Source organism: Oncorhynchus tshawytscha, linkage group LG18, assembly GCF_018296145.1.
Source record: "Oncorhynchus tshawytscha isolate Ot180627B linkage group LG18, Otsh_v2.0, whole genome shotgun sequence".
In the NCBI taxonomy this organism is placed as follows: domain Eukaryota; kingdom Metazoa; phylum Chordata; class Actinopteri; order Salmoniformes; family Salmonidae; genus Oncorhynchus; species Oncorhynchus tshawytscha.
Genome location: NC_056446.1, coordinates 9,509,497 through 9,781,756, shown reverse-complemented (window position 1 = coordinate 9,781,756; position 272,260 = coordinate 9,509,497). Strand labels below are relative to the sequence as shown.

The 272,260-nt window shown below is 43.2% G+C and overlaps 7 protein-coding genes and 1 long non-coding RNA gene across 14 annotated transcripts; 4 read left to right on the top strand and 4 right to left on the bottom strand.

Annotated features, from left to right (window-relative positions):
• Positions 1–40,618: 40,618 nt before the first annotated feature.
• ywhaqa (tyrosine 3-monooxygenase/tryptophan 5-monooxygenase activation protein, theta polypeptide a) lies at positions 40,619–63,615 on the top strand. Its single transcript, XM_024377750.2, has 6 exons — positions 40,619–40,771; positions 41,607–42,082; positions 57,683–57,806; positions 60,151–60,314; positions 60,587–60,682; positions 61,057–63,615. The coding sequence occupies exons 2-6, from the start codon at positions 41,789–41,791 to the stop codon at positions 61,114–61,116; spliced, it is 738 nt and encodes a 245-aa protein (XP_024233518.1). The 5' UTR covers positions 40,619–40,771; positions 41,607–41,788; the 3' UTR covers positions 61,117–63,615.
• Positions 63,616–74,039: 10,424 nt separating this feature from the next.
• Positions 74,040–87,596, top strand: adam17b (ADAM metallopeptidase domain 17b). Its single transcript, XM_024377748.2, has 18 exons — positions 74,040–74,709; positions 75,136–75,268; positions 75,450–75,583; positions 75,866–75,954; positions 76,286–76,463; positions 77,168–77,298; positions 77,639–77,725; positions 77,879–77,989; positions 78,088–78,232; positions 78,464–78,555; positions 78,806–78,958; positions 79,162–79,361; positions 79,698–79,801; positions 79,965–80,099; positions 80,369–80,499; positions 84,915–85,082; positions 85,471–85,527; positions 86,163–87,596. Exons 1-18 carry the CDS (start codon positions 74,622–74,624, stop codon positions 86,577–86,579), a joined length of 2,553 nt encoding a protein of 850 aa, XP_024233516.1. The 5' UTR covers positions 74,040–74,621; the 3' UTR covers positions 86,580–87,596.
• Positions 87,597–88,203: 607 nt separating this feature from the next.
• Positions 88,204–95,010, bottom strand: cpsf3 (cleavage and polyadenylation specific factor 3). Its single transcript, XM_024377749.2, has 18 exons — positions 94,808–95,010; positions 94,421–94,484; positions 94,205–94,302; positions 93,800–93,928; positions 93,301–93,478; positions 92,661–92,750; positions 92,294–92,444; positions 91,908–92,083; positions 91,505–91,663; positions 91,114–91,260; positions 90,777–90,929; positions 90,461–90,569; positions 90,259–90,357; positions 89,827–89,921; positions 89,567–89,654; positions 89,220–89,286; positions 88,991–89,087; positions 88,204–88,898 (listed from the first exon to the last, which is right to left on the bottom strand). Exons 1-18 carry the CDS (start codon positions 94,876–94,878, stop codon positions 88,797–88,799), a joined length of 2,073 nt encoding a protein of 690 aa, XP_024233517.1. The 5' UTR covers positions 94,879–95,010; the 3' UTR covers positions 88,204–88,796.
• Positions 95,011–95,646: 636 nt separating this feature from the next.
• On the bottom strand, positions 95,647–143,689 carry asap2b (ArfGAP with SH3 domain, ankyrin repeat and PH domain 2b). Of its 2 annotated transcripts, none has more exons than XM_024377746.2 (28): positions 143,263–143,689; positions 121,878–121,950; positions 120,467–120,612; positions 118,097–118,171; positions 117,705–117,754; positions 116,727–116,856; positions 115,760–115,845; positions 115,544–115,619; positions 114,965–115,051; positions 113,934–114,034; positions 113,458–113,527; positions 110,912–110,999; positions 110,694–110,742; positions 108,932–109,101; positions 108,176–108,309; positions 107,727–107,821; positions 107,205–107,394; positions 102,832–102,917; positions 102,456–102,571; positions 100,329–100,396; positions 99,947–100,060; positions 99,411–99,687; positions 98,667–98,768; positions 98,205–98,475; positions 97,876–97,937; positions 97,004–97,086; positions 96,723–96,842; positions 95,647–96,588 (listed from the first exon to the last, which is right to left on the bottom strand). In XM_024377746.2, exons 1-28 carry the CDS (start codon positions 143,392–143,394, stop codon positions 96,514–96,516), a joined length of 3,126 nt encoding a protein of 1,041 aa, XP_024233514.1. In that variant the 5' UTR covers positions 143,395–143,689; the 3' UTR covers positions 95,647–96,513. The 2 variants fall into 2 exon arrangements, with proteins under 2 accessions (XP_024233514.1, XP_042156555.1); XM_042300621.1 differs by lacking the exon at positions 143,263–143,689 and adding an exon at positions 124,822–124,878.
• Positions 143,690–143,945: 256 nt separating this feature from the next.
• Positions 143,946–149,514, bottom strand: e2f6 (E2F transcription factor 6). 2 transcript variants are annotated; one of them, XM_024377747.2, is made up of 8 exons: positions 149,019–149,513; positions 148,860–148,921; positions 148,668–148,711; positions 148,198–148,447; positions 147,741–147,893; positions 147,315–147,429; positions 145,887–146,043; positions 143,946–144,642 (listed from the first exon to the last, which is right to left on the bottom strand). In XM_024377747.2, exons 1-8 carry the CDS (start codon positions 149,361–149,363, stop codon positions 144,605–144,607), a joined length of 1,164 nt encoding a protein of 387 aa, XP_024233515.1. In that variant the 5' UTR covers positions 149,364–149,513; the 3' UTR covers positions 143,946–144,604. The 2 variants fall into 2 exon arrangements, 1 of the variants encoding a protein (XP_024233515.1); XR_006079256.1 differs by lacking the exon at positions 143,946–144,642 and having other exon boundaries at positions 145,924–146,043; positions 147,229–147,429; positions 149,019–149,514.
• Positions 149,515–149,652: 138 nt separating this feature from the next.
• On the top strand, positions 149,653–209,909 carry mboat2b (membrane bound O-acyltransferase domain containing 2b). Its single transcript, XM_042300622.1, has 13 exons — positions 149,653–150,222; positions 187,300–187,445; positions 192,858–192,935; positions 197,972–198,067; positions 198,276–198,331; positions 199,337–199,391; positions 199,800–199,986; positions 200,352–200,544; positions 201,708–201,811; positions 201,935–201,999; positions 203,017–203,149; positions 204,483–204,634; positions 208,257–209,909. Exons 1-13 carry the CDS (start codon positions 150,136–150,138, stop codon positions 208,432–208,434), a joined length of 1,530 nt encoding a protein of 509 aa, XP_042156556.1. The 5' UTR covers positions 149,653–150,135; the 3' UTR covers positions 208,435–209,909.
• A 5,576-nt stretch (positions 209,910–215,485) lies between these two features.
• Positions 215,486–257,746, top strand: kidins220b (kinase D-interacting substrate 220b). Of its 5 annotated transcripts, none has more exons than XM_024377741.2 (31): positions 215,486–215,670; positions 219,684–219,848; positions 220,141–220,239; positions 220,443–220,541; positions 223,933–224,031; positions 224,687–224,788; positions 224,962–225,060; positions 225,780–225,977; positions 226,095–226,193; positions 227,498–227,596; positions 227,701–227,799; positions 227,972–228,149; positions 228,395–228,559; positions 230,473–230,652; positions 231,008–231,173; positions 231,520–231,671; positions 232,020–232,123; positions 232,251–232,436; positions 232,559–232,699; positions 237,512–237,749; positions 237,985–238,073; positions 239,902–240,046; positions 240,289–240,451; positions 242,844–243,022; positions 243,373–243,602; positions 247,289–247,414; positions 248,226–248,258; positions 249,876–250,013; positions 250,107–250,205; positions 253,125–253,355; positions 255,155–257,746. In XM_024377741.2, exons 2-31 carry the CDS (start codon positions 219,717–219,719, stop codon positions 256,346–256,348), a joined length of 5,262 nt encoding a protein of 1,753 aa, XP_024233509.1. In that variant the 5' UTR covers positions 215,486–215,670; positions 219,684–219,716; the 3' UTR covers positions 256,349–257,746. The 5 variants fall into 5 exon arrangements, with proteins under 5 accessions (XP_024233509.1, XP_024233508.1, XP_024233513.1 ...); XM_024377740.2 differs by having other exon boundaries at positions 237,512–237,770; XM_024377743.2 differs by lacking the exon at positions 248,226–248,258 and having other exon boundaries at positions 215,487–215,670; positions 237,512–237,770.
• Positions 257,747–258,304: 558 nt separating this feature from the next.
• Positions 258,305–260,452, bottom strand: LOC112217450. Its single transcript, XR_002948470.2, has 3 exons — positions 259,997–260,452; positions 259,462–259,517; positions 258,305–258,766 (listed from the first exon to the last, which is right to left on the bottom strand). It is a non-coding gene; the product is annotated as an uncharacterized LOC112217450 (long non-coding RNA).
• Positions 260,453–272,260: the final 11,808 nt, after the last annotated feature.

Below are 272,260 nucleotides of genomic sequence, written 5' to 3'. Positions count from 1 at the left end.
TTTACAATGAAGATCTGTGACGTTATTTGGATTTTTACGAATTATCTATCAAAGACAGTGTCCTTTAAAAGGGATGTTTAGTTGATGTTAAGGCATGTTTAGTTTAGTTGCAAAGCTGTCATCAAGGCAAAGGGTGGCTTCTTTGAAAAATCTAAAACATATTTTGATTTGTGGAACACTTTTTTGGTTACTACATGATTCCCTATGTGTTGTTTCACAGTTTTGATGTCTTCACTATAATTCTACAATGTAGAAAACAGCAGAAATTAAGTAAAACCCTTGAATGAGTAGGTGTGTACAAAATGTTGACTGGTACTGTAAGTGTTAGCGTTGAAATAGATCAACTATAGATAATAATACAGATAATAATAAAAAAAGAGATATTGTCAGTACTGATGATTGTTGACCCCAAACAGACTCAAGATAGAGCCCCATTGTTCTGAGTGAATCCTTTACTTGCACAGAGGAAGGTAGACTGTTTGATGCAAGAAGTGAATACACTGGACTTGTGGACCATAGTCTCATTTGAAGGGATTAGCGTTGAGCCGGACTGTGGACATGAAGCTAGGATTAGGGTTATGGGTAGTGTTAGGGTTGAGCCGGGGTGTGGACATGAAGCTAGGATTAGGGTTATGGGTAGTGTTAGGGTTGAGCCGGGGTGTGGACATGAAGCTAGGATTAGGGTTATGGGTACTGTTAGGGTTGAACCGGGGTATGGACATGAAGCTAGGATTAGGGTTATGGGTAGTGTTAGGGTTGAGCCGGGGTGTGGACATGAAGCTAGGATTAGGGTTATGGGTAGTGTTAGGGTTGAGCCGGGGTGTGGACATGAAGCTAGGATTAGGGTTATGGGTAGTGTTAGGGTTGAGCCGGGGTGTGGACATGAAGCTAGGATTAGGGTTATGGGTAGTGTTAGGGTTGAGCCGGGGTGTGGACATGAAGCTAGGATTAGGGTTATGGGTAGTGTTAGGGTTGAGCCGGGGTGTGGACATGAAGCTAGGATTAGGGTTATGGGTAGTGTTAGGGTTGAGCCGGGGTGTGGACATGAAGCTAGGATTAGGGTTATGGGTAGTGTTAGGGTTGAGCCGGGGTGTGGACATGAAGCTAGGATTAGGGTTATGGGTAGTGTTAGGGTTGAGCCGGGGTGTGGACATGAAGCTAGGATTAGGGTTATGGGTAGTGTTAGGGTTGAGCCGGGGTGTGGACATGAAGCTAGGATTAGGGTTATGGGTAGTGTTAGGGTTGAGGGGGTGTGGACATGAAGCTAGGATTAGGGTTATGGGTAGTGTTAGGGTTGAGCCGGGGTGTGGACATGAAGCTAGGATTAGGGTTATGGGTAGTGTTAGGGTTGAACCGGGGTGTGGACATGAAGCTAGGATTAGGGTTATGGGTAGTGTTAGGGTTGAGCCGGGGTGTGGACATGAAGCTAGGATTAGGGTTATGGGTAGTGTTAGGGTTGAGCCGGGGTGTGGACATGAAGCTAGGATTAGGGTTATGGGTAGTGTTAGGGTTGAACCGGGGTATGGACATGAAGCTAGGATTAGGGTTATGGGTAGTGTTAGGGTTGAGCCGGGGTGTGGACATGAAGCTAGGATTAGGGTTATGGGTAGTGTTAGGGTTGAACCGGGGTTTGGACATGAGGCTAGGATTAGGGGTAGTGTTAGGGTTGAACCGGGGTTTGGACATGAGGCTAGGATTAGGGGTAGTGTTAGGGTTGAACCGGGGTGTGGACATGAAGTTAGGGATATGGGTAATGTTAGGGTTGAACCGGGGTGTGGACATGAGGCTAGGAATAAGGTTATGTGTAGTGTTAGGGTTGAACTGGGGTGTGGACATGAAGATAGGATTAGGGTCACACTCCTTCACAAGGAACTGTGAGCTTCATTTTTACATTCATTTTTTTAGTTGTCAAGCAGCTAACAATGCATATTCTCAATACAATTTTCTCTAAAACAAAATGAAGTCGTTCACTTGAATTGAAAACAAAAGAGGTGTTATAGCATTTAACATGTAGCAACTGCACCCACCCACCCACCCACCCACCTACTATTACCTTCATATCTGATCTACATTCAGCCCTACACCTGACTACGGTGGAGGTCGTGGTGGTGCAACAAAGGGAGGCGTGGGCAATCTGATGGTGATGGGTCTCCATGGTAACTAAACACTACTGCATGCAGCACAGAAGAGTGGAGTGGCCAGCCTGCAAGAGAGAGGGGTTTTGAATGGAAGCAATTCATTCAAAGCAGTTCAACCTAATTCAACTGAGACATGAAACATGAAAGTCTTATTCATTTGACAAATATTTTATTAAAAGGATCTGCTACTTGTTAATGCAAAGAATCCATATACCACTTTAGTTTGATTATAACAAAAAAATGTCAAACAGTATTTTTCATTGTCATAAGTTGTTAGATCAGGGATGGGCAACTTCCGTCCTTGGGGGCCTGATTGTTGTCACACTTTTACCTAGCCCTTTAGCTTTCACACCTGATTAGACTAATTGCATTCTAAATTGAAGACCAAGGGTATGTGCGAGCGGATCACTTTTGTCAGATGGTCACCAACTTTCGAAATGTGTTGCATTATGGGGATAAAAATGGTCAGACTTGCACCACATGTCAACTGCATGAGCTTTACAAAAATCATGTAATCAAAGGCCGTGACATTTTGACTGCAGTTGCTCTTCACCAACTTCATCCTGCAGCCATTGCCTTCATTGTGGTAGGATGTATTGTCAACCAATCATTAGGGTGGTTTTTGTTTGACCCATGTGAATGTGACCAAAGACATGACTGAAAAAGGAACCAACTTTGCCACAATTCATGTTCTGTATATAGTGTATGTACAAATGAATGTGATATTTGAGGCTCTCTCTTTCTCACCAATTGATTGTACAATGCACACACATATTTTTAGTTTGTGAGTGTGTGATATGGGGGTTGGAGACATTATAAATAACAGCTTTTATAAACAATGGCAACACTGCCATGTTGCACTGAGCCTTGCTGTTGGAAAACCACATCAGTGTCCAGCTTTCAGCTATCGCAGATGCACCTTCCACAATTTCCCTCTAATATCATTGACAGTCAATTTCTTTCGCCTTACCACGCAACTGAGCCCCATGTTTAGTTGATTATTGAAGTCAGGTATGTCGGCTGGGGCAAAAGTGTGTCACCAATCAAGCCACAAAGACTGGAGTTACCCATATATGAGGTCAAAAAAGACATTTGTATTGTGATTTAATTTATAGAATAAATAGTCATCTGAATTTCATTTAATTGACTTCCTTCAACTCAAATTCAATTCAAATTCTGCTTCCTGTGAGGTGTAGTCAATTCAAATTCAATTAAAATTCTGCTTCCTGTGAGGTGTGGTCAATTCAGATTCAATTAAAATTATGCTTCCTGTGAGGTGTGGCCAATTCAAATTAACTTCAAATTCAAGAATTGAAATTAAAGAGCAATTTGCAACTAAATTCAGAATTGACACCAACCCTGCTGCAGAGCCAGAATGGCAAGTCTCTCTAAAGATGGGATATAGCAAAAGAGAGAGAGAGAGAGAGAGAGAGAGAGAATCAACATGTTTGATGTGTTTGACACCATTCCATTTATTCCATTCCAGGCATTGCAATGAGCCCGCCCTCCAATTTAAAGTGACACCAGTCACCACTGTGGCAGATTGCCATCTCTTTAGTACCATTACCACCATCCACAAAGTGAGATCATTGGCTGAAGACCAAACCAAGAGATATGCTGCTGGTCAGATTAAACACTATAACAGAGGGTTTATAATGAAAATTCAGAGTAAATATCATTCTTTCCCATTCACCCTGATAAACCACTCACACATATCAAAAATTTGTATAAAATATATATACACTACCGTTCAAAAGTTTGGGGTCACATCCCGGAGTCGCCTCTTCACTGTTGACATTGAGACTGGTGTTTTGCGGGTACTATTTAATGAAGCTGCCAGTTGAAGACTTGTAAGGTGTCTGTTTCTCAAACTAGACACACTATGTACTTGTCCTCTTGCTCAGTTGTGCACCGGGGCCTCCCACTCCTCTTTCTATTCTGGTTAGGGCCAGTTTGTTCTGTGACGGGAGTAGTACACAGCGCTGTACGAGATCTTCAGTTTCTTGGCAATTTCTCACACGGAATAGCCTTCATTTCTCAGAACAAGAATAGACTGAGGTGTTTCAGAAGAAAGGTCTTTGTTTCTGACCATTTTGAGCCTGTAATCGAAACCACAAATGCTGATGCTCCAGATACTCATCTAGACTAAAGAAGGACAGTTTTATTGCTTATTCAATCAGCATAACAGTTTTTAGCTGTGCTAACATAATTGCAAAAGGGTTTTTTAATGATCAATTAGCCTTTTAAAATTATAAACTTGGATTAGCTACCACAACGTGCCATTGGAACACAAGAGTGATGGTTGCTGATAATGGGCCTCTGTACGCCTATGTACATATTCAATAAAAAATCTGCCGTTTCCAGCTACAATAGTCATTTACAACATTAACAAAGTCTACACTATATTTCTGATCAATTTGATGTTATTATAATGGACAAAAAAATGATTGTCTTTCAAAAACAAGGACATTTCTAAGTGTCCCCAAACGTTTGAACAGTAGTGTATATTCAGTAATGACAGTAATTGCAGGATGACTGCTCTACACAGAATGATAACAATTTTGTGTGGGTGGAATTAACAGCTCTCTGAACCCATTCAATAGCCATAATACTGGCTAGGATCATTTGAACAGAATCCAAATGGAAGAGAAGATCCAAAATGGTTTCCCTGTGGCAATGTGCCTTCAGCCATTCATGTAAAAAGCCTGTTCATTCTGAGGGCAGACTGATACTTCTAAGACGCCAGTGATATTTTTGCTCTGTTGGACAGCAGGGATGCATCCCAAATACCACCTTATTCACTTTATAGAGCACTACTTACAACCAGGGCTCTGGTCAAACGTAGTGCACTATAAAGGGAATAGGGTGCCATTTGGAATACAACCCAGAAGTGAGGTTCCCTAGGTGACTCCTGCAGTGCTTCCTACCCCTGACCATCTGTCTGATCTTACATGTAATCACTGAAGGTTTTGGTAATCTAGCATGACTGATACAAATACTCTGCTGATACAAATACCTCACCTTTCTTTATCTCAAAACTGTCAACTTAAAAAAATATATACATAATATATATAAACTCAGCAAAAAAATAAACGTCCCTTTTTCAGGACCCTGTCTTTCAAAGATAATTCATAAAAATCCAAATAACTTCACAGATCTTCATTGTAAAGGGTATAAACACCGTTTCCCATGCTTGTTCAATGAACCATAAACAATTAATGAACATGCACCTGTGGATCGCTCGTGAAGACACTAACAGCTTACAGACAGTAGGCAATTAAGGACACAGTTATGAAAACTTAGGACACTAAAGAGGCCTTTCTATTGACTCTGAAAAACACAGAAAGAAAGATACCCAGCTCATCTGCGTGAATGTAAGAAGGCTGCAAGAAGGCATGAGGACTGCAGATGTGGCCAGGGCAATACATTGCAATGTCCATACTGTGAGACACCTAAGACAGTGCTACAGGGACGGACAGCTGATCGTCCTCGCTGTGGCAGACCACATGTAACAACACCTGCACAGGATAGGCACATCCGAACATCACAACTGCGGGACAGGTACAGGATGGCAACAACAACTGCCCGAGTTACACCAGGAACGCACAATCCCTCCATCAGTGCTCAGACTATCCGCAATAGGCTGAGAGAGGCTAGACTAAGGGCTTGTAGGCCTGTTGTAAGGCAAGTCCTCACCAGACATCACTGGCAACAACGTCGCCTATGGGCACAAACTCACCGTCGCTGGACCAGGCAGGACTGGCAAGAAGTTCTCTTCACTGATGAGTCACGGTTTTGTCTCACCAGGGGTGATGGTCGGATTCATGTTTATTGTCGAAGGAATGAGCGTTACTCCAAGGCCTGTACTCTGGAGCGGAATCGATTTGGAGGTGGAGGGTCCATCATGGTCTGAGGCGGTGTGTCACAGCATCATCAGACTGTGCCTGCAATGACAACAAGCTATCTCAACGCTGTGTGTTGCAGGGAAGTCATCCTCCTCCCTCATTTTATTTATTTTTTTGTTTGTTTTATTTCACCTTTATTTAACCAGGTAGGCTAGTTGAGAACAAGTTCTCATTTACAACTGTGACCTGGAAAAGATAAAGCAAAGCAGTTCGACACATACAACAACACAGAGGTACACATGGAATAAACAAATATACAGTCAATAATACAGTAGAAAAACAAGTCTATATACATTGTGTGCAAATGAGGTAAGATATGGGAGGTAAGGCAATAAATAGGCCATGGTGGCGAAGTAACTACAATATAGCAATTAAACACTGGAATGGTAGATGTGCAGAAGATTAATGTGCAAGTAGAGATACTGCGGTGCAAAGGAGCAAGATAAATAAATAAATACAGTATGGGGATGAGGTAGTTGGATGGGCTATTTACAGATGTGCTATGTACAGGTGCAGTGATCTGTGAGCTGCTCTGACAGCTGGTGCTTAAAGCTAGTGAGGGAGATATGTGTCTCCAGCTTCAGTGATTTTTGCAGTTCGTTCCAGTCATTGGCAGCAGAGAACTGGAAGGAAAGGCAGCCGAAGGAGGAATTGACTTTGGGGGTGACCAGTGAGATATACCTGCTGGAGTGCATGCTACAGGTGGGTGCTGCTATGGTGACCAGTGAGCTGAGATAAGGCGGGGATTTACCTAGCAAAGACTTGTAGATGACCTGGAGCCAGTGGGTTTGGCGACGAGTACGAAGCGAGGGCCAGCCAACGAGAGCGTACAGGTCGTAGTGGTGGGTAGTATATGGGGCTTTGGTGACAAAATGGATGAGTCTAGAAGGAGAGTTTACAGTCTAACCAGACACCTAGGCAATTGTAGTTGTCCACATATTCTAAGTCAGAACCGTCCAGAGTAGTGATGCTGGATGTGCGGGCAGGTGCGGGCAGCGATCGGTTGAAGAACATGCATTTAGTTTTACTTGCATTTAAGAGCAGTTGGTTGGCCACGGAAGGAAGGTTGTATGGCATTGAAGCTCATCTGGAGGTTAGTTAACACAGTGTCCAAAGAAGGGCCATAAGTATACAGAATGGTGTCGTCTGCGTAGAGGTGGATCAGAGAATCACCAACAGCAAGAGCTACATCATTGATGTATACAGAGAAGAGAGTTGGCCCGAGAATTGAACCCTGTGGCACCACAAACTTAGGGAGGAGGCTTCTAATGTTAACATGCATGAAACCAAGGCTTTTACGGTTACAGAAGTCAACAAATGAGAGCACCTGGGAAATAGGAGTGGAGCTAGGCACTGCAGGGCCTGCATTAACCTCTACATCGCCAGTGGAACAGAGGAGGAGTAGGATAAGGGTACGGCTAAAGGCTATAAGAACTGGTCGTCTAGAGAGTAAAAGGAGCAGGTTTCTGGGCGTGATAGAATAGATACAAGGCATAATGTACAGACAAAGGTATGGTAGGATGTGGATACATTGGAGGTAAACCTAGGCATTGAGTGATGATTAGAGAGATATTGTCTATAGAAACAACATTTAAACCAGGTGATGTCATCACATGTGTGGGATGTGGAACTAAAGGGTTGGATACGGTATATTGAGCAGGGCTAGTGGCTCTACAGTGAAATAAGACAATAATCACTAACCAGAACAGCAATGGACAAGGCATATTGACATTAAGGAGAGGCATGCGTAGCCGAGTGATCATAAGGGTCCAGTGAGTAGTGAGGCTGGTTGGAGACACTGCGATTCAGAAAGCTAGGGGCTAGCAAGCTAGCAGAAGGGCCTCAGAGGAACGTCGTGACAGAGGAAGTCTGTTTATAGCCTCCTCTTGCAGAGCCTCCTCGTGCGTTTACGTCGGTAGACCAGTCGTGATGGATTAGTAGGGTTCCGTGTAGTAAAGGGGACCAGTCCAATTGGCAACATTAGGTATAGTGGCCCAAGAAATTGTCAGATAGACCTATTCAGCTAGCAGCCAATATGCTCTAGACAGCTAGCGGGCCGCGACTAGCAGGCTAGCAAGATGGGCATTCAGGGGACGTCGCGACGGAGGGGCCAGTTGAATAACCCAGGAAATGTGTTACCCTTCCTGCAGGCTCATCCTGACATGACCCTCCAGCATGACAATGCCACCAGCCATACTGCTCGTTCTGTGCATGATTTCCTGCAAGACAGGAATGTCAGTGTTCTGCCATGGCCAGCGAAGAGCCCGGATCTCAATCCCATTGAGCACGTCTGGGACCTGTTGGATTGGAGGGTGAGGGCTAGGGCTGTTCCCCACAGAAATGTCCGGGAACTTGCAGGTGCCTTGGTGGAAGAGTGGGGTAACATCTCACAGCAATGACTTCTTATGGCTGGGGGCAGTATTTAGTAGCTTGGATGAATAAGGTGCCCAGAGGTGCCCTGAGTAAACGGCCTGCTCCTCAGTCCCAGTTGCTAATATATGCATATTGTTAGTACATTTGGATATAAAACACTCTGAAGTTTCTAAAACTGTTTGAATTATGTCTGTGAGTATAACAGAACTCATATTGCAGGCAAAAACCTGAGAAAAAATCCAAACAGGAAGTGGGAAATCTGAGGTTGGTCGATCTTCAACTCAGCCCCTATCGAATACACAGTGGGATATGGGTCAAGTTGCACTTCCTAAGGCTTCACTAGATGTCAACCGTCTTTAGAAACTTGAATGAGGCTTCTACTGTGATGTGGGGCTGAATGAGAGGGGAATGAGTCAGGTGTCTGGCAGAGAGCCACGCGCTGGTCACGCGCATTTCACATGAGAGCGACCTGCATTCCATTGCTTTTCTACAGACGTAGGAATTCTCCGGTTGGAACGTTATTGAAGATTTATGATAAAAACATCCTAAAGATTGATTCTATACTTAGTTTGAAATGTTTCTATGACTTGTAATATAAATTTTTGAACTTTTCGTCCAACGTTCGGCTGGACCTGCACGCGTGTTTGGATTTCTGTACTAAACGCCCTAACAAAAGTAGCTATTTGGACATAAATTATGGACATTATCGAACAAATCAAACATTTATTGTGGAACTAGGATTCCTGGGTGTGCATTCTGATGAAGATCATCAAAGGTAAGTGAATATTTATAATGTTATTTCTGATTTCTGTTGACTCCAACATGGCGGATAAATGTTTGCTTTTTCTGTAAAGCTTTTTTGAAATCTGACACAGTGGTTGCATTAAGGAGAAGTATAGCTATAATTCCATGTGTAACACTTGTATTTTCATCAACATTTATGATGAGTATTTATGTAAATTGATGTGGCTATGCAAAATCACTGGATGTTTTTGGAACTACTGAACGTAATGCGCCAATGTAAACTCAGATTTTTTGATATAAATATGAACTTTATCAAACAAAACATACATGTATTGTGTAATATGAAGTCTTATGAGTGTCATCTGATGAAGATCATCAAAGGTTAGTGAATAATTTTAGCTCTATTTGTGCTTTTTGTGACTCCTATCTTTGGAAAAATGGCTGTGTTTTTCTGTGGCTTGGTGGTGACCTAACATAATCGCTTGTGGTGCTTTCGCTGTAAAGCCTTTTTGAAATCAGACACTGATGCTGGATTAACAAGAATTTTATCTTTAAAACGGTATAAGATACTTGTATGCTTGAGGAATTTTAATTATGAGATTTATGTTGTTTTGAATTTGGCGCCCTGCATTTTCATTGGCTGTTGTCATATCGATCCCATTAACGGGATTTCAGCCCTAAGAAGATAACTGGCAAATCTGGTTCAGTCCATGAAGAGGAGATGCACTGCAGTACTTAATGCAGCTGGTGGCCACACCAGATACTGACTGGTACTTTTGATTTTGCCCCCTCCTTTGTTCAGGGACACATTATTCAATTTCTGTTAGTCACATGTCTGTGGAACTTGTTAAGTTTATGTCTCAGTTGTTGAATCTTGTTATGTTCATACAAATATTTACACATGTTCAGTTTGCTGAAAATAAACGCAGTTGAGAGTGAGAGGAATTTATTTTTTTGGTGAGTTCATGTTGCTCAATATCAATCTACCGTTCCATAATATGGTGTGTGTGTGGGTAGCTAGTCACCTAACTGTTGTGTAATGGCAGCTAGCGTTCCCTCCTCCGCACTAGGCCGTAGTGTACTGTGGGCGGACGACAACTTACGGGGGGCTTTATCCTCTCACATTGCTTCTGATTGTCTGTAAGGTTGTGGACTGGTTAACTTGATTAGATCCAGTCTCAGGCTAGCCGCTTCACACTGATATACCTGCATGTTCTGCCTCTGTGGTCTGCAAGACAACTGATTACTGTAGCTTATGACAGTGTGTCACTCCCTCTCTAGCTCTTTGTAGCTCACTGGGAGCGCATTGACCATCAGGCGGAAGAGTTCTACTAGAGCACTATATCATAAACAGCTCTGGGGTATTTAGAGTGGCAAATAGCATATGCAATGGCGTGGAATAAAGCATGGCAGCTTTATTGTGTGTGTGTGTGTGTGTGTGTGTGTGTGTGTGTGTGTGTGTGTGTGTGTGTGTGTGTGTGTGTGTGTTCATGTCGACAGAATGTGAAAGCAAAGAGCAAAAATCCATTTACACCGCACTATTCATCTTTTTATTCATCCCCAAATTCACATCCACCCTTCCTTTTCACTGGTGACTTTATGAATCAATCACGTAATGCACCCTTGTTGTTGTTGTTGTCTGTCTCCTAGCCTCCACCCATTCATGTCATGCTGCCCGTCCCTCTACCTGCAAGTTGGTTTAATCCACTGCTTGCTCATCTCCATAGCAACATACTGTTGGCAAGCTGTCAGATTTCATGTCACCTGCATGGTTGCTATGAACACACCTTTGATTGACAGCTATGGGACTTAACCCAGGTGAGTGTCAGGATGTGGATGGATGTAGTATACATGCTTGGACACACAGGTCCAGAATCAGGCCAAGAGAAAAGCACAGTTCACTTTACAGCAGGAAGGGGTCCAAGGCAGCTGGTGCCACCTTAATTGGGGAGGACGGTACCATTCCATTTACTCCATTCCATCCTTTGTTATGAGCCGTCCTCCCCACAGCCTCCTATGGAAGGGTTAGGATAGCTGATGAAATGTCAAACCTCATGGTATGAAACATTATTAGACTGTGATTAGATAAGCTGATTTACAGACAGGGTATTACAGTAATGGCAGTTGGCAGGCTGATCAGCATGGGACCTACTATTTTGTGAGAATCTCAAGCTATGGTGAGACCTGCAGGTTTGTGTCTCATCATATATGGCCTACTCTGTGTCATTCTCAAAGAGTGCCGTTGAGCTCTGAGATGGAGAGATAAAAAAAAGAGAGATATAGAAGGAGAGACAGAGAGGAGACCATGTTGAAGGTCTCTCTCAGCCTGTCTTTCTCTTTCTCTCTCTCTCTCTCTCTCTCTCTCACACTCTCTCTCTCTCTCTCTCTCTCCCCTCTCTCTCTCTCTCTCTCTCTCCCTCTCTCTCTCTCTCTCTCCTCTCTCTTTCGCTCTCTATTTGTGTCACTCTCTCTCCTCCCTCTCTCTCTCTCTCTCTCTCTCTCTCTCTATTTGTGTCCCTCTCTCCCCCTCTCTTTCTCTCTCTCCCCTCTCTCTTTCTCTTTCCCTCTCCTTCTCTCCCCTTCCCCCTCTCTCTCTCTTGCTCTCTATTTGAGTCACTCTCTCCCCTCTGTCTCGCTCTCTTTCTCTATCTCTCTCTCTGTCTCTCTCTCAGTAGGGGAGGGAGAGTCCACTCAGCTTAATGGAATAGAGCAGTAAGAGCTACAGAAGACATGGGAGTCATGCTACTGTATCTGAAATCACAGATATAGTATTACTGCAGTATTACAAATGGTATAATAACTGAAGTTACTGGTATTGTTTTTGCAAGCATTTATGATAGAGCAGGGAATTGAAAAACTATTGTGAAACGTACATTCCATCCCTTTATGTATTGAGAGATTTTAAAAAGTAGAGTGAGGAATTTAACTTTGTGTTTACTCTTGCTGAAAAGTTCATTGGTCAGCTTGTCAGAGCAGAAAATAAACTGGCTACACAGGACGAGAGAGAGCGAGAGAGTGAGTTACTGGGTTATTATGAGGTAATGTGGGTGGAGAGATAAATAGAGATTGTCACAACGTGTGACATTTTGATGGATTTTCCTCTTGCTAAAAGAAATCTAATGGCTCTTTCTGTAGGAGCCAGTTTCCAGAATCAATGTCTGCGTCACAGTTTACCCCAATTCAACATCACCACCGGCACCTCCACTAGCTAGTAGGCCTCAGACGTAAAAAACAAACAAAGAGCCTTCAGAAAATAGGTTATTGAACATGCCCCAACCAAGGCGCATTTGGTGGCAGCAAACATTGTAGACAAGGCTAGAGAGGACACCCAGGTTATAGTTAACACTCAAAATGAAAAAATAGACACTACAGCTAGAGTCTTCTGAACAGCCTTAGAAGGACGTCACAGCGACAGGCCCGCTCATGGCTTTGAGCAGGAAATTACTGGTATTGGCTCCTTAACAGCTTCTACCCCCAAGCCATAAGACTGCTGAACAATTAATCAAATGTACCCCCCCACACATTGACTCGGAGCTGGTACCCCCTGTATTTGGCCTCAATATTGTTAATATTTTATTGTGTTACTTTTTTATAATTTTTTACTTTAGTTTATTTGGTAAATATTTCCTTAACTCTTCTTGAACTGCACTGTTGGTTAAGGGGTTGCACGTAAGCATTTCACGGTGAGGTCTACACTTGTTGCATTCGGCGCATGTGTCAAATAAAGTTTTGACTGGAAATTGACTGGGAGGTTTTGAAAACTAAGGTAGGAACGTTTTTTTTCCTTTACAAACTTGTTCTGTACTGTGAAGTTCATTTGAATACGTGCTTCATATTACGACATAGGCAGGAGACCTATATAGTCTCATGTGTGTGTTCCCGCGGTAGCCTACATTGATTCATTTTGATTTCAAGTTGTATTTGGACATTGTGATATTGGTTCTACTGCTACATTGATGTCTTGAAAATGGTGTGAAATGCGGGTCTCGTGAGCCCCACAGCGGAGTATGTGTCCATATGCAAATGGCGGGTGACCTGCCGTGACCTCTAAAAACGTGGCTGTACATTAACGTCTAGAAAATGAGTCTATAAGAAATGTGGACTTGTGTCAGACCCGGAGCTGTACTCAAGTATGTGGGCATACTGCAGTGACGTGGGAAAATGCTTTGAATTAATCAGCACCTCGCGGAGCACTGTGAAGGAAGAAACCACATGGATAAAGTGGATAAGCGAGTTAGGTCCAAAAAAAACGGATTTTCACAAAGTCAAATAAATGTATCCTGAGGCTTGTAATCTCAACCAAACTAGAAAATGTTAAGATTGGGTTAACACTTTATTTGGAGACCTAAAGTGTGACCTAAGATTGTTCTATACTATCAGTTGGGGTATCTCTCTATACGCTTCAATATGAGTTCTTAAACCTAATATGAAAGTGCATCCTTGCAGCTGTGTGGGCTAATATAGACCTGTGTGGGCTAATATAGAAATGTGTGCCTTGGGGTAAGTTGAACCAATGGCCATGGGGTAAGTTGAGCCAATGATTGAGCCAGTAGCAAGTTGAACAAATGTAAGTGTTTTGCAAGGTATTATCACTGGGATATGAGGTAACAACAGGGCCTGACCTACAGTGTAGCAAAAAAGTATTTAGTCAGCCACCAATTGTGCAAGTTCTCCCACTTAAAAAAAGATGAGAGAGGCCTGTAATTTTCATCATAGGTACACTTCAACTATGACAGACAAAATGAGAAAAAAAAATCCAGAAAATCACATTGTAGGATTTTTAATGAATGTATTTGCAAATTATGGTGTGTCTCTCTACATGACAGACACAGGTTTGGACAATTTGTGGTTGGACTGCTCAATACTGAAGAAAACTAACCATAACCACTGTATGATGGCAAGAATGACAATGACAGAAATATACAGCACACAGTTTGATGGATTCCCTGTCTGTATTATTAAACCTTTGTGTTTTCTGTTGTAAACTGTGAATACAGTGGTGAATACAGTTCAGCATTTGAAATAAGAAGAAAGCACTACCTGCTTCCTCAGATCTATCATATACTGTAGATATGCTGGGTTATTTTACAGCTAGGATGGTATTTGGTATTTTATTAGGATCCCCGTTAGCTGTTGCGAAAGCAGCAGCTTCTCTTCCTGGGGTCCTCACAACCGCTCAAGGACAGAACTACATACATTTTAAAAAGGCACATGTAGCCTACGTATCAATACATATACACAAACGATCTAGGTCAAATAGGGGAGAGGCGTTGTGCCGTGAGGTGTTGACTTATCTGTTTTTTGAAACCAGGTTTGGTGTTCATTTCAGCAATATGAGATGCAAGGGTGTTCCATGCAATAATGCCTCTATATAATATTGTACACATTTTGGATTTTTTTTCTGGATTTGGGGACTGTGAAAAGACCCCTGGTGGCATGTCTGTTGGGGTAAGTGTGTGTGTCAGAGCTGTGTGTAAGTTGACTATGGCTTTTTGGAGTGTGAACATCACTTTATTACGGACAGACCTCTCCCCATCTTTACAACCATTGAATCTATATGCTTTCACCATCATGACAGTTTATAATATAAGGTAACACAAAGTAATTTAGTCTCATCAACTTGTTCAACAGCCACACAATTCATTACCAGATTCACCTGGTGTCTAGAACTTAGGGAATGATTTGCACCAAATGCAATGCTCTTAGTTTTAGAGATGTTCAGGACCAGTTTATTACTGCCCACCCATTCCAAAACAGACTGCAACTCTTTGTTAAGGGTTTCAGTGACTTCATTAGCTGTGGTTGCTCATGCGTATATGGTTGAATCATCAGCATGCATGGACACACATGCTTTGTTTAATGCCAGTGGCAGGTCACTGGTAAAAATAGAAAAGAGTAGAGGGCCTAGATAGCTGCCCTCCAGTACACCACACTTTACATGTTTGACATTAGAGAAGCTTCCATTAAAGAGAACCCTCTGAGTTCTATTAGATATATACAGTAGCTCTGAATCAGTGATATGGCAGATGCTGAAAAGCCATAACACAAAAGTTCTCAACAACCGGTTATGGTTAATAATGTCAAAGGCTGCACTGAAATCTAACAGTAAATCAAATCAAATGTTATTGGTCACATACACATATTTAGCAGATGTTATTGCGGGTGTAGCGAAATGCTTGTATTCCTAGCTCCAACAATGCGGTAGTTTCTAACAATTCACAACAATACACACTAATCTAATAGTAAAATAATGGAATTAACCTCTCTAGGCTAGGGGGCGGTATTTTCACGTCCGGATGAAAAACGTGCCCAAAGTAAACTGCCTGTTATTCAGGCCCAGAAGCTAGGATATGCATATTATTAGTAGATTTCGATAAAAAACACTCCGTTTCTAAAACTATTTGAATGATGTCTGTGAGTATAAAATAACTTATTTGGCAGGTGAAACCCCGTGGACAAACCAACCAGGAATTTTATTTTGAGGTCACTCTCTTTTCAATGAATTTTCTATGGGGATCTAGATTTCTAAGGCACTTGCTTGCAGTTCCTATCGCTTCCACTGGATGTCAACAGTCTTTAAAAATTGGTTGATGTTTTTCCTTTGAGAAATAAAGAAGTAGGGCTGTTCAGAACGAGGGTCGAGTGAAGTGTACTGTTGTGGTTGGGGCGCGCAACCTGAAAGCTCGCTCCACTTTGTTTTTATCTGTTATTGAACACAGTTTATTCACATTTTATCGATTATTTACGTAAAAAAATACCTAAAGTTGTTTGAAATGTTTGGACAAAGATTACAGGTAACTTATTAGATATTTTGTAGTCATGTTGCGCGAGATGGAACCGGTGTTTTTCTGGATCAAACGTACCAAATAAATGGACATTTTGGAGATATAACGACGGAATTAATCGAACAAAAGGACCATTTGTGATGTTTATGGGACATATTGGAGTGCCAACAAAAGAAGATCTTCATAGGTAAGGCATGAATTATATCGTTATTTCTGAGTTTTGTGTCGCGCCTGGCGAGATGAAATATGATTGTCTGTGTTTGTTTGATGGGGCGCTATCCTCAGATAATAGCATGATTTGCTTTCGCCGTAAAGCCTTTTTGAAATCTGACACAGCGGCTGGATTAACAGGAAGTTTATCTTTAAGCCTATGTACAGTGGGGCAAACAAGTATTTAGTCAGCCACCAATTGTGCAAGTTCTCCTACTTAAAAAGATGAGAGGCCTGTAATTTTCATCATAGGTACACTTCAACTATGACAGACAAAATTAGAAAAAAAAATCCAGAAAATCACATTGCAGGATTTTTAATGAATTTATTTGCAAATTATGGTGGAAAATAAGTTATTTGGTCACCTACAAACAAGCACGATTTCTGGCTCTCACAGACCTGTAACTTCTTCTTTAAGAGGCTCCTCTGTCCTCCACTCGTAACCTGTATTAATGGCACATGTTTGAACTTGTTATCAGTATAAAAGGCACCTGTCCTCAACCTCAAACAGTCACACTCCAAACTCCACTATGGCCAAGACCAAAGAGCTGTCAAAGGACACCAGAAACAAAATTGTAGACCAGCACCAAGCTGGGAAGACTGAATCTGCAATAGGTAAGCAGCTTGGTTTGAAGAAATCAACTGTGGGAGCAATTATTAGGAAATGAAAGACATACAAGACCACTGATAATCTCCCTCGATCTGGGGCTCCACGCAAGATCTCACCCGTGGGGTCAAAATGATCACAAGAACGGCAAGCAAAAATCCCAGAACCACACGGGGGGACCTAGTGAATGACCTGCAGAGAGCTGGGACCAAAGTAACAAAGCCTACCATCAGTAACACACTACGCCGCCAGGGACTCAAATCCTGCGGTGGCAGACGTGTCCCCCTGCTTAAGCCAGTACATGTCCAGGCCCGTCTGAAGTTTGCTAGAGAGCATTTGATTGGTCCAGAAGAAGATTGGGAGAATGTCATATGGTCAGATGAAACCAAAATATAACTTTTTGGTAAAAACTCAACTCGTCGTGTTTGGAGGACAAAGAATGCTGAGTTGCATCCAAAGAACACCATACCTACTGTGAAGCATGGGGGTGGAAACATCATGCTTTGGGGCTGTTTTTCTGCAAAGGGACCAGGACGACTGATCCATGTAAAGGAAAGAATGAATGGGGCCATGTATCGTGAGATTTTGAGTGAAAACCTCCTTCCATCAGCAAGGGCATTGAAGATGAAACGTGGCTGGGTCTTTCAGCATGACAATGATCCCAAACACACCGCCCGGGCAACGAAGGAGTGGCTTCGTAAAAAAACATTTCAAGGTCCTGGAGTGGCCTAGCCAGTCTCCAGATCTCAACCCCATAGAAAATCTTTGGAGGGAGTTGAAAGTCCGTGTTGCTCAGCAACAGCCCCAAAACATCACTGCTCTAGAGGAGATCTGCATGGAGGAATGGGCCAAAATACCAGCAACAGTGTGTGAAAACCTTGTGAAGACTTACAGAAAACGTTTGACCTCTGTCATTGCCAACAAAGGGTATACAACAAAGTATTGAGATAAACTTTTGTTATTGACCAAATACTTATTTTCCACCATAATTTGCAAATAAATTCATTAAAAATCCTACAATGTGATTTTCTGGATTTTTTTTCCATTTTGTCTGTCATAGTTGAAGTGTACCTATGATGAAAATTACAGGCCTCTCTCATCTTTTTAAGTGGGAGAACTTGCACAATTGGTGGCTGACTAAATACTTTTTTTGCCCCACTGTATAACACTTGTATCTTTCATCAATGTTCATGATGAGTATTTCTGTAATTTGATTTGGCTCGCTGCAATTTCACCAGATGTTATTTGAGACAATGCATTACTGAACCTAACGTGCCAATATAAACTGAGGTTTTTGGACATAAAGAGGGACTTTATTGAAAAAAAAACATTTATTGTGTAACATGGAGTCCTAGGAGTGCCACCAGAGGAAGCTCATCAAAGGTTAGTGATGAATTTAATCGCTATTTCTGACTTTTGTAAGCCCTCTCCTTGGCTAGAACATGTCTGTATGTTTTTTTGTGGCTAGGCGCTGTCCTAACATAATCGCATGGTGTGCTTTCGCCATAAAGCCTTTTTGAAATTGGACACTGTGGTTGGATTAACAAAAATGTTATCTTTATAATGGTGTATAATACTTGTGTGTTTGAGGAATTTTAATTATGAGATTTCTGTTGTTTGAATTTGGCGCAGTGCAATTTCACTGGCTGTTGTGTCGAGGTGCTAATCTCAGAGAGGTTTTAAGAAATATATAAATATAAATATTAGAATGAGCAATGCCGGAGTGGCATTGACTAAATACAGTAGAATAGAATACAGTATACGCATATGAGTACCTGGCTAGTGATTACTATTTAACAGTCTGATGGCCTTGAGATAGAAGCTGTTTTTCAGTCTCTCCGTGAGACACGGATTTAATTCTAGACACATGGAACGTAGGGTGAATACGGAGGGTATGGGGTAACAAGAGACGGACTGCAGTGGAACTCAGGACTCTGGAGATGGGAAAAGGACCAATAAAACAGGGGGACAGTTTGCGGGACTCAACCCGAAGAAGCAGGTCCCGTGTGGACAGCCATACCCTCTGCCCAATGCGGTAGCGAGGAGCTGGGGTCCGTTGACGGTCCGCTTGTCGACGATACCTGGAGTTGGTCTTGAGAATAGCTGCCCTGGCTCTTCTCCATGTACGTCGACAGCGGCGGAAAAAACATCTACGCTGACCTCCTGCTCTTGTTCAGGGAAGAGTGGAGGCTGATACCTCATGGAGCACTCAAAACTGGAGAGTCCGGTGGAGACTGGGAAGAGTGTTCCGGGCATACTCCACCCAGACCAGTTGACAGCTCCAGGTAGTGGGGTTGGTTGAGACCAGGCACCTAAAGGTGGTCTCCAGGTCTTGGTTGGCTCGCTCCAACTGACCGTTAGTTTGGGGAAGGAATCCGGAAGACAGGCTGGCCAGTGACCCAATAAGGATGCAGAATGCCTTCCAGAACTGAGACGAGAACTGAGAACCCCGATCGGCGAGACCATGTCTACTGGGTGTCCATGGATCCGGAAGACATGCTGCACCATAAGCTGGGCCGTCTCCTTGGCAGAAGGTAGTTTGGGGAGAGGGATGAGATGGGCGGCCTTGGAGAACCGGACAACTACCATCAGAATGACAGTGTTGTCATCAGATGGAGGGAGCCCAGTGACAAAGTCCAGAGATATATGAGACCAGGGACGATGAGTATAACCGGTAGTGGCTGCAGGAAGCCAGAAGGAGCTTTCTGTGGATTCTTGTTTTGAGCACACACAGTGCATGCAGTGATGAAGGCAGAGACGTCAGGGACCATTGTGGGCCACCAGAAACGTTGTCAAATGAAGGCTAGTGTACGATGGGACCCTGGATGACAGGTCAGCCTGGAAGAATGATCCCATTCCAGGACCCGGGACCGGATTAGGGACAAACAGCTGGTTAGCCGGGCCCCCTTTAGATCCAGGCTGGGAGCATTGTGCCTTGCGGACCAGGTTCTCAATACCCCAATCCACAGTGGCAGCAAGGCATGAAGTAGAGAGAATGGTTTCAGAGGTTGAGGGTGTGGCAGAGGAACTGTATAGGCGGGAGAGTGCATCAGTCTTCTCATTCTTAGACCCTGGGCGTAGGAGATGGTGAAGTTAAATCTGGTGAACAGGAGGGTCCACCGGGCCTGCCTGGAGTTGAGGTGCTTGGCTGTACAGAGATATTCCAGGTTTTTATGGTTGGTCCAGACCAGGAATGGCTGTTCTGCTCCTTCCTGCCTGTGCCTCCACTCTTCCAATGCCATCTTCACTGACAGGAGTTCTCGGTTTCTAACATCGTAGTTCCTTTCAGCAGGATTGAGACGATAGGACAGGAAGGCACAGGGAAGAAGCTTCTGGTTCTGGGCAGAACGCTGGGACAGGATAGCCCCCACTCCAACATCCGAGCATTCACTTCCACCACAAATTGACGCGAGGGGTCCGGATGGATGAGGATGGGTGCTGTTGTGAACCGATGCTTCAGGTCCACAAAGGCTTTGTCGACAGCTGGAGACCATTTGAATGGAACCTCGGGAGAGGTGAGTGCCGAGAGGGGGGCCGCCAGGGTGCTGTAGTCCTGAATGAAACGGCGGTAGAAGTTTGCAAAACCAAGAAACCGTTGCAATTACACCCTGGACGTTGGTTGAGGCCAATCCACCACTGCTTTCACCTTTTCAGGATCCATCTGAACATTGCCCTCAGCAATGACATATCCCAGAAAGGTGATAGTAGAGCGGTGGAACTCACACTTCTCGGCACTCACGAACAGTTGGTTCACCAGGAGGCGATGAAAGACCTGACATGAAGAACATGTTCTTGTGCAGATCGGAAAAAAAACAGGATGTCGTCAAGGTACATGAACACAAACCGGTTTAGCATGTCCCGAAGCACATCATTGACCAACGCCTGGAAAACAGCGGGGGCGTTTGTGAGTCCAAATGGCATGACCTGGTACTCATAATGTCCACTGGCTGTGTTGAAGGCTGTCTTCCACTCATCCCCCTCATGTATCCGAACAATGTGGTAGGCATTTTGAAGGTCCAACTTGGAAAATATGGTGGCCCCCTGGAGAGGTTCAAACGCTGAGGAGAGGAGACGTAGGGGGTAACGATTCTTGACAGTAATTAAGTCCCTGTTAGTCAATGCACGGATGCAGGGTCTTGTCCTTCTTCTCCACAAAGAAAAACCCTGTGCCGGCAGGAGATGCAGACGGATGGATGGCCCCAGTGGCCAGAGACTCCTCTATGTACTCCTCCATAACTTTGGTCTCTGGTCCAGACAGAGAATACAATCGACCCGAGGTGGTGTAGTGCCTGGGAGAAGATCAATGGCACAATCATAAGGACGGTGCGGGGGAAGGAAAGTAGCATGTGCCTTACTGAATACTTCCAAGAGGTTATGATATTCTGTGGGGATAGCAGAGACATTCACAATATTGCTAACATCTCGAGGAAGGTGACTTGAGGAAGTCTGTGCTGCTTGAAGGCAGTGGGAATGGCAAAATGGGCTCCAACCCAGGATGGAGCTTGTGTTCCAGTCAATCACAGGATTGTGCTTTTGAAGCCAGAAAAATCCCAACACAACCGGAACATGGGGAGATGTAATGAGGAGGAACTGTATTGTCTCACTGTTACCAGAAACCCGTAATTGAACGGGCACAGTACTATTGGTGACTTCCCCTATAGAGCGACCGTGCAGTGCGCTAGCATCCATGGGCACAGAGAGAGGCTGAGTGGGAATACCAAGCTCTTGAAGCTATTGTGGCATCCATAAGATTTTCATCAGCCCCAGAGTCAATGAGCACTCGGAGAGACTTAGATTGGTCTCCCCACAGCACAAGAGCAAAAAGGGGTGTGGCAATTAGGGAACTCCCAGTCTGACTCACCATGGTACTGGTACCCACTAAAGATAAGGGTTTCCTAATAGAGCAGGTAGCTATAAAATGTCCTCCTCCGTGAGCGCTCCCAAACTCATAGCCTAGTTCTTCCCAACTGTATAGGCTCAGGAGTATCCAACTCACCCATCGTAGATTCACGAGAGAGCTCAGGTGGCTTCGACTCCTCTTGGAAGAGCTGCCTTCGGAAACTTCCGGATTCCATATGAGGTGAACGTGCCTTAGGTGTCCATCAATTTGAATGGTTAAAACGATAAGGGAGTCGAGGTCCACCGACAGTTCCCGAGCAGCTAGCTCATCCTTTACCTCAGATAATCCATGCAGAAAAGCATCGAAAAGAGACTCCAGATTCCAGGCACTTTTGGTGGCAAATGTGCGAAAGTCCACCGCGTAGTCTGCCACACTACGGGAGTTTTGACGTAAGTCAAGCAGTTTGCTAGCCGCCTTTCTCAAGGGTCAAAACCGGGAGGACTAGAGAAAGGAGAAAAGGCAAAGCAGGAAAATGGGAAAAACGCTGGTAGGCTTGGACATTCAAGATGAACTGACACAGAGAGACAGTCTTAAACCATACACTGGGGAAAACAAGTGACACTTGGAGGGGGTGGAGACAATAACGAGGACAGGTGAAACAGATCAGGGTGTGTGTTACATTATTTTTCAGTCTAGCTGGCTGTATCCTCCTTTCCTGCCTTACCAAGCCTAGATAAGTCAGTAGAGATGCAAAGGACACTTACGTCGCAAATGGCACCCTATTCCTTATAGTGCACTTCTATCATTAGCACTTCTATCATTAGGCTCTGGTCAAAGGTGCACTATATAGGGAATAGGGGGATAATTGTGACAGAACTGATATAATAATAATACTAACAAACTCTAAACAACCACTTCAGGGGTTAGGCTACTCTTTATGCTCCCCGTTACCCTGAGAGATGGGAAAACATGGGGTAAATAGACACTTGATCATGAGCCATTTTTAGTGCTGCCTCGGAGGTAGGGAGCCGTCCCATCACCTAAAACAAGACACGGTCTGCATCCCAAATGGCACCCTATATATTCCCTATGTAGTTAACTTATTTTGACCAGAGCCCATACCCTGGTTAAAGGTAGCGCATCACATAGGGAATAGGGTGCCATTTGGGACACGACCATACTCAGGGAGGGAGAAGAAGCAGACAGGGCGGAAAGATAATTTGTTGAATTTTTATGACCAGCACTGCACCTGGTTCCAGGTTGGGTCCTCTGTTTTATGGGCTTTCAGGAGGTTTCACAACTCAGTCAAAATCCCTGTCATGAGGTTAGTTTGAAATTTTCTGTTAACTGCACAAAAAAACATAACACTACTTATACAGGTGTAGTCAAATAGGTTAAATAAAGTTTAAATAATTTTTAAAAAGGTGTAGGATCTTAATTTATCACCCTGTAGTTGTAGGAAATTTCTTGAACAGTAGATAATGCAAACTTGTACTGTCTTCCAGGTTTAAAAAGGTTTCTAAAGATTGTAATTTCCACTTCAACATTTCAGACATTATTTGCCCCAACTAAAAATGTTTATATGTCACAAACTGGCAGCGACTACAGGGCAAAACAGACCCTTAAGGACATGGCAAAAAGCTCAACCAATTAAGGTTTAAGACTTACTGCCACTCCAATCTGTTCCCTATACAGTTTAAATCGATGGGGCAGTATAACCACATGGGGAAAAAATGAGTACAGCATTCTCATTCATGGGTGAAACAAATAGCCTCTTACAAGGCATGCCTCAAAATATGTTAATGATCCAGAAACAACAATACCATTCACCCACTAGTGGTCAACAGGTTTTTGGCGCTCCAAAGACTTGGTACGGTTCTGTATTCTGTGGGGTGGAATTACAGTATCATTCGAAATGCAGCAATTCTTTCCCCGCCCACAACATTGTCAAAAGTTTGGACACACCTACTCCGTCAAGGGTTTCACTTTATTTTTACTATTTTCTACATTGTAGAATAATAGTGAAGACATCAAAACTATGAAATAACATATATGGAATCAGGTAGTAACAAATAAAAGTGTTAAACAAATCAAAATATATTTGAGATTCTTCAGAGTAGCCACCCTTTGCCTTGATGACAGCTTTTCACACTCTTGGCATTCTCTCAACCAGCTTCATGTAGAAAATAGTAAAAATAAAGAAAAATCCTTGATGAGTAGGTGTCCAAACTTTTGACTGGTAACGTACATTGAATAAACAAATACATCTGCTCATTTACAGATTTCTTCTTGCCAATGTAAAGAGGGTGCTCTACTAGCTGCTCATTGAACATCATTCAGCCCTAGGTCACAATGTGAGAGAGAGTAGGCATGGGGGTTTGACAGTGAATAGCTTGCCACAGCCAGCGTATTTGAATAAGTAAATAATCAAAACCACACTTCACCAAGGAAGCGGCCCTGTCCTCATCACATTCTCACGTATTTAACGTTATGCAAACTTATAGTGTATTCAAGGTTTTAAAAGGCTTCTAAAGTTTGAAGTTTCTTCTTAAAAATGTCAGACTTTTAAAAAATGTCACTGAATTTTATTGTAATTACAAGGGATTGGTGCTAGCAGGTTGGCTGCTAGGTAGTTTACACAATACAGCATATTAATTACCATATATTGGCGTTTTATAGCACTTGCACTTCTAGAGGCCTTAACAAAGGCTTCCAAACTGGCAGCAACTACAGGGCAAAACTTTGAAAACCTTTAAAAACTTTCAAATGTGTTGACTGGTCTGGATTGAGTTGCTTACATTTTACTTTTTGATATCTTTTATACTGATTCAACTTTTCAACTTGTCCTTCTTTTTGTTGTCCATCCTCTTTCATGGAATTTCCTCAACATTCTAAAGCTCCCCATTGTGACATCATGACTTCAACATTCACTGTAAACAATGTAACTTTTGACACAAATCAGCTACTTTGAGCACTTTCCCAACAAGTTGGTTTACTTCTCTGCTATTCAAATAATCTGGAACCAGAACAGAAATATGTCGTACAGATTTAACGATATAGCTGTTTAGAAACCGCATCAACAACTTTTCGTCTAATTCTTCTTAAACTGTTGTTTAGACCACTTTCCCGAACAAATTAGACAAAATATTAGAGTGTATGACATCTTGATCTACTACTATTTTAATCTGGAATCGGAACAGAAATAGCTTGTACAGATCTAACGATATAGCTGTTTTAGTATACGCATAAACAACTTTTCGACTAATTATTTTTAAACTGCTGTTTTTTAAAAATATATATATATATGTTTTACCCCCTTTTCTCCCCAATTTCATGGTATCCAATTGTTAGTAGTTGCTATCTTGTCTCATCGCTACAACTCCCGTACGGGCTCGGGAGAGACGAAGGTCGAAAGCCATGCGTCCTCCGAAACACAACCCAACCAAGCCGCACTGCATCTTAACACAGCGCGCATCCAACCCGGAAGCCAGCTGCACCAATGTGTTGCAGGAAACACTGTGCACCTGGTGACCTGGTTAGCGTGCACTGCACCCGGCCCGCCACAGGAGTCGCTAGTGCGCGATGAGACAAGGATACCCCTACCGGCCAAACCCTCCCTAACCCGGACGACGCTAGGCCAATTGTGCGCAGCCGGCTGCGACAGAGCCTGGGCTCGAACCCTGAGTCTCTGGTGGCACAGCTAGCACTGCGATGCAGTGCACTAGACCACTGCGCCACCAGGGAGGCCAAACTGCCGTTTTGACCACTTTCCGAACAAGTTAGTCAAAAAGTTAGAGAGTATGAAATCTTCCTCTCCTTCTCTGCTCGTCAAATCTGGAAATAAGAACAGAAATATCTACTACTAATCAAGAGGTACAACTGTTTTAGTATCTACATCAACTAATTTAGCTAACTTCCTCCTGTTGAATACCATGGAACTTTTCATAACATTGAAATTATAACAATGGGGGAGCACATTCTAAGCTTGAGATAATGAGTAAACATTGTGACTTTTGACAAAAATCAGCTACCTTGACCACTTTTCCCAACAAAGTGTCAAAGATTTTTTTTTAAACGTAAAACTTCTCTGATATTTGAATCTGAAATCAGAACAGCAATAACTGCTACCAATCACTACCCCCCACCCCACACACACACTCACACACAACACACACAGACACACCTTCAACCTCCCTTTAACCGTACAGTCATTCCTTTATGACACTAATCAGTCCTAATTTCTTCCCTTTATCCCTCCACCCATTGTCTTCCAGTCCTGTCTCCTTACTTTATTTATCTATCCTATTTATTTATATATCCTATTTATTTATCTATCCAGTCATAACTTTCTTTATACAGCTTCATCATTTGCGAGAGAGAGAGAGAGAGAGAGAGAGAGAGAGAGAGAGAGAAACCCTAGACGTATGGGCTAATTGTGTGAAGAGTGTCTCTGTATGGGGCCCTCAGCAGGCCTTCTCTCTGAGAGTTGTTCCGCCAGCATGAGACACAAGCTGTAGTGATGACAATATGAACCCCACAGAGCCATACATTATCACCAGTGAGGAGAGGTGAGGGACTGTTTGAATAGCTGCTCTTGTCACTGCTCAACAGGACCAAGGAAGCTGAGCTAAAACATCCATTATACAACCGGAATCGATTATCTGACACAGTGACAACGCTTCAAGATGTTCAACCTCTTATCGATCACCTTAGTCATATGGGCTAACAGTAATGACAAGAGATTGTGAGTGTTGCTAATTGTATATTCAGAGTGTAGAGTGTGAGCTATTCTATATCACTCTCTTTCTGCATGTACATGCACGCACACACACTTTGGCTGAGAGTTTTTCCCTAGATCTCACAAGATCTCGCAAACTGGAACTCCCAACTTCTAACACGCATGGACCCAGAACCAAATAAACGAAGCTGACCAAATTACGCAAGATTCTAGTTCTGGGTTAACTGAGATTAGATTGCTCTAAGGAGTGACTGCAATCCACACTGGTTTTGCTTATGTTCAGTACATCCTCCTGATTGTGTGCTTATTGTTTAACCATTGATATTTTCTAGGGGCCATTTTGAGGTTTTGCTACCATGTGGGTTTTAGCTTGCTTGAGCCTGCTAACTGAGAAGTGTTAATTCACCTGTTTCCATACATGTTTCATTTAAAAAAAAAAATCTTACAAAGGAGTTGTTTAGACTATCATCAGTCTAGACTATCATTTTACAGATGTATGTTGAAAACGTTTTTGGTAGCTGCGATCGATAATTGGGGATCATTCAATATTCCCTATCTTTTGTTGTTCAGTGAAATCATCCCATGTGAACAGTCAACTCATTTAATTATAGTTCAATTTGTAACTAAACAGTTTTTAAAATTTCTATTGGAAGGATTTAATCATTTACAATTATGTCTACTTATGGTAAAAGGTTTATGTGCCTGTCTCCATATGATATGGTAAATATTGCAAGGACCTGACACCGAAGATGAGAAGCAGGTACGGGGAGTCAAACATTTATTCAGGAACAGACATAGAACACGACAGGAACAGCGTTAGCACACGGGTAAACAAGGACATATGACAAACAATCCCGAAGCAGGGAACAGAGCTAGGAAACAGACAGATATAGGGAAGGAAATTACACAAGTAATTGAGTCCACCTGAGTCCGATGAGCGCTGATGCGCGTGACAGGGAAAGGCAGGTGTGTATACTGAAGGTGGCTTGAGTGTGTAATGTTGGGGGTCTGGCTGTCACGCCCTGGTCAAAGTATTTTGTGTTTATCTTTATGTATTTGGTCAGGCCAGGGTGTGGCATGGGGTTTTTGTAATTGTGGTGTGTTTGTCTTGGGGTTTTGGTGGTGGTATTGGGATTGTAGCTTAGTGGGTTGTCTAGCAAGGTCTATGGCTGTCTGGAGTGGTTCTCAATCAGAGGCAGGTGCTTATCGTTGTCTCTGATTGGGAACCATATTTAGGCAGCCATATTCTTTGAGTTTGTCGTGGGTGATTGTCCTTAGTGTCTTACTTGTACTCTCTGTTAGTTTGCACTAGATAGGCTGTTTTCGGTTTTCATTACGTTTATTGTTTTGTCGTGTTTAGTGTTTAGTCGTGTTTAGTGTTTAGTCGTGTTTACGTTTTGTTTAATAAATATGGATCGCAATCGACACGCTGCAGTTTGGTCCGACTCTCCTTCATCACCACTAGAAAACCGTTACAGAATCACCCACCACCAACGGACCAAGCAGCGTGTTAACAGGCAGGAACCACAGGAGAGGCAACAGAGGCAGCAGCAGCAGGAGCAGCAGCAGCTGCAGTGGGAGAGGCTGCACCACCTGGAGAAATGGACATGGGAGGAAGAACTGGACGGTAAAGGACCCTGGGCTCAGCCTGGAGAATATCGCCGCCCCAAGGAAGAACTGGAGGCGGCGAAAGCTGAGAGGCGCAGATATGAGGAGGCAGCACGGCGTAGCGGATGGAAGCCTGAGAATCAGCCCCAAAATTTCTTGGGGGGCTCAGGGAGAGTGTGGCAGAGTCAGGAGTCAGACCTGAGCCAACTCTCCCTGTTTATCGTGAGGAGCCAAGGAGGAGACCAGAACCAGAGACTGTGAAGGAGTTAATGGGGAAATTGGAGGAGAGAGAAATGAGGGAGTTGCTGTGTTGGTGCTTTTTGCATGGAATTCGCCCGACGGAACGTGTTGGGGATTTGATGGCACCTGGGTTAGCGCTCCATACTCGTCCTGAGGTGCGTGTTAGTCGGCTGGTGAAGTTGGTGCCAGCCTCACGCACCAGGCCTCCTGTGCACATCCCTAGCCTTGCACATCCTGTGCCAACACTGCTCTCAAGATCTCCAGTACGCTTTCACGGTCTAGCCCATCCTGTGCCACCTCCACACTCCAGTCCTCCGGTAGCAGCTCCCCGCTCCAGGCTTCCTGTGCGTGTCCTCGGTCCAGTACCACCAGTACCAGCACCACGCATCAGGCCTACAGTGCGCCTCGCCTCTCTAGCGCTGTTAGAGCTTTCCTCATCTCCAGCGCTGCCGGAGCCTCCCGCCTGTTCAGCGCAGCCAGAGCCTTCCTCCTCTACAGCGCTGCCGGAGCCTCCCGCCTGTTTAGCGCAGCCAGAGCCTTTCTCCTCTCCTGCGCTGCCGGAGTCTCCCGCCTATCTAGCGCTGTTAGAGCCTTCCTCATCTCCAGCGCTGCCAGAGTCTCCCGCCTGTTTAGCGCAGCCAGAGCCTTCCTCCTCTACAGCGCTGCCGGAGCCTCCCGCCTGTTTAGCGCAGCCAGAGCCTTTCTCCTCTCCTACGCTGCCGGAGTCTCCCGCCTGTTCAGCGCAGCCAGAGCCTTTCTCCTCTCCTACGCTGCCGGAGTCTCCCGCCTGTTCAGCGCAGCCAGAGCTGCCAGTCTACATGGAGCAGCCAGAGCTGCCAGTCTGCATGAAGCAGCCAGAGCTGTCAGTCTGCATGGAACAGTCAGAGCTGTCAGTCTGCATGGAGCAGCCAGAGCTGTCAGTCTACATGAAGCAGCCCGAGCTGCCAGTCTGCATGAAGCAGTCAGTCTACATGGAACAGTCAGAGCTGTCAGTCTGCATGGAGCAGCCAGAGCTGTCAGTCTACATGAAGCAGCCCGAGCTGCCAGTCTGCATGAAGCAGTCAGTCTACATGGAGCAGCCAGAGCTGTCAGTCCGCATGGAGCAGCCAGAGCTGTCAGTCTACATGAAGCAGCCCGAGCTGTCAGTCTGCATGAAGCAGCCAGTCTACATGGAGCAGCCAGAGATGTCAGTCTGCATAGAGCAGCCAGTCTGCATGGAGCTGCCAGTCTGCATGGAGCTGCCAGTCTGCATGGAGCTGCCAGTCTGCAAGGAGCTGTCAGTCTGCACGGAGCTGTCAGTCTGCACGGAGCTGCCAGTCTGTAAGGAGCTGCCAGTCTGCAAGGAGCTGCCAGTCAGCCCGGAGCCGCCAGAGCGGTCAGTCTGTAAGAAGCCGCCAGAGCTGTCAGCCTATATGGAGCAGCTAGTGCCGCCAGTCTGCCCAGCGCCGCCAGTGCCCCCAGTCTGCCCAGCGTCGCCAGTCTGCCCAGCGCCGTCAGTTTGCCCAGCACGCCAGTCTGCCCAGCACGCCAGTCTGCCCAGCGTCGCCAGTCTGCCCAGCGCCGTCAGTCTGCCCAGCATCGCCAGTCTGCCCAGCGTCGTCAGTCTGCCCAGCGTCGTCAGTCTGCCCAGCGTCGTCAGTCTGCCCAGCACCGCCAGTCTGCCCAGCACCGCCAGTATGCCCAGCGCCGCCAGTCTGCCCAGCGCCGCCAGTCTGCCCAGCAACGCCAGTCTGCCCAGCGCCGCCAGTCTGCCCAGCGCCGCCAGTCTGCCCAGCGCCGCCAGTCTGCCCAGCGCCGCCAGATCTACCAGTCAGCCAGACTCTTCCAGATCTGCCAGTCAACCAGACTCTTCCAGATCTGCCAGTCAACCAGACTCTTCCAGATCTGCCAGTCAACCAGACTCTTCCAGATCTGCCAGTCAACCAGACTCTTCCAGATCTGCCAGTCAACCAGACTCTTCCAGATCTGCCAGTCAACCAGACTCTTCCAGATCTGCCAGTCAACCAGACTCTTCCAGATCTGCCAGTCAACCAGACTCTTCCAGATCTGCCAGTCAACCAGACTCTTCCAGATCTGCCAGTCAACCAGACTCTTCCAGATCTGCCAGTCAACCAGACTCTTCCAGATCTGCCAGTCAACCAGACTCTTCCAGATCTGCCAGTCAACAAGACTCTTCCAGATCTGCCAGTCAGCCAGGATCTGCCAGTCAGCCAGGATCTGCCAGTCAGCCAGGATCTGCTGAAACCACCAGCCAGCCAGGAGCTGGTAGATCTATCTACCTGCCTGAGCTTCCTCTCACTCCTGAGCTTCCTCTCACTCCTGAGCTTCCTCTCACTCCTGAGCTTCCTCTCACTCCTGAGCTTCCTCTCACTCCTGAGCTTCCTCTCACTCCTGAGCTTCCTCTCACTCCTGAGCTTTCTCTCACTCCCGAGCTTCCCTCAGTCCCGAGCTGCCTCGGTCCCGAGCTGTCCTTCAGTCCCGATCTGCTCCTCAGTCCAGTGGGATTCTGGGTGGGGACTACTAGGCCATGGTCGGCGGCGAGGGTGGACTATCCAGGGACGAAGGGAGAGGGAACTAAGACATTAAAGGAGTGGGGTCCACGTCCCCGCGCCGGAGCCGCCACCATGGACAGACGCCCACCCGGACCCTCCCTATTGTTTTGAGGTGCGTTCGGGAGTCCGCACCTTAGGGGGGTTCTGTCACGCCCTGGTCAAAGTATTTTGTGTTTATCTTTATGTATTTGGTCAGGCCAGGGTGTGGCATGGGGTTTTTGTAATTGTGGTGTGTTTGTCTTGGGGTTTTGGTGGTGGTATTGGGATTGTAGCTTAGTGGGTTGTCTAGCAAGGTCTATGGCTGTCTGGAGTGGTTCTCAATCAGAGGCAGGTGCTTATCGTTGTCTCTGATTGGGAACCATATTTAGGCAGCCATATTCTTTGAGTTTGTCGTGGGTGATTGTCCTTAGTGTCTTACTTGTACTCTCTGTTAGTTTGTACTAGATAGGCTGTTTTCGGTTTTCATTACGTTTATTGTTTTGTCGTGTTTAGTGTTTAGTCGTGTTTAGTGTTTAGTCGTGTTTACGTTTTGTTTAATAAATATGGATCGCAATCGACACGCTGCAGTTTGGTCCGACTCTCCTTCATCACCACTAGAAAACCGTTACACTGGCGCCCTTGAGCGCCAGAGGGAGGAAGAGCGGGAGCAGGCGTGGCAAGTATATCCAATGCAAAAAACATTGACATTTAAATGGTATTAATACTAGTTTGCGTATATTTCCGTTAATTCCCATTAATTCCCGTTAATTCCTCTGAATATTCCCCAAAATGTGCAACCCTACTTGTACATCAAGCTGCCTAACGCGACAGGGATCCTTAGGCTACTTACCACCATCCTGACTAAAGTGCTGTGTGAATCAAAATGTAAGCTCTGAGATCAAGATGGTGGAATGAAACTACCCCACTAGCATCTGAAGAAAATAATGTTAGAAATTCCCTCCCAAATGACCCAGAGTGTTTTCGAGTTCAGTGTATTTCTTCCAGAGGGTTGAATAGATGAATATTTAATCACAGCGAGCACTAAGCACTGTGTTAAGCTTTTAGAGGTGCAGGCTTCCATCAGGGTGCTGTGGGTGATGACAGGGCCATGGCCCCACTCTCTCGGGACTAAAACGGCTGCTGGACTGCTGCTAAGCGGATGACACACGCACGCACAAACACATCTGCTCATGAACATCACTCGGAAAGTGTGTGTGTGTGTGTGTGTGTGTGTGTGTGTGTGTACAGTGCCTTCAGAAAGTATTCAGACCCCTTGACTTTTTCCCCATTTTGTTCAGTTACAGCCTTATTCTAAAATTGATTAAATAGGTTGTTTTTTTCCCTTCATCAATCTACACACAATACCCCACCATGACAAAGCAAAAACAGGTTTCTAGACATTTTTGGTCATTTATAAAAAATTAAAAGCTGAAAGAATTGCATTTACATAAGTATTCAGACCCTTCCCTCAGTACTTTGTTGATGCACCTTTGGCAGTCACTACATCCTCGAGTCTTTTTGGGTATGAAGCTACAAGCTTGGCACACCTGTATGAGGAGTTTCTCCCATTCTTCTCTGCAGATCCTCTCAAGCTCTGTCAGGTTGAATGGGTACCATCACTGCAGCGCTATTTTAAGGTCTATCCAGAGATGTTCGATCGGGTTCAAGTCTGGCCTCTGGCTAGGCCACTCAAGGACATTCAGAGACTTGTCCCCGAAGCCACTCCTGCATTGTCTTGGCTGTGTGCTTAGGGTCATTGTCCTATTGGTAGGTGAACCTTTGCCCCAGTCTGAGGTCCTGAGCGCTCTGGAGCATGTATTCATTAAAGATCTCTCTGTACTTTGTTCCGTTCATATTTGCCTCGATCCGGACTAGTCTCCCAATACCTGCCGCTGAAAAACATCCCCACAGCATGATGCTGCCACCACCATGCTTCACCGTAGGGATGGTGCCAGGCTTCCTCCAGATGTGACGCTTGGAATTCAGGCCGAAGAGTTCAATCTTGGTTTCATCAGACCAGAGAATCTTGTTTTTCATGGTCTGAGAGTCTTTGGGTGCCTTTTGGCAAACTCCAATCGGGCCAATAATAGATAGGTTCTGCTTTCCTTGACTGGGTCCCAAATGTCACCCTGCCCAGATTTTTTTTTTTGCCATTTGGGAGGCAGTCCTCCTCTGAGACTGGCAGTGATTTGATTAAACAATCTCAGTATGCATCCAGCCATACATCAACACACACTCGATATCAGCATCCCGTCACACATCTCTCATCTCACTGCAGACCATCCAAGGCAGCCGTACAGAGCAGAGGAGGCTGGTGGGAGGAGCTGTAAGAGGACGGGGTAATTGTAATGGCTGCAATGGAATAAATGGAACGGTATCAAACACATCAAACATATAGAAACCACATGTTTGACTCTGGTCCATTCATTTCATTCCAGTCATTATAATGAGCCCATCCTCCCACCAGCCTCCTCTGGTACAGAGCCACCACTGCAGTTTCGAGATAGTTGAGACAAGATGATAGTCTCTGCTAATGCTCCTGTCAGCCCTTGCCCGCCAAGAAGCAAGCCACCATTATGTACTCCAGGATTATACAGTTGAGTTGTTCAAACTCTTTCTTCATTCAAGTGCAAACACGAAATCCTCTGATGCATGTGACTATGCTACCAGTCAACCAGGTCATTAGTTGATGCTAAGTTAAAATGACTCTATAGATTTCTGATTTGGGGCAACCCTCTTTGGTGAGCTCCTGAGTTCGCCTCGCAAGCAGCCTTATCTCGCGAGCTTACATGTTCACTACTGTAGTCAGTCTGATAATTACCAGGCTACCCCTGAGCCCCACAGAGACTAATCGAGGGGAAGAGAGCATTTAAGAGGGAGAAAAATACCTGGATGGAATTGGCCCAGGTACAGGCCCTTATCAGGTACTACAACCTGAGAAATTAGCACAGAACCGAACAGGAGCACCATTTTCTAAGTAGCAGTGCTATGGGCTAATCTTTCCCTGCATCTTGACTAGGTTTTGCTTCCCAAAATGGCACTACTTTTTACCAGGGCCCCAAAATAGTGCACTATGAAGGGAATAGGGTGCCTTTTGAGACACAGCCTGAGTTAGTTCTCTTCCCTGAGTCAAGCTCACCATCTTTTATCCATGAAAATTATTTGGTTACTTGGAGGCATTAAGGTGTGGCACTGAGAAATGTCTCAGCATGTCAATTTGCCTATACTCTTCCTTCTGCAGAGGAATATATCTGACTAATATGAATGGGATATCTTGTTCAGGCACATTTAGTCTGTTTCAGACGTGCTTATTTCAGACAGTATAGTCTAGAACAGAATACAAAACGCTTCCTCTAAGATCTATCACCACAACACTCACGACTGCAATTTGTGATCATGGCAACAGGTATTACTATTCATCACACAATGCAAATCTGATCAAAGCTTATATATTATATATTCTTATATATTCTCCCATTCAAGGGTCTGGGTCCATGATCTCCCCCACAACTCACACGCCTGAATTTCCACCCTGCCATCCTATCTCCCTCTGTCTACATCCCAAAGAGCACCCTATTCCCTATATACAGTGGGGCAAAAAAGTATTTAGTCAGCCACCAATTGTGCAAGTTCTCCCACTTAAAAAGAGGAGAGAGGCCTGTAATTTTCATCATAGGTACACTTCAACTATGACAGACAAAATGAGAAACAAAAATCCAGAAAACCACATTGTAGGATTTTTAATGAATTCATTTGCAAATTATGGTGGATAATAAGTATTTGGTCACCTACAAACAAGCAGGATTTCTGGCTCTCACAGACCTGTAACTTCTTTAAGAGGCTCCTCTGTCCTCCACTCGTTACCTGTGTTAATGGCACCTGTTTGAACTTGTTATCGGTATAAAATACACCTGTCCACAACCTCAAACAGTCACACTCCAAACTCCACTATGGCCAAGACCAAAGAGCTGTCAAAGGACAACAGAAACAAAATTGTAGACCTGCACCAGGCTGGGAAGACTGAATCTGCAATAGGTAAGCAGCTTGGTTTGAATAAATCAACTGTGGGAGCAATTATTAGGAAATGGAAGACATACAAGACCACTGATAATCTCCCTCGGTCTTGCCCATTTACCATCTGAATGGTGCCCATTCACCATCTGAATGGTACCCATACACAATCCATGTCTTAATTGTCTCAAGATATAAAAATTATTCTTAAACCTGTCTCCTCTCCTTCATCTGCACCGGGTATGGGCAACTTTGATGGGGGCCACAAAAAAACTCATCATGAGGAGCTGCAGTGTCTCGTGGGTCTGTGTGCCCACATCCATGGGCCTTAGAAAGAGAGGCCATGGGCCCCTGATCTACATTGATTGAAGTGGATTTAAAAGGTGAAATCAATAAGGGATCATAACTTTCACCTGGATTCACCTGGTCAGTCTGTCATGGAAAGAGCAGGTGTTCATAATCTTTTGTACACACCGTGAAGATGACATCATGACAGAATCTCTCAATTGGAATTACAGAAGGTCCTATGGACCATAGAGATCCTATTAAATATGCATGTTCTATATGTAATTCTATGCTACTGTATCTGACCAAGGGGAACCTCGTGGAAAAAGTCCCACCGCTCAACTTGACCTGTGCCAATGCTGATGGATAAAGAACCCATCTCGTGGTTTTACATGTCCCTCTGATGTTGCTATGTTTCTGTCAAGCTGGACGTACAGTAGAATTTGCCCCCATCTACAGACCTGACCTAGGGTCAGCTCACCAAACCTCTGTGCAACAAAAACTATTTGAAGGTAAAATCATAGCATTATCTTTGATCAGGGGCCCATATGTGTAGCATCAAGTGTCTCAGAGTAGGTGATCTTGGATCAGGTCTCCCCTGTCCAAATAACTGTATTCATTACAATCTGAAAGGGAACACTGTTGATGAATTCCCACTCCTGCTCTAAGACGCTTGATACATACAGCCCCTGTGCATAAGGGTAGCTCCATCCTACACTCAGCCCCAGCCTGCTTGTTGGGAAGGTGGTCTGGGGGGTATGACTAAGTCTGAGCCATGGCTGAGTGACGTCTGCCTACCTGTGGGGACAAGAAGTACCATGTAACACTAGCTACCCCTGGAGCATCGTGATGACTCAGCATTTCAAGGTTAACTAATCAAAAGTGTGAAATTCACTGAGCTGAAAATGACATTAAAGTCCCCTTAAGCTTTATTAAAAACGTTTTCTCTCTCAATTTCACGGTAGGGCAAAAAATGCAAAAAAAATGTATTGGGGAATTAGTTTCAGCACCGCCGAGCAGAGCAATATCACAGAGAGTTCAGGGGACGTTGTGCATGCAAATGGGAGTGATGAAACTGCAATAAAATGATAATGATTTTGGGAAATTTCACGAGCTTGGTGCACGGTTTGACTTTGCTATTCCTATATTTTTTAGAGGCATTGTTGTGGAGGAAAAAGGAGGGAGTACATGGATAAACCTCAGTCTGTGTAATCACCACTCACCACGTTCAATGTACCCTCTAAATAAGGTGCTTTTGAGACAGTCAGTAGCACATAAGGAGGACTGTGTGCTCCAATGCCATACTGACTGCACTATTAGGCATAGCTGTAGCAGAGCGTGTGGGGCTGAGAAGGAAAGCGAGGGGGAGGTGGGTTGATACTTACTGCTCAGGCTGAGTGAGCATGCCTGAGTAAACCCTGTTTCCAGGCAGGTTTCAGGAGACCAGACAACGCCCAGAGGCTTCTCTCTCTCTCTCCTCATTTCTGAAAGAGTGCCTGTTACGTAAATGCAGCTCGACATTTAGCTGCAGCCTGTGTGATCTACTTTGCTGGCAGGAAGAGGAGCGAGATGGGTGTGTGTTAGAAGGGGTTACTGGCGTCTTGCAGGGCATAGCCCACACACACACACACACACACACACACACACACACACACACACACACACCCACACACACACACACACACACACACACACACACACCCTGACAAAGCAGTGTCGGTGTCCTTGTTCTAGCTGGAATCCAGAGAGTCTTATCTAGCCATTAACTCCACCTCCCCTCCCTATTGCAGAGCCGCCTCTACACATAAGGCTACGGTCAGCTCTCTCTCTTTCTCTCTCTCGCTGTACCTTTGACTCTCTTTTTCTTTCTCTTTTTTTTTACCCGTCCTTGATCTCTCTCTCAACACCCTCAGAGCAGGTGCAGTATAACAAACACCCACTGAGATAAAGCCTGGGCTGTGGTCGTTGAACCCATGAAACCTCTCCGACACATTTACCTGCCACAGAACTGTGCTTGTATGATGGGGAGGGTGAGACTGCTGACTGAATGACTCATACATAAATATGAGGAGAGGATAGTGACCAATGGACAGCACTGTGCTGTTTTAGATCTCAGTGACTATGCAAAAAAAAGCCTTAATAGCACAAAATAAAATGTACATTGGCCTCAGATACAGAGCCCTAGCTTTCTCTGGATGATGTTGATCCCTGAGTGTCAAAGATTCCTCTAGTCTAGAGAGTATGACATTTATGACTTAGCAACGGAAGAACATTCCAGTAAATCAGAGGAAAAGAGGTGGCGTGTCTCATCATTCTGACTCTGGCATAATGGATGGGATCACATAAAGGAGAACATTCCAGACCCCAGAATCGTATCCATATCTCTGCTACAGAGAGAATCGCATTGCCCATTCTTCTACCAGCCATAGAAAATTCTACAGATGAATAAACCCTCAAACCCAGTGTTTTATCAAAGCTTTCCTGGTAATGCTTCCTTCTAGTTACACTGACAAACGCAGCTCGATCTATCCTGTCTATTCACTGTGCAGCCATACCTCACCATACATATGCCCAGGCTTGCCTTGCTTAAAGCCTATGTAACACCATAATTGTAGAGCAGAATGAGAGACAAGACACCGCTCTCCTTGCTTAATGTGATTTTGCTATTACACAGAGGAATAATGGGTATCTGGGTCTTTCTTTTTCAAAACAAACCTTTGCCGTTGACTGACTGACTGGATGCATGTCAGGAGTTAGTGAAATTGCCCAGAAATCTCCCGAGGGGACTCAAAATGCCACATTCTGCATGGTTCACACTTAAACTCAATCATCTTGTGGAATGGGGTGACACACCTACAGTGGTTTCATTGCATCAATGTCTTCTGTTATAGATACACACATAAAAGCCTTAGCCTTCTCTCTGAGATGAAAGGTTGTCTGTGTCTTCTGGCTGTGGTCTCCTGAGGGATAGGGAATTCTACCTCCAACCCACTCTATGGGCCCTGGTCAAAAGTAGTGCACTTTGTAGAGAATAGGGCATATCAACCCATTTCTTTTCCTCCTCTTTCACTGTGACACTGTCTCCATGACAAACACTGGGCTCCTTCTCCACAGTCTTCCTGCATGACTGGCTCTAATGACGGGGTAAAGGAGCAGGAGCAGGAGCCTACCACTGGATACAGGCGCTGCCATCCGGAATGATTGCATCCTAGCCACGGGGAAATGCACATTATGTCATCATAATCTATTAAAAGAATCGTACTACAGAATAAAATGAAAACGAGTTGGTTTATTTCACTAATTCATGTCACACACACACACACACACACACACACACACACACACACACACACACACACACACACACACACACACACACACACACACACACACACACACACACACACGTGGGTGGTGATCTCTTGCAGACAGATTCCACAATAAAGGGCTGGTCCTTGCAGTCCTCCTGGCATTAGAATTTGTGGTGGTTATTCTCAAACTTGATAGGCTAATCTGGACTTTCCAGTATGATTTGTATGTTCTACAAAACAAGTGTTCCAAGTAGACTGAGAAGTGCTTTCACTCATTGGCCCTTATGACAAAAACCAACCCCTCCTCCCCCATTACATTCTCTCCCATAACTCTCACCCAGATATTCACCACCAAGACCAGGTTCTAATTGTACTGGTGACCTCATGAAGGCATTCTGAATCAATGGATGACAAATCAATGGATGACAAATCCATCAAATCTGTATTCAATATTGTTCACTTAGTGACATTTTTTTTCATGAGGTTATGATACCCATTAATTTGTGGATGCAGCATTGCAGGTGTATTCCCACTTCTGGGGGGCTGAGTTGCTAATAGCACCCTATTCCATATAGTGCACTACATTTGACCTGGGCTTGGAAATAAAACAAGTGGGCTCATAAGCCTTGTAATAGCTTATTCCTTTAATTCTTGGTGGTCACACTTTTGGGTAAAATAGTATAGGCTGATCCAACCATTAAGGACATTTTAACTGCAAAGTATCTTGCAAAGATGTGTGTGTGGCTACAATCTTGTTCAATCTGCCACAACCACTAGCCTACTGATCAAATATGGTTTACTCTGGATTACATTGACGCTGTATGTGTGTGAGATCAGAGATATTACAGAAAGAAGGAGATAGGAATCCCATTAGTCAATGAATTGGAGGAACGTGTAACGCCCCACCCAGCAGACTGTGGACCAATCGCGTTCACGTTGTCATGCTGAGCCACACGGTTGCTAATGCTAATTGTCACGTAAATCCCTTCTCAGAGTCAGGGTATGATGCTGCTTTCAAAACAACTCGAAACTTGGAAATGTCAGACTTCCGACTTCAGTGTGTTCAAGACAACTGGGAACGATCTCTGACTAGGAAAAATAGTTTTCAACAGTCATCCAACTCTGAATTCCAGTTGGCAACGATTGCTCTGACTTTCTGACCTGAAGACGTCACTAACATCATGATTTGACCCAATTTGTTTTGAGTTCCTAGTTGTCTTGAAAGCACTATTAGTTGAGAAACCTGCCTATTTTCCTCAAAAGTATGCAATCTCACGATTTCAAAGGAATATAATATTACAGAGAACAAGTTAATTATCTTACATCTCTGAAAATGTTTTAATGTTGTACTTGTTGTTGATGAAATTCATGCGAATGTTTGGTTTTTGAGCTTGCGACCAATTCACTCCTTGGAGGAGAGCTCTCCTTGTCCCAGAATCACCCAGAATGCACTGCGTGGCCCATTGACGATGCATGGGCAACGTACACAATGGCCATTAATACTATTCCAAAGGAGTTTCCCATCTCCTCAAAAGTATCTCTCGAGGAATGCACTGAGGTATATATAGAGAGAAATTGTAATGGCATGTTTTCGTAGGCACCAACTCCACCACAGTTAGTTGGACAAAGCCCATGAGGAAAATGAATGCAGTTTTTGGATAAACTACAACAATAAATACAGGCTTAGGAGATCTTATACTTCTTGTTCTATGAGATAATCATCAGCTAACCTCATTTTTGTTAATTTTGAAGGATTTATATAATCATAAAAAACACATAAATCACATAAAGGCTTCATAATTCATAAAGGTCACGTTAACTGATTATTATCTCATAGAAGAAAACGTATATGATCTCCTAAACCTGTGTTAACCATAGACCTTATTTTCGGCGTTAATTCCAAAACCCTATTCTTTCCCTATAAATGTCCATAGGGATCCATAGGGATGGCTGAACGAACCAGAGGTAACTTATTTCCGGGTTTTAGGTGTACAAACTGACGATCTCTATTGGTGTGACGGGAGGGCGTTGGATATCCATGGTAATGGTGACGTCTCCTCTCTTGCTTTAATTGGTTGATTTCGTTTTGCATGGCCCGGTGCCCCGGTTAAGTAGAGAGTTCACTTAAGATCCAATGGAATGGTAGAAAACACACCAACTCCGCCTACCTTGCGCACCGGGCCATGCAAAACAAATTTTCCCATTGGCGGAAACCCCGTTGACTCAAAAAGCCCTCCTTCTTTCCCCGCGCTATCGTCCTATTAGTTCTTGTTTTGAACCATGACGGGTAATTCCGATTCAAAGACGGGTTCTCATAGGGCTATTGTTTTTTTGGACACGCCCTTTGGCCATGTTTGGTTGAAGGCGTAAACTTTTTTTCGCCTGCCCGAAGCTCATAGTGTATCTACTTGGAGTGGCTGATCGGAACAACCTAGCGAACTAAAGGTTGGGAAATATTCCTTCTTCTTTATATCGTGGAAATGAATGTGTAGTTTGGTTACTATATTTAAGATCAAGTTCGATTGTAAGGAAATGTAAACTGTCTATCTATGGCTAGTTAGCTTACGGTGTGTGGTTGCCACTGCCAGTGCTTCAGAAAAAATATTCGGTATCGTGCTATTTACTGCAGCCAGACAGCTAACGTTAGTTTGCTAGGCAATCAAATTTGGATGTTGGGCAAACCACCACACTTTGCTTGTAAACGAGATGGCATAAGTTGTAACATAGTATTATATAGTAAGCTCTTGAACAAGTCAAGTGAATTACAACATATCCGTCCAACAATTTTACTAATACACTATATAACTAACGTCATTAGCTAGTTAGAAGAGTAGTTATGTTACTTTAGCCAGCTAACGTTAGTTAGCAGACTACATCTGCCTGGCTAGCCTCCGCTGCAGATGGTTGGCTAACGTTAACTAACACACATTGGCATCATACGTTTTAAAAAGTATTAACGTTACTGTAGTATTGGGGAAGCGGGAAGGTTACACAATATTGTCTGGCTAGTGTCATTTCACCTAACTGGGTCGCTCACGACCATGACTGAGTTGACAGTGGGTTGGCTTGACGCTGAGAGTGAAAGCTGTGTGCAGTAGTCGGGAGTAATTTATGTGTCAAGCCAGGACAGTTTCCCAGCTAGCTAATGTTATATTAACAAGTCAAATATTTAATATATTTGTTTTTCTAAAAGGTGAACTAACCAACCAACCAACTTCATCGCTACAAGTTGTGTGCAAGATTTGACCATCTTAAACAATCTTCTAATCTTCCTCCCCAGGTGTCCCTGTCTGGATAACATACCTGTACCTCCATTCACCTGTCCATCGATTATAAATATCTATCGTTCTACACAATCTATCTACACGATCTAGCCCCACATCTTTGTCCCATTCCTTCCGCTCTCTTGGGACTCTATTTGCATCTGCGAGCGACAGTTTGAACATCAAATAACACATAAATATGGATAAAACAGAGCTGATTCAGAAAGCCAAGCTGGCGGAGCAGGCTGAGCGTTACGACGACATGGCTTCGTCCATGAAGGAGGTAACTGAGAAGGGGGCAGAGCTGTCGTGTGAGGAGAGAAATCTTCTATCGGTTGCCTACAAGAACGTTGTCGGGGCCCGGAGGTCCGCATGGCGGGTCATCTCCGCAATCGAGCAGAAGACCGAGGGCAGCGACAAGAAGCTTCAGATGGTGAAGGAGTACCGGAATAAGGTGGAGACCGAGTTGCGAGACATCTGCAACGACGTATTGGTGAGTTAATGTTTTTTCCGCCAGCCAGAATGAGTGGGCATGTATGGCTTTGAGAGAACCAAATTTGATTTACCCAGTCCACTTTCTCTGCTGGAAATTGAGGACAGACTGTCTGTGACGACCACAATAAACCATTTGTGGGGGTCAATAAATGGTCAATCGTGGTATAAAAAGCTTGATAGATGGATAGAATCATCAACAAATTCTCACTGTGTCTGTGAGGCCGAGGAGAGAGAAAGAAGCTGTCATCCATTTTTTTTTCTGTATCCTCCCTCTTTATGACAATCTATTTACTAGTAGTACAAAATAGAACAGTCCTATAAATCCCCTGTTTGCTGTAGTGCATTAGTGGAAACCAAGACTGTTCTCTGGCTGGGTCTGCCGGTTTTGACTAGCAGAAGTCAATTATTCTAACCTGCTACGAAAAGTAACGTGGCAGGTTAGGCTAATTAATGTGGCAGGTTAAAATGCAAAAATGGTCTCAGACACGACTCAAACATATACAGTATCTAGCTAAAACCTGAGAACAGTGTTGGTTTCCACTAATGCAATGCTGCCCCTCATTCATGGACTTTAACATTGCAGTGCTTCTATTGGTGTGATGTTTATCTGAAACTATGCAGAGAGGCTGCACCAATTGATTATCTGAGCCACAGTGGTGCAGTGGAATGACCTCCCCTTTCCACTGCTGCTCACAATCAATACAGTGCATTCGGAAAGTATTCAGACCCCTTGACCCTTTCCACATTTTATTTTACATCCTTATTCTAAAATGGATTCAATTGTCTTTTCCCCTCATCAATCTACACACAATACCCCATAATGACAAAGTAAAAACAGTTTTTAGATATTTATTTTTTTACAATTATTCAGAACCTTTACTCTGTACTTTGTTGAAGCACCTTTGGCAGCGATTACAGCCTTGAGTCTTCTTGGGTATGACACTACAAGTTTGGCACATCTGTATTTGGGGCGTTTCTCCCATTTTTCTCTGCAGATCCCCTCAAGCTCTGTAAGGTTGGATGTGGAGCGTCACTGCACAGCTATTTTCAGGTCTCTGCAGAGATGTTCGATTGGTTTCATGTTCGGACTCTCACTGGTCCACTCTAGGACATTCAGAGACTTGTCCCGAAGCCACTCCTGTGTTGTCTTTGCTGTGCTCTTAGGGTTGTTGTCCTGTTGGGGTGAAGGTTCTACTTCCAGTCTGAGGTCCTGAGCGCTCTGGAGCAGGTTTTCATCAAGGATATCTCTCCATCTTTCCCTCGATCCTGACTAGTCTCCCAGTCCCTGCCGCAGGGTGCTGGTTTCCTACAGACGTGACCATTCTTGGTTTCATCAGATCAGAAAATATTGTTTCTCATGGTCTGAGAGGCCTTTGGGTGCTTTTTTGGCAAACTCCAAGCGGGCTGTCATGTGCCTATTGAGGAGTGGCTTCAGTCTGACCACTCTACCATAAAGGCCTGATTGGTGGAATGCTGCAGAGATAGTTGTCAGTTTGACCGCGTGGTCAGCTCTAGGAAGAGTCTTAGTGGTTCCAAACTTCTTCCATTTAAGAATGTAGGCCACTGTGTTCTTTGGGAGCTTCAATGCTCCAGATTTTTGTGTGTAACCTTCCCCAGATCTGTACCTCGACACAATCCTGTCTTCTAAAAACCTGTTTTCACTTTGTCATTTTCAGGTATTGGGTGTAGATTGAAGTTTCCATTTTAGAATAAGGCTGTAACATAACACAAGGTGGAAAAAGTGAAGGGGTGTCAATACCTTCCGAATGCCCTGTATGGTTTGCAGGCACAGGCCGTAAAGGCAGGCAGGACCTCTTTTCTTCCTCTTTTTTACATTTCACTGAATAGTTTTATTAGGGTTGTCAATGGAACAGTCATACGTTCTGAGCCAAAGGGCACGGCAAATGTCCACACAATAATGGGCTCTACTTGGTAGACTGATGTTTAGTTGGATTGGCTGTTTGAGTTTGATATGCCAGATCAAATGACGCAAAACGGCAGTATGTGAACTGGGCCTCCAGTGGGGATGTTGGAGCATCCAGACACGATGACACGTTAAAATAATACTTAGCGGTTGTGGAACTGATAATATTAGCAAGTGACAGCACTGCCTTAATCCTGTCACTATGTTTTAAAAATGTGTGCCCCCCTGCCGACCTACCCTTTTTTTCCAGATCAAAGTCCCTTTTTTATTTTGGGTTTTGTACAGGAAGGTTTTTACTTGTTCTATACATTTCCTGTTCAACTGAGCTAATTTTAAGCACACACCTAGATCCCCATGTTGTATTGAATGACTCAGTGACACTATTTTGGGGATCAGCTGTAGCATGAGCTGTCATGGGCTGGTCATATGCCCCAACCCAATGAGATGATGGTGGATACTGTGGCCTTTGCTGTCCCTCAGTTCTTTGTTATACAGAAGGGCTGTGGCTGCATCTGAAATGGTACACTATTCACCCCATATAGGGCTTTGGTAAAAAGTAGTCAATAGGGTGCTATTTCAGACAGAATCCTAGTGTCGGCTGGAAGTTGCCTGACCTGTTTGCATTGATGTCTTATCTACTGTCACTATGGGAGAGTTTATTCTTACTCCTGCCTGCAGGGTTTAAGTGGGCGTGGCCATGGTGACAGACGGTACCTGTAATCTCTCTTAGATTACATGCCGGTGCCACAGCCCCCTAATGTTCATCCACTTTAAAAGACACGGTTTAACACCAAGGTGTGCCGATACTATGGGCTAACTTCTAATTCTGCCTGTTCCTGGATTGGCCAGTTTATCCACTGGAGCATGATCTACTCTTTATGATTGACTAATGTAATCATAGCTCCCCCATTCTATGGATAGAAAAGAGCAGAAGCTTTATCTGACCAGGACCCAGTCCTAGAAGAAGACTCATGCAACACCCTGAAGGGTGTCTCAGTCAACTGCATTCTTGACATACTCACCTAAAGCGTAAAACAAGACTGAGATTCTCATTAGTAGTGCATGACCTTCCCATTGGCTCACTCTTCAGCTTGTGTGTGTATAGTACTAGAGATGAAACCGTATGAACATTTCATATCACGATTACAGTGACCGAAATGATCACTTATCAGTATTATCACCGTATTGTTAAAATGTGTGGAAATGTTCAAAAAGCACTGATAGACACACTCAATTTCACCAAGTTTTATATTGAAAACCAACAAACAACAAATAAAATTAGCAGCACAATGCACTTTGTGTCCATAAACATTAAAATAATAACATTAAAGATGGCACTATGTGGCCATGAGAGGTAAGTTTCCCTAGCGCAGGTTTAATTGAACACAACCTTAAGTAAGCAAATCCAAATAAAGAAACCAAAAATAAAATTAGTAGCGCTCACTTTGTAGTGAGGCACGGCAACCTTCATCAGCCTCAAAGCCAGGCCTCTCAACGATTTGAAATGGCATCATCTCCTTTGCAATGTAGTATGAAAAGGCTGTAGTGAGGTCTTGAGCATTTTTTGATGTGGGTGCATCAGCAGCCTGCCTTTTTTAAAATGCTTGCTCGAGTGTGTGTGTCAACTGTAGATGAGGGACCAGTAGCATCACTGGGTTTGCCTGCTGTACGCCCACTCTGTAAACAAGGGAATGGCAAATGTAGTATTATTATTGGTGTTAGATTATATTTAATATTATATACACACACAGTCTATCTTCTGTGTAGTATTTCAGTATATGCAATGACCCCATGCACAATTTACATAAATACAAATGTGTCTTAAGAAGACAGTGATAGTAATTGCAATGAGCCCAACAATTGACGTAAAAACAGGAGTCTATAGTGTTTCTCCTGTTGAAACAGTTTTACAACCGAGTCGACGACTGCCGGATTTTAAATGAACAAAATATGTTGGTTGGGTGACTAAACTACATAACGTGTTATTCTGTGCAACGTCTGAATAGAGTCTACAGACACACGACGCATACAGCCGCAGAACAACGCGTAGTGTTTTTACAGGCGTAGGTAACACTGAAAGCTTTAGTTTACATTGTTGACAAGCTATTAGCAGACAAACCATGACATTTTCACCCATTCCGAAGTCTCCACATCATGCATTGAGCTAAAAGTTAACTTACCTTGCATTCGCTATAAAGTAGTTGGTGGTGGTCACGAAGATATGACTCAAGAGATTTGAAGTGTTGCCCCCTTTCGCGGCATTTTTTGTTGTTGAGTGTTCTGCAGACAGGGTGACCATCTTCGATTTTAAGTTTCCCTAAGCACTCTTGTAAAACCCAAAATACGACCACACTTCAGTTTTGGTCCTCTTTGAAGGCAGAAACATCTCCCGAGCGCTGTCACTGCCTTACGCCATGTTTCACGTGAAACAAAACCCACGTTGCGTGCTGCTCCTACGTCAGACTGTTGCTAACTTTGGTTGATGCTGGACAGTATTTACCATGAGTTTATCAAACCGCGGTAATCAAACACGGTTTTAATGATAATTGAAAAGGCAATACTAATCGTCAGGAATTTTACTGTGGTTTATCGTGAAACCGGTAACCGTTTCATCCATATATAGTACTACTCTTTATTGTTAACTACTCAACCAGCTCCATAACCCTCTGTATATATGCGTCACCATCATGCTTTAAATAGGGCAGAGATGTTTGTGTGAAGCTTAGCTGTATTTTTCAGTTTATCCCTCAGAACAGTGTGGCATGCATCTCTAAAGGCACCCTATTCTCTATATAGGGCACTTCTTTTGACCAGGGCTGATAGTAGAGGTCGACCGATTATGATTTTTCAACGCCAATACCGATTATTGGAGGACCAAAAAAGCTGATGCTGATTAATCGGACGATTTTGTTTTATTTATTTGTAATGATGACAATTACAACAATACCAAATTAACACTTATTTTAACCTAATATAATACATCAATAACAATCAATTTAGCCTCAAATAAATAATGAAACATGTTCAATTTGTTTTAAATAATAATGCAAAAACAAAGACGCACTAGCCCTGAGCATACAGTACCAGTCAACAGTTTAGACACACCTACTCATTCCAGGGTTTTTTCTTTATTTTTACTATTTTCTACATTTTAGAATAATAGTGAAGACATCAAAACTATGAAATAACACATATGGAATCATGTAGTAACCAAAACGGTGTTAAACAAATCCAAATATGAGGTTATTCAAAGTAGCAACCCTTGGCCTTGATGACAACTTTGCACACTCTTGGCATTCTCTCAACCAGCTTCATGAGGTATTCACCTGGAATGCATTTAAATTAACAGGTGTGCCTTGTTAATTTGTGGAATTTATTTTCTTTTTAATGCATTTGAGGCAATCAGTTGTGTTGTGAGAAGGTAGGGGTGGTATACAGAAGATAGCCATATTTGGTAAAATACCAAGTCCATATTATGGCAAGAACGGCTCAAATAAGCAAAGAGAAACAACAGTCCATCATTACTTTAAGACATGAAGGTCAGTCCGTACAGAACATTTCTAGAACTTTGAAAGTTTCTTCAAGTGCAGTTGCAAAAACCATCAAGCGCTATGAGGAACTGGCTCTCATGAGGACCACCACAGGAAAGGAAGTCCCCAGAGTTACCTCTGCTGCAGAGGATACGTTCATTAGAGTTAACTGCACCTAGATTGCAGCCTAAATAAATGCCTCAGAGGTTAAGTCAAAGACACATTTCAACATCAACTGTTCAGAATCAGGCCTTATGAATCAGGCCTTAATGATTGTTTTTGTTCCAACCGCTGTGTCTTTGTGAGACGCAGAGTAGGTGAATGGTTGATCTCCACATGTTTTGTTCCCACCGTGAAGCATGGAGGAGAAGTTGTGATGGTGTGGGGGTGCTTTCCTGGTGACACTGTCTGATTTATTTAGAATTCAAGGCACACTTAATCAGCATGGCTACCACAGCATTCTGCAGTGATACGCCATCCCATCTGGTTTGCGCTTAGTCCCGCTATCATTCGTTTTTCAACAGGACAATGACCCATAACACTCCTCCAGGCTGTGTAAGGGCTTTTTGACCAAGAAGGAGAGTGATGGAGTGCTGCATCAGATGACATGGCCTCCACTATCACCCAACCCAATCTCAACCCAATTGAGATGGTTTGGGATGAGTTGGACCGCAGAGTGCAGGAAAAGCAGCCAACAAGCGCTCAGCATATGTGGGAACTCCTTCAAGACTGTTGAAAAAGCATTTCTCATGAAGCTGGTTGAATGCCAAGAGTGTGCAAAGCTGTCATCAAGGCAAAGGGTGGCTACTTTGAAGAATCTCAAATATAAAATATATTTGGATTTGTTTAAGATATTTTTGGTTACTAAATGATTCCATATATGTTGTTTCATAGTTTTGAAATAACTACAATTCTACAATGTAGAAAATAGTACAAATAAATAAACCCTTGAGTGAGTAGGTGTGCTTGATTGGTACTGTATGTTGGTCTATACAGTTGTCCTCCATACTCAATTGTGCTGTACACACTTAATTCTAGGTGTTTGGTGATGGAGGAAAAGCTCAGTTGTATAGTATTTCTTGTGGATGAGGTTTAGATCTAGCTCCCTGGTGGATTAAAGCAGATTACCAGTAATCCAGACAGGTCCACCATCTATTCCAGTGTTTCCTAACTCCAGTCTTGCAGTTCCCTCAACAGCACACATACACCCTTTTGATCTGAGCTGTGATGGGGGTGTCAGGCTGTTCATCGAAGCAAGCCAAGCTCTCATCCACACAGGCCCTTAATTTACCCTACATACACTGAGTGTACAAAACATTAGAATACCTGCTCTTTCTATGACGTAGACTGACCAGGTGAATCCTGGAGAACGCTATGATCTCTTATCGATGTCACTTGTTAAATCCACTTCGATCAGTGTAGATGAAGGCGACGAGATGGGTTTAATAAATATTTTTAAGCCTTGAGACAATTGAGACATGGAATGTGTGCCATTCAGAGTGCCTTTTGAATGGGATATGGTAGTAAGTGCCAGGTATACCGTATTGTGTCAAGAACTGCAACGCTGCTGGGCTTTTCACACTCAACAGTTTCCCGTGTATATCAAGAATGGTCCGCCACCCAAAAGACATCCAGCCAACTTGACACAATTATGGGAAGCATTGGAGTCAACATGGGCCAGCATCCCTGTGGAATGCCTGATGAAATGAGGCCGTTCTGATGGTGGGTGCTCTTAATGTTTGGTATACTCTATATGGCATGCAGAGCCATGGTCAAGTGGGCAATATTCTCGGCACAAGCCACATGTACACGCCTCCCCACTGGAGACCAGGGTTCAATCCCAGTCTCCACCCTTCATCCTATGTCACCAGTCTATAGCTCTATACCTGTCAAATAAAAAACAACAAAATATTCTGTTTAAATAACACATCATCCTGCTGTGTCACTTCCTGTCCTGTGTGTAACGGAAGCTGTAACCCTGACAGACACGGATGTTCATTGAGGATGCAGCCTAGTGTTTTGGTGTGGCAGGCTCAACGCTGAGCTAGTTCGCACACTGGCTGAGCAGCATCTGTGTGCTCTAAATCTGCATTGGCCATCTGTTAGTGCCCTGCTCTACACAGGGCCCCTCTGGGCTAGTGCCTTCATGCTCCAGCCTCGTATTACATAATAAGTATCTTTGTTATTACATATTCTAGGTAGTGGGTACATGCAGGGACAGTGATGTTTGTGTCTGGTCAAGTTATCACACATTGGGTACAGTAGGTGATTTGTATTGCCTATCTGTCTGTGCTGTCACGCCAACTCATTGTCATTCCATGTTTGGTAAATATGTCATTGCTTTGGTCAAATTCCATTGACAATGCCACCCATGTGTCCCCCCTGTGGGAGATGGATTGAGAATATCCTCATCGCCGCCCATCAAATTAGCCTACAGTTAGCAATTGTTTGTCTATTTCACACTATGTTGGGGTACAAATCTGAGTATAATGCTTGTGTAGATTTTTTATTTTTATTTAACTTTTTATTTAACTCTGCAAGTCTGTGTAAAATAAGAATTTGTTCTTAAATGTCGGGCTACCCCGGGCCAAACCCTCCCCTTTACCGGATGACGCTGGGCTAATTGTGCGCCACCCTACGAGACTTCAGATCACGGCGGGTTGTGGTACCGCTGCGCCACTCAGGAACCCTCAAAATGATGTCAACCCCAATACATGTTCATGTCATCATCACCAATTGACTGCATTCGCCTTCACTTAAAAACGGCTTCAACTACCACCACTGATTTCTATATGCTAGCTTTGCTACCAGCTTATATGAATGGGAGTTAGCATTTAGCAGACTTTTTTTACCTTTTTTTTTTCTCTAAACCCTAAAAGGACAACTTCTAAGTATTATACAGTGAAAACAGCCAAATATATCCAAATTGGATTTTATTAACCACCTTGTGGGCCTGTTAGATCACAGAAATCATGGCGGATTTGACGAATATCCATTTTGGTAGATTTGTTGAATGGGCGCCAATGACGGCGCCCTTCTATCCCCCACGTTTTGTGTTCCAATGATCTCTTTACCCACATGCATGGAGTTGGCAAGAGCACAAACAGATCTGGGAGCAGGCTGGATTTGTGTAACCTATGGTAAGCTGTTCATGAACCCATACAAACCCATAAGGATACTGACTTGACCAATGTTTATAATGACTGCGTAATATGCTGCTTCTGGTACTGTGTTATGTGCAATGGGTTAAATGGTTTAAGTCAAAATAAAAGGGGACTGGAAGCATTTAGTTTTTGTCTGTGCTAGTGACACTGTTAATTTGCTCTCGTCACCATGAATAACGGGGATATGCCATCTGCTGTGGTCAGATGACCGTTTAAATGTAGCTAGGCTATGGAAATAATCCAGCTCAGTGGTCACAGTATGGCACTACAGCGTCAACATTGTCATCCACTTTCACCTTATGTCATGTGCTCCTGCTACTTGGTTGTTCAGGTGCATGGGGAGGTCAGTGACTAACACTTGTGGTATAGGGTGAAAGTCAACGTTGGCTAAGTGTTGACGACATGACCGTGCCCCAGCGCTCTGTTTGAATGGATGTGTCCCAAATGGCACCCTATTCCCTTGATAGTGCATCACCCGTAGGGCACTGGTCAAAAGTCGTGTGCTATATAGAGAATAGGGTGCCATTTGGGACGCATACTTAATGTCTGAGCACATGTTTGTTGGGAGGCAGTAGGGAGGTGTACAAATTCCTCCCCTCTATCTGTGAAGGTTGCTGGTGACGATAGGAAGAGAAAATATTTATTCTGTCCTGATTCCCACCCTCCCACCAGGGATAAGATGAAACTGGAAGAAATAGTCTGTCCCAAATGGCCCCCTATTCCCTAAGTTGTGCACTATTTTTGAGTCCTTTGGGCTCCGGTCAAAAGTAGTGCACTATATAGGAAATAAAGTGTAATTTGGGACACTCATAGAGAGGATGGCAGCAGAGAAATGAGAGCGAAATTCAATCCACGCAGAATCCAGGCTGTATCATAACCGGCCGTGATTGGGAGTCCCATAGGTTTTGGCCGGTGTAGGCTGTGATTGTAATTAAGAATTTGTCTAAGTGAGCTAAGTGAGCTCTCCACTATAACTGTCAGGCCCAATTATGAGGTTTTTATTTTGCCTTGTAAAATGTTCAGTTGGAGGTGCTGAATCATGCATGCTATGAGTCTTTGAGAAGGACTTCTGCTTCACTGACCTGCTAACACACGCATACCTGCTGCGCGCGTGTGTGCACACACTGCGCTGTGGCTGCTGAGGATGGAGGAGTGCCTCTCTAAGGATGTTTGTGGTGACGATTTCACTCGGAGGAAATGGCTGCCAGTTCAGCCCATTTCCTGGGTTTGCTGCGTGGCTTAAGTGTGTGCATGTGACTTCTCAGAAAAAGCAGCAGTTAAGCTGTACAATTAAATGGATACTTTGGGATTTTGGAAATGAGGCCCTCTATCTACTTCCCAGAGTCAGACGAACTCATGAATACCATTTTTAGGTCTCTGTGTGCCGTTTGAAGAAAGTTGCTAGCAATTGCGCTACCGCTAGTTAGCAACTTCCTTCCAACTGCATGCTGACTTCCTTCAAACTGCAAGATATCCACGAGTTCATCTGACTCTAAAGGGCCTCATTCCCAAAATCCCAAAGTATCTCCCCTCTCTGTGCATCTCTACAGCAGTAGTATGATGTCATGGGACACTCACTGTCAACAGTTGGTTGTATAGGTGTAGTGAGGGTGGGTGGCAGGTAGCCTAGTGGTTAAAGCATTGGGCCAGTAGCTGAAAGGTCGCTGGTTCAAATATCCAAGCTGACAAGGTGAAAAAATCTGTCTGGTGTATGTGACAATAAAACACTTTTACGTGTTTCGTCAGTTGCCTGTACGTCAGTACTGTGGGGCAGGTGGAGTTGCCTGTACACGTCAGTACTGTGGGGCAGGTGGAGTTGCCTGTACACGTCAGTACTGTGGGGCAGGTGGAGTTGCCTGTACACGTCAGTACTGTGGGGCAGGTGGAGTTGCCTGTACGTGTGGCGATCATTACATTTTGTCAGCCGGTAACTGTCATGCAAATAACTGCCAGTCTCACGGTAATTTAACGTTAATTAACATAAACGTTTAGCATCTCCTGGCTTCCACGCATAGCCTACGAGCCACTGATGTAGACATCTGGAACATCTACATTTTTTTAAAAGTATTTTAAATGTTGTTTTAATATAGCTTATACCATAACAATTAATCCATTATTTATTTTAGGCAGGAAAGAAACATGATATGAAGAAAGTTTAGCCTATTTCCGAAGAACAGAATAGCATATTCTAAGTCCTCCTTATGTTATGCCCTGATCTGGCTATGCCATATGGCTGTGGGTTACACTAGTCTATTTAGCAGACAAGATTTGCCTGTAATTCCCGTGGCATTATTTGATATTAATATAGTTGAAGTCGGAAGTTTACATACACTTAGGTTAGTCATTTAAAACTCATTTTTCAACCACTCCACAAATTTCTTGTTAGCAAACTATAGTTTTGCCAAGTCGGTTAGGACATCTACTTTGTGCATGACACAAGTAATTTTTTCCAACAATTGTTTACAGACAGATTCTTTCACTTATAATTCACTGTATCACAATTCCAGTGGGTAAGAAGTTTACATACACTAAGTTGACTGTGCCTTGGAAAACAGCTTGGAAAATTCCAGAAAATGAAGTCATGGATTTAGAAGCTTCTGATAGGCTAATTGACATAATTTGAGTCAATTGGAGGTGTGCCTGAGGATGTATTTCAAGGCCTACCTTCAAACTCAGTGCCTCTTTGCTTGACATCATAGGAAAATCAAAAGAAATCAGCCAAGACCTTAGAAAAAAAAATGGTTGACTTCCACAAGTCTGTTTCATCCTTGGGAGCAATTTCCAAATGCCTGAAGGTACCACGTTCACCTGTACAAAGAATAGTACACAAGTATAAACACCACGGGACCACGCAGCTGTCATACCGCTCAGGGCGGAGACGCGTTCTGTCTCCTGGAGATTAATTTACTTCGTTGCGAAAAGTGCAAATCAATCTCAGAACAACTGCAAAGGACCTTGTGAAGATGCTGGAGGAAACGGGTACAAAGTATCTATATCCACAGTAAAACGAGTCCTATACCGACATAACCTGAAAGGCCGCTCAGCAAGGAAGAAACCACTGCTCCAGAACCGCCATAAAAAAGCCAGACTACGGTTTGCAATTGCACATGGGGACAAAGATTGTACTTTTTGGAGAAATGTCCTCTCGTCTGATGAAACAAAAATATAAATGTTTGGAGGAAAAAGGATGAGGCTTGCGAGCCGAAGAACACCATCCCAACCGTGAAGTACGGGTGTGGCAGCATCATGTTGTTGGGGTGCTTTGCTGCAGGAGGGACCGGGGCAGCTCTAGCAGGGCAGAAATTTGACAAACTGACTTGTTGGAAAGGTGGCATCCTATGACTGTGCCACGTTGAAAGTCAGAGGTCTTCGGTAAGGCCATTCTACTGCCAATGTTCGATAATGGAGATTGCATGGCTGTGTGCTTGATTTTGTTACTTAGTGTGTGTGTGTGTGTATGTATATATATATATATATATATATATATATATATACTGCTCAAAAAAATAAAGGGAACACTTAAACAACACAATGTAACTCCAAGTCAATCACACTTCTGTGAAATCAAACTGTCCACTTAGAAAGCAACACTGATTGACAATACATTTCACATGCTGTTGTGCAAATGGAATAGACAACAGGTGGAAATTATAGGCAATTAGCAAGACACCCCCAATAAAGGAGTGGTTCTGCAGGTGATAACCACAGACCACTTCTCAGTTCCTATGCTTCCTGGCTGATGTTTTGGTCACTTGAATGCTGGCGGTGCTTTCACTCTAGTGGTAGCATGAGACGGAGTCAACAACCCACACAAGTGGCTCAGGTAGTGCAGCTCATCCAGGATGGCACATCAATGCGAGCTGTGGCAAGAAGGTTTGCTGTGTCTGTCAGCGTAGTGTCCAGAACATGGAGGAGCTACCAGGAGACAGGCCAGTACATCAGGAGACGTGGAGGAGGCCGTAGGAGGGCAACAACCCAGCAGCAGGTCCGCTATCTCCGCCTTTGTGCAAGGAGAAGCAGGAGGAGCACTGCCAGAGACCTGCAAAAGGACTTCCAGCAGGCCACAAATGTGCATGTGTCAAACGGTCAGAAACAGACTCCATGAGGGTGGTATGAGGGCCCGACATCCACAGGTGGGGTTTGTGCTTACAGCCCAACATCGTGCAGGACGTTTGGCATTTGCCAGAGAACACCAAGATTGGCAAATTCGCCACTGGCGCCCTGTGCTCTTCACAGATGAAAGCAGGTTCACACTGAGCACATGTGACAGTCTGGAGACTCCGTGGAGAACGTTCTGCTGCCTGCAACATCCTCCAGAATGACCGGTTTGGCGGTGGGTTAGTCATGGTGTTGGGTGGCATTTTTTGGGGGGGGCCGCACAGCCCTCCATGTGCTCCTCAGACCCCTTGTGAGACCATATGCTGGTGCGGTTGGCCCTGGGTTCCTCCTAATGCAAGACAATGCTAGACCTCATGTGGCTGGAGTGTGTCAGCAGTTCCTGCAAGAGGAAGGCATTGATGCTATGGACTAGCCCGCCCGTTCCCCAGACCTGAATCCAATTGAGCACATCTGAGACATCATGTCTCGCTCCATCCACCAACGCCACGTTGCACCACAGACTGTCCAGGAGTTGGCGAATGCTTTAGTCCAGGTCTGGGAGGAGATCCCTCAGGAGACCATCCGCAACCTCATCAGGAACATGCCCAGGCGTTGTAGGGAGGTCATACAGGCACTTGGAGGCCACACACACCGCTGAGCCTCATTTTGACTTGTTTTAAGGACATTACATCAAAGTTGGATCAGCCTGTAGTGTGGTTTTCCACTTTAATTATGAGTATGACTCCAAATCCAGACCTCCATGGGTTGATAAATTTGATTTCCATTGATAATTTTTGTGATTTTGTTGTCAGCACATTCAACTATGCAAAGAAAAAAGTATTTAATAAGAATATTTCATTCATTCATATCTAGGATGTGTTATTTTAGTGTTCCCTTTATTTTTTTGAGCAGTGTGTATGTATGTATATATACACATTTGGCCACTTCAGTTATTATACAAAACAAATAGGCCTATGGGCTAGGCTACGTAATGCATGTGACTATGATTAGAAAAAGTTGCAAAAAAAATGCATGTGCTGTTTCTTGCCTTAGACTGCACACGCTGAGCATCAAGTGATGATATTCTCACCCATCAGACTATTCTCAATATAATCTTGTCTTTACATACACTAAATAATGTGTGAAATTAGTTGTGATTTATCATGCGCCTGTCGGAACAGGGGCAGTAGGGGGAAAAAAGACATCTGTATGCACTTGAATAGCGAATGGAGGACGCTTTCCCCCGGTTCGTTTAATGCCAGCCAAGTAGAGCGCCGTTTTGGAGAAGCCTAGTTACCATGACTCAACAGTCACATGGAATTTGACTGCGGTCATGGCTCGTGACTGCCAGTGTGGTTGTAGTACGGTCATTGTAACAGTCCTGCCTGTGCGTCTGCTGTGCTCTGGCATGTGTAGTTGCCTGTGCGTCAGTGCTGTGCTCTGGCATGTGTAGTTGCCTGTGCGTCAGTGCTGTGCTCTGGCATGTGTAGTTGCCTGTGCGTCAGTGCTGTGCTCTGGCATGTGTAGTTGCCTGTGTGTCAGTGCTGTGCTCTGGCATGTGTAGTTGCCTGTGCGTCAGTGCTGTGCTCTGGCATGTGTAGTTGCCTGTGCGTCAGTGCTGTCACCAAGCGTCTCACCCAGGCTGTCAGATTGTCGTCACACCCATGCCGAGCTGATAATCAGGTATTAGAGAGCCAGCATTAACTGCGGCCTGCATTTGGTATCACCTTCCCTCAAGCCTTTCACGGAGTTCTCTATGCCTCCGCATCTTTCACTGTGTTTTCTGGGTTCGCCCACTACACAGATGAAACACAAATGATGTCATTGTGATTCCTCCCTGCCTCCCTCCTTGGGGCTGAACATTGGCCTCACCATGCTGTAGTACTGACCTCCGCAGATGCAGGGAGCTGATAACTGCTTACCACACGTGTGGTCTAGAGCCAGTTTGTGCTGTCATGCCAACTACCTGTCACTCACTGCCATGCCAAACACGATTGACTCGACGATAACAATTATGGAGTAGACGAGCACAAACGTATGTGGGAACCGGCTACCTAACACACGTGGTCTCTAGGTAGGACTCTGTCTACTGCTGTAAGCAGCATGCCCTTATTAAGAGGAAGTGGACGATTGTTCGGTTTACACAGGAAGCTGGTTGTGGAGTGCTCATTCTTTCGTACCAGTGTTATGTGCATGTAAATGCCACCACAACCTGTTTGTGGGAGTAGCACACAATCTGAGGCAACGGATAAGTCAACAAAGTACAGCTACAATAATTGATAGGGGTTTGTCCCAAATTGCACCCTATATAGTGCGCTAATTTTGACCAATTCTGGGAATCGGGTGCTATTTGGGACTCATTCAATGTTTTATATGTGCGATAACCATGCAGTGTTTTTTGGTGTGTTTACGAGAATGTAACTCCAAAAAATGATGTCCAAGGTTTTATTTAACCCGAGTCATCCTGCACCACTGGAAGGAGTCCATCACATTTAATTTTTTTCCTTTTTGTAAATTAAATTTTCCGTTGCTGAAGAAGCACTCCCTCTCTGGATGCCACACTTTCTTTCTCCTCTTCAAAGCAGATCATATTAATGAAAAATATACTATTTTTCTTGAAGTTACAACTTCTACGCATTTCTTCCAATTATTTTCTCCCTCCAATTTGAATTATTGAACTGTGGCCTGTCATGGAATCCTGCCTGTGTACAAAATGAGCTGGGACGTGTCCCAAATGGCACCCTATATAGTGCACACATTTTTACCAGGGCCCCAATGTACTATGTAAGGAATGGGGTGCTATTTAAGACGACTCAGACGTGCGTGTCAAATGGTTCTTCACATTAATATTAACTCTCCTCCTGTCGGTTTTTCTCCCTCAGGGGCTGCTGAGCAAATATTTGATTGAAAATGCTCCCAATGCGGAGAGCAAAGTGTTCTATTTGAAGATGAAGGGAGACTACTACAGATACCTGGCTGAGGTGGCCTCCGGAGATGACAAGAAGGGTAAGTACTGGTCCTCTGGACTGATCAGTTGCCGTCTACATACCAAATGGCACCCTATTCCCCATATAGTGCACTACTTTTGAACACGGACCATGTCTCTATTTTCTAAGGGCCTTGGTCAAAAGTATTGCATTATATAGGGAATAGGCTGTCATTTGGGATTCATTCTCTCAGGACGGGGGGGATTTTGATAGTTACAAGATAGGCAAGCCGGTTAACAACAAATTCTTATTTACAATGACGCCGTACCCCGGCCAAACCCTAACCCAGTCCCTATGGGACTCCCAATCATGACCAGTTGTGATACAGCCTGGAATCGAACCACGGTCTGACGCGTCAAGCACTGAGATGCAGTGCCTTAGACCGCTGCGCCACTTGGGAGCCCAACAGCCTATAGCTTGTTCTCCATCTTCTTTTTAAATAGTGAGCAACATGTTTTCAGCACTTATTTCCCTGACTGATCAAAACTAGTTTTCTCCTCTCCCTCTGCAGCAGACATGTAGTGAGCAATGTGTTTGGCACATCAAATCGTAGTATCAATTCGCAATACATCTAGAAACGTGAGAATCGCAATGCATATCTTATCAACACCTAAGTATCGTGATAATATCGTATCGTGAGGTCCGTGTCAATTCCCAGCCCTAGCTCTCACTGTCCCTCCCTTTAACTGGAGCCAGGAGTTTACAGTGGATAAAAGACTCAAGCATAAACTGCATTGTAGTAGAAAGGATTACAGGGGCTTATGAGGTTGTAGTCTGACCATGAAATGAAATGATGGTTGTTGTAGAGCAGACAGTCTACCAGGGAGGACAGCAGCTCTGCGTCCCAAATGGAACCCTATTCTCTTTAGTGCACTAATTTTGACCAAAGCCCTGGACCCTGGTCAACCATAGTGTACTAGATGGGAAATGAACCGGGTGCCATTTGGGATGCTCACCAGTTATCTTTTGTTTGTTGATATTGTTTTGTTGTCAGACAGTATGTGTTGATAGGACATCTGTTTTTGTTTTCCTGTTTCCCCTCAAATCATTATAGAGCTTGAAGGTATTTAACAAGCGTTTACTCAAGCATGCATCACCCTCTGGAAGAAAAAAAAAATCTTAATACATTCTGTGTGTTTGAGCGCCATCCAGACCTCTAGCTTCAGGGGATTCAAGTTTGTTGATTTATTGCAGGCTGAGTTAGTTTGGGCTCTGAACGTGGAGATGGTTATATGAATGTTCCCTCCCTGGGGGTCTCTTCCCTCCCTCCCTGCCCCAATTGAAGATGGAGGGGGTTGAAACGGGGAAGGGAAGGATGTATGGCACCAGTTACAAATGAACAGTTGAAATGTTGGCCTAGGTCTAATCAGTTAGTAGCATAGCTCTTGCTGGCTTATTTTGGCAGCCACTTCAGGCACTCTGCAATTAGGTCCACATGGATCATATCAGGGGATTATTTGGTACTTTTTAATAATTTTTATATATATATATTTTTTTCTATTTTACCCCCTTTTTCTCCCCAATTTTTTAAATATCTTGTCTCATCGCTGCAACTCCCCAACGGGCTCGGGAGAGGCGAAGGTTGAATCATGCGTCCTCCGAAACATGACCTGGTTAACCGCTCTTAACACCCGCCAGCTTAACCCGGAAGTCAGCTGCCCCAATGTGTCGGCGGAAACACCGTTCAACTGGTATCCGGGGTCAGCCCGCAGGCACCCGGCCCCCCCACAAGGAGTCGCTAGAGCGCGATGAGCCAAGTAAAGCCCCACCGGCCAAACCCTCCCCTAACCCGGACGACGCTGGGCCAATTGCGCGCCGTCCTATGGGACTCCCGACCACGGCTGGTTGTAAGCACAGCTCGGGATATGAACCCGGGACCATAGTAACGCCTCTAGCACTACTGCATGCAATGCAGTGCCTTATAGAGCCACCGGTACTTTGTTATTCTTAATGCCAGGGCACTATTTGTAGCTTCGGTGCTCAACAAAGGATATTTATAAGCCCATTATCTCATATAGCATAGCTCTCAGAAACACTTTCAGATAGGCTGACAATTGTCAGAACAGTGGCCAGGCCAGAGCAGGGAAAGGAAAGTGACGCCATCTGGAGCAGTGATGGATGCCTAGAGACGCATGACTTCCTGACCAAAGTCACATTTTTACAAAGGTTGTGAAATCAAACCGAGACAATTGGTTTGTCCCAAATAGCGCCTTTATCCCTATGAAGTGTACTACTTTTGAGCCTATGGGCCTGAAATGTGGTGCACTATATAAGGAGTTAGGGTGCCGTTTGGGACATAGAGCTCCGACTCTAAAAACATTCTCTATCTTAATTATTCCTTCTTACCCCCCTCCTCTCCACAGAGACAATATCCAACTCTCAAGACTCCTACCAGGAGGCGTTTGACATCAGCAAGAAGGAGATGCAGCCCACTCACCCCATCCGCCTGGGCCTGGCCCTCAACTTCTCTGTCTTCTTCTACGAGATCCTCAACTCCCCAGAGAAGGCCTGCTCACTGGCCAAACAGGTCGGGAAAATGACACAACACAGAAGCCCACACTGGCGGCGTCCCACTCTGCACCCTATACCCTATATAGTGCTTTATTTTGACCGGGACCCATATGGTTTGACCGGGACCCATATGGTCAAAAGAAGTGCACTATATAGGGAATAGGGTGCCATTATGTGGTGCGCACTATACAGGGACAGAGATGTATTATATGCCCTCTCTCTCTACCTTTCATCTCCTTGTTCATATGCGTATATCAACCATTTTATTATTTGTGTGGGTGCTCGTAGGCCTTTGATGACGCCATCGCTGAGCTCGACACGCTGAGCGAAGACTCGTACAAAGACAGCACCCTCATCATGCAGCTGCTGAGAGACAACCTCACAGTAAGTACCCTCCTGCCTCCCTCCATAGAGCCACGAGATTGGTCACTGCTGCAGCACATCTGCCCACCCTCCACCGAGCGACATGATTGGACACATCCCACCTATATCCATTCACCAACACAGGCACTGACTGCAACCCCCTCTAGTGTATGTGCGTCTTAGTTTAGTGTTTTAATCTCAAGCAGGAGGCGGTGCCATTTGTGAATGATTAGCTATGATATAGGGTTTTGAAATGATTTGACCTAAGTGGAGCACTAGTATAATATACAATTTAGCTTCACTTTTATCCAAAGTGACCTAATTTTTAGATGGTGACTTCTGAAATGCTTATGGTCAGTGCATTGTTAATGTTTTTTTTGTCTTGTGTGTTTCAGCTATGGACGTCTGATAATGCAGCAGATGAGCCAGAGACTGGAGAGGAAGGAGAGAACTGAGATGCTCCCTGTCCTTCCTCGCCAAGAAAAAAAAGAGAAAGACCCCAAAAATATTTTACACTTCATTCCTTATTGTTCCACTCGAAATGATTCTAGTAAATGAACGCCTGTCGTTACCAAGGAGCTGTCAGTATGTGGGAAATTTAAATAATTTTCGTTTTCACCACGACTCAGCGTTTTGGTATGAATAAAAGCTCAATTAAAGTAAATAATATCGCCATTCCTGAGTTTGTGTTTGTCCCGGCCTTCCTGACGTGCAGTTTCTGCTGTAGAAAAGTATTCGCTTCACTTTAACATCAACATTAACTGTCTGTCCAACATGATAGGATGTATGTGTATGTGCACTCCCGTACATATATATTTGGAGAGTGATGCTAAAACTTATAATTTTGCTCTGTGCTCTAGCATTTTGGATTTGAGATCAAATGTTTTATGAGACAACAGTATAGTACAGTACCTTTTTTTGGCGGGGGGGGGCAAAATCACTAATAGTGTTCCATTTAGTCAAAAGTTTAGTATTTGGTGTCATAGTCCTAGCAGTGTCTCCATCAAGCTTCTGACTTTGCAAATAGTTTTGGTTGTTTCTGATCATTTTGTGCCCAATAGAAATGAATGGTAAATAATGTGTTGTCATTTTGTGGTCACTTTCTATTGTAAATAAGAATATGTTTCTGAACACTTCTGCATTAATGTTGATGCTACCATGATTACGAATAATCATGACTGAATTGTTAATAATGATGAAAGTTGGAGGGTGAAAGATCATACCCCCCAAAACATTCTAACCTTTCACCATTACCAATAACAGTGGAGGTTAGGGTTTTCTTTTGGGTATGATATTTATGCATCTAACTTTCCCACTCATCATTAGCCATGATTATCCGTAATCACAAATTCATGTAGATGTGTGCAGACACATTCTAGTCTTACTTCCAATAAAAGTGACTATAAAATTACGCAATACATTATTTACCATTGCTATTGGGCACGACATAATCTGAAACAACCAAAACAAACTGCAATTGCATCTAACCAATTTATAGTCCCAAGCTTGGTGTTGTCCTTGTGTGCTGGGAATATGGGCCCAAATACTACACTTTTTGACTATGTTTAATACACTAAGTGAATTTGTCTAAATACTTATGACACCTTACAATAGGGGGACTAGATACATAATCTGCTTTCATTTCTAAACAGTGAAAAAAAGCCTCAAATAGACTGCCCGAGTGGCGCAGGGGTCTAAGGCACTGCATCTCAGTGCTAGAGGCGTCACTACAGACACGGGTTTGATTCCAGGCTGTATCTCAACCGGCCGATTGGGAGTCCCATAGGGTGGAGCACAATTGGCCCAGCGTCATTAAGGGTAGGCCGTCACTGTAAATAAGAATTTGTCTTAACTGATTTGCCTAGTTAAAGAAATGTTGAATAAAAAAATGCAATAAAAGGTGACATTCTGTACTGTCGCATAGTATAAAACGTTTGATTTCCAATCCAAAATATTTGATTTCAAGTCCACATTGCTGGAGTGAAGAGCCAAATTAAATGTTTTGCTTCACTGTCCAAATAAATATATGTGTGTGTGTCCAGAAAGATCTATTTAGTACATTATGAAAGACCATTTGCAAACAGCGAGCATGGAGCAGCCTGGGCATATGGTGGGGAGGGAAAGAAATGTCAAGCTGACCCAAATTTGACAGCTATTCTGGCGTGCCTCCACGGTTTGGTCTTCCAAAAAAGGTTGCAAGGTAGTTGCATCTGCCAGCACCTGCTGGACCATGTAAGCCAACCTGTCATGTTGGTTTTGTCCCAAATGGCACCCTGTTCCCTTTATTATGCACTACTTTTGACCAGAGCCTGCGTCAAAAGTAGTGCACTATGAAGGAAATCGGGTGCTGTTTGGGATGCAGGTTGTATGGTAACTTGAATACTCCTGCCACCTGTATTGTATGAAGCTGCTGAGGTTGTCCAGCCAGTGGTTGCCTCCCTATTACCTATATTAGTGCACTACTTTTGACATGGCCCCTAGGGCTCTGGACAAATGTATTGCACTATATACGTGTTATTTGGGATGCAGACTGTCAGCAGAGCATGTGCTAAACATGGGCTCTTGTTACAAGGTCTCTCCCTTTTCAGAGGTCACAACAACTCCTTCCTAGTTATTATATTATTCAACATTGAGGTGACCATGCGTTACTTTTTAGCATGTCTAACAGTAAAAAGGTGGCACTTTATGAAGACAAAACAAGTGAAATGACAAGTAATGCATGCCAATATTGCATACACAAAGTCCCATTTGTTTTTGCTTAAGTACTTTTCATTGCAGGTTTGTGCACATGTTAGAGGGTGTGTGGTTTGTCCAGTGATTGTCTTTAGAGATTCGGACCACTTTTGTGGTTTTTGCTAACCATTGATTGTCGTCCTCAAACTCTTGTGAAAAATGTGTAATTGCCTACGGAACATCTATGTAACGTTAATAAACATGACATTTTATAAACCATACATTTTTGTGAGAATACATTGTTGAATTGATTAAATGTATTTATTAACCTTTCACACCATTGAGACCAGGGTCTCATTTCCAGTGGTGCTCTGAGAACAACCGTTCAAGCAATAGCATCCGTAGCAATAGCATCCGTAGCAGGAGTGCGTGATCAACTGTATCGAATGCTTTCGACAGATCAATATGAAGTGCAGCGCAGTGCTGTTTCCCGTTTAGTGCATTAACAATATTAAAACAAAAATATAAACACAACATGTAAAGTGTTGGTCCCGTGTTTCACGAGTTGAAATAAAAGATCCCTTAAATGGTTCCATATGCACAAAAAACTTGTTTACATTTACTGTTAGTGAGCATTTCTCCTTTGCCCAGATAACCCATCCACCTGAAAGGTGTGGCATACCAAGAAGCTGATTAAACAGCATTATCATTACACAGGTGCACCTAAAAGGACACTCTAAAATATTCAGTTTTGTCACACAACACAATGCCAAGGACGCGTAGACCTTACAGTGAAATGTTTACTTATAAGCCCTTAACCAACAATGCTTTAATAAGTTTTAAGGAAGTAAGTACGTTTTGAGGTAGAATTGAATGTTAATTTCTCTTCCATAAGTCGTTTTAGAGATTTTGGCAGTACGTCCAACTGGCCTCACAACTGCAGACTACGTGTAACCACGCCAGGCCAGGACCTCCACATCAGGCTTCTTCACCTGCTGGGGATTGCCTGAGATGGGCCACCCAGGCAGCTGATGAAACAGAGGAGGATTTCTGTCTGTAGTAAAGTCATTTTGTGGGGAAAAGCTCATTCTGATTGGCTGGGCCTAGCTCCCCAGCCAAGGTGGGCCTGGGAGGGCGGACCCTGCACAGTCATGTGAAATTCATAGATTAGGGCCTAATTCATTTATTTCAATTGACTGTAACTTTCATGTGGCGTTATATAAACTGTAACTCTATGTTTAAAACTTGAATTTGCAAATACTGACACCTTACAATAGGGGGACTAGATACATAATCTATAATCTATAATCTATATATTTTTGTTCAGTATATGTCATTTAGAACTAGAGAAGCAGCCGAGATGGTGCCGTGTCCTTGATCACATGACCTAGGCATCTCAAACCAATGTTGTATTGTTCACAGGATAGGAACACACATTGCACACCATTTGGTTTCCACATAAAGCAAAGCACTTACACGATTTTATATAAATATTTGAAACTTTAAAATATCAATAGCTCTTCAACCACTGGAAACCGAAACTTCCTTACTTCCGCACCAAAACCTGGGAAAACATCGCATCCGCTCTCCACTGACTCCACTGTTCACCTACAAATCTCTCCATGTCCTGGCTTTCTTACCTCTCTGACATGCTGCACACCTAAATCCCCTGTCACATACTCTTAGAAGAAAAGGTGCTATCTAGAACCAATAATGGTTCTTCGGTTGTCCCCGTAGGATAACCCTTTAAAGAACCTTTTTTGGTTCCAGATAGAACCCTTTTGGTTCCAGGTAGAAGCCTGGAACCCTTTCCACAGAGGGTTCTACATGGAACCCAAAATAGTTATACCTGGAATCAAAAAGGCTTCTCCGATTGGGGACAGCCGAAGAACCCTTTTGGAACCCTTTTTTCCAAGAGTGTACTCATCTGACTCCGTTTTCCTTATCTCCTGCAACACCAGACTCCTGGACAGTGTTGATCTTGTCTTCAGTGCCTTCAGCTCAACTGCACTTCTGAAACTCCTGGAACATCCATCACGCTGCTTGCACATTTAAAAGCAGACTCACAAAGCATCTCTTCAGACAACACTTACAGTGAGGGGAAAAAAGTATTTGATCCCCTGCTGATTTTGTACGTTTGCCCACTGATAAAGAATTGATCAGTCTATTATTTTAATGGTAGGCTGCAGAAATTCAGTCCTTCGCGGTGTAGTGTGTTACCAATTGTTTTCTTGGTGACTATGGTCCCAGCTGCCTTGAGATCATTAATAAGATCCTCCCGTGTAGTTCTGAGCTGATTCCTCACCGTTCTCATGATCATTGCAACTCCACGAGGTGAGATCTTGCATGGAGCCCCAGGCCGAGGGAGATCTTCCATTTGCAAATAATCGCACCAACTGTTGTCACCTTCTCACCAAGCTGCTTGGCGATGGTCTTGTAGCCCATTACAGCTTTGTGTAGGTCTACAATCCTGTCCCTGACATCCTTTGAGAGCTCTTTCTTCTTGGCCATGGTGGAGAGTTTGGAATCTGATTGATTGCTTCTGTGGACAGGTGTCTTTTATACAGGTAACAAACTGAGATTAGGAGCACTCCTTTTAAGAGTGTGCTCCTAATCTCAGTTTGTTACCTGTATAAAAGACACCTGGGAGCCAGAAATCTTTCTGATTGAGAGGGGGTCAAATACTTATTTCCCTCATTAAAATGCAAATGAATTCATAACATTTTTGATGCGTTTTTATGGATTTTTTTGTTGTTATTCTGTCTCTCACTGTTCAAATAAATATACTATTAAAATTTAGACTGATCATTTCTTTGTCAGTGGGCAAACGTGCAAAATCAGCAGGGGATCAAATACTTTTTTGCCCTCACTGTATGTTACCCTCCACTCTTCCCCCAGTCTCCCATTTCTTAAAAAAAAGGCATTACTTCAGTGCTAGCCTCTGGCTTCCTGTTAAAGCCAGTGCTTATTTCAAGGTTTTACTGTTAACCTATAAATCATTGCATTGACTTTCTCCTTTCTCTTATCGCCCTGATTTGGTCCTGCCATGCGTACACGTACACTACACGTACACTACGGTCACAAGACTCAGGCTTCCTTATTGTCTCTATAATTATGAAGGAAACTTCTGGAGGCTTTCTCCTATAGAGGGTCACTTTTAGGGAAGGGTCTGCCAATCCATGTGAGAGAAGCAGACTTGGTCTCAACCTTTAAGTCTTTACTGAAGACTCATCTCTTCAGTAGGTCCTATGATGGAGTCTAGTCTGGCTCAGGGGTGCGAAGGTAAATGGCAAGTCACTGGTAAGAGGAACCACCCTTGCTGTCTCTGCCTGGCCGGCTCCCCACGATGTCCTGGAATTCTCTTCCTCTATTACGGATTCACCGGCTTGTTTAGGCTCTTCCATGCTGTCCCTATGAGGGCGCATCATGTCATGCCAGGCTTTGTTTACGACACTCAACTCCCTTGGGTGGGTTGAGTCACTGACATAATCTTCCTCCGGTTTTACGCCCCCCTAAGGCTAGTGTGGTGGGGGAGATCTTCCTGGGCTATAATCCCAGGCCTTGTCTCATGGTAGTAATTTTGGACGAGGCCACAGTGCCGCCCAACCGCCCGTCTCAGTCCCCAGTATCTATGCTGCAGTAGCCTATGTGCCGGAGGGCAAGGGTCAGTCTGTCCTATCTTGTGTATTTCGTGATCTTAGGCATGCTCCTGCTGATCCCCCTCTATCTCTCTGTTTCTATTTATGTCTCCCCTCCCAGAGGACCTGAGCCCTAGGACCATGCCTCAGGACTACCTGGCCTGACGACTCCTGGCTGCCCCTGTTCTGCTTGTTACTATGGAACCTGCTACCTCCAGGACCTGCTGATTCAACAACCCTCTCTATTTCTCTCTCTCTCAGACTTGCTGTCTCAACCTCTGACTGCTCCGATTTGAAAGTCAACTGACGTCTACTCCTGAGATATTGAACTGTTGCACGGTCTATAACCTCTGTGGCTACTATTCGACCCTGCTGGTCATCTATGAATGTTTGAACGTGTTGAATAATGATCTGGCCTTAATAACCATGAACTCTTAAAATGTCCACCCGGCACAGCTAGATGAACATTGGCCACCCCTCGGAGCCTAGCTACGCTTTAGATTCCTTTCAAAGGAGTTTTTCCTAGCTACTGTGCTTCTTCATCTGCATTGCTTGCTCTTTGGGGTTTTAGGCTGGGTTTCTGTATATCACTTTGTGACAACTGCTGATGTAAAAAGGGCTATATAAAATGTATTTGATTGAGTAATTGTTTAATGTATTTGTTTTCATACTGGGACCTTGTTTACACCTCATTGACCTGTGACCTTGTTGCAACCACCTCCCTTCACACACCCAACCCCAGACCAGTATTTATTTTCCTATTTTCAATGAAAAAATATCAACCTGTTTTGAATTATAATTTGATGTGTTATGTCTTGTGGGTTTCATAACCACATCTTTATAACAATTCAATAATGATGTGATGGGAGGCAGGAATAAGTTCAACTGGTCATCTCAACATTACCCATGATGCTCTGTGCATACAACTAATTGTCCTTGGGTAGTTTTAGACTGTAGTTTTAAAATGTTCTACTTAACACCCGTTTTCCTAAGAGTGTACAACCATAACACACTCTCATTTGCAACTGAGTTTCTGTGATGTGTTGTGATGTGTTTTTAGTGTGCTGCTGGAATTCTGTAGTTTGTTAAATGTGTTTTGTTCAATTTAAATCATTATTTAAATGCAATTTCTAGTGGTATATTTCTCTTTCAAGTCCTTCTGTAGTTTGAATATGAAAAGGTTTGTGTTTCAGCTTTTCTATTAGTTATTCTGTGTAGACTCCAGAAGTTGGCTAATGTTGTGTTGATAAATGTGTGCCATCATTTCACCGGCGGGAATAGATCTATTTTCTGTCTTTCTATTGATCCAAAGAAACCATATTTGATGCCAATGAACATACTGATTTATCAAAACAGTTATTGAAGAATGACAGAAATAGGCGCTAGTGCTGGCAAGCTACAGACTTAAGGGATAAGTTAGGACAGAGGGGAAGAATAACTGAGTCAGGTTTCCAGTATAACATTGATCATCGGCATAGTGTCTGGGAATATGGAATAAAGTAAGAAATAAAGATGCATCACAAATGGGTAAATAACATGTGATAGACATGTAATAAGCAATGCAAGCAATTATATTAAATAGTTATACACCATTCACAAAAGACACAAAAAAATACATTAGGTTGAAACATTGCAAATCACTGTGTGAAGAATGCAAAGGAGGTCCTCTTTGACTTCAGAAGGAAGGCTGATTTCATAGCCTCAGTTGACCCTCAATTGAGGACAGGTAGAGAGGTTTAGCAGTTTCAATTACTTGGGGATTATTACAAACAGAAGCCTTAACTTCACTGAAAACACAGTACAATACATTTCTTACCTACTATGAAGACTGAGGCTCCTCAGGACAAAGGATAGTCCCACTAAGCATAAACCAGATGGGATGGCATATTGCTGCAGAATGCTGTGGTGAAATGCTGGTTAAGTGCCTTGAATTCTAAATAAATCACAGACAGTGTCACCAGCAAAGCATCCCCACATCATCACACCTCCTCCTCCATGCTTCGCGGAGGGAACCACACATGCGGAGATCATCTGTCCACGTACTCTGTGTCTCACAAAGACATGGCGGTTGTAACAAAATATTTGGACTCATCAGACCAAAGGACAGATTTCCACCGGTCTAATGTCCATTGCTCGTGTTTCTTGGCCCAAGCAAGTCTCTTATTATTATTGGTGTCCTTTAGTAATGGTTTCTTTGCAGCAATTCGACCATGAAGGCCTGAGTCAAACATGGGTCTGTTACTTGAACTCTGTGAAGCATTTATTTGGACTGCAATCTGAGGTGCAGTTAACTCAAATGAACTTATCCTCTGCAGCAGAGGTAACTGGGTCTTCCTGTGGCGGTCCTCATGAGAGACAGTTTCATCATAGCACTTGATGGTTTTTGCAACTGCGTTTGAAGAAACTTTCAAAGTTCTATGAAATGTTCCGGATTGACTAACCTTCAAGTCTTAAAATAATGATGGAATGTTGTTTCTCTTTGCTAATTTTAGCTGTTCTTGCCATAATATGGACTTTGTTTTTTACAAAATAGGGCTATGTTCTGTATACCAGCCCTACCTTGTCACAATACAACTGATTGGCTCAAATGCATTAAGAATGTAATGCATTCCACAAATTAACTCTTAACAAGGCACACCTGTTAATTGAAATGTATACCTCATGAAGCCAGTTGAGAGAATGCCAAGAGTGTGCAAAGCTGTCATCAAGGCAAAGGGTGACTACTTTGAAGAATCTCAAATCTAAAATATATTTTGATATGTTTAACACTTGGCTACTACATGATTCCACATGTGTTATTCCATAGTTTTGATGTCTTCACTCTTATTCTACAATGTAGAAAATAATAGAAATAAAGTAAAAAAATCTGCAATGAGTAGGTGTGTCCAAACTTTTGATTGGTACTGTATATATATACACATGCATACACTACTTGTCACAGCCGTTGAATGAAGAGGACCAAGGTGCAGGGTGGTGAGCTTACAAAACAATATAAACTCTAAAAAACAAACTGTGAAGCTAAAGGCTATGTGCCATAACAAAGTCAACTTCCCACAAAGACAGGTGGGAAAAGGGCTACCTAAGTATGGTTCTCAATCAGAAACAACGATAGACAGCTGTCCCTGATTGAGAACCCTACCCGGCCAAAACATAGAAATACAAATAATAGAACATAGAATACCCACCCCAAATCACACCCTGACCAAACCAAATAGAGACATAAAAGGATCTCTAAGGTCAGGGCGTGACAGTACCCCCCCCCCAGGTGAGGGACGCAGACCCCGCTCCACCACTGGCTCACCCCACTTTGGTGGCACCTCTGGTGCGGGGACCCTCGCTGCGAGCCCCGGGCTGGGGACTCTCGCTGCGGGCCCCGGACCGGGGACCCTCGCCGCGGGCCCCGGACCGGAGGCCGTCTCTGGAGGCTCCGGACCGGAGGCCGTCGCTGGAGGCTCCGGATCGGAGGCCGTTGCTGGAGGCTCCGGACCGGAGGCCATCGCTGGAGGTTCCGGACTGAATGACGTCGCTGGAGGCGATTGGAGGCCGTCGTTGGAGGCTTCGTGCCATGAATCATCACTGGAGGCTTCTTGCCATGGATCATCACTGGAGGCTTCGTGCCATGGATCATCACTGGAGGCTTCGTGCCATGGATCATCACTGGAGGCTTCGTGCCATGGATCATCACTGGAGGCTTCGTGCCATGGATCATCACTGGAGGCTTCGTGCCATGGATCATCACTGGAGGCTTCGTGCCATGGATCATCACTGGAGGCTTCGTGCCATGGATCATCACTGGAGGCTTCGTGCCATGGATCATCACTGGAGGCTTCGTGCCATGGATCATCACTGGAGGCTTCGTGCCATGGCTCATCACTGGAGGCTTCGTGCCATGGCTCATCACTGGAGGCTTCGTGCCATGGATCATCACTGGAGGCTTCGTGCCATGGAACATCACTGGAGGCTTCGTGCCATGGAACATCACTGGAGGCTTCTTGCCATGGAACATCACTGGAGGCTTCGTGCCTTGGATCATCACTGGAGGCTTCGTGCCATGGATCATCACTGGAGGCTTCGTGCCATGGATCATCACTGGAGGCTTCTTGCCATGGAACATCACTGGAATGGAGAGACACACAGGAGGCCTGGCTCTGGGCGCAGGCACAGGATTCACCAGGCTGGGGAGACATACCAGAGGCTTTATCCTTGCAGAGGCACCGGATACACTGGGCCGTGGAGGCGCACAGGCGTCTCGAACGCAGAGCTGGCACAACCCATTCTGGCAGGATGAGCACTTCCACCCGGCAAATGCTGGACGCTGGCACAGAGCACACCGGCCTGTGAATGCTCACTCGAGACACCATGCGCATCACCCCATAGCACAGTGCCTGACCAGTCACATGTTCGCCACGGTAAGCACGGGGAGTTAGCTCAGGTCTGAATCCTAACTCTGCCACACTCCCTGTTTTTTTTTTTTTGGGGGGGCTGCCTCTCGTGCCTGCTTCGATGGTTAGCCTCCTCATATCGCCGCCGCTCAGCTTTAGCTGCTTCCAGTTCCTCTTTCGGACGGTGATATTCCCCAGCCTACCTCCAGGGTCCTTTCCCGTCCAGGATTTCCTCCCAAGTCCATGAATCCTGGACACTCTGCTCCTCCTTACCACCCTGCTTGGTCCGTTGTTGGTGGGAAGTTCTGTCACGGCCGTTAAAAGAAGAGGACCAAGGGGCAGCGTGGTGAGACATTGTTAATATTGTAAATGACTATTGTAGCTGGAAACGGCAGATTTTTTTATTGAATATCTACATAGGCGTACAGAGGCCCATTATCAGCATCCATCACTCCTGTGTTCCAATGGCACGTTGTGTTAGCTAATCCAAGTTTATCATTTTAAAAGGCTAATGGATCATTAGAAAATCATTTTGCAATTATGTTAGCACAGCTGAAAAATGTTGTTCTTATTAAAGAAGCAATAAAACTGGCCTTCTTTAGACTAGTTGAGTATCTGGAGCATCAACATTTGTGGGTTTGATTCCAGGCTCAAAATGTTCAGAAACAAAGCACTTTCTTCTGAAACTCCTCAGTCTATTCTTGTTCTGAGAAATGAAGTCTATTCTATGCAAGAAATTGCCAAGAAACTGAAGATCTTGTACAATGCTGTGTACTACTCCCTTCACAGAGCAGTGCAAACTGGCCCTAACCAGAATAGAAAGAGGAGTGGGAGGCCCCGGTGCACAATTGAGCTAAAGGACAAGTACATTACAGTGTCTAGTGTGAGAAACAGACACCTCACAAGTCCTCAACTGTCAGCTTCATTAAATAGTACCCGCAAAACACCAGTCTCAACGTCAACCGTGAAGAGGCGACTCCGGTATGCTGGCCTTCTTGGATTAGCAAACTTAGATTAGCTAACGCAACGTGCCATTGGAACACAGGAGTGATGGTTGCTGATAATGGGCTTCTGTACGCCTATGCAGATACTCCATTAAAAATCATCTGTTTCCAACTACAATAGTCATTTACAACATTAACAATGTCTACACTGTATTTCTGATCAATTTGTTGTTATTTTAATCAACAAAAAAACTTGCTTTTCTTTCAAAAACAAGGAAATTTCCAAGAGAACCCATACTTTTGAATGGTAGTGTATTTATAACTGGGAATGATTTTATGAGAAATCCAAAGGCATGTGCATCATGTCTCTCTTTGTTAGGAATAATCAACAGTTAAAATGAGGTTGGTATGTTATTGGTAGAAGAAGTATTGAAATGTGTAAATAGTGATCATGCACTTTGTTGACGGTCCCTAACTAGTTACATTGACAGTGTTACAGGCTGCCTCCACCGTTTCCGTGTGATTATGAAAATAATAAAACCTGTGCAATGTTGTACACTTTTTTCTCTTCATAAATAACCTGAGGTATATAGCTCAAATTGTTCGCTAACTATTGAAGTTCCAAATGTCTGGCGAATATCGAATCTCAGACCAACTACTGTAGGCTACCACTGACGTCCAGCGGTCTCATAAAGCCCAGACATAGTATTAATAGACTTCTCAAGACAGACTGAGACTGGAGAATGAAAATAGCAGGCTTTTAAGCCCATCTCACATCACTTCAAGAATAGAGCTCACCACTTTAATATACAGGTAAATGCCAAAATAAAGGAAACACATAGCGTCTTAATAGGGTGTTGGGGCACCACGAGCCGCCATAACAGCTTCAATGCACATAGATAACTGGAACTCTATTGGAGGGTTGCAACTTTTCTTGTTGTTGTTGTACACAGAAGGTTAAGAAGCATCCACTTACCATCAAACAATCTATATTTTTTTCTTTCTTCTGGGATACACTCAAAATGCCTGTTCTAGGGATTCCATTTATATGTGCAAAACCAACCAAGTGAAAAGGGATGTAATACAACTCTAGAAACCCCCTTAAGTGTTCAGTTGGTTTGAGATCAGGGATGTATTCATTTTGCCAATCCTGTTGCAAAACGTTTTGCATTCTGTTGCACCAGAAACCATTTACTCCAAACGGAAAACGTTTAATGAAAACACACACACACACACACACACACACACACACACACACACACACACACACACACGCATGATGGGACATTAATTGCTTAACTAATTAATTCAGGAACCACACCTGTGTGGAAGCACCTGCTTTCAATAAAATCTAATCCTTCAATTCATTTGTATCCTTCAATTAATAAAGTGTTTCCTTTATTTTGGCAGCTACCTGTACATCATAGCGTAGGCCTACGTAATTTGATCAAATGCTTATTACATAATGTATATTTGCGCAAGAATATAATATGTAAGGTAACTGTAATAGGCGTGTTACTGTATAAGATAAGTTATTTCATGGTTGTTTCAGCGTTGTCAGTGAACGGCCCCCCAGAAAATCTTATTTGAAAGTAATTGAAAGTAATGAAAGTAATTGAAAGTAATGACAGTAATTTCACGTTGACAAAATAGGTCTATACATACACTACTACCCAGGCCTAGGCATATGGTTGGGATTTTAAACGCAAATGTTAGACGTTAAAATGGGATGTCCAAGCATTAAAAATAGACCAGCCCAGATGTCGCTCGGGTTTGCAATCCCTCTACTGCTGCTAAAGCTTTATTATCCTTATGTAAGAGCTGCAGTGACTGAAGCAAAAATGTTCTGCAAGATCCTCCGAACACAGATCTACAGAAGAACAATTTTAAGTTTTTTGGGGGGTAAAATTAGTCTACAACAGGGGATAGATTGCGGTGAAAATAGTGTGTAGGCTACGCGTCATGTTAATGTAAATTGAACAACTGTAATGTGATTTTTTTTCTGTCACAACACTTCCGGGTATGCGGGAGCTGGTTTTCAAGAACAAATATTTTTGCCGAAACTAGAAGTCCGACTTTTAACAATCGGTTATAGTTGCAGAACAACTGAATGTTTTGCTTACATGGTCACCGTACCAATTTTGTTACATGGTCACCGTACCAATTTTGTTAAATTGTTGCCTGCCTTGGGAATTCGGAAACACCTCAATTAGTGGGCTTTTGGAGAGATTATCCCGATACAACACATACTGTGGAAACAGTTTTTTGACCAGTGTATGGATTTTTTTCTTTTTTTTTACACGTTCCACCCATAAATACCGATATGCAGATAGTCTTTTTATTTATAGTTTCTCTATTTTTAACGAATGGTGCAACAAAGCCGCCTGCGGAGGTTGTAGATCCTGAATATGGTGAGTGGAGAGAGCCTAGGCTAACTTGATTTTCAGTTAAACAGATGTCATGAGTTTATGCTACTCGAGATGGGGATGGTCACAAACCAAACATCCCACACACATAACAGTTGCCAAAGAATATACATCATAATAGTATTTTCCATATGGAAATAACATCTGAAGGAAAAAGTATTTCAGACTTTGCATGTGAGACCACTTGTACATGCCAATATAGCAATTATGGCAGCAATAATAGTATAACTCCTGGGTTAACCCCCCTGGCACTTGATGTGTTATGAGAGAACTGTTCTGATAGAATCGAATAAAACTGAATAGTTTTAGGTTGAATAGGTTGGTATATGAACTTTCTTGTGTTGGTAGTATTTAGTCAGGAAAATGTGTTCTGTACTCATCTGTTCTGTTATCCTCTGCCTTTTGTTTCAGACTTCCTCAGTTCCATGCTTTCAGACTTTGAGGTGCTGCCCCTCGCCAGTCTCCAGACTCACTCGGTCCGGCGGCGGGACCTCCAGACACAGACCCACGTGGAACGACATCTCAGCTTCACTGCCTTACAGAGGTAGGAACTCCACGGTTGTGTCCCTATGGGCCCTGGTCAAAAGTAGTGCACTATATAGGGACTAGGGTTCCATTGGGATGCAATTCAAATGTCAATGCCTCAGTTGCACTAGTCACTGATCTGATTAATGATCTTTGTGATTTACTTTCACCCTGTTTCTTACTCTGTTTGTGTGCGCTAGGCATTTCAGGCTGTATCTGAGGACCAACACGGAGCTGTTCACAGGGGACTTCAGTGCTGTGTTCGTGGGTGAGGATGGACAGGAGGACAGTTACGAGGTCAACAGACAGAACTTCTTCACCGGCCATGTCATAGGTAAGATGGACACCACATGGTTGGGCTCAGAAGCCACCAGATTGAGGTCCATTATGGGGCTTTAAAGTGCTACATTGATTATAAAAGGTTGCCTACCAGTATCATCTGGACTCATCAACCTTGGACCACTTTTGAGGTCTGAAAACATTTGGCTAACATCTGATTTTGGAGTAAACTATCACTTTAACGTCTCTTAGTGCCTTAGGAATTTGGCTTTGTCCCATGTTTATATTTTGTGGTGTTTCGCATCATAGTTGTTTACTGAGTGTTGTCCATTTGAAGGGGAGGAGAACTCTAGAGTGCAGGCGCATATTGATGACAATGACTTCTCGGCACACATCCTCACTGACGGAGCAGAGTACAACATTGAGGTATGGTATCACACTATTTTAACAGCAGATTGTGATATTACAACAATATGACAATCTACTCTGAAAAGTCTCAGTGTGTGTGAGGAATATTCTGTATATAATCCACCTGAGTTTTATAATCATATAAAATCTTCCTTTCTGGGCAGAGCTGTGGTAACACTCCTGGCATATGTCACATATACAAATCTCCCCACCGGAAACCAGGGCTCAATCCCTGTGTCCACCCTTCCCAATGTTTCTCTCACCTGCCTGAATCCTCTTCTGATTCCCATACTGTCTCAATAAAGTGTCAAAATACCCCCCTTTTGTTTGACTCCCTGTCCTTTCTCAGCCCCTGTGGAGGTTTACGTCGGCGCCCCCCGATGGCCGTTTGCTGGTATACCGTCCTGAGCACATAAGGAACATCAGCCGACTGGCCTCGCCCAAGGTCTGTGGCTACGTGAAGGCTGACTCCAATGACCTGCTGCCTGAGAGTATGAGATCAGCTAGACTGGAGGATGAGGAGGAAGGTAAGTGGGAGAGAGGGAAGTAGGGTGAAGACTGAGAGGGTGAGTAGGGGAGCACGAGGGAGAGAGCGAGTGTGGGGGGGAGAGTAGGAGGTGAAGGTTGAGTAGGATTGAACTCATAGTTGACTATGAGAGAAGAATGTGGGGTGGAGCTTTCCCAAACAGTAAAATCCTGTCCCTCATAAGTCCAAACCACATGTAGTGACCACTCCATCTAATGCAACCCAATGTATGCTATTTTAATATGATTGAATTTACAGTCAAACTAAACATATTCACATATCAGGCTATCCAGAAGCCCTGGTCACATTGTCAGTGTCTGTTAAATTAATAATCATATCCTCATCCGTTATTCATACTAGCTTAAATGACTTGCCTAGTTAAATAAAATACAACACATATACTTTAAGTTAGCTGTAATGGCAGACCCATGATGATGACGACATAGCCATGTTCCCTGCAGTTATGGTGTGAGAACCAAATCACTCTTTATGAGAAGCACTCGGTGATCTCAGTTGCTGTTGTTAATTGTATGGCATGAGATGTCTAATTGCAATATATTTGTGAAATTGACAGCTTGAATCTGCCCAATGCTCTGTTTAGGGTGGTGTAGTGTAGAAAATAAAAGTGGTGTGTAGTTCAGCTTGACAATGTCTCTATGGCACTGACTGGCAATGAAACATGATCTCCTCTCCACTCATCCACAGAGCCCCTGGTCAGGGAGAAGAGACAGGTCCATGACCACAGGAAGAACACCTGCCCTTTACTCTTGGTGGCTGACCATCGCTTCTTCCAAGAGATGGGCCGTGGCGAGGAGAGCACTACCCTCAACTACCTGGTGGGGGGCGATGTTTAGTAAGATAAGATGTGATGTTATGTGTGTCCCAAATGGCACTCTTGTCAAAAGTAGTGCACTACTCCCTATGCAGTTGCCCCTTCTTTTGACCAGGGCCTATAGGCAAAGGGGGATACCTCGTCAGTTGTACAACGGAATGCATTCAACTGAAATGTGTCTTCCTCATTTAACCCATTTAGCTCTGGTCAAAAGTAGTGCACTATAAAGGAAATGGGATGCCATTTGGGATGCATCCTATGTTGTTTGGGGTGGTCTTTGGCTTGATGGTTGTATGTGGAAAAACACCACCTACCTTTCTCCCTGTTTGTGATTGGTCGGTCAGATCGAGCTGATTGACCGCGTGGATGACATCTACAGGTCGACGTCGTGGGATGACGAGTATAAAGGATACGGGGTTCAGATCCAACAGGTGAGTTAGCTGAGACAGGCTGAGAACTACCCCGTTGCCATGCTGCCGGGAACAGATGATCACTGTCCTTTAAAACATTTTTTTTTACCATGAGGTGGGATTGATGATTGATTCTTCCTTCCCATCATTCTCAATCTTTAATCCTCAATGTAGATCATCATTGAGAAGGTCCCCACCCGCGTACCCCCGGGGGAGGCCCACTTCAACATGAGGGGAAGTCCCGTAGAGGGTAAGGATGTCTGGGACGTGAAGAAGCTTTTGGAGGTGAGCAGCATGTTTAATCATCTGAGTAATGACATCAGAGTAGTCGTATACTGTATGATAATAGGCCATAATATATTCCCTCTTTGTTCTCATTGCAGCAATTCAGTGTGGACATAGCAGACAACGCGTCCAAGGTGTGTCTGGCTCACCTGTTCACCTACCAGGACTTTGACGAGGGGACCCTGGGCCTGGCCTATGTGGCCCCCTCCAGACAGGGCATCCCTGGGGGCCTCTGCTCAGAGAGTAAGGTTGTGTCCCCAAATAGCACCCCATTCCCTATGTATTGTACTACTTTTGAGCAAGTCCCATGTTCTCCCAGGCCCGTAAGGCGCTGGTTCAAAGTAGTGCACTATATAGGGAATAGGGTTCCATTTTGGGACGGATAATAAGCCTCCCGTCAACACATTAACCTTGACCACAACTCTGACGTAGGTAAACTGATATTGGAAAATGTTTGTCCTTCTCTGTCATCAGAGTGCCCTCCATCTTCGCCTGAGACGAGAGCTATTTATCTCAACACTGGGCTCACCAGCACTAAGAACTATGGGAAGACTATTCTGACCAAGGTGGGTTTATGAGACCCAGACACAGAATAAACTTAGACTTGGACAGAAAAACAATTCTCCACTGGGCATTCATTTTAGTCCAGGACTAGGCTTAATCTGTGTCTGGGAGACCGCCCCTGCAACTTAAAAAAAAAAAGACGCTTCGAATTTGGAACATCCAAATGTACACAAAGGCAATACCTATTATTCTGGCTGGAATAGGCACCATCATATTTCACTAATATGACCTTTTCTTATGGTTTGCCCTCAGGAGGCAGACCTGGTGACAACTCATGAGCTGGGCCATAACTTTGGGGCAGAGCACGACCCTGATAACATCCCCTACTGTGCTCCCAGGGAAGACGAGGGGGGCAAATACGTCATGTACCCCATCGCTGTGAGCGGAGACCACGTCAACAACAAGGTTCAAATACCCTCCTTTTTCCCCACTCGACAAACCAAACATTAATCTTAAGCAAACCTTAAGTCTTCATTATACCAAGAATGATTATGGATGTGTCCGAAACGGCACCCTAGGCCATAGGGCTCTGGTCAGAAGTAGTGCGCAATGGAGGAAATAGGGTGCCAGTTTCGGACACGGCTCTTGACCTTGTTTTGTGTCCCCAGCTTTTCTCCAACTGCAGTAAGATCTCCATTGTGAAGCGTCTGAGGAACAAGGCTCCAGTGTGCTTCAGGGAGAGGAACAGTAACGTGTGTGGGAACAGCAGGGTGGAACAGGGTGAGGAGTGTGACCCGGGACTGCTGCACATCAACGACGACCGCTGCTGTACCTCCGACTGCAAGCTCCGCCCCACAGCCAAGTGCAGGTGAGCCCTCTCTGGAACCACCAACCCCCGGATACCTGCACACCACACCCACTTAGGTTCTAGGAACAGTGGTAGGATTCTGACAACATTTGGTGGTAGTTTGTGATATGTTGATTGAATGTTATAAAGAATGAATCTTCTCTCTGTGATATCACCCTGTATTACCATGATATCTCTCTCGCTCTCTCTCTCTCAGGGTGATATCACAGAGAAGAATCATTCTTTATAACATTCTTACAACATATCATAAACGACCACCAAATGTTGTCAGAATCCTACCACTGTTCCTAGAACCTCTCTCTCTCTCTCTCTCTCTCTCTCTCTCTCTCGATGTAGTGACAGGAACAGTGCATGCTGTAAGCAGTGCCAGTATGAGCGGGAGGGCAAGGTGTGCCAGGAGCCCATCAGTGCCACCTGTAAGGGCAAGTCCTACTGCACAGGTAGGTTGATATCACCTGATACCCCCCAGAAAGGGAGCCCCACCACTACACCATTCTCATGTCTACAAGCCCTAATAAAACATGAGCGTGAAACAATGTCTTAGTTCTTTGTTATTTCTATGTCCTTTTATGAACAATGACAATGTCATATTTTTGTTCCCAGGCAACAGTAGTGAGTGTCCGTCTCCTGAGAACGCCCCTGACAAGACTGTGTGTTTGGACAACGGAGAGTGTCTGGACGGTGTATGTATCCCTTTCTGTGAGGCCGTCAAGAACCTGCAGTCCTGCGCCTGCAATGGTACACTCCCCTCACCATCACCACCCCTCCTTTTAAAGGCTGTAGTGGACTAATCCAACCTCAAGACATAATATAATATCACATGCCATTAAGCCGTTTTTGCATGGGTTGCCTCAGCGGGAATTGTACATTACAAGCGCCATGCTCTACCATGCTCTACCAACTGAGCCACACAGAACCTGTATACGCTAAGTGTTCTGCTTTATTAAAGATGCCTTTTACTCATAATATGTTTTACTACAGTGTGTTGTTCTTCCTACCCGCTCTAGAAACCAACTCGTCATGTAAAGTGTGCTGTCGAAGCACCAGTGGAGTGTGCGCCCCATTCCAGGACGACGGAGGGGAATTCATCTACCTCCGCAAGGGGAAACCCTGCACCGTGGGCTTCTGTGACGGAGCAGTAAGTGACACCTGACCTCTGACCCTTACCCTCTAGTGCAGTGGTTCCCAAACTTTTTATAGTCCCGTACCCCTTCAGACATTCAACCTCTAGCTGCGGACCCCCTCTAGCACCAGGGTCAGTGCACTTTCAAATGTTGTTTTTTTCTGCCATCATTGTAAGCCTGCCACATGCACACTATACAATACATTTATTAAAAATAAGAATGAGTGTGAGTTTTTTTGTCACAGCCCGGCTCATGGGAAGTGACAAAGAGCTCTTATAGGACCAGGGCACAAATAATAATATAATAATAATAATAATCAATCATTTTGCTCTTTATTAAACCATCTTGCATATAAAACCTTATTTGTTCATAGAACATCGTGAATAACTCACCACAGGTTAATGAGAAGGGTGTGCTTGAAAGGATGCATATCTCTGCAATGTTGGGTTGTATTGGAGATGGTCTGTCTTAAATCATTTCCCACACTCAGTCTGTGCCTGTATTTAGTTTTCATGCTAGTGAGGGCCGAGAATCCACTCTCACATAGGTACGTGGATGCAAAGGGCATCAGTGTCTTAACAGTGCGATTTGCTAAGGCAAGAAACTCTGAGCACAGCCGTATCAAGAAATCTGGCAGTGGCTTCTGATTAAATTAAATTTTCACTGAACCGCTTGTTGCAATTTTGATGAGGCTCTCTTGTTCAGATATCAGTAAGTGGACTGGAGGCAGGGCATGAACGGGATAACAAATCCAGTTGTTTGTGTCACCGTTTCGGGAAAGTACCTGCATAATTGCGCACCCAGTTACTCAGGTGCTTCGCTATATCACATTTGACATTGTTCGTGAGCTTGTTCATTTGCACACAAAAAATCATACAATGACGGAACGACCTGTGTGTTGTCCTTGTTAATGCAGACAGAAAAGAGCTCCGAATTCTTAATCATAGCCTCAATTTTGTCCCGCACATTGAGTATAGTCACGGAGAGTCTCTGTAATCCTAGATTCAGATCATTCAGGAGAGAAAAAACATCACCCAGATAGGCCAGTCGTGTGAGAAACAGCGTGCGAGAAACATCGTGCAAGTGGTCAGACAAGTGAAAAATTATGGTCAGTAAAGAAAACTGTAAGCTCGTCTCTCAATTAAAAAGAAAACGTGTCAATACTTTGCCCCTTGATAACCAGCGCACTTCTGTATGTTGTAAAAGCATTACATGGTCGCTGCCCATGTCATTGCATAGTGCAGAAAATACACGAGAGTTCAGTGGTCTTGCTTTAACAAAGTTAACCATTTTCACTGTAGTGTCCAAAATGTCTTTCAAGCTGTCAGGCATTCCTTTGGCAGCAAGAGCCTCTCGGTGGATGCTGCAGTTTACCCAAGTGGGTCGGGAGCAACTGCTTGCACGTGCGTTATCCTTCCACTATGTCTCCCTGTCTTGGCTTTTGCGCCATCAGTACAGATACAGTGCCTTGCGAAAGTATTCGGCCCCCTTGAACTTTGCGACCTTTTGCCACATTTCAGGCTTCAAACACAAAGATATAAAACTGTATTTTTTTGTGAAGAATCAACAACAAGTGGGACACAATCATGAAGTGGAACGACATTTATTGGATATTTCAAACTTTTTTAACAAATCAAAAGCTGAAAAATTGGGCGTGCAAAATTATTCAGCCCCTTTACTTTCAGTGCAGCAAACTCTCTCCAGAAGTTCAGTGAGGATCTCTGAATGATCCAATGTTGACCTAAATGACTAATGATGATAAATACAATCCACCTGTGTGTAATCAAGTCTCCGTATAAATGCACCTGCACTGTGATAGTCTCAGAGGTCTGTTAAAAGCGCAGAGAGCATCATGAAGAACAAGGAACACACCAGGCAGGTCCGAGATACTTTTGTGAAGAAGTTTAAAGCCGGATTTGGATACAAAAGATTTCACAAGCTTTAAACATCCCAAGGAGCACTGTGCAAGCGATAATATTGAAATGGAAGGAGTATCAGACCACTGCAAATCTACCAAGACCTGGCCATCCCTCTAAACTTTCAGCTCATACAAGGAGAAGACTGATCAGAGATGCAGCCAAGAGGCCCATGATCACTCTGGATGAACTGCAGAGATCTACAGCTGAGGTGGGAGACTCTGTCCATAGGACAACAATCAGTCGTATATTGCACAAATCTGGCCTTTATGGAAGAGTGGCAAGAAAGCCATTTCTTAAAGATATCCATAAAAAGTGTCGTTTAAAGTTTGCCACAAGCCACCTGGGAGACACACCAAACATGTGGAAGAAGGTGCTCTGGTCAGATGAAACCAAAATTGAACTTTTTGGCAACAATGCAAAACGTTATGTTTGGCGTAAAAGCAACACAGCTGAACACATCATCCCCACTGTCAAACATGGTGGTGGCAGCATCATGGTTTGGGCCTGCTTTTCTTCAGCAGGGACAGGGAAGATGGTTAAAATTGATGGGAAGATGGATGGAGACAAATACAGAACCATTCTGGAAGAAAACCTGATGGAGTCTGCAAAAGACCTGAGACTGGGACGGAGATTTGTCTTCCAACAAGACAATGATCCAAAACATAAAGCAAAATCTACAATGGAATGGTTCAAAAATAAACATATCCAGGTGTTAGAATGGCCAAGTCAAAGTCCAGACCTGAATCCAATCGAGAATCTGTGGAAAGAACTGAAAACTGCTGTTCACAAATGCTCTCCATCCAACCTCACTGAGCTCGAGCTGTTTTGCAAGGAGGAATGGGAAAAAATGTCAGTCTCTCGATGTGCAAAACTGATAGAGACATACCCCAAGCGACTTACAGCTGTAATCGCAGCAAAAGGTGGCGCTACAAAGTATTAACTTAAGGGGGCTGAATAATTTTGCACGCCCAATTTTTCAGTTTTTGATTTGTTAAAAAAGTTTGAAATATCCAATAAATGTCGTTCCACTTCATGATTGTGTCCCACTTGTTGTTGATTCTTCACAAAAAGATCTTCTTCTGTTGTCCTGATTTCCAGGGGTTTGCAGAAGAGGATGTCGTCCTTAATTGACCCCCCATTAACATAACAGACATATACCAGGAGCTGTGCCAGGTCCGCCACGTCTGTTACCTCATCCAGTTGTAATGCATAGAATTCACTGACTTGTATGCGAAGCAGTAATTGTTTCAGAACATCTCCTGCCAAGTCACTGATGTGTCGGGAAACAGTGTTTGATGGAGGCATTGTCTGTATAGTTTTTTTGGGCCTTTTCCCCCAGCATTGTCCCAGCCATATCCGCAGCAGCAGGAAGAATTAAGTCCTCCACAATAGTATGGGGCTTGCCTGTCCTTGCCACTCGGTAACTCACCATATAAGACCCTTCTAGTTCCTTCTGGTTAATGGTATCTTTTGCTTTTATACGTCTTACTACTCAAAAGTCGTCTTAATGATCTGTTTTTTCAAATTGGCATGTTTTGTTTCTAGATGTCTGCAAGTTGTGAGATTGTACTTTTTCCACATATAACACACTGTGGCTGAGGAAAGGCACTACTCCCAGTATACACGTCCGTTTAAAAGTTTGGGGTCACTTAGAAATCTCCTTGTTTTTTAAAGAAAATTACATTTTTTTTGTCCATTCGAATAACATCAAATTGATCAGAAATATAGTGTAAATATTGTTAATGTTGTGAATATTGTAGCTGGAAACAGCTGATTTTTAATGGAATATCTACATGGGTGTGCGGAGGCCCATCTGCAACCAGTACTAGCAGTACTACCAGTAGAGCTGGTATGTCTCTATGGACACGGGCCTTACTAAATGGACTGTTTGAATTGTTTTTTAAAATCTATTTTTTATATATATTTTGAAATGTGAATCACATTTTTATTTGGCGTACCCCCAACGGCATTGCGCCCTTACCTCAGTTTGGGAATACCTGCTCTACTGTATTATATATCGATATTATATCCCCTTTCACTTGATTGGTTTTGCACATATAAATGGAATCCCTAGAACAGGCATTTTGAGTGTATCCCAGAAGAAAGAAAAAAAATAAAGATTGTTGATGGTAAGTGGATGCTTCTTAACCTTCTATGTACAACAAATAGAAAAGTTTTCTTTAAATGTATTTTTTAGGGGGTGGGGGGAAGATCATCTTTATCAATGGAATTGTTTGCATAATTTCTAATCCCCTTGTTAATTATTTAAAAAAAAATCTCTATACTTTCCCCCCATACCCTACCATCCCTGCCCTAATTGGAGTAAATTAACTGACAACAATACTTCTATTGCAACTTACAGCTATTTTGGTCACATCTAGCAACAAGTCTTGCATGGCTGTACAGTTTTCATTTCTGGATTGCTGTGGTCCGAGGGCCTTCTTTCTATTCTCGAGTAATTCTATTTCTATGGTTTTGGAACTAGCATGTGATATTTTTGTCTTATTCAGGGTAAATGTATGAAGCAAGTTCAGGATGTCATTGAGAGGCTATGGGATTTCATTGACAAGCTGGACATCAACACGTTTCGGAAGTTTTTGGCGGACAACATCGTGGGCTCTGTGGTGGTCTTCTCCTTGGTCTTCTGGGTCCCCCTCAGCATCCTGGTTCACTGTGTGGTAGGTGTTATGTTTGTTCCTTGATGAATGACAAACTGGGGCATAGGTTTAGCTACTTGTGATTACAAGATTCTTGAGCTAGCAAAATACATTGGTGTGTAGCCAAGCAAGGCAATAGATCCACATCCACGTTGTGTGTTGCATTATGGGAACTGTAGTGTTTTTTTTTCTTAACACACAATAATACATTGGATGCCCATACTCAGACATTCTGAGTGTTGTCATCAATCACCTAATACTGTACATGTACTATATAATAACAACCTGTCACATGTTATTATATAGTACCCGTCACGTTATCATTTTATTATATAGTACCTGTCACATGTTATTATATAGTACCCGTCACATGTTATTATCACATCTAACATATTTTTCCCACTTACAGGATAAAAAACTGGATCAGCAGTATGAACAGACCACCAAGTCTCTGCTTTTTCCGAGTGTAAGTATTGTTTGATTCATATATGTCACACACACACAGTACAAGTCAAAAGTTTTAGAACACCTACTCATTCAAGGGTTTTTCTTTCTTTATTTGTACTATTTTCTACACTGTAGAATAATAGTGAAGACATCTAAACTATGAAATACCACATATGGAATCATGTAGTAACCAAAAAAGTGTTAAACAAATATATTTAAAATGTTTGATTCTTCAAATTAACCACTCTTTGCCTTGATGACAGCTTTGCACACTCTTGGCATTCTCTCAACCAGCTTCACCTGGAATGCTTTTCCAACAGTCTTGAAGGAGTTGTTGGCTGCTTTTGCTTCACTCTGCATTGCAACTCATCCCAAACCGTCTCTATTAGGTTGAGGTCAGGTGATTGTGACAGCCAGGTCATCTGATGCAGCACTTCAATCACTCTCCTTCTCCCTTAACACTTTTAACACTTTTTTTGATTACATGACTCCATATGTGTTATTTCATAGTTTTGAAAATAGTAAAAAATAAAGAAAAACCCTTTAATGAGTAGGTGTGTCCAAACTTTTGACTGGTACTGTATATACAAATTATGCACTGTAGTCATCTTGGTTTTCTGACCCTTGGCTTTGACCCTGCTTGTGTGTCTCCAGAATGCAGAGTTTATGAGCAGTCTGGAGTCAGCCTCCGTACGGATCTTCAAACCCCCTGCCATTTCAGCCCTGCGCTTCCAGGCCTCTGGCCCCCAGCAGACCAGCACTCCCCCCATCCAAGCCCCAACTCCAGCTCGAACCCCTGGGGCCCAAGTCCCAACCTCCACTCCCAGCCCTAGCCAGAGTCCCCTGCCCCCCCTGGAGAGCCCACGCATGGCCACCATCCAGGAGGACCCCAGTTTTGACTCCCACCTGGATGAAGAGGCCCTGGAGGGCGACTTTCCCATGGGGAGTTCGGCTCCACACTCCTTTGAGGATCTGACAGAGCGTGGGCCCCTGGCCCGGCGCAGTGACAAGGCCCTGTCCTTCAGACTCCAGAGACAGGCCCGCATCAACAGCAAGGAGACAGAGTGCTGAGAAAGGGAGGCGAAGAGAGAGAGATACTGAGGGCTCTTTAACACAGAGGAGACTGATAAAGAAAGAGACTGGAGGAGGAGAGGACAGAGCGTGGGAGAGGATGCTCACCCAATCACCACTGAATGGCAGACCACAGAGTAAAACAAGCTGGACTTGTCTGATACTATATGTGGGCTGAGTTATATAAGGTATTATATGAAGTTGGAGAGCAGCTTCAGTTGAAAATAGGATCCACTGGGCTAAAATGAAACCTACTGAGCATTGAAAAGCCAAATTCTTCAAAACTGAAATTAGAAATCAACATAGTCAATCTTTCACGATGAAACGATCACGTCTAGAATTGTCTTGCGACGACCAGGTCATATTGATGATGTTCTGGTTTCAGATGATGTATTGTTTAAGATATCCTGGGCTGCTCACTTGCACAGCCTGGCATATGAACATGTTGCACCATGCCTCCATGTATGTAGTTGAGTTGGTTGACAGTGACACTTTTGGCGCAGTTTGAAAATAGGTCAGCAAATATATGCTTTAACACCCTTATGCATACATCACCAGCAGTAGTGTGGCTATGTCTGTAATATCATTGGCCTGGTGCGAGTTAATGTACTTTGTGGCACAGCAATATAACACTAGTTTACCGCTTTGCTCTTCGTAACCGTGACATGTAACCTGGGGGGTGAATTTATCATGGAGAAGTCTACAAAACTGTTACTAAGTATTTCATTTGTTTGGCGAGCCTGGTTGGCTGTAACTAATAACAAAACCAGCATAATGTTTACTTTTCAATTCTGTGAACCGTAGCCTGAACCAGTATTACTCAGAGATAAATGGAGGACTCATTTTTGTACCTGTGCCGTTATAGCCATTGAGGGTGTTTCCGTTTTGAGGGAATCCATTTTCTTCCAGGGTCACCCTGAAGCTTTCTTACTCCAACAGGGTCACCAGAAGCTTTCTTTCTCCAACAGGGTCACCAGAAGGGATCAGCCAATAAAGTTGGAAGTCCCGCCCAGTTTACTACATTAAATCCCGACTGTTATTAGGTAATTTGTCAAACCAGACCTGTATGGTGTTTTATGCATGGAGATAGATCTGACCATTACAGAGTTGTCTGATATGCAAGATTGACAAAACTCTAATTGTTACTCAACTCTTAATTGCGGAAAGTGTTTTTGATACCATTTGTATGCTTTCATACGACAATTGTGACAATCAGCAAGATGTCAATTTCTAACCTCACACGAGCCAGTTATATAATATAATCGCCCAATTCTGGCTTTGGCCACACAAGATCTCATCCGATGTTTGAAAATGTATTGTTGTATTAGCTACCTTTTATTTGCCATATTATCTGGTATTTTGTGTTTCATTGTGAACTCCTGCCAGACATCTCACCGACCTGTTATGGGTTTAACCGAGTTTACATTGGAAATCCCATATTTAGGAATTTCTTTGTATTTTATGCTCTCACATACAGAATATGATTTATTCTTTGAAAGAAAGCCCCAACAGCGTCCTACAAGTATTTTATATCTGGATTTGTGATTAACTTGTGTCATGCCTCAGGTAGGTTGTCTTCAGGTGTTGCAATGGCTATATATTAAAATGTCAGAGACACTCAAACTTTGTTTTACGCTGGCAGTGAAATTTACCCATTTTATTAAATTGCTCACATTGCTGCACTTCTCAATATTTCAGAACATATTCACAGAAATAACTACTTTATAAACCTGTAATATTAGTTCAGAAATGTGGCCAGCAGTCCATTAATTACTTTATTTAAAACAAATTGTGTCAATGCAATGCATAATGCAGATATACAAAGTCTACATGTTGACAATTCAACGTAAGTCAATGGAGGTTTGATTCCTGTGGAATCTACACTTTCCCCAAACAGATTCTTCCTTTATGTGAGATAAGGCAGCTAGAATTACAGAGGAATGAAACGGAGGGGGCAATGTTGTCAAGACATTACAAGTACTGGGACAACATGTAGAATATATCCACTGCCCGGCTAATATACGCATATCAATTAATAATGCACAGGAAAACTCTTCATATAGACCATGTCAGTACTGCACTGCCCGTAAAGGAAAGTGGGCAAGTGCCTCTGGGTGATGCTGTTTGGGAACCCCGGTGTTTTGGGCCGTGCCTATTGCTTCTGGGACAGGCTGCCTGTCCAGGGAGAGAGAGAGGGGAGGAGGTGGATGACTCTCCTCAGATGGCAGGGTTGAGAGCATCATAGAGCCTCTGCACAGCCAGCTCCACCATCTCTCTCAGGGTCTCATCTTCAGCACTGCCCTCCTCATACTGCACCGTCTGCACAACAGACAGACAGGGGAGAACCAGGTCAGAGGAGAACACACACACACACACAGAGAGAGAGACAGACATATCTACTAAATCCTCACTCTGGTCTCTGGGCAGATGAAGGCAGTATTCCCGTCCACTGTTACTGTCAGGTTCTTATTGTCCTTGAAGTCCACACAGTCCTCCCCAAACATGTCACTGTTGAGGGAAAGATTTCAAATGTCTCAGAGAAGCGATTCTATCCGATACACATTCACAACCTTCCTGTTGACCCATGACAGGCGTGTGTGTGTGTGAATATAGAAAACGTGAATAGGGGGTGGAACTTACAGAAGCATAATCTCCAGCCTCTGCTGGAAAACATCAAGTTCTATACCTTCTTTCTTGTGCTCCATAACTATAGGATGAAGAAATTAACATCAGCAAGGGAAGGGACAAGCACAAAGACATTAAACATACTGTAATGATAGTCCATAACGCAGAGATAATGTTAGAACACGTTCGCTGACCTACGTAGCACACCTCTTTTCTTCACAAAACTAACCCTGTGTCGTAGTATTTTACCAGTCTTGTACTCACTATACTACACGAGAACAGACATGTGAAAACGGACATTTAGCGTTCAGATTTCTTCACCGGCCCCATGATAGAGATAACGTTGGACTTTCTTCACTGACCTTTCTGTGCTTTAGGGTTGGACTGGACCTCCAGAACCACTGTGGTGACCGCATCAGCATACATGTCATTCAGAGGGTTGGCGATCCACTGCGGAAGAAAGCACCAATACAAAACCAGTTAGCTAATGTTCACACCCTTTCCTATAGGGTTGCAATATTCGAGCAACTTTCCCAGATTTCCTGCTTATTCCCTTCTGATTCTGGGACTCTTCCTACTGGGATTTCTGGAACCCCTACTTTCATTACATTCAGTATCTCACCTCTAAAACCACCATGCCAGCTTCATGCACCAGTGTGACATTCTTGAAGATCCTGAGTGTGATTTTCTCTGCAGACTCCACCTCCTCCACATCCCCTAAAAGACAAGTGGGTTTGTATACTCAGACAGTACCGAGAAAAACTCCAGACCTTGGTTATAAGTGACAGCTTTACAGTGGCGTTGAAAACGGCCCAATGTAACCACTACTGTAAAGCAACTGGCACACTCCCACAACAAACTCTAATAACACCTGCAAAAAAAACTCAATTCGCTAGGTGTTCCCCGCTCGTCTGTTGGTTGCCATTTGTTGAGTGATATTTTGTTGGCTTCCACATTTGTCCGATTCGGAATCAATCAGCAGTTGTTGGTGTTGATTGATTGACCAGTGTGCCTAAATGTCCAACAAGGTGAGCAGAGTTCTGTAGAAACCCACCTGCCAGGTTGCGTAGATGGCTGGCCAGCAGAGAGATGGGTCCAGTGAAGGGAATGGCCTGGGTCTGCTTCACTGTGCTCATGGCCAGGTCTGTATAGTCTGGAGACAGAGAGAAGAGCTCATACACATGGTAGTACACACATGTGGACACACACGGAGGGATGCTTGCACACACACAGTCAGATAGTGAATCAGTACTGACTGGACAGATCTGAAGGGGTGAGGATGTGGTAGCTGAAGTTGCGTTTGACCAGGATCCCAGACACCCTCTGACCCTGCTGACACTTCTTATCAGCCAGGGAGCCCATCACCTACGGCACAGAACAGCAACAGTCAGTATACACACACACCACAAGTGTTTGGAAGACACAAATCACCTCAGTTGTACACACTATAAAAAATCTTTGATAATTCCGCTTGATGCCAATGGATAAAGTCTAACTCAATTCAGTCTAATTCTCCCAATAAATTATATTACAGTAGGAGACCGCGAGAGAGAGAGTGGAGGATGGGCTCACCTTAGCCAACTTCTCTCCTCTGAAGTTGAGTGTGACGGCCTCAGTGTTCCGGGGGTTGTGCACCTCAATGTGGACCTCATCATTGTCCTCGTACTCCCTGATCAGAGCAGCTTTCAGACGGGCCATCTCATTCTGCTCCCCGTGCACCAGGATCTGCAGGCGGGACAAAGAAATATGTCACACGAGCAGGCTCAAGTCATTGAAGTATAACGGGGAAAAAAGAGAGGCCCAAGCACACTTCCTTGTGGAACTGTGTCCCGTTGGCATTTATCATTTGATTACGGCCCGTAAGATAAGATCTGACTCATTTAACGGCCAACGGAGTGTGTCTATTTACCACATGAGGGGGTTTGAGAGCCCTGATGAACTCGCTGGTCTGTTGGTAGTCAGTGTGGGCTGAGAAAGAGATGTAGTCCACAGACATCTTCAGCTGCAGCTTCTGGCCTGACATGGTGGTGATCTCCTCTGGCTCTGACATAATGTGCTGAGGATAGAGTCACAGAGGAACAGTCAGCTCACACACAGAGTAATGAATCTTAGCACGGCTGGAAATGACTTGATTTTAAAAAAAATGGTGTCCATGTTTATCTGTCATTTGATGACGCTAAAAAATACTTGATCACAACAAAGCTTGGCTTGCAATAAGACCCCACTGTAGGATTCCTTTGGTTGTGATGACCTGGTGTGACTGAGAAATGTCTTAGGAAGGGTTGAAGACCGAGCCCCACCTTTGCGAGGGTACCCTCCACAGAGTAGCCGGCGATGATGACGCCGTTCCTCTTATCGGTGCACCAGCTCTCAAACAGCTCTCTTGACAGACCGCTCTGCATCATACCTGGAGAGGCCATCACCACACTGGGCCCGATGTCATCAAAGTGGTCCATGCTCTGGTAGAGAGTGGTACAGCAGACTTAGCATGGACCGAGGGACACAGCAGGTGCTAATTCATTAGAGCACACCGTAGTAAAACTTTTTGAAAAGGAAATTAAAAGGAGTGTTTGTTATTGGACAAGTTCAGATAGTCACTCCCTGTTTCAGCCTGTTTTCTACTTTTTGGTGCCTAATAAAAAAACATTTTTAAATGATTGAAAAATGCCACTACCAAACATTCATCTGATTAACGCCACCCACCTTGAGGTTGCTGATGTGCTTGAAGACGAAGGGGTTGTTGACGTTAATGGCCTTGCGGATCTTGTCGTTCATAGCGTTGACGTATGTCTGGTAGACGGCCATGCACTTCTTGGCCAGAGACGACGCGTAGTAGATGGGAATGTCATGGAGCTCTGGGTGGTTCTGCCAGTACTCATCTGAAACACACACGCAGAGGCACATAACCACACACACATTAGAGAAGGGTTGTGTTCATTAGTGCACGCAACAGAAAACGTTTTAAAACAAGTTTCTGATTGGATTAGGCCAGGTGACTGTTGGTCCCTAATGAACACTTCCATGGATGAGAGTCACTGGATACCTGCTCTAAAGGCAGGCTGAAGAGGGAACTGGCTGGAGAATCTCACCCAGGATGAGCAGCAGTTCCTGGGCTCGGCCCAAGGCGAACACGGGGATGAGACAGCGGCCCTCTCTGTTGACGATGTCATGGATTGTGTTGCAGAACCGGGCCTCCCGCTCCTCCCTCTTCTCATGGATGTGTGTTCCATACGTGGACTCCTGAGGACAGAGAGCAATACACATCAAATCCTCATGTTAGGAAAACAAGATCACACGAGAATCAAAGTGAAGTATGCTGCTTTTTTGTGGTTGTGATTAGGCTGGGTTGCCGTAAAGCACCATGTGACAACTGCTGACAAATGAATTTGATTGCCTGATTGATTAATTGATTGTAGTTGTGTTTAGTGTTGTATGTTACTATTAGCGGGGACTCACAGTAATGAGGATGTCAGGCTTGACACTCGGGATCTCGGCTGCCATCAAATGCCTGTCCTCCTGTCTGGAAAAGTCACCTGTGTAGAGGATCTATGGACAGACACACACCCAAAGGAACAAGGATAACAGGAGACAGGTTAGTTTAAACCTACAATTTTAAGAGACAGTAGCAAAGTAAATAGACAAAAATATATTTCTGTTTCAAAGAATTATTCACTCATGTAATTGTATTGGGAACATTTGTCCAGCATATGGGTGCCACCTACTGGCCACAGTAAACAATACAATATGTATACAGTGCATTCAGAAAGTATTCAGACCCCTTCACTTTTCCACATTTTGTTACATTACAGCCTTATTCTAAAATTGATTAAATTAATTTTTTTGCCTCATTAATCTACACACAATACCCCAGAATTGTTTGAAAATGTATTACAAATAAAAACATTCATACCTTATTTACATAAGTATTTAGACCCTTCGCTATTAGACTCGAAATTGAGCTCAGGAGAGAACAGAATTTCTGGGAAATCATGTGCTATTTATGATAAGAACCTTTTCTTATGGTCCTTTCACAAAGAAGATGATGAATAAGCTGTAGTTGCTTTCCCAGTAGTCAATGTAAATGTAATGTAGTCACCTTCACGCCAGCGATCTCGATCATGAACATGGCTGCCCCCAGGACGTGACCGGCATGGTAACACCAGAACTTGATGCCGGCCACCTCCTTCACCTCGTGAAAGTTGATGGTCTCGATCTTGTCCATGCTCTCCTCCAAGTCTGTCTCTGTGTACAGCATGTCGTCGGCTGAGATGTTACTGGGAGGGAAAACACAGAGACAGACAGGGGCACAATGTGAACCCGAATCATCCATAATGGATAATGGCATGTCTACAATTGTTTTGCCCTGAAGTCATGGCTGTGTAGACTTATGACGTCTAACAGTTAGATGCCAAAGGAGTCGACATAGGAATCTACAGCCATGTCTTCAGGGCAATACATTTTGCAGCTACTCTATCAAGAAAGAAACAGTAGAGTACGCTGCTATTTCCACGAACCGAGTAATGTTCCTTATAGGAGCCAAAGGCTAAAGTTAAGTAAGTCAGGCTGTTATTGGAAGTTAATAAACTCTTGTCTACCTGACTTTGACATAATCAGACAGCAGCCAGCGGTAAATAGCTTTGGTGGCGTGGGTCATGAAGGTCCTTCCTTTGAAACTGGTCTTCTGGAGAAACCAAGGCAAGGCTCCACAGTGGTCCAAGTGGAAACTGAGATAGAGAGAGGAGATTATAGAGAACTGAATATGGTGCATTAGAAAACTGAACTCTTGTCTTCAGTGTGTTAATTCATCTGACCTGGGGAAACATATAATGGGGTTGTGTTTATAAGGCCCAAAACGTAGGAAAACTCACAGAAACAGAAAGCTATTTCTGAACTTGTCCATATAAGAAACATTTGTTTATGTTTTATGTTGTGAAAAGTTTTGCTACAGTTGAACTTGACCCCAATAAACACAACCCAGATGAGAGATTAGGAATACTCACTGGCTGATAAGAAGCAGGTCTATCTCAGCAGGATCGATCAAGTCAATATATGGAAGAGCATCCATTCCTTCCAATCCTGGGTGGATTCCACAGTCCAGCTACAAAGGAAAACGGTTGTTGTACTCAATTATCAGGTTACTTCTATTTTGGAATGTCTCATACAATCCATAATGCATGGTAAATTCAACAGGGACAGCAGAGTGCACGTAATATTACCATGATTTTCCGTCCCTTGAACTCCAGAATGATGCATGACCTTCCCACCTCCTGCCCAGCTCCACTGTGAGAGGGAAAGAGACGTCAATCACTGTCTGATGACATTTGTGACAGTGACGTTCTGGCAGATTCAGAAAAATCTTATGCGTTATGAACGTAATGCATAGCTACGGTAGCTACTTGAAAATACCATCTAGCTATCTATACGTATACTAGGTAAATCACTGTGGCATCTTTGGACAACTACTAATACTAGGTAACATTGAACAAATTCATAATTTATCTAACTAGGTAGACAGGCATCAGTCTTCATGTATTTGCTAGTTAGACGGGTTAAATTAGCTAGCTAGCCAAAAAGCTCACGAAATGTTGAATGTATAAACCCACAGTGGTCTGATGAGGAGCTGATCACTTTCCTCCGCAGGCACTGATAAATCAGCTTTGCGTTTCGCCGCCATATTTTCTCTTACGATTTAATTAAAATATATATGCTTATTATGTATTAATTGTACTAATTCATTCTTCTGACACCTACAGAAACTAACCGCACGCTGACTACAACAACACTTCCGGTCCAGCGATATATGTCCGTACGAGGAATGGTCTTTGCTATAATGTGTTCCGATGTTGCAACATGGGGCGCCCATTCAGGAGCACACAACGTTTTGTAACGTTCAGGTAGAAATATGTTATTTAGAACAAACATGCTTCTCCAACATATAAAACACGAAATCATGTAGGCTGTATTTATGACATTTCTATCAGCAACGTTGGAGAACGTTTGGCAACTGAACATGGCCCTGATTTTAGGGCATAGTAGCCAGAGCACAGTATAATCATAATGACGTTGCTATAATCTATCCTCCGAAAAAGGACTCTTTCATTTATGGACGTTATTTAATTATTTTTTTAAAAGTTTGTTTTCATTGTGCTACATACAGATTACTCAAGAATATGTGGGTTGGTCCATTTTTTTGCCTAGTTGGTCTGTCTAACAAACTTTTTGGGGCTCAAAATGATCACTATCTCGCTAATATTGGTGCCCTCAAAATGGCAGTGTTGGGGCCTCAAGGAAAAATATTGGCTGGTGTTAGAAATACCAGAAATACCAATTTTTGGTCCCAGTCCACCCCAGAATCAGATAATGGTTCTGTTCATAATCATCAAATGGAGTGACCACTACAGATCTGTCTTAACCGAATGCAATGAAGACAAAACACACAATGAGCAATTTCACGTTTTAATGAATAACCATGGACATGTAAAGAACATGAGGGAAGAGGAAAATGTAGGATGTACATTCCTTTCAATTATCTCAAATGTTACAGCTACAATATACATACAGAGTTACCCTGCAACCCTTTTTCCAGCATCATATATTCACAAATGCTCTCTTGATAAATTAGATTTCTTTCAATGTTAGATTCAAACATATCAGTTTCCCATCAGCAGAAGCTGTCATAGGATGATCATGCTCGGTGATACACAGCAATGTAATGACTGATGTAATATATAGACTTTGAGTGGTTGTAGTACAATACGTTTTTTATTATACCAACTTACACTTTAAATACGCATCTGAATTGATAACACAAAGGCAATATTGAATTTAAAGACAAGTTTGACTGTAATCCTCAAGGATGCACTGTACTGTGTGGACTTTAAATAAAACATAATCAAGCAGAATCTTGCTCCAGTTATTTCCAGTTGTCCCAGCAAACCAAGTGGAAATATACTTTCTCAAAACTTAGCATGCAGGTTGAACAGTTTCCCCCATTTCCCACCCAAATATTCCAGCATTGTAGATTAGAACATTCTGTTGACAGGTCAGAGGTCACCTAGTCATCATCTTTGGCTGTTTGGATGCATGAGAATATCACCACCCACACATGTGATGTGCACATCCCACACCTCTTTCACTCATAGACATTGTTTTTCTCCCAAACGATACCCTATTTCTTATATAGTGCACTACTTATAGAGCTCTGGTCAAAAGTAGTGCACTACATAGGGGATAGGGTGCAATTTTGGACAAGAGCAGATAACACACAGCCTAGTAGTGAGCGACAGCTTCGGTCACACCATCAGATGCATCAGTCAGTGATTAAGTGCACAAATGTCACAGGGAAGACTCCTTTCCTAGTCGAATCCCCCTCAATATGTCCCACCTGCAACACACACACACAACAGGACACACAGTCAGTGGATCAGAGACATAAGGACACAGTCAGAGGATGTGTGTGTGTGCGTATGTGTGTGCGTGCCTATGCGTGTGGGTGTGTGTTGGAGCTGTTGTACTTACCCACCACTCCTGGTCCTCCTCTCCATCCACTACAATCACCTCTCCCTCGGTGAACGTTAGCTCATCTGGGTTATCAGCTAAACAGCTGTAGCGGGCTTTCACCCTCCTGGACCTCTGTTTCTAAGGGCCAAATAATAATAAGTTAGACAAGAAGATGTTAGTTAATGTTTTTTTGCAAGTGTTCAATAATCAGTGTAAATATGATATTACTGTATTGCTATAATAGCCTGTGTGTTAGGTATTGATTGCATGCCACTGATTGGCTGAGTTGAGGATCTCACAGGGAGGTTAGCGCGGGGCTTGGGTGTTGGTGGAGGAGTTGGACCAAAGCTCTGAGGGGATCCAGTTACAGGTGCATTCTTTACTGCTCACACACAAGCAAAAAGACACATTGGAACATTTAATCATCAATTCATGGACATGGTCCCAGATCTGTTTGTAATTTTACCAACTCCATTATTCGAACCAATTGGCATGACAAATCCATAAGGAATTGGCAAGAAAGAAGAAACAGACTGGCACCCAGATGAATAAAAACAAAGCTCTTTGAACCAGAGCAGGCTAGTTATTAGATATTGTAGGCTGAGTGTACAAAACTTTAGGAACACCTTCATAATATTGAGTTGCACCCCCTTTTACCCTCAGAATAGCCTCAATTCATCGTGTCATGGCCACTACAAGGTGTCGAAAACGTTCCACAGGGATGCTGGCCCATGTTGACTCCAATGCTTCACACAGTTGTGTCAAATTGTCTGGATGTCCTTTGGGTAGTGGACTATTCTTGATACACATGGGAAACTGTTGAGAGTGAAAAACCCAGCAGTGTTGCAGTTGTTGACACAAACTGGTGCGCCTGGCACATACTACCATAACCTGTTCAAAGGCACCTAAATATTTTGTCTTTCCCATTCACCTTCTGAATGGCACACATACACAATCCACGTCTCAAGGCTTAAAAATCCTTCTTTAACCTGTCTCCTCCACTTCATCTACACTGATTGAAGTATATTGTACAAGTGACATCAATACGGTTTCATAGCTTTCACCTTGAGTCACCTGGTCAGTCGTGGAAAGAGCAGGTATTCCTAATGTTTTGTACACTCAGTGTATACTAAAAATGTGTGAATGGTATTTGAGTGTGTGATGTGTTTACCGGATCTATTAGTTTGTCCAGCAAGCCTGCCGGGTGGTCCTTTAGGCATGGGTTTATCTGAACTGAAACCGCACACACATTAATTGTCTTAGTTAACTGATAATACATATCATTATAAACCTAACACAAGACTTAATACAATTAAATGAGAACATATGAACCTGAATTGGTCAGCGGACGTATCAAGCGTCTCAGAGTAGGAATGCTGATCTAGAGTCAGGTCCCCCCCTATCCACATAATCATATTTATTGTGATATAAAATACTAAACTGATCCTAAATCAGCACTCTTACTCTGAGATGCTTGATACATACTGCCCAAGTTCTTACATAGTGGGTGATTTAGTTGATTTGGACCGTGCGGCTCTGCTTCTGGGATGGTGGGCGGGTACAGGAGGGGGCTGTGTGAGTCGGAAGGAGGGTGCAGGGGGCACTGTTGGCGGGAATGGTGGTAGTGGGATGATGGGGGACACTGGAGGCCCAGGTAATACTGAAGGTAGTGGTGGTAGAGGAGCAGTCTTATGGCTTCTAGACTCCATCACACTGGTCCTTTTACTCACCAGGGGAGGCGGAGCAGCAGGTGGAACAGCTGGGGGAAACACTGGATGGAGACAAGGGAGTGATAGCAATCAGTCAAATGTATTAAAAAAATAAAAAGTTTAACATCGGCAGTTGTAACAAAGTGCTTATACAGTACTTAAATCTTGTTGTTGTGCCAGCAGCGCAGCATAATCACATGAGGGGATAGGTCAGGAGCTAGTACTATCTGGTAATATAATGTAGTGCACTTACCATTCATGGAGCTGTTACGCTCCGGGATGTGAGGGTTCGGGGGGTCTGAGGAGGACCTCTGTCTACCCACCACCTCCATATGAGCCTGCTTCCACCCTGGGCCTACAAGGTTACAGTCATAGGGTCAATCATGTGTAGGGTGCAGTCTTTCGGATGGGACGTTAAACGGGTGTCCTGACTCTCTGAGGTCATTAAAAAAGATCCCATGGCACTTATCGTGAGAGTAGGGGTGTTAACCCCGGTGTCCTGGCTAAATTCCCAATCTGGCCCACAAACCATCACGGTCACCTAATAATCCCCAGTTTACAATTGGCTCATTCATCCCCCTCCTCTCCCCTGTAACTATTCCCCAGGTCGTTGCTGCAAATGAGAACGTGTTCTCAGTCAACTTACCTGGTAAAATAACGGATAAATAAAATAAATAAAATCATTTATTTATACTACAGTTTGGCATCTGGTGTTTAGTTCATTATTCCAGCAATCATGTTAAGGAACTGTAATCTATGACCTAGCGCAGGGCTGTTTAATTCTGGTCTTGGATGGCCGAAACATTTCCGATTTATGTTTCTAACTTGGAGCTGATTGCACTCACCTGGTGACGTAGGTCTGAATCATGCCCTGATTAGGAGAGTGAAAACCTGAAAAAGGGTTTTGGCCCAATAGGTCTGTAATTGAACAGCCCTGACCTAGAGCATGACTTATGCTCTATGACCTATGGCCGATTCTCATTGCCAATGGACTGACCTTTGCTGGTGTTCCTGGGGGGCAGGGGTGGGATGTGTAACCCCGGTCCCCCTGGCATGCCGCGGGGAGGGGGGCTGAGGTCCAGGATGGCGCCATAGGTCTCATTGTTCATCATCATGCTGGGGACATGGGCTCTCTGCTTGTCCCTGACCAGGCTGGCTGCATCGCGGGCCAGGGAGGACATGTTGAGACCTCCAGGCATGGGACCCATGGGACCATTTCCTGGGACAAAACAGCTGACCGGACGCTCCTGCTCTGGCCGTCTTTGGGGGATGGGCTGGGTATGGGCGATAAAGAGTGTAAGTATGCTAGTGTAGTATAAGCTAGTATGCTATTGATGTAATGTCTTCAACTGAGGTTGAAGTAATATAGCACTCACTCAAGTACTGACTCGTGCATTTTTGGCAAAATAATTCAACTAATACAGCAGTACAGGTTTGCCTGGTATAGCATAAAATCATGGTTAGAAGAATTTGTGAATTCTATTAGAGTTCTATATGAGTTTTGAGTTATGAGGTAGAGGCTATCCAACTCACCTTGTCCTCCATCTCGTCTTCGCTCTCGTCCAGGTCGTCGTCTTCGTTCTGGAGCCGCCACTCATATTCCACATGCACATGGACGTTAAACTTCCCCGTCATAGCCTGGGTCAGCTGGACACCACAAATACAGTCAACCTTTACCATTACCCATGTTGATAAAACAGAACCCTGGACCATCCTCTAAGACAGCTGGATCATCAAATTCAAAGTAGGTGCCACACATCGGTGGTGGATGAGTTGAGTTTCCCCTTATCTTTGTAAAGCGCATTGGGAACCTATGTGGAAAAGCACTCTATAAGGCCAATCAATTATTATTAGTATATTGTTACAGTGTTCAAATCCATGTGACCTTTAGATTCAATTCAAAGACTGCACTCACCAGCTCTTCACACTGTGAATGTCTGAGGCGCTTGGCTATGTCCATTGGTGTTTCTCCTGCCTCGTTGGCTGTACACAGACAGACAAACCAATTTATGTGTTTCATATATATATACACATTTCCAAAAAGGTGTTAAACAAATCAAATATATTTTATATTTGAGATTCTTCAAAGTAGACACCCTTTGCCTTGACAGCTTTCCGCACTCTTAGCATTCTCTCAACCAGCTTCATGAGGTAGTGACCTGGAATGCATTTCAATTAACAGGTGTGCCTTGTTAAAAGTTCATTTGTGGAATTTCTTTCCATCTTAATCCATTTGAGCCATTCAGTTGTGTTGTGACAAGGTGGGGGTGGTGTACAGAATATTTGGTAGTAGACCAAGTCCATATTATGGCAAGAACAGCTCAAATAAGCAAAGAGAAACGTCAGTCCATCATTACTTTAAGACATGAAGCTCAGTCAAGCCGGGAAAGTGTCAAGAATATGGAAAGTTTGTGCAGTCGCAAAAACCATCAAGTGCTATGATGAAACTAGCTCTCATGAGGACCACCACAGGAAAGGATGCCACAGAGTTACCTCTGCTGTAGAGGATAAGTTCATTAGAGTTACCAGCCTCTGAGATTGCATCCCAAATAAATGCTTCACAGAGTTGAAGTAACAGACACATTTCAACATCAATTGTTCAGAGGAGACTGCGTGATTCAGGCCTTCATGGTCGAATTGCTGCAAAGAAACCACTACTACACCAATAAGAGGAGACTTGCTTGGGCCAATAAACACGAGCAATGGACATTAGACCAGTGGAAATCTGTCCTTTGGTCTGTTGAGTCCAAATGTGAGATTTTTGTTTCCAACCGCTGTGTCTTTGTTAGACGCAGAGTAGGTGAATGGATGATCTCTGCATGTGTGGTTCCCACCGTGAAGCATGCAGGAGGAGGTGTGATGGTGTGGGGGTGCTTTGCTGGTGACACTGTCAGTAATTTATTTAGAATTCAAGGCACACTTAACCAGCATGACTACCACAGCATTCTGCAGCGATACACAATCCAGTTCGGTTTGCACTTAGTGGGACTATCATTTGTTTTCAACAGGACAATGACCCAACACACCTCCAGGCTGTGTAAGGGCTATTTGACCAAGAAGGAGAGTGATGGAGTGCTGCATCAGATGACCTGGCCTCCACAATCACCTGACCTCAACCCAATTGAGATGGTTTGGTATGAGTTGGACCGCAGAGTGAAGGAAAAGCAGCCAACAAGTGCTCAGCATGTGGGAACTCCTGTTGGACTGTTGGAAAAGCAGTCCAGGTGAAGCTGGTTGAGAGAATGCCAAGAGTGTGCAAAGCTGTCATCAAGGCAAAGGGTGACTACTTTGAAGAATCTCAAATATATTTAGATTTGTTTAACACTTTTTTAGTTACTACATGATTCCATGTGTTATTTCATAGTTTTGATGTCTTCTCTATTATTCTACAATGTAGAAAATAGTAAAAATAAAGAAATACCCTTACATGAGTAGGTGTGTCCAAACTTTTGACTGGTACTGCTTATTTTTTTGGTACTTTTTTTTCTTTCGTACTCAGTACTTTTCTCCCCAATTTCGTGATATCCAATTGGTAGTTACAGTCTTGTCCCATCGCTGGAAATCCCCTACGGACTCGGGAGAGGCGAATGTCAAGAGCCATGTGTCCTCCGAAACACAACCCTGCCAAGCCGCACTACTTCTTGACACACTGCTTGCTTGACCCGGAAGCCAGCCACACCAATGTGTAGGAGGAAACACCGTCCAGCTGGCAAGTGAAGTCAGCTTTCAGGAGCCCGGTCTGCCACAAGGAGTCGCTAGAGCATGATGGGACAAGGCAATCCCTGCCGGCCAAACCCTCCCATAACCCGCACAAAACTGGGCAAATTGTACGCCGCCTCATGGGTCTCCCGGTCACGGCCAGCTGTGACACAGCCTGAGATCAAACCCAGGTCTGTAGTGACGCCTCAAGCACTGCGATGCAGTGCCTTATAGACCGCTGCGGCACTCGGGAGGCTCAATTTATGTGTTTCTATGGGACTTGCGTCTGGACTATATAGGGAATAGCGTGTCATTTGGGACATGATACTAGCAGGGCACTTACCAATACTGACCGAGGCCCGGCCCCGCAGCAGCAGTTTCAGACACTCACTGTTGTCTGTAAGGCAGCAGTAGTGCAGTGCCGTGCTCCCTTTGGCTGTCTGCTTCTCCAGGTTGCCACTGACACAGAGCAGACACACCACTGTGGTTAGGACATTCACCACAAGGGAGTCAACACTTCCCTACATCGACATCAACAACTAAATAAATATGGCTAATCTGAGAGAACAACTTCTGATCTTATCTATATGTTTTTGTTTACTGTTAAAATACTTTAGACGAGTTCCCCCTCTTCACATTTGAGATGTTTGCGTCTGCTTTTATGAGACATAAACCCAGCATCTTTTCACCCAATCAGTCCTTAAGTAAGGCTTTAGTACCTGTTCTGGGTCAGGAAGTCCACAATATGGAGGGAGTTGCGGTCCACCATTCGTACTGCTAGATGTAGTGCCGTCTCACCCGGTTCCTGAGAGCATGGACAAATACCCTACATGACTAAAAGTATGTGGACACCTGCTTGTCGAACATCTCATTCCAAAATCATGGGCCTTAATATGGAGTTGATCCCCCCTTTGCTGCTATAATAGCCTCCACTCTTCTGGGAGGGCTTTCCACTAGATGTTGGCCACAAGAGCTTTAGTTAGGTCGAGCACTGATGTTGGGCAATTAGGCCTGGCTCGCAGTCGGCATTCCAATTCATCCCAAAGGTGTTCGATGGGGTTGAGGTCAGGGCTCTGTGCAGTCCAGTCAAGTTCTTACACACCGATCTTGACAAACTATTTCTGTATGGACCTTGCTTTGTGCACAGGGGCATTGTCATGCTGAAACAGGAAAGGGCCTTCCCCAAACTATTGCCACAAAGTTGGAAGCACAGAATCGTCTAGAATGTCATTGTATGCTAGCGTTAAGATTTCCCTTCACTGGAACTAAGCGGCCTGGCCCAAACCATGAAAAACAGCCCCAGACCATTATTCCTCCTCTACCAAACTTTACAGTTGGCACTATGCATTCTGGCAGGTAGCGTTCTCCTGGCATCCGCCAAACCCAGATTTGTCCATCGGACTGCCAGATGGTGAAGCGTGATTCATCACTTCAGAGAATGCTTCTCCACTACTCAAGAATCCAATGGCGGAAAGCTTTACACCACTCCAGCTGATGCTTGGCATTGCGCATGGTGATCTTAAGTTTGTGTGCGGCAGCTCGGCCATGGAAACCAATTTCATCAAGCTCCCTACGAATAGTTCTTGTGCTGACGTTGCCTCCAGTGGCAGTTTGTAACTCGGTAGTGAGTATTGCAACTGAGGACAGACAATTTTTACATTCTATGCGCCCTCCAAACACTTTGCGGCTGAGTCGTTTTTCCTACATGTTTCCACTTCACAATAACAGCACTTAAAGTTCGCCAGGGCAGCTCTAGCAGGGCAGAAATGTGACGAACTGACTTGTTGGAAAGGTGGCATCCTATGATGGTGCCACGTTGAAAGTCACTGAGCTTTTCAGTTCAGCCATTCCACTGTCAATGTTTATCTATGGAGATTGCATGGCTGTGTGCTCGATTTTATACACCTGTCAGCAACAGGTGTGGCTGAACTAGCCGAATCCACTAACTTTAAGGGGTGTCCACATACCTTTGTATATGTAGTGTAGCAAAAGGTATATTACAGAAGCATACATGCATATCGGCAAAAAAACAGTTTACATTTGAATCAGAGGTATTAACATATGACAAATCAGCAGAACTTTTTTAGTCCACGTTAGAAGTCTGTCATGTGGGGGCATGGTGCAGCAGTAGTGGTAGAGACTGCCATGCACATATTTCCCACAGTACCATGTGTTCGAAGCCCCCCACCCTATACTTTTGTACTGTTTCCCCTCTAAAACAAGGTATTCCCAAACCCCAGGGGTAAGCGCAATGCCCTCGGGGGTACGCCAAATAAAAATGTGATTCACATAATTGTATTTATTTATTTTTTATTAAATAAAAAAAGAAATCAACAATTCTTCACATTTTCAAACAGTACATTTATATTTTCCAACGGGGCTATACATTTGGGTGAGGTTTTTCTCTCCTCTGAGTAGCCTCGTTTCACTGCCATTTTTTTTCTTAACCATCTAGTGTTCAGCAAAATGTCAAATACAGGAAGCCTCGTCAAATAATTAACATCCAATCACATTAACCTTTACTCTCTCGCGGGAAACCTTCACTCTTGCATGACAATTTGAAAAATAAGCCACGGGAGTTTTTTGAGCGAGAATACAGACGACTTTCGAGTATTAAGACGTATAAAAGCAACATATACCATTAACAAGAAGGAACTAGAAGCGTCTTATATGGTGAGTTACCGAGTGGCAAGGACAGGCAAGCCCCATACTATTGTGGAGGGTTTAATTCTTTCTGTTGCCGTGGATATGGCTGGGACAATGCCGGGGGAAAAGGCCAAAAAAACGATACTATACGCATCAATGACATGGCAAGAGATGTTTTGAAACAATTACTGCTTAGCATACAAGCCAGTGAATTCTATGCTGGATGAGTCAACAGACGTGGCGGACCTGGCACAGCCTGGCACAGCTCCTGGTATGTCTATTATGTTTATGGGGGGTCAATTAAAGAAGACATCCTCTTCTGCAAACCCCTGGAAACCAGAATAACAGGAGAGGATATTTATTTATTTATTTGAATTTTACTCCCTTTCCGCCCCAATTTCGTGGTATCCAAATGTTAGTAGTTACTATCTTGTCTCATCGCTACAACTCCCGTACGGGCTCGGGAAAGACGAAGGTCGAAAGCCATGCGTCCTCCGAAACACAACCCAACCAAGCTGCACTGCTTCTTAACACAGCGCGCATCCAACCCGGAAGCCAGCCGCACCAATGTGTCGGAGGAAACACCGTGCACCTGGCGACCTGGTTAGCATGCACTGCGCCCAGCCCGCCACAGGAGTCGCTAGTGCGCGATGAGACAAGGATACCCCTAACGGCCAAACCCTCCCTAACCCAGACGACGCCAGGCCAATTGTGCGTCGCCCCTCACCCCGGCAGGCTGCGACAGAGCCTGGGCGCAAACCCAGAAACTCTGGTGGCACAGCTAGCACTGCGATGCAGTGCCCTAGACCACAGCGCCACCAGGGAGGCCCAGGAGAGGATCATTTTTAAAGTACTGGACAGCTTTGTGACATCAAATGGACTTTGGTGGTCAAGATGTGTTGGTATCTGTACTGATGGCGCAAAAGCCATGACAGGGATATAGTGGAGTGGTAATGCGCGTGCAAGCAGTTACGTGTTCAAGCAGTTGCTCCCGACGCCACTTGGGTACACTGCAGCATCCACCCAGAGGCTCTTGCTGCCAAGGGAATGTCTGGACACTACAGTGAAAATTGTTAACTTTGTTAAATCAAGGCCCCTGAACTCTCATGTATTTTCTGCATTATTCAATGATATAGGCAGCAACCATGTAACGGTTTTACAACAGAAGTGCCTGGCTATCAAGGGGCAAAGTATTGACACATTTTTTAAAATTGAGAGATGAGTTTAAAGTTTTCTTGACTGACCATCCTTTTCACTTGTCTGACCACTTCCATGATGACGAGTTTCTCACACGACTGGCCTATCTGGGTGTGGCCTTTTCTCGCCTGAATGATCTGAATCTACTATTACAGGGACTCTCCACAACTACTGTATATTCAATGTGCATGACAGAATTGAGGCTATGATTAAGAAGTTGGAGCTCTTTTCTGTCTGCAGTAACAAGAACAACAGACAGGTCTTTCCATCATTGTATGATTTTGTGTGTGCAAATTAACTCAAGCTTACAGACAATGTAAAATGTGATATAGAAAAGCACCTGAGTGAGCTGGGTGCGCAATTACGCAGATACTTTCCCGAAACGGATGACACAAACAACTGGATTCATTATCCCTTTCATGCCCTGCCTCCAGTCCACTTACCGATATCTGAACCTCATCAAAATTGCAACAAGCGGTTCTGTGTAAATTGAATTTAATCAGAAGCCACTGCCAGATTTCTTGATACGGCTGCGCTCAGAGTTTCTTGCCTTAGCAAATCGCACTGTTAAGACACTGATGCCCTTTGCAACCACGTAACAACTAACAATAACAACTAAATACAGGCACAGACTGTGTGGAAAATGATTTAAGACTGGGACTCTCTCCAATACAACATTGCAGAGTTATGTGCATCCTTTCAAGCACAGCTTTCTCCTTAACCTGTGGTGAGTTATTCACAATTTTTGATGAACAAATAAGGTTTTATATGTAAGATGGCTAAATAAAGAGCAAAATTATTGATTATTATTATATTATTATTTGTGCCATGCTCCTATAAGAGCTCTTTGTCACTTCCCACGAGCCGGGTTGTGACAAAAACTCACTCATTCTTATGTTTAATAAATGTATCGTATAGTGTGTGTGTGTGGCAGGCTTACGTGGCGCTGACACTGGTGCTAGAGGGGATACGCAGCTGGAGGTTGAATGTTTGAAGGGGTACGGGACTGTAAAAAGCTCAGGAACCACTGCTCTAAAAGATAGCCCAGTGGTTAGAGTGTTGGGCCAGTAACTGAAAGGTCGCTGGTTCGAATCTGCCAATGTGCCCTTGAGCAAGGCACTTCACCCTATATGCTCGGGGAAATTGCTCTGGATGAGAGCGTCTGCTAAATTAATAAAATGTCAAATCTGTCACCTGCCCACCTTCTGGCTGTCTAAATAAAAAAAGAAGATAATGTGATTAATCTTACATGCTCATTGGCCAGTGGTATGGTCTCCATCAGGTCCACTCCTTCAGCGTAAACTTGGATGAGGGAGAGGATGTTTCGCGTCTTCACTGCCTCACACAGGATGTGGAGCCTGGACTCCTCGTCCGCACACTTCCTCTGAACAAACTTCTTCTCTGTGTACTTGGCTGTGATGTAGTCCTTCCGCGTCTGCCTGAGGGAGACAAGAGCGCAGACAGACAGATGGGCAACTACCAAGAGACAGGAGATCTGAGTTTAAGGCCAAGTTCCAAATGGAACCCTATCCCCCTAGTACATGGATTTTGACCAGGGCCCCTGTCAAAAGTAGTGGACTATATAGGGAATAAGTTGCCATTTTGGGATGTACCCTAAGACATTCAGGACTAAACATAGTATAACAAGAAGTTAAATGTATTGAACTTAATATGAAATAAATAACGAATGTATTCAGTCAGTGTTGTTCCTGTTTTGGTGTTGAAGGAGGGAGAGGAGAGGGTGTGGTTTGCCCGACTGTCTGTCACTCACATGTCACTGGAGGGGTTGGGTTTGGTCACGCCCCGTGCAGACAGGTCCGCTTCCATGATCTCATTGAAACCCGCATTGCCCACATTTTTTGCCAGCTGGGGAAGACCAGGTAGAGCACACGTCAATATGGTATCTATTCAGACCCTATAAATCTAGCCTGGTTCCAGATCTGTTTGTGCTGTATAGCCAATTGCCATAGGAGTTGGCAAGACAACACAAACAGATCTGGGACCAGGCTACTACTAATCATACTAAAAAAGAAAAAATTACAACAGCTTATACAATCAGAGCTGGGTTCAAATAATCAAAACTGCTTGGCTGCGCTTCCCTGGCATCTACCCATCTGGCACTCCAGGCAGGCTAAAGCAAACGCAATAAAATATTGATTTAATTTTTTTGTTTTGAACCTGTTTGTATACAATGCAACCATTAATGCCTGTGATATTTACCAGGAGCTCTGCGGTTCCCAGGACGTCCAGTGTGAGAGACTGTATTCTAGAATAGTGGACGCCCATCTCCCTGTGGATTCCAGAACACTCGATGCAGATGAGCACTCCCAGGTTAGTGGAGAGCCAGGTGGGCTCTGAAGACAGAGATATATATTATCAGTGTAAGACTAGTGTGCTATGGCCTGGTGTGATCTGGTGGGTTGCTGCCACTGCCATCGGATCTTAGCCCTTGACCTTCTGGCACACCATTTCTCCTCTTTACTTTCCTGTCTCTGAATTTTTTTTTGTTGAAAATCTTTAAAAAATGATATTAACTATAAGTTCTCACCTGAAATAGTTGTACAGTTAAATAAAGTTCCACTCCTAAGAGTGAGATGTGGTATATTGATGCACTATTTTCATTGTCCTATCAGTGTAAATTCAGCACATGGGATATATAGGCAAGGTAGGATTTCAATAACATCTAACCGAAACAGCCAACCCTCTTTCTTCTATATTTGAGGAACTAGTCTGACTAACAAAGACTCCTAAGAATGTGTGTGAGCGCATGCACATAGACAAAAGAACACGTCAATCGTCAAACAAAGCAAGGTTGTGCGTTCAGCATGGTAAATTACAAAAACCATGTCAGCCCCTCACACATTCACATACTGTATGTACAATACTGTGTTAACTTTCATATAATACCCCTCTGGGAGGAAGACCACAATATTTTCTTGCTGCTTTTTCCCAGAACGCTCCCTGTGTGTCACTCACTAGGCGCTCCACAGTCGCAGCAGACGTCGTTGCCGCTCATCCTCTTGACCTCGCTGACGATGGCCTTGGTCAGCTCCTGCACTATGTTGTTCTCCCCTCCCTCGTCCTGGTCTCCTTTGAAGGCATTGTTCAGCGCCTCCTCCTTACTGTTCTGCAGGACTGAGATCCATCTGAAAACACAGGCAGGTCCAACCGAGACAAAACCTAAGCTTGGAGGCAGCGTGTACGTCCCAAATGGCACCCTATTCCTTATGCAGTGCACTACTTTTGACCAGAGCCGAGTACACGTTATAGGGTGTCATTTGGAATGCCTACAACGTCAAAGAGGGTCTGAGAAGTGACCAATTACATGTACCCCCTGTATCATGTATACACATAATGAAGAGCAGGGTTCCCCAACTGTTTTCTGATCAAAAAATAAATACAAAGAAACAAATGTATTTATTTTTTATTGTTGAACATAAAATACTGTAAAATCACCAGCAAATCAGCATCAAGTTATTTTAATATAGGAAATTCTATATAAAATCGAGCACAAAGCCATGCATTCCAACATCTAGTAGAAAGCCTTCCCAGAAGAGTGGAGGCTATTATAGCAGCAAAGAGGGGACTAACTCCATATTAATGCCCATGATTTTGGAATGAGATGTTCAACGAGCACATGTCCACATACTTTTGGTCATGTAGTGTATATGTAATCATATACACATTTTAAGTGATGATTATTTAGTCAAAAATGATATCTGTTTTAGCTTCCCGCGGTAAATTTGTAGTCTACAAATAATTTGTAATTATGTTCCGGCCTCCATCCACTCAAAAAATAAATCGGCCCGCGGCTGAATCTAGTTGATTTGCCCTGATATAGGGTGATCAATCAAAAACACATATTTTAAAACAATGTTAATTGTGTAGATACTCCTCTGAGAAAACCAATGGTCCAAACTTCACGTCTCTATCATAATCCGTTCAAAAGTTTTTGTTTTTTTTAGCTTCGTAAGGAAGGCCAAAATTAGGGTGACTATGGAGGCCAGAGAAGAAAATAGCATTGCGTCAGCTAGGCTGTATGCTGTTTGAGAATTAACAGACTCTCTGACAGGCTCACTGTTGAACTCATCTTTCTTCTTAACTCCGAAGGACATAAAACAATATAGAGGTAAGATAGAAATCGAGTTTGAGACATGACATGTAGTATTTTCATATTTCAGTATACACTTTTCAAATGAATGCTATTCTTCTTTTGAAGATTTCTCACAGAAACATGCATATCTCTGTGAAATGTCAACCTAGCACTGAGCATACTGCATGTTTTTTTATTTATTGTCAAAGCCTTTTACATTTAATTTAACTCGTGTCATGCTAATGTTGCTTTTTGCGACACACGGAAACAACTTTGCAGACTACCACCACAACACGTAAAATCCTCAAAAGTTGCAGTGCAAAAGTGCCACCGCTCTATCAACAGAGCTCGGAGCTTATTACCGGATGTATTAGGCACAAAAACCCGAATTTGGGATATAATGCTAATGATATGTTAGAGAAAGACCCCACTGAACGATTCAGACATGAAGAATCATATTTGTCTTGGTAAAATGTATTTTATAAAATAAGGAAGTGAAATTTCATCACCAAACTGTGTTTTCATCCACTCAGAGTGGATAGACACCCTGCATAATGATGTATACACAATGTTCGCACACAAACTTGCACCGTGCAAAAGGCACAGACAGTTCACTTTGGTTCAGTGAACCCCTATGGTACTTACATCTGACACTCAGTCTCTTCCTCAGCTTGAAAGTGATAGGTTCTGTCATCTGTTTGGGTAAACAAAAGAATGAGATCAGATTGAGTAAGAGGTAGTTGCAGTAAGAGGAGCTAGGCTACCGGAAGGCATCTATGGAAGATGAAATGGCTGTCGTTGAAAAACTAGTCCAGGGTTGCAGAGGTTTGAGATGGAGATGATAACATAACTGCATAACATACGGGAGAAGAGATCAAAGCTTTTCTTCTCATCTGGGTTGAGCTTCACTTGACAGGTTAGCAGGTTGAGTTTAGCTGGTGGTCTGTTCGCCTATGAAAGAGGAGCAGAGACAGATGAGAGAAGAGAGTGGACCAGAAAAATAAGATAAAACATTTGAATGCTTAAGTGTATCACACAGCATGCATGGAACTTTCCCATAAACTAAGTCAGTTGTGTGATGTCAAACACTCAAATGACTTCAGAAAAAATAACATTATCAAATGCAGCAGTAACCCATAAATGTATCATTGTTGAATTAAATGGTATGCTGCTTACAGCCACATCCCTATAAAGGCCCAATGAACAGCATTGTTTTTAGATGTCACACAATTATTGTCCAGTTCTTTAATGAACAAATGTGACCCTTCCCAAATGAAAAAAATTCTATGGTATATTATTGTATAAATTACTATAGCATTTACGGTAGTGTTTTTGCAGACTTTACTGTAGTATTTACTGTAGTATACTGTCGTACTTACAGTTAACCATAGTATAAATGGTGGCCTCCCGGGTGGCGCAGTGGTCTAGGGCAGCGCTAGCTGTGCCACCAGAGACTCTAGGTTCACACCCAGGCTCTGTCGCATCCGGCCGCGACCGGGAGACCCATGAGTCTCATTTGTATCCCAGTTAGGGTCTACACCGGTTGTAAAGTGGATTGAAGTTATTTGGCTACTTTAGTTGTGATTAGAAACCTTATCAAAACATATAAGCCTACATGTGACTATGATTTGAAAAAGTAGAAAAAAAAGGCATGTCACCCCAGCTGCCAAACTAACCCTGATTCAGATGACCATCCTACCCATGCTAGATTACAGAGACATCATTTATAGATTGGCAGGTACGGGTGCACTCGAGCGGGTAGATGTTCTTTACCATTCGGACCATCAGATTTGCCACCAATGCTCCTTATAGGACACATCACTGCACTCTATACTCCTCTGTAAACTGGTCATATCTGTATACCCGTCACAAGACCCACTGGTTGATGCTTATTTATAAAAGCCTCTTTGGCTTCACTCCTCCCTATCTGAGATATATACTGCAGCCTTCATCCTCCACATACAACACCCATTCTACCAGTCACATTCTGTTCAAGGTCCCCAGAGAACACACATCCCTGGGTTGCTCCTCTTTTCAGTTCGCTGCAGCTAGCGACTGGAGCGAGTTGCAACAAACACTCAAACTGGACAGATTTATCTCAATCTCTTCATTCAAAGACTCAATCATGGGCACTCTTACTGAAAGTTGTGGCTGCTTTGTGTGATGTATTGTTGTCTCTACCTTCTTGCCCTTTGTGCTGTTGTCTGTGCCCAATAATGTTTGTACCATGTTTTGTGCTGCTACCTTGTTGTTTAGCTACCATGTTGTTGTTATGTTGTTTTGCTACCATGCTGTGTTGTCATGTGTTGCTGCCTTGCTATGTTGTTGTCTTAGGTCTGTCTTTATGTAGTGTTGTGTTGTCTCTCTTGTTGTGATGTGTGTTTGTCCTATATTTATATTGTATTTATTTTTTAATCCCAGGCCCCCGTCCCCGCAGGAGGCCTTTTGCCTTTTGGTAGGCCATCATTGTAAATAACAATTTGTGCTTAACTGACTTGCCTAGTTAAATAAAGGTTAAATAAAATATAAAATAAATCTATGCACTTAAAATAGCAAATGGAGGACGCTTTTCTCATGGTTCATTTTCATTCCAGCCAGGTAGGCTGTAAAGAGAAGCAATGTGCATTAGGAAAGTTGAGAAATATATATGGTAGGCCTAGTCCATAGAAAGCTGATGGGATCCTCCTCTTTTTATTAGAGGCCATCCCCCTCAAGCAATTGCATAGCCTATAGAAATGTTGCGCAACATGAGCTCATGGGCTCTCATGATGTGTTTGATTACATTTTCGATTACATTTGCATTGATAGAGTGCTGAGTACCAGGCAGTTAGGAAGTTTGGTAAGCTACTAATGACCATCAGCAGCATCAGAGCTTGGAGAAGCTTAATTATCATGACTAAACGATCTAGTGGAATTTGACTGCCATCATGACTCGTGACTGCCGGTGTGGCGGTAATACGGTCACCGTTACAGCCCTAATCACAACTGAGACAATGCTATGCCATTAGGATTAATGACATTTTGACATTAGGGTAATGTTGTCAACAGGAATCCAGTCAAAAAAGAAAGAGAAAACCCTGTGCACAGCAGGAATTCAGTCAAGCGTTAATACAGAAATCAGCCTGCCGAGCAAAAAAAAAAAAGAGTTCAATCAAAGATTGAAATTCTAAGAGTGGCGCAGTGGCCTTCTTTTCATCTTCTTCTTGCTCTGTCTTAACATGTGGTCTGGCTCTTCATCAACAACAACAAAAATGTAATTGTGCTTCGTCGTCCACATTGTCGTCCACAGACCTTATTGAATTACACCGGCTGACGTGCAGTATGTACAAGCAGCATGCATAACGGCATGGTATGAAGGAAAGTGAGTGACCAATAGGAGAAGACAGGAACAAGAAAGGAAGCCTCTTACCGTTCCATGGGAGATGGTCAGGAACCCGTTCTTCACAGAACACTTCCTCTTCTGCCACACTTTCCTCAGGCTGAAGAAGAGAAGGGAGAGATAATATTCATTATGATACTACAACACTTCTCTATACATGTTCACCTAGAGCAGGGTTTCCCAAACTTGGTCCCGGGGCCTCCCTGGGTGCACGTTTTGGTTTTTGCCCTGGCACTTCACAGCTGATTCAAATAACCTGGATGACCAATCCACATCTTCAACCACACCATTTCCCCGAGCAGCAAATGGAATCATGTACTGTATGCCTAGAGGACATAATATCACCCTATCACCGATCACCCTATCGCTGCGAGTAAAACGCAAGTGCAAGGTGTCCACAGTGGGTTCCCCACCACTGCGAGTCAAACTACATTTCCCTGCCTTTGCTGGGGAAATATACAGCTGTTCTTGCGTCTGACCATAGGCCATATTGGTCATCCACTCACCCCTCGCTCCTCTTATGGAGAATTCCACAGCATTCCGTACCGTAGGCCTTATTCCCCTGGAGCTGATGAAGGCTGTATCCAGTCTGTTTGGCCTGGGAGTCCTAATACGCAGGAACAAACATACGTGCACGCACGCACGCACACACACACGTACAGAACAAATATATAAGTCTCATCTCTCTCAATGCTCAGACATTCACCCAAATCATGTTTCTTCAGCCTCCTCTTCTGAAGGCCTCCACTACACTATGTCACCATACTCCCTACAGTAGTGCACCATATAGGTAAAAGGGTGCAATTTGTAACTCAGACAATGCCTTCAGCAAAATCGAGGTTCAAGGAGAGAAAAAAAAAGGCTTGATTGGGGAAAGAGCAAAAGTCCACCAAGAAAGCACACATTCCCTCTCCTAGCCACTGGTGGTAACCGTCATCTGTCTATTGCATTGTAACTGTAAGTCACGAGCCAAGTGACACGACACATAAGACCAGTCATCTGTAATCCTGTAGTAGACTACAGGTTTGTTAAGGTAGAACTAGTGTCTTTTCCTATTTTGCTATGACAAGACAGGTAAGACTAAATGCATTACAGTATATGCACTAGAACTGGTCTGGAGAAATTATTGATATAAGTAATTGGATTTAGGTCCCTTCCTCTCTGCTACCAAGGTTATGTAACTGGCGGGCTCCCGAGTGGCGCTGCGGTCTAAGACACTGCATCTCAGTGCCAGAGGCGTCACTACAGACCCTGGATCGATTCCAGGCTGTATCACAAACGGACGTAATTGGGAGTCCCATAGGGCGGCGGACAATTGGCCCAATTGTTGCCCAGTTTAAGGTTTGGCCGGTGTAGGCGATCATTGTAAATAAGAATTTGTTCTTAACTGACTTGCCTAGTTAAACAAAGGTTAAATAATTTGTTTTTAAAAACACTGGTCTCCTACTCCTAGGAAATTCCCTCTTGGACTAAAGGTGACACTGGTTTTAAGCCGCAGGCTTACCGCCACTTCTTACTCCAGTGATTGAGAGCTCACCTCTTTCTGTTCAGACAGTAGGGAGGACTTGAGAACATCTCTGAGCTGACTCAGCTGTTTCCTCTCTCCATCTTGGGTCTGTTTGATCTGAGAAACAGGACGTGGGAGAGTCAAGAGACACATTATTGACAGACATGCAGTGAAACCAGGGCAACTACCAAAGAGAATATTATAAAATGTGGATGAGTCTCAAATGACACCCTCTTCTCTATATAGTTTACTACTTTTGACAGAAGCTCTATGGGCCTTGGTCAAAAGAAGTGCACTAAATAGGGAATAGTGTGCCATTTGTGAAGCAGCCTCAGCGATAAAGAGAAAAACCCCTCTCAGACCAACTCAGACCCACTTCAGCACAATCAACCCAAACACCCAGTTCAAGGAAATGAAGATAAAACATTCCCGTCTCTTTTTTATAAAGCAGTGTTGGGACTGCCTCCTGGCCTGTGGAGACTCAAACTGACACTATATAAACTTTGAACAAGCATTGTTTGGAAAATGCTTATCAAGCATCTGGTGAGAAATGCGGTGTACACATGAAACCAGGAAAGGATAAAGATAGAGGTCGACAGAGTGGCTCACTGTAATCAAGTCTGTCGCCAGTTTCTCTATGGAAGGTTTGAGGCTATTCACTGCGATCAGCCCATCCTGGAAGAAGCTGTGAGGAGAGAGGAAACAAACACAGAACAGGAATTTTCAGAGTCAAGATAGGGAAAGCATTTGCCCTCCTACAAAAGACAAAAGACAATAATTAAACATTGATCATGTGAAATCTCCAAATAAATGAAAATGACATACTTGCACTGGGCGTGGAAATATTTGATGAGGTTTTGGAGGAAGTCGACCCTCTTTTTTGTGTCGATTTCATTCACTTTTAGAAGATACTGGAGACAGAATAACACACAGCTAGTAATGGCCACAGAGAGGTAGGATGAGGCGGTGCACTGGCCTGATCCCAGATCGGTTTGTGCTCTATATGTAACTGAGTTAGATTGTACAGTAACCTCACTCCCCAGGTGTTGAAATGTCTCCACTCGCGCTACTGAATTGGTCACTTTTCACTGGCACAACTGGCTAAGATGTTGTGGTTGTCCCACCTAGCTATCTTAAGATGCATTCATTAACTGTAAGCTGCTCTGGATAAGAGCACCTGCTAAATGACTGGAAAACATTCATGTAAATAGAGGATCACTTGTCGAGCCCAGTAAGGGGACAGGGACACTGAAGGAAGCTCTGCTGTTAAGCAAGCACAGTCACGTCCATCACATTATAGCCAATACCCATGATCATAATAGCCCATCCAATCTACCTACCTCATCCCCATATTGCTTTTTTTTTTAAATGTACTTTTCTGCTCTTTTGCACACCAGTATTTCTACTTGCACATTATCATCTGCACATCTATAACTCCAGTGTTAATTTGCTAAATTTGATTTACTTTGCTACTATGGCCTATTTATTGCCTTACCTCCTCACGCCATTTGTACACACTGCATTTAGACTTAGAAGAAGTCCACAGTGACTTAGAAGAAGTTCTATTGTGTTATTAACTGTACGCTTGTTTATTCCATGTGTAACTCTGTGTTGTTGTTTGTGTCACACTGCTTTGCTTTATCTTGGCCAGGTCGCAGTTGTAAATGAGAACCTGTTCTCAACTGGGCCTACGTGGTTAAATAAAGGTGAAATCAAATTTTAAAAAAATAATAATAATTGTGATGCCAGCGAAACAGAACTGGGACCTGGTCAGTGGTACACACCCTCTCACCTCGCACATCTGGAACTGGAAAAGGCGTCTCTCCTTCTCCATCTCCTCAGCGATCTCTCCGCCACTGAACTCTGTCCGTATCATCCCATGCTGCTTGGCATGCTCCTTCTTCTCCTTCTCTATCTTAGTGCTGCAGGGAACACAGAGGTCACAGCGACGATGAGGCTGGTGAAGCACAGCACGAATGGACGAAGAAGGAAAATCATTCACTAATTAACTCATAGCAAGCAGCTGCATGTGGTATCAGTATTTACTCGCGTCAGTTTACGTTAAGAGTTATTACACCGTTCTCATTCATCAATTCGAACCAACATGGTCACTCACATCAACCCAAAAGGCTCTATGACTATGCCACAGGAGTTTGTTTGCACAAGGCATTACTCTGTAGTAAACTATTAACTCTTAAATTACCTGCCAAGACCTCATACAGTGAACTAGATTGATCTCTACCTTTGTTAAGTAACTTAGAATAATCTTTCAAAACACGTCTTTCATGCCTGTCATTTTGAAAATGAAAAGATTGTGTAGGGACGAGGGACATGTGCCGTATAACTGCAGTAAAGTAAACCCTGAGTCTGTCCATACCGTAGTTCATTTGACACTAAAATAACCTCAGACGGACAGAGTATTCACATACCGACAGGAAGCAAGTGCGGCTATTGTAGGCCTAGTCTCATTCTCTCTCCTAAGGGTCTGTCTGTCAGCTGTTTTAGGAATAGCAGCAGTTGACCTTTTACTAGCTTCCATTGTTTTCCCTTCATATTTGTTGTTAAACTGAACCAACCTGCAACTTCATGGTGGTGGCAGCTTATGCCCCCCCCCCTCTTTTCCTTGTGCTCGTAAGCTATGATCATTCATTTAGGCTCAACTCACACATAGCAAGTGATGGTGCTTTTGTTTGAAACTCAAACTGCTGCAATGGTGGCGGTGGTAAAACGTAGGGAGTTGTAACTTGCGAAAGTAAAGTGACTCACTCACAGTTTAGTTTCGTAATCTTTCCAGGCTTTATCAAAAGGCTTTTTCAGATCCTGTTGAAAAGGAACATAACAGTATTATTACAAGGGAGAGACACATGATATTAGTTGAAGTCGTGAATATTAAACTGACCATGAACTGTGATTTATATTACAGATTAAAAGGTCAGTCACATGGACTTTGCTCATTAAGTCATTGACAAGGCAATCCTTAAATGGCTATAGGGATAGGAATTAGGAGGACTATCCTGTGGCTGTGTGTGTTCAAAATGACTAGCATGGGACAGGCCTACTCGCTACCTCTTGTTCTGACTATATTATTGTAAAACACATGTTCTGATTGGTTATGGTACAACACTGATTGATAATGTTTAATAACACATATAGTATGCCTACCCCTTTGACCCCTTTCAGGTCTCCTTTCAGTAGACTGTCTATGGGGAAGGTGATGATGTTGTTCATGTTCTGCAACTGCAAACACCAACAGGTGGACAGACAGTGTTAGAGTGAAATGTGGACAACCAGTGAAGAACGAACACCACTGTAAATGCAACCTACAGTGGCTTGAGAAAGTATTCACGTCCCTTGGGGGGGTTGTATCATTTATCAACATGCAATTTTTTTTTTTTACTGTGAAACAAAAAAAACAAGAATATAAAAAGCAGAAAACTTGAGCGGGCATAACTATTCACCCCCCCAAAAGTCAATACTTTGTAGAGCCACCTTTTGCAGCAATTACAGCTGCAAGTCTCTTGGGGTATGTCTCTATAAGCTTGCACATCTAGCCACTGGGATTCTTGCCCATTCTTCAAGGCAAAACTGCTCCAGCTCCTTCAAGTTGGATGGGTTCTGCTGGTCTACAGCAATCTTTAAGTCATACCACAGATTCTCAATTGGATTGAGGTTTGGGCTTTGACTAGGCCATTCCAAGACATGTAAATGTTTCCCCTTAAACCACTCGAGTGTTGCTTTAGCAGTATGCTTATGGTCATTGTCCTGCTGGAAGGTGAACCTCTGTCCCAGTCTCAAATCTCTGGAAGACTGAAACAGGTTTCCCTCAAGATTTTCCCTGCATTTAGCGCCATCCATCATTTCTTCAATTCTTCAGTTTCCCAGTCCCTGCTGATGAAAAACATCCCCACAGCATGATGCTGCCACCACAATGCTTCACTGTGGGGATGGTATTCTCGGGGTTGTTGGGTTTGCGCCAGACATAGCATTTTCCTTGATGGCCAAAATGCTAAATATTTGTCTCATCTGACCAGAGTACCTTCCTCCATATGTTTGGGGAGTCTCTCACATGCCTTGTGGCTAACACCAAACGTGTTTACTTATTTTTATCTTTAAGCAATGGCTTTTTTCTGGCCACTCTTCCGTAAAGCCCAGCTCTGTGGAGTGTACGGCTTAAAGTGGTCCTATGGACAGATAATCCAATGTCCGCTGTGGAGCTTTGCAACTCCTTCAGGGTTATCTTTGGTCTCTTTGTTGCCTCTCTGATTAATGCCCTCCTTGCCTGGTCCGCGAGTTTTGGTGGGCGGTCCTCTCTTGGCAGGTTTGTTGTGGTGCCATATTCTTTCCATTTTTTAATACTGGATTTAGTGGTGCTCAGTGGGATGTTCAAAGTTTCTGATATTTTTTATAACCCAACCCAGATCTGTGCTTCTCCACAACTTTGTCCTTGACCTGTTTGGAGAGCTCCTTGGTCTTCATGGTGCCGCTTGCTTAGTGGTGTTGCAGACTCTGGGGCCTTTCAGAACAGGTGTATATATATACTGGGGTCGTGACAGATCATGTGACACTTAGATTGCACACAGGTGGACTTTATTTAACTAATTAAGTGACTTCTGAAGGTAATTGGTTGCACCAGATCTTATTTAGGGGATTCATAGCAAATGCACACATACATATGCACGCACCACTTTTCAATTATTTTGGGGGGGACATTTTTTGAAACAAGTTCTTTTTTTCATTTCACTTTTGTGTATGTCCATTACATGAAATCCAAATAAACATCCATTTAAATTACAGGTTGTAATGCAACAAAATAGGAAAAGCGCCAAGGGGGGATGAATACTTTTGCGAGGAACTGTATATTTCTGTTTATTTTCCCTTTTGTACTTTAGCAATTGGCACATCATTAGAACACTTTATATAGACATAATTTGATATTTGAAATGTCTTTATTGTTTTGGAACTTTTGTAAGTGTAATGTTTACTGTTCATTTTAACCGTTCTTTTCACTTTTGTTTATTATCTATTTCACTTGCTTTGGCAATGTTAACATATGTTTCCCATGCCAATAAAGCCCCTTAAATTGCATTGAATTGACAGAGGCTACTCTGTTCAAGAAAGCCTAAACTCTTCACAAGTCACCCATCACAAGGTGTGAAGGAAATGCTAACAATTCACACTATGAAAATAGCAACTGAGCACTCAACCCCCTCTTGCACAATGTCTTAAAAGGCAAGTTCTGCCTGTTACATAGTCTTAAATAGGTCTAGATATCTTCAAAAGTGTACACTCCACACGCATGGTTGCAACAGGTGAAATGAAAGGGCAGATAAAAACAATGAATAAGAGGAAAACAAGGGCCATAATGGAGGTATTTGAGAGGTGGAGAGAGAAAGGAGGTAGAGACAGTATGTGACAGTGTATAGCTCTGTGTGTGTGTGTGTGTGTGTGTGTGTGTGTGTGTGTGTGTGTGTGTGTGTGTGTGTGTGTGTGTGCGTGCGTGCGTGCGTGCGTGCGTGTGTGGTGGGGTCTCACCAGGTTCTTGAAGAGGGCTGTGAGCTCTTTGGTAAAGACGGCAAACTTGAGGAAGGCTGAGCCCACCACAGGGTCCTCTCTACAGACACAGTTGTCCCCAAACTTCTCCATAGACTGGATGTACTGCTCCTCATTGTCAAAGTGGGCTGGGAAACACACACGGCGGTCACTTGCAGTCAGTGGTCAAGTCGAACCAGAGTTTAAGTAATGGATCATCACAACACACTTTACGTCATTAAAAAAACAATACAAGTGGCTCTACACAGACTCCCATATTCATATTATCTTCTATGCTATGTAATCCAGGCGACTTTTTAGTGGACATTTCACATCTCTGTGATACTGTCCATGTTTCTAAGTTGACCTGACCTATAAAATGGAAACGCTTTGCCTATGACTAATCACCAATAAGCTTTAGGAAGGTAGTTGAACATAGGAGTTGTCAAGACGGCACAAACAGATCCGGGACCAGGCTAATGAAGCCATTCTCACACGGCCTCTTCTTAACAATGAACAGCATGTGAGGGCGTGCGAAGTGTGAGTAACAAACTAAGAGCTTAGTTTACACAGCAGCTCCAAACCAAAGCAAGCGCTAAGGTATTTCCAGCATGTGCAGATCTCACTCGATTAGATCCATGATTACCAACTCCTGATCGGTTTCAAAAACACCCCAGGATTATGACTCAGGCCTGGGACTACACTGGAAGGTCTGTGGACTGGGTGAAGGGTGGAGAGGGTCAGTCATGGAGAGAAAAGGCCTGGGCCTAGGGACGCTTAATATAACGTATTATAGGAAGGACTGGAGTTACAAGAGCAACACCTCTTTTCTTTTGGCCTGCTGGGACAGGTGTGTGGAATGGGAGGAATGTGGAGAGGTGATATCCCTCTAATTCTCTGCCTCAATCGCTCTTTCAAGGTTGCACTTCGCCTTCTTCATACACTTCACCCTTCAAGGTCACACTTCACCTTCAATTTCCAGGTGGCGTGTGAAGGCCCCCAAATCAAGATCCAGATCCTCTGAGATCAAAATGTTCAATGGTGAAACACTGCAATCGCTCCAATCTGTGTCAGTGTCAATACAGTAAAGTCTATTGTAGTTTAAGAAGCATTGAGAGGTCAATGAAAACAAGAGGGTGCTGCACCAAACACTGAATGGTACAAGAGATTACTGTGCAATCTCTTGAGATATAGCAACATGCTGCACACCTGAAACGTTCTGAGGTTAGCACGTAAACAAAAAAGTGTGAAACTTGAGTGGGTGTAGTGATATAGATGCTATAACAGTATACAGTATATGGAAAATGTATACCAGGACTGACTCACTGTACTGTAATGTATAATACTATAGGCCTGGCCTACTATACTGTAAAGCACAGTGCTGCTATGCTGTGTTGCGTTGTGCTGTACTCACCCAGGCCAGAGTTGTTTATGGCCTTGACAGACTTCTTGATCTTGGAAAGTACTCCCCGGTCTACGTCTAGAGCCTAGGGGAGAGAGCACAAAGGGGAAGATCAGTAAGGCAGGTATAGAGAAAGAGATACTGTCACTACTCTATTTCCCTCTATACAGTATCCCTCTCTTCTCTCTCCCAGCCCACACACACACACACACACACACACACACACACACACACACACACACACACACACACACACACACACACACACACACACACACACACACACACACACACACACACACACACACACACACACACACACACACACACACACACACACTTCATAGCCCAGCCCTTAGTCACTATATGGTTGAATTTCCTTGAGATTAGAGAAGTGTGGTCATGCTGCCCTGAGCCCAGCCCTACTGTTTAGACAGTAACAACAGACATGGCAACGTGCCAGCCAAGCCCACGCCTGCCTGCTCAACCATTGTACTAATGCTATAGCGACAGGCAGCCACTCTGTGTGTGTCCAAATAGCACCATATTCCCCATGTAGTGCACTACTTTTGATCAGGGCCCATAGGGCTCTGGTTAAACGTAGTGCACTATATAGGGAATACAGGTTGCCATTTGGGACGCATGCTCTGATATGAAGCTCAGAATCCTTAGAGAGGCTGTAGAAACAAAGGAAATGCTTTGTGGGAAAACCGCACTTAGGAACTGTGGAGAACAGGTGGTACAGCACTATAATGGCCTATTGAACTATAATATAGAAACACATTAATTAGGTAGATGAGCTCATTCAACTGCGAGGGCTGTCCCTACCAAGAGTCGTTCTGTACTTTCGACCAATTGATTGGTCGAAATGTTGAAACGTCTTTTCCATATATAGACAGACACAACTTAGTGTGTTTGAATAAAACTAACTCCATACAGTGGCTTACGAAAGTATTCACCCCCCTTGGCATTTTTCCTATTTTGTTGCTTTACAACCTGGAATTGGAATAGATTTTGGGGGGGGTTTGTATCATTTCATTTGCACAACATGCCTACCACTTTGACGATGCAAAATTTAAAAAAATGTGAAACACACAAGAAATAAGACAAAAAAAGAAAACTTGAGCAGGCATAACTATTCACCCCCCAAAGTCAATACATTGTAGAGCTACCTTTTGCAGCAATTACAGCTGCAAGTCTTTTGGGGTATGTCTCTATAAGCTTGCACATCTAGCCACTTGGATGTTTGCCATTATTCAAGGCAAAACTGCTCCAGCTCCTTCAAGTTGGATGGGTTCTGCTGGTCTACAGCAATCTTTAAGTCATACCACAGATTCTCAATTGGATTGAGGTCTGGGCCTTGACTAGGCCATTCCAAGACATTTAAATGTTTCCCCTTAAACCACTCAAGTGTTGCTTTAGCAGTATGCTTATGGTCATTGTCCTGCTGTAAGGTGAACCTCTGTCCCAGTCTCAAATCTCTGGAAAACTGAAACAGGTTTCCCTCAAGATTTTCCCTGCATTTAGCTCCATCCATCATTCCTTCAATTCTGACCAGTGTCCCAGTCCCTGCTGATGAAGAACATCCCCACAGCAAGATGCTGCCACCACCATGCTTCACTGTGGGGATGGTATTCTCGGGGTTGTTGGGTTTGCGCCAGACATAGCATTTTCCTTGATGGCCAAAATGCTAAATATTTGTCTCATCTGACCAGAGTACCTTCCTCCATATGTTTGGGGAGTCTCCCACATGCTTTTTGGTGAACACCAAATGTTTTTACTTATTTTTATCTTTAATCAATGGCTTTTTTCTGGCTACTATTCCGTAAAGCCCAGCTCTGTGGAGTGTGCGGCTTAAAGTGGTCCTATGGACAGATACTCCAATCTCCGCTGTGGAGCTTTGCAGCTCCTTCAGGGTTATCTTTGGTCTCTTTGTTGCTCCTCTGATTAATGTCCTCCTTGTCTGGTCCGTGAGTTTTGGTGGGCGGCCCTCTCTTGGCAGGTTTGTTGTGGTGCCATATTTTATCAATTTTTGAAAAATGGATTTAATGGTGCTCCGTGGGGTGTTCAAAGATTCTTATATTTTTTTATAACCCAACCCTGATCTGTAATTCTCCCTGACCTGTTTGGTGCCACTTGCTTGGTGGTGCCGCTTACTTAGTGGTGTTTCAGACTCTGGGGCCTTTCAGAACAGGTGTATATATACTGAGATCATGTGACAGATCATGTGACACTTAAATCGCACACAGGTGGACTTTATTTAACTAATTATGTGACTTCTGAAGGTAATTGGTTGCACCAGATCTTATTTAGGGGCTCCATAGCAAAGGAGGTGAACACATATGCACGCACCACTTTTCCGTTTTTTATTTTTAGAATTTTTTTGAAATCCAAATGAAATCCAAATAAAAATCTATTTAAATTACAGGTTGTAATGCAACAAAATGGGAAAAATGCCAAGGCGGATGAATACTTATGCAAGGCACTGTATGCACTGAGCTTTAATGCTTTAAGTACATGGTTTAAGTAAATAATTAAGACACACACATTATTTAAAAAAGAGCCTGATGTTCACAATGTCATAAAAAAATATGACAACGAGTGTCTGTGTGACTGCCGCGCGTTGTCTCGCTCCCAGCTGCAGCGAAAAGGCACAACAGCCCAGCAAGTGTTTATTGCCCTGTCTGTGCTGAAGCTGCCACATAATTTCAGCCATTTAGTTTCTTACTTCTTTCTGACTGAAAATCATTTTTTTTAAACGAAAATCATTCCATATTCCCTCAACCTCTGCTCTCTTTATGTGAAACATAAACATTGCATGCACGTGACCAATTGGGCCTGACCTATAGCCTATCAATATCACATCAATAATTGGTTACAACAAACTCCGAACACAGTAATGTTGACACACAAAATGGATGCGGAAGACGTGAAAAAGAAATGGTTGAATGGTTACCGGTTGGTCAGGAAAAGGGGAAGTCCGATCTGTGGAATACATTTGACTTAGTTGTGGAAACCACTGAAGATCAAGAAAAAGGAAGGTATAGGAGCAAGCATGTGTGCCAAACAGGTGCTGTTAGATCACAATATTATGATTTTCGGACCATTTGGAACATTGTAAACAACACTAAATAAACAAGTGTTACAGAGAGTCTGTTCTAACGAAAAAATATATATACAGTTTATACAGTTGAAGTCTGAAGTTTACATGCACCTTAGCCAAATATATTTAATCTCCGTGTTTTACAATTCCTGATATTTAATCCTAGTAACAATTCCCTGTCTTAGGTCAGTTAGGATCACCACTTTATTTTAAGAATGTGAAATGTCAGAATAATAGTAGAGAGTATGAATTATTTCAGCTTTTATTTCTTTCATCACATTCCCAGTGGGTCAGAAGTTTACATGCACTCAATTAGTATTTGGTAGCATTGCCTTTAAATTGTTTAACTTGGGTCAAACGTTTCAGGTAGCCTTCCACAAGCTTCCCACAATGAGTTGGATGAACTTTGGCCCATTCCTTCTGACAGAGCTGGTGTAACTGAGTCAGGTTTGTAGGCCTTCTTGCTCGCACACACTTTCTCAGTTCTGCCCACAAATTTTCTATAGGATTGAGGTCAGGGCTTTGTGATGCCACTCCAATACCTTGACTTGGTTGTCCTTAATCCATTTTGCCACAGCATTGGAAGTATGCTTGTGGTCATTGTCCATTTGGAAGACCCATTTGCGACCAAGCTTTAACTGATGTCTTGAGATGTTGCTTCAATATATCCACATCATTTTCTCATGATGCAATCTATTTTGTGAAGTGCACCAGTCCCTCCTGCAGCAAAGCACCCCCACAACATGATGCTGCCACCGCCGTGCTTCACGGTTGGGATGGTGTTTTTGCAAGCCTCCCCCTTTTTCCTCCAAACATAATGATGGCCATTATGGCCAAACAGTTATATTTTTGTTTCATCAGACCAGAGGACACAAATTTGTGGAGTGGTTGAAAAACGAGTTTTAATGACTCCAACCTAAGTGTATGTAAACTTGTAAACTGTATAAAGCCTCTAGTACAGCAAACTAAAAACAGTTGCATGCTTTCGTGAATAGTGTCTTATTTATTGTTTAGGCTAATTATTCAAAGCTCCCTTTGTTAATTCATTTTAAAACTAAAATGCTTGATTACATTTCAAAGCATGAATGTATCGTCTGCTGTGTGACGGCATGAACGAATTAATGATTGATTGATACAGTAGCATATATATTGAACTATAGGCCTAAGTAAGTTAAGGTATTAAGACTTAATAACAGCAGGCGCTCTTAGGCCTACAGCTTGATGGTGGTTAAGCAAGGCTACTATACAAAGCCTACTAATGGTAAAGATATGACATATTATTATAATGATGATCGTAATAATTGTAATAATAGCAATAAGAAGGAGATCAAGAAAAAGGAGGGTATAGGAGCGAAGGCTGTGTGCATATTATGTGTGACAAACAGGTGCTGTTAGATTACAATATAATTTTTCTGTTTGTTTGGAACAGTGTAAACAACACTAAATCAATTATAAATAATACCCGTCTGTTCTAAAGATTTTTTAAAAAGCCTTTATTACAGCATAGCAAAGATTAAAAACAGAAACATCTGTGAAATTGCTTTATCCGACACATAGCCATTGCATGAGGCTTGGTGCTCACGGGATCAGTAGGCTATTAAGAACAAACAGGCAACAGAAGCAAGATTTGTCTTATTTCTGTAGATATACAGTGCCTTGTGAAAGTATTCGCCCCCCTTGAACTTTGCGACCTTTTGCCACATTTCAGGCTTCAAACATAAAGATATAAAACTGTATTTTTTAAACTCTCTCCAGAAGTTCAGTGAGAATCTCTGAATGATCCAATGTTGACCTAAATGACTAATAATGATAAATACAATCCACCTGTGTGTAATCAAGTCTCCGTATAAATGCACCTGCACTGTGATAGTCTCAGAGGTCCGTTAAAAGCGCAGAGAGCATCATGAAGAACAAGGAACACACCAGGCAGGTCCGAGATACTGTTGTGAAGAAGTTTAAAGCCGGATTTGGATACAAAAAGATTTCCCACGTTTTAAACATCCCAAGGAGCACTGTGCAAGCGATAATATTGAAATGGAAGGAGTATCAGACCACTGCAAATCTACCAAGACCTGGCCATCCCTCTAAACTTTCAGCTCATACAAGGGGAAGACTGATCAGAGATGCAGCCAAGAGGCCCATGATCACTCTGGATGAACTGCAGAGATCTACAGCTGAGGTGGGAGACTCTGTCCATAGGACAACAATCAGTCGTATATTGCACAAATCTGGCGTTTATGGAAGAGTGGCAAGAAGAAAGCCATTTCTTAAAGATATCCATAAAAAGCGTCGTTTAAAGTTTGCCACAAGCCACCTGGGAGACACACCAAACATGTGGAAGAAGGTGCTCTGGTCAGATGAAACCAAAATTGAACTTTTTGACAACAATGCAAAACGTTATGTTTGGCGTAAAAGCAACACAGCTCATCACCCTGAACACACCATCCCCACTGTCAAACATGGTGGTGGCAGCATCATGGTTTGGGCCTGCTTTTCTTCAGCAGGGACAGGGAAGATGGTTAAAATTGATGGGAAGATGGATGGAGCCAAATACAGAACCATTCTGGAAGAAAACCTGATGGAGTCTGCAAAAGACCTGAGACTGGGACGGAGATTTGTCTTCCAACAAGACAATGATCCAAAACATAAAGCAAAATCTACAATGGAATGGTTCAAAAATAAACATATCCAGGTGTTAGAATGGCCAAGTCAAAGTCCAGACCTGAATCCAATCGAGAATCTGTGGAAAGAACTGAAAACTGCTGTTCACAAATGCTCTCCATCCAACCTCACTGAGCTCGAGATGTTTTGCAAGGAGGAATGGGAAAAAATGTCGGTCTCTCGATGTGCAAAACTGATAGAGACATACCCCAAGCGACTTACAGCTGTAATCGCAGCAAAAGGTGGCGCTACAAAGTATTAACTTAAGGGGGCTGAATAATTTTGCACGCCCAATTTTTCAGTTTTTGAAATGTTAAAAAAGTTTGAAATATCCAATAAATATTGTTCCACTTCATGATTGTGTCCCACTTGTTGTTGATTCTTCACAAAAAAATACAGTTTTATATCTTTATGTTTGAAGCCTGAAATGTGGCTAAAGGTCGCAAAGTTCAAGGGGGCCGAATACTTTCGCAAGGCACTGTATATGGATGATTTTTAAAGCCAGGCACATTTAACAGTTAGGCTATTGATTATAAACCTAATTGAGTTTGGGTTTGCTCTCTTCTCAATTTTCTTAGACAATTATGCTAAGCACTATTCACACGGGACTAGTATTACTAGAGAACGTTGGTTATGTAAATATTACCCCAGAATTTCTGTTATTCCAGATGACGATTCGGACAAGATTAGTTTTTTCCAAACTACCCTCTGTAATTTTTCCTTTTTTCCAATAAATGTGCAGTTATGACGGAAGCCTGGAGTTTTTTTTTTCTAGGTGTGAAGATATTCCAGGAGATAACAGGGCTGATAACTGATAACTCGAGCTTGGTTTACCAAGTTTCTAAACCATACCAAACCATCTTTGGTATAGTGTCGTCATAATATTAGATCATAATCATTCGAATATTTTAGCGATCCGCAGTAGGCATCCTAAATGCCCCCCAGCCTTCAGGTGTGAGCTAAACAGTGCACTTGTACTTGAGATGTGTTTTAAGGCTATGGATGCGAAAGTGAACAAATCATTTCGATCTATTAACAGCAAGGGTTTCATTAAATAGGCACAATATTTTTTACTGATACATTTGGCAATATTCAATTCATATGCACAAAGCATATGAACAAAAGCATTCACTTACAGCATAGGACACCATAGTACCCTCCAAACTCTTCGTTAAGCTTGAGATCCTGGGTCTCGACCCCGCCCTGTGCAACTGGGTCCTGGACTTTCTGACGGGCCGCCCCCAGGTGGTGAGGGTAGGAAACAACATCTCCACCCCACTGATCCTCAACACTAGGGCCCCACAGGGGTGCATTCTCAGCCCTCTCCTGCACTCCTTGTTCACCCATGACTGCATGGCCATGCACGCCTCCAACTCAATCATCAAGTTTGCAGACAACACCACGGTGGTAGGCTTGATTACCAACAACGACGAGACGGCCTGCAGGGAGGAGGTGAGGGCCCTCAGAGTGTGGTGTCAGAAAAATAACCTCACACTCAACGTCAACAAAACAAAGGAGATGATTGTGGACTTCAGGAAACAGCAGAGGGAGCATCCCCTATTCACATCGACGGAACAGTAGTGAAGAAGGTGGAAAGTTTTAAGTTCCTGGGCGTACACATCACGGACAAACTGAAATGGTCCACCCACACAGACAGCGTGGGGAAGAAGGCGCAACAGCGCCTCTTCAACCTCAGGAGGCTGAAGAAATTTGGCTTGCAGCCTAAAAACACTCACAAACTTTTACAGATGCACAATCGAGAGCATCCTGTTGGGCTGTACCACCGCCTGGTACAGCAACTGCTCCGCCCACAACCGTAAGGCTCTCCAGAGGGTGCTGTTCATCAACTACAGCTCGGCATTTAACACCATAGTACCCTCCAAGCTCGTCATCAAGCTCGAGACCCTGGGTCTCGACCCCGCCCTGTGCAACTGGGTACTGGACTTCCTGACGGGCCGCCCCCAGGTGGTGAGGGTAGGCAACAACATCTCCACCCCGCTGATCCTCAACACTGGGGCCCCACAAGGGTGCGTTCTGAGCCCTCTCCTGTACTCCCTGTTCACCCACAACTGCGTGGCCATGCACGCCTCCAACTCAATCATCAAGTTTGCGGACGACACAACAGTGGTAGGCTTGATTACCAACAACGACGAGACGGCCTACAGGGAGGAGGTGAGGGCCCTCGGATTGTGGTGTCAGGAAAATAACCTCACACTCAACATTAACAAAACTAAGGAGGTGATTGTGGACTTCAGGAAACTGCAGAGGGAACACCCCCCTATCCACATCGATGGAACAGTAGTGGAGAGGGTAGCAAGTTTTAAGTTCCTCGGCATACACATCACAGACAAACTGAATTGGTCCACCCACACAGACAGCATCGTGAAGAAGGCGCAGCAGCTCCTCTTCAACCTCAGGAGGCTGAAGAAATTCGGCTTGTCACCAAAAGCACTCACAAACTTCTACAGATGCACAATCGAGAGCATCCTGGCGGTCTGTATCACCGCCTGGTACGGCAACTGCTCCGCCCACAACCGTAAGGCTCTCCAGAGGGTAGTGAGGTCTGCACAACGCATCACCGGGGGCAAACTACCTGCCCTCCAGGACACCTACACCATCCGATGTTACAGGAAGGCCATAAAGATCATCAAGGACAACAACCACCTGAGCCACTGCCTGTTCACCCCGCTATCATCCAGAAGGCGAGGTCAGTACAGGTGCATCAAAGCTGGGACCGAGAGACTGAAAAACAGCTTCTATCTCAAGGCCATCAGACTGTTAAACAGCCACCACTAACATTGAGTGGCTGCTGCCAACACACTGACTCAACTCCAGCCACTTAAATAATGGGAATTGATGGGAAATGATGTAAAATATATCACTAGCCACTTTAAACAATGCTACCTAATATAATGTTTACATACCCTACATTATTCATCTCATATGTATACGTATATACTGTACTCTATATCATCTACTGCATCTTTATGTAATACATGTATCACTAGCCACTTTAACTATGCCACTTTGTTTACATACTCATCTCATATGTATTACTGTACTCGATACCATCTACTGCATCTTGCCTATGCCGCTCTGTACCATCACTCATTCATATATCTTTATGTACATATTCTTTTCCCCCTTACATATGTGTGTATAAGACAGTAGTTTTGGAATTGTTAGTTAGATTACTTGTTGGTTATTACTGCATTGTCGGAACTAGAAGCACAAGCATTTCGCTACACTCGCATTAACATCTGCTAACCATGTGTATGTGACAAATAAAATTTGATTTTGATTTGATTTAAGGGTAGTGAGGTCTGCACAACGTATCACCGGGGGTAAGCTACCTGCTCTCCAGGACACCTACACCATCCGATGTCACAGGAAGGCCAAAAAGATCATCAAGGACAACAACCACCCGAGACACTGCCTATTCACTCCACTATCATCCAGAAGGCGAGGTCAGTACAGGTGCATCAAAGCTGGGACAGAGAGACTGAAAAACAGCTTCTATCTCAAGGCCATCAGAGTGATAAACAGCCATCACTAACATTGAGTGGCTGCTGCCAACATACTGACATACTAGCCACTTTAATAATTAAAAATAGGATGTAATAAATGTATCACTAGTCACTTTAAACAATGCCACTTTATATAATGTTTACATACCCTACATTACTCATCTCATATGTATGTACTGTACTCTATACCATCTACTGCATCTTGCCTATGCCGTTTGGCCATCGCTCATCCATATATTTATATGTACATATTCTTATTCATTCCTTTACACTTGTGTGTATAAGGTAGTTGTTGTGAAATTGTTAGATTACTTGTTAGATATTACTGCACGTCCAAACTAGAAGCACAAGCACTTCGCTACACTCGCATTAACATCTGCTAACCATGTGTATTTGACCAATAACATTTGATTTGATAGTTGATAAATGTTGGCCCTTCATATATAGCCTATGCACAGTACTTTGTTAAATGTATCTAATCAGTTATTGTTTCCTTGCTCAAATCGTGAGCCACACCACATTTCTCTCAAAACACAGGGATTACGATTCGCATGGGACTCGTACTTTCAGAGGACCTTGGAGTTCGCCAAACAGTAGGTTATTCTGGCTGGAATTTGTTAACTCCTGCCATGTGCCAAATTACTGCCATGGCAAATTCGGATGGGACTAAAATTACCGATGTAGTGTTTTGTGTTTGTGCACATAATTACATTACCCGACCTCCCCCAGCGAAACTAATCCTGTCCGAATAGGGCTGAAGGCAAGGGCTGTTTCCTCGTCTCTGCTGCTGCTGCCTCTACCACATTGTTCTCAATCCCAATGTGCTGCTTAACTTTGCTATTATGCACACAGCAACATAAGGAAAGGTGCCAATTCTACGGCGCACTGAATATTATGTTTCAGAGCCGCGGGCAGCGACCACATCCAGGGCGTGAGAAAGCGCATTTGTTATCAAATAATATTATATTTGTTTGTGTTGCACCATTATTTTTGACATAACACAACCATATGCAATATCAGTATCACATGTCTTAGAGTGACGGACTGTGCCATCCCCGTGGCCTCCGCAATGGATCAGTCCACTGAGACAGGTGCAAATCAAACAGGTGTCTTGTGCACCATGGAAAAAAAATGGTGACTGCTCGACTAAAGAATTCTCGGTCGACCAATAGCCTATTGAACAAACAATCAACCAGTCGACGAAATGGGGTCAGCCCTACGACTGACCCATTTTTCTCATTCCTGTGTGAATTTATATGTACAGTAATTACTAAGTTATATATTCTTGGTGGATACACAAACAACATGAGAGGGGCTTTTATAAACCAGAATAAAGAAGGGGATATTCCCAGTTTCCAACAGTTCAGTTCTCACAGCAAGGATAGGATTCTCCCCTTCAATTAGCCATTTTCATGGTTTAGTTCCTCCTCTCAATGCCATTTGCTCATAATTTTAAAGAGACATATCACGATCCCCTGTCCGAGATGAATCACTGGACAAACTCTAAATTCTGATGACTGTGTATGCTGGGAACACTCAAATCTGCTCATGAAGCTATACATGTAGCCTACCGTCATCATCACATGTAGCTTTGGTTGACTCTACCTCTGAGTCACAGCACATCACAGTAGCAGTGCAGGTGGGTGTCTGGAGGCCCCCAAATGACAGACCTGATGAGACTGTTGTGTCGAAAGCATCTCCTTGAATCAATGTCTTAGATCCTCTGTACACTGTCATGTAGACCCAAACCAAATTCCGCTGGCTCTGATATTTTTTTAGTCCACATTGCCAGTTCTAGAAACTATGGTGGATGAGTAACCAGGTTAGCTCAGTACAGTTTGGTTTGCCTCAGTTGAACTCAGTAGTGTAAAAATCACTTTAAAATGGTCAACTTACAGTACCAGTCAAAAGTTTGGACACACCGACTTATTCAAGGGTTTTTCTTTATTTGTACTATTTTATACGTTGTCGAATAATAGTGGAGACATCAAAACTATGAAATAACACATATGGAATCATATAGTGACCTAAAAAGTGTTAAACAAATCAAAATATATTTTATTTTTTAGATTCTTCAAAGTAGCCACCCTTTGCCTTGATGACAGCTTTGCACACTCTTGGCATTCTCTCAACCAGCTTCACCTGGAATGTTTTTCCAACAGTCCTGAAGGAGTTCCCACATATGCTGAGCACTTGCTGCCTGCTGTTTCTTCACCCTGCGGTCCAACTCATGGCAAACAATCTCAATTGGGTTGAGGTCAGGTGATTGTGGAGGCCAGGTCATCTGATGCAGCACTTCATCACTCTCCTTCCTGGTCAAATAGTCCTTACACAGCCTGGGGGTGTGTTGGGTCATTGTCCCGTTGAAAACAAATGATAGTCCCACAATGCGCAAACCAGATGGGATGGCGTATCGCTGCAGAATGCTGTGGTAGTCATGCTGGTTAAGTGTGCCTTGAATTCTAAATAAATCACTGACAGTGTCACCAGCAAAGCACCCCCACACATCACACCTCCTCCTCCTCCATGCTTCACGGTGGGAACCACACACACTATTCTGTGCCTCACAAAGACAATGCGGTTGGAACCAAAAATCTCAAATTTGGACTCAACAGACCAAACAACAGATTTCCACTGTTTGCTCGTGTTTATTGGCCCAAGCAAGTGTCTTCTTATTATTAGTGTCCTTTAGTAGTGGTTTCTTTGCAGCAATTCGACCATGAAGGTCTGATTCACACAGTCTCCTCTGAACAGTTGATGTTGAGATGTGTCTGTTACTTTAACTCTGTGAAGCATTTATTTGGGCTGCATTCTCTGAGGCTGGTAACTCTAATAAACGTATCCTCTGCAGCAAAGGTAACTCTGAGGCTTCCTTTCCTGTGGTGGTCCTCATGAGAGCCAGTTTCATCATAGAGCCTGATGGTCTTTGCGATGGCACTTGAAGAATCTTTCCGAGTTCTTGACACTTTCCGGATTGCCTGACCTTCATGTCTTAAAGTAATGATAGACTGTCGTTTTTCTTTGCTTATTTGAGCTGTTATTGCCATAATATGTACTTGTTCTACTACCAAATAGGGCTATCTTCTGTATACCAACCCTACCTTGTCACAACACAACTGATTGGCTCAAACACATTAAGAAGGAAAGATATTCCACAAATTATCAAGGCACACCTGTTAATTGAAATGGATTCCAGGTGACTATCTCATGAAGCTGGTTGAGAGAATGCCAAGAGTGTGCAAAGCTGTCATCAAGACAAAGGTTGGCTACTTTGAAGAATCTCAAATCTCAAAAATATTTGGATTTGTTTAACATTTTTTGGTTACTACATGATTCCATATGTTTTATTTCATAGTTTTGATGTATTCACTATTATTGTACAATGTAGAAAATAGTACAAATAAAGAAAAACTCAGGAATGAGTAGGTGTGTCCAGACTTTTGACTGGTACTGTACATGCAGGACTGCACACTTGAAAACAAATAGCCTTCTGGTTTTCCCACAGCCCCAGCAGCCCAATGGACTGGCTGGCAGACACTCACCCAGCCCAGGAAGTCATGGGAGCGAGCAAGCTGGGACAGGCTGGGCAGTCAGAGAGAGGGAGGATAAAAAGAAAGAGAAAGAAAGATAACATTCAAGGACAGTTGCAGTAGCCCAACACCAGTCCAGGCCCCAGGGACTCTCCCAGGATGCAGCAGTGATGTACAGTACAGGTAGCCGCACAGCCAGGTCTGAGCTAGACTAGATAGATTAAATAGTGATCCCCCACACACCATAGCTCTGGTCCAGGGTGTTACGTGCAGCTTGCTGATACTGACACAGCCCGTCTGATTGGCAAACATACTGCAAATGAATAAATCATGTGACTAAACTAAATAAAAATATACTACACTATGAAACAAAGATGATTTATATAAAGAATATAATAAAAGCTTTGGGGCACCTTAAATTACATTTTTTGGGAAAAATCCAACTCGGCTCCTTCGTTTATTGAATCAGATGGCTCATTCATCACAAAGCCCAATGATATTCCAAACTACTTTAATTACTTTTTCATTGGCAAGATTAGCAAATTTAGGGATGACATGCCAGGAACAAACCCTGACACTACACATCCAAGTGTATCGAACCAAATTATGAAAGACAAGAATTGTGCTTTTGAATTCCATAAAGTCCGTGTGGAAGAGGTGAAAAATTATTGTTGTCTATCAACAATGACAAGCCACCAGGGTCTGACAATCTAGATGGAAAATTACTGAGGATTATAGCAGATGATATTGCCACTCCTATTTGCCACATCTTTAATTTAAGCCTACTAGAGAGCGTGTGCCCTCAGGCCTGGAGGGAAGTTAAAGTCATTCCGCTACCCAATATAGTAAAGCCCCCTTTACTGGCTCAAATAGCCAACCAATCAGCCTGTTACCAACCCTTAGTAAACTTCTGGAAAAAATGGTGTTTGACCAGATACAATGCTATTTCACAGTAAACAAATTGAAAACAGAATTTCAGCATGCTTATAGGGAAGGACACTCAACAAGCACAGCACTTACACAAATGACTGATGATTGGTTGAGATTAATTGATGATAAAATGATTGTGGGGGCTGTCTTGTTAGACTTCAGTGCAGCTTTTGACATTATTGATCATAGTATACTGCTGGAAAAATGTATATGTTATGGCTTTACACCCCCTGCAATAATGTGGATAAAGAGTTACTTTGTCACGATCGTTTAGAGATGGATTGGACCAAGGTGCAGCGTGGTAGGCGTACATTTACTTTTATTTAAATGACACCAAAAATAAATAAATAATACAAAAACGAACGTAAAGCTACATGCAGTGCAGAAAGCAACTACACACGAACAAGATCCCACAAACTAAAGGTGGAAAAAAGGTATGATCCCCAATCAGAGACAACGATAGACAGCTGCCTGTCTATCGTATGCCCACCCAAATCACACCCCGACCTTACCAAATAGAGAAATAAAAAAGCTCTCTAAGGTCAGGGCGTGACAGTACCCCCCCCCCCCCAAAGGTGCGGACTCCGGCCGCAAAACCTGACTCTATGGGGGAGGGTCCGGGTGGGCATCTAGCCTCGGTGGCGGCTCCGGTTCGGGACGTAGACCCCACTCCGCTCGCTGATCCATCCGCTTCCGTGGAACCGGACCGTGGATCGTTGCCATAGGAACTGGACCGTAGATCGTTGCCGGGGACTCCGGACCGTAGATCGTCGCAGGAGGAACCAGACCGTGGAACGTCGCCAGAGGAACCGGACCGTGGATCATCGCCAGAGGCTCCAGACCATGGATCGTCGACGGAAGCTCCGGGCCGTAGATCGTTGTCGGGGACTCCGGACAGTAGATCATCACTGGAGGCTCCGGACTGGGAACCCTCGCAGGAGGCTCTGGACTGGGAAACCCCGCTGGAGGCTCTAGGCTGCGGACCGTGCTGGAGGCTCTGGACTGCCGACCGTTGCTGGTGGCTCTGGACTGCAGACCGTCACTGGAGGATCTGGACTGGAGACCGTCGCTGGAGGATCTGGACTGGAGACCGTCGCTGGAGGATCTGGACTGCAGACCGTCACTGGAGGATCTGGACTGGAGACCGTCACTGGAGCCTCTGACTGCAGACCGTCACTGGAGACTCCGGACCTTGGATCATCGCTGGAGGCTTCGGGCCATGGATCATCACTGGAGGCTTCATGCCATGGATCATCACCCGAGGCTTCGGGCCATGGATCATCACTGGATACTTCGTGCCATGGATTATAACTGCAGGCTCCGGGCCATGGATTATCACTGCAGGCTTTGTGCCATGGATCATCATTGGAGGCTTCGTGCCATGGATCATCACTGGAGGCTTCGGGCCATGGATCACCACTGGAGGCTTCGGGCCATGGATCATCACTGGAGGCTTCGGGCAATGGATCATCACTGGAGGCTTCGGGCCATGGATCATCACTCAAGGTTCCGGACTGTGGACCGTCTCAGGAGGTTCCCGGACTGTGGACCGTCTCAGGAGGTTCCGGACTGTGAAACATCGTAGGAGGTTCCGGACTGTGAAACGTTGTTGGAGGTTCCGGACTGTGAAACTTCGCCGGAAGCTCTGGAGTGGGAACTGTCGACGGAAGCTTGGTGTGTGGGGCCGGCACTGGTGGTACCGGGCTGGTGACACGCACCTCAGGACGAGCGCGAGGAGCAGGCACAGGACGAACTGGACTGGGGAGGCGCACTGGATGCCTGATGCGTGGGGCCGGTACAGGTGGGACCGGGCTGGTGACACGCACCTCAGGGCGAATGTGGGGAGGAGGCACAGGACGTACTGGACTGAGGAGGCACACTGGAGGCCTGATGCGTGGGACCAGTACAGGTGGCACCGGGCTGGTGACACGCACCTAAGAGCAAGTGTGGGGAGGTAGCACAGGACGTAATGGGCTGTGGTGACGTACATCAGGGCGAGTTCTGGGAGCAGGCACAGGGCGTACCGGACTGGGGAAACGCACTGGAAGCCTGATGTGTGGGACCGGCACAGATTGCACCGGACTGGTGACATGCTCCTCCAAACGCCTACATTGCCGCATACTCCTCACCAACTCCACTCTCCGGTAGCCCTCCTCGCACTGTTCTATTGAATCCCAGGCGGGCTCTGGCACTCTCCCTGGGTCGGATGACCACCTCTCTACCTCCTCCCAGTTCATCTCTGGTTCACACCTCGGCACCGCCGACCACCCCGTGTGTCTCCCCCCATTTTTTTCGGGCTCACTTTTGGGCTGTCCTTGTGGCCGCGAACCCCGGCATCATCGCTGTTCCTCCTTCGCTGCCTCCGCCTGCTTCCATGGCAGGCTTCTGTCTCCAGCCATGATTTCATCCCACGTCCAGGATGTCCTCCACTCCTCCTGGGCATGCTGCTTGGTCCGTGGGTGGATCTTCTGTCACGATCGTTTAGAGCTGGATTGGACCAAGGTGCGGCATGGTAGGCGTACATTTTACTTTTATTTAAATGACACCAAAAAAACAACAAAATACAAAAACGAACGTAAAGCTACATGCAGAGCAGTTAGCAACTACACAAACAAGATCCCACAAACTAAAGGTGGAAAAAAGGCTGCCTAAGTATGATCCCCAATCAGAGACAACGATAGACAGCTGCCTCTGATTGGGAACCATACCTGGCCAACAAAGAAATAGAAAAATTAGAATGCCCACCCAAATCACACCCCGACCTAACCAAATAGAGAAATAAAAAGGCTCTCTAAGGTCAGGGGCGTGACATACTTGTCTAACAGAACACAGATGTTGTTCTTTAATGGAAGCCTATCAAATATAATCCAGTTAGATTCAGGAATTCCCCAGGGTAGCTGTTTAGGCCCCTTGCTTTAAAAAAAAAAAATCTGACTGAGTAAAGCCAGAGTTTCTATGCATGCAGGTGACTCAACACTATACACAACTAGAGGTCGACCGATTAATTGGAATGGCCGATTAATTAGGGACGATTTCAAGTTTTCATAACAATCGGAAATCTGTAATTTTGGACGCCGATTTTGCCGATTTCTTTTTTTTTTACACCTTTATTTAATCTTTATTTAACTAGGCAAGTCAGTTAAGAACACATTCTTATTTTCAATGACGGCCTAGGAACAGTGGGTTAACTGCCTTGTTCAGGGGCAGAACGACAGATTTTTACCTTGTTAGCTCAGGGATTCAATCTTGCAACCTTACGGTTAACTAGTCCAACGCTCTAACCACCTGCCTCACGAGGAGCCCGTCTGTTACGCGAATGCAGTAAGAAGGCAATGTAAGTTACTAGCTAGCATTAAACTTAATCAATCATAATCACTAGTTATAACTACACATGGTTGATGATATTACTAGTTTATCTAGCGTGTCCTGCGTTGCATATAATCGATGCAGTGCGCATCCGCGAAAAAGGACTGTCGTTGCTCTAACGTGTACCAAACCATAAACACCAATGCCTTTCGTAAAATCAATACACAGAAGTATATATTTTTAAACCTGCATATTTAGCTAAAAGAAATCCAGGTCAACAGGCAATATTAACCAGGTGAAATTGTGCCACTTCTCTTACGTTCATTGCACACAGAGTCAGGGTATATGCAACTGTTTGGGCCGCCTGGCTCATTGCGAACTAATTTGCCAGAATTTTACGTAATTATGACATAACATTGAAGGTTGTGCAATGTAACAGGAATCTTTAGACTGATGGATGCCACCCGTTAGATAAAATACGGAACGGTTCCGTATTTTACTGAAAGAATAAATGTCTTGTTTTCGAGATGATAGTTTCCGGATTCGACCATATTAATGACCTAAGGCTCGCATTTCTGTGTGTTATTATGTTATAATTAAGTCTATGATTTGATAGAGCAGTCTGACTATTATTGGGTTGTCCTCCAATAATCGGTATCGGCGTTGAAAAATCATAATCGGTCGACCTCTATACACAACAGCTACTACAGCGACTCAAATGACTGCAACACTCAACAAAGAGCTGCAGTTCATTTCAGAGTGGTAGAAAGTAATAAGTTAGTCCTAAATATTTCCAAAACTAAAAGCATTGTATTTGGAACAAAACACTCACTAAACCCTAAACCTCAACTAAATCTTGTATTTATTTTTATTTAATCCGTTTTAGAATAAGGCTGTATGTAACAAAATGTGGAAAAAGTAAAGGGGTCTGAATACTTTCCGAAGGCACCGTAGGTATTTGGTATATCTAGCTGTCTGACATCACATTCTGATTGAATGGTAAAAACCCACAGTGCATTGAGTGAATGTTGGAAATAGATCTTAGTCCTTTTCTAAACATATTAATGGGAATGCAAAGAGGACTTGGACCAAAAACATTGGTGAAGTAAACTGGCAAAAGAGTTGAGTCCTCATTTAAAGGTAAGGACAGTGTGAATACAAAGAGAACTGAGATACTTTTCTTTTTTTTACCCCAGAGTTCACTTTAAAGAGGACTGAGATCGGTTATTTTAAAGAGGACTACAGTTGAAGTCGGAAGTTTACATACACTTAGGGTGGAGTCATTAAAACTAGTTTTTCAACCACTTCACACATTTCTTGTTAACAAACTATAGTTTTGCAAGTATGTTAGTACATCTACTTTGTGCATGACACAAGTAATTTTTCCAACAATTGACTACAGACAGATTATTTCACTTATAATTCACTGTATCACAATTCCAGTGGGTCAGAAGTTTACATACACTAAGTTGACTATGCCTTTGAACAGCTTGGAAAATTCCAGAAAATTATGTCATGGCTTTAGAAGCTTCTGATAGGCTAATTGACATAATTTGAGTCAATTGGAGGTGCACCTGTGGATGTATTTCAAGGCCTACCTTTCAACTCAGTGCCTCTTTGCTTGACATCATAGGAAAATCAAAAGAAATAATCAAGACCTTAGAAAAAAAATTGTAGACCTCCACAAGTCTGGTTCATCCTTGGGAGCAATTTCCAAATGCCTGAAGGTACCACGTTCATCTGTACAAACAATAGTGCACAAGTATAAACACCATGGGACCACAAAGCCGTCATTTCGCTCAGGAAGGAGACACATTCTGTCTCCTAGAGATGAACTTTGGTGCGAAAAGGATCTTGTTTTAAGATGCTGGAGGAAACAGGTACAAATGTATCTATATCCACAGTAAAACGAGTCCTATATCGACATAACCTGAAAGGCCGCTCAGCAAGGAAGAAGCCACTGCTCCAAAACCGCCAAAAAAAAGCCAGACTATGGTTTGCAACTGCACATGGGGACAAAGATCGTACCTTTTGGAGAAATGTCCTCTGGTCTGATGAAACAAAAATATAACTGTTTGGCCATAATGACCATCGTTATGTTTGGAGGAAAAATGGGGAGGCTTGCAAGTCGAAGAACACCATCCCAATCGTGAAGCCCGTTGTGGGGGTGCTTTGCTGCAGGAGGGACTGGTGCACTTCACAAAATAGATGGCTTCATGAGAGAGGAAAATTATGTGGATATATTGAAGCAACATCTCAAGACATCATTTAGGAAATTAAAACTTGGTCTCAAATGGATCTTCCAAGTGGACCAAAACAACTTTCAAAGTTGTGGAAAAATGGCTTAAGAACATTAAAGTCAAGGTATTGGAGTGGCCATCACAAAGCCCTGACCTCAATCATAAAGAACATTTGTGGGCAGAACTGAAAAAGTGTGTGCGAGCAAGGAGTCCTTACAAACCTCACTCAGTTACACTAGCTCTGTCAGGAGGAATGGGCCAAAATTCACCCAATTTATTGTGGGAAGCTTGTGGAAGGCTACCCGAAACTTTTGACCCAAGTTAAACAATTTAAAGGCAATGCTACCAAATACTATTTGAGTGTATGTACACTTCTGACCCACTGGGGATGTGATGAAAGAAATAAAGCTGAAATAAATAATTATCTCTACTATTATTTCCCATTCTTAAAATAAAGTGGTGATTGTAACTGACATAAGACAGGGAATATTTACTAGGATTAAATGTCAACAATTGTGAAATACTGAGTTTGAATGTATTTGGCTAAGGTGTATGTAAACTTCCGACTTCAACTGTATATGTGAAAACAATCTGTGGCTCCCTGGAACAGAGCTACCCACCACACATCACAAAGAAGCAACAGCATGACACTCCAGTCCACAGCGATACTGTCCTCAACAGGCAGGCAGCCACAGATGGCTACAAGCAGATGACAACAGGCAGCCACAGTGGGCTGCTACAGGCATTGTCAGGCAGACAAGAGGAACTGGAAAGGGGAGTGCTGCCTGTCAGTCGACTTGATGTAATGATCGCCATTACTGCTGCCTGCCGGCTGTGTGTTCTGGACGTTTGTGTCAATTTATCAACGTGAGTGTAACGTGTGTGTGTGTGTGTATGCATTTGTGTGTCCAACTTGATAAACACAGTGCGTTCACTGTCAACTGTGAAATCTAATGGGGGGAAAGGGGAAGCTAAAGACTGGCATTCTGTTTCAGACTATCAGTTGTGAAACAGAGAAAGTCATTGCAATACAACACTTCTTTGTTTTGACAAGATTACACTTAATGTAACACTTACAACAAGTGTTCTCTAGTCAGCTCTCCTCATGTGGTATATTCTGTATGCAACACTGTACACACATCAGCCAATCCTCTCATAGGGCTGTGTGTGTGACTTCCTCCATTGCGCAAAAACAGTTTGCTCTAAAATGGATAGGGCCTACACTATAACAATCCAGTGATTCATACAGCCTCCCCAAAGGCCAGTAAGCGTATCTGTGGCATTGACAGTCCATGTTCTTATTACCAGCCTGGCTTGGGGCAACAGCACATCTCCAGAGAGCATTCAGGAGCAGATCTGGATGCCAGGGATGCCATAGATGTACCCATCGTGATCTATCGTGCATGACAATAGGCCTAATGCGAAAACAAGGTTTATGTCTCAAACGGCATACTATTCCCTTTATAGTGCACTCATTAGACCAGAACCATAGCAGTGCCATTTGGGACATATCAAGGAAATCCAATTCCAATGATATGGAAGTGTGAAGGACCCACTGTGTATTAAAGGTGTGGTACTACTATTCAAGTTTGTAAAGGGCTCAAGCCTCAACGTGGGAAGTGTCCACACACTGTTTTCAAAGTGAAACTGCCTCATAGGCAGCTGGCTAACAGATAAGATATATTCCACACAACGGGGTAAAGCATTTTTTGCATGAGGTCATAGTAGCCTACAGTAATTACATCTTTACAAAGGAATGTTCAACTACATTTTCGGTATATAGATTTCTAATTAGAATTGGTTCAGAATTAAATAGCCTATAAACTTTGGCGTTTTATGAGCACTTGTTGGACACTTTTGGGGAATAAGAAAGCAGGATAAGAAAAAAATGCTTTGACTTCCCAGAGGTCTTTTTCCGTTCCTCTTTTGTTTTCAGAAGTTGCATCCGTATCACTTGAAGGGAAACTAAACTAACTAGATGTGGGAAAATTCGGTTACTTTGTGCGTAAAGGCGCACATTTTATTCTAAGAAAACCTTTAATAATGTAAAGTCAATTACAGTATATTGCTACTTTTCACACCGCGGTGGCCTGCACCCACCTCTTCCAATGCTGCCACGGTGTTCCGACAATGCGACATCCGAGTGGTGAAGTTGGAGGTTGTGGGCGCTTTGTAGTCCTCATTAGTTTCGGCCACAAATTCCGTGACCGTGATCAACTCCGGCGGCGGCATCTTCGCTCACTTTAAATGTCTATGAAATAAGTTATATCCCAATCCTTAATTAACAGTTTCACAAAAAAAAGAAACCTGGTGTGCCATAAGATTTGTTCGGCTACTCCAAGTTTGCCATTCCGCTATCCGCGTCGATCCACAGTCAAAACTACAGTAGTGAAATGTCTGTTTATTTGTGTGTTATCCTTGTGTCCATGAAAAAAATACAATATTTCATTATTACAGTTTGTCTTAGCCCACGAAACAACCTGTACTGGGCGCATAGTCAATGGAGCGTCAACCTGAGTATAGAAAGGGGAGGGACAAACGAGTGAATTGGCATGTTTGAACGAATAGGAGCATAGATGGATTTCCCTTTGCTCAGTTGGCTTTCCAGGACTCACTAGCAATGACAAACTTTGTGGATAAGGTGTCTCAGGTCTACACCATAGGAATGATAACGATTTTTGAAATACTATTTTTTAATCACATGCCAAAATCGTGTACCTCATAAATAGAAATTTAGCCAGGATGTTGCACATGGAGATAAGTAATAAAATAAGGGTTAGATATTTGTTTTTATATACAAGTGAGTTTATTCATAAGAGGATGCATCGGAAGTGTTTTCTTAATTAGTAATAACAGAATTTAAAAAAAAAAACAGAAGGACAAAAATTTTAATAGGGCATTCAGAATAGTTAGATGAAACAAATAAAAACAAATAACATAGACATGTTCCAATCCACTAAGGTACATGATGAAACTGCTTGGAAAATTAAACTTTATGTACATGAGCATTTGTTACTTTCTAATGACTATAGCTGTCACATTGATACTGTCCACCATTTTGCAAACATTTGAAGATGACTGAAAAGTACAGTAATACAGTAGTGTACTGCAACCACTTTAGTACAGTAAGCCCTGGAGGGCCAACCACAACCCTGCTTTAAGCATGAAACAACTGAGAATCTGAGGGAGGATAGACTGTAAACTCAAAACTACATGTATAAAAAATAAAGCTTGTGATTTCATGACTTATGTGCACTTTTTACAATCAAGTCATACGAGGAATAGTTGGCATTTTACACAAAAAAAAAAAAAAAAATTAAATGACAAAAATGGCCTCTTCCCAAAGTGACAATGTCAGAATGTGGAGTCAGAGTCCAAACAGTGAGACAAAAACATCCAATGAGGACAATGTGACAGTGCAGCATACTACCATAACGAAAGACTATCCACTCTGTACAGCAGTCTGTGATGCAGAGGCCCCTACAGAAGGAGAAATTAACAGTTGATTTGTTGACCACAACAAAATACACTGCTCAAAAAAATAAAGGGAACACTTAAAACACAATGTAACTCCAAGTCAATCACACTTCTGTGAAATCAAACTGTCTACTTAGGAAGCAAGACTGATTGACAATACATTTCACATCCTGTTGTGCAATTGGAATAGACAACAGGTGGAAATTATAGGCATTTAGCAAGACACTGCTGCCTGCAACATCCTCCAGCATGACCGGTTTGGCTGTGGGTCAGTCATGGTGTGGGGTGGCATTTCTTTGGGGGGCTGTGCTCGCCAGAGGTAGCCTTAGTGCCATTAGGTACCGAGATGAGATCCTCAGACCCCTTGTGAGACCATATGCTGGTGTGGTTGGCCCTGGGTTCCTCCTACTGCAAGACAATGCTAGACCTCATGTGGCTGGAGTGTGTCAGCAGTTCCTGCAAGAGGAAGGCATTGATGCTATGGACTGGCCCGCCCGTTCCCCAGACCTGAATCCAATCGAGCACATCTGGGACATCATGTCTCGCTCCATCCACCAACGCCACGTTGCACCACAGACTGTCCAGGAATTGGCGGATGCTTTAGTCCAGGTCTCGGAGGAGATCCCTCAGGAGACCATCCGCCACCTCATCAGGAGCATGCCCAGGCGTTGTAGGGAGGTCATACAGGCACGCGGAGGCCACACACACTACTGAGCCTCATTTTGACTTGTTTTAAGGACATTACATCAAAGTTGGATCAGCCTGTAGTGTAGTTTTCCACTTTAATTTTGAGTGTGACTCCAAATCCAGACCTCCATATGAGTTGATCAATTTGATTTCCATTGATAATTTTTGGGTGATTTTGTTGTCAGCACATTCAACTATGTAAAGAAAAAAATATTTAATAAGAATATTTCATTCATTCAGATCACATTCTAGGGTGTGTTATTTTAGTGTTCCCTTTATTTTTTTGAGCAGTGTATATACTTTCATAACTTTCCTTTTGTGAGAAAACTGACCTCATTTGATACAGTATTCCCCAAGCCTATTTTATAGTAAACAGCTCTCTCTGCTGCTTGCAGTGGGGAACACACTCAATGTTCCAATCCAATCATGGCATAATCCCTTTCTTACAGAGTAGGACATCTCAAGGTACTTTACATAGTTGTAATTAAATGTCTGGGGCACCTAATATAGCTTAACAATTGATTCATTTGATTGATTGAAAAGCACATCTGTGCTGTTACCTGTGTGCAGAAGCATGGTCTTAATCCGGCTCTCCTCCAGTGATAGAAAGCCAGTTGTCTTTCCACTTCCCTGTGTGGCACGTTGAGGCCCATCCATCTCACAGGTCAGCACTTTGATTGGTCCCCTGCCTCCCTTCAGGTGGATTTGGATGCCATCCTAAAATGGAAACAATTCAAAGTGATTTGTTCAGCCAATCAACATCAGACTAATTGGTTTAGAATTGTACCAATTCTGCAACTGTTTAGATGGCATCAGTCCATCATGAGTGAATATGTATGCATGTACTGCAACAGAGTTGTGTTCACTGGGCACAAAACAGTCAGAAAAAGAGCGGTACAACGTGAATTTGTCCAAGAAGAAATGCAAGTTTTTTTGCACAATGGTTTCCTAATGAACACGATCAAGGTCTGTAAAAGCTCACACAAACCGGTAGGATTGCCAAATGTTTCCCTGCCGACAGTACTTAGCACCTCTTTACAGTGTCGGCAGCCAATCTCTTTTGTGTTCACACAGCAAAGATCTTGAAGTTGTCAGCCAATCAGCCTTGTTAAAATACTCTGAACCAGAAGGTGGCAGTAGCGTTGTTGTTTTATGGTCTAGTCAATGTTAGCTATAGCTGCGCTAATGTTGCAATTAGCCAGATGGCCACAACTAGCAAGATGACAAAACATGTCAATTCACTCTCCATAATCGCATTAAGCCCATAGATACATTTTTAACTAGCTGTTAGCATGATTCGCTAGCTAGATGTTGTGCTACCTAAGCAAAGACGCCGCATTTACTCTCGGCAGTGAGCTACAGGCAGCTGCTTCATGGAAACAAATCCATTGTGATTGAATTGTAATGTTACTAGCAACAATGGCCAAATAGCTAGAGTGGTAAAGCATTTAGTGTTGCATTGTGTTGAACTTATTACCACCCCTTTCGTTTCATATTAAGTGTTTGACTGACTTGCTCAGTTAACAAGCTAACATTTGCTAATAAGTGCACATTAGCAAACCAAACAAAAAAAATCCATCTTCAATCACAACACTCTTTTGCTAGACTTGCTCTAAAAAATGTATTGTGTAGCTTTTTTGTTTTAGTTCGAACAACTCTGATGAAAAGGGTGGATTAGACAGGAAAAAGTGCCATCTTTCTTCCTTTTTCTTGTCACTCCTGTCGGCTCCCCCACGTGGAGGTCCGTGCTCTCTAATTGGCTAAAAGTCGAGTTGTCTGCCCCTGCCGAGCATTACAATTCTACAAGTAGAAACGGCAGTTTGGTTGGTACCAGGTCAGTACACAGCAGGTACGTCTTTTGTTCTAGCAAGAGAAGGAACGGCTTCATACTGCAATAAGTACCTATCGGCAGTCTATCCTCACTCATCTTCTCAGTTGTTTCATGCTTAAAGCAGGGTTGTTGGTTGGCCCTCCAGGGCTTACTGTACCTCCTTGGGTGTTGGCACCTCCAGCTTGGTCTCTTCCGGGGCCTTGATGGCAACGACCGTCTGTTCCTGGAACACCTTGATAGCACTGATGTCACTGTGGGTCACGTAGGCTAATGTACAGAGGGAGTTAAAGAGTATACAACAGCAGGATACATAACACCCTTGTACTTTAGTAGACACTGAGGTAACTGAACCAATGTTTGGGCACAGTATGGTTAATTCCTGATGATTGTGAACTGAAACCTAGGTTAATTTACAGTTGCACTTTCTCACATGGATTTCACAATGGTGGAAACTTCCTCCAGACAAAGCCTATGCTTTTCAATCCATGATGGCGAGTGTGCAAGAGCACACTCCTGGAAAAGGTTTGAGAATCGAACACCCATGCAAGAGGTCAAATGTACTGTATGCTTTTTAAAAGGATATTCTATGTTGTCCAAACTGTCGGTCATGTCAAAGAGCTGCTGGGCACAGGTCTTGATGAGCGCATCCAGACTCTCCTCCACCGTCTTCAGGTTCTGCAGCTCCCGCTGAAGCCTCTGCTTCGGCCCAACAAAACTGGTGACTGGACACAGACCTCTGGGGAGGGAGAGGAGGAAACCACACAGAATGCAGATCATCCCCTTGCAACCATGCAAGTTGACCTGGGGGTCATCAGGGCACGCAACAGAAAACATATAACAAAAGTTTTGCGACAGAACATGAAAATAAGTCTTTCTTATTGGACAAGTTCAGGTAGTCCCTTCCTATTTTAGTCTGTTTTATTCCATTCGGTGCCTAATGAATACAACCCTGCATGAACACATCCTGTCAAAACAGACAAACACAGAAGGTGGGAGCACAGACTGGCAAAGAGCCTGTGTGTTGAAGATATACTACTCACATCCACTTGATCTTGTTGGCCGATTGTTTCTGGATGAGCTTGATCCCCTCCAGGCAGTTGGTGATGTCATATACCCTCCGTTTGCGTGTGTGGAGGTTCTGTGCTGCGAGGTTGAGGTCCATGATACCGTGAGGGGCACCACTCATCAGCCTTAGGAACTTCTTGGTCAACAGAGCCAGGGATAGATCCTGGCGGACAAATCCCTTACTGGTGTACGGTAACACTGGCTTGGGTTCAATAGAAGCACCGACTACAGTAGGAAAAAGGTAAACATTGCATCAAAGTAAAAAACAACAACTTTGATTTGACATTACCTGCATCCTAAATGGCACCCTATTCCCTATATAGTTTATTAGAAGGCCCTGGTCAAAAGTAGTGCACTATATAGGAGATAGACTTTATCCCAAATGGCAGCCTTTGTCAAAGGCACGGAAGCAACATTCTTTTTCAGTAAAGATGATTACCCATACCTTGTCTTGTCTTTGTTTTGGTGCCTTCAACCAGTTCACGGAACCTAGAGTGAAGAGGATAAATAAAATAAAAAACAACCACTGAAATAGGCCCTGCGTGCACAATGCATGTGTGCATTAAAAACACAAAAGGATGAATGCTTATATTTGCAATTTGTATCCTAAATACAGGCTAGAGTGCTGCAACCTTACCTAGATGCAGATGGTTCTGTCTCGGCCTGACTCTCATCATATTCTTCTTCAACATCGTCATTCTGTAAATAGAATACATATAGACAGGGGTTGGTCAATGTTAAAACGACTACAATGAATGCAGTAAGAAAGCTGTCAAAATGATGAGCACATCCTTACGTGCATAGCCGAAGCATCATCATCCACGAATTCCTCTTCGTCAGAAGAGTCCTCGCCCCACGGGCTGATCAGACTCAGTGGCCCGTCGAGGTATGGGGGCATGATAGGAATGGCATCCTCGCTTATTCCGCGTGGTGTTATGTGGTCTGTCAGAAAGTGGTCTTCACATATTCGGTGCTCCTCTGTTGAATCCTCCTTCTCCGTTTCTCGCAGTGCGGCAAGCCACACTTTCACCCGAGCCTGGTCATTAGGAAAATTGAAAAACCTCTTGGAAGGACGATTCGGAAACGCTCCTTTATTATTGTCACTTCGATTAGGACACCCCTGAACCACGCATTTCACCATGGTAAAATGTAATGTGGCTACCACCACCTACATTCGAACGTTTCGTAGCTAAATAAAAGATAACGTTTGTTTATCTCAAATTCACGTTTCTTGGACAGGAAAAATATATTTTCAGGCCGGAAGTTGGCGTCACGTGATGATGTTCAGCCAACGAGATTCTTAGAAACGCAGAGGAAGTCGGGGTTCCTCGTCTGATTCTATGAAGTACGTTGTAGTTTACGATGTTGCTTTGCCTCCACCTTCAGGACTGGGGTGAATAACAGTGACACTGCGAGGGGACAGCAGCGCAGCATCTTATTTTGCGTTCAGTGTGCGCGGAAGCAGAGCTTCATATTGAGCACCTGCGCTTAATATAACATTTTAGTATGATATTTATAAAGAAAAAAAGTTACATTTTGGACTACAAGAGAAATGAAATAACGTGAATAAAAAGTAGCCTATTTCAACTGGAAACGGAGAATTAAAGATCCATTTATACTTTTTAGACTTAATTCAGTGGCACCAACGCCTATTTAGTCCAGCCTATATGGTGCTGACATTGTCACAAACCATTGTCTAAAGCGGGGATGAGCCGAATCCTTCCCCGCCCAAATGATGGTTGATTTGGGAAGTATTTCCGCCTAGAAGGTGCTGTAGAGCAACCGACAGCCAGTAGTGGCCAGCAGCAAACAGCAGCTACAGCGGTGGATGTAGGATCAGAGTCGGGGTGAATCGGGGATCCACTGTCAGAGGGGAAGGGGAGCAGAGGGACTCTCTCAACACTCACTGAATCATGGCTACTGAAACAGTGTCACCGGCATGCACTGGATCCAGTTTGCTGCAACCCATAAGCGAAATCATCAATCTCCCTCTCGACCAGGTAAATATGCAATTTCTTGTTTTTTTTCTACAGATGCTATTCAGTTGTATTTCTAGAATTCCGTCGCATGTGCAAAATCGCAGCAAAACCAACATTGTGCAGTTTATTATTTGATTCCCCAATATCAAACAACGAAGATTTGTATTTTTCGCTCAGAAGGAATCATGAATTTGGATTGCTGTGATTCAATTGCAGTTCCACGGGTTGTGTCAACACGTTGATGCCACATTGGCATAAACGCACATCTCGTAATGATTTAATTAAAGGCCCCTTTTAAATGTCACACAAAAATGTCACGTTTAGTCGACAATGAATCTTCGTCCAACCTTTCAATTAAGTCGCTTATTTGAACAATATGTACCGTAGGTTTCTGTGTTCAGAGTGTAGCAGACTGTCTACAAAAATCCTATATTTGGATTCACAGCTGACATTGTCCTCTCACTGTTCAGGCTATGATGGCTGCGTTCACACAGGCATCCCAATACTGATCTTTTTTCCACCAATTAGTCTTTTGACCAGTTACATCAGATCTTTTCACTTAAGATATTTTTCAGAACTGATCTGATTGGCCAAAAGTCAAATTTAGTGGAGTGGGGGAGAGTGCCAGAATTTGGCTGCCTGTCTAAACTCAATGTAGCCAGTTTTATTTTATGCACAAAATAAATGACACATTTTCAGTAGCCTAATCAGTGCTGTAGAATAGGCCTATGTGTATTGCTGCCAGTGCCAAATAAATCTGTATTTATCATACCTTCAGTTATTACCGAAATTAGGGAATGTATTCATTGCAATGGTTTTCACATAGGTTTAGGCTATGCCCATTCTGATTACCTATATGTAAATTAAATAGTCTCCCTTGTCATTGGACTACAGTGAACACTCAGATAACAGAGTAAATTCTATTAACCTGGGCCGCAGTGCACTGGTCTATGGCCCGTGACATGAATGGACAAAAGTGGTGAGGAAGGAGCGCCCTTTTCAAATCGAACCGTAATCCGGTCATGTTGTCAACAAGGCAGCATGGTGCATCGTCGAGAAACATACATCACTTTTTCATCAAATAAATGGTAGAATTTTCAAACTAGTTTTCATTGGAAATGCAGATAAATAATTGTTATCAAGAGCAATGGCTTTTTCATGTGAACACAGAATCCTACTACACGTGCTTAATCTAGCCTAGGCTACGTCACTTTTGTTTTGAGCCGACATCGCCTCAGGCTTTGAACGGGGCACCGGGCTCACACCGGGAGGCAGCCCGGTTCCAAAACGAATTCAATCACGTTTTACCCGGTACAAACTTCTCCCACCGGGGTAACCCTGTCCAGATAATCAAATCCCTTCATAGCCTACTCAGACCACAACAGCTTGTGCAGTCCAACCCATGCAAGTTTTAAATTTGCACCTACGTTTACACAACATTTGCATCTGAAAAAAGATCAGTGGAAAAATCTCTCAGAATATGCCACACGTCTCTTTCACATTCATAACCAACCAAGTTTGAAGCCATGCTCATTTATGGTATGTGGCTCATCCATATAGCCAATGTATGAATCCCCAGCTACAACCTTTTTATTGAATTTTTATTTAACCTTTCTTTAACTAGGCAAGTCAGTTAAGAACAAATTCTTATTTACAATGACGGCCTACCCCGGCCAAACCCGGACGATGCTGGGCCAATTGTGCGCCGCCCTATGGGACTCCCAATTACAGCCGGATGTGATACAGCCTGGATTTGAACCAGGGACTGTAGTGACGGCTCTTGCACTGAGATGCAGTGCTTTAGACCGCTGTGCCACTCGGGAGCTCTAAACCTTGAGTTATGTGCTGTAATGAACTAGGTAAAGGATGGTAAGAGGGAGCCTCTCTCACTAAGGTCACATCACTGGTTGAGTCCCAAATGGCACCCTATTCCCTATGTAGTGCACTACTTTTGACCAGAGCCCTTATAGGCCCTATTACGGAATAGGGTGCCATTTGGGACACAAAACACATCTCTGGGATTGGAATCCTGCCGGTTATTGGCCAAGCATCAGCTGTTCCCTCTGATTGCCTCTTTGTCATAAATCTGTGAGAATGAAGAAATGTTCTCCCCACTCCTCACCTGCTTGCCACTTTAAAACCTGTCTGTCACTTAAACGATCTAGGTGGTTATAGTGTATTGCCTAGTACTGCCTGGCCTCTTTGTTTACAATCAACACACCTTGTTCCTTTTTTCACACCTTATGAGCCCTGGTCAAAAGTAATGCCTTATAAAGGGAATAGGTACCAGTTGGGCACAATCCAAGAAGATGTACTGTTGTACTTCTGCTTTCTACAAGAGACACTGTAGTTGCCAGTAAATGCTCCTATAGTATTTATGAAGGAAACGTGAACACAACAGTGGGTCATCTGAACAACTGTCTGTTCCACTTAACTCCTTCATGTGGGGAGGTGTGCTTGTTTGGTGACTTCATGGAGTCTATTCTAATGAGTATTCACTGAGTATGTCCACTGATCTCTGTGGTACAGCTTTGGCTCTACATACTGATGGCCTACCTTACAAACTGTAGCTTCATACTCACTCAGAGGTGTGGCATTATATAGAATGATCTTTCTATAACGCTTATCTTTGGCCTCTTTGTACCTAAAACCAACTGTGACAGCATCTGTCTTCCAGAATACCATCAATTTATAAAAGTATAGCTGCTGATCAACATTATTTAATGGTCTCTTTCCCTTCTCTCTCCGATGGTAGATTTTTCAGTTGTTTCTGATGACAGAAGTTGTTACTAATCTATTAAGTGATCTTGTTCTCTAGGCAGGCAGTAAAATGAGCCCTGGGTCTACTACGGATCCTGTAACATTACTCACTCTTCCGTAGACACTGGTCTGTAGTTACAGCCTACAGATCTGTGGCTTACCACTGCCTACGGAAGTGGTAAGCCCCCCAGTTCAGGAAATATGTCATGTGTGCCTTGCTTCATTGCTGTATGGGGAGGATGAACCTTTATTTAACTAGGCAAGTCAGTTAAGAACAAATTCTTATTTTACAATGACGGACCACCCCGGCCAAACCCTCCCCTAACCCGGACGGCGCTGGGCCAATTGTGCACCTCCCTATCACCGCCAATGTATCCTAGTTATGTGGCCTAGAACAAAGATTGTAGACACCCAAATTCTTTTTTTCTTCCTGTCACCTTGAAAATAACAAGTGTATCATATATCCATATTGTGACTAAAATTCTCTCACTCCCTCTGAATTCAAGATGATAGTTACCTCAGCCACGCTCAAGGTACTAAACCATATCATAACCGCCATCGATAAAAGACAGTACTGTGCAGCCGTCTTCATCAACCTGGCCAAGGCTTTCAACTCTGTCAATCACCATATTCTTATTGGGAGGCTCAGTAGCCTCGGTTTTTCTAATGACTGCCTTGCCTGGTTCACCAACTACGTTGCAGACAGAGTTCAGTGTGTCAAATCGGAGGACATGTTGTCCGGTCCTCTGGCAGTCTCTATGGGGGTGCCACAGGGTTCAATTCTCGGGCCGACTCTTTTCTCTGTATATATCAATGATGTTGCTCTTGCTGCGGGCGATTCCCTGATCCACCTCTACGCAGGCGACACCATTCTGTATACTTCCAGCCCTTCCTTGGACACTGTGCTATCTAACCTCCAAACGAGCTTCAACACCATACAACACTCCTTTCGTGGCCTCCAACTGCTCTTAAATGCTAGTAAAACCAAATGCATGCTTTTCAACCGTTCGCTGCCTGCACCCGCACGCCCGACTAGCATCACCACCCTGGATGGTTCCGACCTAGAATATGTGGACATCTATAAGTATCTAGGTGTCTGGCTAGACTGTAAACTCTCCTTCCAGACTCATATCAAACATCTCCAATCTAAAATCAAATCTAGAGTCGGCTTTCTATTCCGCAACAAAGCCTCCTTCACTCACGCCGCCAAACTTACCCTAGTAAAACTGACTATCCTACCGATCCTCGACTTCGGCGACGTCATCTACAACATAGCTTCCAATACTCTACTCAGCAAACTGGATGCAGTTTATCACAGTGCCATCTGTTTTGTTACTAAAGCACCTTATACCACCCACCACTGCGACCTGTATGCTCTAGTCGGCTGGCCCTCGCTACATATTCATTGCCAGACCCACTGGCTCCAGGTCATCTACAAGTCCATGCTAGGTAAAGCTCCGCCTTATCTCAGTTCACTGGTCACGATGGCAACACCCACCCGTAGCACGCGCTCCAGCAGGTGTATCTCACTGATCATCCCAAAGCCAACACCTCATTTGGCCGCCTTTCGTTCCAGTTCTCTGCTGCCTGTGACTGGAACGAATTGCAAAAATCGCTGAAGTTGGAGACTTTTATCTCCCTCACCAACTTCAAACATCTGCTATCTGAGCAGCTAACCGATCGCTGCAGCTGTACATAGTCTATTGGTAAATAGCCCACCCAATTTACCTACCTCATCCCCATACTGTTTATATTTATTTACTTTTCTGCTCTTTTGCACACCAGTATCTCTACCTGTACATGACCATCTGATCATTTATCACTCCAGTGTTAATCTGCAAAATTGTAATTATTCACCTACCTCCTCATGCCTTTTGCACACAATGTATATAGACTCTCTTTTTTTTCCTACTGTGTTATTGACTTGTTAATTGTTTACTCCATGTGTAACTCTGTGTTGTCTGTTCACACTGCTATGCTTTATCTTGGCCAGGTCGCAGTTGTAAATGAGAACTTGTTCTCAACTAGCCTACCTGGTTAAATAAAGGTGATAAAAAAAAAACTTTAAAAAATGGAGAAATCCACAGCAATGTAAGAGTAATTGAGTCAGTCATAGGGGCTGCGGTACAATCCATCAGAGACGGTGGCAGACTAACATTTCTTATGTTTCCCTAGTTACAGTATGGTGTTTTAATGACATGCTCAAGTGATGTTACTGTGGAAACAACTTGCTATAAGCTAGAAACCAAAAAAGGAGCGGCTCCAGGGATCTGCCTGTGGTCTAGAGCTGGTCTAAGCCAGCTTTACTTCAGACTTCTCCTATGAAAAGAGACAGGTTGTGTCCCAAATGGCACCCTATTCCCTTTATAGTGCACTACTTTTGACCAGAGCTCTATTGCCACTTAATAGCATGCCATTTGGAACATGACCACAGTTTGGTTTCTGCTTGGCCATACCCAGCAACACGGTCATAGTAAGCTGATTTAGTGTTAGGGATTTGTCCAGGGGGAAAAGGGTATCTGCAGCTATAAGTTGTAGGCTTCCTAGCTCTTACTGCAAACCCTGGCCCGGGGCAGAAGACTTCTGTAATATCGAAGGGGTAATAACACTTGGGCATTCCAGAAGACACGGTCAGAGTCCCAAAATGGCAGTCTATTCCCTATGTACTAGTGTACTACTTTTGACCAGGACCCGGCATAGGGAATAGGGTGTCTTTTGGGACGCAGTCATGCTCTGCTCATGACTCTGATATGAGTCTCTGAGACTCCCAAATACTCAACCAGGGTTCACTTTTTTTCATTGTGGTCTAAAAGGCTAAACTGAATCTAGATCAGTACTCTAAGATGCTTCCAGAGCTGTGAGTTAATGGTTCTGAAGTTTCAATGGAAGTGTCTTCCCTATGGCCAAGATGCATTCACATCCTTGACTGTGGTGGTATAGACACAAACTTGGTTACCGGTACTTTCACACATGCAGCGCAATTGACACATCCTGAGTGTGAGATGCGTCACAAGCACTGCTGTCGACCTACTGCAGTGAATATTTTAGCAAGCGGAGGAGCTCAAGCTTATTGCATTAGCTGTGTGTGTGTGTGTGTGTGTGTGTGTGTGTGTGTGCGCGCATGAGAGAATCTTTTGTGCCAAGCCATAAATGGTGGTGTTCCTCATCCAAAAGGTTTTTGCCTGAGTTTGCTGTCCAACACCCTGGTAGCGCAGTGAGAAGGAATGTGCTCAGGGAGTAGAGGAAGGCTATCTGGCACAGTGCCTGAAACCCAAATGACAACCTATTCCCTGCATAGTGCACTACTTTTGACCAGAGCCTTATTCCCTATGGGCTGTGGTCAAAAGTAGTGCCCTAAATAAAAAAGAGGATGCAGTCCATGTGTGACCTTTACATAACCACGGGAATGTAACAAACTCAAGTCAGAACATGGAGCTAATAATGCTGACTGCTCATTTTAATAACTCCACTCAACTCCGATTCCCGTCTCATAAAACCGAGAGGGATTCATAGTATGTCATAGACCTATGAGTTTGTTGAGTGAATACCCCAGTTGGCTAATTTGTTCCTTATGTTGCCTTATGTTGGCTGAGGTTACATGACCATGAGACTGGGTGTTCCTATCTCTTCAGAGCAGATTGGATCAAATGGCACCCTATTCCCTCTTTACTCTACTTTTGACCTGGGCCCAAATGAGAGCCTTTTTGATATTTTAAGTAGAAATGTTTTTAAAAGCCTGTTATATTCAATGAAGTGCCCTTTTTAATATAGGAAACATGGAGAATTCAATAAATCAGATGTGTTTTAAATATGAAAATAAAGACTTTTGGCATTTCACTCCATCCACCCTCTGTGACTTCCAGGAATATCTTAACCTCCAACATTTCTCGAAGTTACCCATCATTGTGAAGTCCTAGTTATTTTGTTGCTTTGACAGTCATTTCTGAAGATTATTTATTTAATGTGATTCATTTTAGTGGAAAAAAAACCCTGTCCCTCATTTTAAGGTCAACCCTGTTACGTGAACTGAACTCTCTGAAGCTTGTTTCAACAATTTCATTTTATGACACTCAATTGCCCCTCCCTGGTGTACACAACAAGCTTCCATTTCCTCTGTCGCAAGGGAATTTATGGCTGATTTTAAGATGAAACCGTCAACCCTGTTACGGTCAACACTGTTACGGTCAACCCTTTTACTTTATTTGGCACTTACTATAGTCATTTTTGAGATGGGAAAACATGTTTTTTATTGCGTTGACAGAATGTTCAAATGAAGTGAAATCAAATGTTATTTTCCACCAAGTTACACAAATCAAAGACACCGGATTGGTGGAATGACCAAGTGCACTAGGGAATAAGGTGCAATTGGGGACGGAACCAGGGATCTGCACGGCCATGGACGTAGGCCTCTGGAAAAGGGTCGGGCGGTATCCAGATGTCCATATCTTCAAATGAAAATAGACCCCAAAACATCAGTTAGCAGAATGCTAACAAAATGCTAACAGGTGATAAGGAATTCCCACAGCGGATGCTAGGTAAATGCTAATTAGCGCATGCAAACATTAACTACAACACAGCTCATAAAGTTATGCAAGTATTTCAAAACGTAGCTTGCAGCATGCATAAAAAAATATTAGACAGCAGGGAATGGATGTTAATCCAGGTGGGGATTGTCTCAACTGCTGTTTCCAAGAAGCTGGTGTACAAAACCGAAAGTAAAAGACACAAAAACGAGACTTAAGAATGGGAAGCCTAGAAATAGTGCACATAGAACAGATCTACCTCTTCTTAGACTTGCTTTCAATGACCATGATATATCTATAACTCACTTTTCTATGTGCATTTGGTCGGGTCTCCCAACAAGTTACATATTGCAGCTTTAAATTGTGCTGCAGGAGTGACTCACCTCATGAATCTCCCGAGGGGTATATAGTGCCATCTTTATTTTATTACTTACCTATTTTCCCTCTTCTATCGATCAAAATTAAGTCAAAGTTTTACTGTGAAGTTTCAATTGCATTCTGCAATCGCATTCTGCATTAATGTGTTATGTATTTTAACTTTTTTTTCAACACAAAAAAAACTTTGCAAAGTCCTCAAACCACGTACATAGTATAGGGCTCTGCTTGGCTCATTGTGGTTCTTTGTAAACAAACACACATGACAGGCTCAAACAGCTGTTTTGAGAAACTAGTACAGTATAAGTAGTACTGGTAAGCATCATAATGGAAAAATTATCTAAAAGGCCAAATGATGAACTTGATCTGCTTTATCTATTACCTAGTGCACAAGTTGACTGTAGGTATTTATTTAAAAAGTACCAATATTAAAATATATATTTTTAAAAACGGTATTGGAAAATCATACTGAGGGTATTTCGAAATACCCCAGGATACTATATATGTCTGCATCCCAAATGGCACCTTATTCCCTATTTGGTGCACTACTTTTGACCTGGGTAGTGCGCTGTGGTGGTAGGGTGCCATTTTTGGGATGTAAGTCTATAAAGGACTGCTTATGGGACACTTTCTGAGGCCTCAGAGTGCTCTCTGGAGAGCGACTGGGAATCTACCATTTACGCTGTAATTTTCATGTTCCGTTTTCTGATAAATTAAACTAAAAGTGAAACCATGACAGTGTAGAACAGCATGCTTCTGCATTGAGAATAATTCCTTTTATGTTGAGGAGCTAATTAATTTAACAAACCTCTTGGGGTTGAGAATCTCTGATGTAGCAAGTGGTTTAGATACAGCCATTGACCCTGTATTACTCAGCATTTTCACTGACCTAGAGAGGGAGGAAAATATTCTGAACAAAAATATGAATTCAATATGTAAAGTGCTGGTTTCATGAGGTGAAATAAAAGATCCCAGTAATCTTTCATGTGTACAAAAAGCATATTTCTCTCAAATGTTGTTCACAAATTTGTTTACATCCCTGTTAGTGAGCATTTCTCCTTTGCCAAGATAATCTATCCACTTGACAAGAAACTGATTAAATAAGAAGCTGGTTAAACAGCATGATAATTACCTTTTTGCTAGGGACAATAAAAGGACACTAAAATGTGCAGTTTTGTCACACAACACAATGCCACAGATGTCTCAAGTTTTGAGGGAGTGTGCAATTGGCATGCTGACTGCAGGAGTGTCCATCAGAGCTGTTGCTGAGAATTGAATGTTAATTTCTCGACCATACCCACGTTGTTTTAGAGAATTTGGCAGTACCTCCATCTGGCTTCACAACTGCAGACCACATGTAACCCTGCCAGCCCAGGGGATTCTTCACCTGTGGGATTGTCTGAGACCAGCCACCCAGACAGCTGACGAAACGGAGGAGTGTTTTTGTCTGTAATTAAAGTCATTTTGTGACTCCCACCCAGTGCCCCTGCCCAGTCATGTGAAATCCATAGATTAGGGCCTAATTTATTTATTTCAATTGATTGATTTCCTTATATGAACTGTAACTCACTAAAATAATTAATTGTTGCATGTTGTGTTTTTATATTATTATTCTATTATTACAGGCAGTCTGCCCACGTCCAGGCAATCTACCCCTGTGGCTAAGATTTTCTTTTTCATTTTTCCTGGGAGATGAACATTGGGTTGTTATTTTACCTGAAATGCATATAGTCCTTTTTTTTAAATGTTCTTTGTTGCTCGATCTTTGTAGAATTTTCGCCCCAAAAACACACAAAATTGAAAAGCTGGGCATCGAGCAATCCATTTCTGAACCAATGCATTCTAACAGTCTAATAAATACATTTCATATACAGTGCTTTCTGGTTATAATATTTTTCAACAAGACAGATCTGCCACTCCCCCACCTTTGGAAATATTTACCAAGGATCACCTTCAGTGCTCAGTGGTCTCCACCAAGTCTGTTCCAAACAATGTGATTTGCTGGTTTTAAGCATTACACTTTCAAATAGCTCTTTGTTGACTGTTGCTGGGTGCTATCGTCCTCCATCAGCACCGGCCTGTACCCTTCCTGCCCTAAAATCTCTCCTGGCCCCTTACACTAAGTCTGAATTTGTCCTGCTAGGTGACCTAAACTGGGACATGCTTAAACCACCTGACCAAATCTTAAAGCAATGGAACTCCCTAAATCTCTCTCAGATTATTACCAATCCCACAAGGTATGACTCCAAACACCCAGAAAAGGCTACTCTCCTTGATGTTATCCTCACAAATAATCCTGATTAGGTACCAGTCTGGTGTTTTCTGTAATGATCTTAGTCATCACTGTTTTACAGCCTGTGTTTGTAATGGCTGCTCAGTGAAATTACCTGTCCTGATTTGTCATAGACTCTTGCTAAAAAAACTTTAATGAGCAAGCCTTCCTTCATGAACTGGCCTCTGTAAAATGGTATAGAATCAGCTTGATTCCCACTGTCAGAGACGTTTGGACCTTCTTTTTTTATATTTTCAGTGGTATCGCTAACGAACATGGTCCCATAAAGACACATCCTGCATTGTCGTGGCTGTGTGCTTAGGTTCGTTATCCTGTTGGAAGGTGAACCTTCGCCCCAGTCTGAGGTCCTGGAGCACATTTTCATCAGGGGTTTCTCTGTACTTTGCTCTGTTCATCTTTCAGTCGATCCGGACTAGTCTTTCAGTCCATGCTGCTGAAAAACATCAAACATGATGCTGCCACCACCATACTTCACTGTAGGGATGGTGCCAGGTTTCCTCCAGACGTGACTCCTGGCATTCAGGCTAAAGAGTTCAATGTTGGTTTCATCAGACCAGAGACTCTTGGTCTTTTGGTTTTTCATGGTCTGAGAATCCTTTAGGTGCCTTTTGGTAAACTCCAAGTGGTCTGTCATGTGCCTTTTACTGAGGATTGGCTTTCCGTCTGGCCACTCTACCGTAAAGGCCTGATAGTTGGACTGATGCAGAGATGGTTGTCCTTCTAGTAGGTTCTTCCATCTCCACAGAGGAACTCTAGAGCTCTGTCAGAGTGACTACCGGGTTCTTGCTCCCCTCCCTGACCAAGGACCTTCTCCCCCGATTGCTCAGTTTGGTTGGGCGGCCAGCTCTAGGAAGAGTCTTGGTGGTTCCAAACTTCTTCCATTTAAGAATGATGGAGGCGTCTGTGTTCTTGGGGACCTTCAATGCTGCAGAATTGTTTTGGTAACCTTCCCCAGATCTGTGCCTCGACACAATCCTGTCTCGGAGCTCTATGGACAATTCCTTTCGACCTCATGGCTAAGTTTTGCTCAGACATGCGGTGTCAACTGTGGGACCTTATATAGATAGATCTGTCCTTTTCCAAATCATGTCCAATCATTTGAATTTACCATGGGTTGACTCCAAGTTGTAATACCATCTCAAGGATGATCAGTGGAAACAGGATGCACCTGAGCTCCATTTCGAGTCTCATAGCAAAGGGTCTGAATACTTATGTAAATAAGGATTTCAGTTTATTTTGAATAAATTTGCAAAAATGTCTGAACCTATTTTTGCTTTGTCATTATGGTGTGTTGATTTTATGATAAAAAATGTTTTCATCCATTTTTTAATAAGGCTGTAGCGTAAAAAAAAAGAAGTGGAATAAGTCAAGGGTCTGAATACTTTCCAAATGCACTCTATGCTATTGCAAAAATAGTCCTTTGGTTTTGTTTGTAAAGCTCTTAAGTAACGTTTTTTTTAAAAATTTTTAAAGAGCATTTTCATTAGTTTGTTGCTGATGGCTATATCTAATAACCAAAAAAAAACACAAAACACCACAATTCAAGTGTTGTACATTCCATATTTTGTTAAGACATGTCTTAAGAAACATAAAAAAAACAAATAAATTATATTTCAAAAGAACGGAATTGCATTTTTTTTTTATGTTACTAGTCTGCCGCTTAGTAGCCAATGGCTATACTTCCGCAAGTCCTCACTTGTAGAATAATATCGGCTGTAATATTCTAAATATTGTCCGTTTCAGATGGCAGCCAACTGTTTGGTGAAGGAACGGCAGTGGGCAAAAATGACATGTCCTCCTAAAACTGCGAATGCACATCGACATTTGAATAACGACAGTGTTTTGAATATACTTGTGTAGGAAAAGTCAAGGACAGTGGTACATGACTTTGAAAATTGCATTGTAGGCTAATTAAAATGTTTAAATTCATGACTCTTCATATGACACTTCTAGTGTTAATCCACAGATAAAATAAAAAACTAAGTTTCCCCCTTAAATCTATGATTAATCTCTCCTCATTCATATTTCAAATACCCCATGCGGATTTGTCTGCTCTTGAAAGCCAATGAGTAGCTGGGAGAGGTGGGACTTGCAAGTACGCCAAGCGTCTCAAATAGAACAAAGTTCTATTTTAGTGCCTGGTTACGCAGACACCCGTTGAGGTGCGAGAGCAGTGTGGATGAAATGATTGAAATAGCATGCACGGGGGTTAGGATTTATAACACTGCACAGGATCCTCTTGCTTATAATCAATCAGTATATATGTATATGACTACGATAACGCTAAATTTGAATAATCAACATCTGAGGGGTACTAGTTTTTACAAATCAGTTCTTTAGTTTGATCATTTTCAGGATTTTTCCTTGTCTACTGTGCTCTGTGTGTGACACAATGTTATGTGTGCTAGCAGGCCTATTTACATGGGCGTTTGGGCATTTAAATCTGCTCACTGATTGTACTTGGCTGCCAGTGGGCCCCTCTACTGTGCGGTTCCACCTACAAAGCACTTCCTTCCCTCTATGTGTCAGACCCTAGGTCCCAAATGACACTGTTGGGTGAAGGACACAGTCAGAGGTGTCTTCCCGGAGGAGGGCGGAGCATACTGGAACATGATGGGAATTTCCCCAGTTCCTGTAGTTAGATCATTCTGGGACGGGATTATTCAATTTATGTATCTGTGAAGCAATGTGTTGTGTGGGAAAGGGAGGTTTTTACTGATGATTCATCTAGAAAAGAGTGATATATAGATTCCTCATTTAACATGCTTCTCAGTATGGTGAGTTCTGCCCTTGAACAGGGTCAGCAGGGTCAGGTTGCGTCCCAAATGGCACCCTGTTTACTATGTAGTGCACTACGATTTGGAACACACACGGGGTCAGAATACTGAACCGCTGGGAAATGAAACCCCTGTTGCGTGAAGTCATAAAGTCTTGCCCTAGTATAACCATCAGGATTGGTAAAGAGAATAACAAAGACAGACTGTAGCTCATGGCAGTAGGGTTGATGACATTGGTACCCTGGCTACCCTCTGCTGCCTCCTGGCACTGGGGCCATGGCCGTGTGGCCTGGGTAGTGGCTTTATGAGGAGGCCGCTGTCCCTCAGGAGTGACTCATTCTATGATTCATTCTCTGTGGTTGTGCCCCAAATGGGACTTTACTCCCTATAGGCTTTGGGCAAAAGTATTGCACTAAATAGGGAATTGTGCCAATTGGGAAGCAACCTATGTCACTGCCACCTCACGACCTGGGTGGATCTCAGTCAGAGCCTTATCCACTCCCAGTTGCACACCCTTTGCGCCCCTGGCCAAAAGTAGTGCACTATATGGGTAAAAGGGTGCCATTTGGGATGCAGATGCAGACATAGTGTAATAGGAATGATAAAGGGTTTGATGTGAAGTAGTTAAATAGATGAATTGGTATTATTCTTCATGTCCACTATGATTATGTCAGATGTGCATTATTGCATCACGCATCTTTCTCTGCATGTAACTCATCTTTGCGAACGTGTAATCTGAAAAGAAAATGGTCAATACACTATTCTTCCTCTGTACCTCATCTCTGGAAACGGCAGTAGTCATTATGATTTCTCTCCTGATCAAACCTCTATTACTTTACCTAAGTGTATGACTGTCTAGCTATGGAGTAATGGTTTAGGATGGGGACTCTTAAGATAAATAATTGTGTGTCTAATGCATTGCACTGAGAGAGCACTTAGTGTTCATGGGAGATTTAATCATCTGAGAGCAACTTCTTGCTGCTCGGTAATACCCAATGGACAAAGCCATCGATCACATGACACAAGTCATTCCTGTTTGAAGACTCAATAGCGCGTTGAAGCCAAACGAAGTCGGTTAAGATATAACATGCGCAGTTTGAGCTACTACCACTCCAGGAAGTGACGTTGCAGGTTAACTTAGTGCTGCATCCTCTCATTGACTAACTCAAATTGATAATAAATTCAAGGACGTACATCTGGAGTATTAGAAGCAATTATTGGTATCATAATTGTCTTTGAATTTATTTAATTTTTTACGTGCAGATTGAGCACGAAGATTGCACATTTTTTTGATTCACTATAATGGGGGATCCTGTTTTTGGCATAATAATGTCTGCACTACTGGTGTACCGCGGTAGGCCTTGAACTTCCGTGGCTTCAATGAGAGGGGGCAGTTGTTCTCCCAGTTAATACCGATGGCGATGACATGCCAAGAGCAGATGTTTTGCACTCGGCCAATGGGGAATAATGGGTTAAGAACACTGGCTTGGTGTGCATTTTCAAATTGTACCCTATTCGCTTATATATATTCGCTTATATACACACACACACACACACTACAGTTCAAAAGTTTGGAGTCATTTAGAAATGTCCTTGTTTTTTAAAGAAACGCACATTTCTTTGTCCAGTATTGTGTAGACATTGTTAATGTTGTAAATAACTATATATATATAGTAATATATATATATGATGGGGATATACAGTGGGGCAAAAAAGTATTTAGTCAGCCACCAATTGTGCAAGTTCTCCCACTTAAAAAGATGAGAGGCCTGTAATTTTCATCATAGGTACACTTCAACTATGACAGACAAAATGAGAAAAAAAATCCAGAAAATCACATTGTAGGATTTTTAATTAATTTATTTGTAAATTATGCTGGAAAATAAGTATTTGGTCAATAACAAAAGTTTATCTCAATACTTTGTTATATACCCTTTGTTGGCAATGACAGAGGTCAAACGTTTTCTGTAAGTCTTCACACACTGTTGCTGGTATTTTGGCCCATTCCTCCATGCAGATCTCCTCTAGAGCAGTGATGTTTTGGGGCTGTTGCTGGGCAACACGGACTTTCAAATCCATCCAAAGATTTTCTATGGGGTTGAGATCTGGAGACTGGCTAGGCCACTCCAGGACCTTGAAATGCTTCTCACGAAGCCACTCCTTTGTTGCCCGGGCGGTGTGTTTGGGATCATTGTCATGCTGAAAGACCCAGCCACGTTTCATCTTCAATGCCCTTGCTGATGGAAGGAGGTTTTCACTCAATCTCACGATACATGGCCCCATTCATTCTTTCCTTTACATGGATCAGTCGTCCTGGTCCCTTTGCAGAAAAACAGCCCCAAAGCATGATGTTTCCACCCCCATGCTTCACAGTAGGTATGGTGTTCTTTGGATGCAACTCAGCATTCTTTGTCCTCCAAACACGACGAGGTGAGTTTTTACCAAAAAGTTATATTTTGGTTTCATCTGACCATATGACATTCTCCCAATCTTCTTCTGGATCATCCAAATGCTCTCTAGCAAACTTCAGACGGGCCTGGACATGTACTGGCTTAAGCAGGGGGACACGTCAGTCCCTGGCGGCATAGTGTGTTACTGATTGTAGGCTTTGTTACTTTGGTCCCAGCTCTCTGCAGGTCATTCACTAGGTCCCCCCGTGTGGTTCTGGGATTTTTGCTCACCGTTCTTGTGATCATTTTGACCCCACGGGGTGAGATCTTGCGTGGAGCCCCAGATCGAGGGAGATTATCAGTGGTCTTGTATGTCTTCCATTTCCTAATAATTGCTCCCACAGTTGATTTCTTCAAACCAAGCTGCTTACCTATTGCAGATTCAGTCTTCCCAGCCTGGTGCAGTTCTACAATTTTTTTTCTGGCGTCCTTTGACAGCTCTTTGGTCTTGGCCATAGTGGAGTTTGGAGTGTGACTGTTTGAGGTTGTGGACAGGTGTCTTTTATACTGATAACAAGTTCAAACAGGTACCATTAATACAGGTAACGACTAAAGGACAGAGGAGCCTCTTAAAGAAGAAGTTACAGGTCTGTGAGAGCCAGAAATCTTGCTTGTTTGTAGGTGACCAAATACTTATTTTCCACCATAATTTGCAAATAAATTCATAAAAAATCCTGCAATGTGATTTCCTGGATTTTTTTTCTTCTCATTTTGTCTGTCATAGTTGAAGTGTACCTATGATGAAAATTACAGGCCTCTCATCTTTTTAAGTGGGAGAACTTGCACAATTGGTGGCTGACTAAATACTTTTTTGCCCCACTGTGTGTGTGTGTGTGTGTGTGTATATATAATATATATATATATATATATATATATATATATATATATATATATATATATATATATATATATATATATATATATATGCACACTACTTTTAACCAGGTAGTGCGCTATGTAGGGAATAGGGTGCCGTTTGGGACGTAGACTAGACTAGCCTGTTATCCAAACTGTAGCAAATCAGTACATTTACATTTGAGTAATTTAGGCCTAGCAGATCTCCAATGCTTTTAGATTTGTGGAAAGTAGTGAACAAGCTCACACTGCACAGGAGATATTATTAAGAGTGGGATGCATTCTGTTATGTGGACTGATGTTTCTGTGACTGCAGCCTGTGGGGTGTAGGGCCAGGCTGGATCTGATAACAGTCTCAGTGGCCAGGGGCTGGGTCTCTGGAGTGAGACCTGGGGAAATGGTCAGTAGTGAAAAGGGAAGAACTGTGGAATGTGCAATCAGCCACTGATGTAAAACAGTGACCTTTTTCTATTGGTCGCAGTGTGGCAGAGACTAGAGAGAAGGGATGTGCGTGTCACAGGTGGCTGGTGGCCCCTTAATTGGGAAGGATGGGCTCATAGTCATGTCTGGAATGGAATAAATTGAATGGTATCAAATGTGGTTTCCATGTGTTTGATGCCCTTCCATTCACTCCATTCCAGCCATTATTATTGTGTGTGTGTGTGTGTGTGTGTGTGTGTGTGTGTGCCAGCTGGGGTTGTGTTCCTCTGGTTTTCTCCAGATGTACATCTTATTGATGTATTTGCGGTTGATGGTGTCTGAATTCCAACTGGCAAAGTGAATTTCCTATTTGCCCATGACAGTATTTTGATGTGAGATAGATTTTTGATGGGTGGAGATCGTGACTTTGCATATGTTCTAGGCTTGAACAAGAGTAGAGGCAGTGGTTCTCTTTTGTTTTGGATAGGCTGTCCTTACAGCTATAGTTGTTAAGAAGAAAAGCCATTGAGGATATGGCTTGTTGCATTGTGGCAATGAGACAGATGATGCGATGAGACACAGTTGATTGTAAAAACATGGCCTCTGCTCAGCAGCACATCAACATCTTTGCTATGGGAAGGCATGCAGGCTGTATCCTAGCAACAGGCTTCTTCAGTATCCATTCCATCATGGGCTCCAATGAGCCTTAACATTCACCAGAATGTGTTCTCTCTGGCCTCCTTGTGATTGGATGGATGTTGCGATTTAGAATAGAGGCTCATTCAATCCTGTAATAGAGGAAATTATTATCTTTGTTTGTGTAAGGTCATACTTTTCTATATGAATGACAGATAGACAGCAAGGCAGGTCTCTTCTAGTGAAATTTTAGTTTCCCCCTCAGTTTTTCTGTTGTAGTTTGCGTCCCAAATGGCACCATATTCCCTATATAGTGCATTACTTTTGACCAGAGCCCTATGGGAATAGGTGGACATTTGGGATGCAAACGTAATCCCGTGAGAGAAGGAGGGTGGTGGTGTAGTGATGTATGGGTCTCCCCATTCTGTCGTCTCTGGGCACTGCCTCATCCTGGCCTTATTGCAGTAGTTTTCCATACAATTTCTGACATTTTGTAGTAGTAGTAGTAGTCATCCTTTTGTTTTGGCTTCTTATTGTTTGTAAAGGCTTTAAAAAAACTCCTTATTTGGCGAAAATAGTATTTTACATCCTCCTGTGGTTGTGGTGTTGTGTTACCATTGTTAAAACATGATCGTGATGTCACCTCATCTGCACATATAATGTACCATTAAAGGCTGTCTAAAAAAATATTTGACACAGGTTGGGTTACAACAGCCCATTGTAGTAGGAAACACATTTTCTGAAACCTATTTAAAATGTCTATCTACATAGTAACATTTCCTCCAACTCTCAACATTGTTAATTTTCTTCATTTGTTCTACAGTCCACCCAGAATGACCTTGTGATCTGGAAGGTACTGCAACATTTTATCAGAGATTACTGCATACCAGTTCCTGTCTGTGTCCAAAATGGCACCCTATTCCCTGTACAGTGCACTACTTCTAACCAGAGCCCTATGGGCCCTGGTAAAAAGTAGGTGCACTATATAGGGAAAAGGCAGTTATTTCCTGGTCCCTCAAGCAGAACATCTGATTTATTTGCACTCCATCAATGTCCGTCTGCTGGCTGGCTGGCACATTCTCCCACACATCCAATACATATCCTCCCCAGCTTTACCTCAACCCATTGCTGTATAAAGTATGAACCCAGCCCAGAGTAGGAGTGCTGATTAACGGCCCTGCTAAACTATAGCCATTGGGCATCCAGCATTGCCATCAACCATTGAGGGAATGCTTCCTTTGAAATCAATGAAAGATCTGTACTGCCTGTGTTGCACCTGCGTTGCGTCATGTCCAATGGAAGCGTCCAAGCTCAAGAGTCGCAGAGGTTCAATTCCTGATGGCTGACGCATGTGCTCATTCTGTCTTGTGAATTTAAATAATGGAAAATTATAGTTGATTTTGGATGCATAATGGCCCCCACTAGACACCACTGGTTATTTGACTAAGATTTATGAAGTCAAGAAGCTACTAGCTATCTGTTACTCTAGCTAGCTTGACTATAGCTGTGTTCGAATACTCATACTGCCCAAACTAACCATACTATTAGTGGCGTGAATTGAGTATATCAACTCTGCAAAAGAAGAAACATCCTCACTGTCAACTGCGTTTATTTTCAGCAAACTTAACATGTGTAAATACTTGTATGAACATAAGATTCAACAACAGAGACACAACCTGAACAAGTTCCACAGACATGTGACTAACAGAAATTGAATAATGTGTCCCTGAACAAAGGGGGTGTCAAAATCAAAAGTAACAGTCGGTATCTGGTGCGGCCACCAGCTGCATTAAGTACTGCAGTGCATCTCCTCCTTATGGACTGCACCAGATTTGCCAGTTCTTGCTGTGAGATGTTACCCCACTCTTCCACCAAGGCACCTGCAAGTTCCCGGACATTTCTGAGGGGAATGGCCCTAGCCCTTCTGGGGGGAATGGACCTAGTGAAGAGCACTTTTTGCCAGTCCTGTCTGGTCCATAGACGGTGAGTTTATGCCCATAGGCAACATTGTTGCCGGTGATGTCTGGTGAGGATCTGCCTTACAACAAGCCTACAAGCCCTCAGTCCAGCCTCTCAGCCTATTGCGGACAGTCTGAGCACTGATGGAGGGATTGTCCGTTCCTGGTGTAACTCGGGCAGTTGTTGTTGCCATCCTGTACCTGTCCCGCAGGTGTGATGTTCGGATGTACCATTCCTGTGCAGGTGTTACACGTGGTCTGCCACAGCGAGGACTGACCCTGGGCATCTTTCTTTTGGTGTTTTTCAGAGTCAGTAGAAAGGCCTCTTTAGTGTCCTAAGTTTTCATAACTGTAACTTTAATTGCCTACCGTCTGTAAGCTGTTAGTGTCTTAACGACCGTTCCACAGGTGCATGTTCATTAATTGTTTATGGTTCATTGAACAAGCATGGTAAACAGTGTTTAAACCCTTTACAATGAAGATCTGTAAAGTTATTTGGATTTGACTATCTTTGAAAGACAGGGTCCTGAAAAAGGGACGTTTCTTTTTTTTGCTTATTGGCCATAGTATGGATATAAGTTTGAATTTAAGAACACACCCAAAATCGTAAAATGTCAAACTAGTCATTTGTTACGCTAACTAGCTAGAAAGAGGTTGCATAGCAACAGCATCAACTTCCAGTAGAGCTAGTACGCTGAACTGAAAAGATACTGTTCCGTTTACAGTATTATACTCATTAAGTATGCAGTATACAGTATGTTAGTATGGGTATTCGAACACAGTTTATGTTTACATTCACAATGTAAACAAAAGCAATGTGTGTAATTAGAAGATAATTTAGTACAACCACTTGCAACAGTTGCATGAGTACTTGCAAGAAATGGTACAGTAGAGGAAAATAGAATAGACTTCCCCTCTTCCCCTCTGCTCCTCTCCACTCTCAAACCACACGCTCTGTGTAGCAGGTAGAACTTCACATTGAGGGGATGATGATGGCAAAGCAACACAAGTGTTAGGATCAGTTTTGCCTTTTTAGATCATAATGAGTCAGATTATTATAGACAGGGGGGAACTGATCCTAGTTCTACTCTACTCTGAGACGCTTTAGGAATATGGGCTCTGAACCGAGCCCATAGTTCAGAACACCTGGCACTGTAGAAGGTATCGTCTCTGGTTGAGGTTGGCATGACGAGCCCCTGCAGGCTGTAGAGAGCAGTAGGAAGGAATACTGTAGCCTAGCCTAGACATCAAGGAGCATGAATTAAAGAAGACGATGACGCTCGAGTGTCTGGAAGGAGCGTACAGGAGTGCACAGCAGTAGGGCCACCATGAGATATTCATGAGCGGTAGATAAATTCAGAGCAGGATTTTTTTTTTAAACAAGTCTAACTCACCCCTCAACTTTCTTTCTGACTGTCACACTCTCTCCCCAGCATAGCTCATCTTAAAAGGCATCAATCTGAAAGGGGTATAATGGCACATTTCGGAAATTTGCCATTATTCCCCATCGTCTTTTACATAGTCTAAAACTGCAGTTGTAGGTTTTAGGGTTAATCTACCTTTCGATAAACAGAAAGTATCCTGTGTGAGAAAAAGTTTGAGATCCTTCTAATTTGGCCAGGCTATCGTCCTTGTCCTTGTTCTGTCCCATTTTAGAAATGTCATATCTACTCAAACACCATTTTTAGCTTTGTGCATCCTTCCATTTCAATGCGTCTCGATACATATCTAGATACATGGGCTACGATACGTTTAATTTGAAATGATTCGGTGCAATTCGGTTTGATTAGAGAACGAATCGATACAATTCAGTTTGATACGATTTGATGCACTAACATTTGTTGCATGTACACATTCATTTAACAATCTAAAATAAAATCTGCTACTGATGGAGCTCATGAGCTGGGCCTCTGAGTTGGATCTGTGTGTGTGTGTGTGTGTGTGTGTGTGTGTGTGTGTAAATTATGTATGTCTGGTGTATGTGGGTCTTTCTATAAATAATGGGGCCAGTGTGTAACATTGGGATAAAAAAAAAAAAAGGATTTTTATGCAGGTCCGCATGTGAACTTGGACTGGGGAATATATGCGAATTGGTCCATACAGTGCCTTTCGAAAGTATTTAGACCCCTTGACTTTTCCACATTTTGTTACGTTACAGCCTTATTTTAAAATGGATTAAAAAATAAATCAATCCACATCAAGATACACACAATACCTCATAATGACAAAGCAAAAACAGTTTCTTTAGAAATGTTTGCAAATTTATGAAAAATAAACTGAAATAATACATTTGCATAAGTATTCAGAACCTTTACTCAGTACTTTTGTTGAAGCACCCCAGGCAGCGATTACCGCCTCGCGTCTTCTTGGGTAGGACACTACAGACTTGGCACACCCATTCTTCTCTGCAGATCCTGTCAAGCTCTGTCAGGTTGGATGGGGAGCATCGCTGCACAATTGTTTTCAGGTTTCTCCAGAGATGTTCAGGTCCGGGCTCTGGCTGGGCCACTCAAGGACATTAAGACTTGTCCCGAAGCCACTCCTGCATTGTCATGGCTGTGTGCTTGTCTGTTGCAAGGTGAACCTTCGCCCCAGTCTGAGGTCCTGAGCTCTCTGGAGCAGGTTTTCATCAAGGATCTCTCTGTACTTCACTCCGTTCATCTTTCCCTCGATCCTGACTAGTCTCCCAGTCCCTGCCCCTGAAAATCATCCCCACAGCATAATGCTGTCACCACCATGCTTTAACGTAAGGATGGTGCCAGGTTTCCTCCAGAGGTGGCGTTTGGCATTCAGGCCAAAGAGTTCAATGTTGGTTTCATCAGAGCAGAGCATCTTGTTTTTGATGGTCTGAGAGTCCTTCAGGTGCCTTTTGGCAAACTCCGTGTGGACTGTGCCTTTTACTGAGGAGTGGCTTCCGTAAAGGCCTTATTTGGTGGAGTGGTTCTCCCATCTCCACAGAGGAACTTTGGAGCTCTGTCAGTGACCATCGGGTCACCTCCCTGACCATGGCCCTTCGTCCCCAATTGCTCAGTTTGGCCAGGCTGCCAGCTCTAGGAAGAGTCTTGGTGGTTCCAAACTTCTTTCATTTAAGAATGATGGAGGTCAATGTGTTATTGGGGACCTTGGGACCTACAGACAATTCCTTCGACCTCATTGCATGATTTTTGCTCTGACATGGATTGTCAACTGTGGGACCTTATATAGACAGGTATGTTCCTTTCCAAATCATGTTCAATCATTTGAATTTACCACAGGTGCACTCCAATCAAGTTGTAGAAACATCTCAAGGATGATCAATGGAAACAGGATGCACCTGAGCTCAATTCCGAGTTTCCACCATGAAGCATGGAGGAGGTGTGGGGTGCTTTGCTGGTGACACTGTCTGTCACTTATTTAGAATTCAAGGCACACTTAACCAGCATGGCTACCACAGCCTTCTGCAGCGATACGCCATCCCATCTGGTTTGCTATTAGTGGGACTATCATTTTGTTTTTTAACCTCCAGGCTATGTAAGGGCTATTTGACCAAGCAGGAGAGTGATGGAGTGCTGCATCAAATGACTTGGTTTCCACAATCACCCAACCTCAAACCAATTGAGATGGTTTGGGATGAGTTGGACTGCAGAGTGAAGGAAAAGCAGCCAATAAGTGCTTAGCATAAGTGGGAACTCCTTCAAGACTGTTGGGAAAGCATTCCAGGTGAAGCTGGTTGAGAGAATGCCAAGAGTGTACAAAGCTAGTAAATAACCCCCCTCCCCCATCACTAGTAAATACCACCTTCCCACTTGATTATGAACGCATCATGAGCTACCACATTATGTGGAAATTTGATTAGATCATTTTTTTAGATCATTGACTTTAAAGGTTAAATATATATTATATTTTTATTCTATAAATTAGAAAATATTTGACAACACTGTTTGTAAGCTATCAAATGATATCAAACCCAACTGTTTATCTTTTTCTGAGATAAAGCCATGGATGTCTAATGGAAGGGTGGGGGTTTGAAAAATAGGTGAACTTTGAGCACTTCGATCTCCTAAATATTTTGGCATTCAGGTCCATTAAGTCACTTTCTGACCACTCTACCAAGGGCAAACATGTTTGGAAGGTTTCATTCAAATCTAAATGAGTGCAGTCAGAAAGTGATTGAATTCATATGGAACGACCCAGAGCCATGAACAAACAATAGCCCTGGTCAAATAATACCGCTGTCAGCTCCCCCTGAACACATCCCTGGCTTGGCCCGGGGCTCGATATTTAGATTTGTGCCCCAAATGACACCATATTCCCTTTTTTTATAGTTCAACATTTTTTTTACCAGGGCTTCCAGGGATCGACCCCACCTGTCAGCCAGCCAGCAAGGACAGTCCAGACTCCAGCTCTGGAGAGAGACCGGACCAAGGCTTTACCGCCACAGGGCCGTCTTAAAGGGCCTAGGAACTTACAGCAGAGAGGCCCCACTTGGTATGCAGTTTCAACAAAGGGCGAGCTGGGAGTGACAATTGATCACTTTAATTAAAAACATTCGGAAAACGTGGTTCTCCAGAAACTGACCACAAAATCAACCATGCAGAAGCTTTTTTTATTTTATTTGAATGGCTCCCCGTGATGATCATCAGACACTTCTGTCTTTCTCTCTTTGCAAAGCTTTGAGGAGGTTATGTCTTTTGGCTTCTCATTTGCTCTCACAATGGACTTCCCTGATTTATCATCAAGGAGGTCCTCTTTTCTTCAGTCTCTGCATTCATTTCTCCACTTCAGCAGGGTGGCCAGAGTTTAACCTCCTTAGGGATGGATTGGAAGAATGGGCTCATCAAACACACAGCCAGAATATTTTTGGATTTTCATCTGACATGGCGATAATGGCTGGCTCCCAAATGGAACCCTATTATTCCCTATATAGTGCACTGCTTTTAATGGGCCCTGGTCAAAAGTAGTGTACTGTATAGGGAATTGGTCGCCATTTGGGACGCACACAATATGAATCAGTGGGTTTTTATTACCAGTCAATTTTTATGAAGCTCTTTCCCTTAAGTCTAAAAAATATGTGGACAAAATACTGAAGTCTATTCAGTGCGTCTGAGCTTGTGGTTGAATTGAGTCATTGGGTTTAGTAATTTCGGTATTTAGGGACAGATTGGGGGAGTAAAATAGTTTAACGCTAAGCTAATGGCTGTGCTGTGAATCTTTTGTGTGTGTGAGACCTAGTAAAGATTTGAAGTGTGTGTGTGTGTGTGCTCATATAACAATATGCGGTACTTGTACATGGATAGATTTTACAATACAATCACAAGCTCTTTAATGTGGAAAACCTACTGTACACACTCCACACTATTGTCCCTAGCCCCGCACTGTAGCTCTTGCATTGTCATTGTGTATGCCTGAGCCGTGCTAAACACAAGCTGTCCAAACAGAGCAGAGGAGATGAGGGCTTTGAAGGCTTTCTCCCTCCCTGCTGGCAGAGAGGAGGCCAGCTGCGCCCAGAATATCACCCTATTCCCTATTGAGTACACTACTTTGTATCAGAACCCTATGGTCCCTAGTGGAAAGTAATGTACTATATGTAATAGAGTGCTATTTGGGATGCACTCCAGGGCTCCACAACCAAAACAGCCCTTTGAGGCGAGCTGGATGAAATACAATCGGGAATGTTCATTATTATTTCCTATTCACTCCCTTCCCTCTCTGCCTTGCCAAACACACACTAACTTTGTTTAATAAGTTAAAGGTGGCAGCAGGCTGAAGAGAAGGGAGAAGGAATGCAACTATAGCTGGACTCAACCACAAAAATAGGAAAATATGCATCCTCATTTTTATAGGGTATTTTCCCTTCATCTAGTATCTGATAAACCTGTGCTGTGTGTTGATAGTGTATCGTTTAGGGTTCTTCCTCTGTTTTTTCACAGCGTTCGTGTCCCGCTGTGTTTTTGAGCACAGCTTGGCAGCAGATGGCTGCTTACATAAAACGCCTGGAGAATCAACTGACTTAGCCTATTGAACATGACGGTTTCTCCTCCTGACTAGCTTCTGACCCCGTTAGTTTGTCTCCTTGTGGTGCGACAACATCTTAGCATAATGATTCCTTTAATAAAAGATGGAGAGGCAGCACAGAGAGCGAGGGAAAGGGAGCGCGTCATTATATCATCTACAAACACCATTGATATGTTGCCCTAAACTGCAGAGAGAACTCACTTGGGAGTGTGCCGTTAGCGATGATGCTAATGAAATCTTCTGGTAGATGGAAAGGCTTTCCCTAAAACCTTCTCAATTTAAATGTTAACTACAAAGTAGCCTGTGCTTGATATGATTATTTGAATCAATCCAGTGGGTATTTGTTTTGCAAACTCTAACATCACATGTGCGCTACAAAAACACAGCTAAACAGCAGCCTCTTGCTAGGTGCGCACTGGAATGAAAGGGTAACTAGGCTACACCCCCCCCCAAAAAAATAAAAATTTCTACATTTTCCCAGACCTCAAAAGTGGTTTCCTGATATGGCAATGTTGTGGACGTATAACATCCAATTTAGTACAATTTCTGTAATTTGTTTGGTGTTTGAGCGAAAACCTGGAAAAACAAAACAGAGAACAGAATCTAGGGAAAAAAACTGAATCAGGCTAAAAATAAAACAGATTTCATAGGGCCCTACACTAAGGGATGGAGCCATGTGCAGTGCCCTACTGTATGTGCAACGATACACAAATGATTCTTTAGTGACTCCCGCACGACCTATTTATTTAGTATCTGATTTCAACTTATATTAGACTGTCATCTGCAGTGTATAGTACAGGTCAAAAGTTTGGACACACCTACTCATTCAAGGTTTTCTTTATCTTTACTATTTTCTACATTGTAGAATAATAGCAAAGAAATCAACACTGAAATAACACGTGGAATTATGTAGTAACCAAAAAAGTGTTAAACAAATCAAAATATATTGTATAGTTGAGATGCTTCAAATTAGCCACCCTTTACCTTGATGACAGCTTTGCACACACTTGGCCTTCTCTCAACCAGCTTCATGAGGTAGTCACCTGGAATGCATTTAAATTAACAGGCTTTCCTTCTTAATGCATTTGAGCCAATCAGTTGTGTTGTGACAAAGTAAGGGTGGTATACAGAACATGGCCCTATTTGGTAAAAGACCAAGTCCATATTATGGCAAGAACATCTCAAATAAGCAAAGAGAAACGACAGTCTATCATTACTTTAAAACATGAAGGTCAGCCAATACGGAACATTTCAAGAACTTTGAAAGTTTCTTCAAGTTGTTGCGTTCTGAAAATATGAAAATATACTTATTCATGTCACTGATGGAGTGCTAAGGTTGAAGGCCGACACCAGAAGTTAAGGGTTATAGGAGGAAGGTATATAGTGTGGGCAACTAAGCTTGGAATGTGTTGAGTGCAGGGAAGTGATTACATGTGGCAGGCATTGATAAGGAGAGACGGGTGGAGATCTTAGAAGCTAACAATGTCACTGAGGGAGAGAGGGTCATGTATAACGTTTACATGATGTCAGGATATGTTATTGTTAGCCATCAGGGATACTCTGGGAGAAGAAGAGGCACAGTCTGGTATCAATAACCATGACAGCCTTGAGGTGGGGAGGAGTGAGCACTTTGGGGTAGAGGTCAGGTTAGATGAAGTGAGGAAGAACAGATATCACTAAGGTTCTGTCTAGCAACAGAGATGCATTGGCTGTTCAGTTGTGGAGGAGGAGACTCAGCCTAGGAGAAAGGGTTAAATATCAGTGCTTGTCTGAAATGTTTTTTTTTGTTGTCTGAATTATAGCTGTATCGACCCTTTGGGAAGAATTAAACTTGGTTAAGCTTCTCTAGTGTTATTTACTCAAAATTAGAACCTAACAAAGTGCCGTCACAAAACCGTTTTGATGCCAGAGTATGTGGAAGGAAAGATCACAGAAATCCCATGAAGAATAAATTGAGGTCATCCATATCCCATGAAGAATAAATTGAGGTCATCCATATCCCATGAAGAAGACATTGAGGTCATGCATATCATTTGACAGCCATTCTGTAGTGGAACAGTATACTTTGAGTTGTTAAGTGTGGTTTGCATGGATTATGCATGGGGCTGTGTGACACACACACTCTCTCTCTCTCTCTCTTTCTCTCAGTGGAATCAGAAAGAGGAATGAGGAGGTTTGGTTTAACATCACTGACAATTCTTGTGTGAGAGTGCATGTGAGCGTGGTGTGTGTGTGTGTGCGACAGCGTGTGTGTGTGCTTGCGCGTGTGTGAGCTTGCTTGCTTGTGAGTGCTTGTGAGCGAGAATGTGTGTGCATGAGTGTGCTTGTGGGCGTGTTTGTTTTTGTGTATGTGTGTGTGTGAGCGTGTTTGTTTGTGCGTGCTCGCGTAGTTGTGCTTGCTTGAGCGTACCTGCGAGCATGTGTGTGAGAGTGCTTGTGAGCATGCGTGTTTGTTTGTGAGCGTGCGTGTTCATTCGCGCGCGTGTGTGTGTTCATTCGCACGTGTGCGTGTTCCTCTGCCACATTGCCCTCCAGTTCTATAGCCACCTCTTCATGGACAAGTGGTCTCTCTTGGAATCAGTTTACTGGAGGTGTTGCTTGATGTTAATGGCACGATGCTTTGGGATGGTTCTAAAGGGCTGCATAGGGCTCTGGCCAAAAGTAGGGCACTGAGGGGAATAGGGTGGACATCACAAAGGATGTTAGAGCTGTAGCTACTCATTGTCGTGCAGATTGTGTCAGCTTCCTGTTACGTAAACACCACATGACCACTTTTCCCCTCTCGGTCGGAAGCGAAACAGTGGTTATGTCCCAAATTGATCCCTATTTACTATATAGTGTACAAGGACTCAGTGCACTACTATTGACCAATGTAGGGAATAGGGTGCTATTTGTGCTGCAGACAGTGAATCACTGGGATTAGATTTGTGTGACGGTCTTTGTGGTAACCATCGACATGGTGCAGAGACATAAGTCTGTATGCAGACTGCTGATGCACATCTTGCCAGCCTCGTTAGAGGTACAACCGGCAGCACCCACACAGAGAACACCGAAACAAGGCAGAGGGAGAAATAGCAGAGAAAGATGGAAAGAGTATGAGGCACATAGAGACCAGAGGAGGCCAGAGTGGACAGACAACAGGAAGCCAAAAATGGTCTGAAAGGCAAAGGGGAAAATGTGTAGTCATGGTTGATTAACCCCTTACACTTCTGGAAATTGGCCTATATGGATGTGGCCAAATTTGTAATATTTCTAACAGGAATACTCTAAAAAGCATATTCATGACTATGTCTTTGATATCATTGATCATAGCTGAAAAAAATGTAGGTGTTATGGATTAACATCCTCTGCCTTATCATGGATGGAAAGTTACCTATTAAATAGAACAGAGGGTTTTCTTTAATGGAAGCCTCTAACCCATCGCAAGGCCCCCTGGTTGTTGCTTATTTATAAAACCCTCTTAGACCTCACTGCCCCCTATCTGAGATACTGTATCTACTGCAGCCCTCATCTTCCACATACAACACCCCAAAAGCGCACACATCCCTCTGTCACTTGCCTTTTCAGTTCACTGCAGCTAGCGACTGGAACGAGCTGCAACAACACTCAAACAAGACAGTTTTGTCCATCTCTTCATTCAAAGACTCATGGACACTCTTACTGACTGGCGGCTTTGCATGCTGTATTGTTGTCTCTACCTTCTTGCCCTTTGTGCTGTTGTCTGTGCCCAATAATGATTGTACTATGTTTCGTGCTGCTGCCATGTTGTGTTGCTACCATGTTGATGTCATGTTGTGTTGCTACCTTGCTGTGTTGTAATGTGTTGCTGCCATATTATGTTGTCGTCTTAGGTCTATCTTTATGCAGTGTTGTCTCTCTTGACGTGATGTGTGTTTTGTCCTATATTTTTATTTATTTTTATTTTTAATCCCAACCCCCATCCCCGCAGGAGGTTTTTTGCCTTTTGGTAGGCCGTCAATGTAAATTAGAATTTGTTCTTAACTGACTTGCCTAGTTAAATAAAATAATATGCAAATTCAGGTGAGTGGTGTACCGCAGGGCAGCCGGCTTGGACCATTATTGTTTTCTGTGTTTACTAATGACCATCCACTGTCCTTAAATAAAGCTTGTGTGACCATGTACCCTGACGAATCCACAGTATACACTTTGGCTGCAGCATTACAATAAATAACTGACACATTTAACATAGCGCTCCAGTCAGTTTTTAGAATGGGTAACTAGCAAAAGGCTAGTGCTATAAATATCTCAAACTAAAAGCCTAATTTTTGGGACAAATCATTTGCTCAAACCCTAAACCTCATCTGGATCTATACTGAACAAAAATATAAACTCAACATGCAACAATTTCAAAGATTTTGCTAAGTTATAGATCATATTAGGAAATCAGTCAATTTAAATCAATTAATCTATGGTTTTCATATGACTGGGAATACAGATATGCATTTGTTGGTCACAGATAATATTTTAAAAAGGTAGGGGCGTAGATCAGAGAACCAGTCTGTATCTGGTGTGACCACCATCATGCAGCGCGACATCTCCTTCACACAGAGTTGATCAGGCTGTTGATTGTGGCCTGTGGAATGTTGTCCCACTCCTCCTCAATGGCTGTGAGAAGTTGCTGGATATTGGCGGGAACTGGAACACACTGTCGTAAACGTCGATCCTGAGCATCCTAAAATATGCTCAATGGGTTACATGTCTGGTGAGTATGCGGGCCGTGGAAGAACTGGGACATTTTCAGCTTCCAGGAATTGTGTACAGATCCTTGCGCCATGGGGCCGTGCGTTATCATGCTGAAACATGAGATGCCGGCGACACGACAGTTGGCCTCAGGATCTCGTCACGGTATCTCTGTGCGTTCAAATTACCATTCATAAAATGATTGCTGTCTGTAGCTTATGCCTGCCCATACCATAACTCTTCCGCCACCATGGGGCACACTGTTCCCAACGTTGACATCGGCAAACCGCTCACCCACACGCTGCCATACACAGGGTCTGCAGTTGTGAGGCCGGTTGAACGTACTGCCAAATTGTATTATGTGTGTGTGTGTGATGCGTGGTTGGGATACAACTGTGATATGTGGTTGTCTCGACTGTCTATCATAAGATGAATGCAGTAGCTGTGGGTCGCTCTCGATGGGGGCGTCTGCTGAATGGCTGAATTGTAATGTAAATGTAGTGCATTCGGGAAGGTATTCAGACCGCTTTACTTTTTCCACATTTTGTTACGATATAGTCTTATTCTAAAATTGATTGATGTGGGAAAACATGTATTCAATCTACACACACTACCCATAATGACAAAGCGAAAACATGTTTTTAAATATTTTTTTGCTAATAAAAAAATATTTAAAAAACGCTTAATTACATAAGTATTCAGACCCTTTGCTATGAGACTCAATTGTAGTCCCCTTATGGTAAATTCAATTGATTTGGTTGGAAAGGCACATGCCTGTTTCTATAAGGTCCCACAGTTGACAGTGCATGTCAGAGCAAAAACCAAACCATAAGGTTGAAGGAATAGTCCGTAGAGCTCCGAGACAGGATTGTGTTGAAGCACAGATCTTGGGAAGGGTACCAAAAAATGTCTGCAGCATTGAAGTTCCCCAAGAACAGTGGCCTACATCATTCTTAAATTAAATAATTTTGGACCAAGAACGTGACCAAGAACCCGATGGTCACTCTGACAGAGCTCCAGAGTTCCTCTGTGGAGATGGGAGAACCTTCCAGGAGGACAACCATCTCTGCAGCACTCCTCCAATCAGGCCTTTATGGTATGGTGGCCAGACGGAAGACACCCCTCAGTAAAAGGCACATGACAGACTGCTTGGAGTTTGCCAAAAAGTACCTAAAGACTCTCGGACCATGAGAAACAAGATTCTCTGGTCTGATGAAACCAAGATTGAATTCTTTGGCCCGAATGCCAAGCATCACGTCTGGAGAAAACCAGGCACCGTCCCTAAGGTTGAAGCATGGTAGTGACAGCATCATGCTGTGGGGATGTTTTTCAGCGGCAGGGACTGTGAGACTAGTCAGGATCGAGGGAAAGATGAACGGAGCGAAGTACAGAGAGATCCTTGATGAAAACGTGCTCCAGAGCACTCAGGACCTCAGACTTGGGCGACGATTCACCTTCCAACAGAACAACGACCCTAAGCACACAGCCAAGACAACGCAGGAGTGGCTTAAGGACAAGTCTCTGAATGTCCTTGAGTGGCCCAGCCAGAGCCCAGACTTTTTTAAACTGATCGAACATCTGTGGAGACCTGAAAATAGCTGTGCAGCGACGATCCCCATCCACCCTGACAGAGCTTTAAAAGATCTGCAGAGAAGAATGGGAGAAACGCCCCAAATACAGGTGTGCCAAGCTTATAGCGTCATACCTAAGAAGTAGGCTGTAATCGCTGCCAGGAGTGCTTCAACAAAGTACTGAGTAAAGGGTCTGAATACTTATGTAATTTATATATATAAATACATTTGCCCAAAAATGTTTGTTTTTGCTTTGTCATTATGGGGTATTGTATGTAGATTGATGAGGGAAATAAAATAATTATTTTAATCCATTTTAGAATAAGGCTGTAACGTAACAAAATGTGGGAAAAAGTCTAGGGGTCTGAATACTCTCCGAATGAACTGTATATTTATGTATGTTATGTTTTATTTGTTTCCTGTTTGGACCCCAGGAAGAATAGCAGCTGTCTTGGCAGTGGCTAATTGGGATCCTAATATACACACACACACATGCACAAAATTGCAGAAATTGAAAGGAAACACTTTGGAAATTATGGGGACATTATCAGACCCAAGGTCAGACCCAACACTTCACCTGACAAAAGACTGAATCCAAACATTACACTGTTGCAGACCTGGGATAGCTGTAGTTTTAACTATGCTTTGTGGAAAGTAACTATTTTCCCAGGCGAACAAATAGTTATTTTGGAGGTGACTACAACTATTTAAAAACAGATTTTAGAAAGTGAATACTTTTCAAAACTATTTGAATACAGATTTTGCTCCAGGTGTGCATAATCAAGGCAAACCAATTAACCAATTATATTTTGTACATGTAAGTAGAAATAAATTGTGACGCTCAACTACTGCATGACTCTCAACATACCACTGAAAAGGTTGCTGAGTTATTCAAAGCCATTTTGCAGACATTGAAAACAGCATGTTGGATGCTTTGCAAAGAAAACTGTGTCCATCTGAGGGTAACTGTTCTTCTTTCATACACGCACTATACTGTCATTTTAAAGGGATAGTTTACTCAGACTACAAACTAATGTGATTTTCCACCTACCTTGGCAGTAGTTGATTCAAGAAGACGGTTTCCTTTCGACACTTAAAGCCATAGTTTGTTACTGTTAGCATTCTCAGTCAACGCGTAACATTAAACTGTTCTTGTGCCTGTGTAACAATGGGGCGGGAGGTAGCCTAGTAGTTATAGCGCAACCGAAAGGTTGCTGGATTGAATCCCTGAGCTGACAAGGTAAAAATCTGTCATTCAGCCCCTGAACAAGGCAGTTAACCCACTGTTCCCCGGTAGGCTGTCATTGTAAATAAGAATTTGTTCTTAACTAACTTGCCTAGTTAAATAAAGGCTAAATTAAAAAATGTATAATAAAACACTTATTTTGGAGAAACATTTTATTAGCATGTTGTTACTTAATACTTCGATAATTGCATTTGAATTGCATAGGAATTTGCTGAGTTTTTGTAACTATTGTACACGGGTGGTGACTGTTCCTTATTTCACCTACGTAATAACTCCATTATTATGCAATGCTAAGGCAATTTCCGAAGTCCTATGTGACGATATTGCTATCTTACTACACGTATAAGAACTTTGTCAAGTGTTGCAGTATTATGTCTCACTCATTATGAAAATAAATTTGTTAGTCATTCTGAAGCTGCGAAAGTGGTCTACTCTAATGTTGAGGTGATTCCATGCCCCTCAGGTATTTAATTCTAGGCTGTAGGCTATATTAAGATTCATATCCAAGAGCCCTCCAAACCATGTGCTTACGATCACATATTTAGACTAATTCAACTAACGTTTGTAGTTTTTGGTTCTTCGTCAAATATTTGGTTTCAAAATAACTTGCATAGATTCAAATACCTTCAAATATGATTTGGTTTTCTGGAGAGAAGAGAACCAATTTTCAAGGGTTTGAGTAAGAGGTCCAACTGGCGTCTCCCAGTGGCCACACGCGGTCTTCAAACTGTGCACAGTTCCGAAGTAATTTCAATTAAAAAAATGTGACTGAAGGAAAGAGCCTTCAATATAAACGCCTCCATCGCACTTACAGCGCCGTTACATTTTGGCACACCAGAAGTACATTCCTTTCCAATGGAACGCTGTGTTTGCCTTGCAGCATGGCGTTGCAGAGGCAGTTGCAGTGCGTCCTGTGTGGCGCAGACGTTGGATTTATCCAACATATGCATCACATTTTATGAGTGGACCGCTTGACAGAAATGGTAGAAGGTGAATGTTGAACTTTTTGTTGCACACGTATCCAGATGATGCTGCGTGCTATTTTACGCAATGACGCTGTAGGTGTGATCAAGGTGTAATGTGCTTTGTTTTAGCTCTCCTAGCTTTGCCATTGACGAACTGAATCAAGTACACTTGTAGTTTTGTTTGTTTGTTTGGAACACAGCCCTGTGTCCGCACCGTCACACAATTACTGTTGTTTACGCAATCCAAAAAGGTCCATTTATAAGTCGCAATCTGGGTCAGGTGGGGATCATTTTAAAGCTTATTCTATTGCCAACATGGCTAGCTAAGTTATAAAATATGATCTTACAGTTTCGAAAGGCACTTCAGACATACATAGAAATGACCCTGAATGATGAAGTAAGCTTTGCAGAAAACTGAGGTGATAAATAATTTAAAGGGGCAGTGCAGTAAAACTAGATTTTCTTGTGTTTTTATATATTTCCACACTGAGATTGGAAACATATTGTGAAAATTATGATAATGCAATTTTAGTGTAAGAGCTGTTTGAAAAGTGCCTGAAATTTCAGCTTGTTTGGCTGGATGGACTTTTTGGACCACCTGGTGACATCACCAAGCTGTGTAAGTTAATAGACCAATAAAGACAACAACAGCTAGTTTTCAGGTTACTCATCTCTCCCATTACGTTCCTACAATTAGCCCCTCTCTCACCACTCCCAGCAAAATTATTTATTGCGAAATTAAATTTTTCTAAGAAGTCATTTCTTTCCTCCTTTTCGACCATTTTAAATTTAAAACAGAAAGGTACTTTATTGTTACCAAGAAATGATTTGATATTGAGATAACAAACGGCTTCATTGGACCTTTAAATCATGACTCAAGCCATGAGTCTAATATGGTATTTGAAAGCATGTTCCTCCCTACCTGTATCACTGCCTCGCCATTTGACCCGGGCCTTTCTGTTATTTGGTTGAGAGGAATGCCCCAGACTCTCGTTGTCTTTGATAGGCAGCAGATCGACTCACCCTGGCATGGGGTGAGTTGACAGATGTGCTGTCCTTAAACCAGGGCCAGCCTCTCTGTCCCAAATTGTACCCTATTCCCATAGCGCACGGTAAAAAGTAGTGCACTATATAGGGAATAGGGTGCCATTAGGACCAATGGCAGACAGGAAGGGTAGCAGAGCTACAGATGAGGGGATTGACTTTGAGAGGGGTGATGATGCCCTGCGGCAGAGGGTGCGGGCTGTCTGACCCTGAGCTGGACCGCCTCCCACTATAGTGACATTTGACCCGAGAGAGAGGGAGAGCATGGGTTGTCCCCTCTTGCATCCCTGCCAGCTCATCAGTATTCAACTCACACCGGCCCAAGAGCTGTGCTTAAGTGTGTCTGTGTGTGTGTGTGTGTGTGTGTTTGAGCTCGTGTCCCTATGTGTGTGTGTGAGGCCCCTTAGCTCTGTTCAGTCCAGACTCAAGCGCTGTATTACTGTGGCTCCACTTGGCTCTTGGCATTATGGCATATGCTAACAGAACAGCAGTTTTATCTGGGTCACAGGGCATCTTGGGTAGCCCAGCGCTACCGGCCATGCCCTTGCTTTGGATGCGTCCCAAATGGCACCCGTTTGCATTTATTTCACAACTTTTGCCCAGAAACCAGAGTAGTGCACTAAATAGAGAATAGTGTGCCATTTGGGATGCAGCCTTTGAGTCACACATCATTCTGCTTCCTGTCGTTTAGCCTACATTTTCCCCTGTTATCCTTGTGTGGTAGCCTGGTTAAACCTGACTGAGAGCTACACTCACCAAGTGAAACAATGTTCAGTCTGTTTTTAAATTTGTTTGTGTGGTGTATTTCGACAGTCCTGAAATGACAGAGGGGATACAGATGGGTTGGAGAATCAGATTGAAGGATTGGAGTTGGGAATTGAACCGCGGTATCCGGTGGTGTGAGGAGTGTACATGAGTCGTAGCCAGGAGTGTTACTGTTAGACTATGGTTGCTGCACATTCAGTATGGTTCAGCCAGGCTATAATGTAAGGTTGGGCAGTATCCAGATTTTCCTACCTTCGTACCATACCGAGGTATTACCAGAAGTGCACAAGGTCTGCTCTTTCCAAACGTTAAGCAGGAAACACGTAGAGAATCTGATTGCCGATACAGTAGCAGGCCGTTCCTTCCCTTGCTAGAACAAAAGACATACTGACCTGGTACCAACAAAACTGCCGTTTCTGCTTGTAGAATTCTAATGCTCGGCAGTGGCCGACAACTCGACTTTTAGCCAGTAAGAGAGCACGGACCTCCACGTGGGGGAGCCGACAGGAGTGACAAGTCCTGTCTAATCCACCCTTTTCATCATACTTGTTCTAACTAAAAAAATAAAACTGCATAATAGTTTAAAAAAATATATATATATATATATATATATATTTAAATCATCCTTTAAGTCTAGCTAAAGTTTGTTAGGTTTGATCATGTACACTAGCTTATTAGGTTAGCAAGGCAGTCCAACACACTTCATATGAAACGATAGGCAGATCAATGCACACAGCACTAAATGCTTTACCACTCTAGCTATCTGGCCACTGTAGCTAGTAACATTACAGTTCAATCAATGGATTTGTTCCCATGAAGTGGCTGCCTTTTAGTTGGCTGCGCAAAGACAGTACAGTGTGAAGGCAGACACTGCTTCTCCAATAAGATGTCCCCGATCAAACTTATAGGTGACGTTGACGAGCTAAGCTCATGCTCAGAAACACGTCATTGGGGGGGGGTTAACGATCATCTCTCGCCGAACTGCTCTGGCCGGAAAAAATCAAAGGCACTCTTTTTGATATAAAGTAGTGGATTGATTGTCTCTGCTGTAAGCAAGACGCTTAATCTTGCAAGGTAACCACTGCCTGAGTCCAAAATGGAACTCTTTTGCCTGTTCCCTATAGTGCACTACCTTTGCCCAGGGCCCAGTGGTCTATGGAGAATCGAGCTACCATTTGGGACATTTACAATTTTGTCATTTAGCAGATGGTCTCATCCAGAGCAATTTACAGTAGTAGTGAGTGCATACATCTTCATACCCTATAGGAATCAAACCCACAAACCTGGCGTTGCAAGCCCCATGCTCTACCAACTGAGCCACACTGGACCCAAGTCTATGTCGTCATATCTCTTTCACCAGTTTTGTTGATCGGAATATAAAAGGATCCGCATTGTTCAGACATCTCCATGAATGTATTATCTTCACAGTAATTTGCTGCAAGTCAATGGAACACACACTGTTAACATTGGATTTCTGATCTTATCTGAAGGGGCTTTAAATGAATCCCAAATTCCCGGCTGTGTGCCTCATCTCTCTGGTTAAGACTTGTTGATCTGGTGTTCTGACTTCATACAACTACATTATGGTCCTGAAAAATAACACATGCCATCCACAATAACAATTTGTGCATCTCTCCCTCTCCTTCCATCCTTCTCTCTCCTTTCGCCACCTCCCCCTCTCTCTCCTTTCTCCACCTCCCCCTCTCTCTCTCCTTTCGCCACCTCCCCCTCTCTCTCTCTCCACCTCCCCCTCTCTTTTCTCCAGGTGAACTTTGTTGTGTGCCAGCTGTTTGCCCTGTTGACAGCCTTCGGGTTCCGTCTCTATCTCCATCCCAGTAAGACCAGTCCCTTTGTCAGACATGTGGTGGCCACGCTACTGGGATTCTACTTTGCTCTCTTCTGTTTCGGCTGGTGAGTCTGTCTCTCTGCCTACACACACACCCACACACATTCTTAGGTTCCACGCGCTGTGTCATGATGGCCAAACGGGTCGATTTAGAGGGGAAACAATACCCCCATTCCAAGCACTCTGCTGCGCTGCTGCATAAACGGGCCGCTGTAATTTCTCTAAGTATGGGTTGATAGGGGGCAGTTGATTTGTTTTGTGAAACTTTAGACGGGAGTAAGTAGCGGATTTAGAACCAGATGGTTGTGTCGTATTTGTGTTCACATCTGATGCTCTCAGGTTCAAGAGGATGTTTTTGCTTTGCACGCTGATGTTATATTGAATAGGACTGTGAATGGATAGGATAGGTAGTGGGACAATGAATAGGGATATTCTTAAGCCCTCTTTAAATATTGACCTGCTGCCTCTTGGCAACTATCTGTTATTAAATACTATGACATAGTCTGTGTACATTTCATAGAATTTTAAGCAATATATATTTATTTTTTTGCAAGCTAGTATTTTGAAGAAGCTCTTTTGACTGCCTCCAAATATAGTTAAATTAGTGAAATGAATTAGGGACCAGTGATTCCTTATGTAAAATATCCATAACAGGATCCCCCCCCTCTAACCTGATTCATGGGCACCAAGGGAGGACATGCCAATATGGGTCCGCCAATAGATGTATCATCAGGTCAATATGCTGCTGGACTCATCACCGACCAGTGCTCTCCTCTCAGAGCTAAATCAATTTTTATCAGTGTTGCTAAAAAGATTTCTCTCATTAACAGATCTGCTTTAATAAAACAAACAGGTCGATGGACCAATGGGGCAAATGAGGCTTATGTCCCATTATTCTCTACGTAGTACACTTCTTTTGACGAGTAGTGGACTAAATAGGGAATAGGGTGCATTTGGGACACTGCCGAGAACTGAGTGCCAGGACGTTTAGTTGTAACACTGTAAACTGCAGGATCTCATTAGAGCCACACACATACTTACAGGGTGTGCATCCCAAATGGCACCCTATTAACATAGTACACTACTTTTGACCAGAGTCCTATGTAGGGAGTCAGGGCCACATTTACTGTATATGGGTTGTTGTTCGTAACATGCAATATGTTGTGAAAAATATGAATTCCTTGCCAAAAAATGGCATGCAAACATTGCAATCTTTTGTGACCACAAACTGCCACACTTGTCCAATTTTTTTTTTCTTAACTTAAAACTAGATAAAATGGGCATGCTTAATTGTCTTCAATGGAAACAATGACTGGGTAAAAAGTCTGTAGCACTAAATAATGTGCTTGTGAGGTGTTGGGTATGTATCCGCTTTGGCATTGCTCCTATGTAACTGCATCCAGTCGCCCTGTTGCGTGTGTGTTATGGGTGAATGTGTGTTAAATTAAGCTAATGTAGGGACAAATGGTTCTCTGTAGGCAGACCGGGCACATGAACCTTGGCCCATTACTGACTGGCAACAACATGGCAAATGGCACAGAGGAAAGACAGACTGAGGGAGGATGGAGGAAAAGAAGGGTGGAGGGAAAGCGAGGGAGGGGAAAAAAGAGATGTGGAGGGAAAAAAAGAGGGAGAATGAAATGGGAATATGCAAATGACACAAACTCAGCAAAAAAAGAAAAGTCCCTTTTTTCTGGACCCTGTCTTTCAAAGATAATCTGTAAAAATCCAAATAACTTCACAGATCTTCATTGTAAAGGGTTTAAACACTGTTTCCGATGCTAGTTCAATGAACCATGAACAATTAATGAACATGCACCTGTGGAACGGTCGTTAAGACACTAACGGCTTACAGATGGTAGGCAATTAAGGTCGCAGTTATGAAAACTTAGGACACTAAAGAGGCCTTTCTACTGACTCTGGATAACACCAAAAGAAAGATGCCCAGGGTCCCTGCTCATCTGCGTGAATGTGCCTTAGGCATGCTGCAAGGAGGCATGAGCACTGCAGATGTGGCCAGGGCAATAAATTGCAATGTCTCTACTGTGAGACGCCTAAGACAGCGCTACAGTGAGACAGGACGGACAGCTGATCGTCCTCTCAGTGGAAGACCACCTGTAACAACACCTACACAGGATCGGTACATCTGAACATCACACCTGCAGGACAGGTACAGGATGGCAACAACAACTGCCCGAGTTACACCAGGACCAGACAATCCCTCCATCAGTGCTCAGACTGTGCGCAATAGGCTGAGAGAGGCTGGACTGAGGGTTTGTAAGCCTGTTGTAAGGCAGGTCCTCACCAGACATCACCAGCAACAATGACCCCTATGAGCACAAACCCACCTTCTCTGGACCAGACAGGACTGACAAAAAGTGCTCTTCCCTGACGGGTCGTGGTTTTGTCTCACCAGGGGTGATTGTCGGATTTGTGTTTATCGTCGACCGAATAAGTGTTATACCGAGGCCTGTACTTCGGAGCGGGATCGATTTGGAAGTGGAGGGTCCGTCATGGTCTGGGGCGGTGTGTCACAGCATCATCTGACTGAGCTTGTTGTCATTGCAGGTAATCTCAACGCTGTGCGTTACAGGGACAACATCCTCCTCTCTCGTGTGGTACCCTACCTGCAGGCTCATCCTGAAATGACCCTCCAGCATGACAATGCCACCAGCCATACTGATCGTTCTGTGCGTGATTTCGTGCAAGACAGGAATGTCAGTGTTCTGCCATGGCCGGTGAACTGCTGACACTCCAGCCACATGAGGTCTCGCATTGTCTTGCAGTAGGAGGAACCCAGGGCCAACCGTACCAGCATATGGTCTCACAAGGGGTCTGAGGATCTCATCTCGGTACCTAATGGCAATCAGGCTACCTCTGGCGAGCACATGGAGGGCTGTGCGGCCCCCCAAAGAAATGCCACCCCACACCATGACTGACCCACCGCCAAACCGGTCTTGCTGGAGGATGTTGCAGGCAGCAGAATGTTCTCCACGGCATCTCCAGACTCTGTCATGTCTGTCACATGTGCTCAGTGTGAACCTGCTTTCATCTGTGAAGAGCACAGGGTGCCAGTGGCGAATTTGCCAATCTTGGTGTTCTCTGGCAAATGCCAAACGTCCTGCACGGTGTTGGGCTGTAGGCACAACCCCCACGTGTGGACGTCGGGCCCTCATACCACCCTCATGGAGTCTGTTTCTGACCGTTTGAGCAGACACATGCACATTTGTGACCTGCTGGAGGTCATTTTGCAGGGCTCTGGCAGTGCTCCTCCTGCTCCTCCTTGCACAAAGGCGGAGGTAGCTGTCCTGCTGCTGGGTTGTTGCCCTCCTACGGCCTCCTCCACATCTCCTGATGTACTGGCCTGTCTCCTGGTAGCGCCTCCATGCTCTGGACACTACGCTGACAGACACAGCATACCTTCTTGCCACAACTCGCATTGATGTGCCATCCTGGATGAGCTGTACTACCTGAGCCCCTTGTGTGGGTTGTAGACTCCGTCTCATGTTACCACTAGAGTGAAAGCACCGCCAGCATTCAAAAGTGACCAAAACATCAGCCAGGAAGCATAGGAACTGAGAAGTGGTCTGTGGTCACCACCTGTAGAACCACTCCTTTATTGGGGGTGTCTTGCTAATTGCCTATAATTTCCACCTGTTGTCTATTCCATTTGCACAACAGCATGTGAAATTTATTGTCAATCAGTGTTGCTTCCTATTTGGACAGTTTGATTTCACAGAAGTGTGATTGAACTCTCACTGTCAACTGTGTTTTTTTTTCCCAGCATTTGCAAATATTTGTATGAACATAAGATTCAACAACAGACATAAACTGAACAAGTTCCACAGACATGTGTTGTCATGCTGGAGGGTCATGTCAGGATGAGCCTGCAGGAAGGGTACCACATGAGGGAGGAGGATGTCTTCCCTGTATTGCACATCGTTGAGATTGTGCTCTCCTCCCAGAAATGTTCCATACACACACAAACCTTATTTCTCTCAATTGTTGTGCACAAATATGTTTACATCCCTGTTAGTGATAATTTCTAATTTGCCTACATAATCCATCCACTTTACAGGTTTGGCATATCAACAAGCTGATTAAACAGCAGGATCATTACACTTGTGCACCTTGTGCTGGGGACAATAAAAGGCGTTTTAGAGAATTTGGCAGTACGTCCAACTGGCCTCACAACCGCAAACCACTTTTATTATATATTTTCCAATAGAATCTTAGCTAAAGCACATCCTTTTTTCAAGACATCAACAATTGCTTTAGTAAAAGTCTGAAGATATGATACATCAATATCTGTAACATTCACAGCCGTTATGCATGTTACGGATATCATAACGCTGAAAAAGGACACTGACCATGAAAAGAGAGAAAACAATTATACACCATACGAAAACGTTTTGATTTGAAAGTTAGCTTTACAGAGAAAAGCTTCATATGACCCGATGTAAATGTTTTACAAAAAGGGATGCATGTTTTACAAAAACGGTGAAGAAATAGACCTCTTTCTGTCTCTGCTGCAGGGTAATGACTAAGGGTCAGTCGCGGGTCAATCTATCTGATTTATATGGCACAGGGGACAGGGAGGATTGAGTGAGAGAAAGGGAGCATTGAGAGGGAGGATGGAGGGAAAGAGAGAGAGGAAGGATGGAGGGAAAGAGAGAGAGGGAGGATGGAGGGAAAGAGAGAGAGGGAGGATGGAGGGAAAGAGAGAGAGAGAGGGAGGATGGAGGGAAAGAGAGAGAGAGGGAGGATGGAGGGAAAGAGAGAGAGAGAGGGAGGATGGAGGGAAAGAGAGAGAGAGAGAGGGAGGATGGAGGGAAAGAGAGAGAGAGGGAGGATGGAGGGAAAGAGAGAGAGAGAGGGAGGATGGAGGGAAAGAGAGAGAGAGAGGGGAGGATGGAGGGAAAGAGAGAGAGAGAGAGGGAGGATGGAGGGAAAGAGAGAGAGGGAGGATGGAGGGAAAGAGAGAGAGGGGGATGGAGGGAAAGAGAGAGAGAGAGGGAGGATGGAGGGAAAGAGAGAGAGGAGGGAGGATGGAGGGAAAGAGAGAGAGAGGGAGGATGGAGGGAAAGAGAGAGAGAGAGGGAGGATGGAGGGAAAGAGAGAGAGAGAGGGAGGATGGAGGGAAAGAGAGAGAGAGGATGGAGGGAAAGAGAGGGAGGATGGAGGGAAAGAGAGGGAGGATGGAGGGAAAGAGAGGGAGGATGGAGGGAAAGAGAGAGAGGGAGGATGGAGGGAGAGAGGGGGAGGATGGAGGGGGAGAGGGAGGATGGAGAGAAAGTGAGCGAGGGAGGATCGAAGGAAAGTGGGAGAGGGAGGATGGAGGGGAAAGAGAGGAAGGGAGGGTGGCGGGGAAGAGGGACAGAAGTGGAGGGAAATGGAGACATCGTGGGAGAGGAGAAATAGTGGGTATTATGTGTATGATTGATTAAACTGTTAATTATATCTCCTATGTGTTTCAGGTATGCGCTCCACTTTCTGGTTCAGAGTGGGCTCACCTATGGCATCATGATCCTAACAGGAGTGGAACACATGCACAAGTAAGTCCTCTGTGTGTGTGTTTGTGGTTCAGGGTGAGAGTCGTTTCTGAAAGCCTGTATGAATGATGATGTGTAGACTGGCCACAGGTGACATGCTGTACTGCCTCTAGAGCGGCCGCTGCTGCTGGACTAATAATGTTCAAATCCCCCAGGAGAGCCCAGACATATAAAGTACCAGTGAAAAGTTTGGGAACACCAACTCATTCCAGGGTTTTTTCTTTATTATTACTATTTTCTACATTGTAGAATAGTAGTGAAGACATCAACACTATGAAATAACACACATGTAACCAAAAAAGTGTTAAACAAATCAATATATATTTTATATTTGAGATTCTTCAAAGTAGCCATCCTTTGCCTTGATGACAGCTTTGCACACTCTTGGCATTCTCTCAACCAGCTTCATGAGGTAGTCATCTGGAATGCATTTCAATTAACAGGTGTGCCCGGTTAAAAGTTGATTTGTGGAATTTCTTTCCTTAATGTGTTTGAGCCAATCAGTTGTGTTGTGACAAGGTAGGTGGGGTATATAGAATATTTGGTAAAAGACTAAGTCCATATTATGGCAAGAACAGCTGAAATAAGCAAAGAGAAACGACAGTCCATCATTACTTTAAGACATGAAGGTCAGTCAATACGGAACATTTCAAGAACTCTATGAGGAAACTGGCTCTCATGAGGACCGCTACAGGAAAGGAAGACCCAGAGTTACCTCTGCTGCAGAGGATGAGTTCATTAGAGTTACCAGCCTCAGAAATTACAGCCCAAATAAATGCTTCACAGGGTTCAAGTAACAGACCCATCTCAACATCAATTCAATCTCCGGGAGTTCACCTTCATGTGCTAACCCCACCCCGCCCTCTTTAATTTGTTCTATTTATATTTAACTTGTACATGCAGAGGTCATTGGAACAAATTGCTCCTTCTCTTGGAAGTAATAATTGGAGCAGTAAAGGAGTGATAAATCATCATTTCTTTGTGTGTGTGTGTTTGGTCCCACAGTATGTCATTATCTGTCTGATAGCGGAGGGGAGGCCATCATGGCCATCATTCCGTCCTGTTGCTCACCAGCTGTTGGCGGACATTTTTTCTTTTTTTTCTCTGGCTTCGCGATTACTGTAATAACATCTTCCAATTATTACTTCCCCTTTGGCCTCCTGTGTCTTACCGCTGGCTGTGTCCTCCACCTACCTCGAGGCACCAGTTGTTTTCAGATGAGCGCATCCATGCATAAGAGCCTACTCCAGCTCACCCCTTGTCTCTCTCCTTAGCTAGCCCAGCTGGGGCACCTCTCTGGGGGGTTGCTAACTAGGCCTACTTGATGCCCAGGCCCCATCTACAAGCCCGGAGGAAACTAATTGTGGAGAATACTAATTTCACTGCCTAATCGATTACTTTGATGTTCAGTTGATACTTTGGAGAAAAAAAGAGGAATGAACAGGTCGGCATAGATTGCTGTTGTTTCTTTCTGTCTCTCTCGTCAGTTGTGTGGGCAAGAGATTGGCTGGGTCCCAAATGGCACCCTATGTGCCCTGGTCAAAAGCAGTGCATTATATGAATATAAGGAATAGAGTGCCATTTGGGACGCTACCATTGCCTGGCTCGCCACTTATCTTGGTCCTCTGCCAAAAACGAGGGGCCACAGCAATCTTTTTTCCCTTCCCTTATTTCCCCTCTGAGAAATTAGATTGATCTGTAAACGGCAGCACATATGCCTCCAACATTGACTCGAAAATGTTTTGCTTGACTCCTTTGCGTATCTTGGAGGAGAGCTCAGTCAGCGGAGGAGGAGGAGGAGGAAGAGATGGTGGTAGTTGTCTGGCTGACATAGCCCAGAGGTGTCTTCAGGTGCATTCACAGTCACAGGTTCTCACAGTGCTGCTGAAGGAGCTAGTAGTCTCCTCCTTTCCTCTCTCCTTGTCCTTCCCCCTCCGCCCTAGTCTCTCCTTCCTGACCCTCATAGTCTGCAGGGAGCTTGACTGCATGAGTCATCGCCATGGAGTGTGTGTGTGAAGACTGAGAGTGTGGTGTACTCCTTGAGACTTAACATGCCTTCCCTGCCATGCGCGCGCACACACACACACACACACACACACACACACACACACACACACACACATTTCCTCTCTTCCTGTGGGGATGTGTGTGGGTTGTGCACGTGTATGGACTGTGCAGGCTGTGAGATATAATTGTCTCCTCTCTGATGATTTAAAGGCTGTGTGTCCCAAATGACACCATATTTCCACCCCCTGTGGGCCCTGGTAGTGAACTAAATAGGAAATAGGGTGTTTTTTGGGAGGCTGTCTGGGAGTAACAGAGCCACTATCCACTGTGCCTCCTAACTGAGTTCAGAGCACTTCCAGAGAGAGAGGGGAGGAAGAAGGAAAGAGGGAGGGAGTGAGAGAGAGGGTGGAAGAGACTGGTAAAGAGGGTGGGAAAGACAAGGAGCGAGAGCGAGGGAGGAAGTAAGAAGGAGAGGGTAGGCTTGTTGTAGATGAGGCTGAGAGAGGGAGATGGAGAGATGTGCCAGAGCACCCGCTAGATCCCCGCTCTGCTCAATAATGAGACAGCAGGAGCAGGTGGGTGACTGGCTGAATGGCTAGCTTACTGACTGATTGACTGGCTGGCTGGCTGGCTGGCTAGCTCACTGACTGGCTGACTGGCCGGCTGGCTAGCTGACTGGCTGGCTGACTGACCGGCTGGCTAGCTGACTGACTGGCTAGCTCACTGACTGGCTGACTGGCCGGCTGGCTCGCTGACTGACTGACTGGCTGACTGGCCGGCTGGCTAGCTGACTGACTGGCTCACTGGCTAGCTCACTGACTGGCTGACTGGCCGGCTGGCTAGCTGACTGACTGGCTCACTGGCTAGCTCACTGACTGGCTGACTGGCCGGCTGGCTAGCTGAATGAATGACTGGCTGGCTGAGTGACTGACTAAATGTGTCCTGTTGAAATGATTATGGGTTGATTATGATACCCATGCTCAACAGCTCTGTCTCCATGGCCTGCACAGACTGTACAAGTTTTGCAATTTTTTGCCACAATTTTTGCCGTAAGAAAGAGAGAGTAGGCTAAGTGTAGATAAGGCTGAGAGAGGGGGATGGAGAGAGATGTGCCTATTAAGGACATACCAAGCTTTAAGCTAGTGCATGAAGATCAACACGGAGCAACACAGAGCACCCGCTAGATCCCTCTGTTCGATAATGAGGCCACAGGAGTAGGTGTGTGACTGGCTGGCTGACTTACTGACAGAGACGAGCTGCTCTACGTCCTGCTGGGATGTTTACGGAATGATTATGATACCCATGCTCAACAGCTCTGTCTCCATGGAGACCTCGTCTTTTGTCACCTTTTGGCCAGCACAGACTGTAGGATATTAGTCGTCTTATGCCACGATTCTGCCATCCCAGACCAAATGTCCATGTAGTGGGTAAATTCTTAAACAGCTTGGTAAATTCCAGAAAATTATGTCATGGCTTTAGAAGCTTCTGATAGGCTAATTTGACATCATTTGAGTCAATTGGAGGTGTACCTGTGGATGTATTTCAAGGCCTACCTTCAAACTCGGTGCCTCTGCTTGACGTCATAAGGAAAATCAAAAGAAATCAGCCAAGACCTCAGAAAAAAAATTGTAGACCTCCACAGGTCTGGTTCATCCATGGTAGCAATTTCCAAACGCCTGAAGGTACCACGTTCATATGTACAAACAATAGTACGCAAGTATAAACACCATGGGACCACAAAGCCGTCATACCGCTCAGGAAGGAGACGTGTTCTGTCTCCTAGAGATGAATCTACTTTGGTGCGAAAAGTGCAAATCTATCCCAGAACAACAGCAAAGGACTTGTGAAGATGCTGGAGGAAACAAGTACAAAAGTATCTATATCCACAGTAAAACGAGTCCTATATCGATATAACCTGAAAGGCCGCACAGCAAGGAAGAAGCCACTGCTCCAAAACCACCACAAAAAAGCCGGTTTACAACTGCACATGGGGACAAAGATCGTACCTTTTAGAGAAATGTCCTCTGGTCTGATGTAAAACAAAAATAGAACTGTTTGGCCATAATGACCATTGTTATTTTTGGAGGAAAAAGGGGGAGGCTTGCAAGCCAAAGAACGTCATCCCAAACATGAAGCACAGGGGTGACATCATGTTGTGGGGCTGCTTTGCTGCAGGAGGGACTGGTGCACTTCACAAAATAGATGGCTTCATGAGGAAGGGAAATTATGTGCATATATTGAGGCAACATATGAAGACTTCAGTCAAAAAGTTAAAGCTTGGTCACAAATGGGATTTCCAAATGGACAATGACCCCAAGCATTCTTCCAAAGTTGTGGCAACAAGGTATTGGAGTGGCCTGACCTCAATCCTATAGACATTTGTGGGCAGAACTTAAAAAGCGTGTGCGAGCAAGGAGGCCAACAAACCTGACTCAATTACACCAGCTCTGTCAGGAGGAATGGGACAAAATTCACCCAACTTATTGTGGGAAGCTTGTGGACGGCTACCCGTTTGACCCAAGTTAAACAATTTAAAGGCAATGTTACCAAATACTAATTGAATGTATTTAAACTTCTGACCCACTGGGAATGTGATGAAAGAAATAAAAGCTCAAATAAATCATTCTCTCTACTATTATTCTGACATTTCACATTCTTAAAATAAAGTGGTGATCCTAACTGACTTAGGTCACAGGGAATTTTTACGAGGATTAAATGCCAGGAATTGTGGAAAAACTGAGTTTAAATGTATTTGGCTAAAGTGTATGTAAACTTCCAACTTTGTATTTCCCTAAATTATCAAAACTTGTTTTCTGATTCATTCTTTCATCTCTCTGCAGCAGGCATGTAGTGAAGAATATGTTTGGAACATCTAATCGCAGTATCGAATCGCAATACGTATAGCATCGTGAAAATCGCAGTACATATCTTATCGGCAACTAAGTATCGTGATAATATCGTACCATGAGGTCCCTGGCAATTCCCAGCCCTAGTAGTGAGCTATTGTGATTTTTGTCTGTCTTTATTCTCAGATACTGTTTGGTGGTGGCCCTGGGGTATCTAAGCTTCTGCCAGATCACGCGTGTGTACGTCTTCGACTATGGCATGTACTCTGCTGACTTCACAGGGTAAGACTCGAGTGCGGTAATACAATGCCCCGATGTCCTCATGTAACATTGTGTCGGAAGATTGTGTGAAACCATGCCTGAATTCATGGGACGGCTTTATATCCTAATATAGCTTTTGCTTATGATCACTCATTTCATTTCCTCTACCCCTAGTCTCTTTTACACTTTCACTCTCTTACTCTCTCTCTGTCTCCCTCTCTCTCCATAGGCCTATGATGGTGATAACACAGAAGATCACCAGCTTGACGTTTGAAATCCACGATGGTAAGTAAAGGAGCTTTTTCCCCCCCTTCAAACAAGACATAGAGAATATATTTCTGGATTAATCACATAAGCCTGTCTCCTCCTCTGATGTCAGATGGACCAAAAGACAGAAGTCATGCACTAGTAACATCATGGGATATTCCTCACATCACCTCCAATGTTATGGCATGTTTAATACCCCCACATCGCTGGAACATCTCACATACTTACTCCATTTCGCCATAGAAATGTGGAGGAGTCCGGATCATAAGGCTGTGTTATGAGTACACATTCTATTGTGCTCTGATAACTGCCACACGGACCAAAACTAAAAGAGAAGAAGAAAGCAGAATAGAAAGTATGTGTTCGAGAGAATAAGGAGCAATAGCTTCATCAAAATAAATAGCTTGCCACACATGCACACACACACACACACACACACACACACACACACACACACACACACACAGGGATGAGGGATGGCCTGTGTCACATGTGGCTCCAGTCCCTAGCAGGCATTAGGCTGTAATATAATGAGCTGATTAGCTGTACTTATCTTGTTATCAGAGTAATGGCCCCCATAAACAACTCAGAATTATTTGGCCCGCTTCCCTCCGGTCGCCTCATCCCCAGGGTGTGGTGTGCAACAAGAGGGGTTGCTGAGACAACGGGGCTCCAAACTTTCTGGAAGTTTAGCATCTGTTACATAGCCCTTAGATCAGCAGGGATCTACAAAGAGTGAGAGAGAGCGAGACCGACCACTGTGACGTAATGGATATCATTACCCACACTGGACAGTCACAGGAGAGGACAGGACAGCACTGACTTCTCAGAACACTGCCTCTCTCTGGGAGGAAGTCTATGGGCATGGCATGGTGGCCTCACCTTTGTCAACCATATATACTGTTATGAAATGTTTTCGTTCCAATACATTGTAAAGTCAAAGTGAGTATCTTGAACACAAACCACCCTGATCAAAAGCAAGCATTACATATGTGTTCATCTCTGCGTCCCTCCCACCAACAGGAATGTGCCGGAAAGAGGAGCAGCTGACTCCAAATCAGAAAATCCTGGCTATAAAGTATGTTTTACACGTATGTTTTTGTTATTTTGAGCAGAAAATGGCAGCTTCCTGTATGATCATGTAAGGACGCTCTGGCTCTGTAGTGGCTGAATTCCAAAACCGACCCTTAGTCTCTAGCCATAGGCATTTCATGTAGCTCTTTTTAAAAGGTTATTTAAAAATGCCTTTAGTTACATTATTTATCTTGAGAGAGGTAGAGAGAGTCTTTGTGGATTCTAACTATGCCTGTATCAGTCAGCATCACAGTCTGTACTGTCACTGTAATGACTGGGCGACCGTGTTGTGATGGTTTCCGTGAGTCCCTTTTGTGTCAAAGTTGTCACTATCTCTATGTTGACTGTCTCCCCCTTCACTGTAAGGACTGTGTTATGACTGTCTCTGAGTCTCTTCCATCCAACCCTGTAGGAGGATGCCCAGTCTGCTTGAGTACTTCAGCTACAACTGCAACTTCATGGGCATCCTGGCTGGCCCCACCTGCTCCTACAACGATTACATCGCCTTCATTGAGGGTACACCCTGCCGTCGCCATAGAGACCAGCAGACAAATGGGAAGGCCAATGGCAGGCACAAACAAACGGACCCCTCCCCAAACGTAAGCATTGGTCTCAAATGCCACTATGATGTTTTGGAAACTAACCAAATGGGCAGCATGCTCTGCTTTTAAAACATGCCAACTATTACCAATGCTTGTCTGAAACATTCTTTCTAAGAGGACACCATTGCTGTGTAGTAAATGCACAGTATTCACTGAAGGAATAGCAACATGGCTGTCTTTTGTCTTTTCTTGCGAAGAGCTCAATTATACATAGCCGATGTGAGTTTAACGAGGCTGCGTCCCAAATGGCACCCTATTCCCATGGGCCCTGGTCAAAAGCAGTGCACTATATAGGGAACAGCGTTCCACTTGAGACACACGGTTTTTAATGGCTGACGTTTCCCCCCCCTCCCATTCCTCAGATTGAAGTCGTCCGTAAACTGGCCACCTGTTTCTTCTCCCTCATGGTTTTCCTGTCCGTGTGTAAAGTGTTCCCTGTGGAACGGAACATCGACGACGACTTCATCGCCACCACGCCCTTCTACGCCCAGGTGGTCTACCTCTACCTGTCCATGCTGACCACCCGGCCCAAGTACTACTTCGTCTGGACACTGGGTGGGTCTTCTCTCTCTTCCATAGGCTATCTTCTGATTCTCCACCCTTCTTTCGAAGTGTGCACTTGCCCTTCAACCAATGTTTAAACCAATCCAACACTTTCAAATCCATGATGGGGAGTGTGGGAGAAGGAAGGAGAGTCGCGATGTAGTCGTAGACAGTTTCCCATTGTAAAGCTCCATCTTTAGGCTTGTTTTCATTGATTGACCCTGAAAACAATTCTTAGCTATAATATCCTCCATTATTCCATGTTGACAAGTAATCCCTCCCAGACTGAGAACAGATGAGCTTTAAAGGTGATGAAATCAGTCCAACTTCGATCAGCAGTTTAGTTTTCCCTCTTCTCTAATGGAGGTAGCATCCTTGACTTCAGAAATTCAGCTTCTCCTCACCGATATCCAAAATATGGCCTTGTTATTCTTAGGGTCTGCAATGTCCACACGAGAGGAGTGCTGAATTAATCATGGAAGTGTTTGTAACAAGGTGTGCATGCGTGTGTTTGTTTGCAGCAAGGTGTGAGAGTATGGTGATAACAAGCAGGTAGAGGTGGGACTCACTCGGTGCTTCTCTGTACACGTACACACACACACACACACACACACACACACACACACACACACACACACACACACACACACACACACACACACACACACACACACACAGAGGGAACGGATGCACCGCCTCATTGTCATGTTGTTCCACACTGTCTTCTACAGGAGCTCAAAGGAATATGGTGCTTCACTTTACTGGTCATAAACATGATGTATAGATTCTGTATTGTCCTGTACTTTGATATTAATATGCTGTTATTAGGATGATGGATGATCTGATGTTAATAACATAAATTAATGTCTATAATGATATTATCATCACTAATAAATGGTGCACTTTGTGGATGCAATTACATCCCCTCTGAGCTGGGTTTCTCTCAAAGTTTCTTCCTCCTAGGGAGTTTTTCCTGGCTACTGTGCTTTCACTTCTGCTTTGCTTGCTCTTTAGGGTCAAGGCCAGGTAACTGTTAAGCACTTTGTGACGACTGCGGATGTAAAGAAGGGCTTTATAAAATACAAGTGATTGATTGATGGATGACAGTGCAGATGGGACATGTGTGAGTGGATGGAGATGGTGTTCCTTAAAGTACGTGTTTTCATTCTGAACAGCCGATGCCATCAACAACGCAGCAGGCTTTGGGTTCAACGGATACACCAGTGACGGCTCACCACGTTGGGATCTCATCTCCAATCTGAGGATAACGGATATTGAGGTTTGATTTATTTGTAATTTTTGTGCCATTTGTCTTCATTCATGCCTCAGTATGTTTATCATAACTCGAATCCAAGCTAAAGTTACTGTATACTGATGTTTTCATTCTCTCCCTTGGTTCCAGTTTGCCACCAGCTTTAAGATGTTCCTCGACAACTGGAATATACAGACGGCACATTGGCTCAAAAGGTACAGAGACAAAAGAAACCAGGATTAGTCTGTAATTGGTAAAGACACAAAGTGTAATTTCATCCATGTCTTTCTCTAATTATCAACAACAGTTTGCAGCCACATTGTACATACATACATAAATACATTTAAATAGAATACATTTAAATACAATACCAGTAATTACAGTTGAGGCTTTATTTTTATTTAATGTGAGGTGTGCCCTAAATAACTTGTGGATGTGCCTATACTCATGGCACTGGGGACTTGTCTGTCTGTATAAAAGTGTGCCACCTAGTGGATATTGTTAGCACTAACAGTAGTTTCCATTAACCTTATCAGTTCTGAGACCCCAGCAAAAATCAGACTTTCATTTATCTGAATGTACAGCCCTCATATTTAGCCTCACAATGAAGTATTTTACCATTTTCTTTTCAGGACAACCAGGGCTACAAGTACAACACAAAACAATTTGACATAAATAGTTGCATTCATGAGTTTTGTTGACACGTCACACACAAAAAATGTCTGCCAAAGCAAAAACCTGATGAAAATGATGTAGGTATAGAAATGGTTTGCTCTGTGAGAAATTAATATCCAGCTAGTCAGTGACAACTGTGTGGAGTTTGTGACCTCAACTATGTGAGTTTATTATAGTATTATGGACACTATGTACTGGGATATCCAATGATCTTTTATGTAGAAGCACCCCTTACCTTCTAACGACTCTTGTTTAGCCTGTGAGCTTCCTAGACTAAAACATGCATGTTCGTGAGAGTCTCAGCTTTTCATAGATGGCTATTTAATCGTTTTTAGCTCAAACTATTCGGACTTTACAGACGTTTTTGTAAAAAGATCCGGCCCCGGGCCCCTTCGGGATCCGCCCTTGTTTTATTAACACAGCTCTAGCTGTGTTGATGTGTAAAATCACACAGACTAATGGTTGATATGTTAATCACATAGACTAATGGTTGCTATCAAAGGATGCAGAAAAAATTGAAATCCATAGAACGTGTGTGTGTGTGTGTGTGTGTGTAGGGTGTGTTATGAGCGCTGTCCCTACAACCCCACGGCGGCTACCTTCATCCTGTCGGCCATGTGGCACGGAGCCTATCCTGGATACTACCTCACCTTCCTCACCGGCATTGTGGTCACACTGGCTGCACGCGCCGTGAGTACTGTCTCTGTATCTCTCTCTCTCTGTATCTCTTTATGTTTCTCCCTTTTTCTGTATATCTCTCATTTTCCATATCTCCCCCTTCTAAAACAAACACTGACACTCAGACACAAGCTGGCCTCTCTCTCACTCAAGTCTGTTTCTGTCGAGACTCACTAAGCCCTAAACTTTTCAAAAGCACCGATTTAAAAAATAAAATAAAACGTTTTTAAAAAACGTGATTCACAGTATCCGCTTAAACAAATTGCATTTTTTTTCTTATGTCGATGACTTCAGCTATCACCATAGATATCCTGATAAAACAAAATGCCACGTTCATCCTGATGGTTCTTTATTTCTGCATCATCAGTGTGGGTTAAGGGATCACTCATAGTTAGTCCACCATGGAGACTCTGTGCTCTGAAGGCGTAACCTGAAGGAAGTAGCATATTTATTAGAGACTGGATCTGCATCCCAAATGGCACCCTATTCCTTAGTGTAATACTTTTGACCAGAGCCCTGGTCACTATCGGTGTACAAAACATTAGGAACACCTGCTCTTTCCATGACATAGTTTTCACCTGGTCAGTCTATGGTCCCTTATTGATGTCACTTGTTAAATCCACTTCAATCAGTGCAGAGGAAGGGTAGGAGGTGCCAGGCACACATGTACTGTATGTCAAGAACTGCAACGCTGCTGGTCACGCTCAACAGTTTCCCGTGTGTTTCATGAATGGTCCACCACCCAAAGGACATCCAGCCAACTTGACACAACTGTGGGAAGCATTGGAGTCAACATGAGCCAGCAGCCCCGACGAATTGAGACTGTTCTGAGGGTAAAAAGCAACTCAATATTAGGAAGGTGTTCCTAATGTTTTGTACACTGTGTTTAGGGAGTCGGGTGGCATTTCAGATGCAGCCTGGGTCCAGCTGCTAGACTGCACAGATAACAGGCCAACCAGATAGACAGATGGAGAGCAGACAGGGCAGGAATCAGGCTAATGGAGCATCACCTGAGTCACTTTGAGACCCACCGAGGCAGATCACCGCTGATGGATGAGTCGAGAGAGAAAGTCCAGTTGAAAACTTGACTCTTGGTTGCATCCCAAATTGTACACTACTCCCTATATAGTGCACTACTTCTAACCAGGGCCCATGCACTATAAAGGGAATAGGGTTCCATTCAGATTGCAACCTTAGATATGGGAAATGTGAACTTGGCAAGGGAGAGAGAAAGCGAGAGAGTTAAGGGCAGAGCAGGAGATTTAGAAGGGTAGTTTATACATTTTGTCTCACTTCTTCTTTTGCTCCACTGAATTCGTTGCTTTGGTTCTTTTTTTCTCCCCAGATGAGACACAACGTGAGGCCACACTTTCTGGGCTCGCCGTCACACAAGCTAGTGTACGATGTGATCACGTGGGCGGGCACCCAGATTGCCATTTGTTACACTGTGGTGCCTTTTGTGCTGCTGTCTGTTGGGCCCTCTATGAAGTTCTACAGGTGAGTGGCAAGAAACTATGTTTGCATCCTACAGTTGAAGTCGGATGTTTACATACACTTTAGCCAACTACATTTAAACTCAGTTTTTCACAATTTCTGACATTTAATCCTAGTAAGAATCCAGGTCAGTTAGGATCACCACTTTATTTTAAGAATGTGAAATATCAGAATAATAGTAGAGTGATTTATTTCAGCTTTTATTTCTTTCATCACATTCTCAGTGGGTCAGAAGTTTACATACACTCAATTAGTATTTGGTAGCATTTCCTTTAAATGGTTTAAATTGGGTCAAACGTTTCGGGTAGCCTTCCACAAGCTTCCCACGATAAGTTGGGTGAATAATGGCCCATTCCTCCGGACAGAGTTGGTGTAACTGAGTCAGGTTTATAGGCCTTCTTGCTCGCTTACGCTTTTTCAGTTCTGCCCACAAATGTTCTATAGGATTGAGGTCAGGGCTTTGTGATGGCCACTTCAATACTTTGACTTGGTTGTTCTTAAGCCATTTTGCCACAACTTTGGAAGTATGCTTGGGGTCATTGTTCATTTGGAAGACACATTTGCGACCAAGCTTAAACTCCCTGACTGATGTCTTGAGATGTTTCTTCAATATATCCACATAATCCCCCCCAATGATGCCATCTATTTTGTGAAGTGCACCAGTCCGTCCTGCAGCAAAGCACCCCAACAACATGATGCTGCCACCGCCGTGCTTCACGGTTGGGATGGTGTTCTTCGGCTTGCAAGCCTCCCCCTTTTTCCTCCAAACATAACGATGGTCATTATGGCCAAACGGTTCTATTTTTGTTTCATCAGACCAGACATTTCTCCCAAAAGTACGATCTTTGTCCCCATATGCAGATGCAAACCGTAGTCTGGCTTTCTTATGGAGGTTTTGGAGCAGTAGCTTCTTCCTTGCTGAGCGGCCTTTCAGGTTATGTCGACATAGCACGCGTTATACTGTGGATATCGATACTTTTGTACCTGTTTCCTCCAGCGTCAACACAAGGTCCTTTGCTGTTGTTCTGGGATTGATTTGCACGTTTCGCACCAAAGTACATTCATCTCTAGGAGACAGAACACGCCTCCTTCCTGAACGGTATGACGGCTGCGTTGTCCCATGGTGTTTATACTTGCGCACTATTGTTTGTACATATGAACGGGGTACCTTTGGGCATTTGGAAATTGCTACCAAGGATGAACCAGACCTGTAGAGGTCCACAATTTTTTTTCTGAGGTCTTGGCTGATTTCTTTTGATTTTCCCATGATGTCAAGCAAAGAGGCCCTCAGTTTGAAGGTAGGCCTTGAAATACATCCACAGGTACACCTCCAATTGACACAAATGATGTTAATTAGCCTATCAGAAGCTTCTAAAGCCATGACATAATTTTCTGGAATTTTCCCGAGCTGTTTAAAGGCTCAGTCAACTTAGTGCATGTAAACTTCTGACCCACTGGAATTGTGATACAGTGAATTATAAGTGAAATAATCAGTCTGTAAACAATTGTTGAAAAAATGACTTGTGTCATGCACAAAGTAGATGTCCTAACCGACTTGCCAAAACTATAGTTTGTTAACAAGAAATTTGTGGAGTGGTTGAAAAACTAGTTTTAGTGACTCCAACCTAAGTGTATGTAAACTTCCGACTTCAACTGTAAATGGCATCCTATAGGGCTCTGGTCAAAAGTAGTGCACACTATAGGGAATAGGGTGCCGTATGGTACACATCCAGAGAATAGTACGTTACCTCACTCAAGTCTAAAAAAAAGTATTCATAGTTTGACCTTGGATGGAAGTGCAAGAACAATTGTGTTTTTACCTAAAACTCTGACCAACAGGCTAATTTATCGCTGAAATGTAGAGGACCATTAGTCCTTCTGACAGACATACACTGAACAAAAATATAAATGCAACATGTAAAGTGTTGGTCCCATGTTCCATGAGCTGAAATAAAAGATCCCAGAAATGTTCCATATGCACAAGAACCTTATTTCTCTAAAATGTTGTGCTCAAATTTGTTTACATCCCTGTTAGTTAGCATTTCTCCTTTGCCAACGATGCATCCACCTGACAGGTGTGGCATATCAAGAAGCTGATTAAACTACATGGTCATTACACATTTGCACCCTGTGCTGGAGACAATAAAAGCCTAATCTAAAATGTGCGGTTTTGTCACACAACACAATGCCACAGATGTCTCAAATTTTGAGGGAGCGTGCAATTTGCACGCTGACTGCAGGAATGTCCACCAGAGCTGTTGTTCATTTCTCGACCATAAGCCACCTCCAACATAGTTTTAGATCATTTGCCAGTACGTCCAACCGGCCTCACAACTGCAGACCAAATGTAACCACGCCAGCCCAGGACCTCCACATCTGGCTTCTTCACCTGCAGGATCGTCTGAGACCAGCCACCCGGACAGATGATTAAACTGTGGGTTTGCACAACCAAAGAATTTCTGCTCAAAATGTCAAAAACTGCCTCAAGAAGCTCATCTACGTGATTGTCGTCCTCACCAGGGTCTTGACCTTACTGCAGTTCGGCATCGTAATCGATTTCAGTGGGAAAATGCTCACTTTCGATGACCACTGGCACCCCGGGGGAAGTGTGCTCTTCATTGATGAATCGCTGTATCAACTGTACCGGGCAGACGTCAGACAGCGTGTATGGCGTTGTGTTGGCGACGTCAACGTTGTGAACAGAGTGCCCCATGGCGGCGGTTGGGTTATGATATGGGCAGGCATAAGCTACAGACAACAAACACAATTGCATTTTATCTATGGCAATTTCAATGCACAGAGATACTGTGACGAGACCCGTTGTCGTGGCATTCATCCGCCGCCATCACTTCATGTTTCAGCATGATAATGCATGGCCCCATGTCGCAAGGATCTCTACACAATTCCTGGAAGCTGAAAATGTTCCAGTTTTTCCATGGCTCGCATTGTCACCAGACATGTCACCCATTGAGCATGTTTGGGATGTTCTGGATTGACGTGTATGACAGCGTGTTCCAGTTCCCACTAATCTCCAGCAACTTCGCACAGACATTGAAGAGGAGTGGGACAACGTTCCACAGGCCACAATCAACAGCCTGATCAACTTTATGCGAAGGAGATGTGTTGCGCTGCATGAGGCAAATGGTGGTCGCACCAGATACTAACTGGTTTTCTGATCCACGCCCCTACCTTTAAAAAAAGTATCTGTGACCAACCGATGCATATATGTATTCCCAGTCATGTGAAATGCATAGATTATGGCCTAATGAATGCATTTCAATTGACTGATTTCCTTTTAAGAACTAACTTAGTGAAATATTAGAAATTGTTGCATTTTATATTTTTATTCAGTGAATTTATAATACGAATAGCGCTAGCAAGCTCTAGAGAGATTAGATGTTTGATCTCTGAGAATAGTCAAGGGCATTAAACACATTTGATGTTGACAATAATTATCCTTACACAGTAGCTTTTTTTCCCCTTTTCTGAGAAGTTGAATGAACTTGTTGTGATAGTTGTTGTGAACCTTCGGTGTCCAAGAGAAATTCCTTGCAATATTTGTTATAAGTTGTCAAATTCTGATTCTTATATTGATCCCTAAATCATCCCACCTCTCCCCTCCCAGGTCCTGGTACTTCAGCGTCCACATCGGCTGTGTTCTCCTGGCCGTAGCCCTGCCAGTCAAGCCCCGACACCTGCGCTTGAAAGAGCAGCAGAAAGGCCTGCATCTGGCCCCCATCCTGTCCCACCGGGACTCCACCTCCACAGACAGCAACTGCAACCAGAAGACCAAGGCCACATGAAGCAGAACCAGACCAGCTAAAGGTGGACACACAGAGAGACTAGCACCGAGGACTGCAGGGGACTGTCCAACACTGTATTAAATCCACTTATAAAGAGAGAGAGTGAGGTGGATAGAGGAGTAGATTCTAACAAACAAACTTTGACAAACCTGACCAACCTGCCTCTGTTTGTCTCTGTTTTGGAGTGGGATGATGATTCTCATTCAGTCACATGGCACTGAGACTGAGCAGCAACCACACCATAGAGGGAAGGATGTATGGCTTTGGGATATGTCCAAAATGGCACCCTATTCCCTATTTAGTGCACTTCAAAGGGAATAGGGTGCCATTTGGGATGCAACTCTACTGTATTATGATGATTTGTGTCTGGGGTGGAGTGGGATGGATGGGTCCCGGTGATGAAATGCCAGTATTGTACTATTACTGTATTATGGGAGTATGCAGACTTGCCTTATACCCTTTGTCTCTTTCTCCACAATCTTTTTTTTTGTTAGCTTTTGTGTATCCTTCTCACATTGGATATTGTCTGGGCTGTGTTTCTCACTTGAGGTGAACAGGTTTTAGTATCAGGTGGGCGAGATTGAAGTGTTCTCTCAGTTAACGGTGACAAGTTAGTGTTTTAGTCCTGGTGAAAAGCAAATGTAAGTTAACTTCTCTATGATACAGGAAGTTAGAAGAATTAAAGAGAAGGAAAACAAGATGGCAGTGTCCTCAATGTCTTTTTACATGATATGATTCATAGTCTCAACATGGAATGTGTACAAATTGCACCCCTTTCCCTACATACAGCAGTACAGTTATTTTGACCAAAGCCCTAAGGGCCCTGGTCAAAAGTAGTGCACTATTTAGGGATATGGTGACATCCAAGGACCTACTCCAGACTGTTTGCTTTTACTAATTGATGTTATGGGCTGACTTCAATGCCACTGCTGTTTTATTCAGTTAAGTCATAGTATGCTTTTTACATAACGGCACCAAGAGTAGTTACTAACTCCTACTTATTCATGATTTATGTGTGTCAGTAGTGTGAGAGGCAAGATGGTTTAGTATTTCCATGTGTAGAGGTCAATGTTTTGTCATTACATGTATTTGTTATTTATGTGATTCCAATGGACTTGTGGTATGTTCAACAAAGGTGAAAAGGTGGTGTTAAGGTAAGAAAATCAACCTGACATACTGTTAAGTTGGAGGTGAAAGGGACAACATTACAGTATTTATGAACACTCCTCTTCTTCAGACAGTTCTGATTCTATTTTCATTACAGGGGGAAGTGAAAACTAAACCTACTTCTTCTTGAGTCTATTGTGAGTTAACTATGGTAATTGTGAGAAACCTTTGCTTGGGGCCCTGGTGAAAGGAGAATGGTGCGCTCATCCTAACCCCTCAGCCAACCGCGCTACTTGTTCATGTGGATGATGTGGATGGTTTGTTTTTGTATATGATGTGATTAAAAGATTGATCTTTTCGCAACTTGACATAGTAAGTGTGATATGCAAAAGGAAAATTAATAACTGGTGTAATTGTTCTTATTACAGTGTTATAACACAGGAGAACCTCAATTGCTACTGTATAAATTTGACAGAGAGAGAGAGGGCTGGCTGGTGGACAAGATTACTGAGCAGGGCATGATTGAAAAAAATACTTAAAGATCCCCAATTTACAACCTACAAGGCTTAATTTACAAGTCAAAGACATTGTTTTTTTTGTTTACTCCCTGACAGCACTGTTTGATTGGCTAGAGTATTACTTCCACATAGGCCTTTGTAGGTGGTTCTATTTAAGGCACAGTATTAGTTCTACTGCTAGCAGGTACACCAGTCAGAGCTCAGAAATGTAGGCCTGTAGCTTTTCACAGGCACCTGCCTCTGTGTCAGTAACCACATTTCCATCCAATTTTTACGAAAGTAAAGTCATACCCTATAAAAATCACGACAGCTGTGATGGAAACAGGAAGTTATGGTGCAATTTTAGAAATGCAGACAGATCATTTGTTCGTTCGACATGGCGGGATCTTTTTGTGTCTCAAATTAATTATGCGAGAAATGGCGGTGGAAACACCTTTTATGCGCAAATATTGATATAATAACCATCATATCGAAGTAAACTTGGAGTCCCATGATGATATGGTATGTGGTCCTCCCACTACGATTTGGGATATCACGCAGTTTATCAGGCTACTGATCAAATAAATTATGATGAATTTCACGGTGATCTTAATTATCATTTCCAATAAATATCGAGGGTCTTATTCTGACGCCATGATGATCGATTCTTGACTACCGTTTGACAAATACACATATTTTCGCTTTTATCCATAATATCATGTAGACGAGCCTACCCGCACAGCATACCCACACTGTATCTGCGAGTTTGGGTTAGAGCGCACGTGTCAAAACCAGAGTAGGCACATTTGTTATTTAACACAACAGTTTTTGTGATACAAATAGTGGAAAAGTTTACAATGTGATGGACACATACTGAACTTTAGATTTTAGAATTACATTTAGGGTGTAATGCTTCATTGCGCTCTGGTTTTAATCTGCAACAAAAATATGAAAAATGCGCATAATAAACGGCTTATTACGAAAATCCAGAGAACCTATCAATACAAAAGTAATTCCCTCATTATGTAGATATCACAATTGATTTATCGCATGATCAGGACATAACAAAATGTGTTTTGTCGAGATCACAAGATCATTTTCTGATGATCATGACATAAAAAAGTTGTTTTGTCGAGATAAAGATACACTATAAATAGGAGTGGAAAATTGATTGACAGTATGGCTGAGTCGGCAGAGGCTACGGTGGATCAGCATTCATTTTTATTGATTGCTACACTAAGGGGTGGTACATTTTATGTTAACATCATGCTTTCATTTGTGTTTGGAGCTCATTATCAGTATATAAATTAGAATGGAAGCAAGCTAAACGTCCCTTAACTTGAGCTAAAAGGTCCTGGGGCATTTAAACCCTGAATGATGCCTGACAGGCAGCCCTGTCTCCTAGGCTGTGTGCCACCCCCAAGACCACAGGCAATCGCATGCAAGCAACAACGTAGCTAACTTGGCTAGTCTTGCGAGCAAGCTAGCTAGCTTGTTATCTATGCTGGTTATTAGCTTGCATAAGAGAGTGCACAAAACATTAGGAACACCTTCCTAATATTGAGTTGCACCCCATTTTGTTCCTAATGTTTTGTACACGGTGTAATTGGGACACTTCATGATTTATGGATAATAGCATATTTACATTTACAGAGTGGGGAAGATCCATTCCTAACAGGCTGATTAGATTTAATTTCAGCCTTGGAGCTTGAGGTTGATAAATCAGGATTCTGCCTTGAAGGCAGTTTCATAGGTAAGCTCCTTGCAGGCAGATTAGCAGTCAGTCAGGGCATTATGTACAGTCGTGGCCAAAGGTTTTGAGAATGACACAAATATGAATTTCCACTAAGTTTGCTGCTTCAGTATCTTTAGATATTTTTTTACTATGGAATACTGAAGTATAATTACAAGCATTGCATAAGTGTCAAAGGCTTTTATTGACAATTACATGAAGTTGATGCAAAGAGTCAAAATTTGCAGTGTTGACCCTTCTTTTTCAAGACCTCTGCAATCAGCCCTGACATGCTGTCAATTCACTTCTGGGCCACATCCTGACTGATAGCAGCCCATTCTTGCATAATCAATGCTTGGAGTTTGTCAGAATATGTGTTTTTTTTGTTTGTCCACCCGCCTCTTGAGGATTGACCACAAGTTCTCAATGGGAATAGGGTCTGGGGAGTTTCCTGGCCATGGACCCAAAATATCGATGTTTTGTTCCCCGAGTAACTTAGTTATCACTTTTGCCTTATGGCAAGGTGCTACATCATGCTGGAAAAGGCATTGTTCATCATCAAACTGTTCCTTGATGGTTGGGAGAGGTTGCTCTCGGAGGATGTGTTGGTACCATTCTTTATTCATGGCTGTGTTAGGCAAAATTGTGAGTGAGCCCACTCCTTTGGCTGAGAAGCAACCCCACACATGAATGGTCTCAGGATGCTTTACTGTTATGACACTGGCATGACACAGGACTGATGGTAGCGCTCACTTTGTCTTCTCCGGACAAGCTTTTTTCCGGATGCCCCAAACAATCGGAAAGGGGATTCATCAGAGAAAATGATTTTACCCCAGTCCTCAGCAGTCCAATCCCTGTACCTTTTGCAGAATATCAGTCTGGCCCTGATGTTTTTCCTGGAGAGAAGTGGCTTCTTTGCTGTCCTTCTTGACACCGGCCATCCTCCAAAAGTCTTCACCTCACTGTGCGTGCAGATGCACTCACACCTGCCTGCTGCCATTCCTGAGCAAGCTCTGTACTGGTGGTGCCCCAATCCCGCAGCTGAATCAACTTTAGGAGCTAATTTGCATGGCAAAGAGGGACTTTGCAATTAATTGCAATTCATCTGATCACTCTTCATAACATTCTGGAGTATATGCAAATTGCCATCATACAAACTGAGGTGGCAGACTTCGTGAAAATTAATATTTGTGTCATTCTCAATACTTTTGGCCAAGACTGTATATGATCAAGAGTGGGTGTGCTGTATTTCTGGCAGGCTGATCAGATTCAATGGCAGCCTAAGAGGCTGATAAGTCAGGATGCTGCCTTGTAGGCTGTCTGCAAGAATCTTTACCTATGAAAGAGCCTGCCAGGAATAAAGCTCACCCCCTGGATCAGATCTGTATCTGCCTATAAAGCACTTTGACAGGTAATCTGCCTGCAAGGAGCCTTACCTAAGAAACAGCCTACATGGAAGCATTCTGATTTATTAGCCTCTAGGGTGTTCACCAATAAAATTAGATATTAATTCAAGGTTTATACAAATATGTCCATTCAATAGGGAATTCTGTCAGAAAAACAATAGTCAAACCCCATGTCTCTCCCATATGGTGCAAACGTTACAGACAATTTAGCCTGAGAATTTAGCATGTTTAGAGTGAACAGAATGTCATCATAGGCATGATCAAAAGTGGTCACTGGTCAATAGAACTCTGACATGCTGCTCTGCAGCAGAACGGCGCTAACTTTGAACGTTAACTGACAAGCTAACTAGTGGTTGCAGGTTCGTGAGTGAAAACATAGTCATTTTCTAAATGAAATCTGCTGAATACAAAACTAAATAAGGATAAAATATATATTTATTTACTAAGCTAAGAGACTGAATTTCAATACCCACCCTCCGCGAAGACAATCTGTTCCTGTTTTCATTGTGTATTTCTGAGCCTTTCCCTTTAAATCACCATAGAAACAGCCCCTCTCAACAGAGATGAATCGCCAGTATAGGCCATCACTAGCACCTTAGAGGCTGCTGCCCTATATACATAGACTTTAAATCACAGGCCACTTTAATAATGTTGACATATTTTGCACTACTCATCTCATATGAATATACTGTATTCTATTCTACTGTATTTTAGTATATGCTGCTCCGACATTATTTTACATTTCTGTGTATTGATGTTAAATTGTTAGACATTACTTGTTAGATATTACTGCACTGTTGGAGCTAGAATCACAAGAATTTCGCTACACTGCTTAACATGTGTATGCACCAATAAAATGTGATTTGAAAGCCTAGGATCTGGAGGTGAAAATGGCGAAGATATCAAGTTGATTTTGATTAGTCCAACCAGTGAAAACACCTCCAAATAGTACCACCTCACAACGGCAAATATGGAAGAGCGACAACCAAGAGTGGCGCTGCCTAAACTAACAACGGGCACAGCAAATTAACGTTCTTATTTCATCGACACTGTCAAGTACAAGTATATTAAGGTTAAAATATTGTAGAGAACAATCTAATGATTCATTCTATGTAATTTATAAAGACATAAGGCAAAGAAAACTACGTTTTGACATTCATTTCGTAGTACACTCTTGAATTTTTCTCGACATTGTACAGCAGTGAGTGAATGCCCAACAGCCCCTGAGGCTGAAATATAATCTGATCAGCCTGTCTGGAATGGAGCTCACCCACCGTAAATGTAAATATTACCCACAAAACATGGTGTCTCTTAAAATTATACACATATAAGTTATGCAAGCTAACAACCAGCATACATAACAAGCTAGCTAACAAGACTATCTAGCTAACTAGCTAGCACACAAGAGTAGACAAGTTAGCTGCGATTGGCTGTGGTTTTGGGTGCTGCACACAGCCTTGGAGACAGAGCTGCCTGTCAGGCATGTCCAGGGCTTAATGCCCTACGAGCACATTGCGATAATTGCAAACACAGGGATCCTTGATGAGGTGGTTATCGTGCAACTGAACAAGTGCTACTTTTGATTATCTCGTGATCTCGATTAAACATTTAGTTGTCAATGATCACGAGAAAATTGTTATATTTTGTTATGTAGTGATCATGAGAAAAATAAATTGTGATCTCGACATAACAAGGGACATGTAATTTTTTTTATTCATATGCCCCCTCTTCACTTCCATAGATTCTAGAATATTTGCATGAACATTTTGTCGCCAATTGGATGGAAACCTAGTCGTAGTCAGTGTAGGTCATCAGAAGCTATTGAATATTTCTGCCAGGTGAATAAACCTATACACTGCCTTCAGATGCCATTGAGTAATGCTGCTATCTAGCCGATACCTAGGCTAGCTGCTACCCATAGCAGCATAACAGCTCAGCACATGTCCTTTACTCTCCTCATAAAATGTTGGACTTTGACCCAACATAAAATAATAACCATTAATTAGTCAGCCAGGTAAAACGTGTTATTTTCCTCACAACACAACTGCAGCTCCTTCGTAAATTAGGGTCGAGAGTGAATGTGATACCAAACAAGGGAATTTATGAGAGCAATAACCTGAAATGTGTAACACATCCACAACACACACAAAAAGCTTTGACATAATATGAAATCTTTCCTAGTCAGTTAATAAAATATATTCATTTTTTGAAGTTACAGTTTTAGTAAATGGCTAATTCAGCTCGTACAGTATCGACTCCGCATCTTTCCAACATTTTCTTCTCAGAGCTCCCATACGTCACAGTTTTGTAGGCGGGGAGGATGAGTTGACGAACAGTGAGGAAACCACCCGTACGTGTTATTTTTCTGGTCCACTAAAATGGCTGTTGTCGAGGATGGGGAATAAATAGCCCGTGAGCCTTTACACGCATATAAATCGAGGATTGAGACGACAACACCGAAGTGTGGAACATTTATAGACGTTTTACTCCAGAGGTATGTGACTGAGAATCGCCATTTCTCACGTACGAACATCAAAATGCGTCCTCCATTGATCGATGCGGTTTAATTGACAGCTCGAGCAGTTCAGAATGTTCTCTTGTTTGAGATCTGGCCGTTTAGCAAATGTCATATTCGCTGCCAAACAAATGTTATCAACTAATTACGGTCATTGACATTTATTAAAAATACAGCAATCAATAATGGTCGCAGTCAGGAACGAAAAGCTAGCTATTTATTTTATTTTAGAAGATGTTAGCGCGAGAGCGCGCTAAGCTACCATTCGATGGTTTAGGTAGCTAACGTTAACATTCGATAGGGATAAATAGATCGTTTCGAATTACACTCGATCTAAATGTTGTTGGAAATTGAAATGAGCTAGCCCCTATTGGTCGAACGAGTCATTTTTGATACATCCTGATGATGATGATGATGATGAGTTTAGTAGCCGGATGCATCGTATCAATACAACAAGTGGTGTCGCACATAAACAATGCATAATTTATGTAAATCTCTCATTTCCAAACCTTGCATTATTATTTTAAGTTATTTTGAGGTACTTTCCAAGCATATGTAATTTCTCTATGATTACTTTGCAGTACTTTTGCTTTCAGGACAGAGAAGCACAAAACATAAATAGATACAGCATACAGAAACACTGCAGTAGGTTAAACGTTCAAGATTCGTATTGATAGACAAGCCTGGCTGCGTTCACATCAGCCAATTCTGATCTTTTTTCGACTATTTGGTCTTTTGACCAATCACATCAGATCTTTTCACATCAGCTCTTTTTGTGAGCTGAATTGATTAATCAAAAGACCAATACATTTAAAAAATATATCAGAATTGTGCTGCCAGTTTAAAAGCAGTCATATTCCTTCTATATTCTCCAGGGGTCTCATTTAGAACACTGATCAATGTCAATTAAAATCTGCGTTTTAAACCATTTCACCTGTATTTTATATTGAAAGTCAAGTGTGTTTTTTTCCCATCATAGAGGGATCAGGGGTATGCAACTGTATTTGTACTTCACATAACATGCAACACATTCAGAAGAAAATAGCTTCATTTTTATCAGATGACAACATAAGTGCAACGCAATTTGGCTATCGGCCACAACTAAATTTGCTTACAGTGAAAAAGCAAGGTCTTTTTTTATCATAGAATGAAAATAGGCAGCTACATTTCCTAATGCTTTTAAGTTAATCATCCATTTTACCAGAAAAATGTAGACTGAGAAAAGGAGTGAGAGAGAAATGCAGCAAGATATTTCTTATGCATGTAATAATTTTCTCTGCTTGAAAACACACAATTCTGCTTTTAACACAACCCCTGATCCTCTGCATACCACAGATACTGTACAATGTCCAATTAGGGCTATAGTGTAACGATGTGTGCTGAGAGTCGGGAAGCAAGTTCAGGGAGCGCGTGTTTTAATAAATAAACGCAACATAATACAAGACAAGAAACACTAACCGCACACAGACATAATACAGAAACAATAACGCCTGGGGAAGTAACCAAAGGGAGTGACATATATATATATATATATATATAGGGAGGTGATGGAGTCCAGGTGAGTCTGAAGACACGCAGGCGCGCGTAACGATAGTGACAGGTGTGCGCCATAACGAGCAGCCTTGTGACCTAGAGTCCGGAGAGGGAGCACACGTGACAAATAGGCTATTCGTTGTATACCACAGATAGACAGGAAGGTCTTAACGGTTCAAACCGTCCTCACAACTAGGCCTACATCATAGTATTGACATTACCAACTGATGGTGTAATAAGGGCTTTATAAAATACATTTGATTGATTGATATTATACTCTCTAGGTCAGTGGTACCACTGGCCTATATTGGGCCTGTTTTCTCCACTGTGCTCTGTGCATGTGCCAGAGAGGCTGAGTGGTATCTCATTCTCATACATAATTCAATATCAGCAGCCACAGCCAGGGAGAATAGCCTAGTCAATAGGTTTAGCCAGGACCGCTGTATGTGGAGACAAAAGTTACAGAGCGAAACGAGAGTAGCCAAAAATAACCCACATAGAGAACAGTAGGCCTGTTATTCCCATAGGTAAGATTGCATGGTTGCAACAGTGTAATAATTGCGCCTTGTCTTCTGTCTGTGTGCGACAGCCGACAGGTTGATGGTATTGGCAGCAATGCAGCACACGGTGATGTGTTTTGATGTTTTGCTGGCTGCCTTGCCTCCATTTTCTATTCTTTGTGGCTGTTTTTAGCTGTTGTGTTACTGTTGCTGCAACAGGCCCTGGGTGTTGTGTGGTGGAATGCTGGAGGGTGTTTGTGTGTGAGAGTGCTGGAGGGCTTGTGCTGTGCTCTCTCTGTGGTGTTGGAAGGAATGCTTTCTTTACTGGCTGTCAGCCTGCCAGCACTCTCAGGCTGGTTAATCTAGACATTGTTTCATGTCATACAGAATGGGTTTATTTTTGAGCCTTGATTAAGTGCGCCCTGCCATGCATTTTAAGGTTACATTGTACACTGTAGGCTTGGCTGGCTGAATTGTAAGCTAAATTGTCTGTATTTGTCTGTATTGTGTCAGATATGTATATAGTTAGTGTGATAAAACTGACCAGTTTTATGGAGAGAGTACATTATGGATAGCGCTGGCACAATTACCGAAAAACCGTGTAACGACGGTTATGGATGAAGACCATCATGAAAAGAAACATCATAAGCCTTAAACAATCAAATGCTGACTGCAAAAATTCGCTAATTGACATTTAAAAAAAAAAAGCTAATTGATGTCAATTTGATATAAGCTGTACTCATCTAGACATGACTGCAGTCAGGAGCAGAGGAGAGGTGACCGCTATTCGAACGGTTATTACGGAGACCGCTGTCATTTGGCTGGCCAATTACCATCATCCAGAAATCGATGACCGTCACAGCCCTAATAATGCATGATGATTAATAAACTTGTGTTAATGGTTAGGCCAGGAAGATAAATCACTTAGGCATGTTGCCTACAGAGCCTAATGTCTTCCCCAAAGAGCCTGTGAATAGGGTAAGTAAGTTGTGAACATGCACTGTTGATTTTCATTTATATATTTTGGGGTTGTAATATTTTCTATGCCATTGGTGTGTTACCCGTGAAATTTCTAGTATGACTTAGGCTACTGTATATATTTTTTCTATGCCAAAAACAAATGGATAATAACATTGTATTAACACTTTATAGATCCCAGGACTAATAACGGCACATGCTTTGAGAACTAAAAAAACTAATTTAGACTAGCTACCATTTTGTGTGCCGGTAAAATAGGAAGAAGACTGTATGCATTTCCAAGCAGAGGCTATTCTCTGAGTGAGAAAATACATTAATGGCAGATGATGATAGCAGCCAGGAGAACTTGAATAAACCAAGCAAACATCTCTTTCAACTCTTCCTGCTGTGACTGCCTGGGTGAAAATCCTGTCACCAAAGTAGTGAGTGAGTGGTCTTGAGTCTCTGAGTGTGATATTGCTTGCATCTGCCAGGAGATAGCTAGGCCTGGGCCAGGTAGCACTGGAGTGAGTCGACCCACTGGCTGCCTGCCAGGATCAGATAACTAGGCTATGTGCTCTGTTATATCTCCATCTCACATGGTCACCACCCACCATAGAATTAGAATGAATAGAATGGAGCTCCCCGTGGTTAGCGGTTCCAAGCACATTCTATTAATTATATTTCTATGGTCACTGTTTCACACTGCTTTTTATATAAAATATAGATATAGTCTAGCTTTTTTATAAATGAAAGGTAGCCTATAACAAGTGAGGGGAAAAGCATGTATGTTGCTGTTATTGGTGCTAAGCTATATATTGTGTTTATTACGTTTTTGTTAGCTTCTCATGACTACTATCCTGTCTTTCTCCCACAGAACTAGAATGAGTAGAACGGGGGTTCCCATTGGAGTCAATTATGCCATAATGGGTGGTTTGGCAGCCATTTTGAGTGTACGCATTGAAGTGAAGCGGTCTATTTCTATGATCTCTCACCATGCAGGTGCAGTGGGGGTGAGGAGAAGTAGCTGCAGCCATGGACACCACCACCTCCATCAAGATGACCACTCTGGCCATCCAGAACCTCTTCAGCTACGTGGAGGAGGAGAACCTTGCAGCACTCAAGGCCCACCTGGACAAGTTCAAGGAGGTGGACGGCAGGAGTGACGTGAGTATCCTCATACTATCTAATAGGCCTACAGGTCTACAAATCTAGCTATAGTTATTATATATAGGCTGTGTTCTAACTGGCACCCTATCACCTTGTAGTGTGCTACTTTTGACCAGAGTTCTATGGGTCCTACTCAAAAGTAGTGCCCTATATACAGAATAGGGTTCCATTTGGGAAACACAGTCTAATAAATTTGGTCTAATGAAGATTGGGTCTATTACTGTATAAAGAGAGATCATTCATTGTGTTAGGTCTTTCTAAATGCTTGCCTTTGCCCCCTCCCTAACAGAATGGGCAGACACCCCTGATGCTGGCTTCAGAGCAGGGCAGTATTGAGATAGTTCAGGAGCTCATCAGGAGAGGAGCCAATGTTAACCTGGACGATGTGGTGAGTAGGAGAGCTCAATGGATAAACACACACACGTTCATTTCAAGGCCGACATGAATACATTCAGTTCAGTATGACAGTCATTGGGAATGTGCCAATCACTGTGAACTTTGCCTGAGGTCTCCATCGTAACGGTAGTCATGGTCATCTCCCTGTTTCCATGGTGACCGGTATGATGTGATGTGGTATTCTCCTTTCCTCAGGACTGCTGGTCTGCTCTGATCTGTGCTGCTAAGGAGGGCCATGTAGATGTGGTGAAGGAGCTGCTAGAAAGCAGTGCTTACATGGAACACAGAGACATGGTGAGACACTCAGTCAGTTCAACAGGCCACAATCAGTAATAACTGTAATGTGTTGGTGATTGTATAAACTTGATTTGTATGCTTGTTCAGTCCACTTCAGTTAGTACTTTCAATAAAAACAGAGTTTTTAGTCTTTGTTTCCATTGAACATGCCATAGAAATAAAGGCCTTTTAATTAATTATATGAAGAGTTCCTTGGTCCTCCTATCTTTTTGATAACCAATTTACCCCTGTTACCAAAGAGCACCTTCTGTCTACCAAAATCCACTATTGTGTACCAGAGGTGGACCGATTCTGATTTTTCAACGCCGATACGGATTATTGGAGGACCAAAAAAAGCCGAATCCAATTAATCGGCCAATTAATATTTTTTTTAAATTTTATTTAGAAAAAAAAATATATATATATATTATATTTTAAATAAATGTGTATATATATTTGTAATAATGGCAATTACAACAATACTGAATGAACACTTTTATTTTAACTTAATATAATGCATAAATAAAATCAAATAATGAAACATGTTCAATTTGGTTTAAATAATGCAAAAACACAGTGTTGGAGAAGAAAGTCAAAGTGCAATATGTGCCATGTAAAAAAGCTAACATTTAAGTTCCTTGCTCAGAACATGAGAACATATGAAAGCTGGTGGTTCCTTTTAACATGAGTCTTCAATATTCCCAGTTAAGAAGTTTTAGGTTGTAGTTATTATAGGACTATTTCTCTCTATACCATTTGTATTTCATATACCTTTGACTATTGGATGTTGTTATAGGCACTATAGTATTGCCAGCCTAATCTCGGGAGTTGATAGGCTTGAAGTCATAAACAGCGCTGTGCTTCAAGCATTGCGAAGAGCTGCTGGCAAACGCAGGAAAGTGCTGTTTGAATGAATGCTTACGAGCCTGCTGCTGCCTACCACCGCTCAGTCAGACTGCTCTATCAAATATCAAATCATTAACTTAATTCTAATAAAACTAACATACAGAAATACGAGCCTTGGGTCATTAATATGGTCAAATCCGAAATCTATCATTTCGAAAACAAAACGTTTATTATTTCAGTGAAATACGGAACCGTTCCCTTTTATCGAACGGGTGGCAACCCTAAGTCTAAATATTGCTGTTACATTGCACAACATTCAATGTTATGTCATAATTATGTAAAATTCTGGCAAATTAATTACGGTCTTTGAGAGGAAGAAATGGTCTTCACACAGTTCGCAATGAGCCAGGCGGCCCAAAATGCTGCATATACTCTGATTCTGCTTGCACTGAACGCAAGAGAAGTGACACAATTTCCCTAGTTAATATTGCCTGCTAACATGAATTTTTTTAACTACAGTTGAAGTCGGAAGTTTACATACACTTAGGTTGGAGTCATTAAAACTCATTTTTCAACCCATACATTTCTTGTCGGTTAGGAAATCTACTTTGTGCATGACACAAGTCATTTTTCCAACAATTGTTAATTCACTGTATCACAATTCCAGTGGGTCAGAAGTTTACATACACTAAATTGACTGTGCCTTTAAACAGCTTGGAAAATTCCAGAAAATGATGTCATGGCTTTAGAAGCTCCTGATAGGCTAAATGACATAATTTGAATCAATTGGAGGTGTACCCGTGGATGAATTTCAAGGCCGACCTTCAAACTCAGTGCCTCTTTGCTTGACATCATGGGAAAATCAAAAGAAATCAGCCAAGGTCAGCCAAGAATTGTAGACCTCCAGAAGTCTGGTTCATCCTTGGGGGCAATTTCCAAACGCCTGAAGGTACCACGTCCATCTGTACAAACAATTGTACACAAGTATAAACACCATGGGACCACGCAGCCGTCATACTGCTCAGGAAGGAGACGCGTTCTGTCTCCTAGAGATGAACGTACTATGGTGCGAAAAGTGCAAATCAATCCCAGAACAATAGCAAAGGACCTTGTGAAGATGCTGGAGGAAAAAGGTACAAAAGTATCTATATATGAAGTGCACCCGTCCTATATCGACATAACCTGAAAGGCCGCTCAGCAAGGAAGAAGCCACTGCTCCAAAACCGCCATAAAAAGCCAGACTACGGTTTGCAACTGCACGTGGGTACAAAGTTTGTACTTTTTGGAGAAATGTCCTCTGGTCTGATGAAACAAAAATAGAACTGTTTGGCCATAATGACCATCGATATGTTTGGAGGAATAAGGGGGAGGCTTGCAAGCTGAAGAACACCATCCCAACCGTGAAGCACGGCGGTGGCAGCACCATGTTGTGGGGGTGCTTTGCTGCAGGAGGGACTGGTGCACTTCATAAAATAGATGCCATCATGTGGGGGGGACATTATGTGGATATATTGAAGCAACATCTCAAGTCATCAGTCAGGAAGTTAAAGCTTGGTTGCAAATGGGTCTTCCAAATGGACAATGACCCGAAGCATACTTCCAAAGTTGTGGCAAAATGGCTTAAGGACAACCAAGTCAAGTTATTGGAGTGGCCATCACAAAGCCCTGACCTCAATCCTATAGAACATTTGTGGGCAGAACTGAAAATGTGTGTGCGGGCAAGGAGGCCTACATACATACCTGACTCGGTTACACCAGCTCTATCCAGAATTCATGGGCCAAAATTCACCCAACTTTTTGTGGGAAGCTTGTGGAAGGCTAGCCAAAACGTTTGACCCAAGTTAAACAATTTAAAGGCAATGCTACCAAATACTAATTGAGTGTATGTAAACTTCTGACCCACTGGGAATGTGATGAAAGAAATAACAGCTGAAATAAGTCATTCTCTACTATTATTCTGACATTTCACGTTCTTATGGTTAGGTACATTGGTGCAACGATTGTGCTTTTTTCGCGAATGCGATTTTGTTAAATCATCACCCGTTTGGTGAAGTAGGCTTTGATTCGATGATAAATTAACAGGCAATCTAATTGATTATGTGCAATGCAGGACCAGCTAGTTAAACTAGTAATATTGTCAACCATGTATAGTTAACTAGTGATTATGTTAAGATTGATAGTTTTTTAAATAATATAAGTTTAATGCTAGCTAGCAACTTACCTTGGCTCCTTGCTGCACTCGCGTAACAGGTTGTCAGCCTGCCGCGCAGTCTCCTCGTGGATTGCAGTGTAATCGGCGTCCAAAAACGCTGATTACCGATTCTTTTGAAAACTTGAAATTAATCGGCCATGCTGATTATTCGGTCGTCCTCTGTTGTGTACCTTAGCAGCGCTTCCCTACCTTCTTTTTTCTACAAAAACACATAACTATTCAATTAACATGCTTTCCAATGTACAGGCTAGGTTTGTAATGTTTTGTGTGCAAAGCCCTAAAGGTACTTGTAATGTGTGCAGGAGAATGTTTTTGTACAGCAATTGAGGTTGTGTGTTTGGTGTTCTGTAGGGAGGCTGGACGGCCCTGATGTGGACTGCCTACAAGGGCCGCGTGGAGGTAACCAAGGTTCTCCTTGACAACGGAGCCAACCCCAACACTACTGGACAGGTGAGCAGTCATCATGACCCGTCTCAGACATTTTACATTTTAGTCATTTAGCAGATGATCTTCTCCAGAGCAATCTACTGTTCGTGGTCCCGTTTGGCTCAGTTGGTAGAACATGGCACTTGCAACGCCAGGGTTGTGGGTTTGATTCGCACGGGGGACCTGTATGAAAATGTATGCACTCACTACTGTATAAGTCGCTCTGGATAAGAGCGTCTGCAAAAAATGACTAAAATGTCAAATGCATTCATCTTAAGATAGCTAGGTGAGACAATCACAGTCGTAGTAACTACATTTTCCCTCAATAATGAATATAAAACATACCAAATAACACAACAGAAACCAAAGGCACCAGAGGTGGTGGGGCACAGGAGGCACGCGTCCATCTTGTTACCCATAACTTCCAACGTATCAGACTCCATTACCCCCATGCTCCTGGAAACAACCACACCTCTGGACTGCATTCCCTCCTGTGGGCGGCCTTTAATTCATGGCTACTCCCCAAGTATTATACACATATTTATGGGTGAAGAGGGATACACTATTCCCCATGTATTATACATAGGGTAATACATCCAAAAGTAGTGCACTGTGTAGGGAGTAGGGTGCCATTTGGGACTCACACTAAGTCTCTTTTTCGCGCTCTCTCTGCCATCAGCAATACAGTGTGTACCCCATCATCTGGGCAGCAGGCAGAGGTCATGCTGAGATTGTCCAGGTCCTGCTGGAAAATGGAGCCAAGGTCAACTGCTCTGACAAGGTGAGACAACAGATTGGGCAGCATGGCTGGGCAATGCCAACCTTTGGGTTAGTGGTGGCCCAGTTTGGCCAGAAATAGTGACCTGTGCCTGTATTGATAACTGTGTGTGTGTGTGTGTGTGTGTGTGTGTGTGTGTGTGTGTGTGTGTGTGTGTGTGTCTTTCCCTCTCTCAGTACGGCACTACCCCTCTGATCTGGGCAGCCAGGAAGGGCCATTTTGACTGTGTGATGCACCTGCTGGAGAACGGCGCCGATGTGGACCAGGAGGGGGCGGTATGTCTGCAATCTACACCAGTGGTCACCAACCTTTTCTGAGTCGAGATCACTTTCTGAGTCAAAATGCATGCCGATCTACCGCTCTGATTTTTTTTATTAACATGACTTAAAAAACGTAAGCCTATGCAACATTAACCAATTAAAAACAGTACTGTAGCAATGAGGTTTGTGCAGTAAGCTATAGGCCCAATACATTATCGCTGCATATTGGCTTTGCTTGAATTTACCTGCCAATGCATTGAGGTTCAGGACATTTAAAAAAAAAAATATTTCAAAATTTGATGTAGGCTGTGTGATCACACTGGTAATAGATACATTGTTGTATTACTTGTGAGGGAGGCACAGCTGAGTGAGCATACATTTAAATAATTTGCTTTTCATTTTACTGGGCTGACGGTGCCTGCATCTGATGGTCAGTCTCAGCGGAGGGAGAGAGCAGCAGACTGAGGGTCTGTCTCTCAACATCCCTCCGGTCTACACCTCTCACTGTTTTATCATCTGCTTAAAGTCCTAGAGAACGGCTTTGTACATTAAGCGTAGTTACTCTGGATTGATTTACTATCATCGTAATCACACGGCTCTCTCTACTCCTCTCCTCATTCTATCTCTTTCCTGTCCTTCTCTGTCTCTCTTTTCTCCCTTTGTTCTGTCCCCCCCCTCTCTCTTTCCACTGTCCCTCATTCCCTCCCTCCCTCTCTCCATCCCACCCCTTGTAGAACTCAATGACAGCTCTGATTGTGGCAGTGAAGGGAGGTTTCACTGAGGTGGTGAAGGAGCTTCTGAAGAGGAACCCTAACGTGAACATGACGGAAAAGGACGGAAACACAGCGCTGATGATCGCTGCCAAGGAGGGCTACACTGAGATAGTACAGGACCTGCTGGACGCTGGCACCTACGTCAACATACCAGACAGAGTGAGCAAAGGAGCACACGCAGACACATATTTTGTATTATAGGTGCTGTATTGAGATGTGGATGTAGTGTGTATGCTGTATGGTGACCTATTGTGTGTGTGTGTGTGTGTTGTACAGAGTGGAGACACGGTGCTTATCGGGGCAGTGAGAGGAGGCCATGTGGAGATAGTGAGGGCTCTGCTGCACAAATACGCTGATATCGACATCAGAGGACAGGTAATGAGTCTGACACCTAGCTACTTCAGATAAGACACATACCGTGCATCGAAAATTGCGCCCTGTATCCTATATCAGAGGTTCTTCAACTTTTTCAGCCTGGAACCCAAATGAGAAATTCTGTGTTTTTCGGGGACCCAAGCTTATGAAAACATGCAACTATACGTACATATTGGTACATTACATTGTGGCTAGCTTAAGTCCATTCAATGGCGAGTGGGAATGACAAGTCAGTGGCTGACAGCGCATCATCTAGTGCTGAACGACAAGGCTGCATCGTGTGGGTCGCAGAGTGATCTTCAAGAAATCTGCCAAAAAAGATCCGGCAATCCACGAAGCATACGCACTCTCCCTCCCACTCGCGCTGCTGCCAAACTGATCAGAGACACAGCTGCTAAGCAGAGAGTGCACTGAACAGATTGCGCAGTTGCACTTGGCCAAATCAATTCCAGTAATTAATCAAATAATTATAAATTTACTCTGACACGTCGCGACCCAAACCCATACTTAAAAAAAGGCTGCCATATAGTGGACTACTGTTGACCAGGGCCCATAGGGAATCTGGTCAACAGTAGTGCACTATTTAGGGGATGGTATGCCATTTGAGATGGAGACACACAGTACTACATTATAGAAGAAGGTACATACAATTCAAATCAAATCAAATTTATTTATATAGCCCTTCGTACATCAGCTGATATCTCAAAGTGCTGTACAGAAACCCAGCCTAAAACCCCAAACAGCAAGCAATGCAGGTGTAGAAGCACGGTGGCTAGGAAAAACTCCCTAGAAAGGCCAAAACCTAGGAAGAAACCTAGAGAGGAACCAGGCTATGTGGGGTGGCCAGTCCTCTTCTGGCTGTGCCGGGTGGAGATTATAACAGAACATGGCCAAGATGTTCAAATGTTCATAAATGATCAGCATGTTCGAATAATAAGAAGGCAGAACAGTTGAAACTGGGGCAGCAGCAGCAAAAGAGAGAATTAGAGAGAGCGGCCAGGTGGACTGGGGACAGCAAGGAGTCATCATGTCAGGTAATCCTGGGGCATGGTCCTAGGGCTCAGGTCCTCCTCCGAGAGAAGGAGAGAATTAGAGAACGCACACTTAGATTCACACAGGACACCGAATAGGACAGGAGAAGTACTCCAGATATAACAAACTGACCCTAGCCCCCCGACACATAAACTACTGCAGCATAAATACTGGAGGCTGAGACAGGAGGGGTCAGGAGGGGTCAGGAGACACTGTGGACCAATACAATTCACCTCAACTGCCTTACAACAATACATTTTGACCTCTTGTAGGATAACAAGACAGCCCTGTACTGGGCCGTGGAGAAAGGCAACGCCACCATGGTGAGAGATATCCTTCAGTGCAACCCCGACACGGAGACCTGCACCAAGGTAAGAGGCAACCATATTTCACTATGTGACAACCTAGACACATACACAGCCACCTACTGTAGTCACTGTTCTCCAAACCATAATCATGTGTTTTTTTGTCTCAGGATTCAGAGAGCCCTCTGATCAAGGCCATTAAGATGAGGAATATTGACATAGTGGAGCTTCTGCTGGACAAAGGAGCCAAGGTGTCAGCTGTGGATAAGGTACAAGATATTTAGCCATTTAACCTTTATTAAACCTAGCTTCCGAACGACCTGTACAATAATCTATTACCATCCATATGTAATGTATAATAAACCATATACATGGCACACAGAATGTCAAAAAGAAACAAGTTATGTAGATATAAGTCTGATCCTACCTGTCTCCCGCTAGAGAGGCGACACCCCTCTCCACATCGCCATACGTGGCCGGAGCCGCAGGCTGGCGGAGCTCCTCCTCCGTAACCCGAAAGATGGCCGCCTGCTGTACCGGCCCAACAAGGCCGGTGAGACACCCTACAACATCGACTGCAGCCACCAGAAGAGCATCCTCACCCAGATCTTTGGAGCCCGTGAGTATCCTTTCTCTCCGGAAGCTGGGCCAGTGACTTTCGGCGGTGGAAATCTAGTAGAACACCATAAAGGACGTTACCTGTGTGATGGAGTTGCTAAGACTGGGGAGTCACATTTTAGCCACTGTTCTCTGACAATATTACCTATATAAATATTGTAGACTTGTAACCAAATAAACGGTAAATAATGTAGATATTGTAGCGCTGTAAGTAACCTCATTCTGTCTGTCTGTGTCCCCTCCAAGGCCACCTGTCCCCTACTGAGTCTGACGGAGACATGCTGGGTTATGACCTGTACAGCAGTGCCCTGGCAGACATCCTCAGTGAGCCCACCATGCAGCCACCCATCTGTGTGGGCTTGTATGCCCAGTGGGGCAGCGGCAAGTCCTTCCTGCTCAAGAAACTGGAAGGTAAGGAACTAAAACAGAATTAAGAGTATAATTATTATTTTTTACCCCCTTTTTCTCCCCAATTTCGTGGTATTCAATTGTTAGTAGTTACTGTCTTGTCTCATTGCTGCAACTCCCGTACGGACTCGGGAGAGGGGAAGGTCGAGAGCCATGCGTCCTTCGAAACAAAACCCTACCGCACTGCTTCTTAACACAGCGCGCATCCAGCCCCGAAGCCAGCCGCACCAATGTGTCGGAGGAAACACCGTACACGTAGCAACCTGGTCAGCGTGCACTGCGCCCGGCCCGCCACTAGGAGTTGCTAGTGCACGATGAGACAAGGATATCCCTGCCGGCCAAACCCTCCCTAACCCGGACGACGCTGGGCCAATTGTGTGCCGCCCCATGGGCTTCCTGGTCGCGGCCAGCTGCGACAGAGCCTGGGCTCGAACCCAGAGTCTCTGGTGGCACCCGGGAGGCCCCTTAAGAGTATTATTTATACCAGGGGTTCTCAGTGGGGTCTGCGGCCAGATCTCAAAATATAAATATATGTCAATTTTTTTTTTTACATTTCATTTTTTTGGTGTGTCAATTTGGAGTTACTTTTATTGTAAACAAGAATGGAATATGTTTCTAAATACTTCTACATTAATGTGGATGCTACCATGATAATGGATAATCCTGAATGAATCCTGAATATTGATGAGTGAGAAAGTTAGAGGCATAAATATCATACCTCCAAAAAATGCTAATCTCCCCTGTAATTGTAATGGTGAGAGGTTAGCATGTCTTGGGGGATCATATTTGTGCTTTTGTAACTTTTCGTAATCATGGTAGCATCCACGTTAATATAGAAGTGTTTAGAAACATATTGTATTTTTATTTACAATAAAAGTAACTCCAAAATGACACAATACATTTATTTACCATTCATTTCTACTGGGCTCAAAATAATCTGAAACACAACCAAAACAAACAGCAATACCATTCAACAAGTTTGTAGAGTCACAAACTTGATGTAATCATTGCGTGCTAGGAATATTGGACCAAATACTAAACTTTTCACTACTTCAATTCACATATATGTGAATTTGTCCCAATACTTTTGGTCCCCTAAAATAGGATGGACTATGTATAAAAAGTGCTGTAATTTATAATCGGTTCACATAAATATAAAAAATGTAATTAAATCTGACAGTCTGCACTTTAACTACCCTGGTCATTGTATCATAAAAAAAGTAATTTGTATCATTTTCATATACTTTTTGTATCATTTCCCAAAAATGTGTCACTGTCCCAATACTTTTAGAGCTCACTGTATCTCTTTCTATAAAGCAGTTTGCTTGCCATTGCTCCACTCACTTCTATAGAGGAGTCTGAGCGTTTATGATACTGCTCAAAATAATGATATGTTAAAGGAGTAGTTCACTATTTTACAACTTGATGTTAGATGGTTCCTCACCCTGAAAGTAATTTATGGGCCAAGAGAAACTGGTAATCCAGGGTGAAAGGTTCTTTAAACAGCCACTACCACCTTAGCCATCACAAGCTAACAATGGAAGTGATGGGGGCATGTGAGCATGTCTAAATCACCTGAAATCAACTGCATATTTGGTTTGATGTTACTTAAAGGTGATTTGGCCATAAAAAAAATAATAGATGCTCACATCACTTCCATTGATTGTTAGCTTGTGATGGCTAAAGTTAGCTGAAGTTTGTAGTGGCTGTTGGATTAACTTTTCTCCTGGCCAATAGATTACTTTCAGGGTGAGGAACCATCTAACATTAAGTTGTAAAATAGTGAACTACTCCTTTAACAATATCTTATACATGTTAATAATAAGATGGCTGTTAACATTAACAAATTATTTTATTAACTCATTCTCGCCTGATCTTACTCCTCATTCAACCCCTCCTTTTCTTCCCCTCTCCAGATGAGATGAAGACGTTTGCTGGCCAGCAGGTAGAGCCGTTGTTCCAGTTTTCCTGGATGGTGTTGTTCCTGTCCCTGCTGCTGTGTGGTTCTGTAGCTCTGGTCCTGGGCTTCACCGTCGACCCTAAGCTGGCCATTGCAGTCTCCCTGAGCCTGCTGGCCCTGGTCTATGTCTTCTTCGGTGAGACCGTCACTTTGTCCTCCATTTTGTATGTAGTCCAGTAGTATTAAGTTATTTTCAAGTGCCACACTAGAGGGCAGTATTATACCAGTAACAATAATGTAGTGACCTCTGGTAACAACGCAGTTAGCGAAATCAAGGAGATTCGAAAAAGGATTCATACTTTTTACTGGACTTAATGCTTGAATAAACAGTATATTAACACACAGCCTATGCACTATACTGACTGGCTTTTCCAAACCCCTTTAATGACACAGGAACAGTTTTTTTAAAACTCTGGCTGTCTTCATTTGGCCTGTAGTGGTGGTGGCTGTTAATGATCCAGTTAGGAGATAACGTTTCCCTCGCTCTGTAGTGGTGGTGTACTTCGGCAGTCGTCGTGAGGGGGAGAACTGGAACTGGGCATGGGTGATCAGTACCCGTCTGGCACGACACATTGGCTACCTGGAGCTGCTGCTCAAACTGATGTTCGTCAACCCCCCTGACCTGCCCGAACAGACCACCCGCGCACTTCCCGTCAGGTATAACACACACATCCGCACGCACGCACACACACACACACACAAACACACACAGACCACCTGTGCTCTGCCCATCTGGTACACACACCCCTCCTCACCCACCCAAAATCACTATCAAATCCCTCTTAGCAAAGCCAGAAATCTAAACTTCAATCACATGCTGTATTTATCACATCAGTCCTGGATGTAATCACTTCATTATATGCCTTGATTTGTCAATTATTTCCATATTATGTATGTAGCTCTCATGGAGACTTTATGAATTCCATATAAAGTCGTTGTAGTTTGTGTGTGACCAATGATTTAATATGTCCACTCCTCTCCCTCTACTGTTGTATCCCTGCAGGTTCCTGTTCACGGACTACAACCGTCTGTCCAGTGTGGGAGGAGAGACCAGCCTGGCAGAGATGATAGCCACCCTGTCTGATGCCTGTGAGAGGGAGTTTGGCTTCATGGCCAGCCGCCTTTTCAGGGTATTCAAGACGGAGGAATCACATGGTAAGGACCAGAGGAGGACAGACTAGTCAATTCAGTTTACTTTATTGAATCCCCTTGGGCAAATGTGTTCTACTGTTGGCACTACTTTGAGTCACTATCAGTCACTACATTCGTTAATACACAGTTTTCAGTAGGAACTAACAACAAAGGCTTGCAAACGTCCAACAGACAATACGAATGAATGTTCTTATTGAACAAGCTAAGTTAGTAGCCTACTTCCTGTTTCAAAATATTTGTATGCCCACTGAATACTTTATACCTATTGTTTTCTATGCTTTCATGATAAATTGATCATAGGCATTAAAAATACTCATTTCTGTTCTGATTGTCATTCAAAATGTATTATAGGGAAGAAGAAGTGGAAGAAGACCTGCTGCGTTCCCTCCTTCGTCATCTTCGTCTTCATCCTGGGCTGCCTGATCACTGGCATGGCCCTCCTCGCCATCTTCAAGGTTTAACTTTATTAGTCTAGCTTATTGGCCTTTTAGCATTATTGCAGGTTCTGAAATCGATGTGATTAAAAAGTCTGAATTTCTTCACCAATGTTGAATCAATAAGACAATTTCAAAATGCATAAAGGTGGACGTTGCCAACCAGACAGTGAACGCCGTGCTGATCGCCATGGCCAGCGTGGTGGGCCTGGCGCTGGTGCTCAACTGCCGGACCTGGTGGCAGGTGGCCGACTCGGTGCTAAACTCTCAGAGGAAGAGGCTGCACAGTGCCGCCAACAAGATGCACAAGCTCAAGAGCGAGGGCTTCATGAAGGTAGGGTGCACTGCAAACAGCCACACATGCATCCACATGCAAAAACAAACATGCACACATACCTGCTACCTGTCTCTACATATCTTTATATCTCGCTGTACCTCTCTCTCCTCCATCCTCAGGTGTTGAAGAATGAGGTGGAGCTGATGGCGAGGATGGCTAAGACCATCGATGGCTTCACTCAGAACCAGACGCGTCTGGCTGTCATCATAGACGGCCTGGACTCCTGTGAACAGGACAAAGTACTGCAGATGCTGGATACGGTAAGACACACACACACACATAGTCACAGGGTGATAGGGTATACCGTATCACTCTGCGCACTAACTTCTTTGAACATCTCACCCGTGTGCAACCTTTTGAGTTTTTTCCGAAAACAATCTGTCCCAAGAGAGCAAACAACACATCAGTCATAAATATTCCAGAAGCTGTCAGTAATACAATTGTCTTTAATCTGATCAATTTATTAGAGGAGCAAGGCCATCTGAACTCGCTGCTTCTTGTTTACTAATGAAATCTTTGATCTGGGGAAATAATGGGTCTTCTATGTAAGATGTCTTTGTAACGGAATAACCAACATCACTCATATGTTTAGAGTAATTCATCTAGACATTTGATAGCGGTCACAAAATGTCATATTTCAATGTCTTTTGTTCATTGGGCTAATGGAGTTATTAGCCGACTGAGCTGTAGCGGAAATAGTGAAATAGAATCGAATAGAAACAACTTACACTGCATGGCAAAAGTATGTGGACACCTCTTCAAATTAGTGGATTCATGAAATGGGTTTCCATGTCCGAGCAGCTACACACAAGCCTACGAACACCATGCGCAAAGCCAAGCGTCGTTTGGAGTGGTGTAAAGCTTGCCGACATTGGACTCTGGAGTGGAAACGCTTCACCATCTGGCAGTCCGACGTATGAATCTGGGTTTGGACAACGCTACCTGCCCTAATGCATAGTGCCTACTTTAAAGTTTGGTGGAGGAGGAATAATGGTTTTTCATGGTTCGGGGTAGGCCCCTTAGTTCCAGTGAAAGGAAGTCTTAACGCTACAGCATACAATTACTTTCTAGACGATTCTCTACTTCCAACTTTATGGCAGAAGTTTGGGTAAGGCCCTTTCATGTTTCAGCATGACAATGCCCCCGTGCAGAAAGCGAGATCCATGGTGAGATCGGTGTGGAAGAACATGACTGGCCTGCGTAGAGCCCTGACCTCAATCACATTGAACACCTTTGGGATGAATTGGAACGCCGACTGCGAGCCAGGCCTAATCGCCCAACATCAGTGCCCGACCTCACTAATGCTCTTGTGTCTGATTGGAAGCAAGTCCCTGCAGTAATGTTCCAACATCTAGTGAAAAGCCTTCCCAGAAGAGTGGAAGCTGTTACAGCATTAAAGGGGGGACCAACTCCATATTAATGTCCATAATTTTGGAATGAGATGTTCGACAAGCAGGTGTCCATATACTTTTGGCAATGTAGTGTATATATTTGAGTGGTAGCCCCAACCAAGAGATTCAAACCACTTGACGGTGTAAGAACCAACGCCGGAGATGAGAAGCAGGTATGGGGAATCAAACATTTAATCGGGAACAGACAGAACAAGACAGGAACAGCATCAGCACATGGACATATGACAATCAATGCAGAAGCAGGGAACAGAGCGGGGAACCAGACAGATATAGGGAAGATAATGACAGAGGTGATTGAGTCCAGGTGAGTCCAATAATCGCTGATGCTCGTGACTGGGGAAAGGCAGGTGTGCGTAATGATGATGGCAGGAGTGCGCAATGCTGGGGAGGGAAGGGTGGGAGCAGACGTGACAGACGGGGTTGCTAGGTGTTGAACTGAGGTCCCTTCACAGACGCAGCGAGCACCCCACACGCACAGGGCTAGCCCGCCCATTAGGCAGCCACTTAGACGGCAGGTTGACGAGGGCGGCATCGAACTGACCGAGATGCACCTCCGACAACACATACTGCTTCACATAATTCTGCCCAAAACAATGAAAATGTCTCTCTCTCAGCGGCATATGGGCCATTTAGGTGAGTGCTGATGCCTCCACATGTTAAGCAGTGCCCACTTTGCCAAAGTCAGGGCCGCAAAATATTTATCTTGCACGTGCCCAGCGTGCCTCTCTAGGGTGCTGTTGGAGAGACGCAGTGCTGTGGCAGTCCACCAACGCTCAAGTCATCTACATAAATGATGTATCCTATAGGCTACTACTCTTTCTACTATGTGGTTTTTCTGTAGCCTATAGACTTGAGACCATATTTATGACAAATAGCCAAAAGGGCGTGCCCTATCAAATAAAAATGCACTTCGATTTGAATATGACTTTGCATGTTAACAAACACCATATCCTAAAAACAGGACAAGTGAAAATAAAATGGGCAATATGGAGTAGGGCTGTGGTGGTCATGAAATGTTGTCAGCCGGTTATCGTCAAGCAAAAGACTGCCAGTCTCACGGTAATTGACCGTTAATTAACATAAACTCTTTTAGCATCTCCGGGCCTCCACACGTACAAGCCGCTGATGCACTTTGAAGCATCTACATTTTAAAAAGTCAAATCAATGTAATATACAGTGGGGCAAAAAAGTATTTAGTCAGCCACCAATTGAGCAAGTTATCCCACTTAAAAAGTTGAGAGAGGCCTGTAATTGTCATCATAGGTACACTTCAACTATGACAGACAAAATGAGAAGAAAAAAAATCCAGAAAATCACATTGTAGGATTTTTAATGAATTTATTTGCAAATTATGGTGAAAAATAAGTATAATATGTCAAATTAGTTTTGATTTAGAATGGCCCGTTATCAAATGGGCAGGAACGGGGGCAGGGGGAAAAAGACATGTCATCTGTATGCACTCCAATAGCAAATGGAGGCCACCCACTTTCCCGCCGGTCTGTTTTGTAGGTTACTTCGGTTTTATAGCGCAGCGTGTGCTTAATATGAGCAGCTGAGAAATAAATATAACAACACTTACTTCACTCCACGCATCAACCACTGTTTGAGGAGCATGCTCTCGCTGTGATATTCTGCCCACACTCTGTATGCCATGGGCTCTCCAACCTTGTTCCTGCAGCTACCCAGTACTTAATATGGGAAACCAAGTCAAGTCTGCGTGGGAACATCTACAGTAACATGTTTTTTCATTTAAATACATTTCACTAAACAGTTGACAGCCCGTCTGCTTGCTCGAGAGAGAGAGAGGAGATGGAAACGCATGGTGGTGAGACATTCTGTGTAGCTATGAAACAACATCCACACAAACCATGTTTTACACTGTTTCAACCTGCTGTTGAACTTCTTTTTTTCTAATTGATCATCACAGTGAGGTGAGTTTTAAAAGGACTATAGGCCTACTGCTTTGATGATGTGTGTTTTTGATATGATTTTCATTTGCATTGATGTCAGAGTGGCTAGAGGGACAGTAAAGTCCTGAGTACTAGGCCATTAGGACCTGATCGTCGTTAGCGAGTTGGGTACTACCAAAGCATGTCCAGAGTGCATAAAAGGAGATTACTGTGACTTAGCGGCCACATGGAATTTTACTGCGGTCAATGCTCATGACTGCCGGTGTGGTGGTAATACAGTCACCTCAACAGCCCTACTCAGGAGTGCTGTCCGGGAGTTCCACTCCGTTGGCTAAATTCTCATGAATGTAAGTAAGCCTATAAGTACCTTCTTTTTTTTTTTTACGAGCTGAACATAGCGAATAAGAAAATACTTCTGCATTTCTCGCTGTGTAAACACATTGATTCTCATTGCAAACAATTACAACTGATAAACTTGGGTAGCTCATATGCCCATCTTAAATAGCCAAAGTGTTTAGTCTTAATAATTGGTCAGGACTAATGTCTAGGCTAATAAAGCCAACGCGAATGCCTGTTTTACAAACGTTACGACATGGATGGGCATTCACAAAACTGCATTGCGAGCCAACGCTGTAGGCTATGCTATTCTGATTCTGCGGGGATAGGAGGGGGGCAGCGATTTCTGTCTCGCCTAAGGAGGCAGAGCGGCCTGGGCAGGGCTTACACAGTCACACACACACACACACACACACACACACACACACACACACACACACACACACACACACACACACACAGTCAAAGGGTGGTAGGGTATACTGTATAACCTTGAACACTAACATTGATATGTTCTTCCCCAACTCCTCACCTTGTGTGGGGCTTTTGTCTACAAATGGAATTATTTCGATCTGTCCCAATAATAGAAAGAACACACATACATTACTCACAAAGATTCCAGAAGCTGTCATGATTTTTCTTATTATTTACAGTAATGCAATTTTCTGTAATCTGATCAATTTATTTGAGGATCTAAACTTGCTGCTTCTTGTTTACAAATACAATCTTTGGTCAAAGGAAATATTGGATATTTTATGTAAGATGTCTTTGTCTTCAGAAGCAACATCCCTCATTGATTAGAGCAATTTGTTGAGACTTTGATAGCAGTCACAAAATATAATATTTCAATGTCTTGCACATTTGGATAATGGAGTTATGAGCTGGCTGCTGTGGAAAAGGTTTTAGAATAAAAAAATGAACATGCTACACACACCCTAACACACACAGACACACACACACAGAGAGAGACACACACACACAGCTTTGTAATGCTATCCTTGTGGGGACCAAATTGATTCCCTTCCAAAATGATTTTCCCTAACCCTTATTTTCCTTAACCCTAAACCTAACCTTAACTCCTAACCCTAAAACTATACCTACCCCTAACTCCTAACCCTAATTGTAACCCTAAACCTAACCTTAGCTCCTAACCCTAAAACTATACCTAACCCTATCTCTTATCCCTAATTGTAACCCTATCCCTAAACCTAACCCCTAAGCCTAAAATAGCATTTTTCCTTGTGGGGTTTGGCAAAATGTCCCCACTTGTCTGATTTTTCCCCCCCCCCTTGTTTTACTATCCTGGTACCCACAAGGATAATTTCTGGTACCCACAAGGATAATTAAACACACACACACCTTTCTTTCCCCACACACCTCACCATATGTACCTTGTTTCTCCCTGCTTCACCAGGTGAGGGTGCTGTTTTCCAAAGGCCCCTTCATCTCCATCTTCGCCAGCGACCCCCACATCATCATCAAGGCCATCAACCAGAACCTGAACAGCGTACTCAGGGACTCCAACATCAACGGCCATGACTACATGAGGAACATCGTCCACCTGCCCGTCTTCCTCAACAGCCGGGGGTTGAGTAGCGCCAGGAAGATGTGTGTGGCAGCGCCTGCTAACGGAGACACCAGCAACTCAGACGGTAATCCGTACCACTCAGACGGTAAAAATGGACTTGCACAGCCACACATGACTCGCACACGCGCTCATTCACATTCATCCAGACACTGAACACATACAGCCACCTCCAAAACCCAAATGACTCCCATTGCACACAACTGTAGCTCCCAAATCGGGACTATGACTGAATGTGTCAAGTGATTGATCTGTTATTAGCTCTGATTTCTCATCTACATCTTTCCTGTATCTGTCTGTAGGCTGGCATGAGGAGCTGGACAGGAAGCTATCCCAGCACAGCATCGGAGAGATGACAAAGTTTGGCAGCAAGACCACCCTAAACCGCAGGGTAAGAGAGAGAAGAGTATGTGTGTGTGTCAAATCCAAATCTAATTTTATTTGTCACGTACACAGTTTACAGCAGGGATAAAAGGTACAGTGAAATGCTTGTCTCCTAGCTGCCTCAACATTGCAGTTCAATAATATCAATAATTACAATAGTAAAAGAAGAGGTAGTATGCATAGTAACAGCCTTCTATGTACACAATATGGTATACAGTATAGATGATGAATGTGCTATAAGTATGACTGTACAAATATAAAGTAGTGTCTTGGTCGCGCAGATGAATTAATAGTATATAATAGAGCAGCTGTGTGTGTGTGTGTGTGTGTGTGTATAGGTTGAATGTTTGGAGAGGTGCTCTAAGGTGCAAATAGTCTCAAAGGTGCAGGTCGTGTGCAGTGAGACAGCAAGGGTTAGTATTTTGGGGTTGACATTTAGTCTTGAGATATTCCAGATCGGGAGAACAAAAAGTCGTAAGGTTTGTACAATACCACAGTCACACCATTGTGTTGTTGATGATGAAGCAAACTCCTCCTCCTTTACTTTTCCTGGATAATTCCTTTCGACCTGTCCGTGCAATGTAGGGAAAACTCAGCAGTCTGGATAGCTGGATTCAGCACGGAATCCGAGAGTCATGTTTCAGTCAGGTGTATTACGTTACTGTCTGTGTCCCGTTGATGGGAAATCCTTGCCCTGAGTTTGTCTACCTTATTGTCCAGAGACTGTGCATTTGCTAGTAGAATACTAGGAAGCGGTGGATGATTTCCCCTCCTTAGTCTGACTAGAACGGCCAGCTCTCCTTCCTCGCCTCCGTTGTTGTCTTTTTGTTAGGGCTACCAGAATGAATGGGACTGCTTCTGGAGAACAAAACAAAAAGAAAGTGTATGGTTCTGGAAAGTCAATATTTCTGGTGAGTAACCGCCATTCTGATGTCCAGAAGTGCATGTCTGTCATAGAAATCACAGAAACGTCCTGAGCAAATAAAGTAAAAAATGACGCGAGAGTAAACAACTTGGAGCTAGCATCAGGGTGACCGTTTCTGCTGGTGCACTTCTTGCCGTGCGTGTTTGTGTGTGTGTGGCCTGGTGGATTCCCGAAGAGGACTAGCATATGGGTCAACACAGCCACTAATAGTATCATCAAAAGCCTTCAGATCGGGCATGTTTAAATTAATCTAATAACCACACATCTATCTACACATGGAAATTCAGTCATGTGCAGGTACTTTGATTCTATTCCCTTTGTAGTGCACTTTTTTTTACCAGACATTTTGTTTTCTGGTCATAAGTAGTGCACTATAAAGGAGATAGGGTGCCATTTGGGATGCATCCAGGACCAATCCCATAGCTCTTTCCTCTGGTCTGAAAAAAAGCTCCCACGGCAGGGATTGGGGACATTGCCCTTTGTAGGGTGCCATCTTTCAGATGGGGTGTTGAATGGGAGTCCTGAATCTCTGTGGTCAATAAAGATCAGATTGATGATCACCATCATACCAGGTCATTTAATGCTTAAAAACAAATGGATGAATAAGATATTAGGCTACAGAAGTGCCATTTCTTACCGATCTCTACAGTTTCCGTCCAAAAACAAATCCTGTGAAATGATGTCAGCATACACACTTAAGGAGTTAGTGGCTAGCTAAAGTGGCTAGCTTGGCTAAATAACTAGCTACGTCGGTCGCGGTGCACATTACCAGAATGGCACATCGATGAACCACCAAAGGCACGCCCCATTTCTGTTCGAATTTTGAGAAGGGGGCCGAGTTGGACCTTTTTTCGTCCCCAAAGTCGACTTTAAAACAAAGTTAATATATGGTTTCTCTGTCTGTGTATAGGACACATACCGGCGCAGGCAGATGCAGAGGACGGTGACGCGGCAGATGTCCTTTGACCTGAGCAAGCTGCTGGTGACAGAGGACTGGTTCAGTGACATCAGTCCCCAGACCATGCGGAGGCTGCTCAACATAGTCTCTGTCACAGGTGGGTCACACACGCACACACAGTCAGACACAAACACACACAGTCATGCAGGCAGACAGACGCGTGCGCGCACACACACACAGTAGCTACCCCCATGTTTGTCACTGGGTTTACTACATAAACCACAATTGGCCATGTAGAAAATGATTAATGGACAGATGATTGTGAATAATATATTGTGGAGGAAACACTGTTTGTTTTCTCCAGGATGACTGGCACAATGCTGTTCTGTTTGTCTACAGGTCGTCTGCTAAGGGCCAATCAGATCACGTTCAACTGGGATCGTTTGGCGTCGTGGATCAACCTTACTGAGACGTGGCCCTACAGGACCTCCTGGCTCATCCTATTCCTGGAGGAGACCGACGGCATTCCCGACCAGGCCGCCCTCAAGACCATCTATGAGAGGTAATGTTGTCCTTTTAAAACTACACCCAAGACCATCTAGGAAAGGTAGTGTACTGTAGTCCCCCTCTACCCCCTAACACTAGGTCACCCTCAAGACCATCTACCAGAGGTACTGTGTTGTAGGTCCCCAACCCCCTCTCCAAATCCCCCCAAAACTAAGATCTTCTTGAAACACATGTCTTAAGTTGCATGAGTGAGGGTTTTGTTTTAAATGAGAAAGATCTGTTTTGAAAATGTGCAATAAGGTTTTGTTTAATTGGTTGAATCATCATTAGAATTGCGTCCAATTGGTTGGATTATTGTAGTTTCATTTCAATTACCCATCAGACAAAAGCGTAGTCACTGCAAAATTACATTTAGTGTTTTACATTTTTTTAAACGGTGCTCCCGAGAATAAATAATGATGTACAGTTGAAGTCGGAAGTTTACATACACCTTATCCAAATACATTTAAATTACGTTTTTCACAATTCCTGACATTTTAATCCTAGTAAAAATTCCCTGTTTTAGGTCAGTTAGATCCACATTAAGAATGTGGAATGTCAGAATAATAGTAGAGAGAATGATTTATTTCAGCTGTTATTTCTTTCATCACATTCCCAGTGGGTCAGAAGTTGACATACACTCAATTAGTATTTGGTAGCATTGCCTTTAAATTGTTTAACTTGGGTCAAACGTTTCGGGTAGCCTTCCACAAGCTTCCCACAATAAGTTGGGTGAATTTTGGCCCATTCCTCCTGACAGAGCTGGTGTAACTGAGTCAGGTTTCTAGGCCTCTTTGCTCACACATGCTTTTTCAGTTCTGCCCACAAATTTTCTATGGGATTGAGGTCATGGCTTTGTGATGGCCACTCCAATACCTTGACTTTGTTGTCCTTAAGCCATTTTGCCACAACTTTGGAAGTATGCTTGGAGTCATTGTCCATTTGGAAGACCCATTTGCGACCAAGCTTTAACTTCCTGACTGATGTCTTGAGATGTTGCTTCAATATATCCACATCATTTTCCCATCCTCATGATGCCATCTATTTTGTGAAGTGCAGCAGTCCCTCCTGCAGCAAAGCAGCACCCCCACAACATGGTGCTGCCACCGCCGTACTTCACGGTTGGAATGGTGTTCTTCAGCTTGCAAGCCTTCCCCTTTTTCCTCCAAACATATCGATGGTCATTATGGCCAAACGGTTTTATTTTTGTTTCATCAGACCAGAGGACATTTCTCCAAAAAGTATGATCTTTGTCCCCATGTGCATTTGCAAACCGTAGTCTGGCTTTTTTTATGGCAGTTTTGGAGCAGTAGCTTCTTCCTTGCTGAGCGGCCTTTCAGGTTATGTCGATATAGGACTTGTTTTACTGTGGATATAGATACTTTTGTACCTGTTTCCTCCAGCATCTTCATAAGGTCCTTTGCTGTTGTTCTGGGATTGATTTGCGCACCAAAGTACACTTTTCGCACCAAAGTACATTAATCTCTAGGAGACAGTCTCCTTCCTGATTGGTAGGATGGGTGCTTGGTCCCATGGTGTTTATACTTGCGTGCTATTGTTTGTACATATGAATGTGGTACCTTCAGGCGTTTGGAAATTGCTCCCAAGGATGAACCAGACTTGTGGAGTTCTACAAAAAAAAATTCTGAGGTCTTGGCTGATTTCTTTTGATTTTCCCATGATGTCAAGCAAAGAGGCACTGAGTTTGAAGGTAAGCCTTGAAATACATCCACAGGTACACCTCCAACTGACTCAAATGATGTCAATTAGCCTATCAGAAGCTTCTAAACCATGACATCATTTTCTGGAATTTTCCAAGCTGTTTAAAGGCTCAGTCAACTTAGTGTATGTAAACTTCTGACCCACTGGAATTGTGATACACTGATTTATAAGTGAAATAATCTGTCTGTAAATAATTGTTGAAAAAATGTGCTTGTGTCATGCACAAAGTAGATGTCCTAACCAACTTGTCAAAACTATAGTTTGTTAACAAGAAATTTGTGGAGTGGTTGAAAAACAAGTTTTAATGACTCCAACCTAAGTGTATGTAAACTTCCGACTTCAACTGTATATTCCATTAAAAAAATGTTACCCAGAATGATTCAAACTTCCTTCATTGTCATTTGAAATATTATTTTATGTCTGTCTTATCCATGAAGCTCACAGAATTCTTATTTTTTCTTATTTTTAATGATATTATTTTCCTTATTGCAATTTAATTTCCTGTAACCTCCTTCCCGTACCTACATGTTTTGGATAAAGATATATTTTATGTTGTATCTAAGTCTTTTGTGGGTAAGCTACATAAAAGTGTGCCAGACAAAAGAAGCAGCCTTTCAGTTTAGAAGAGCTATAGTTCTTTCCTCATCTGTAATGGCTTTTTCAATGATTATCTCTGGTGTTTTTAGGATCTCCAAAAACATTCCCACCACTAAAGATGTGGAGCCCCTGTTGGAGATTGACGGGGATGTGCGTAGCTTCGAGGTGTTCCTCTCCTCCCGTACCCCGGTCCTCAACTCGCGCGACATGAAAACTTTCCTGCCCTGCACCGTCAACCTCGACCCCAAACTACGAGAGATCATCGCAGGTGAGTGAGAGTCATAGAGGTACTATAGTTTGTTTCAAGTTTTATGTACTTATTAGTTGATTTACAACATCTGAGTTTTGTAAAAACTTTTTCTGTCAGCGTCCCTCTTTCCCTCTCTCGCTCTCTGACGTGCATGCCGCAGGTGAAGGGGAGCCTAGCTAACTGTGTCTGTGTGCCAAATCATTTGAGTTCCACACAATTGTTTGTAGACATGACGTAGGCAACCTGAATACAGCAGTTGACTTTTGGATGATTTCTGAAAGAGACTGGAAGAGTTCAATTACTTTTTTTTTACAACTTTGAATTTCACATTTCTCTTTGCCTGTATCTCTCCCTCTTCTCCCCCCCAGATGTGCGTGCTGCCAGAGAGCAGATGAGCATCGGAGCAGTGACCTATCCTAGTCTGCCCTTGCAGGAGGCCGCTCCCCGCCCTACCTCCGTCTACAGCCAGCAGTCAGGCATGTCCGCCTACTCCCCCTCCTTCAACGGGCCCTTCAACCCGCCAGGGGTGGTGTCCCCACCGCCACACAGCAGCTACTACAGTGGCATAGCTGGCCCCCAGCACCCCTTCTACAACAGGGTGAGTGTATAGGGAAGAACACCACCATGTCGTCAACATCATGGTCCTTTCATTTCCAGGACTCTGAGAAGGGCCTGGTTCCAAACGGAATGACCAAAGCTTCAGTTGTAGACTCTGACTCAAGGCCTATATCGTGTCCAGTGTTTCCCCTGCTGCTAAATCGTCGCCGAGTTACTTGTGGAAGAATGGTGTCGCATCCCCCCTATAGAGTTCCAGACACTTGTAGAATCTATGCCAAGGTGCATTGAAGCTATTCTCGCTCGTGTGGGTCCAACGCCCTATTAAGACACTATATGCTGGTGTTTCCTTTATTTTGGCAGTTACGTGTATGCGTACACTAAAATGCAGTAACGTTACGCTAGCTATATCATTTTTGGGGTTAATATAGATTTGGCTGGTGATGTCATTGACATCAAGAGATGCTATTGAACTGTCCTTGATTTCCAGATGCGTTTCAAAGAATAAGAATGAATTAAATGTTCATGCATGTTGGAGTAGAATGTCCTGTAGCCCTTTACACTCATACCCAGATTTGGGCACTGATAAGTAGGGCCCTATGAAATCAATTGTATTATTTGCTTGATGCTGTTTAGTTTTTCCCAACTAGTTTTTTTATCCGTTTAGTTTTTCCTGGTTTCCGTTTTCCCCTGTATATTCCGTTTTTTGCTCTTTTTATAGATAAACAACAAAATTGGGTGTTCTAAGTCCACAAAAAAGGCTTAAACCACATCAGAAGGCCACTTTTGAGGCCTGGGAAAAATTATAGAATTTTGGGTGCATCTACCCTTTAATTCTAATGCCACCTAGCAAGAGGCTGTTTATCTATGTTTTTGTAGCGCACATGTGTTGGTAGCGTTTGCAAATCAAATACCCACTGGATTAATAATCATGATATCATTCTGCCAGGTAAGCATAGGATACTTTGTAGTTAACATTTAAATTGAGAAGATTTTAGGGAAATAGGCTACACAAAGTGGTAGATGTGCGCAACACAGATGGGGAATTCTTGTTGCTTTATCAGAAAGTTGCAGGAAATACGAATCACTTGATGCATTCTGTTCATGTCTTATGATAAACTCTGGAAAATGAATTAATTATAAATTCATTTAGTTTATATCCTACTAAGTTCAAAACCATTTTTAATATTGTTGAATTCAGTTTTAATGTCTGGATTCATGATTCTGTCCGCGTTTTCCGCATCACGGAATTTACAGGGCTTTAGATAAGTGCCTTAATTGGAATGCAGCTGCACAGTAACATGCGATATTTGACTGACAGCCATTCTGAACTTGAGCACCGCATACGACAATAAGTTGCCCCCATCCCTCTCGCTAATTGGGCAACTTGCTAATTATTTGTTGTCTGAGTGAGGGGAAATGCTGTAAATTAAGAGGACACGTGATGGCCTCTGCAACAAAGCAAAGGGCTTCGAACCTCAACCCATGACTTTGTCTGCATTTCCCACCACCCTTCCAATCATTTTTATGTTATTGTCCCCCTTCTCACTTTGCGGACACTTTTGGTATATCATTTACAGAGCTGTCATGTTATTTATAGTTTTGTAATGTTTCAGTTATCTTTAATGTAACATACACACGGTGCCTACAGGAAGTATTCATACCCCTTGACTTATTCCACATTTTGTTGTGTTACAACCTGATTTCAAAATAAATTAAGTATATGTATTTTCTCTCATCCATCTACACACAGTACCCCAATAATGACAAAGTGAAAACATATTTTTAGAAATTTTGCAAATGTATTGAAAATTAAATACAGAAATATCCCTGAGTAATACATGTTAGAATCACTATTGGCAGCGATAACAGCTCTACGTCTTTTTGGGTAAGTCTTGTGGCGCAGTGGTCTAAGACACTGCATCGCTGTCCTAGCTGTGCCACTAGGCGATTCTGGGTTCGAGTACAGGCTCTGTCGCAGCCGTCCATGACCGGGAGAACCATGGGCGGCACACAATTGGCCCAGCGTCCTCCAGGTTAGGGGAGGGTCGGGTCGGCAAGGATGTCCTAATCCAGGGTTAAGTGGGCATTGTGTCAAGAAGCAGTGCTGCTTGGTTGAGTTGTGTTTCACAGGACGCACGGCTCTCGACCTTCACCTCTCCCTAGTCTGTACGGGAGTCGCAGCGATGAGACGAGTGTAACTACCAATTGGATACCACAAAATTTGAGAAAAGGGAGTAAAAGTAACAAAAGGGCTTTTCACACCTGGATTTGACTATATTTGCACATTATTCTTTTTAAAAAAATATTCAAGCTCTGTCAAGTTGTTGAGCATTTTCAAGTCTTGCCATAGATTTTCGAGACGATTTTAAGTCCAATCTGTAACTAGGCCGAACATTCGATGTTGTCCTTGTAAGCAACTTCAGTTTATATTTGGTCTTGTGTTTTAGGTTATTGTCCTGTCGAGTGGTGAATTTGTTTCCCAGTGTCTGTTGGAAAGCAGACTGAACAAGGTTTTCCGCTATGATTTTGCCTGGGCTCAGCTCTGATCTGTATCTTTTTATCCTAAAAAAAACTCTCTAGTCCTTGCTGATGACAAGCATACCCATGCAGCCATCCATGCAGCCACCACCATGCTTGAAAATATGAAGTGTGGTACTCAAGTGATGTGTTGTGTTGAATTTGCCCTAAACGTAACGCTTTATATTTAGGGCATAAAGTTTATTTTTTTAATTTTTTTTTACATTATTACTTTAGTGCCTTGATGCAAACATGTAATATTTTTAAGCAATGGATGAGTCTGCCTCAGTTTTACTTTAGTGCCATAATGCAAACAGAATGCATGTTTTGGAATAGTTTTATTCTGTACAGTCTTCCTTTTCACTCTGTCAGTCAGGTTAGTATTGTGGAGTAACTACAATGTTGTTGATCCATTCTCAGTTTTCTCCAATCAGAGCCATTAAACTCTGTAACTGTTTTAAAGTCACCATTGGCCTCATGGTGAAATCCGTGAGCAGTTTCCTTCTTCTCCGGCAACTGAGTTAGGAAGGACGCCTGTATCTTTGTAGTGGCTGGGTGTATTGATACAACATCCAAAGTGTAATTAATAATTTCACCATGCTCAAAGGGATATTCAGTGTCTGCTTTTTCATTTTTTTTACCCATCTACCAATAGGTGCCCTTCTTTGCGAGGCATTGGAAAATCTCCCTGGTCTTTGCAGTTGAACCTGTGTTTGAAATGTTTGTATGTGTGGGGTACAGAAATTTGGTAGTCATTAAAAAATCATGTTGAACACTATTATTGCACACAGACTCCATATAAACTTGTTTTAAGCGCATTTTTACTCCTTAACCAATTTAGGCTTGCCATGACAATGTGGTTGAATACTTATTGACTCAAGACATTTCAGCTTTTTCATTTTTTATTAATTTGTAAAAAAAATAATTGAAAAACATAAATCCACTTTGAGATTGTGCTGTATTGTGTGGGCCCAAAATCCAGTTTGTAAAACAACAAAATTTCGAAAACGTCAAGGGGTGTGTATACTTTCTGAAGTGTATTAGACTGGCTGGGAATGTATTTAATTTGCCTGTTTTAATTTAATTCTATTTGCCTCAGTCTGTTTCTCATATCTCATCATCAGACACCTTTTAAGTGTTGTTTTCATTTTATTTTACCCCATGTTAAACGTGTTTCCTATCTCCCTGGTATTCCCCCCCTCCCTCTAGCCATATTTCCCCCATCATGTTTACCAGCTGCCACGTCAGTACATGGGCACTTTCCCTGTTCATGCACCTCCACCACGTCCATTCCCACTTAAAAGTGGCTTTCACCGGGATCCGAGCAGTGGACACGTAAGTATTAGACTTAGCCAGTACGTCATAGTGCATAGATAGAAGTAGTGCATCTAGAATGGCATCTCTGGATGTATAAACATGTACATTTTAATTAGCTTCTACATGCTTGTTTGAACCTTCTGATTCAGATTGGTTAAACATCAGAACATTCTGATCGGATTCTACATTTCACACTTTTGTCATTTAGCATACGCTCTTATCCATAGCGACTTACAGTTAGTGCATTCATCTTAAGATAGCTAGGTAAAGACGACAACACATCACTGTCATGGGAAGTACATTTGTCCTCAATAAAGAAGTTATGAGCAAAGTCAGTGCCCATAGATTCTAAGAGAGAAGTTAATTTCACAAGAAACACATCCCTCTGTTACAAAAACATGCTGCTCTTTCTTCGTCATACACCCCCCCGCCCCCCACAAACACAGAAACACAATGACCTTGCTACCTCAGCATCAAACTGCCCTAAAAACCACTGAACCCTGCAGATATCAAACACATTTTTCTCATCCTCATGATGAAGACATGCCTCCTTTCTCTCGCTCCACTCTCTTTCTTTGTATTTCTGTCTCTCTCTCTGCTCTTTCTTTGTATTTCTCTCTCAATCCACTCTCTTTTTCTCTATTTCCTGTCTTGAAGATGTCTGCCTCCTTAATGTTTTTTCTCCACTACAACGATGATGTTTGTCAGCTGTATGTCTTCCTAATGTTCTCTACCCACATCCATCCCTGATGAACACCTGCTGTATGCCACTCCCTCCTCACCTTTCCCTCTCTCTTTCCACCTCTCATTCTCTCTCCTCCTCTCCAAGCCGTTAAATGTACCGTCTTTGAAAAAGAAGCAGGTACTGAAATCATCTGATTTTTGTCCCTAACTCTGGCTTTTTACTCCCTTTGCTAATGCTGCCCTCCTACTACCTAGACCGACAAACTAACCCCTTCCGAGAAGTGATCTGACCACAGTCCTAGCATGCACCTTTGGAACTCTAGCCTACTCTCTCAAATGGGAACCGGGAGTTACAGGCGTGCTACACTGGACGAGTAACTGTTTCAGAGCACGAGACGCTCCCATTCATGTCAATGAAACCTGGGCGTAGGCGGCACGGCACCGCGAGAAGCTTGTGTTGCTCGGTGTAAATTTACGCCCTGGTTCTACTTTCAAGAATTTGACATGCCGCTCACGCCCAAGAACACTTGATAAAGTGTCTCGCATTCTTCTCATGCCTGCAAAAGCTACGCTTCCAGTGTTGCAGCTAAAATGGACTGTTATTGCGACGCTCTAGCTCTCTTGTTAGGATACTAACTGATGTAGATACTGAACACTACAAGGCTGCTGACTAGTGAAATATTTGATCTGCTCATAGTGCTTCTGTCCTTAATATTGCAATACTGCTTAAGGCCTATTTTCAATGACACGTTTTGGAACCTTGTAAGATACATGTTTGATTTAGTCACTTGTACAGTCTCTATAAGCATTTCAAACATTAGCTGAAGTCCTCTCCTTACCACAAACCCTTACACACTCCCACCTCCCCCACCTCATCAAAGTCGACATGTCCTATGAAGACAGCCCTTCTACTCAGTCAGTGGCATTCCCTGTGGTTTCATGAAGATCTGAAACTAACCCGTTTGAATAAATAATAGTCATGCACCATTTTATTGCTGTGTGCATTCTATCCAAACTAGCATCACAGCAATCTAGCACTAGATGTGTATCACTTACCTGTAATATTTTCTCCATTCGTCTTTGGTGAGGTGTGTGGTGTCATATCTAACTCAAAGAAATAGAATCACTAGAACGGACATCCTCATTCAAGTCAATTCAATGGTCTGAGGGGATATCCTTTATTGTGATTCTATTTCTATGGTGTAACTCTTGCGTTAGTGAGTAACCTAGTAGTAGTAAATACTTTACAGATAACAGGAAGTGATGTCATTTCCTCCTCACAGATAACATCCAAGGTGTTTTACCATACAGTATTCTCTCATCCACTCACTGACAATGTTTGGTCTGGGCCTAATGCCGTGACAACCTCTAATAACCCATAGTCGACATCCCATTGCCATACTGTACCATGCTATATTCACCCTAGGATAACGCCACTCTCATCAACAACCCATTATAGATCAGATATTATATTTCTCTCATACTGTACCTACTCATGGTTTATGTGGCCTACGTTCTCTTCATGTTGCTCTCCCCTATACCATGCCTTTATACCTTTGCAGGTTTGAATGGAGTTTCAGCATGGAACTCTTATTTTATGTGATTCTATGTTATTCCATTTTTACCCAGACTGGCAGAGCATACTACAATAGTGAGATACATAATAACTTGAAAGGGGAGAAATTGTATTCGGAATTCTAACGTCCATCAAATAGCTATTCACCCAGGTTTTGTCCTTCAGCTGTACCTGTCATTGACAATGTGTTCTGGACCTGGTTGTGTGTGTGTGTGTCAGGGTTCTGCCTCTGTGGTGTCGGCCACCCCGGGCATCCTCCTGAGCTCCATGAACACAGACGCAGTGTGTGAGCGTGTCAAACAGATCGAGGGCATCGACCAGAGCATGCTGGTCCAGTACACAGCCACCATCAAGAAGGTGAGTGAGTGAGGTGAGTGAGGTGAGTGAGGTGAGTGAGTTGAGTGAGTGAGTGAGAATTTCTGACATCTCTCCATTGCTTCTCTCCCTCAGGCTAATGTAAACGGCAGAGTTCTGACCCAGTGCAACATCGATGAACTGAAGAATGAGATGAAAATGAACTTTGGAGACTGGCAGCTCTTCAGAGGAACGGTGAGTACTTTGGCTCTAACTTTGCTCTTACCTGTTTCTTTTTATTGTGTACAGTGCCTTGCGAAAGTATTCGGCCCCCTTGAACTTTGCGACCTTTTGCCACATTTCAGGCTTCAAACATAAAGATATAAAACTGTAACATTTCAGGCTTCAAACATAAAGATATAAAACTGTATTTTTTTTTGAAGAATCAACAACAAGTGGGACACAATCATGAAGTGGAACGACATTTATTGGATATTTCAAACTTTTTTACAAATCAAATCAAAAACTGAAAAATTGGGCGTGCAAAATTATTCAGCCCCCTTAAGTTAATACTTTGTAGCGCCACCTTTTGCTGCGATTACAGCTGTAAGTCGCTTGGGATATGTCTCTATCAGTTTTGCACATCGAGAGACTGAAATTTTTTCCCATTCCTCCTTGCAAAACAGCTCGAGCTCAGTGAGGTTGGATGGAGAGCATTTGTGAACAGCAGTTTTCAGTTCTTTCCACAGATTCTCGATTGGATTCAGGTCTGGACTTTGACTTGCCCATTCTAACACCTGGATATGTTTATTTTTGAACCATTCCATTGTAGATTTTGCTTTATGTTTTGGATCATTGTCTTGTTGGAAGACAAATCTCCGTCCCAGTCTCAGGTCTTTTGTAGACTCCATCAGGTTTTCTTCCAGAATGGTCCTATATTTGGCTCCATCCATCTTCCCATCAATTTTAACCATCTTCCCTGTCCCTGCTGAAGGAAAGCAGGCCCAAACCATGATGCTGCCACCACCATGTTTGACAGTGGGGATGGTGTGTTCAGGGTGATGAGCTGTGTTGCTTTTACGCCAAACATAACGTTTTGCATTGTTGCCAAAAAGTTCCATTTTGGTTTCATCTGACCAGAGCACCTTCTTCCACATGTTTGGTGCGTCTCCCAGGTGGCTTGTGGCAAACTTTAAACAACACTTTTATGAATATCTTTAAGAAATGGCTTTCTTCTTGCCACTCTTCCATAAAGGCCAGATTTGTGCAATATACGACTGATTGTTGTCCTATGGACAGAGTCTCCCACCTCAGCTGTAGATCTCTGCAGTTCATCCAGAGTGATCATGGGCCTCTTGGCTGCATCTCTGATCAGTCTTCTCCTTGTATGAGCTGAAAGTTTACAGGGACGGCCAGGTCTTGGTAGATTTGCAGTGGTCTGATACTCCTTTCATTTCAATATTATCGCTTGCACAGTGCTCCTTGGGATGTTTAAAGCTTGGGAAATCTTTTTGTATCCAAATCCGGCTTTAAACTTCTTCACAACAGTATCTCGGACCTGCCTGGTGTGTTCCTTGTTCTTCATGATGCTCTCTGCGCTTTTAACGGACCTCTGAGACTATCACAGTGCAGGTGCATTTATACGGAGACTTGATTACACACAGGTGGATTGTATTTATCATCATTAGTCATTTAGGTCAACATTGGATCATTCAGAGATCCTTACTGAACTTCTGGAGACTGTTCGCTGCACTGAAAGTAAAGGGGCTGAATAATTTTGCACGCCCAATTTTTCAGTTTTTGATTTGTTAAAAAAGTTTGAAATATCCAATAAATGTCGTTCCACTTCATGATTGTGTCCCACTTGTTGTTGATTCTTCACAAAAAAATACAGTTTTATATCTTTGTTTGAAGCCTGAAATGTGGCAAAAGGTCGCAAAGTTCAAGGGGGCCGAATACTTTCGCAAGGCACTGTAGTGTATTTTACCATCAGCTTTAACAGTGGACACTGCTGTTACAGTATGGTTCTTAACTCAGTACGGTGTCTATCCACTCTGCCCAAAATGCGCTTTGGTGATGAAATTTCACGTCCTTATGTTATAAAATACATTTTTACTAAGACAAATAGTATTCATGTTCTGAATCGTTCAGTGGGGTCTTTCTCTAACAAATCATTAACATTATATCCAAAGAGTTGGATTTCGTACCTAATACATCCTATGATAAGCACCGAGCTCTGTTGACATAGCTGTGCATGTTTCTCGTAAACAACTTTTGTCACTTTTACATTTTGTGGTCGTTGTCTTCAAAGTTGTTTCTGCGGATCACAAAACGCAAAATTAGCATGACACGAGCTGAATTAAATGTAAAAGGCTTTGAAAATAAAAGCTTATACAGATGTAGGATCTTAATTTGAGCCAGTTTGCTACAGAAGGAACATAATCCTGCAGCAACAGGAAATGTGAATTATTATGTGGATCATAGTTCATGTACATTTTTTGTAGGGGTTAATACATTATTTGTTAGGGCAAATCAAGTCTGACATTTTAAAGTGGAAATTACAAACTTTAGAAGTCTTTTTAAACCTTGAGTACACTACAAGATTGCATTTCCGTCTGTGCAGGAAAATAGTCAGCAACAAAAGAGATCAAATTAAGATCTTACATCTGTAAATTCAGTGCTCCATTGACATTTCACAGCGATACGTTTGTTTTTGTGAGAAATATTTGAAAAATAACAGGAATTTCCAATTACAAATGAAAAGCATATGCTAAAATATGAAAATATTACATGTCATGTTTCAAAATCAATATACATCTTACCTCTATATTGTTTAAAATTCAATAAAAAAGATAACAAGTTCAACAGGAAAGTGAGCCTGTCAGGTAGCCTGTATAGCCTTAATTTTTGCACAGAATCCAGCCTAGCTGACATGATGCAATTTTCCAGATTTTTGACCACACTTGTTCTCTGGCCTCCATTGATTTAGTCACCATAATGCTGGCCTATTCTACAAGGGTAAAATCTCTAATAATTTTTTAACAGATTACTATAGACACATGAGGTTTGGTTTTCTTAAAGGGTTATAATTTTACCCATTGGTCAAAATATGTGTTTTTGATTGGACACCCTAAACCCAGTCATCTGTAGTCCTCCTACATCTTCTTCTTCTAGGTGTTGGAGATGCGTCACGTGGAGAGCCAGGTGCTTCATGAGGAGGCTCCCAGCGAGATGGGCAGCAGTGTGACGGGCCACGGGGAACCAAGGCGCCAGGTCGCCCCGCCCCAAGCTGGCGCCGCCAACCTCGATGCCAACTCACCAATGTACAGCTTCAACCTGAGCTTTGAGGAGCTAAGCAACGTGGGACTGGATGAGCCTCCCAGGAACAGCAACAACACATGGATGGTGAGTGACTGGTGGTATTTTCCATTGTAGAGAGGTCTATATTGCATCATTATATTACATTGACAGAAAGACTGGTATTGAATAACTATATGTACAGAACCATAATTTAAGTCGTTGACCTGTATGAAAACCAAATGATAGCCAATTTGCCTTCATGTACACTACTGGTCAAAAGTTTTAGAACACCTACTCATCATGGGTTTTTCTTTTCTTTTTAGTATTTTCTACATTGTAGAATAATAGTGAAGACATCGAAACTATGACATAACACATATGGAATCATGTAATAACCAAATAAGTGTTAAACAAATCAAAATATATTTGAGATTCTTCAAATAGCCACCCTTTGCCTTGTTTACAGCTTTGCACACTCTTGGCATTCTCTCAACCAGCTTCACCTGGAATGCTTTTCCAACAGTCTTGAAGGAGTTTTCACATATGCTGAGCACATTTTGGCTGCTTTTCCTTCACTATGCAGTCCGACTCATCCCAAACCAACTCAATTCGGTGGAGGCCAGGTCATCTGGTGCAGCACTCCATCACTCTCCTTCTTGGTCGAATAGCCCTTACACAGCCTGGAGGTGTGTTGGGTCATTGTCCTGTTGAAAAACAAATGTCCCACTAAACCCAAACCAGATGGGATGGATGGCGTATCGCTGCAGAATGCTGTGGTAGCCGTGCTGGTTAAATATGCCTTGAATTCTAAATAAATCACAGACTGTGTCACCAGCAAAGCACTGTCACACCATAACACCTCATCCTCCATGCTTTACGGTGGGAAATACACATGCGGAGATCATCTGTTCACCCACACCGCATCTCACAAAGACACGGCGGTTGGAACCAAAAATCTCAAATTTGGACCAAAGGACAAATTTCCACCAGTCTAATGTCCATTGCTCATGTTTCTTGGCCCAAGAAAGGCCTTATCTTCTTATTGGTGTCCTTTAGTAGTGGTTTCTTTGCAGCAATTCGATCATGAAGGCCTGATTCACGCAGTCTCCTCTGAACAGTTGATGTTGAGATATGTCTGTTGCTTTAACTTTGTAAAGCATTTGGACTGCAATTTCTGAGGCTGGTAACTCTAATGAACGTATCCTCTGCAGCAGAGGTAACTCTGGGTCTTCCATTCCTTTGGCGGTCATCATGAGAGCCAGTTTCATTATAGCGCTTGATGGTTTTTGCGACTGCACTTGAAGAAACTTTCAAAGTTATTGAAATGTTCCATATTGACTGACCTTCATGTCTTAAAGTAATGATGGACTGTTGTTTCTCTTTGCTTATTTGAGCTGTTCTTACCATAATATGGACTTGGTCTTTTACCAAATAGGGCTATCTTCTGTATACCCGCACTACCTTGTCACAACACAACTGATTGGCTCAAATGCATTAAGAAGGAAAGAAATTCCACAAACTAACTTTTAAGAAGGCACACCTGTTAATTGAAATGCATTCCAGGTGACTACCTCATGAAGCTGGTTGAGAGAATGCCAAGAGTGTGCAAAGCTGTCATCAAGGCAAAGGGTGGCTATTTGAAGAATCTCAAATATATTTGGATTTGTTTTAACACTTATTTGGTTACTACATGATTCCATATATGTTATTTCATAGCTTTGATGTCTTCACTATTATTCTACAATGTAGAAAATAGTACAAAATAAAGAAAAACCCTTGAATGAGTTGGTGTTATAAAACTTTTGAACAGTGGTGTATACTTAGACCACAGATCTAGGCCCTCCTCAGTCTTTCAATGTCTTACTCTATAAAATTTAATGTTTCATAACCTCTCCTCTCCCCAGGCCCCTACCCACCGCACCCCCAGCATGTCCAGCCTCAACTCCCCGGAGTCATCCAACGACATCGTCAAGCTGACGGAAAAGCAGCAATCCGAGTACCGCAATGCCTATCAGGAGTACATCGCCCAGATGGCCACGCTGGAGGTGGGCGGAGGCGGGGGAGAGAAGCCCGTCCAGCCCCACCCCAACCAGTTCATGACCTCCTCCGGCTCCGAAGATAAGACCAAGGACAAGGCTACCGCCAAGAGGAGCACCGCCAAGCCCCCCGCTGTAGACGCCCCAGACTTCACCAACGCTGAAGCCCCCCTGGACCCCATCACAGAGGAAGATGAGAAGCAGGACCCCCATGGCTCCTCCAAAACCTTGCTGGGCCGCAAGGCTTCCGGACCCAGCGACAGGGGGAGCAGCCTGTTTCTGGGAGCCACCGATCTCAAGTTGAAGACCACCGGCGGGCTGCGTTACCAGAAGCTGACCAGCGATGACGAGGATTCAGAGAACTCCGACACTCCTCTCCTGGGCGACGGGAAGAAGCTTGGTGAAACCAAAGCATCCTCCTGCAGCAGCTCCCTGGCCCTGGTTAAGGGGCAAGAATATCTCTCCGATGCCATGCTGGATAAGAAGGATTCGTCGGACTCTGGCATGCGGTCCAATGAGAGCTCCCCCAACCACTCTCTGCAGGACGAGGAGGCCGACCTTTCCCAGCTGGAAAGGGCCAACCTCATCGACCTGGACCAAGAGGAGAGCCAGAGCCTGGCAGCCAGGAAGATGGGACTGCCCAGCAGCCTGAGTGGCCTCCAGGACCCAGCCGTGGCCCGCATGTCCATCTGCTCCGAGGACCAGTGCAGCCTGCTGGCCAGCAGCCCCGAAGAGAGCTGGCCCTCATCCAAGAGCTACAACCTGAACCGCACGCCCAGCAACACCACCCTCAACAACAACACCAACGCCCAGCAGCAGCGTTGCCCAGGGCAGTGTGCTCCGGTAGGGTCGACCGACACTACCTGCTCCACTCCTACCTCCTCCTCCACCAGCGAGATCATCATCTCCCCGGGTTCTGGCACCACCAAGTCCGGGCCGCAGAACGAGAACGTGCGCGTGGTGCACCTGAAGCGGGGGCTGAACCCCGGGGATCCCCCAGAGATCACCAGCGTGTCCTCCGACACCGTCACCTTCGGAGAGGAGCGCGAGAGCATCCTGTGAGCCTCCCCGCCAACGCCGTACCCAGGAGGGAGACCCCTGGAGAGCACTCAGTCAGTAGATCTTTGGTGTGGTAGTCTGAACAACGCATGAGTAGCAAGGTACAGTAGCTAGCTAAATGGGTAGATAAATGAAGATTTTAGGGCTATATGTTCCTAGTTGTGTACTATGTAGATAGCATCGTTAAACCGGCCTGATTTTGTGCGCTCACATTCTGTTTTACTTCAGTGAAATAAAAGGCACAACGGTCTGTCTGGTTTCACGAGGCTACTATGTACTGTAGAGGCAGCGTACTGATGTTGTATTGTGTATTTTTATCATCTGAAGTGAAGTGACCCATACTATCTTGGTAGTTAGTTACTTACAGTATAATTGACAACTATTTGTGAATTCTCCTGCACTAGAGCAAGCATTTTAAGCTTGAGTGCCAGTCTGTTTGTGCTATCAGGCCAACTTCTTGTCACTCATTGTCATGCCAAGGGATTTGACAATGAGCAATGGAGTTGGCAAGAGCACAAATCTATCCGGGACCAGTCTAGGAGCATGTGCCAACAGTATTATTCTTAGCTGCTGCTCCCTGTGTGTGTCAACTAGTGATGTATGGAGCTTGTGGGTTCTGTACAATAGAAGATCGATGAAGAATAAATGCAAATGAACACGTGAGCCAATTGAACAAAAGTGTGTGTAGGATCTGTCTTTGCCGTGTCCCAGCAAATGTCATGGAGGAGACTCAACTGAACTGTTCTGCAATGTTGCTATAGCCACAGGACTTTTAACTATGTTTGCATCCCAAATGGCACCCTATTCCCTATAAAGTGCACCACATTTGACCAGCGCTATGGGGCCCTTCTTACAACACTAACAAACATTTGAGGATAAAAGGGAGGGGACGTTGACACTAATAATAGACAAGTGTTTTAAGAAAAAATGTAGAACGAGAAAGTAGTATGTTCAGGAAAGTTATTGCTCTCCAGAAAAATTCCGTTGCATTCACCATGTGATAAATTGGGACTGTATGTACGCTTCTTTGTAATGAACAGTGGTTGTAAAATCATTTTGGTTTATTAAATGTCATGGTCTGTCTCGTCCCGTAACACTAGTACTATGTATCCAATGCCATTGAAATGTACATCTGATAAGCATATGGCATCGGATTCACAAATCTGGCTACAGATTATGATCCGTGCCATGCATATGCAAATTAGTTTGACGTCTGCAAGTGTCAGAGTGCCCTCCAATGTGTAGCATGCACTGTGATGTTCTATGGTGTATTTTACCCAGTCTGATGATAACCGTGTCGGAGGAAAAAAATAGGGGATTCGATCTATAAAGGAAAATAAGTGAATTTTGCCATCAGACATTAATCGGACTGTAAAAAATAAAATCTGGATGTTGGCCGTATACAGAGTCTGACCTCGTTTGTTCCCACGTAGGCGTGTTGGAAATTATATGTATGGACCAGTATGTTCTCATAGCAGTTTCTTCTTAACGTCCACCAGGAGGCGTGCTCCACCCATGCAAAAATAGTAGTAAAGCATCTTAATATGTAATAATATAATATGCAATTTTATCCAAAGTAACTTACAGTCATGGGGCATAAGTTATTTATGTATGGGTTGTCCCGGGAATCAAACCCACTTCCCTGGCATTGAAAGCATCATGAGCTACAGAACCACCAGTGACTAGATGGGCACCAGCCCACCATCCTGGAAAACTGGATATGATTAGTAACTGCAATACATTGAGTCTTGTTATGTGGTCTTCCTAATGATAGTCTGAATCTTTCAGATACATTTAAAAGCAAGTTAAATGGAATGCAGTTCCACCATCCTTCGACGTAAGAGAAGGTCCAGTGACAATGTTGAAAATTGTCAGTTGTTGGAAATCTGTATATTTACACCACTTACAAAGTTCCAATATAATCCCTCATAAAACATAATATGGATATTAACATAATTGTACAGTATAAGGAATCTAATTTATTATTGTATAAAAGTGCAATTTACAACATTCCTCATTATATTCTCTGCAACCAATCTGATACTATACAGGCATGATTTTTGTCTTAACATTTATATACAGTGAGTGTCCATTAGTCCGTCTGTAAGAAACAGCAAACATTTAGAGAGTTCTCCTGTGTTTCATGCGCCACCTGCCCAGGAAAAGGCAGAATCCTGTCGTCGAAAGATGCCTCGTTTCAATACTATCTTTCCAGTCAGTTAATCTGTCCTTGTTTCCATTGTTGGTGAGATATCATTCTTCCGTTGAAAGAAAAAAATAAAAGGCCAGTAGATAAATAAAAACTATAAAACACATACTTGTATCTCCTTTTAGGAAAAAATATAAACTTAAGTCAAGAGGAAATCCAGCCAGCCAGTGGAGGTGAACATGGGGTCCTGTTTAAAACACACCTGTAATAGACTGGGGAGAGAAAAGAGGGTAACATTTAGAGAGAAGCCAGGCTAAAGGACAGACAGGGAACTGGACAGTCAGACTGGCGCCTGAGAGGAAGCCACAGTTCTTTTTCTACTTTAACCAAACACTGAAATACTGGTGGAAGTCTGTCCCAAATGGCACCCTTTTCCCTATGTAGCACACTACTTTTAAACAGGGCCCATAGGGCACTACTTAAGGAAATAGGGTGCCATTTGGGACTCACAGGCTGAAATACTGGGCAATCCCTGAGTACCAGATGGAGGCGTCGACACAGTCGGAGAAATAAGTAACATCCTGACAACCTCTAAGTACAACGTGGGAATAGATCTACACTTGCTATAATGATGCTGGCTGGCGCCTGCTTTTACTTACAGACAATTATCTACAGACCAGTAGTTTTCAGAACCCACACAACCACAGACTGGAGTAGCCATCCAGTCTATTATGTAGCCAGAGCCTATGATATCATGATACAGGTGGGTTAATCAGTGGTGTCAAATGTCAGTCAAGTCAACAATATAACAGTCCATGGACTACCCTTTTCAAAGTGTAACTGATGCCAAGTCTTTATGTCCTTAAAGTTGACCCATTTGAGCGCACCTTTTCTTTTACCTCTCAGCAAAATTACTTTTCCATATGGAAATGGATGCAATAATGGCAGTATTAAAGGAAATACTTACCCAGTCAGAGGGAGAGTTTAGCTGTCATCAGTCTCTTTGGGGAGCTGGTCATTTGACTGAAAACACACAAGACAACCACTGTTCAATATCACTGTTTACAGATCGAGGCTACTGGCATTGCTGAGTTAGAACAGTGGCTGTGGTCTAGTTTCTATTCATTCACCACCAAGCTGTAACTTGTACAATAGCCAACAGTGGCACTTAATCAAAAGTAAAAGATTTAGTACTTTTTTACAGATTTATGTGAAGCAGAATATAAGGCTGCTTTGGAAATAATCTAATAAATATTTGAATATAAGCCTGTAAGCCTTTAACTAAAGTAAGCATATATAACATATTACATAGACTACATGAATACTGTACATGTCATAGGAGGTAGGCTACATCAAAATATAGGAACTCCAATTGAACACGCTAGTTTCTGTGTAGCCTACTATGTTTATGTTAGGCTATTTATTTTTCTGAACCATTCCAAAACAGAAGTTCCCTCATTGGAACAAAAAATGAAGTTATTCTATATTATTCGTAATTTTACCTGAAAGGTGAGGAGGCTGATGTCGGAGTTGATGGTTGCTAAGGGGTTCCTGGGTGATGCTGGCTGTCCCGGTCGCTGCTGCTGATGTTGGCAGCTGGAGATGATTGAGCTAGAGTCCAGTGCAATCTGAAGGTCTAATATATAGTCTATAACATGCTGCAATATCTCAATTTTACTAACGTTCTTGTTCTGCGGGAGGCTGGGCACGAGTTCTTTCAGCTTGGTGTAGCAGTCGTTCATATTGTACAGCAGACTCAGAGGATCATCCATCGGGCTTTTGCTCCGGGCGATGCCGAGGGCATGTTCAGACGAGTTGGTGATGTTGTTTCTCATAGACCGCACAGGACTTATTGCTTTCATGATGACAGTTGTGTGCGATAAGATATTACGCATGAAAGAAGCAGATATCCTTTCCCAGACTTCGCTAAATACAATCAGTGCAGTGCGCACGCTGTCAAGTCCTTTTATAAGCCTTGTGCACGGGGCTGGTCGCGCCTCAGGTCGAACTGCTCGTAGATTGGCTTCCTGGAAGTGTCACTCACTGTCCAAAGCAATGGAATTGGTTCAAATGGAGCACATATTTCCACCCCGCCCATATTTTCCGCATTCTTGAGCAAGTTAAGTGAAGGCGCGCACTGGAGTGACGTTCTTCTCTGTTCGTGTGAAAGTCTATTTTGAAGTCATCTGAGTCTGTAGGCTACTTCTGACTGTGGGCCTATAGGTGATCTAAAGGCACATCAGTGTGCCAAATGTAGACTACCTCCTAATTACGCAGAGCCAATTAGGTTACTCGCCAGAGATGTTCACCCCAATAACCATGTATTAGCCTACAGTTCCACGTTCCAGCTATTGATAGCCTATATTGGCCTTTTTTCCATAGAGGGAAATTGCACATTATTTCGTTTCGTGACCCTAGCTCATCTGGAGTGAGTTAACTTTACCATGCGTTAAAGCTGTGCGCAGTTTCCCCCATTTCTTACCCACTGGACCAAGTTGAACCCAATCTCATGATTGCTTGGCACCATAGAGCTCAACGCACTCACACTGCAGTAGCTGTAGCGAGTTGCCTGGCTTCGCCGCAAGCTCCCACTTCTACCGACTGCCTGGCGCCAGCGCTGTGACGGCATCCCATTCACAGCAGCACTTGAAGCCAGGCAGGCGCCGCTCTGGCGGCTGCTATGACGACGGGAGCTGTCAGTCAGCGCGCGGGCTCTCAGCTGACTTGAGATGGAGCTCTCACAGTGCCTGGAGTGCCTGGAGCCACACACCTGCACTGGTGGTTTGAGTTTCTCAACACAACTGAACTACTGTTTTCTATCTGTTTACTGTCTTAATTCACTAGCTGTACTAGATGCCAAGGGCTTGTTGTGAGAAAATAGTACAGCGTCCCAACTGGCACCCTATTTCCAACACAGTGCACTTCTTTTGATCAGATCCCTAATGGCACTGGTCAGAAGTGGTGCACTATAGGGAATAGGCTGCCTTTTGGGATAGAGCTGATATCTCATGCGTCCAGTAGTTTTCAGCTACAGGTTTATGTGCTACTTAAACGCCCTACAACAAAGCTTTCTTAGTGTCCAACAATCATTCTGTGCCCTTAACCTTGTTCTGAACACCCTCAAAACAAAGGTTGTGTGGTTTGGTAAGAAGAGTGCCCCTCTCCCCACAGGTGTGATTACATCCTCTGAGGCTTTAGCGCTTGAGGTAGTCACCTCATACAAGTACTTGGGAGTATGGCTAGATGGTACACTGTCCTTCTCTCAGCACATATCAAAGCTGCAGGCTAAAGTTAAATCTAGACTTGGTTTCCTCTATCATAATCGCTCCTCTTTCATCCCAGCTGCAAAACTAACCCTGATTCAGATGACCATCCTACCCATGCTATATTACGGAGACGTAATTTATAGATCCGCAGGTAAGGGTGCTCTCGAGCGGCTAGATGTTCTTTACCATTCGGCCATCAGATTTGCCACCAAAGCTCCTTATAGGATACATAACTGCACTATACTCCTCTGTAAGCTGATCATCTCTGTATAACCGTCGCAAGACCCACTGGTTGATGCTTATTTATAAAACCCTCTTAAGCCTCACTCCCCCTATCTGAGATATCTACTGCAGCCCTCATCCTCCACATACAACACCCGTTCTGCCAGTCACATTCTGTTAAAGGTCAGTTTTATCTCAATCTCTTAATTCAAAGACTCAATCATGGACACTTACTGACAGTTGTGGCTGCTTTGTGTAATGTATTGTTGTCTCTACCTTCTTTGCCCTTTGTGCTGTTGTCTGTGCCAAATAATGTTTGTTCCCTGTTTTGTGCTGCTACCATGTTGTGCTGCTACCATGTTGTGCTGCTGACATGTTTGTGTTGCTGCCATGCTATGTTGTTGTCTAGGTCTCTCTTTATGTAGTGTTGTGTTGTCTCTCTTGTCATGATTGTGTGTTTTGTCCTATATTTGATTTGATTTATTTTTACTTTTAATCCCATCCCCCGTCCCCGCAGGAGGCCTTTTGCCTTTGGTAGGCTCTCATTGTAAATAAGAATTTGTTCTTAACTGACTTGCCTAGTTAAAAAAAGTTTAAATAAAATAAAAAATACTGTATAGGTCTGTGTCAAAGTAATTTAAGTACTTTTCAGGAGTATTTAAGACAATGGAAAATGGACATTCAAAATAGAGATAAGCAGTGTAAAACACAGTCATTGATCAGCAACGGTTAAGATCAATATGAAAATGGGTCACTGACTCCAAGCATTCTGTACTTCTGGTCAGAAGTAGAGTACTATACAGGAATAGAGTGCCATTTGAGATGTACAGAACCCTCATTATGCATTTTCCATGGTCACTCTTCTCTTCCCAAGTTGCTGGATACAGTAGCATGTACGCACATTCCCTGTTTCAAATTGATGATGCAAACAACCTGCACAAATAAACCGTAGACTCTTAATAAGGTAAGGGGAAAAAGAGCACATTGATGTTTTCATGATATTCAACTGGGGAGGAAGAAGACCTGGAGTAGTTGTGAAAATATTACGGCTTTCCAGCATTCATAAGAGAGTGAATGTGTTCATTTTGTCATATTTACTGAAAGTTTCACTTTGTGGTATTTTCCTCCCGCTCGTCAATGTTGCACATTATCCAACAGGGGCAGTGTTACAGGGTTTATGTTTTGTCATAGATTATTTTCTTTGGACAAAATGCTTGTTGAAGCTGGGACAGCATTTAAATCGCATCTCAGAGCAACTGTTACTCATCCATCAGAATTAACTCAGCGCCCTATAACACCTTATAGGAAATTGGATGCCATTTGGGATGCACACTGTCACAATGGTAAGGGCTTTTGGCTGCAACCATTTGAGTACTTATTCTCAGCACTTCCTTTTCTGGGCCCCTTTTCAAACTTACCGAGAATGTAGCAGTTCTTTTGAGGACATGTTTTATAAGAAGGGGGTTAAGTGGCCAAAGTGAAATTTGGATGTTTAGAAAAGTTTTTTAATTTTCCGTCATTGGATATCCATATAATTTGGTGAGCTATTCCTCACAATGCCACTGGCTGTCTGCATCTCTCTTCTTACACACAGCCTTGACCAGGGTGGAGCCCTTTACATTCGCATTGTTCCTCTGTCCCTGGAAGTCAATCATTATCCGATACCCCTTAGGTAGACGTTCCTGATGAGAGGCCAGGTGATGGGTACCCTTTCCTGAGACTTGAAGATTTGCGTTAGCTCCCTGAGCTTATATCTAGGCTTTAGCTCAGCGAGCTAAAGCAGTCTCGTTCTATTCATTCTATTTCTATGCATTTAATTGTATCCGATAGGTGAAATCCGGATGATAACTTCTGAAAAACTGGGCCCAGGAGACCCGAATTCGATCCCATTTGGTCTCACAAGAACAGCTCAGTACAGACTCAATACAGTCTGTAGTCCTCATGGGTACAATCTGATCAGGGTAGACAATATTGGCATCCCAAATAGCAACCTATTCCCTATGTAGGGCACTACATAGGGAATAGGGTACCATTTTGGATGCACTGAATCTGACCTATTTTGTTATCCTGGTTGCATTAATTTTGTCTTGTCCAATGTATCTGTAATCGGTGCTTTCAAATCAAATGTTATTTGTCACATGCGCCGAATACAACAGAGTAAAATGCTTACTTACAAGCCCTTAACCAACAATGTAGTTTTAAGAAAAATGCCCCCCCAAAATAAAAGTAACAAATAATTAAAGAGTAGCAGTAAAATAACAATATCAAGGGGGAGGGTCACTGGTTACTGGTTAGTCGAGGTATTTCAGGTAATATGTACATGTAGGTAGAGTTATTAACATGACTATGCATAGTTCATAACAGAGAGTAGCAGCAGCATAAAAGAGCAAAGTAAATAGTCTGGATAGCCATTTGATTATATATTCAGGAGTCTTATGGCTTGGGGGTGGAAGCTGTTTAGAAGCCTCTTGGACCTAGACTTGGCACTCCTGTACCGCTTACCGTGACTTGAGAGGGTGATCACACAGTCGTCCGTTTGTCAGCAGCTATCAGTTCACTCCTGTTGGTTCAATGCGTTCACACAATCATGTCAGGATTTGTCCCAGGGAGAACTTTCAGGACTTGCACTTTCAAGGGATCCACTTTTATATGACGATTAAGTCTTCTTATTGCTCACAGTGAGGCTTTCTCTCTCTGTGTCTCTCTTTCTCTCTCGCGCTCTGTCTCTCTCTCAATTAAATTCAATTGAAGGGCTTTATTGACATGGGACACATGTTAACATTGCCAAAGTAAGTGAAGTAAATAATTAACAAAAGCAAAATAAACAATACAAATTTACAGTAAACATTACACTCACAGAAGTTCCAAAAGAATAAAGACATTTCAAATGTCTTATTATGTATATACACCGTGCTGTGACAATGTGCAAATAGTTAAAGTACAAAAGGGAAAATAAATAAATATGAGTATTTTTATTTGACCTTTATTTACCTTGGCAAGTCAGTTAAGAACAAATTCTTATTTGATGGCCAAAAACATAAATATGGGTTGTATTTACAATTGTGTTTGTTCTTCACTGGTTGCCCTTTTTTTGTGGCAACAGGTCACAAATCTTGCTGCTGTGATGACACACTGTGGTATTTCACCCAGTAGATATGGGAGTTTATCAAAATTGGGTTTGTTTTCGAATTCTTTGTGGATCTGTGTAATCTGATGGATATATGTGTCTCCAAGATGGTCATATATTTGGCAGGTTAGGAAGTGCAGCTCAGTTTCCACCTCATTTTGTGGGAAGTATGCACATAGCCTGTCTTCTCTTGAGAGCCAGGTCTGTCTACGCTTGGTGTACTCTGTGTTATGGGCCAAATAGCATTCTAGATTTTTTGTTAATTCTTTCCAATGTGTCAAGTAATTATCTTTTTGTTTTCTCATGATTTGGTTGGGTCTAATTGTGTTGCTGCCCTGGGGGAGGGGTCTGTTTGTGTTTGTGAACAGAGCCCCAGGACCAGCTTGCTTATTAGGGGACTCTTCTTCGGATTCATCTCTCTGTAGGTGATGGCTTTGTTATGGATGGTTTGTGAATCGCTTACTTTTAGATGGCTGTAGAATTTATGGCTCTGTAACGGCTGTTTGAAGAAGGTATGGACCAAGGTGCAGCGTGGTACGTGTTCATTATTTTTATTAACTGAACACTGAAATAACAAAAATAACAAGGAGAACGAACAAAACTGAAACAGTTCTGTCTGGTGCAGACACAAAAACAGAAAACATAGAACACAAAACATAGAATGCCCACCCCAACTCACGCCCTGACCAAACCAAAATAGAGACATAAGAATGATCTCTAAGGTCAGGGCGTGACAAGCTCTTTTCTGGATTTTGATAATTAGCAGGTATTGGCCTAATTCTGCTCTGCATGCATTATTTGGTGTTTTATGTTGTACATGAAGGATTTTTGGTGTTTGTCCCATTTTGTGAATTCTTGGTTGGTGAGCAGTCCCCATACCTCACAACCATAAAGGGCAATGGGTTCTATAACTGATTCAAGTATTTTTTGCCAGATCCTAATTGGTATGTCGAATTCTATGTTCCTTTTGATGGCATAGAAGGTCCTTCTTGCCTTGTCTCTCAGCTCGTTCACAGCTTTGTGGAAGTTACCTGTGGCACTGATGTTTAGGCCAAGGTATGTATAGTTTGTGTGCTCTAGGGTAAGTGTTTAGATGGAATTTGTATTTGTGGTCCTGGCGACTGGACCTTTTTCAGAACACCATTATTTTTGTCTTACTGAGATTTAGTGTCAAGGCCCAGGTCTGACAGAATCTGTGCAGAAGATCTAGGTGCCGCTGTAGGCCCTCCTTGGTTGGTGACAGAAGCACCAGATCATCAGCAAACAGTAGACATTTGACTTCAGATTCTAGTAGGGTGAGGCCGGGTGCTGCAGACTGTTCTAGTGCCCTCGCCAATTTGTTGATATATATGTGGAAGAGGGTGGGGCTTAAACTGCATCACTGCTTCACCCCATGACCCTCTGGAAATAAATGTGTGTTTTTTTCCAATTTTAACCTCACACTTGTTGTTTGTGTACATGGATTTTATCATGTCGTATGTTTTTCCTTCAACACCCCTTTCCATCAATTTGTATAGCAGACCCTCATGCCAAATTGAATCAAAGGCTTTTTTGAAGTCAACAAAGCATGAGAAGACTTTGCCTTTGTTTTGTTTTGTTTTTTGTCAATTAGGGTGTGCAAGGTGAACACGTGATCTGTCATACGGTAATTTGGTAAAAAACCAATTTGACATTTGCTAAGTACATTGTTTTCACCGAGGAAATGTACGAAAAAGTCTGCTGTTAATGATTATGCAGAGGATTTTCCCAAGGTTGCTGTTGACGCATATGGAGACAAACTTGACCCCAATAACTACCGTGGGGGTAGTTATTGGGGTCAAATTTGTCTCCACTTTTGTGGATTTGGGCGATCAGGTCTTGGTTCCAAATATTGGGGAAGATGCCAGAGTTAAGGAGGATGTTAAATAGTTTTTTATCATTTCATTGAGGATACCATCAACACCACAGGCCTTTTTGGGTTGGAGGGTTTGTATTTTGTCCTGTAGTTCATTCAGTGGGTTCTTTAATAGTTGATTCTAAGTTTTGTATTTTACATGTATATGTTTGTTCTTTGTTATAGGGCCAAAAAGATTGGATAAGTGGTTTACCCATATATCCCCATTTTGGATAGATACCTCTTTGTGTTGTTTGTTTAGTGTTTACCAATTTTCCCAGAAGTGTATGGAATCTTCAATTACATTGTGCTGTTCCTCCTTTTTCCATAGTGTATTTCTGTATTGTTTTAGTGATTCACCATACTGAAGGCGTAGACTCAGGTTTTCTGGGTCTCTATGTTTTTGATTGGATAGGTTTCTCAATTTCGTTCTTAGGTTTTTGCATTCTTCATCAAACCATTTGTCATTGTTATACATTTTTCTTCGGTTTTGTGTTTGACATTTTTAGATTTGATAGGAAAGCTGAGGGGTCAAATATACTGTTTAGGTTTTCTACTACCAAGTTTACACCTTCACTATTACAGTGGGACGTTTTGTCCAGGACGTTCTCTAAAAGGCATTGAATTTGTTGTTGCCTAATTGTTTTTTGGTAGGTTTCACACTACATTCCTTCCATCTATAGCATTTCTTAATATTATACAGTTCATTTGGCTTTGATGCTTCATGATTGAGTATTGCTCTGTTCAAGTAGACTGTGATTTTGCTGTGATCTGATAGGGGTGTCAGTGGGCTGACTGTGGACACAGAGACTCTGGGTTGAGGTCAGTGATAAAGTAGTCTACAGTACTACTGCCAAAAGATGAGCTATAGGTGTAGCTACCATAGGAGTCCCCTCGAAGCCTACCATCGACTACAGTATGTATATACCCAGCATGCGACAGAGCTGCAGGAGTTGTGACCTGTTTTTGTTGGTTATTTTGTCGTATTTGTGTCTAGGGGGGCATATGGAGGAGAGAATGCTGTCACCTCCAGGCTGGTGTTTGTCCCCCTGTGTGCTGAGGATGTCAGGTTCTTGTCCGGTTCTGGCATTTAGGTCGCCACAGACTAGTACATGTCCCTGGGCCTGGAAATGATTGATTTCCCCCTCCAGGATGGAGAAGCTGTCTTTATTAAAGTATGGGGATTCTAGTGGGGGGGGGATATAGGTCTCTGTTAAGGTCTCCATTTGTCTCTGTTAAGATCATTTCCTTTTGAATTTCTAGCCACATGTAAAATGTTCCTGTTTTGATTATTAGAGTGAGTTAGGTCTGCTCTATACCAAATTGGCAACCCCCTGAGTCCCTTCCCTGTTTCACACCTGGTAGTTTGGTGGATGGGACTACCAGCTCTGTGTAACGTAGAGGGCAAGCAGTGGGTCTGTCTCCTCTATACACTGTAAAAAAGTATTTGTTGTTTCAAGTTAATGTTTCCAATGACTTAGTTGCGTGGCCTTTTTCAAACTCAATAGTACTTCACACTTCATGTTATCCTAGCTTTTATTACATTTATTTTGACTAACAATAGACAGTTAATTTTATGTTTGTTAATTGTTCATTTAATTTGATATTATTATTTGAATCAACTTAAACCTTTGTTATGTTATCAATAAATGTGGAGTTCTAATAACTTACGCTACATTAATGTTGACAAATTAAAGACATTTAAGTTAACTTACTATTCTCATTTGAATCAACTTAAACATTAATTATGTCAACAATAAATGTTGAGTTATCATAGCTAAAGCAACATTTATGTTGACAAATAAAAAAGATTTAAGCTCACATCAATGTCAGTATAACCAACCATTTTAGTTGAATTCATTTCAGATTTTGTTAAGTAAACTTTCAATTAAGTTATTGTAACTAGTAATACAGTTATCATAATTACATTTAAAGTTTACATAACAAAATTGTCTAAGCTTGGACAACGTGACATGTTAAGTGCTCTGAGCTTGAAAAAGGCCATGCAACTAGATGACTGGAAACAACATGTTGAAACAACATTAAAGTGTGAGTTATCTGATCTAAAGCCACATTTAAAAGAATGATCCATTCTAATAAAAAATATCAACTTAATATAACCCAGTATGTACAGTTTAACAAAGTTCAGATTTAGTAATGCTTATCTCCATTTGAAATTACTTTATATTTACAATGATTTACTATCAAGAGCACATTCATCGATTCAACAACTTACATTTAAATCAACTAATTCCATCTAGCTTGTAATGACAACATAGGCCTTTCGTGTATTTCAGAACATTTATTGCATTATGTATTAACAAACAAATAAACTTGCAACAATGTGTTGTTCTCTAGAATGCATTTTGATTGTCATTAAATAAAAATCTAACAATGCATATTTTTAGATGCATGTCTTTGGGTGCATTTAAACGGGTAGCCAAATTCTGCTGTCACTAACATTCCACTGTCCAATAAACCCATACACATTTGTAAATGGCACCATTGAAACATGGTTTTATGGCATGGTAAATTCAAATTCAAACACTGTGCAAAGACAACCTTCAGAATGGTTTCTAAGACAAGTTGGTGTTGAGTGTGATATATATATTTTTTTAACATGCTGTATACATTTTCAAAATGCACTGTAGTTAATGGGAAGCGATGATAGCAAATCAATGGTCTCTAACAAAAGACGGTTGTAGTTTGTAGACTGAAGGTCACACGTAAAAATAGCGTAACTTAAGTCCTCTCAAAACTGAGATTTGTAAGATTTAGGCAAATAACAGCATCGTTGTCAAGAGAAATTAACTCAACTACTGCGAGTAAAACAAAAACACACAAATTAGTTGTCTTAATGAAGGAGACGGTTCTTCAGCCCATGCACTTTTGCTGTACAGTTTTCTGCACCAATCTTCAAGAACATTTTCTGAACAACCTCAAAAGTGTACCTCAAACAATTTGGGTGATCCATGTTCGGACAATAAAGAAGCCCAATCAAAGTGGCAAAGGTATTTGGGACATTATGAAGATCATGTATCATCACCTGCTCTTCTATCACAAGGGCAACATCTACATTGTCAGCTGGTATTGGGTCATCTGCTGCAGCTCCAACCACAACGACAAGGATACCGATTTTCACTCCGCAGGTGACTTCCTCAGAATCCTTTGTCTTCTGAAAAACAGAACAAAAATATACAAAGATTAGAGGCATTGCCCTACAAAACATCCTCTAATACAATTTTTCTGTGGAACTGTCTGCAAATGTACTGTTGCATATTGATGCAGGCAAGTGGGGTGGCAGGTAGCCTAGTGGTCAAGAGCGGTGCGCCGGTAAACAAGCATGGTCCTTAAGCATGTCAGTCAACCATGATTGCTTCCAGGTCTAGATAGAATGCGTTCTTAGCTGAGGTAAAACGTCTGTTCTTTTCCTATTTGCAAAAACAATTGATTGTTCGCTATAGCGCCGCAAAGGCCCATGGTCATCCAACACTGAAAATGAGGGGGAAAACCATATAAAGCCTCATCTATCATTCAGTGCTATTTTGGCAATCAGCTCTTTCTACAACATTCACTGTGCACTCTATAGAATTCTGCCTCTACTACTTTCTTTTTAAATGACCAGCTAACAAAATCAAAAAAATATATATATTTCTAGATATTAAAAAAATATTAAAATTTTAGATAGGACAATGAATCCCTATAATAAGCAACTAATTTGTTGCACAAAAGCACAGCCTAAAATGCAACGTTTATATTGAAGACGGACCAGGGCGAGCCCACTGACGAACATGTTGAAGCAAAACTGATTGCAATTCCTGTTCAAATGGCAAAATCAGCACTGCATGGTGTAGGGATGAATTGTTCTATCAAAATAGCTTTTTATACTTTTTAAATAACAATAAATATTGTTTTTACAGCTTTTGTATAGAATTTGGAATTCCTCACAGTGCCACTTTAATTCTGTTAATTGTCTAACAATAAGGAATTTGACATATCACTAAGGGCACTGCAGTGTTGTGTGCTGCCATACACCAGGGATGTGTGATAAGTTCAAATATGCTAAAACTTGAGCATACTTACATTTCACAACCATCGACAACAGCTATCAATAGTAGTTTACATGGTAGTTAGGTATTATCGCCCAAACTTAGTATTGTGTTTAATGTATGGTCCTGATTTTTGCTTTGTAGTCCAAGATAAAGTTGTCCAATATAAAGATTTTGTTTCTTCTGGACAAAAAGCATGCGAAATTACTATTCTTAATTGAATGTCTAGCAAGGGAGAAAGGTTGAGTAAAAGGGAAACAAATAAAACATTGCTAAAAGAAATGTCCTTATATACTGTAGTTGGTACACATTTGATTTGACCTGTGTGTTATAATCACTTCAGATGGCGACAGACATTCAACTTGACTCCATTGAACGCTACGGTGCATCATGATTCATCAGAAATTTCCCTCCTGCGAGAAAGCATAAAGTTATGTTGTAGGGATGTATACCTCACATGTCTTTAAAACGTTGGCAGGGTCTTCTCGCAGGAAGTATGGCAAGCCCCCGAGCACAACCTTTCTCTTCCTTTGATTGGAACTCTTAACAACAAAAGCACAATTGACTGTTTTATGACATTGTTAATGTGGTTGTCAATGTTAAGGTTTCATCCCTAATACTGATGTGTATTTAAAGAAGTAGCAATTATCAATACACCAAAATGTAGGTAATAACTGTACAGAAGACTTTAATGTCAATTTAATCGAACGCTCTTTTGCCCATCTTAATTTTTTGAGATATGGAGATATGGACACTGAACACAGATACTGGACAGAGGACCTCTGCCTGGAACGCCAGCATCCCGGAGTCGCCTCTTCACTGTTGACGTTGAGACTGGTGTTTTGCGGGTACTATTTAATGAAGCTGCCAGTTGAGGACTTCTGAGATGTCTGTTTCTCAAACTAGACACTCTAATGTACTTGTCCTCTTGCTCAGTTGTGCAACGGGGACTCCCACTCCTTTTTCTATTCTGGTTAGAGCCAGTTTGTGCTGTTCTGTGAAGGGAGTAGTACACAGCATTGTACGAGATCTTCAGTTTCTTGGCAATTTCTCGCATGAAATAGCCTTCATTTCTCAGAACAAAAATAGCCTGATGAATTTCAGAAGAAAGTGCTTTGTTTCTAGCCATTTTGAGCCTATAATCGAACCCACAAATGCTGATGCTCCAGATACTCAACTAGTCTAAAGAAGGCCAGTTTTATTGCTTCTTTAACGAGAACAACAGTTTT

Coding starts and splice junctions, on each gene's coding strand:
- ywhaqa (XM_024377750.2), top strand. CDS start 41,789: ATGGATAAAACAGAGCTGATTCAGAAAGCCAAGCTGGCGGAGCAGGCT. Junction 60,315..60,586: donor CCTGCTCACTGGCCAAACAG/GTCGGGAAAATG, acceptor GGGTGCTCGTAG/GCCTTTGATGACGCCATCGC. Junction 60,683..61,056: donor TGCTGAGAGACAACCTCACA/GTAAGTACCCTC, acceptor TGTGTGTTTCAG/CTATGGACGTCTGATAATGC.
- adam17b (XM_024377748.2), top strand. CDS start 74,622: ATGCAGATAGTCTTTTTATTTATAGTTTCTCTATTTTTAACGAATGGT. Junction 75,269..75,449: donor AGCTTCACTGCCTTACAGAG/GTAGGAACTCCA, acceptor TGTGTGCGCTAG/GCATTTCAGGCTGTATCTGA. Junction 80,500..84,914: donor TGGGCTTCTGTGACGGAGCA/GTAAGTGACACC, acceptor TGTCTTATTCAG/GGTAAATGTATGAAGCAAGT.
- cpsf3 (XM_024377749.2), bottom strand. CDS start 94,878: ATGGCGGCGAAACGCAAAGCTGATTTATCAGTGCCTGCGGAGGAAAGT. Junction 92,445..92,660: donor AGCCTGACATCCTCATTACT/GTGAGTCCCCGC, acceptor CTCTGTCCTCAG/GAGTCCACGTATGGAACACA. Junction 89,922..90,258: donor CCATCTACGCAACCTGGCAG/GTGGGTTTCTAC, acceptor CTTGTCTTTTAG/GGGATGTGGAGGAGGTGGAG.
- asap2b (XM_024377746.2), bottom strand. CDS start 143,394: ATGCCGCCGCCGGAGTTGATCACGGTCACGGAATTTGTGGCCGAAACT. Junction 102,918..107,204: donor TACCACTGGCCAATGAGCAT/GTAAGATTAATC, acceptor CCATGCTCTCAG/GAACCGGGTGAGACGGCACT. Junction 96,589..96,722: donor AGGAGGACCAGGAGTGGTGG/GTAAGTACAACA, acceptor TGTGTGTTGCAG/GTGGGACATATTGAGGGGGA.
- e2f6 (XM_024377747.2), bottom strand. CDS start 149,363: ATGGTGAAATGCGTGGTTCAGGGGTGTCCTAATCGAAGTGACAATAAT. Junction 147,430..147,740: donor GACAGTTTGGACAACATAGA/ATATCCTTTTAA, acceptor CTCCCTCTGTAC/ATTAGCCTACGTGACCCACA. Junction 144,643..145,886: donor GACCATGCTTCTGCACACAG/GTAACAGCACAG, acceptor CTCCTTCTGTAG/GGGCCTCTGCATCACAGACT.
- mboat2b (XM_042300622.1), top strand. CDS start 150,136: ATGGCTACTGAAACAGTGTCACCGGCATGCACTGGATCCAGTTTGCTG. Junction 199,987..200,351: donor AAACGGACCCCTCCCCAAAC/GTAAGCATTGGT, acceptor CCCATTCCTCAG/ATTGAAGTCGTCCGTAAACT. Junction 202,000..203,016: donor ACGGCACATTGGCTCAAAAG/GTACAGAGACAA, acceptor GTGTGTGTGTAG/GGTGTGTTATGAGCGCTGTC.
- kidins220b (XM_024377740.2), top strand. CDS start 219,717: ATGGACACCACCACCTCCATCAAGATGACCACTCTGGCCATCCAGAAC. Junction 220,542..223,932: donor ACATGGAACACAGAGACATG/GTGAGACACTCA, acceptor GGTGTTCTGTAG/GGAGGCTGGACGGCCCTGAT. Junction 247,415..248,225: donor GGGATCCGAGCAGTGGACAC/GTAAGTATTAGA, acceptor CTCCTCTCCAAG/CCGTTAAATGTACCGTCTTT.